Source organism: Cygnus atratus, chromosome 1 (assembly GCF_013377495.2).
Source record: "Cygnus atratus isolate AKBS03 ecotype Queensland, Australia chromosome 1, CAtr_DNAZoo_HiC_assembly, whole genome shotgun sequence".
Taxonomy (NCBI): Eukaryota; Metazoa; Chordata; class Aves; order Anseriformes; family Anatidae; genus Cygnus; species Cygnus atratus.
In genome coordinates, this window is record NC_066362.1 from 70,083,353 (window position 1) to 70,371,710 (window position 288,358).

The following is a 288,358-nucleotide window of genomic DNA, read 5'->3' on the forward strand; positions in this document are numbered from 1 at the left end:
TGATTGTCCTGAAAGGTGATAGAAAAAATGTAAAACACACACTGTACAAAAAAATGAGATCAGAAGAAAAAAAAAAATCACATTTATTTTGTGTTACTAAATACTGTGATGCCACCAGCACCTAGTGTTAACTCTTACCACTTTCAGAAGATTACTATAAGTCTTTATAATAAATATAATGCTAGTAATGCCTCCCATAGATATGTAATCATCATAACCTACCATGAGTGTCTGTTGTAAATGGTATAAAGTAAGATTGACCTTATGCTCCTCATACAACAGAGCCTGATGAGGGCATTTTTACCTACTCCATCACCATGGCAAGTGAACTGCTTAGGTAATGTCTACAATGAGAAGTCTACACATTTCAGTTCTTTCCTTCAGCTAACAAGTCAAATACTTTCAAATGCAAATACAAACCCTGAGCAGTTCAGCAACTCTGTCAGTTTCTCCATGAAGTTCAACTGTCCAAGTATGACCCTGATTTAGCAGCATTGTTATTAATTTTATGTGTGGTTTAAAATAATTAAACTGTGGTTAAGCTATACTAGCAGATAGGTGACTGATTCTTGAATCCTTAGAACAATATTTTTTGACAGATCAAAGAAAAGGAAAACATTCATTTAGACTGTTTCTGAAGGCATATAAATATTTATGGCCCAAATTATACCCACGTAAAAAGTGTTTTCCAGACCAATGTTTCTTTGGCACTTTTAAAATTCTTTGATAAAGGAATAACACAGATGTTATAAACTCTTTCTAGACAGTATTCAGAATGGCCATGAAACATTTTTCAAAACAATCTTTTCCACAAGTTAGTCATTCCTGCATCAAAACTTACAGTACCTAAACTAGTTAAAGCAAATTATGTATTTCAGGTAGATCAGTGTAGGTTGCAATACAGCTAGGGACAGAAAGATGTAAATGACTATTAGACCATGCTTTAACACCTACCCATCTGGCATCAAGACGGCTAACTGGCTGGAAGCTAGATTGGGTATACTTGCGCTATGGACTTTCAAAGCTTATTTTACATTTGCACTAAGTCCATTTGTTACTGCATTGACACCATACATGATCTGAAAGTGAGTATAAATTATATGTGTTCACTTGAACACTTTCTAATCAGTGGCTATTACCTGTTAGGAAACAAGATGAAATCTCTCCATCCAAGGGGAGGGGAAAGTTTTGCAATCCCAAATATGTGCACATAAATCTGCGGAGGAAGAGGAGGGTCTAGTGTGCTATAAGGGAGCTTCAGTGTGAATAGGAATTAGGCCCTTTAAGGTCATGTCTATGTGGATAATTTCAGACAGTCAGGAATTAACATTGCCATTTACTGAGCTGGCAGGACATGAGGCAACTTTTGACCAAAAGCCAATGTAAAGATGCACAAAAATCTTAAAATATTAATGCAATCTCAGCCTCAAATAACTACTGTTTTTTCTTTGTTCAGCCATGTTATGATATAGTGAAGGAATGTAATGCTTAGACAAATAACATTTTTATTTAACAAAGATTTTCCTAGAGCAAGGCAAAACTTCAAATACTTTCTCACCTCAGTTATTGATAGTATACAAAGATGCTTGGAAATTATTTCTTCTTTGCTAATGACTTGTACATACATAGTCTCAGAGCTGATCTAGAATTCTGTAATGGAAGCAGACAGGGAGCCAAAAGAAACATACAGAAATACAAGAATGTGTAGGACAGTATGATACCACAATACTCATTACTAACATTAAATTATTGCTTAGACACCTCACTGTTCTGATCTTTTCTGCTCTAGATCATCAGGTGAAAGTGCTGAAATAGAATGAGCCTGACTGATGCTAATGAAAGATATCATTATGTACACTGGATCTATTATTACCTTTCAGGTAGCTTTTAATATACACAACTGATTAAGTCATATGTTTATGTAACAAGATTTATAGCTCATTTCTAATATAAAGTATATAATCATATATAATGTATGTTATATGAGCTTTTCATGTTCTAGACTGCAGACTCATGAGTTTGAACATTTTAGTTTTGTGTTTGTTGTGTCTAAGGATTAGTTCTAGGGCTTCTTGTTTCTCCCATTACACACCAGTCTTGCAAAAATTATTTTATGTTATCATGAATATAAAGAATACTGATACTTCATTATAGAAGTGAAAAATTACATTAAATGCCATGCTTCAGTGACAAAGTTCTACCCTGTAGGCTTTCAAACTTATTATTTTCTCTTAAATTCCATTATTTAGTTCATCATAAATAAATTTATTTATATAATAAATAAAAAATATTGTGATGTCACCTGCCATGAGCTAGACTGGGTTTTGTAAACTTCTCCCTGCCTTCCCTCTTCCCAAATTTCCACAAACTATTGATGACAGGCAGACAAGATTAGGCAGAAATAATGAAAACTAAAAATAATCTCTAAAGCTTTGGATGTGATGTGGAGAAGATGGAGTTTACTGCATATTGCAAAGCTTGCAAACTATATAACTCTGCTGCTGCTGGATATCTGAACTTCTGCTCTGAGACTTTTAGTTTTGAATGTAATCCAAGCTCCCAGTCTGATTTCATATGTCTGTGGTCTAATTCTGCACTTTTGTTCACAGGTAGAGGTAGAGCAGGGTAGCAGGGTAGAGAGAAAACCTAGTGGACTAAAACTGTCAAAGGTAAGAAGAAGAAAAAAACCACCACCCTACAGTTCCCTGTGGTAATCACAATATTCAAGAGCTGAGATTAACACATGATGTTATACTGGGGAAGACACAACATAGCTGCCAGTGAAATCTTACTGACTCCAGTCATAAATTTCTTCTTCTCCATAATCACACACTGTGGAAATGCAACAAATCTCTTTCATAGCGAAACTGACGGCAAGGACAGATGGTCAAAACAAAGCGAAACAAAATTCTCATTACCATATAATTTGTTTATTTCACCTAGGTAAATAAGATTGGACTCAGCAACACTAAAGTGGCTTTTGGTCTGCCAAATGAATAGGAAACTGGTCAGTCAAGAAATATCAACAAGATGCCTGGATTTTCATACATTTGGAGGAAGAGATCATCACCTAATAAAAAATGCATTATTTACTTTTTCAGTAAATCTCTGCAGTCCTACAGAAGACAAAAACTATGGTTTAATTACAAAAATTGAGCATAGAAAAAAAATAAACGAAAGGAAACACTCTGCAATACATATTTCATACTGCCAAATACTTAGGCAACTATTTGGAGTTTCTTTATTGCTATAAGAAAGTGATTTATGAAAAGTGACTGCCAGTGGAAAAAAACAACCAAACAAAAAAATCACAACCACCACAGAATACCTAGAACTACACTAAAAAATGTCCATGAGTCCCCACTGAATCACAAGCTCAGCATTAGAAGTATCATTCTCTGTTTATTTATATTCAGTATTATAACAGCATTTTTATTTTCCTTTATTTCATTCAGAACTCTTTTAATTAAGGATCCAAATCTACAATCAAAAGAGTGTAGGCACAGAATTTCCCAGTCACAGACCTATGACTTGATCCAAAGCCCACTAGACAGATGTCAGTGGGCAGTATTTCTACTTCCTTCAATGGGTTTGAAAAGGGCATCTGAGGTCAGCATGCTGCACTCCTTATATTGTCAGAAATTCCACTGAGGCAGTGCAATATCAGTCTCCACATAATTACATACATCTTCTTCCTGAAACTGAGGTCAGTCACTTTAATCATACTTTCATGAGAAAATGAATTTTGGAATCAGACTAGCTTTGTAGAACAGAAATAAAAATACATACTATACATTGGTTACAGCAATGCTCTACACTAACAAATTGCACTGTTTAGTTTTTAAACTTTTCTATTAGTAGAGCTGGAGTTGTTTATAAATGTCTGAAGAAATGACTGTCAAAACTTATGTTTCAGTATTGATTCTTCTATTACACATCTAAAGTAATGAGAAGTGATAAGCTTCTCAGGCTCACTCGAGGCAATGCACTTGGGCATATACTTGAGAAACAGAGATGGACTTGTACCTATATTTAACTGTTTTTCTCCATTTCTTTAAGTATGAAAATAATAATCAATTACATCAAGACGTGATACCACCTTTAAACCAGGCATAACAGGGAATTTTTTTCATCATTGCTGCCATTACCTAGAACTTCAGTCATGGGCTAATAGAAACCACAATGAAAATAAAATCACAAATAAAAAATATTTTTCATGTGATTTTTTTCTTCCTATTTTTTTTCACTCTGATAATAGTAGTCAAAAAACAAACAAACAAACAAACAAACAACAACAACAAAAAAACACAGATACTTCTATCAAGTATAGTTTCAGATCAGTCTTGAACCAATGATACAAATTCAAATGATTAGGAGACGTTTGTTATTTGCTTGACCAAAATTTGCAGCTTCACAAATCACACTGTACAAGTGGCACAGCAACTGTCAGTCTCTCTTTTCCTCTGTAGCTGTGGGATCTTCATTTAATAAAATGCCTAACTGTTTCTGTGCACATGAGAGGAAAAGTTCCAAACTAGACAGATTCCTCTGACGAACAACTTGATCAAGCTGTTGAAATAAGAAAAGAGAGAAAGAATAAGAGAAACTAGAAAAAAATTTAGGGTTTAATCAGCAAAAATTCAACCATATTCATTAATAAAATTCAACAACCACTACAAAACAAAGCAGTCTTTTGTGCATGCTATTTAGTAACAACTTTTTCACAAGGTATTTGTGTCTCTCCAAAATAAAATGTACATTAAGTCTAAAAGTAACTTGCCAACAGCTATCAAATCCTAAATGACAAGAAGTTTGAGAAACCTTAACAGCATAATTGCCACAGTAGACAAATCCCCATAGCATCTTTTAAAATTGCTGCTGTTAAAAGATCCTGCTTCTATTGTAAAATAAATGCTACATATGGCTGCATATTTCCAAAATTCAGTCTACTTTTAATTAAAATAGCAACGTTTAAATAGTTACCAGAGGAAAAGTAATATTTTCTGCCTACTTTGTTTATTCCAACTTTTTTTTTTTTTTTGGAATCCTATACTGTCAGACAAACACAAACTATATACTTTCAGTACAGAAAATGCTCCTTTCTTTCCCTCCAAAAAAGATAAGAACACAATGACAAGATTTGCTGGGTTACATGTAAATTAGATAGAAATATGGTTTGGAAAAAGGTATTTGAATTTGCTAAATAGTGTAACAATAGTAAATAAAATGCACAGCACTTCAAATATCAAATGAGTAATATTGCAACTGCGCAATGTTTTCCACATGACTACACTTTAATTGGCTACAAATTTAACTAAATACTTATACAGTAGTGACACAGGGTGAAACTAAAAGGTAGTGGTATAAAGCTTTGTACTCACATTTTTAATTATAGCTTTCAATAAAAACTCAGATTCTATGGTCTCTCTCTGCATATGTATGCAGGCAGCTCATTACTTGGCAGTTCAGTTAGTTGTATGAATGGACATTTTGTTTTGTAACAGAAATCCACTTTTTAAAATTAATAAGACTATAAGGCAAAGTTAGCGATACCTTCCTGCTTCATTTTGAAAATGTCTTTATGACATAGCTGCAGCAGTGTGACTGAATATACATAGGGAAACATTGTTATGACCCTGTGCTTTGCTGCTCTTCATGCTACTCTGAAATGCAAAACCAGGCTCAAGTAGTTTGAATATTTTGGCGTTTTCTTTCAATGATGATGGATGTGTCAATTACACTCACAAGCACAATGCACACCTATTTTCTAGAAGCTACACAATCATAAAACTCTTGTTTAGTAATATACATCTGCTTGTATATATATTCTATTTATCGTCCTACAAATTTCCAGCTGTTGTGCAAATTTTTGCATCTCTTAGCCTGATGTGAATCTAGCCCACTGATTTACAGCAGATTTTAAAGTGGATCTAGTTCAAATAAATTTCAGAAAGTCTACTCTTGATATACTTAAATAATAGCTGCTATTGAAAAGAACATGAAAGATTTGGAAACAACAAACCAAACTCTAAAAAAGACATCTAGAAAAGACAGTCAGGAACAAAGAACAATATTAACACCCTGTTGTGATGGTGCATCTCTTCTGTTTTGAAAGGTATCTTACCACTTTCCTCCTCTCTGGTCCAAAATATAAAGAGCATTTTGCACAGAGAAGCTTGTAGATGTTTTTGTGCTTGTGACCTATATTTCTTTGGGAATGGGTAGATATAGTCCAATTCACATAAAAGCATGTTATGTCTTAAGAAAGAACATGGGAAACCTATTTCTCTAAACATATTATGTCATCAAATTCTATTACTTTTTGTAGATATACCAGCTGGACAAGCTTAGCATGAAAGTGACTTTCAAAGGTCTGCCTTTTATGGCATATTTAATCATCTGTATCCTTAGATAAGAGTTCTTTATTAAGCTTTGACCAAGAGTTTTGGCTAAGCCCTCCATTTTCTTTTCGTGAAGCCTTTCCCTGCAGATTCTGCTTTAAAGAGATCAAAGTAGCTCACCCGATGTGTGTTCCGTTATGGCGTTTATAACTTTACCAAGGTATCAATCAAGGTACTTTTAATGTGTATAGCAATTGGCTACAATATGAACAAAACAATTTCATCAAGCTAGAGAGAGATTTTAAAAGTCTCATATGAATTAAGAACACGTTTGGGTAGTCTTTGTTGAGCTCAAGTGGTTAGTTGGTAGTGTCCCTTTGTCCATTAGAAAAGTTTATGGCTTGTTAGAAGTTTATGTAAATTCAATAACATGAAAGTTCAGAACTCAGTCATCCCTTAAGCTTTACCTTGACAGTACATGTTAAAACTCTTCCATGACAAAATGGAAATGACAAAACACTCTAAAAGACAAGATCTTCACATGACACAACAACAACAACAAAAAACAGTGAAATGATGCTGGCTTTGAAAATAGTACATTTAAATGTGTTCAGAAGGTGAACATTCCCATTCATGGAGAAATTGGCTGGGAAACTGAAAAAATCCAATGAAACTTCATTATATAATATATTGTTTAATGAAGTGTTTGGAACAGACAATTTTTTTGAACAGTGCCTTAACACTAATGTGTTGCTGCTTGCATAACATACCATTAGATGTGAAAATATGTAAGTAAGACATTTTTAACTTTGTTTTTCTAAACAGTCTTCCCTCTATATTTTTAGGTCTTGTTCACTTCATAGAATGATCTCTATTTAAATAAACATAAATGGTCATCTGGCAAATTCAAACTAAATGTGACTCATATGCAAATGTAATCAGTATGAATAACGTATTAGGGATGGAGCATTCACACAACCAAACCAACCCAAATGTTTTAATTCTGTAGATACTTAAAACTGTACTGTTGGTCCAGATCCACCACGAGAGATTTTCTACATCACACCATCACTGTTTTAAGTATTAATAAATGATTTTCTTCCATCATATGAAATCTATCCAGTTCAAAGTTCCCAATTCTGTATGTTTTGTCCCATTGGCATAACTTTATTAAAAAAGTTTTAATGCCCCTGGCATTAAAGGTTTATCTGAACTTCTTTAGTTTAAGATACTCAATACTATATTCTTATCTTTTTACAGTTTTATTATTATTATTATTTAGAAAGGAAGGAAGGAAGGAAGGAAGGAAGGAAGGAAGGAAGGAAAAGAAAGAAAGAAAAAGAAAGAAAGAAAGAAAAAGAAAGAAAGAAAGAAAGGAAAAGAAAGAGGAAAAGAAAGAGAGGAAAAGAAAGAGAGGAAAAGAGAAAGAAAGGAAAAGAGAAAGGAGAAAGGAGAAAGGAGAAAAGAGAAAAGAGAAAAGAGAAAAGAGAAAAAAAGAACCAGAGTTTGCCTGGCAATATGGAACCTACTGACAAATTGGCTATATATGGTTTTGAAACGCAGTTCCTCAACTCCACAGAGTCTATACCACTCCTGAAAATCCCACAATCATTGAGATGCATTCATTTGCCTAAAATAAAACACCTTTAGTCCACTTTCAAGGTCTTTGGTGTTATTCCACCATCCTTCTGGCCAAAAGGTGACTGGATGAGACTGTGAGACTCCGTGTGGGTTTCCACCTTAGTCATATCCTTAGATCACCCAGAATGATGTGCCTTGAGCCACACAAGGCATGCCCGGAAGGGAGGCATAGGCCTCAACAGTACTCATATATCAATGGAAGCAAGAATTTGGGAAATTAAACTAAAGGCTCATATGCAGATGTGAAGAATACTGCCACCAGGTGACTGCTTTCATTCTGGACTGCTCTATTTTATTTTAAGTCAATCCACCTTGCCCTGAATCACTTCATAAATACATAGCTCAAACCAAAGTTAAGAATTATTCTTGGCTCCACATTTTCTTAGCCTTCATCATGAAGTTCAAATTTTCTGTACAATGGAAAGAAAATCTATGTGTCTGATGCCTTAAGTAAAAAATACTGTTTCTTACACACACACAAAAAGCAAACAAACAAAAACAAACAAACAAACAAAAAAAGAGCATTCACTTAATTTCCCTAATATAATAACCCACAAAGAAAGAGACTTTTATGGCATAAGTTCTTAGCTTCCTCTATCAACTATTCTCCAACCATTTAAACATTTCAAATTGCTAGAAGAGAAACACAGTCAGAACTCTATAAATAATTACTATATATCAGAATTATATTATCATTATTAGTAAATAATAAAATATTTTCTGGAAAATGCAAGATGAAGATTTAAAGATAAAATTCTAATTTCATCATAGTAAACACATATTTTGTTATTATTCTCACGGCAGCTTTAAGTTCACTCAGAAAAGTGAAGAAAGCAAATTTTGTACAAATAGATCCTTCACTTTTCCCTTTGGTATAAATATTAAGATGTTTACAAGAATATTTTTCAAAACTATTTCTCAAGCATTATCTTTTTCCAACACCAAATAGCTTTGTATCTGTAGAAAATGGTAGATACCTTTCTAAAAAAAAAAAAAAAAGTGTACTGAATAATTTATCTGTACTTCAAGTGATAGCCAAATGCAATTCCACTCATTATTCTGGCTTTGTAATACTAACAAACTCCCTGAAGTTGCAATCTTCTTTTTATCATAAGATTCAACATGTACCATGACCAGAGATTTAAAAAGAATGAAGATATTGAGTACAAAGTTGTTAATTTCTTATTTATAACTGGTATTTTTTATAGTTGATCACACATGTACATTATAAATATAAAGAATAATCATTATGTTACAATTTCAATGAAGCATAGCAGCTTCTCTTAAACATCATAAAATCAGAAATCAGCTTTTTAGTCCTGATAATTTTTTAAGAAACTCATTAAAAGATCTGATACAAGTCATACAAAGTATTGCAAACATAAAGAAATCATTTTAGTATGGTGATATACATGTTGTTATTAATCCATAAAGGATAAAAAAAAAAAACACAAAATCCTGAAAAGTACTCTTGTCACCCAAAGAAAATCATATCCATGCAAATTTCAAATGTTAAATTAATGTTTCGGGGAACTGAAAACACTGAGATTGATGTGTAAGAGAATGCGTTCTGAAGATCGAGCTTGGCAGGTCTAGATTAATGGGGGTGACAAAAAGGCTTTCCGTTTATTTAGTTTTACTAGTAGCTGCTTATTGGTTGTTGAATAGAATTCATTGTCAAGGTGATTCTTTGCAACTAATTAGCCACAAGTAATTATTTATAGACACCATCGTGGCATCATTACACACATTTTTTTAAAAGTGACTAGTAATATGAACTACATATTTCAGCATCTTCCTTTCCTCTTTCTAAGTAATATTCAGTAGAAAGAGGACATTTCAACATCGTAGGTAAAAGCAATCAAGATCTTGGTGTAGTATTTCTTGCAAATTTATCTGCTTTTATTTAGTCCTGATTTCTCTACATATTTTTGTTATTGATAATATAACAAAGCTTTGTCTATTCACTGATTGTGAACTATAACTTCTATTTCCTGTTTTGTATATGGTTTTGTATTATATGTATTTACTAAATAAAGAACTTAAAAAAGCAACAACTATAAAACAACTAATGAGGATTGACTTATTTCTGATTACAATTTTTTGATAATTTCATTAAATGTCCTCTTCTTTGCAGAAAGCTAATACAAGCCTAAACTAACAATAAAGTGAACTAATATTTTTCATTAAAAGATTGGATTATTTTATTTTATTATTCTATAGTTTTACCATAATATTGTTTACTCAACACTTCGAGGGATATCTCCATGAACAATACAATATTAGTGAAATGTGCTCATGATGAAAGAATATTTCTTCTAAATATTTATGTACTTAACAATTAAGGTCCAAAGGAAAAAAAAATCTAGTCTCACGAGAATCTGAAATATAATTTAGTGACCCATTCTATACAATGCATTTTTAATGTAATATTGGCTGGGTTGTACATGGAGCAGTTACTCCAGATGTAATGCAAATTCTTGGTTGTAATCAACCGTTGGTGTTGTGATCAAATTAAAATTTAAGTATTTTTCTTTTGCCTAATTATATGTACATCTGTAATAATATGTAATGTCTTCATTAAAGCATTTTAACAATAATCTGCATTATGAAATACAGGTAATGGACTTTCTAAAGAATGGTCCAAACTTCAGTGAGAAGTGGATGAAGACCTGCATTTTAAATCCATTTTAACTGTAGCTACTTTTTATGAATGAGAAAAAATAATTTCTGAAACATTATGGGTTTTCTTGTATAATTAAAACCTTAGGTTTTACAGTTTCATCCTGCCCCCATTCACAGTGAGAAAAAAAAAAAAACACAAAACAAAACAAAAAAACACATTGAAATGGACTACTTAAACTTAGTGCAAAGATTCTTTGCATATGCAGTACAGTATGCTGAATAACAAACCTAGAGTTCAGCAGAATATTACACTGTCATTACAGGCTCATAAATGTCTTCTCACAATTGTATCTGCTGACATTTCTCCTTGAAGAAAAATGAAAGATGCGGGGTTTGTTTGGTGCAATTTTTATGATTTTTTTTCCACAACTAGCCCACACTAGTGAATTAGCCTGACATGTTTCTGAAAAATTCCATGGTTACAGAAGTTCAGCTATGTGATCATATTTTCTAGTAAAACTATGGGCTCAGAAAGCTTTCCCAGTGCACTAACATGAACTTCTCCCCATAGGTTCAACAGAAGGCTTTAAAAATTTCCCTAGCACATTAAATATAACATATAAAAATTTATTACCTTGAGGAACCTGCAAATCTGTGAGTTGGATGAGGAAACAATGAACTACTTCCTCTAATTCCTTTACTGGATGAGAAGGAAAACAGATCCATATGGTACATATGTGCAGCAGAGCTTACTTTAGAGTTAATCCCAGAACAGACCATTTTTTGTCTGTCCACCTGTGAATTTCTACTATTGATAACATGTACTAAGTATATAAAAACAAGGTTCTTCATGGCTGTAATTTATACAGTATCTGCTACACATTAGAATGCTATCAGTGTTCCAGACAGAACCTCTAGAAAGAGTGATGTTTAATAAATTACATTGCCATGTGAGAATGTTTCTTCCTCCTTAAATAAATAATGCTGGAACTTCTAAACCTTAAGGATTTTATACTCTAAACTTGATCAGTGAAACCATTAAAATAATACCATATGTTAGAGACATCTTTAAAACAGATTTGCCTAGTCTCCTGAAGGTGGTGGGAAAACACCCTGTCAACCCTCTCAGGCTCTCTCCACTGTCTCCCAGCTGGACACAAGAATGTAAGAAAATACCAACTTTCTTTCATATAAATCAGAGAAGGAAATTTGCTTTCAATTAAGGAAGCTAGACTGAGTGCATAAAGGAACTAAAATGGTTGCAGCACCTGCTTGGACTGCTGTAAAAGGTGAAAAATAGGCATTATCTAAAAAGACAATAATAGAAATATTAATGTGTAGAAATGCATGATAAACCTCTGGGTTGACCTACCTACTTAATAGATTAGGAGCATAGGATTTCTTTACTAAGCTATTTAAAGACTATTGCCATACGCTAAATATAGAGAGCTACCAAAATTGCTACTGTAATTGCTGATGGGAATAGCAATCAGATTCAACATACCTAATACAAACATACAGAAATGTATTCAAACAGTACTTAAGTATCAGGATATCTTATACAATGAAATGCACTTGTATAATCTTACAAATTTAGGCCCTGAAGCTGCAAACTTCCATATGCTTGTAAGATTTTGACCACAGTAGGGACTCTCCTGCTATTAAAGTCACTCATATATATTATGTGGACATGCACCTCATTGATTTTTAAAGGTTTCCAAAACAAAAGCTTTTAGAGAAACTTGTTGAACCTGTAGAAAGCAAGCATGTTCCTTATAGCTTACTATCTGATGCATGAAAATGCTGATTATATGAAGGAAGTCAGATTATTATTTTTTAAATAATGATCTTTCCGTTCTCTCTTCATTGTTGAGGAGTGACATTCCATTGTGAATCTATCAATATTCATAGTCTTTGACTGCTTATACAATCTTTCCAAGAACACAGGATGTTGTAATGCTGACATGATAGCTACTAGGAATAGTGAAGTTCTTACAATTCCCTTCTATTTATAGACATTGAAAACAAAGTGTGCTCTGCCATTTCTAGTGCCCTGTACTAAAATGAACACAATGATCTTCAGTGTCAATATGTCCTGCTTCTGTTTCTAAAGAAAAATATCCCTATATCATCACCTGCTGTTTTTCTCTTCTTGAATTACTGCAGGGTGTCAAATAGACTACTTAAAATTAGGAAAGCATAGATCAGTTCTACTAATTAAATAGCAAAACAATTAAGTTTGGCACCTGTATACTATGTGAAAAATGCATATATTTGAATTAATAAAAGAGTAGAATGGGGAATTATTTTGCAGACTGCTTCTGATGTTTTATAGAGTACAGGCTGAGTAACACTGACTTAGACTGGGCTGGTTTCAAATAAACCCTACTTCCTGTATGTTATGCCACACAAGATAGATTCATGTTTTCTTCTGGGCACTATATTTTCTTCTGCTTGTAAGAATGGAAAAAAAAGCAAGAAATTATCTGTGATGGATACAAATCACATAGATACCGATCATCCTCTAAATACTTTTATGTTATCCCCATTGATACTATGCAGCTAAACTTTTATGATAGCTCTGGGTAAATTGTTATGACTGTTTCACAAGTGAAGCCATGAAAGTGAACTTATGCTATATATGTTCCTAAGCTACATATGATTATACACAGCATAGAATTCAACAAAGTCTGCAAAACCTCTGAAAGAAATATGTTTGGGAGGTGTCTGTATAGATCTTAGTATATACTAGATTACAGTCCCTGCAAGATAGGCACAAAGCAGAAGACTAATAACAAAGTAACTAAGGGGCAAATTCATCAGATCACCTTCTCTGATATGGAAGAAGGAACTAAAGATATATAACAGAATTTTAATTAAGGATATGTAAATAATTCATATTGCTTTCTATCCAGGCTTGTCAGATCCTGGGTCCTTATGGATGGTAGAAGTCCTTAACAGTTTTCAATCTTAAGCCATTTTAAGTACCCAAATCAGTCTTAAACACCATCACATCCTGTTCTAATAAGGCTACAAATGACTTGGCAGAGATTACAGAGGGCTTCTAAGAAGCATTATAACCACAGATTTCCATCTTTCCAGGAAAGTGCCTGAAGACTATCCTTACTGTAAAGCCATGAGTGCAGTACAGGGTTGAGCTCTAGATCTGGTACCAAAGATCTGCTTCATCTGTCAATATGCACAAACATTCAAATTAATCTAGGGTAAGCATGTTCAGTTAAAAGCAACAACAATTTTCCTACATATATAAATTGCTACTGTTATCAAATCAAATGAAAAACATGTTATCCGATGGGCTCATGGTAAGTCACACTCAGAGAATTGCCTTGCAGTATTAAGATGGTATCTACAGAACTGGAATCATCCTGCCTATCTGAAAAGAAACAGAAAAAATAATAATAAGTACAATATTTTTTATTACTGAGAGAATGAATTTTACACTATCAGGGCATATATAAGCAAAATAGAAATAATCATTGCATCATTAGTGTTTGTAGCAGTTTCAAACTGAAAAACCTACCCTAATAAGGTGCATGACTGGGCAACCAGAGGGTAAATCTCCCCACTGCTATTCCACTGCCATGAGGGCTTTCTAAATACTGTATCAAATGTGATTCTTCATTAATAAGGCATTCACCAGGACCCCAATTCCTTTGTTTCCAAGAAGGAATGTAACAGGTGGTTAACAATAGACAGCAACAGAAAATCACTGTTTTAGACTGGGATGTGAAAAATGATGTATATATATGCATATATACATGCATATATGATGCACATATACAATGCTGAAACTACAGATGACATCACGAGGCAGAATGTAGTTATTCTACTTAGGGATTTATTTAGATTCTACTTAGGGATCAAGAAGACTATATCATGATTATCTGAAGTTTCCTGTGAAATTGTGATACTATATGCCACTAAAACATAGCTACTTGTAAAGCAAAGTGATCCCCAACAACACTCTGGAGTTTAGTGCATACTAAAGTAGTAGGAAATAAATAATCCTACCTCTTAATCTTGAGGACTGCTTGATTTAACTGTTAGGTTTATAGTTTTCATTTTAATGAGACTTTGATTATAAGATGTGATAGGATGAAACAGCATATACTTGAAAGCAGAAGCAAAGATGATATCATATGAAATACCTATATCTTTCTAAAATTATGTTACCATTGTAGATTGAAGTTGATGGATTCACATGAAGGAATTCAATAAGGAAAATCAGCCTGCAGTAAATCTGTGGTAATTCAGCTTTAAGTCAGTGGGAATGATATATGTATTAAAATAAGTAATTAAGCTGTAAGGTTTGGGAAACAGAAAATTAATTTTCTACAATCCAGACAGGCATTTCTGAGACCACACGTAAAGGACTTCTTCAGTATTGATAGGACTGCAGCTTTTGCTAATGCTTTTTACTGTCAGACCCATTTTACTGGAAATCTCAGTTTGGAATTTGAAGCCAAAATACTGCAGCAAAATTCAGGGCAGCTGCTGGAGAAGCACTTCATAAAGTTGCAGCTGCAACAGCGTCATCAAAGAAAAGACCTCCTTGTTTCAAAACATACACAGATTGAGTACCCATGGCTCTCAGCAGGTCATCACTTAAACACCACAAGGAGAAGATTCTAAAGAAGAAGGAAAGAAACAACAGCGAAAGATAAATATCTGCAGGCTCTATGCTCTATCAAACCACGAATTACTTTTGCAACTGCTAGCCAGCAGAAACTTCTTAACAACACAAGTAAAGCATATTCCCCAAAGCAGCTTCCCTTGTTTACTAGACAAACTGCTTTGCTTCTTTTCCAGATGCAGATTTACGGATTAAGGCTTTATACTGAAAAAACAACATCAGGTACATATAGCTTCAAATAGCTTGGCAGGCTTCTTTGTTGTTGTTTCTGTTTTGTTTTGTTTTTGTTTGTTTTTAACCTTGGTATTCCTTATTTTACATAAAAATAGGCAAAATAGAAATACCTTGTAAGCTGCAGGGGGTGGGGAAGAAAGGGAAAAGCAACCTTGACCACAAAATGAGTCAATAGTTTGCAGCCAAGGCAGAAAAACAGCATACATATGCATATGCATATGTTAACAATATCCACAGTTAAGTCACTGAAACATCTTGCTAAATTTCTAACAAATGAGAAAAGACATCCTAATGTTTTGTTTGTTTGTTTGTTGTTTTGTGTTGTTATTGAAGCTGACTTCAGTACAAAAAGTATACGGGAAACCACATAGTGCTTCTTCATCTATCTTATCTTATTACTGCTGTAGATAAGAACATTTACTTTTTCACATCTCTCTATAGTTTAATAGACAACTAAAGTCTCAGATTTTGATCCCTCTGGATTTGTTGCAGGAATACAACTGCAGGAAATAATCAGGAAAGATTAATCAGAAGACACATGGTAAGGCCAATTTCCCAATTATTTTTTTCAAATAAAAATTCAGTAGAAAAGTAAAACAAAACAACAAAAAAAAAGAAAGAAAATAAGAAAGATTAGATTAGAGCAATGAAGCTGCAAGATTTGGGATAAAAATAGTTTCAAAATTTCTGCATATAACCAGTTCTGAAAAGCTTCTAACAATTTCTCAGCTAACCCCGCCCCGCCCCCCCCCCCCCAAAAAAAAAAAAAAAAAAGAAGCAGTTAAAAATACTGAGGTTCAAGAATCTCCATACAAAAGGCCTTGGCTGTAAATGAGAATCAGTTAAAACAAACAAATGAAAACAACAACAACAACAACAACAAAACAACACCACAAGCAAACACACAGAGTTCAGAATATTCCTCAGCTCGTGTGGAAGGCATTTAGAATCAGAATAAACTATCCTTATGCACAAAGTTATCTACCCATTTTATTTGTGGAATGAACAAAAGAAGAAATTAATTCTCTTTCAAAACTGTATGGCCAAGAGAATCTGTTAAGTAATGGGCCTTTGTGGTAGACCCACACTTACTCTAGCCCTATCCTATGTTTGTGCATGAAGAGAAATTCTGCAGAAGACAATTTTTTTTTTTTTAATTAAGATGTGTGTGAGTTCTGGAGTTTTGCATCATGAAACAAGAGACCACAACCGTGACCTTGAATGTCATGGAAACGCAATAGATAAAAAGGCCTTCTGTACTCTGTTCTTGCCTCTTTGGGGCCTAATTTTAATTTAATTAAAATGATATCACAAAAATTGCAAGGATGGAAGAGACCTTCTGATCTTTGCATTGAGAATTTACAACAAGGTCAATCAGTGTGGAACTTCTGCAATTTGGCAGTCTTGCAGGTACCTGCCAAAATGCCGTTGCTAAGCATGTTCATCATTATTGCTCCAAGACTCATTAGGATCCCCTTGGTGCCAACAAAATGATACAACCAGGACTAACAAAAAAGCCAACAAGTTGGCTTATGACAACAAAAACAAAATAGCAGATGATTTAATTTTAACTTTAATTAATCCAAGTTGATCATATTGAACTGATTACATGTCATGTCTAGTACAAAGTAATGTGGATTACACTTACAGTAATAAAATTTCTAACTGGTGCTGTGCTACCAACATACCTAAATACATATATGCAAAAAATCTGAATTAAGAAATATCAGTGGAATACAAATCATTAGAATAGAAATTTGGTTACAAGCATGTATATGAGTTTGAAAGAAAAAGACAACAAATTAATAATGATTTTATTTTACTAGGAATATGAAAGTCCTTTGCCTCAAAACATCCATTTACTTAGTCTAATAGAATATTAAATGGCTAACCTCCAAAATTCAGTTTCACGTTCTAAATTTCTCATTAGGATGGTAAAATATGGGTATTTATGTTCATTCACACACAAAGATCCAGTCTTTGTGTTGTGGTTTTGTTTGTTTACTTTTTATTTTATTTGTTATTAGCAGCTTTTAGTCAATCTAAAATTCTCTTCTGAATGACTAAGGACAAGAGCCACAAGTTGCATTTAAAATGCATAATTCCACAAATCTAATTAAGAACTTTGAATTTTTCCTCTACTTAATTTCAAAACAGATTTCAAGGAATATGTGCAGAACACAAAAGAACCATTCTCAAAACCAATGATCTGGTTATAACTTTCTGATCTCCAGAAACACAATTTAAAGTACTGTTCAATTATAACACAAGAAGGATGAATCTGGAATAATACTGGAGAGCCTCACTTACAGAGGACAGGAGGTGTGTAAGGATGCCTCACTTCCTACCATCACACACAGCTTTCCTGATGGACAACAGAAAGAAATATGGAAGTCTCTTCCATTTCCTTATCAAATATTTGCGTAACAGAGGGACCTTGAATGTCAGATGTTATATTTCCCTGGACCTCAGGTTTTGCTTAATCACCTAATGATGATTAACCACTACCCACTGATGGATACATCTGGGTGATATTAGTACAGCAAACCTTTATTAATGTGAACAGTCTACCCCACAGAGAAATTTTACTGATTACATGATTGCAAACCAAATCCAAAGTTGATATATCTCTTACAGTAATTATATCAGTGTATGCTGGATTAAAAACAATGTGTCTAAATCACGAGTATATTTTGAAATAGTGTAATAACCAGTCATCTCGCTGTTGGACATTATAATTCATCCTGTCATTTTTTTCCCTTTTGGCTTTGATATCACAGTCTTTTCTCAGCAGTAATACCACTTGAATTTGATTTCAACTGGAATTTTGCCTCAGTAAAGAGTACAGGCATAATTTCAGTCTTTGAAGACTTACACAGTGAGGCACAAAAGGATATATGAAACAGTTCTAAGTAAAGAATTTCAAACACTTGCAATTTTACTCCACAGCAATTGCAAGATACATACAATAGGTTATGTATGTAGTTTCAACTAAATCACTTTCATCAGTATAAATGATTACTCAAGGAGTTTCAAAATTAAAATTTTATTTAATAATTTCCTTTGGATTTTAATGAACCTAAGTAAGTGGCAAAGAACTTTTTCTTGTTTTGTTTTGTTTTATTCTGTTTTTCTTTGCATTTTTAAAGACAGAGTAGTATAATTTACAGGAAATTAAAATTTCTCCTAAATGCATGATGCTTCAGTATTGACAAGTGGCGGAAAAATGTCCTAAGATCCTCTGATGAAAACTGTCTAATAGGATCTATTGAACAAAATACTGTATTCCTTGATCAGAAACCACCATTTCATTTTAATATTTAGAAATGATATTTTCAAATGTTATAAAGACTTAAGAATTCAGGAAACAAAATATACAGCTCATTTCTGTACCACATGCAGTACGCTGCTTCAAGATGCCTTATTCACAGAGGAAAAAAATGGACAGCCAGGTGCACCAACTCATTTTACACTACAACTTTACATAAATCCCTTACTTAATCCTTTGGATTTATACTGCTCTTTGAGTTTGGTAAAGGAGCAGTGTGAAAATGCTCCTAAAGCCTCAATGTAAACGTTTCGTTAATCCTATTAAAGCCACAAAACAGGCCCAGCTGAATGAGCAGGAAACTGAGCTAAGGAACTCTCAGTGACCCCATCATACTACTGTCTCTCTTGGCACTGACCTGTTGGTCACAAGTTCATCCTGGGCATGGCACAGATGTTCTGACATCAGGCTGATTCAGAACATCAGTATGTGGGCCCTTATAATACATACGTACATACCGGATGGTGGCGTGTTTTGTAGTAATATAAAGCTTTGGACTGGTAACTTATAGCTGAATTATTAATAGTTGATACAAAAATAGATGATGTGAATAAATAGTTTTAAAAGCATCTTTGTTGCATTACACAGAATTTTGTGTTCCCCAAACATGACATTGAATTCCACCAAAAATGATATAACTTTATTGCTTTTCTTTTAGAGTTGGAGGATGGGGAAAAGTTAAAATAAAAATATTCAAGGTGACACCACACTTTAAAAACTGGGAAACTGGTCTGTTAAAATGTGTTGGTGGTAACATTTAGGGTTTGGACTCCCATTAATGTGGCCCCAGGGAAAATATAAACACTCTTTCTGAAAGTAAACCTTGAGTTTGCCCACCACAGTCTTGTTTTCAGCTTTGGCTGCTGGCACTTCAGCCTGCAATTGAGGCCTTACGTCAAATGCCAAACCAAACATTCAGGAACAAGAATAGTAATGACACCCTATTTTGTTCTAAGTCATATTAAAATACAGAAAGTATTAAAAAAATAAAAAATAAAAAAATCACTCATTTGAGACTAATAACGTAGGAGAAACTTATTTTCATAACCTCTCCCACTTGCACTTGCCTTCGAATAATACATCTTCAGAAGAAAGCCATGCTTGATTCTTGAAGTCAAACACAGAAAACAACACATCAAAATACTGATAATCAGCAACTATCACTGAAGAGTATGAGTTTTACTTACAGAAATTCAAAAATAAGTTGTCTGATTTTGATGCATGATTTTGCAGTTGACAATACAAAAGGATCAGTAAATGAAAGCCACCAGTCTGTAACACAAGTTCTTCAAGAAAGTCCTTCATGTTCCCAGGGACGGGATGTACTAATATCATAACTCTTACAGAAACATTTTAAACCTGGATTTTAAAACCTTCTTTTCTTAAATACCTTGCCTACAAGGTGATAGTGTGCTGCTGCAGCTATTATCTTTTTCCTCTCTCTCCTGGGGCTGTAGCAGTAGCCTTCTGTAATCTCACAATGGAGGTAGATTGAGAGTATCAGATAAAATGCATGATATGTTCTTTCTTCCAGCTAAGGAACTGTTATCTCAGACCCAATAAGGGAATAATCACTCCTGCCTGTCCTACCTCCAGCTTCTGTAATGCCATATGGTACACAGACATTGTCCTCTATAAAAATTACAATCTTTATCTACATGGGAGATATAGAGTATCTTATGTAACCACTGCCCTAATACTCTTTTCAGGGATGGAAATCTGGGTTGTAAGGTAATCTGACTGTAAGAGTTGACTCAACTCTTGACTCTAACTGACTCAAAGCACTGATTAGAGATCCCTTAACCTGACACTGGAGAAAATGAAAACCTGAAAAATGTGAAGTAATCAGTTTACCAAGAAGACAGACGATAGTGAGGCAGGACTTCTAACAGAAAGTATTAGGAAACATTCTACTGCTAACGCACAGCAGTCAGTTGAAGAATATGACTTTATGATATGCTGTAGACTTATATCCAATATACTGAGTGAATGACAAGCTTCCCCATCTTTTTTTTAATTTTTATTTTTTTTATTTTAAGAGAAATCAATTTGCAATATGGATGACAAACTGCTACCAAACAGGTGTACAATTCACAGCCTAGCCTGCATCACTGTGCAGAAACACTTCACTTTTATTTGCAGACTACATGTATTTCAGTCTGAATGCACTGGATAAACAGATGCTGTGTGTTTGTCATGCATCATGCAAATAACTGAGAAGGCAGAGTAATGGATCCTTAATACTGTTCTAAACTATAGCTGAAAAGGGTTGGGAGCAAATACTTTTTAGCAATGCAAGCACAATGAGCCACATCAGCAGTCTTCTTGGAACCATAAAGTTGACTATTTTAGAAACTGCCAATTATATGTGTACTGTCTAGCTACTAAAGTTACTGTAGTAGTTTATTGCAACAGATATTTTCAGTCTAAGACATTAACATGTATTTTAGAAGACTTTAGAGGCACATCATTTATCACTCACATGCAGTATATTTCTGAAAGACAGTTTTTCTTCTTTTTCTCTAGTGTTTCTAGTGTCCTCTAGTGTTTCTTCTTTTTCTTCCACTCATTATCATGACAGTTCTATAAATATATATTTTACTAGAGATGGTAAATAATTTTGCAAGTTTACTTAAGAGTAGAAAAAAGACTGGGACTGGATGGGCAGAGCTGAAAAGTTTAGACAATATAAATAAAGTAAAAAAAAAAAATCATAATCTAAACATGATCATCACCCCAAGAATCCATGCTGTTATGTTGTAATTATCATGGATTTAAAGTTATATTAGGATTCAAGATTCAAGAGGAGATTTTACTGAATTTCAGTGGTTACTCCAATAGATGCATCAAAAAAAAAAAAAAAAAAGGATACATCATGTACAGAAGCACAGAGAACAAAGCAAAGATGCAGTCAGTGAAAGAAGATCAAGGAATTCTCAGCCAAATTTAGCTGGGAGAAGTTAACTACACAATAAATGTCTAGAAAGCAACCAAGTAATTTCAGAAAAGACAAATGCAGATTAAGTTCTGGCTGAACTCTGTGTCAACTTTTAGTTAGACAGAAAACCAAAATACTAAAATAATCGCTTGAATTACATTGTGCCACAAATATGATAATAAGCTTAAAGACTAACGTATGGATAAGATGAAAATGGTTCCAAAACTTGTGGCATTTCCACAGTGGAAGAAAAAACAACTACACATAGAATTTTCTATAGAGATAATGTAATCTTCCAAAGCAGGAAGTTAAAAATCTTTCACAGACATTTGTATGTCTAATTGGCTGCAATAAGACATTTTTACTTTCTCTTAATGTGATGTTTGAATATGTTTACTGATATTTTGTTTGCAAATAATTATATGCAATTACAGACAGTTTCAGCTACCAGACACCTTATTTCTCTTCTATTCTGCTGATTTTCCCCATTACTTTGATCCAACTCTCAATGTAAAAAGTGTTATGAACTACACGGTCCTTATGAAGAATATATGACCTATTGCATACTAAGACATTTTTCTTATTTCTGCCAATAATGTAAAGAACTAAAATACTATTTTAATTGCAATACTAAAATATGTAAAGGGGAAACTTTTACCCTCATTTAAGAATTATGTTACTGACCATGATGTTTGTCATATGTCCATGATGATTTTGATTTATGAATAACAAGGAGAGCAATTTTGTACAGGTACAGACTCTCCTGAAGGCTGGCCAAATGAAAAGGTGAATTATAGGCAGTTCTTCGGAATTTCAACAACCAGAAGGAACTTGATGCCTCTCCTCAACAGGGTGGATAAATCTAATTAAAGTGAACTTATACACTGAACTTCAAGCATTCTCTTGCAATCTTTACCTCGAATAATTCTAAATGCAAGATACCATTTTCCATCAAAAAATCTCCTCCTAAAATGTTAAAGAATCATAGAATCACTCAGGTTGGAAAAGACCTCCAATATCATCAAGTGTAACTGTTAACCTAGCACTGCCAAGTCTATCTCTAAACCATGTCCCTAATCACCACATCTATACATCTTTTGAATACTTCCAAGGATGGTGACTCAACTGTTTCCCAGGGCAGCCTGTTCCAATACTTCACAACCCTTTCAGTGAACAATTTTTTCCTAATATCCAACCTAAACCTCCCCTGATGCAACTTGAGGCCATTTCTTCTTATCACTTGGTGCTTGGGAGAAGAGACCAACCTCAATGTCACTACAACCTCCTTTAAGGCAGTTGTAGAGACAGATAAGGTCTCCTCTGAGACTCCTTTTCTCTAGGCTAAGTAACTTCAGTTTGTACTCCTGCTCCTGTGGTGGTTTCAGTTGGGTGGGCAGCCAAGCTCCACCTCAGCCGCTCTCTCACTCCCCCTCCTCAAAGGGAAAGGGGGAGAAAATACGATGCAAAGTACTCAAAGGTTGAGATAAGGACGGAGAAATTGTTAAATAATTATTGCGATGGGCAAAACAGACTCAGCATAGGGAGATAGTAAGATTTATTGCCTATTACTAACAAGCTAGAGAAGTGAGGAACAAAGGAAGGAAAATAAAACCGCCTTCCCGCCATCCACACTCTTCCACCTCCTCCCCCCGGGTGGCGCAAGGGCACAGGGGAATGGGGGCTGTGGTCAGTCTATAGTGCTTCATCTCCGCCGCTCCTTCTTGGTCACTCTCTTCCCCTGTGTTGGGGGGACCCTCCCACTGGATGCAGTCCTTGCCAAACTGATCCTGCGTGGGCTTTCCACAGGCAGAAGCTCTTCAAGAACTGCTCCACCATGGGTCTGTACCACAGGGTCCATTCCTCAGGAACAAACTGCTCCAACCTGGGTCCCCCACGAGCAGCAACTCCTGCCAGGTCAGTTGCTTCTGCGTGGTCTCCTCTCCATGGGCTACAGCTCTGGCCCCGAATCTGCTCCAGTGGGGGTCGTCCACAGGCTGCAGCCTCTGTCTGTGCAGGTCCACCTGCTCCACCGTGGTCTCCTCCACAGGCTGCAGGCTGCAGCATGGAGATCTGCTCCATGTGGGACCCATGGGCTGCAGGGGGACAGCCTGCTCCACCATGGTCCTCACCAGAGGCCACAGGGGACTTCTGCTCTGGAGCCTGGAGCACCTCTCCCCCTCCTTCTTCACTGACCTTGGCGCCTGCAAGGCTGTTTCTCACTCCTCTCTCTCTCCTAGTTGCTGTGTGGCCACCTTTTTGTTGTTGTTGTTCTTGTTGTTTTTTTCTCCTTTCTTAAATATGCTCTCACAAAGGTGCAAACAACATCGCTTATTAGCTCAGCTCTGGTCAGCAGCAGGGCCCTTATCTAACATGGGGCAGCTTCTAGATTCTTCTAACAGAAGGCACCCCTATGGCCCCCTGCTACCAAAACCTTACCACATAAACCCACTACAGCTCCTCGTAAGACTTGCTCTCTAGACACTTCACCAGGTTCACTGCCCTTCTTTGGACATGCTCCAGGGCCTCAATGTCCTTCTTGTACTGAGGGGCCCAAAACTGAACATAGTATTTGAGGTGAGCCCTCACCAGAGTCAAGTACAGGGGGAGAATCACTCCCCTAGTCCTGCTGCCCACACTATTTCTGATACAAGCCAGGATGCTGTTGGCCTTCTTGGCCACCTGAGCACACTGCTGGCTCTTATTCAGCCAGCTATCAAACAACACCCCCGGGTTCTTTTCCACCAGGCAGCTTTCCGTGAATAATGAACCTTATGCCACTGAGGACCTTATGACTACTTGCACTTTAGGGAACATCTGTAAATGTGCATTAAGGTAAACAGTAGTATTTTCCAAACATTCCAAGTCTTTTGCACAGACGAGAAAAAATATTTCTAGTTCCTCTTAGTTACACGGTAAATACCTAAGCTGACTGTCCTAGCACATACGAAGTCCCCACAGAGGTAAGCTCCCACACACCCTTCTGGCTGGACAGAACTGCACAGAAAGCACCTGGTCAGGGAAAGAGGAAGTGGGACTCTAGTTTCCAAAAGTAACCATAGCATTACCAAACTAATTATTTCTTCATACAAAGCCAGGAGAGAAATTTTCCAGATTTTTCTTCACTTTGCAATAAGACAGATGTAGTTTATACCAGCTTGCCAGTGATTTTTAAATACAAATAAAATACTGTTGCTGAAATAGGTCCTTAGTTTCTATAATATTGGAAAAAATGATCTATTAAATACTACACCCTCAAATATCTAATTTGGATATCTGCAATTCTTAAGTGTGCACTTATATTTTGGTAAATATTAGTCAGAGAAATGCAATGTTTAGTTATGCTGCTTCTAAAGGTTATGAGGCACAGCTGCACAAATCATATGGGAACACACAGCAGTACAGTGAATTTCTCTTACAATGGTTATATCTTTGCTCCCAGCTTCTGTCACTTAAATTGAGATGGGAGTGCATGTGACAAGAGTCTGTGAACTGAAGAAAGGTAAGTCTGTCATTCAAATGATTACTCAAGTCATAACATGTAAACTTATTTCTTTCCCCTGTAAGCCAAATATGCCCTCTGAAGTTAATGAAAGCTGCATACACATAACAGAGACAATTTGACTGCTTAATATAATTTGTTTTGTTATCAGAAAACAAGCAGTAAACTTTCCTGAAGGCAGATGAATGTCATTCAAATAGGAAAAAATAAAATTTGCTTGCTGACTGGCTATGTTGGTGTAGTTTAGGATCTACAACTATAGGAAATGCTTACCGTAAGTATTTCTCTCATGAAGTAAATCTTTGTCATTTAGAACACTTCTTTAAATAACCTATTCATTAGAAGAAAATTAATTTGGTAAAAACTCTTTCTTACTTGTCCTGTGTATGCCAACTACAAGAATTCATTTTTTCTGTCTGCATAGCTAATTAAAATTAAGACATGAGAAAGACACAAAAATTAAGACATGCATAAACAAAATGCACAATATTTGACCATTGCATTTTGGTCTGCTATAAACATGCAAACTATAACATTGAATGAGTTTTTTATAAAGCACTCAGTAGCAATGAATAGGCAGTAAATTACTGAACTATGAGATTTATACACAACTTTAAATCAGTAGCACTGACAATAAAAGTAGTGGAACTGAAAAACAGAACAATTTTGTAGCTCTCCATTCCATAAAACTTCCTAACATTTGTGTGATTTTAAGAGTTGAAAATGCCTGGTTTTGAACAAAAGGCAAATAACATTTCAGGTTTCTTCTACACAATCTGTAACACTGCCCATGTATTAAAATAAATAAATACGAAGCAGAGCAAGGAATTTCCTGACCTTTCTAGCAACAAATAGTTGGAAGCAGATCTTAGTTTGAAGCACAGTAGTGACCAATTATCTGCTTTGATGACTGAAGTTTTTAAAAGACATTTGGAAATATTTTGGTTTTTATTGAATTCAGCCTGACTCAGTTTCTGGGTAATTTACAAGGACACCATCAACATGGAAAATCACACTGCCATCTGAAAACTTCATAGCTACTTGTAAGTAACCCCTAAGATGACTGAAAATAAAGAGTATTTGTGAAAACAACACAAAGCACTGTGCTATTTCTCTTATTTTGCCTACTTTTAACTTACTGAACATGGGTGAAGGAATGATGAAAGATGAAGACGTCTTTCTTTCCTCTGTTCAGCATGAGTCAGAACATGGGCTAACTGTTGCACAATAAATGAGTTAAATTCTGCCTTTCCCAGCTCTACATATTTGATAAGACAAATATTTTAGAAGTTATGAGACCTTACTCACTCTGAGGTAGCCACTGGCAGAGAGGCCAGCAAACACAAAACAAGTAGGAAGCAAATGTGGTGGGGACTTTCTTGAACCCTTCCTTACAACAGAGAGTTGTAGATACCAGGAAAAATTAAAACTTGGTCTGAACTCTCTGGGTGCCATTCTAGTTTGTATAGATGTCTCATCTGACAAATAGTCATACTTGCTTAAATTGGTATTACAAAGCAATTGAAGTGATCTGATGTCGTGAGTTAGGAGCCTAGAAGAACAGGTTCTTTGAATGAGTGAGTGCATGGAATACCACTAGGAAGATATCCTAAATATTCCAGTAGTCTCTCAAGTCTGTCTCCTGCTGTCTCAATAAAATAATTGAATGCTTTGCTGTTGCTGCTGTTTTCTTTTCAAAGAAAGATCAAGGCAGCACTTTATGCTTTCCTCAGAGTAAGGTTGTCTTTTGTGCAACATATGAATCTCAGAAAGGAAGTATTTTGTTGGTTGTAGCACTAATCTTCTAATGAAAATAATTTTGGAAGTGGCTCCTGGAAGGGTTTTTTTCCCCTGAAAAAATCCTCACTATTTTCCACTAATAAAACTGGTGCAAACAGATTACAGCTGCATAGCTTGTGGGATCCACAGCATGGTAGGATGGAGAACCAAACTGGGATAACTACAGCAAAGTTCTACTTGCTGCTGCAGTCCCTGACCATAAAAAGAAGACATGCAAGATGCATAGTGAGGCTGACATAATACCAACTCCATTTGTTCATCTAATCTTTCTACAGCTCTCTATCTTCCACCGAAAATACACAGAGTACATATGGAGTAAAATTATCGAATTCATAGGAACACTTGTGGTAATTCTCCTGAACACTGGTTCATAAAGATGGCCAGACATGTTATCTTCTCTTTCAAAGGAAATCTCATTTACATTGCCTAACAAGATGTATGTTTCATTTAAAAATGTATTCCTGACACATCTAGTATTTCCATAGTTTAAGAAACAGAAAGGATAGAAATTACTTTTCAGCCTGTCTTAAACATAATCATATTCTAGCCTGAGTAGTTTTTTTTTTCTTTTGTACTGAATCCCTCATGCTTGTGTTTATTCTTCTTTGCAGCAGCCATGTTGATTTAAATGATCCAACTGGTACCAAAAGAAAGTGAATGAGAAATTACAGTATGCCAAATATTAAATAGAACTAAATCAAGTTTTCTATAAAAAGAGGAAATATGGTAAAGTATCCAAAACAAAGATATGTTGCAATTTTGTACATAATACTATTTAGGTTCCTGTATACATGGTTGGTATGCTGAAGGCACTGAAAAAGATTAAAAATCATTCATGGCTAACTTATTCCCAAAACGTAATTTCATGAATTTTCTACTTGAATATTCTCAGAAAGTAGCTTTATCCATTAAGTTGGGGGGTAAAACTTAGGGACTAAACAATGTTGGGAACTAAACAACTGTTGGGGAATAAAATGCATTGAAGAAGAGGATTTGTTAATATTTTTTATATTGGCTTCAGTAACATTAAATATTTAGCACTTTTTTCCTAGTGCATGGTTCAGTGTTTATAAAACTAGTGCTTTATGGTTCTGGTTAAAGCTTAACCATTTGTATTTCAAATCTTAACTGTGAACAACTACATACCAACCAACGGTTAAAAATGGCATTGTAAAAGAAGTTGTGATCCAAAGTTACCTACAGAGGACTACCTGGTTCCTGTTGAAAGGTATTTTTTTAAACATAAAAGAATTAAGACAGAATAATGATGTACAGATAGAAATACCAAAATTGCTGGGCATCTCAGATGACAGGTGGAAAACAATTTTTAATTTATCTTCAATATTAGAAAAAAAATCAGGCAAGATGTGCTCTCACCTCAGCAGAACTAAGGTGAAACTAAGTATGTGATTGACAAATGCTCAATGGACATAATGCTCTTTATGCTCCTGCATCTACTTATTTCAGCCTTTAATTTTAAGACAGTAAATCTATATAACTATTCAAATTAGTCAAAATTCTCTCAAGCAAAACTTGACCTTAGAATTCACATATAAGAACAGAAATTCCTAGGCTAAATATATTTTTTCACTAGTTTTCTACTATTTGAATATAGGCAGAATGTTAGCTACACTCTCCTCTTCCTGGGGGCTTAGTTCAAAATGATTCAGACAAGCATAAAACATTGGTAGAAAAGATGCCAATAAAGAAATCTGAAAAATATAGGTAATAAAGGTTTCTGCACCAAAATCTTATTTCTTATCACTGAAACACTGGATCTAATTTATTCCATATTAATGTGAAGTCACCCTTTCAGAACTCAGTTCAATTATTTATTTGATAGTACTGGAAATAATTATTTTAGAACACACAATACAAGTACTGTAGACATTAAAAACTCAACCACAGGAGTGGAAAAAGAAATTAAGGACAAAGGGAAAACAGTGCATAAATGTCTCACAAAATCTTGTATAAACAAGTAATCGCAAAGAGAAAAAAAAATAACCCAAGTAATTCAATTATTTAAAATGTCAAATATCCCAACAGTCAAATCCTCAAGATGGATAACTCTAAGAGTATGAATTCCTGTGTAAAAACTAGGAAAATCCAATTTTCTATGCTCCAGGATAAAGCTGACATTTTTGAAGCCTTTGTATTCACACTAAAATCAAACTGGACCTTTAGCATTTATTTAAATAGAGATACTCAAAAAAGTCCCTTATGCAAAAAGAATCATAAAATGCTTCAGTGATGATTAAACAAAGTTTCAAAAACAAACAAACAAACAAAAAAACCCCACCAAACTCTTATGCAATTATAAACTATTACACTAACACCCCGTTACATAAGAGCACAACATGTAGAAAGCCAAAAAGCTCTCTACTTCATGACCACATTTTTAGTGGTTCTGTACAGATGCACACAAACTAACAAAAAATTATTACAGTATTATTTTGTCTCCTGGTACTTTTACAGATATATAAAATGTACAGAATTAACAACTATTGGGAAAGTAATAATAGCACTGCAGGACTTGATGACCCTTTACTAAAGCAAACAGTAAAGAAGCAGAGGTGGGAAGTGATTGCTTGAACTTGTGATCAGAGGATTAGGCTATAAAACACATTAGGCAAAAGCAAAGTGCACTCAACCAAGTACAAGCCTGACCCCTAAAACATCCCTATTTGAATGATGAATTCATAAAATGACAATTTCCTACTGCTGCTCTTGCTATGAAATGGAAAAAGATTACGGTAAGTGTTTCAAGATAACACTTCTGTGACTACTTTGGAAAGGAATTATAGATAATGGCAAAATATTGATTTGAAAACCCATGAAGTCCATTCCAATCTTTTAAACAGAAAATTTGGTTATAAATAGAAGTGCACTCAGGAGCCAATCTGAATGCAAAAACAGAGTATCTGACCTAGAATGAAGAGAACCCACGAAGCCATTGCTTCATGATTTTAAACAATCCCTGGACTTGTGAAATATCATATTTTAGTTAGCAATTACTAAACTGTTAAGGCAATTTTTGTGGTATATGGCTAAGCTATGCATTCTTGCTTCAATTTTCACTGGTGAAAGACTAATGGGAGACTGTGATAGAAACCTTAAGTTCACTTTTGAATCCTGAGATGCAGCAGGTTAGACTGTTTCAGGACATGTAATTTATACCTGTCAGAACAAAGAAGGTTTGAATTTGACCTTAAAAACACGTTTAAAATCAATTTAAAATCAAATGTTACATTTCCTACTGTTCTTCCACTTCCTACAAGAACTTACTTTTAAAAATCTCCATCATATAAAGAAAAGAAGAAAAATGGAAGAAATCAGTAGGCTTATACTGACAATAGTATTACCTCAAACTTTTCACTATACTAATTTGGTGCTTCCTGATGTTGGGAAACAATTGATTTTTTATTTTTTAAGTATAAAATACCTCCAGAAAAGTGAAATCCACTTGCATTTCAGTTGTTTAATATTAAAATGTGATACACCCTCTTTGAAATTAATACATTTAAAATAATTAGAACCTACACGTATACAGAAATATAAACGATTTTTTCCTGGATCTCAGCAAGTTCACATCCACAGTTTGAGGCTCATAATGGCATTCTGAACATTGAAAATACAGCAGTGAACTGAGTGTAATAGAACTTCTATGTTCTCCATGTTCTTTGCCTGACACCAAATTCACTTTTCTGCCAACATTTTACAGATCATGATACCTAATGTAAACAAGATCAGAGCATAAAATAAAGCATGTAAGCATATTTTTTTTAGGATCAGGACTATCAGGATATTTTCTGCTGGATAAACCACTTGGACATCTAGCCCAAAAAGTCACAGGTGAGTTACTTTTCCCTTCAAATTTATTGCAGGGGACTACAGCATGCAATTTTTTTTGCTAACTACTGTAGAGCAGTCTTTTTGTGCATGAGAAGTTTAGTGATGCTAGCATTTGCAATCGACAGGAAAGAAAACCCAAAAAATCATAGAAGCTAATTAAGCATATATGTTAACAATATACTCAATTCCTATCTTTTTCTTCATTCTACATGCAGTTTAAGTATATAAAGTCTCACAGAAATTATTAAAGGAATGTATAATTTATATAAAAATATTTACTTGCCAGTATGTTTTACTGCTAGAATGCATCTGGATCCCTGCACCATTTCACTGGTTAGAAACAGAATACGCTGTGTGACTACCTAGCTACATTACTTCTCAAAATATCCCTGAACTAACTTATTAGTTTTGATATTGAAAATCTCAACTATTTCACTAAACACTGGATAGAAAATTCACTTATGTCAATTTTGAAGGCTTTTTGGAGTATTTTAATATTGCAATATTGTTTTTATTATGCTGCTTTTCTTGCTTTCTGTCTGCAATTTAATAAAAAATCATCTCAGCTAGTCATATAAGGCAACTCTTTCAGGAACTGTCTTTGTGGAACAGCAGGCACTAAACTCCCTACATAAAAGAAAAATGTGTAGTTCCATACTGCAAATTTCTTTAGGAATGGTTTCATTACTTCAAAATAAGACTAAGATGCATAGGACCTTAATATACTTCAACATTGATTTTTATTTATTTATTTATTCAGACACTGCTTTCTTGCTATTTTACAACTTGTTTTCAAGCTTTTTCCCTGTTCAGAAATTAACTCTTACTCCTGTTAATCAGCTGACTTGACTTCTCTCAGACCGGTGGAATCTGATAATTCACTTGTCTGCCTTACAACAATGCCTGTCTGCTACTGTACAGTTTCATAGGTTGTTGTATCTGTTGTAGGTTACACCTAGTGTTTTTTTTTTCACAACTTGGATCAGTGATAGGAGACAGTGCAAGCAAAAGACTATGACAAAGGTGTTGTCCAAACATTACTTTACACACAATCCTAACATACTTGTCTTATTCTTCTAACCACAAAATTAGAATACTTTCAACATACCTCCATAAAGTCTGTCACATAATTACACTGCACACAGGAGCAAACAAATGTGAAAGTTCCTTGGAATTCCTTATAAAACTCGCACTGTGGGACAAAGATATGTTTTTGTTCACATGCTTCATGGCTATCAAACTGAACCAGAGTGTTCATGTAATGGACCAAAGCCCCACATGAAGTTCATACAAGAAGCCTTTTTTTTTTTTTTTTTTTTAACATATGTTCCTAAAAGAGCACCATGTACTCACTAAGCGAATCTTTAATCAAAAATATTAGAGAAGTAATACAGTTCTACAGGTCAGTGTCAGGTCACCTGCCATGCCTTTGTCTCAGTCCATGGATAACATTTTGGGAACTGCAATATTAGGCTGTAGTTAAACTCTACCATTAAACTCGATTTCTTTCCACTAGGGCTCTACTTCTTGTCATGTTCTCCAAAGAGTAAATAGATATGTAAGTCTACATACACACACATGTGAGTGCCTACATACAGACATGCAAATGTATAATATCACATCAGCATCACTGAGGAAAAAACAAATAGCTATTACACCCTGAAACCCCTTCAGATATATTCAGTATGAAAACAAACAGTAGAATTTTTAAAGACAATGCAAAAATGTAAAAGGCTTCTCACTCCAATCAATAACACAGGCACAATGAGTCTGAATGTCTGGCCTATGTGATTTATTATATCTTGGGGCACTTAAGATGTGGGTGCCTGTCACTGTACTGGCTATTTTCAAAGCAGTCAGATGAGCAAGGACCACAATGCAAGCCCAGAGGTGATAGGTTTATGAACATCAAGCCACAAAAGACAACACTGGCAAATGAGTTAGCAAATCTTGGGCTTATGTCAAATGGGACAGAATGTTGATACTCATGGACGAGTGCTTTCCTACTGTTACTTCACTCTCTAACCAAACTGCAAGATATTGCTTCCCCCTACATCTAGTCATCCAAGGGTACAGGTGGCACCCAATAGTGTGCTGTAACTATGCACTGGATATAATCTAAGAATAACATTTATTTTTATGATAATTAGAAGTGAACACAGTGGATTGCTATTTAATCCTACTTCAGTGCCTGTCTTCTTTTTTATATGTGTGTGTACCTGTGTTCACCACCGCCACCCCATTTTCCCTTACATCATCAGGAAGGTGAAACATTGTTTTGCCTTCCTGACATTTATGTTCAAAAAAGGACCTATGTACTACAGGGTCAAATAAACTTTCAGGAAATTAACAAAGATAATTTTCTGGACATAATGTGTGTGTGCCTTTGCTGAAAAAAGCATGCCTGGCTATTAGCGGTAGCAAGTGTATTCAAATTTGACTTAGAAGAGTTCTTCAAGGTGTTAAGGTTTATATAAACCTCTACAAGTCTGATACCTTTCAAAGATGTCTTTCAACAGATATGTCAGTCTTACTTTTTTTTCAGGTTTGAAGCACACTTGAGAACAATTGTGGTTATGAAGTAATTGCAAAATAAAGGGACAAATTCCTGTGAAAATTCCTTCACATCTAAGGTATCCAGATTCTTAAGATGTTACTTGTGGCAACATAGAAAACATTTTTCTAGTATAATGTTCTTCATTGAAAATGCAATAAAGAAACTAAAACTAAGACTAAAGTATATAAATTGAACCATTGTCAATATAGTTCCATATATGTTTAAAAACTTGGGATTTTATTTTAAATATAAAAAAGCACAATGACAATGTATTGTCCATCTTTCATTTATTGTCTCAAACTATACGTTGCCTTCAGAATTTCCTTTCTTTTTTTTGTTTTGTTTTAGTTTGCAGTGTCCTTTAATGAGAGATGAAGAATTACTGACATTCTCCACTTGATATAGACACTTTGGCTTGAATTCAGAGTAAATAACATTTTTTCTTATCTTAGGCATTTTAGCATGATGATATTGTTGCTTTATCTTCCATTTCCCCCCTCCTAACTAACTTTTATGCTCCCAATCTCTCATTTTTCATATAACCCTCCCCCCCCACACACCCACACTTGCCACTTGTTCATTTGCCCATGAGAAAATACAGTCAAAGAGACAAGTCACTTTTGTTTTCACTGATGTGACTCATTTGTGGGCAACAGTGTCAAACGTATTATGTGTAAAACTAATTAAATATGTAAAAACTAATTAAATAATGTAAAACTAATTAGATTAACTCTGAATTATTTATCTGTGAAAGGTTTTGAAATAGGGTCTTTATAGATCCACCATAGGTATGAATAAATTTTATGTATATGACAATAAATTACTCAGAAATTTTATGAAACCTAGGACATTTAGTTTCCTCAAAGAACTTCTGTTAAAAGCATACTGATCAGGAAAGAAAGGGTTGAAAAGTACTGTGTAAGGATAAAGGAAGATCATTTTTTAAATTTTTTGTTAAAGTAACTTACAACTACTTCAAAGAATCCCATGCATACATACTATATATTAAGTGACTGTTAAAGTGTACATTGGATGCTGAGAAGCTGGATTTGTGAAATCTCCGAACTTGTAAATCATATGGTGTCTTGGCCTTCAAAAGTAACCACTATTATAGAAGTAGCATAGCTGGACTACAACTGAGGTCAGTTCTGGAACTGCATCAGGAGATTTCTAGTTTGTTTTCCTTGTATATATGTTATGTTGACATGAATGATCTCTACAAATAATTATCAATCTATTTTTAAAAGATTCATTCACAGTCAATTCCTTCTAACACAAAGATTCAAACTAAGTAAATATTTACTGTTACATATAGTGTAGTATAATGTTGGACTACATGTATAATGTACTGCAAAACTTGTGGGATTGACAGATCTTTTATTATTTTTATTATTTTTATTATTTTTATTATTTATTGTTATAGAAATTCTTCTAAGAAACCAAGCATAGTAAAAGCTCATTATTACTTGAAAATATTTGCAACAGATATATAACTAGCCAAGCATGCAACTGATTTCCTAAAACTGATATCACAACTGCTAAACATTTTGTAAAAGAAAATCTAATACAATAAATGACTAAATGAGTTAAAAGCTACTTTGGAAACTGATATTTAATACATTTACCACGAGGTAAAAGTTTTTGAATACAAATTTGTTCATAAGTCTTTTCTTAAAACACTTAACCACTGCTAAGCAGGTTCTAATATCATTGTAGCCATGTTTGAAGGATTCTAAAAACTTGTTTTCAAAACAATGATGAAATGTACAATGTGTATGCTACCTTTGCAAGAGCATAACTGAAACTCTCCCCATCATTCAGTAAAAAAAAAAAAAAAGTAATAATAATAAAAAAATCATTAAATCTCAGCCAAGGAAGAAAGGTGTGTTCCCTGAGTTCTTTCTAGAAATTCCTTCCATAGGCTGCTGCTTTTTAATATAGTTCATAAGGTATATTTTGTACTCTGACAGGTACATGGGCTTTGATCAAGGTCCATTTACTCTGTCTCTTACTTTTTACTCTACTCTTATATAAGCTATTGTGCCTAATGATTTGGAGTCAAAAACATCTTCCACTCTGAACTTAAATACAGAACGAGTTCATAACACCAATGACAGGATCAGGGACCCCAGGTCCCCTGAGTTGGAGAACCGTGACTGTGTGAATGATAAACTCCCAGCCCAGCCAATCCCAAACTTGTCACCACCTGGATGCATGTAAGTCTATGGGGCCCGAAGGGATTCATCCCAGGATACTCAGGGAGCTGGCTGATGTAATTGCAAAACCTCTCTCAATTATTTCTCAAATGTCTTTGGAATCTGGGGATGTCCTAGCTGACTGGAAGCTGGCAAAAATTATTCCAATTTTCAAGAAGGGAAAGAAAGAAGACCCTGGTAATTACAGGCCTGTCAGACTCACTTCAGTGCCTGGTAAAATTATGGAGAAAATTATTGTAGGAGTTACTGAAAAACACCTGAAGGACAATGAGGTCATTGGTCACAGCCAACATGGGTTCATGAGGCAAAGGTGCTACTTAACAAACCTAATTTCCTTTCCATCTAGCTGACCAAGGGAAGCCAGTTGATATAATCATTTTGGATTTCTGTAAAGCCTTCAGTACTGTTTCTCACAATATCCTTCTGGACAAAATGTCCAGCATACAACTAGAAAAATGACTTGGATGTAGGACTAGAAGGTGTTTTTGTTCGCAGATGACAAAGTGGGAGGAGCTGTTGACTCCATCAAAGGTGGAGAGGTCTTGCAGAGAGATCTTGACAAATCAGAAAGCTGGGCAATCACCAACAATATGAAGTTTAACAAGAGCAAGTGTCGGATTCTGCACCTGGGAAGGGACAACCCTGGCTATACGTACAGACGGGGGGACGAGATGCTGGAGAGCAGCCCTGCAGAAAGGGATCTGGGGGTTTTGGTCAACAGCAAGTTGAATACGAGCCAACAGTGTGCCCTGGCAGCCAAGAGGATCAACTGCATCCTGGGGTGCATCAGACACAGTATTGCCAGCCAGTCAAGGGAAGTGATTGTCTGCTCTACACTGCACTGGTGCAGCCTTAACTTGAGTACTGTGTGTGATTGCGGGCACAACAGTATAAAACTGAAATAAAACTATTAGAGAGTGTCCAAAGGAGGGCTACAAAGATGGTGAAGGGTCTAGAGAGCAGGAAGTATGCGTAGTGGCTGAAATCATTCAGTTTGTTCAGCCCAGAACAGAGGAGGCTGAGGGGAGGCCTCATGGCGGCCTGCAGCTCCCTCACGAGGGGAGCAGAGGGGCAGGCGCTGAGCTCTGCTCTCTGGGGACAGTGACAGGACCCGAGGAAATGGCAGAAGCTGCAAAAGTGGAGTTTTTTGTTTTTTTTTTTCCCAGGCTTTGACCTCACATACTTTTAATATAAACAAGATTATAAAGGTATGGTGTAACCCGCAAAGGAGTAATAAATGATGTGCAAGTCCATTTATACACAAAGGAAAATTTACAGAAACTCTGTAGCAGGCAACTGAAGACTTTTTGTTCTGTCATTTCAAACAAAATATAGGTTTATCGTAACCAAAATCCTATTTATTTTTCTCCCAGATACAGCTGAAATAATCTGATTTGGGAAATCTAGACAATCTCACTGTCAATTCAAAATTGTGTGATCTATATATCAACAGTGAAGAGAAACATAGAATCATTAAGGTTGGAAAAGACCTCCACGATCATCTGGTCCAACCATCCCCCAACCACCAATGTCACCCACTAAACCATGTCCCTAAACACCAGGTCCAACCTTTGCTTGAACATCCCCAGGATGTTTTTTCTGTGCATTTCAAGACAGGCTTCAGGACTAATAAACTTCATCAATTTCTCACTCCAGGAAATAAAACCCTTTAGCCACTGGTAACTTACCCTTTTCTGTTCTTTAATATATTCCACCAGTTCCTCCCTCGTCCTTTTCACAGCTTCTTCGATTGCCTTTTCACTTCGTTTTTGCTCCTCCATTAATGCTTCCTTGACAATTTCCTTTGTAAAAGGAAAACATGTTAAGTGTAAATATTACAAGTATTTCACAAATGTAATTCAGCTCATCCTTTTCTTTCCTAGTAGAAGTTTATCATGACTTTTTTTTTTTTAAACGATAATAGTTACTTCCCTGCCCCAAATTAGCATGACCCTAAATCAATTCTGACTGAGTACTAGAAGTACAATATAATAGAGAAAGCTGGGAACAACTTAAAACGTAAAAAATTAAAAAAAAAAAAAACAACTTAAAAATCTTAAATCACCTCCAATACAATTTATTTGCATAAATTATCAGCTAAGGAAAAATCTTCCTGGACTAAACTCACTGTCCTAAAGATTAAGTCCCAGCATCTCAAAGTCACTCATGAAATAAGTAACAACAATATTTAGCCAAGAGTTCTGTTTTCAAAATTCAGGAACATGAGATGACAACCAAAATTCCTGAAACACACAAAAGATTAATATTATAAGAAAATTACACAACATCCAGTAAAAATAATGACACAGTATGTGTTAAATTATTTGGATGAGGAAAGAGAGAGGGGAAAGGTAAAAGGGAAAAGAAAGAGAGGATTATTTATTTATTTATTTTTAAGACTAATCAGAAAAGTCACAGGATTCACCATACATTATCTTTGAAGGTGTGGATACAGAATAATAGATTGAATAAATAGTGGACCTCAGCTGAAATTTCATGTCTGACATAGGGCCTTGGGAACAGGTAGTTAATTAGAGTTCGCTTGTTTGATTGTTTGAAGCAATTTTCATTTCTCAGAAGTCAAATAGTGGCATTTGTAATTCCTATGCTTTTACGCTAGACATTCAAAAGTGGATGTAGCAGAAATACTATCAGCGCACCTGCAGAACGAAGCAGGGATGTGATGTACTTCCACTAATCAGTATCTACAGACTTAAGCTTGCTTACTGCATTCACTGTTAGTGAATAAATAGTAAGCTGCAATCAAAATTTAATACGATGGAATGTATTTTTTGTTTTTATAGAACAGAAACATAACATATAACAATATAACTATTCAGCAATATTACTTTAGTTGCATTTTTTTTTTGCAAGAAGTTCTAGTCCTTAAAAAATACAGAGGTGAAAAAAAAATGAAACCTGTTTCAAATACTCATAGAAATTATAAGGTTATCACATTTTTTTCTTCTACAGACCACAATTCATATCCTCAATTCATATCAGATATGATCCATTATCAACTAAATCTTCTATCAGAATAATGCTTACTAAGCAACACAGTTTGTACACAGAAAGCAAAGCTAAAAACTGTTAAAAACAAACAAAAAACACAAACCCCCACATTTTTCATCACTTTAATAAAAACATAAAAATCAATGATGGATTAATTTATTTTTTAGATTTAATTATTAACAGGCATTCAAGCTCTTGTCAGAATGACTGAGTCTACCTTGTACATACATTGTCTGATTCAGAAGAAAAAAATACTTTGCTGCAAAACTTACAGTATTCAATTTAAAGTATTCAGTTAAAACACGATACTTATTTATACTGGGATAATGGCTAAAATAAGGAGAAATACATAACTTGATAAATGTTTGAGAGCTTACATGACAAGCATTTTATTGCTTTGTTTACTTTATTGGTTTAAGAAACATTTGTCAAACTGCAGTGACACCTTCAAATACAGCATCTCAGAATGCTAACTTACGCATTCTTGGTGTTTTACAATTCTTTGCAGAAAATATTTTTGCAGGAACTCAATGGTATTGAAAGGATTCACTTGGAAGAACAGGTGGAATGCTAAGGCTTTAGAGGTATAAGATCCTTTTACTCCTTTAAACCAAAACTGAATAGTATCTGCAGAACTATATTTTTGCTGCATATAAGAGTCTAAAATCCCAAATTTGAACTGTGCAGCTATATACCCCTCACTGTTCAGAAACACAACAAATATTGAAAATCATAGTTGTGAAAGATTACTAAGATTATCATCTTTTTATTTATATATTTTAATTCAATTTACAAAGAAAAATCCTGAGACAAGGGTCTCTTTCACTAAAGAACTCTGGCATGACTAACAGAAAAAAGTAGCAGAAAGTTACACATTATAGAAACATTCTGTTCTTATATTCTCATGCCAGCTTAATTTGTCAAAAGGTCCCAAAGTTTCATATTATAATGGAAACTAATGCAGTCATTTACTCCATTAAGCTCAAAGGCAAATTAGAGACTTGATAAGGTGTTATATATTATAATGCAGAAAGTCCTACATTAATAAAATACTTACAAATAATGAATGTATGTTAACTTTCCTTAATATCAGGATACTTGAAACTTAAACAATATTTGAATGAAGGTCCAAATAAAAAATACAATGAAATTCTTAAGGTCTATTAAAAGAAGAAATCTCAAGAAAATAGAAACTACTGTAGATACATTAATGAAAGCATTTTTTTCTATTACAGCAATATTAAAAGGTTAAAAAAAATGTAAATAATTCTTTTCCATTTACAGTGACAATTTCCAAAAATTAAGAACAGCCTCTGATGTCTATGAAGTTATGTATAAAAGTGAAAGCAAAGTTGTATAAAGTCCTGTTGAGGCAATAAACAAAGCATACCATAATTATGCTAGTCTTTACTCATTATCAAGACTTAATTCAAGAGAAAAAAGATGATACAAAATATTATTTTTTAACATCATATACACTTACCTAGTCCAACCTTTAACCTAGCACTGTCAAGTCCACCATTAAACCATGTCCCTAAGCTCTACATCCACACATCTTTGAAGACCTCCAGGGATGGTGACTCAAACACTTCTCTGGGCAGCCTGTTCCAATACTTCACAACCCTTTCAGTGAACAATTTTTTCCTAATATCCAACCTAAACCTCTCCTGGAGTAACTTAAGGCTGTTTCCTCGTCTTATCACTTGGTGCTTGGGAGAAGAGACTAACCCCCACCTCGCTATAGGCCCCTTTAAGGTAATTGTAGAGGGTGATAAGGTCTCCCCTGAGACTCCTTTTCTCTATGATAAACAACCCCACCTCCATCGGCCACTCCTCATAAGACTTGTTTCCTAGACCATTCACCAGCTTCATTGCCCTTCTTTGGTCATGCTCCAGCACCTTTTGCAGTGAGGGGTTCCAAACTGAACACAGTATTTGAGTTGCAGCCTCACGAGAGCCGAGTACAGGGGGACAATCATTCCCTAGTCCTGCTGGCCATGCTATTTCTGATACAAGCCGGGATGGTTGGCCTTCCTGGCCATCTGGGCATGCTACTGGCTCATGTTCAGCCAGCTATTGACAAATACCCCGAGGTCCCTGTCTGCCAGACAGCTTTCAATCACTCTTCCCCCAGCCTGTAGCGTTGCACAGGGTTGTTGTGCGCCAAGTGCAGGACCCAGCACTTAGCTTTGTTGAACCTCATACTTTTGCCCTTGGCCCATCAGTCCAGCCTATCCAAATCCCTCTGCAAAGCCTTCCTACCTCAAGCAGATCAACACTCATGCCCAACTTGGTGTTGATATAAAGGATCCTCTTTGCTTCCCTAAAAATTCCAAAAAGTGAAAGACAAGAATTCAGACAAGTGCATCATTACCAGACTATATTCCAAAACACTTCTCATTTTGGGAGGTTAAGCTTCACCGACCATACTCTAGCATGAATTACAGGGTTTTGTTTCTCTATGATTTAAATGTCTGTTTCTCAATGGAGTTTACCCATCTCTCCTGAATTTAGTGGCAAGGATATTCAAGCAATACAAGAAAACACAGTTTTCTTCCTAGGCTTTTGTCTTAAAAACCAGCCACTACAATCACTAACAACACTACCAAACTAGGTGATTCATTTTGTACTTTCTTTTACTTGCAGCTCACAACCAGCAAACATAGGCCTCTGTGAAAACGCCAGAAGGCTCAAGGATATCAAAAGACAGCTTTGCTGTGGGATTGACAAACTGGAAAGTAAATTCTTTTACCCTTTCCATTTAATTTTCAGAAAGGTTTAAAGAGCAACAGATCTCCAAGACTTCATCTAAGGCAAAATGTAGGCTTCAATAAGGAAGTTTATTTGTTAATGAGAGAGATTGTAAATCAGGAAAATAAGCACACAAGTATTCAGCAAACATTCAACACATATTGTCTCTTGAGACACTCAAAGTGGCAGTATATACGTTGTCATTAGCAGTTTGTGCAATACCAATCCTGTCATTTTTGTAAGGTGGCAGTGGGCACCAAAGTAGGTGATTATGCAGTACACCTCTATCTCAGCTGAACACAGCATATATATTGTATTTGTCATTCAGGACACTTGGAGAAGGAGAACTGAAGTAGACACGAGTTGCTGTAAGATAAATAATTCACGCAATCACCTAGCCAACACACATATTTTTGCCCTACCCTTTGAGTTAATCAGTGATAGTTTTTCCTTCTTCTATACTACCTTTCACAAACAAACAAACAAAACCCTCTAAGCATTCAAAGCCACCATCTTTCTTTGCTCTTTTTCTGTAATTCATTACAGTAAATTACCAACCGATAAGACAATGATTTAAATTCTGATATTACCTATTGCTACTATTCAACAAAGTCTTAACTGCATGTACATCCTCTCAGTGTATGTGCTTAATTTTCCTTTATTTTTATTTTTTTGCTCTTTCCTGTTATGCTATAACCACATTTAAACTTTTTCCTAAATTAGATTTTTGTTGCAATGGTAAAAATTTGCCCCTATTTCATCTTCAGCTAAAAAGGGTATAGCACTATTTGAGGTTTTTAATATTGTTTTAATTTATTCAAGAAAAAGAAAAAGCCCAGTTTCTCAGGAGAAGCTGAGGGTGAACACTCCACAAACTGCACTTCATTTTTTTTAATTTTTTTTAATATCTAATCAAAGGCCACATTATTAATTATAGCTAAAAGTAGCTTCTTTACAAGACTTTTCATATACACATACTTGACATCAGTTAGAAGATTAGAGTAACTAATAAAAATTTTAAAAATACTCAATTGACAAATCATATTCAAACATATGTTAGGAATCACAACCACATAACTAGAATCTATACATATATCTGCAGGAAGACAGAAAGAAACAGTGTACTTTATATACCAGCACTCAATCAGTATTACAAAAAAACAACGGAAAACACATAATGGTTTGCAATTTTATAGGAAAATTCTTTGTTTCCACACAAGGATCAGGTGGCAGTACTAAATTTTATCTAGGAAATGCAACCACAGACTGCAACGTTAGTGGTTTTTCAGAAAATAGTTACCCTCAAATTATAATGTCTGTGGTTATAACTATTAGAAAGTACTTCTGAAGTCAGACATGGTTAAAGTCAGCATGCAGCAGACTTTTCCAGGCTTTACCAGTATATTGATGGTAATTGATGAATGACTTCCCTGTCCTTATCTCAACCTGTGAGCCCTTGTCCATCATATTTTCTCCCCCTCTTCCTTTGAGGAGGAGGAGTGAGAGAGTGGTGTGATGAAGTTTAGCTGCCCATCAGGATGAAACCACCACAATCACAATCCACAATATCTTAAAACCTTCTTTAAAAATAAATAAATAAATAAATAAAATTATAAGGAAACTGTGGTGCCAATGAGCAAACTCCCATAGTTTTGACACCTAAAAAAATATGTTGAGGAATCTATATGCAAAAAAGTAGTATGTCTTGACAATAAAGAGAATAAATAGAGAGAATGCATAATCCCCACATATTTTCTTCTTTCCTCGTATTATCTTCCAAAATATTTATTATGCATGTCCTGATTTCACACACCAACATATTTGTGGTTTGTTTTGTTTTTAAGATTATACAGCTAAGGAAAGGCCATTCTACAGCTAATCAATCCCCCCACACACATATAAAAAAATACACTAAAGTGGGAAATAACTTTTATAGACAAAATAGTTTATTACTTTTTTTCCAAACTTCTCAAATGCAGAGTATATGAGAAGAAAAGTATTTAGACAGATAATAATTTTCAACTATTTATAATTTGAGTTAAGCAATTATAGAAAAGAAAGCCTGTTCTTTAATCATAGAGCCAGCACTTTCATGTTTTCACTTACATATGACTGTGTGTGGAAATCCCTAAGACATTCAATACAAATTTGATTCAGACTTGCCAAAACTATTAACAGAAGCACTACCTTAAGCACATGAGCATGAATACCAAAAAAAGTTTTAATAACGTAGCAGGTAAGCAGCCATTAACTTTTCAGAATTAAGCACTGTGTGTTCTAGATTTTCCGTTTTAACCTTCTGAGAAATGACATTATACTAGTACTCATAACCTCATGGAAAAACATTAAACATACTTTAAAGTCCATACAGTACAAAATAATTTTTAACTAATCAAGTTTTTTCAGGTATTTGGATGTTTGCCAGTAAAATTATATTAGACATTCTAAGATAATAAAATAGAAATTACAGTTTTGCACAGAACAACAACACAGAAACCCTCAGGAGTGTGAATGTCTTGAATGTTTGCAGATTTGCTCAGCAAAGACTACTGGGAGCTTTTTTTTTTTTTTTTTTTTTTTTCTCAAGCTTTTTATTTAACATTTCATGCAAAAATATTTTTTCTTCATATATTGGTATATCTCAGTTGTGGCTTGGCTGAATGAAACTACAGCCTAAGTTTTCCTGAAATACTTTCCCACTGGTAAGATCATTTTGCCTTAGTGCTTTTGCTCATGTCCAAGAGGAAGCAGATTTTATGTTACTTCCTTTAATACAGTTTTTTTTTTTTTCCTCCTTTCTAATTATTTGCAGTCTTCAAAACACTTTAGTCTATTGTATATCTCCTGCATGGATTATGGAAATGATGAATTCAGGCTCGTTTTCCCTTGAGAATCAGTGTAAACTGCAGTAGATTATACATAACATTTTAAATATAAGCCTTCAGGAAATGACTAAGGTGATTCTTTGTTTTGAGTGCTTTTTGGAGAGTTATTAATTTCAAGCTATATCATGGACTTGAAAATCCAAGGCTCACCCCTTAGCTGCTAGATTTCGTTTCACTTTTAATGAATTTTTTAAAGACCAAAATTGTGATGCATAAATTGTCTTTAACATCTTTTTTTCTTTCAGATTTCACCCCATTTATGTGATTAAGTACTTAGCTCTGTGAAATTTTAGCACTACTATACAGAAAGCTACAGACAGCTCTCTGCAAGGTAGTGTTATGGCTACTGTAGCTACTGTTATAGCTACTCTGCATTAACCTCTAATTATAAATTGAACATGGCCTTCCTACTTCATTGAAATTTGTATTGATCTTCTCATATTATATCCCCAAAGAATTTTGGGCTTTTTTTTTTCTTTTTTTTTTCCAAAGAGTAAAACTAAGTAGAAGGAAAATAATCTTTGATCATTGTCTCTTTCACTTGGAGCTTCATTGCAATTTTAAATTCTATAGGAAAAGCTTCAGCTTCAATCAAATTTATAGATTCTCTGTATCTACAGGGCAACCACTGCTTTATTCAAAAAAGTATTCTAGATAATATATTCTAGTGGGAGAATTTTCTATTTCAAGCATTCCTCTTGACACAGAGAACAACTAGATAGATTAAACCCTCCCTGCAGGGAAGTTACCACTGGAAAAACAAAACAAAACAAAACAAAAAACCCCAAACCAACCAACGAACCAACCAACAACAACAAAAAGAAAACATACAATGTATCAAAAATAGAATAAAAATACTGAAGACATTCCAGCCTACATTTAGTCTGCTAAACATATGAACTTCTCACCTATAATGATTTCTAATGTGCTGTAAAAGGATCATGAAGTAACTGTGCAAATGCATGTTATCTTTAATTAAAAGACTACTTGCTTCTCTCAACAATGAAAGCTTATTCTCCCCAATTTAAAATGTAATCCCACCCTCCTCAAACCTGAGAACCATCTTCTGAATAAAAACAAGATATCTTTTCTAAAAGCACTAAGCACCTGGATAACACATGTATAAAACCTGCTGGTGCTGCCAATCTCAACCAAAAGGAAACAGGTTTACGGACTTTCCTTACAGCCTCTGGAGACAGTATTCTAGAAAAAACTTTGGCCATTTCCTTGGTGATGTAATATTCTCATTTATGCCTTCAGAGTTACAAGGCTTCAAAGAATAGTATCTTCAATTTATTATAAAAACACCAGATCTCCAAATAAAGACCTCAAGCCACTGAAACAGTCAAAGCTTTCATAAAAACAAATATATTCATGAAATTTTAATCCTCTAATTTCTTTTAAAAAGGAGAAGACATTATGACAAAGTTGTTCTATCAATCTGAAATGTTAACTAAGAATGTCTTAGTTGCCATTTTCACTGTAATTTTACCTTTACTTTGCATATTTGGTAACAAAACACTTAATATTGATATAATTTGACCACACAGATTCTAACATGAGTTTTAATTTCGAAGATAACTATCAAATTTTGCATGCCCTCAACTTTTTTCATTATTCATTCCTAGAGTTACTTGTGTGTGTCATGACTGGAAGCTATTCTGTCTCACCTATTTGCAGAAGCCTACACGACCCTTTCTGGTCTTTCTCTTTCAATTTTGCAGATATACAGCATTAGCAAAGGAAAATTCCTCTTCTTTAATACTATGCTTGATTAATACTTTTGTTGTTGCTGTTCAAATCAGTAAAGCCAACTTGCAACAGAATAAAATTCAATTTTAATCTAGGTTTCTATGACAAAAGTATTAATGTGATATAAAACCAAAAAAAAAAAGAAAGAAAAAGACACTTGTAAATATAAATATATCTTTTCTTTCTCATAGATTCTTTCCTTTGGTGATAATTTGAAAAAGATAAACTAAGAGGAGATGGTTTTCTTAAAAACAAGTCAGGCTTCTCTTTTCTTGCTCGATTTCTCCAAAGTTCCAAACTCATGCATTGGTGAGAAAACATTTTCTTTCTTGAAATAACAGTAATGTTCCTAAAGCTATTTTTACATGCTTAATACCAAAAGGAGAGATTGTTTTGCATGTTCACTTGCATTCATCTAAACTCAATTGTTTCATTACTTGGTACTAAACATAATAATAGTATTTGGTGACAAATCTGAAGCAGGAAGCGCAAAGAATTATACAACAGAGCATGAAGAATCAAATGAGGCAAGTGTTATGTTACCGTAATTTTACATTTCATTGTCCAAAATGTTAGACTATGTTTTACTTCTGGCAATTACAGAGCTGACTTGACAGATTATGTTTTTTAAACAATAATTGCAAGAAAGTGAATAGCTCAGTTATATCTCTTGAAAGAAAAATCTTAAGGAAAAAGTGTAAATATGTTGAGTACAAGGCTTAAAAAGAAAATGTCAGCAGACAAACTGCTTGTCTGTAGTTCCAAGTGTTTTTCAGCACTAAACCAAAGTCACATCTGACATCTTAGGATTTTTCACATTAGCTTTGTAGGACTTTTGTTGTCAGATTTACAGATCTCTAGTAGCTGTAGTACGTTTATAAGAGTAATGACAGAAGAAGGCAAGCCATTTCTTGGTAGAGGTAACAAGAAAATTTTTGTAAGAAACAACATTCTATGTGAAAGACCATCCTCCCTAAAGAACTTGCACTCATTAATCAGAGATTAAAGAGCTTAACTTCAAACACACTATATTTTTATATGAGAGAACTTTGGAAATCTCAAGAAAAATCTGCATTTTACTTAAGTGAATGTATTCAGATCGGGTATTTGAAAAATGAACCTAGTTCAAAGGAGAAATCATCATATATTGTAACTAAGAGAAATCATTCCTGTTACTATCAAAGTTGTCAGAGCTACTCAGTATTAAAAAATTGAATTAACTAATGCCACATCAAGAGCAAGATATTTAGTAAAGAAGAATTAATCACAACGTTCCCCAATAACTCAGCATCATAATAAGAACATTATACTCCAATACTCCAATACCATCAATCATTTGATCAGGTAGCATCCTAATCTGAAAAAAACTGCCCTTTTGAGGGCCTGAATTTCTTCCTCAGAAAAGCAGTGATATCACAGTATACTTAAGATTTTATCTGAAAGAATGCATTAATCCACACTAAATTACTAACATTATCCTGCCCTGTGATAACTTTAAAGGCATATCAAAACCAAGAAGAAAGTCCAGCAGAACATTCCACAGGGAATATAAACCTAGCCTGAGTCATTACATTAACTTATTCCTCCACTCTCCCATCCTCAAGACATTTTACATGCTCCCCAAATCCATAAAAATAGATCCTTGGCTGACCTCACACAACCAGCCATGGGACCCATTCACCCAAAAATGTTCAGGATACCTCAGAACCCTCCTTAAACTTCTTATTCTATAGACAGTAGGTTTTGTTCAAGACACACAGATTTCCACAGTAAATTACAGGACACAGAATTATCTGCCTTAGGGACATCACTAAACAGCACATGAAATTAATAGCACATTGTTAATTCCTCCTCCTATTAATCTCTTCAAATTCCACATGCTATAAAACTGCAGTCTTTTTCTTTACTGTAGTACACAACTACTTTATTGCTCATAAGGGAGACTTTCTGTTAACAGCTCCTCTACACCACTGTTAACGATTCTTATTCTGGGTAGTCTAAATGATTCCTATTGTAACAAAATCATGAGCAATGCTTCTTAGTTTAAATTTAGCTTTGAAGTCACCTGCTTATCTTTTTGTTGTAAAGAGCTTGAGTGCTTGAAGGATTATCATTATAGCTAAATTACTACCTTGAAAACCGACATCTTATCTGTTGATAACTTTACATTCAAAAAACTAAACCGGCTACATACAAAGTAAAGTCATTTTATTTACACTAGAAATGTAAGCAACACAGATGCAGAGTATAATAATGGCTTTGCACCAAAGGATAACTTGCTGAATTTAGTTAGGTATGAGATGAATATTTCTGTTAAATACTTGAAAGGGAAATGTAAAGTTCTGTTAAATACTGGAAAGGGATCTGTTTCCAAAGAGTATGATATGCTATTTTACTTCTGTTTACTTCAAATTCAAAACTAGTTGTTGTTGTTGCTATTCAGGAGACCTTGTTAATTAAAAAATACAGCAACATATAATTCTAACATCTGTATAAAACATATCTTTAATATGTTTCAATATCTTCAATATATCTGAAGAATTTTCAACAAGTAGGCCACCAACAAAACAGACTGTTCCCCCAAATATTTCCAACAGCAGAAACTACAAAATTAACTTTTGGAAGAGTAATTTAGCTGCTATTGTAATATACTTAATTTGTAATTCCTGATGTCCAGTTAAATACAATACTGGCAATTGAGAGGGAATGTCTTTCTTAATTTGTGTTGTGATATACAATTGTCCCTACAGTAGCACCTCTCTAAGAAATAACTCTAGAAACACTTCTAGAAACACTTCTGGCTTGTTAATGTTTTAGGTTTCCAATTTTGATAACCCTCTTTATTTTGTACCTGCTCAATTTTTTGTCTTAGAAAAACATCTTTTTCTAAGAGAGACAATGGAATTCCATGATAATAAGGAATAGACGTAACTTCTGCCCCCTTCTTGGCAGGGAGGGGTACTGAGAGGACACAGAAAGCCCACCTGATTAACACGTGGCTCAGAGGCTGGTGCCAACACAGAAATTTTGGGTTTTTTGACCATGGGGCGCTTTACTCGGCACCCGGCCTGGTGACCGCAGACGGGTCCCTGTCTCCAAGGGGAAAACGGATCCTAGCCGAGGAGCTGGCAGGGCTCGTTGAGAGGGCTTTAAACTAGGAAAGTAGGGGGACGGGGCTGAAATAAGTCTTGTTGGAGCTGTACCAGGGGGAACAATGGCAAGGCCGGGGGAGAAGGCAATGGCCCAACTGAAGTGCATCTACACTAATGCATGCAGCATGGGTAACAAACAAGAGGAGCTGGAAGCCATCGTGCAGCAGGAAGGCTATGACTTGGTTGCCATCACGGAAACGTGGTGGGACCACTCTCATGACTGGAGTGCTGCAATGCCTGGCTATAGGCTCTTCAGAAGGGACAGGCAGCACAGAAGGGGTGGTGGTGTGGCTCTCTATATTAGAGAGTGTTTTGATGTTGTGGAACTTGAGGCTGGGAATGATAAGGTTGAGTCTCCTTGGGTTAGGATCAGCGGGAAGGCCAACAAGGCAAGCATCCTGGTGGGGGTCTGTTACAGACCGCCGAACCAAGATGAGACGGATAAGGAGTTCTACAGGCAGCTGGCAGAAGTTGCAAAATCATCAGCGCTTGTTCTCGTGGGGGACTTCAACTTCCCAGACATATCCTGGAAGCACAACACAGCCCAGAGAAAGCAGTCTAGGAGGTTTCTGGAGAGCGTGGAAGATAGCTTCCTGACGCAGCTGGTTAGAGAGCCTACCAGGGGAGGTGCCCCGCTAGACCTTCCGTTCACAAACAGTGACGGACTGGTGGGAGATGTGGTGGTCGAGAGCTGTCTTGGGCAGAGTGACCACGAAATGGTTCAGCTCTCTATTCTTGGCGAAGTCAGGAAGGGGACCAGTAAAACCGCTGTCTTGGACTTCCGGAGGGCTGACTTTGAGCTGTTCAGGACACTGGTTGGCAGAGTCCCTTGGGAGGAGGTTCTGAAGGGCAGAGGAGTCCAGGAAGGCTGGGCACTCTTCAAGAAGGAAATCTTAATGGCTCAGGAGCGGTCTGTCCCCACATGCCCAAAGACGAGCCGGTGCGGAACTAGACCGGCCTGGCTGAACAGAGAGTTGTGGCTCAAGCTTAGGAGAAAAAGGAGGGTTTATAATCTTTGGAAAAGAGGGCGGGCTACTCAAGAGGACTATAAGGATGTTGCAAGGCTGTGCAGGGATAAAATTAGAAAGGCCAAAGCTCATCTGGAGCTCACTCTGGCTACTGCCGTTAAGGAGAACAAAAAATATTTTTACAAATACATCAACACAAAAAGGAGGACTAAGGAGAATCTCCATCCTTTACTGGATGAGGGGGAAACAGTTACAAAAGATGAGGAAAAGGCTGAGGTACTCAATGCCTTCTTTGCCCCAGTCTTTAGCGGCAAGACCAGTTGTTCTCTGGATACCCACTACCCTGAGCTGGTGGAAGGGGATGGGGAGCAGGATGTGGCCCTCACTATCCACGAGGAAATGGTTGGCGACCTGCTACAGCACTTAGATGTACGCAAGTCGATGGGGCCGGATGGGATCCCCCCGAGGGTACTGAGTGAACTGGCGGAGGAGCTGGCCAAGCCGCTTTCCATCATTTATCGACAGTCCTGGCTATCAGGGGAGGTCCCAGTCGACTGGCGGCTAGCAAATGTGACGCCCATCTACAAGAAGGGCCGGAGGGTAGACCCGGGGAACTATAGGCCTGTTAGTTTGACCCCAGTGCCAGGGAAACTCATGGAGCAGATTATCTTGAATGTCATCACGCGGCACTTGAAGGGCAACCAGGCGATCAGGCCCAGTCAGCATGGGTTTATGAAAGGTAAGTCCTGCTTGACGAACCTGATCTCCTTCTATGACCAAGTGATGCGCCTGGTGGATGAGGGGAAGGCTGTGGATGTGATCTACCTTGACTTCAGTAAGGCTTTGGACACTGTTTCCCACAACATTCTCCTCAAGAAACTGGCTGCTCGTGGCTTGGACTGGCGTACGCTTCGTTGGGTTAAAAACTGGCTGGATGGCCGGGCCCAAAGAGCTGTGGTGAATGGAGTCAAATCCAGCTGGAGGCCGGTTACTAGTGGAGTCCCCCAGGGCTCAGTGCCGGGGCCGGTCCTCTTTAATATCTTTATCGATGACCTGGACGAGGGGATCGAGTGCACCCTCAGTAAGTTTGCAGATGACACCAAGTTAGGTGCGTGTCGATCTGCTTGAGGGAAGGAAGGCTCTGCAGGAGGATCTGGATAGGCTGGACCGATGGGCTGAGGTCAACTGTATGAAGTTCAACAAGGCCAAGTGCCGGGTCCTGCACCTGGGGCGCAACAACCCCAAGCAGCACTACAGGCTGGGAGATGAGTGGCTAGAAAGCTGCCTGGCCGAGAAGGACCTGGGAATACGGGTTGATAGGCAGCTGAATATGAGCCAGCAGTGTGCTCAGGTGGCCAAGAAGGCCAACAGCATCCTGGCTTGCATAAGAAGCAGTGTGGCCAGCAGGTCTAGGGAAGTGATTGTCCCCCTGTACTCGGCCCTGGTGAGGCCGCACCTCGAGTACCGTGTTCAGTTTTGGGCCCCTCGCTACAAGAAGGACATGGAGGTGCTCGAGAGAGTCCAGAGAAGGGTGACGAAGCTGGTGAGGGGTCTGGAGAACAAGTCTTCCGAGGAGCGGCTGAGGGAACTGGGGTTGTTCAGCCTGGAGAAGAGGAGGCTCAGGGGACACCTCATCGCTCTCTATAGGTACCTTAAAGGAGGCTGTAGAGAGGTGGGGGTTGGTCTTTTCTCCCACATGCCTGGTGGCAGGACGAGGGGGAATGGGCTAAAGTTGCACCAGGGGAGGTTTAGGTTGGATATTAGGAAGAACTTCTTTACTGAAAGGGTTGTTAGACATTGGAATGGACTGCCCAGGGAAGTGGTTGAGTCGCCATCCCTGGAGGTCTTTAAAAGACGTTTAGATGTAGTCCTTAGTGATATGGTTTAGTGGAGGTCTTGTTAGTGTTAGGACAGAGGTTGGACTAGATGATCTTGGAGGTCTCTTCCAACCTAGACGATTCTGTGATTCTGTGATTCTGTGATTCTTTTCCATGTATATACAAAAGTCACATAAACCATCTACAATGTAGGTGCCAATATCTGAGCTAGTTGTCTTGAGCTCGTTTTGAAGTCATTGGAGAAGAACAGGCATTTACAGTGCACAATTAATCTCATTTCAATACACACGCCTGAAAAGGTCACAGTAGTTAATTTTCTGAATGTGCCAAATTCTCTCCATACACAGTCTAGATGAAGGTAAACCAAGAAGATTGCAGTGCATTTCAAATATCACAAAGGTGCAGTGATAAATAATATATCAAGAAATACTACCACAACATTACAAAGACATTAAGCACACTGAGCAGGTCCAAAATGTACTAACTTGATTATGTTTTCTTTGCTCTTGCATTGCTTCTCGAACAGCCTGGGCAATTTTCTCTTTATGTCTGTCACGTTCTGTTTCCCACATTTTTCTTTCTTCTTCATGAATCTTCTCCATATTTCTCCTTTCCTCCTCTACTGCTTTCAGAACAGCCTCCTGCACTATTTTTTTTTCAGCCTTCAAAAGAAGCAGAAATAAATGATGAAAATAGCCAACATGGGTGCAAAACTCATATGTATTACTTCTTTTAGTGAGATTAATGAGTTGGCAAGACATGAAACAAATATTTATACTTCTAAACTATGAACTTAAGTCTATCTTACAGTGCTACTAAGCAGGTATTACCACTGGACAATGACTTGGCAGTTACGGAATTAAAGAGTTGCAAGCACAGATCTTAAATCCCCACCTAGTGAATACACTGTATCATAATTAGCTTGATTAATGTGAACACAAAAATCATGGAGCAGAAACCATGTTAGTGTAGGTGATATTTAATCGCACATCATGGACCTCCTACAGGAGGCTCTTATCTCCAAGTATTTAACAAAGTCCAAATGCAGCCTGAACACTGTCTTTGTCAAAGTATCCAAAACATACTTAAATATGTCTTCCATCCCAAAGCTCCTTAGCTACACAAGCTAAAAGAAACACTGTTCACCTTTTTTTTTTTTCCAATGTTTATATTCAAACATTACATGAAATCTTCAGAAGAAACACATTGAATCTGAAGTAACAAGGACAATGCACAGCTCTATATGTGCTGAACCATTCACAAATATATTTATCAGAAAGACAATATGTCATTGCATAACATCTACAAATAAATAATGTCAGGCTGAAGGTCAAAACAAACATTGGCTGGAAACCCCCTTCCACATTTTAATGAGCTTATAGGTCAGTGCAATGTCCTTTGGTGGTGATCTTGGAACTACTCAAGTAAAGTTATAAATGGCAATAAATATTGGGTTCCTCAAATACCTACACTTACTAATAAAATGGTTTCTTGTAGTTCATTGGAACCTGTTTGTTTGGTTTTTTTTATTTGACATTTATAAAATATAATAAAAATGTAAGCAAAAATAAAAAGGCCCTATTAAGATATTTTATTATACACACATTTTTCCCCTAGATATCAATCACCTAACATATGGTTTTTGTGTTACTGAATGTTATTCAGAGAGGTGCTCAGACAGCATGTGTATACCACATATGAAGATACACATGACATTCTACGATAGCCTAACCAACTGTGCTAGCTAACATACATTGCTCATTTTCCCAGATCATTACAAACAACTGAAATTTTATACTGGATTCTATACCAGTATTAGAAATTAAACCTAGTTTGTTGAAATGTTCATATTTCCAGGTGATTTCAAATATCTATCCTCATTGAAAATCACCATATTTAACAGAAGTTAAATAAGGCACAATGCTAACTGTCTTAAGATCATCAATTGACTCTTCCACCTAGTTCTTCAAATGAAGAGATATTGATGTTGTTAATTGAAAGACCATGAAAACAGATATTTAGGTAACACCAACAACTGAACTGCAACATTCTGACTTGTAATAAATAAATTCAGAGGCTAACTTAAATAGAAGAAAGTAGGTTACATAGACTATCTCTATGAAAGCATAAGATACAGCAGATGTATTAATCCTTTCTAGATCTAGACTTTCATTTAAACACAGATGAGAACATAACTTTTGACAAATTTGGTCATGAAATGACTTGCTGAACTTGGCATTTATGACACATATATAATCTACAATGAACATTTACTACTTAACAAGAGATACCTTCATAGCAGCTGCCACAGCTTCCTTACTTCTTTCTCTTTCTTCATCCAAACATTTGTCCAGCACTTCCTGTGAATATTATGAAAAATTAAACTGCAATACACAATAGAGGAGTGGCTAAAAATCATTTCAGTCTATTGCTTGAGAAAACTTCCTTTTCCTGTCAATAACTGTGACAGGATCATTCCCCACAAATTCTACGGAGCAGACCAGATTCCTTTTTTTGTAAATAAAAGCAGTACCTTATGTTTTTCCGACTGTTGCATCAAAGCTTCTTCTATCTTTTCTGATAAGACTTCCTTCTCTGCTTCCAAAATGTCAAGAAGTCTCTGATGCTACTGGGAGAAAACATCCATATTATTTTAACAATAGTCTGCTAGAAAAACAGATGAGAAGAATTAATCCAAGAGACATAGGTTTACTGGTTGCTTATAAAAAAATATCGAAATTTAGATTCAATTAAATGAAATATACAGTGCTACTTTAATTGATTTGATGACAACAGAAACTCATGATAATTAGCTTCCTGATTATCTAATATTTCCTTAGAAATGAAGTTGAACGCTACATAAAGCAACACTTCTTACAAAGTTTATAAGGATGGTCTAAACAATCACACATTTTACATTTAAAAATGGAGAGTGTACCACCTCTGAAAAATGTAGATGGAGGACTGGTAACAACAGAAATGGAGAAGGATGAGGTACTTAACAACTTCCTTGCCTCAGACTTCACTGGCAGTCAGGCTTCCCACATCCCTCGAGTCCCCGAACTTCTAGGCGGGGGCTGTAAGCGAAGAGCAGATTCGGGACCTCCTGATGCAACTGAACAGCTACAAGTCTATGGGGCCTGATGACACCCATCCCAGGGTTCTGAGGGAATTGGTTGATGTAGCTGCCAAACCACTGTCCATCATATTTGAAAAGTCATGGCAGTCAGATGAAGTCCCCAGTGACTGAAAAAAGGGAAACATCACTCCCGTTTTTAAAAAGGGTGGAAAGGAAGACCTGGAGAACTACAGACCGGTGAGCCTCACCTCTGTTCCTGGCAAGATCGTGGAACAGATCCTCCTGGAAGCAATGTTAAGGCACATGCAAGACCAGGAGGTGATCTGAGACAGCCAGTATCACTTCAACAAAGGTAAATCACGCCTGACCAATCTGGTGGCCTTCTATGATTGAGTGACTGGATAAGTTGACAAGGGAAGACTGACCGATGTCATCTATCTGGACTTCTGGAAGGCTTTTGACACAGTCCCATATGACATCCTGATTTCTAAACTGGAGAGATACGGATTTGAAGGGTGGACCATTCGGTGGATAAGGTTGAAGGTCGCACCAGAGAGTAGTGGTCAATGGCTCTATGTCCAGGTGAAGGCTGCTGACAAGCAGTGTTCCTCAGGGGTCTGTCTTGGGACTGGTGCTTTTCAATATCTTCATCAATGACATAGATGATGGGATCGAGTGCACCCTCAGCAAGTTTGCAGGTGACACCAAGCTGAGTGGGGCAGATAATACAACAGAAGGAAGGGATGCCATCCAATGGGACCTGGACAAGCTGGAGAAGTGGGCTCACGTGAACTGAATGAGATTCAACAAGTCTAAGTGCAGGGTGCTGCACCTGGGATGGGGCAATCCCAGGCATGAGTATAGACTGGGAGAAGAACCTACTGAGAGCAGCCCTGCGGAGAGGGATCTGGGGGTTCTGGTAGATGAGAAGCTCGACAAGAGCCAGCAGTGTGCACTTGCAGCCCAGAAGGCCAACTGCATTCTGGGCTGCATCAACAGAGGGGTGGCCAGCAGGTCAAGGGAGGTGATTGTCCCCCTCTACTCTGCCCTTGTGAGGCCCCACTTGGAGTACTGCATCTAGCTCTGAGGCCCCCAGTACAAGAAAGAAGTGCACCTGTTAGAGCGAGTCCAGAGAAGGGCTACAAAGATGATTAGAGGACTGGAGCACCTCTCCTATGAAGAAAGGCTGTAAGAGCTGGGGATGTTCAGTGTGGAGAAGAGAAGGCTCTGGGGAGACCTCATTGCAGCCTTTCAATACTTAAAGGGTTCTTATAAAAAGGATGGAGAAGGACTCTTTACTCGTGTAGATAATGATAGGACAAGGGGGAATGGTTTTAAACCGAAAGATTTAGATTGGATGTTAGGAAGAAGTTCTTTACTCAGAGGGTGGTGAACAGGTTGCCCAGAGAAGTTGTGGATGTCCCATCCCTGGAGGTGTTCAAGACCAGGCTGAATGAGGCCCTGAGCAACCTGATCTAGTGGGTGACATCCCTGCCTATTGCCGTGGGGTTGAAACTGGATGGTCTTTGAGGTCTCTTCCAACCCAAGCCATTCTATGATCCTATGATTGAAACAGTTCATTTAAACAGCTGCAGAATTTAAATTATGTTTGTACTACACCTCTCATGTATACATATAGCAGAAAGCAAATATATATATTTTTTTAGCCATTCATGATACCATGCACTTTAAAAGCCAGGGGATGACAGCACATGTGAATGCTGCTTCTAGTTTTCTTGTAATCTGAAACAGGTTTCAGGGGGAGAATGAGTACTGAAATAAAGTGATTCAGTAGTCTATATGTAGCTGTATAGTCTGTCACTGTTTCTAAACACAATCCATTTATCTGCTTTTCAGTAAACCAAGTAAAGCAACTGAAATACGTGCATTTTGTCTATAAGAACTAAGCTGTTTTCCAGAGCTAAAAAGTATTACTGGAAATTATTGATGGTATGTATTTCTCAAAAGATAATTAACAGCAAATCAGTGTATTTTATTACATGCTATTTAAGAGATGATTATAACTTTAAAATGAAAGTATAGCATCAATAAAACACAATATTTTACAAGATCACAAAAAATAAAGTGTAACATTTATTTATATGAATAAAATTGTATGCATAGAACATAACACTTCTACATAAACACTTTTGAAGGCAAATACCCCTTTCACCAGCATTACTAAAAACCTGCCTTTTCAGTTTCATTAACTTTATTCCTTTCTAATTTTAAATGTCTCCAAGGGCACTTAGAAATACATTACTGAACTGCAATAATATGTTCTGGAAAATATTTTTACATTTGAAGAATAGAATAGAAAACTTTTAGACTGCTTTATAAAATAAAACACCTATCTGCCTTTCCAGGATAAACATGTAAAGAGGCATTTCCTTATGAATTTACTTAAAATTGGTCTGAATGGAGCAGACACATTCTAATGGAAAACACCTGTCTAAGAAGCAGTGAAATTCACTGGTTATACTAAATAACGTGTAACTAACTTTTCTCGTGGACTTATCTTCAGACATTATATTTAATTATCAGGGCACTTACACAAACTTTTTTTCCAGTAACTCAAAGGTGAAAAAATAAATGATTAATTTTATTAGCTAGATGATATCTGTTGTTCTTCACTTGACTGTGCAGATGACAGATCTATTACTTCACATTAATTTAAAAGAATGACACAACAGAAGACAAACACATGCAAATATTGAATCAGATACTTGCCACAAATCCAAGTTCGCTGGTGTTAATTAAAAGAGTTAAATTTTATTGGTTTCAGTTAAGAATCATAGAAAGATTCTTTAAGGAGTGCTTGCTAGAGAAAATCACCTCTACTTTTAAAATGCCTAAAAGAGAACAGCAGTCAACACTTTCAGCAAGATTAGAATTCCTAATGCAACACATGCTAGTGCTTAATTTCAACTTAACTGACCATCTGAGTTTGAAGTTACATATGAAGACTATTTCAATTTGCCATAGTGGACCAACTTCCGTATGTATTTTACAACATTATCCACGGGATCACAATTTTCAGCCTTTAAACTTCAGTGCAGTTTTAGAAATTTTATTTACGTATGTATAAGAAAACATACAACCTGGAAGTTCTGAGACAATCACAGAATCACAGAATCATCTAGGTTGGAAGAGACCTCCAAGATCATCTAGTCCAACCTCTAACCTAACATTAACAATAAACCACATCACTAAGCTCTAAATCTAAACGTCTTTTAAAGACCTCCAGGGATGGCGACTCAACCACTTCCCTGGGCAGCCCATTCCAATGTCTAACAACCCTTTCAGTAAAGAAGTTCTTCCTAATATCCATCCTAAACCTCCCCTGGCACAACTTTAGCCCATTCCCCCTCGTCCTGTCATCAGGCAGACCAACCCCCACCTCTCTACAGCCTCCTTTAAGGTACCTATAGAGAGCGATGAGGTCTCCCCTGAGCCTCCTCTTCTCCAGGCTGAACAATCCCAGTTCCCTCAGCCGCTCCTCATAAGACTTGTTCTCTAGACCCCTCACCAGCTTTGTCGCCCTTCTCTGGACTCTCTCGAGCACCTCCATGTCCTTCTTGTACTGAGGGGCCCAAAACTGAACATAGTACTTGAGGTGCGGCCTCACCAGAGCTGAGTGTACTCAGCAAGTATCTGTCAAATTCGATCAGTTCCATGGAGAGACAGTACACCAAGCAAAAGGAGAGGTTGACAGCAGTATAATGTAAATCATTATGCTTCTTTTGGAAGTAGAAAGGGAAATACAATATACCACTTTTCCTCACCAACATCTACAAAAAAAAAGGTTGCCTAATGAGTAAGGATAAAATAAATAACAAAGCTGCTGTAACTGCCACTTACAGTATAATCACTTTTAGTTTAGGATCTCCTATTTCCTTAGTAGATTAGAAAATCTACATGCATTGCATTTTGAGTTTTATGGAATTCACAGAAACGTGAACATATAGACATGTTTTTTCATAGAATAATAGAATCATTAATGTTGGAAAAGACCTCCATGATCATCTGGTCCAACTATCCCCCCCTACCACCAATGTCACCCACTAAATCATGTTCCTAAGGACCAGGTCCAATCTTTCGTTAAACACCCCCAGGGACAGTGACTCCACCACTTCCCTGGGCAACCAGTTTCAATGCCTGACTACTCTTTCTGAGAATAAATGTCTTCAAAATTCCAACCTAAAACTCCCCTGGTGCAACTTGAGGTCATTCCCTCTTGTCCTGTTGCTAGTTATCTGTGAGAAGAGGCTGACCCCCAGCTCCCCACACCTTCCTTTCAGGTACCCATAGAGAGCAATGAGATCTCCCCTGAGCCTCCTCTTCTCCAGGATAAACAACCCCAGTTCCCTCAGCCGCTCCTCACAGGACTTGTGTTCCAGGCCCTTCACCAGCTTCGTAGCCCTTCTCCGGACATGTCCCAGGGCCTTGATGTCCTTCTTGTACAGAGAGGCCCAAAACTGAACACAGTACTCGAGGTGTGGCCTCACCAGAGCTGAGTACAGGAGGACGATCACCTCCCTGATCCTGCTGGCTACACTATTCCTGATACAAGCCAGGATGCCGTTGGCCTTCTTGGCCACCTGGGTACACTGCTGGCTCATACTCAGACTGCCGGCTCATGTTCATGTTTCAAGATGTTACAGGTAAGTATTACAATTTATAAGTACATTTATAATGCTATAAGATAATGACTTCTGGCATATTTCAGTGCAACTTCTTTTACATTACTTAGCTTCCCCATATCTCATGGAAATATAGATTATAATTTGATCAAGATTGCAAGCCTGTTGTGAATAGCTTGGCATGTCCTTTCCTATTATAAGGTAAATGTTTATTCATGTGGAATAATCCCTCCATAAATGGTTACCTTCATATCTTAACTTCCAGAAGTTCATGTATCATTATAAATGTTGCAACAGCTGTCCATACAACCCAGTAAAGCAAATTCTGTTGTACTAGAGCTGAAGAAATATCTTAAAGAAATGGTTACTTGGCCTCAAAATTTGTATTTGGCCTACCAGTTTTATTTTTCAGAGAGAAACATACTTTCAGCTATTACATTACATAAATTATATGAAAAGAAATAGGTAACTGGAAATAGACAACATAGAATAAAATAGTTTGAACCTCTTTTCCCTGAAAAAGGCCTAGAGTCCAGAAAATCCATATAGCATAGTTAGCACAGGCACAACAAAATTAAAGTTGCCATTTTGCATGTACTAAGTAATTTAATTACTTATCAAGAACTTTTTCCCAATGCTGTGCCCCACAGTAGTATTAACCCTTACACAGAGCCATGGAATCTCCTTGAAAGCTGTGCCTATTAAAATGAGGTAAAATGACCTCAGTGATATTATTAACCCATTATATATAAAAGAATGCACCACCCTAAAATCCTTTTTACTGAAGCACATTTGGGTATGTAGGTATTTTTCGATAATCTAAACAATTCCTTATATTATGCATGACCCTCAAGCAGAAAGTGTGTGAAGTTATAGTTAACAAAGTTTTCTATGCATTCCTTTTTCTGACAGTGATCAAGGAAATTTTAATTATCTCTGTATCACGACACTATTCTTTCAGACTTTGAAAAAAGCAGTAATACAAGGCAAATGATTAATGAATGTATGCATAGAATTCCAAGCTGATATTTTAAATATGTCTGAGCTATGAGAAAGCTACCATAAGTAACTCTCTAGAACCTGTCACTAAATTTGGACAACTAGTTTCCTACCTAAGATTTTAAAATAATCCATATACTTTCCAAGCAGAACTTATTATATAGAAGCATTAATTACATTAATTTTCTAGATGTGTGCAGAATGACTTTGGACTCTGGTACTAAAAGGCCACACTGAACGTTTTATACAGTCAGTGCTTCCTAACTTGATCTTCTTTCATATGAAATATTAAAGGGAGTTGAAGGTTAAAAAACACAAACTGTGAGTTTCATTTCAGCACATACACAGTTGAGAGCTTGTACACACTCTTGTATTTTTAGCTAACAGGAAATAACAATGTTCAAGATTCATTCAGTTGGCTTGTAGATTTTTGTTCAAATACAGTAAAGGCCTGTTAACAATAAAGACCATTGGTGCATTAAAGATTACTGAAATAAATGCCTGTAGCTAAGCAAACTTGTCTCATAACTCCCTTCTCTTCTCATAAGGAATAAAAGCTATAGAAGGATGCAAGTTGAATGAATCTCATTCAACATTTCCTTGTTTCCACAGCTAAGAATTACAGGCATGTTCCCCTCTCTGTTAGACAACATTAGCTGAATAAAGGAAGATCACTGAGACCTAAGACACGAATCAGAGCTATTAATTAAATATGGATTTCCAGGCATTGTAAAGGACACTTTCTCTTAGGCTTACCTGTATGTTAAGTTGGAGATCTCCTAGTAATCATACCTGTTAAGAGGAAGTCTACTGGTAATTGTAATAAATGGTAATAAACAAAACTAATAAAACCATTCGAGAAACAGTGATCAGTCTCCTGTAAGTAGGCTAATGAGCACATCAGAACTAACATTCCTATGAAAAACAATCTGTTCTATTCCAGATTTCCTGGTAAAGTTATGACGGATATGCACTTATGGAGCCTTACCTTTGGGGAAACAAAACAAAACAAAATAAAAAACACACTACCTAATCTGTCTAGACTGTGAGACTGTCTAGAGTTTTTAAATGGAAGTCAAAGTGAGGTTTTTCCTTTGTTTATCAACAATCCATGGACCAGAAAATAGGTAAGAAAATACTACATATGTTTGGGTTTTCAATCCAATTAACCATCTGTTATTAAAGAAATATATCTTATTGATTCTCTGAGAAAACTGCAGAAATAGAAATTGAAGAAAAGTTATGGCTACATATTATATAGAGAAGAAAGGAGGGGAAAAAAAGGATGTGAGTGTGTCCTGAACTCGGAATATAGTGGATGAATTACTGAGGCCAAAAGAAATCTCAGTGAAAACTCCCCTTTAATGGAATGAAAGTTTTAATGGAATAAAAGTTTCAGACCATGTAAGTTTGCTAGGTTGCATGTTCATATTGTGCGTGTAAGCTATACAGTATGCTATGCAGAGACACTGAGCCAACTCTAAAAACCTTAAGACTAGGTACCTCAAATAGTATAGCTGATTAACTTTGCCTGAAAAGCTCAGTCACCTTATCTAGTCCCCTTTCTGACAAAGCTATCATTTGCATCCTTTTATTCCTTAGCTGGGAGTTACAGGGTTCAGAGTGTAAAATTCTGATGTGCAAAAATTCTTAAGACTAGAATTTTAGTGGGATGTGATGGCCCAACATATAATAGTGTTTTCCAATTAAAAAAAATAAAAATAAAAAATATCACTTTTAGGAAAGTGGTATTCCAAAGTGGAGAGAAATACTACCATTTCTACCCTACTCTCTAGAAAGAAGGGAGAGGTCAAGAAAAGTCTTTGAAAAATCAACTTGAGACAAAAGGCATTCAAAAATAGGTTATGTTTTTCCTCCCTGAAATAAGTTCTCTGGGCAATACTTCCAAATGAAAATTGTTTGATGTAGATTCAAATATACAGAGGTCCTGTGGTTTTTCTTGATTCCTGTAAAAAAGAAATCAATTTTTTTTTCCTGGAATGTGAGTCACAAGACATTGTAAACAGATTTAATCACAACAGCAAGTAGTCAGGGTTTTTTTTGTTATTTTTACATACTAAATTTATTTCTCGGGAATCATGAAGTTCTCCTTTCAGATACATATCTAATGTGTTATGGTATATAATATATACATAGTAAATATTATGATAAATGTGTATAGTGAGTGAAATAATGCAGGATTTTAGTTGTTTTACACTTAAAATTCTGCATTAATGCTATTAATAAATAATTCTAATTTGGTACAGTTATAATCCTTGCATAGTCCCATTAAACCTAAACTGCAACATTATAGAAAAAATAGAAAATAGGGTGCCTTGTATTAATTGAAATGCTTTCTAAAAATATGGATAGTTACCTTCTGGGTTCTGTACGCTGTCATCGAAAAGGAAAGGAGCACAGGAATTCATCCAATGAGGACACAATTCTTTAGCTATAACTGGTAGGCATCCAGTTTATGTTCCTGCAGATTGATTATTCAACTGACTATTTTTACATAAACTACGAATAGTGGCTAACAAAGTGAATTTATCCATACTGAACTTGGCGATCTGTGTACAATGACTTTCCCAGTTCTGGAAAGGAACCATTCAAAAACAAAACTGCAAACAAATCACAGTACAACTTAAGTTCTTGTGAATACTCAAATGCTAAATAGAATTATAAGAGAATAGAAAGAGAATAAATAAATTTATGTTGTTTGCAGTATCACTGCAGAAAACAATGATATTTTATATCTTCTATGATTCACAAATCTTTGATCTGATGAAAAAAAAACACATAATAATGAAATGACACTTGGAATCTTCCTGTAATAACATCACTTTGAAAAACAGTATATTAAGGTATTAAATTACATATTATTAATTCACACTACAGTGAATGACTGATTTTTCTTGTTAAAAAAAAAACTACAAAAATTTTTAATCTAATGAAACTGCGTTCTAGTCAGTAGTTTAACACAAAAAGCACAAACATAGTAAGACTTAATCTCTCATCTCCAATATAGTTAATATTTTTTTCTACCCTCATTATATATGGACATAGAACAATTCCTGTTCCTCAAGATCTGGGAAAAATCTACAGAAACAGCAAACATTCCAATACTTTATTCATCCTCAGGAATAATAAACCACTGGACTGGGCTTTTTAAGAATTCAGCAATTCAGATTTGTTAATCTATTTTAACAAGAAACCATCATAACCCACAAAATTATTTTATTTCAGTCTCATGAAGGAATCTAACAGTAGGGAAAAAATAACACAGGTTGTGGGAAAATACCTTTATCTCTACTTGAGGGAGATAACAAAAATACAGAGCTGTAGCATCATGATTTTATAATGTTATCAAAATACATCCATTGCTACCCCCTATTCAAAATACTATCCTGAAGAAAAAGGCAACCATATCAAAACAGGAATAGTAGCTTTCTGCTCTTTTAGAAAGACCAGACATATTTACCAGCATATTCTTTTATATTGTACCTTTTCTTCACTGCTGCTAAGCTAAACCCAAATCAAATGACAAGATCTGGTAATCATAACTGGTTTCTTACACTGTCCTCACTATCTGTGGCATCCAAGTGTTTGGCAGCACAAGGTGGAAAATCTGTCTGAAGAATTCCAACATCTGTTACATATTTCCACTTCCTCAAATTATAACTTATTACTGGATGGTTGAACTGTATCTTTTTGCCAGTTTGAGGTCCAAGTGGCTAACAAAGCAGCAAAACTTTTCTAAGAGGAAGCCCAGGAACCAGCAAAACATTACTAAAAGTTAAAACAATGACATTATAAAGAAAAATTATAACAGTGATAATAAAATAACCAAGCTTAATATTCCTACTTAGGGTTCCATTACGATTTTTCTGCACTTTGCTGAATAACAACTGCATGTCAGAGGCTGAAATTACTGCAAGACAACACTGTCAGGGTTAAAACCTTTTGCTGCATCTCTGTTTTACTGTTTATAAATAAAGAAGTTATCCAGACTCATCTAATACCGAAAATACTGTTCTCAAAAAGCATGCACAGCAACAGACTATTTAAAAAGCCCTGAAACCTTGGGATCCTAGGAATACAAAGATAAGAGACTTCCGTAAAAATATGAAAGAGAAGTGTTTAAAAGGGCTAACCCTTCTGTTTTTGTGATCCAATTAATTTTGCAGCCTGTACATGTTATTGCAGTATTGCTCTACCAGGAAAAAAAAAAAAAAGAGGACATGGACTCCTAAAATACAAACACTATAAACAGCAAAATGTTCAAAAATGGAAGATAGCAAGGGAGGGAAAAAAATTAAACTACAGCTGACAGAGGAGAAAAATCATACTATAATACCTATTTTTTCAGTATTGACAAAAGTAGATGATAAATTCATAAAAAGCAGAGGAGATTTTAAGGAAAATTGTCATATAAGCAAAAGGCAGACAGTAAAAATCACCCTAAAAAGCTGCTTTCAACTGAAATTTGATGAATCCAAGGAAGCTTTGAAAACTTGGATTAGAGAATATAATGTCCATATAAGATTTCTGGATGAGACTAACAGTATCTTGGATGAATTAACAGTACAAAGGGACTGAAAAATCATCTTTTAACTAAATTGTGACAGTGGGTAGATTCAAAGGAAGTTAGTTTAGAACTAGTAAAGATTTTAATTTTTGAAAAAAGTAAATATGCTTTTTTGCATCTTAGCAATAATTTTTCCTTGCAGAGGTAGACACTAAGCAATAGCCTTACAAAAATAAAATACAGAAAAGGATAAATTAAACTTTTTCAGAAATTAAAAAAAAAAATAATTCTTCCCATCACGGTGAATAGCAGATTACTGATCTTTTCATCTAATTCTCTCTTCATAAGCACAAAAATAGTAAACTCTTGATCTTTTCACTCTTTCCACTTTTTTTTTTTTTTTAAATATATATAAGCAGAAATCATGAAGGTATTATAATAATCCAGGAGGAGTAAATACCTCAAGTTGACAATAGGATTCTAAAAATATCTCTTGTTATTTACATAGTCAAGAATTACCAGCAAACAAAGTTCTGAGAAAGTCTAAATTCCCTCTTGATGAGGGGAAAACAGACCTAAAAAGATACACCTAGATGATCTGTGTTTAAGGATGAGACGTTATGAGTAAAGTGAATTAGAGGAAAACATAATGGAAATGACTGATACTTTGCCAGATTCTTCCAACACCAGCAAATCATAAACTTTCTGAGAACTGAAAGAAATGTCCAATGATGGGGATGTGAAAAACACTCTCAAGAATTTCCAAACCTATCAGAATTGGAATTTATGAACAAGTTAGATGTTGCCTACTGCACACTTAATTTTTTCAGTCTGCATGTTTTCTGCATTATTCAAGTACCTACTGTTCTCACTGCAAAAAATGACTACCGGCCCCTTTAAAATTAAAACATTCAAAATTCTCTGAATACCAATTTGCATATATGCCTTTCAAAATCAGGTGTGAAGTAAATTTGAAAATTACTGCCACTTGATTGGAAAGAAGCACAAAACCTCTTTTGTTCACAAAGTCTATTGATATCCATTATTATCAAAACATGCTACATATTGTTAGTAGATATAAAAATAAGATTTGAAATAATTTGAAATGATACTTTCTGTTTGTGGAACTATATTGCTGAACCAAATAAACATTTTCTCTGGCATACAAATGTTCATTTTCTATACAACACATGTAGTTCTTACATTTGACATTTTAGAACTTGTTGAGTTACTGGTAATCTTCCTAGTTAACAGTTATGCAAAGCACATCAAAATGCATCATCCTAGACAAGGTAAGGAATCTATTACAATCTAGCAGCTCATTACCACTGATACACCATTTTTCTGCCTGTCCACAAGCTGTTCTTGGGACCACTCTCATACTCCAAAAAACAGAGTTCTAGAAATGGAACTTCTATTCTGACAGAACTTTCAGCATTTCTTTTCAAGCTGAAGCTAAACCAGTATTTTCCTGAGCATGCCCCAGCCACCCCATCCTCCACCAAAATATTTTATGCAGCAAACAGATTTTGAACTACTATTTATCAAGTTACAAACATGAATGCAACTGACAGCCAACATCCTGATACAGTGGACTGAAAACAAGAATTAAGAACATGGAGCTAATTATTCTTAAGTGTTGTTGCATCTACAAATCTAAGATTTGTTTCATAGTTGCAGATAAAACCAGCAGCAGAAATATTTAACTGAATTCTTTCCATTATGTTTGACCCTTATTGTACTGCTTTGTCTCAGTAATTACACTAGTAGCTCCTTTGGCTAGTATGGAAAAAAAAAAAATCAGCATCATATACTCTACATAAAGGAAAACTGCAGGATCTTTAACAGTGTAGGAGAAAAGTAGCCCAGTACAGTAAAGGAATATACATGCAACTGAGGTACAAAATTAAAGACTTATATTCCTTGTTTCTTTATTCTTCTTCTACATGAATCAAAATGGAAAATATCCCAATTAACATAATTAAGGACCACAGTAAAATATATCCACTTCAACAACATCCAAAGATGAAGGCACTTCATAATCCAGTTGTATCTCTAGTTTATACTGCTTCCTCAGGAAGACAGAGAGAAAAAGACGAATATTGTTAAATCATAACTTAGAAATAGGAATGCGTGATCTGAACCTAACTTAATATACGCTTTAATCCCTCTTCCTCCATGAAAGGCTGCTTCACTTCACACTGTTTAGAAGACAGTAAGGAAGGAGGCCATCAAGGTAAGGAAAGAAAAGTGCAAGATAAATAGAGAGAAAATGACTCACACATGACAAATGATTTGTTACAGGTATTTAACAGATAATTTTACCTGGCAGAGTATTGCCAGTGATACCTGACTCTGTGAACTGCAGTTCCAGCATCCAGCCCAAACAATTGCCAAGCTATAAAGTCTCAGTGATGAGACCACATTTCGTTGTATTAGATATATTTAGTTTAAATTATATATATAAAAAATGTCATTTCCCCCCACTGACTAAAACCCAAAGTGTGCATAGCCCATAGTGTAGATCTTTTCCATGACTTATTTTCCCATAAAAGATTGCTAGCACTAACTAAAAAAGGTAGTACTATAATTCAAATTTGTCAGTAAGAGAGATAAACTTACTATGTCTAATTTATTTATATACACACACACACTTTATGAGATCATACTATTGTTCTACCCTATGTGGCATCTCTATTCTAGTGCTGACCTATACTGAAGCACTTCTATCAACTTACTTTTATATACATCTTAATTTTTTCTGAGTACTGAAAATTCCATTTGAAACGTTTTGTTGTTGTTTTGGTTTGGTTTTATTTCATTTTTTTTCAAAGTGGGATCAAAATAGTTATCTTAATCAGTTATTTTTCCGAGATATCAACAGTGAACTCAGAATCCAGTGAAATCAGAACTGATGAAACTCTCCATTACCCACACAGAACTTTTTGCATGGTGTGTGTTGGGTCTGTCTGGGATGGAGTCACCTTTCCCTGCAGCAGCCCACACAGTGCTGTGCTCTGCACTCGTAGCTGGAACAGCACTGGTATCACTCCAGTGTTGTGTCTATTGCTGCATAGCGCTGGCACAGCATCAGGACTCCCTCCAAGCCCCCAAGAGCCAGCAGGCTGGGGGTGGGCAAGTAATGGGGATGGGACATTGCCAGGGCAGCTGACCTAAACCAACCAAAGGAATATTCCATAACACCTGATGTCACACTCAGCAATAAAAAGGGGGGCTCTCGTGGGGGAGGGGGTTGTCCTCCTGAACAACTGCTACACGTTTTGAGGCCCTGCTTCCCAGGACATGGCTGAACATCGCTCGTTGATGGGAAGTAGAGAATAACTTTTTTTTTTCTTTCTCTCTGTGCTTCCGCGCGGCCTTTTTTTTTTGTTTGTTTCTTTTTCTCCCCATTCCCTTTCCCTTTAATTAAATCATTCTCATCTCAAACCTCGAGCTCTTTGTGTTGTATTTTCTCCCCCTTCCCCTTTGAGGAGAGGGGGGAGTGAGAGAGCGGTTGTGGTGGAGCTCAGCTGCCCACCCCAGTAAAACCACCACAGATGGTTCTGTTGTCAGTGACTTCTGCTGTTTGTCCAAAAGCAGCCTATTTTGTTTATAAAGTTTTTCAGGAACAAGTTTTTCAGCACATATCTTCATATAACACATGACTTCAAACATGAGATCAAAGTTGGTGTTCATTTTCAGGATGCAACATCAAATGTGTGCATCAGAAAAAGGTAAAGATAAAATTTATAATCTCCCCCACTTATAAAAAACTGACTTGTTTGCCAGTGTCATTTCCTCTGTTATCCTCAAATGGTAGACATGTACAACTGACACGCATTGCTTTCCTAAATACTATCTAACCCAACTGCATCTTGGAATACAGAAGTAAAGAAGTTCCTATTTTCCTGTTCACTGACAAAGGACATCACAAACCTGGTGCCCCTGAATATGCCACAAAAATGCCTGGTTTGCTTTTTGAAATGTAGATCTGAGAGAATATTCCCTTGGAAAAACAAACAAACAAACAAAAAATCACCAGCAACACTAGACTTTTCCCCAGGAAGCTTCCATTACAGTGGTCATCAATGAGTTTGAGGGAGCTACTTCTTTCAACACATTCCAGAATAGGTCTTAAAAGGGGACCCATAAGGGGACCCAAAAAGAGGACCTCCATACCTAGGGAACATGTGAGATTGTCCATTAATATCAGTCACTTGTCTTGAATATTCTAAGAAAAGGGTAGATGTAGAATTACCCAGCATCTGTGGACAATAACTGGATAGTAACTGATGTCACCAGTTCATAACTGAAGTAGTTGTCTCAAAGGCAATACATAGTCATAACAATCAATACAGAGGAATGCTTCACTGAGAGGCAGTTCAGTATTCAGAGTACATTCATCAAAACAACTCAAGCAGATCTTTTAACAGTGCAAAATAATCCCAGGTTTTGAAAGCCTTAAAATTGAAAATCTGAGGCTTCTTCCACTTAACAGAAGAAAAAGTATTATATACTGCACAAGCAGGAACTTCAAGCAAACAAAACTAAACTATAAAACAGACCAGAACTTTCTGACTTTAGCTTCTGTGGGAAAGGTATCTACCAGAAGGGCCACGATAGAAAATGGCTAACTATTTTACTTTTAAGGAGTTTTTGCAATTTTAAATTGAAGACCTCTAGAAGCAGAACTAGGAGAAAAGTGCAGTGAAAAGGTCTGACAGACATGAAACAAGATACAGAATCAAGGACAATTTGTGTTGATGGGCTGATGGTTCTTTTCCGGAGAAGGCGATGATGATGCTACATATAGCTAGCCGGTATGCTGCAAAACCGTGCATGTCATAATCAAAGATGAATTACATAAATTTGTCTAGCAGGAAACTGAGATAGAACTAGGCCTTTCACACCTTCCCTAGCCTTAAAGATACAGCATTTTACATGGACTGTATTAGCAGTATGGTACCTCTCCAGACAGATTTTTAACATGCATCTCCATCACAGGCACATCACCCTGGTAATAGACAGGTTCAAAATCTGAAACTGCAATAAATTCTTATCTCAGGTTAAAGCCAAGCAGAGAAAAACAGCCTTTTTTTCTTCCCAAAGGGACATTTTTGGGAGGGAAGAGTAGGAGAGTTAAGCGGGTGAATGCAATTAGGAGAAAGCATAAGGAAGGAGTCAATACGTTACCTTGATTTTGTGGAACTGGAAATAAAAGATCAGAAAATTTGGAGGAAATGAGGACAAAAATTGAGTGCGTTGACAAAGTTTTAAGTGGGGTGAAAATTTGAAAACAAAATACTACTTGTAAGTCAAGAATTTTAGAAGGAAAACAGAAACAGAAGCTATGCTTGTGTATAACACATGCCTGCACTATATGTTTACTGCCATGACAAAAATAAATAATTCTTTCAAGTAATAGATACTCATAACTCTACTTGTAAAGGTGAATATACACGCACAATGCTATAACACATCATTTTAATCAACTTATAATTTCAGCAATGTTGTTAGCACAAAACAAAATCTATTAAACAAAAACAAATACTAAAACAAACACTGAAGCATATATTTAAGAACAGATATATTAAAAAATAAAAATATGGTATACATTTCTCAGACATCTTCCAACAGATTGATGAGTGAACAAAACTTGCAAGAATAAATTTTATTTTATTAAACCTGGTAGTTCTACCACACAGAACTCACAACTTTTGCCTGTTTGACTAGTCTTCAAAATTCCAGTCTTATATCTAAAGATGGCACCTTTTCCGGGATCCAAAAGTGGTCTTAAGCTGCATTAAATGGAGGTATGATTTGAAATGGGCACTGTATTATGTAACTCTATGACCCTTTTGTTGTCACATTCTACTTGAGAAAACAAACAAAAGCACCATCAACAAAAAGCTATCTTACATAGATCTCCAGATAAATTTGAACTTCTTGAAGATGTTTTCAAATTTCTGTCCCCACCATTTGGCTTGAGATGCAAATGTAACATATCATGGGAGCAATACTGTTGCTCAATCTGTAAGTACACCCCCCAATAATCTTCATATAATTCTTCCAGATTTCAAGAGATACATTCCTTTTTAACATTCAGAAAATTATACTAAGTCTACTAAGTCATGCACGATATTTTCATTTCAGAAAGACAAAGCATTTTATTAGAATTCATTTTTACTTCTTTTATTATACAGAGCTATATGGTAAGCATATGATAAGTAACTGTAGTTCTGTGCAATATACACCTTAGTCAAAATGGAATCCATTTCTCCACTGTTATGTCTCCTTCCTTTATCCTGTTTATACAGATGCTTACATGTTTAATATATTTTCAGTAAGCATTAATTGACAAAGTCAGAACATACAAATTGCCATAAAATAATGTTGAAAATGGTGGAATACTTCAAATGGCCTTTTGATGAATTTAGGTCTAATTTACCCCAAGAAGTTTATATTAATAAACCATTATGCTTTGCATTTTTGGTAGAATTGTTGCTAACTACTTAAAAAGTTAACTGTTAATTGTAATGTAAACAACTATAGGATGCTACTAGCAAAATAGTTTTTTGTTTGTTTTTGTTTGTTTTTTTTTAATATAGACTAATGTTTGTTATTGTTTTGATTCAAGAGGACAAACCATAACATTTTCAATAACAAGCCAGGTTTACAATGTTCAGAAGCTCATCAGTAATTGACGTGATTCTAGACATTAAAGGCACACTTGCTATGCAGTGTACCTTTAATCAAGTCATGTTAAATTTATATATATATATATTCATATATTTAAATAAGTCTCTATATATTATTTATGTAATTCCTCATACTTACTTTTTAATGTTTATATAAGATTTCTATGAAATAAAGAGAGGTTTGGACAACAGATATTTGTGCTTACTTTCTAGGCAGCACCCAAAAAAAAAAAAAAAGTACCAAAAATTTGTGCAAATCCCTTGCAATCAAATCCTGTATTTAACTATGTAAATTAAAAGTAGCTGTATGCTGGTCTCCAAGACTACAGAAAATGACAGTTCTTAAAGGATTAAATACTAAGTTGCACTGAGACTACTTCTCAGTGCTATACTCTTGAATTTGTTCTAAGCAGATTTAAATGCCATGAAATACCTTTGATACCAACAGATGGAGAGTCATTATTTACTTTGCATTTTTAAGTAACTCTGTTTACTGTTACGCTGAGGACAAAATGAAAGAGTGATTATTTTCATTGGTGATATCCAAAAAACATATTTTTCCAAACATAGAAGAGCTGAAGCTAAAAGATAATCATGAAGGTTTCTGTATGTCCACACCCATACCTGAGCATTAAGAAGTTCTTCACATTTGTGGGACTGTTTTTCAATTGCCAGTATATACTGTTTTTCAATAGCTGCTTCTTGCTGTTGAACTGTAGATTGTAGCAGTGCCTGAAAAAAAAGGAAAAAAAAAAAAAAAAGCAGAGAATATTCAACAAAGGTATAACAGGGATGTTTATTGGTAACTGCAAATCAACTAATACTTTTGTATAACCAGAACACAGAATGCTGTTATAAATTTTGGAATGTGCAACTACTAAAGTACTTTTATGTAACACTACCTTCTTTTTAGTCAAGACTAAAATTTTTTGGATCTCAGGTTTCTTATACACAGGCTGCTTAAAAGAGAGCAGCACACAGAAGATAGAGAGAGAGAGTATTTCTGTTAAATATAGTCGGTACAGTGGGACCACACATGAAGAGAAGCATATGAAAGCTGCTGAAGAAAAAAAAAAAAAAAAAGGGAAAAAAAGCCAGACATATTTCACTGGCTGACAAAACTCCACATCCTCTCGGCACAGTGTAAGATCCCATGGGCCAAGCATGATCTTCACAACCACAAGTCAAGTAAAAGCAGATGGAAATTCTGAGTAATTTAAAACATAAAAGAACGCCCCCCCAGGAAGTTCACACTCAAATGTGAAGCAGTGGAAGTCAAAGTGTGGAAAGCCGAAGTACGAAGACAATAACAGAAAGATAATAAAATTAGGAACTCTGCATGCATGCGCACATGTATTCACATGCACTTGACTGAACTCTGCAGAATTTCCAGCACCTGAATGCAGAAAGAAAAAGAAAAAAAAACAGATATATGAAAAAGTGAATTTTGAAGGAATTATAATCCAACTTCCTTAAACAAGGCTAGTATTTTTACTCAGGATTTACTTAATTCATGTGCTATGCAAGTCTTTTTCCCTAATATTATAAAATATTTATGTCACTTTCCAAATATTCATTGGGCTCTTTATGCACATTAGATGAAACTATTTTTAACTAGTAATCAATATAGCAAACTAGTTGAAATTACTGTGTAAGTTAAAACAGATGTAAGTTCTATAGAAAACAGACATTTGGCCCAAATGCAGACAAAGGAAAAAAAGTACCATCTTTCAAATGACTTTTATTTTAGAGATGTATTTACTTTCTGGAACATAAAACACACATTCAATATGGTATTGAAAGCTTTTTCAAAAAAACCCAAACCAATAAAATACATGTTATAAAGAAATAGCAATTTTTTTAAACTACGTTTTTCACTAATTAGCCTCTTTATGCCAAAATTGTTCTTCAGGATATCAGTAATTCTATAGTATAGTAGTACCTTTAGCAAAGGGTCAGAAAAGTTTAAGAGGTAACAAATGGTAGATGGCACTTGACATATACTTTGATTAAAGTGTAAGACTACAGTTACTGGTATTTGCATGGGATTTAGCTAGTCAGGCTAGTCATAAGTTTACTTTCATAAAAGCAAATTTCTTTCCAACTACATTCAGTTCTTGTGTTGGTATAAATTCAGGCAATCACAAAAAATGTAGCTCTCAAAGAAGTATAACTTCTGTATATGAAACTTTATATGCTAAATGCTACTGTGTATAAACTGAAATTGCCACATATCACTTGCAAAAATTAAGTCTGTACTTTGTTGTTTTTTTTTCCTCCTAAACCATTGTGACAAGAATTGTTTTGTGTAACTGGCATAAAAGAAAAAAAAATGAAAAAAAAAAAAAAAGAAATTCTGATTGTATGGAAAACAGTAGCAGAATAGTCGTTACAATGTAATGTCATTTCTCAGTTTCTTCTTAGGCCAGAGACTGAGACACTTTATACACTTTACTATGCAAACTTAACTGGTGACTGTTAAATTCCTATTAAATGGTAGAGAGTTTTTTTTTTTTTGAGGGAAAAAAATATTCTCCATTAGATGGAATAAAGAGATTAAGATTTTCTGAATTTTATAATTATTCTTTTCTGTATAAAATGCAGAAAATTCCACATTCAGAAACTAAAGCCTTCCTCTTCTATTGTTTACACTTCTAACACATTTATACATTTTAAATAGTACCACAGAGATGATCCTGTATTCGACTGTTCCATTAGTTGGCCAAGTTAGGAGACACACAGATCTGTGAAACACTGCTTCAGAGACAGCTTCCATGTTGTGTCATAAGAACTGTCCATACAAAAAATCTTTTTTCTATGAGAGATGGATCCAGCCAAACAGGCCTTTAAAATCAAAATAAAATATTTTAATTCAAACCCAATCTTTTCAAGTCATTTAAAAGAAAATGGGGTGTGCCACATAAAATTCATGTTTTCATGCATTAAAAAAATTACCAGAGAGAAGACAATTTTCAAAATAAATTAAAAGATGAACTTGAGATAATTTTCTTTAATTCTCATTTAACATGTACCTGTTGCCCATGACAGTATTATGTTCTTTGCTGATATGCTATGTTTGCCTGGCTGCAGATGACAATAAACATAGAGATGAGCATAAAGATGTCAAAAAACAATGTCTCTACACATGATTGTAAAAAAAAAAAGAAAAAAAAAAAGGACGAAAATAAATCTGCAGTTAAAAAACTGTTTGCTCACAACAACCATTTAGGATGTCTTGATGGGTAAATAAAGCAGAGATGAATGATATCCAAGCAAAGATTATGCAAATTTACAGATAATCAACTACTTAAATCACTAATTAAAAAAACTATTTTACTAAATAACGAATATACTAAACTAGCACATACATTTGGCTGTTTGATGATAAGTGTCATCTTATAGTTCTTATAGTTACTTCCTTCAGAACAACACTAAAAACACAAATTGCTACTCTGGGCAACTATTTACCACTGCTGAAATGCCATTTTCATTCTTAATTAATTACACTGTTATTCTGCTCCATAGAGCTGTTGATGCTCCATAGAGCTGTGGCCCCTGACTTAGTATCAAGCAATTCTTGAAGCAATATTCCTTCTTTCAATAGCTCAATGAATCAGTTCAAATAAGATTACAGCAGAAACTAGCCTAGGGTATCTGTAGCATAAGGTAAAGGGTAGGATTTCAACATGGATGGTCTTGGTAACTCATTTCTCCTCCTATATATTGTGCAAAGAACTTGACATAGGGTGGAAAGGGTCATTCTGTGCCAACAGCCAGTTTCAGAACTGTAACTGCAGATGGCATCAGACTTGATGTGGATCTATTTCTACATTCTTACCACATTTGTTACCTAAGTCTACACTTTGTACAGTTCTAGAGAAAGTGGTCACTTGAGATTTTCAGAATCTCTTTGCATCTATCAACTAGTCTCTAACTACTTGCTTCCTTTTTTTTTTTTTTTCCTTCTTCCTCAATATAAAACAATTCAGAAGCCCTAAATACATCTACCTTTAGCCAAAATTGAGGTTGTCCTTTAGGTCTTTAGTATAAACAGTCATCTTTTTGGAGGAGTTAAATGGATCTTCTTTTCCTATTTGGAATTTCCTTGGCTTTCAAAAATCTTCCACCTCCCACCACATAAGATATTTTATCAGCTTAAAGGGATTGTCTTACCTTAGATAAACAACTACTTACAGCAGTTTGCTTAAAATTCAAACAGAAAGTCATGCATTAACTTAAGAATGAACTACGTCCACTACAGAAATAGTTGTGATCATAAGTACATCATCATCATTTAAACTGATGCCTTTCCAGTAATCAAAGGCAGAATTTATAAGTCTTATATAACAAATAATCAACTTATATCTAGCTGTCTTAAAATGTAAAAAGTAGCATCTTTCCTCAGACTTCTGGAAAGAAAAAAAAATGAAAAAACAACAACAACAACAACAAAAACACCATAGCACCAAGTAATCAGGCAAACATACTCTTGGCTTTTAAATATTTTCATCTTCCCAGTATCATATTACATTTTTTACCATGATTAAACTGGGCAGAAAACATTGACCTAGAAAACCAAGAATTAATGTCTACACTGATATTGTTTTAATAGTTTTGGTTCAGCTATATTTCATTTGCAATTTGGCATGAACTTCTAAGCTAGTCAAAGCTACAATTGAATCAAGTTTTCAGTCTCAGACTTCAATCTATAGCTGCTTAGGCTTGTAGATCTGAAAAAGCAAACAATAATTTGATTTGTGGTAAGGGTTTTTGTTTGTTTGTTTGTTTGTTTTTCTCCTTAAAGAGAACTCTGATTAACATTCCAGTTTATTCAATGAAATATAAAATGTATTTAAGTGGGTACTTGTATCCACTATCTCTCCTTGAACTAACTTGGGGGGTAAGAAAAAAAAGAGAGATTTTTATCTACAGTTTGAAAGACAACACAAAGTTATAATTTTAAAATCAATAGAAAGTACACCAGGAATACACAATACAAAAGGGTACATGTTGAATACCAAACCCAGGGTATTATATATGCAAATTTTCAATTCTTGTAATTTTGATGGAAAAATTACTGTCAAAATAGAATTTGCTAAATTTAGAAAAAAAAATGTGACATTTGTTTTGCTTCTCCTCAGTTTTTTGCCTCTAAATTTTACTAATCTTTTTTTTTTTTAATGTAAGAAAAATGGAAAGAGACAGAAAGAACTCACATAAAAAAAAACAAGATCATTTTGTGATTTTTTTGTGATCTTCCTAGTGAAGTTTTAACATTATAAATGACTACTTCTATATTAATCTTACTGCCTTGGCTTTCAAATACTACAGGAAATTTTTTTCTCAACAGGCAATGTCCTCCACAGGTGCTGCTTCTAAAGAGTTTTGCCTTCTTCTCCCTCCCTCTGCCTGTTACCCAACCATTTTAAGGTTTTTGGCCAGTACAGATGATATAAGCTGTTTCAAATATGTGAATTTGGGTATTCTGAACTATTTATATACCAATACTGCACCTGGAGAGAAATTTGAGCAGTAGACCTCAATCCAAGGAATATTTATTCATGGAGAATTGTTACAATATATGATGGTGATTATCTTTGTTAAACTGCAATTTTTCCAGATTTTAATACATTATTTTCCATACTTTTCAAATTCACATTTGCTGTAGTTGATGCAGGGGCTTATCTGATGGCAGTAAGATGATAGTCTGGGAAGGGAGAAAAATTCTCAAGGTTCTTTCATGATGAAAAGGGTTTGAAACTCCTGTGGTAAGTACTAGCATAGCAATTAAACAACACAATCAGGATGAAGACCACCATGCCAAAACAACAAAGAAACAAACCACACCAAAACAAAACAAACAAAACCAAACCAAAATGATCACCCAAACCCAAACATGTCAAAAGGTCCAACAGGAAGAGTAGTCTGTAACCAATACAACATACAACTTTGAGTATGCATGATCTACAGTGACACACTGGAAGGCAATAGAAAGGTTGGTACTTTGCCAAGATGGCTGCTGCCAAATAAGTCACGACTGTTCCAGAGTTTTCAGCTACTGGATATCTGAATCCCTCTGGACTGAAAAAAGTTAATTACTGACAACATGGAGTCCACTGGAGAATGAGACTTAGCCATTTGTCTCCTTCAATTACAGAGGTTTATGTTTTTCACTCTGACTGCCTGTGAACTTGGCTCTTATGAGTACCATCACATCCATCCTCATAAATACGCCAAGTTAGACATAACAAGGCCTTTGAGTAAGCCAAATCAAAACATCACATGTAAAAGTCCCTTTTAAGAATAGAACGACATTGAGTGAGCTGAAAATTCTAGTATCTTTACAAATTATGTTAATTGTTTCATGACAGATGAAAAGAGATCACCTCATTGACCAATAAAGGCAAAAACAAACAAAAAACCCTAACACATTCTTTTTCAGAAAATCGACCAGATGTTTTGCATGAGAAAGTCACCAAAAGGTGAGCAACATGTTAATATTTTAAACACTTTCCATGACTGCAAATGTCATCCTTTCAAACTCTCTACAGTACTTCATTAGAAAAACCAGATTATTGCTATTTTTAATATATGCTTCAGTTCATCGTTAGATGCATGATTATGAAAACTAATTGACTGTTGATGCATACATTCCTCTGGATTTAGAGTATACAAGTCCTATGAATTAAAGTTACATGGATGAAAAATATATATAATAAGCTGACAGCACAGCTGTTACAGCATTGCTTATTCTATCCCCCAGCGTATATTCCATCCACAAAGGTTCTAAAAGCAAACCAAACCCTGGAGTAGAAAGTAGCAAACCTTTGAAATAGCAAACCTTTAGGTCTTTTTCCAAAATCTATTGGGTATCAGGTGGATTATAGTCTGACGTTTTATATTCATCCTTCCAGAAACAAATGAAAGAAATCATTATGTGCTCTTTCATATCATCATGAGTAAACAGTGAATTTCAACCAAAAAGGAAAATTAGGAGTCTGTACTGTGCCTCAGTCCTGATTTTCCTTTCCTGAAGAATAGGGTAGCTGCTCTTGAACCACTACAGATTAAGTCTTTTTTTTTAAGTTCTAAAATTTCAAGAACTTGTTAATGATGGTAGTTCTTATTCTAACACCCATATCTCTGAATTCTTGGCAGTAAAGTATGTGTGAGGGATAAAAAAAAAAAAGTCATAGTAGAATGTGCTAGAACATTGGGGATTCTTATTTGCAGAGTGGAGGAGAGGTTCTGGTGTCTGTAAACTATACGGTTTAAGTGTATGATAAGATAGTTTAAATGTTAGCATTCATTATTCATTTCAGACAATTGATATCTTCTACTTGTTACTTTGACACAGAAATAAATCACATGACTGATGCAGATCATATTCCATCACCAAATTGTTTTATATTTCCCATTCATTTGCTCTGGCCATAAGTACATGAACAACTTTAAGTGTGTTTTTAAACAAAAAAAAAATCACATTGTTAATGGACAATGCTCACATAAAACTAACTAGGCACAGTATGGCTGTGTAAGCAACATATGAATATTACAAATAACAAGATTTGTATGATGACAATGACAGCAAAGCAAGTATTCTTCTGAAGCTTAAGCTATCAGAAACTTTCTAAGCCATTCCAACAATCTTGTGTCTTCCCTTCTTTCTTATCACTCTCCTAACCCCCAAAAAAGCTACCAGAGAATTGATCCTGCTTTTTCTTCACTAATCAAAAATGTCTGGTGACTTCTGACATAAAAAGAATGAAACCCCTTAAGAACATGTTCTCCAAAGTGTCTTCATATCCGTTTTAGCTTTATGTATGACTGGTTATAAACATCACACAAACCATTCTTTCTCCAAAATATCATCAAAACCCTCACACATTTAAATGACAGTACAAAATATTTTTAAATTGGTCTGCCAGAAAGATTAAAAGTTAGTCCATCTTCATTTTATAAACTGGAATTTCATCAAAACAAAATAAAACTTACCTAAGTGAATTAGTCCAAACCCTTGTCTGAGCTTGGATGAAAAGAAAACTTGAATTTTCAGTTTCCTACATTAGAATAATTTTGGAAGACACTAAACTGAAACTACATCCAAACATCATAATAAGAACTTCTTGAGTATCCTCAGGGGAATACACATCTTATTTACTCTACTATATGCTTTAACAATGGTCAGATTTGGTTTGTATAACAAGTTCAGAAAAATTCCCACAATGCTAGAAGTCTTGTTCCTTTGTATAATTAGGTAGTCCTGGAACATAATTAATAACATTCTACATGTACCGTGGGAACTCTAAAGAACAGCATCACTGAATACAGACTAGAGACTGAAAAACTGTACTGTTCAACCTGAAAAGTTTAAATATTAGAAAATATAATTGCAATTGGACTAAAGATACAGATGTTCAAAAAATTTATCCTGCGCTTCTGCAAGTTGTTTTAGGTAGACAGTACGGGTTGCTTTCTAAAATTTATCCACAAATTCATCCTCAAATCAAGGCAAAAGTGTGATAATTAGAATTTTGCCAAAAAACAAAGCACATACACTTGGGCCTATTTTTAGTATAAATACCCATTTTTTTTAAATATATACAATTTTTAATATATATCCATTTACCCAACACCAGTCCATTCTGTTTTAATTCTACTAACAGTAGAAACCACAGCTGCTTGCCTAGACCAGGATTTGTTGTAGGCCAAAAGCTAGAGTTCAGGAGAATCCTTCTTGAAACATATAGCCAAAATATAACTATTGCCTCCAAATAAATTCCAAACAGTAACAAATTGCCAAATCTCTCTCTCACAACCTCTTCTTTTTTATAGGAGTAAAAATTTGTCAGGAAAAAAAAAAAAAAAAAAGCAAGCAGAAAAACAGAATAGAGTTTATTGTCCTCTTTCATTCCTTTTGAAAAACAGTATAAAAGTCATTATAATACCTGCAGAAAAAATAGACTTCTCAGGTGTAGCATTATTTGAAAACGTTAAACCAATTCAAATGAAACATCAGGATGAAGTGCTCATCATGATGTACAGGCTGCTGCATTATGTTGTACGAGTTAGTTAAAAGTACTCATGAAAACCCTTAGCGAATCCAAATAAATATTCTCTCCAATTTCTTTCTCCTGCTCAAACATCATTCATTTGCTTCAGTAACTAAGTATAAGCCAGTATATCAAATACCTTCTTTAGTTCAAAACTGAAAAGTCCAAATGGCTAAAACAAGCAATTTAAAAATATATAAATAAAGTTACCTAGTTGAAAGTAAAGTTACCATACTACTTCAAACACGAACTATATTAAATGCTAGTGTTAATTTCAGCAATAGTACATAAGAACTGTTATGCCTCATAGCATTAGAAAATGACCACCTCATTCAGTATCTTTTCTCCACCACTAACCAATTCCTACTAATTTATTTGAGGGCAAAATACAATTAACCAATTGCTGAATGATAAAACAGACAGGACGCAATCAAAATTCTTCCGTGATCCTGGGAGATGATACACTAAATAAAATGTAATATTTGATTTTCCATGTTGTAAGCCAGTTCTTATCTAATGCACATACTATATAAACAAAACTCTTTTCCAAAATGTCTTTTTCAACAGAATACAAATTATCCACTTAAGGCATTGCATATTTTATGATCAGGCTATTTTCAGGTGAGCATTCCTTTAAGTTAAATAAAATACGTTCATTTTATGTGCTACAGAATAAAGATATATATATATGTGTTGTACAAATGAATATTAACCAAAATGAAAGCAATTATACTCCTGCTTAGGTCAGAGTCCACTTGGAATTTACAATGAAGTGGGCCCTAATGAGATAAAAGTTGTGATGAATGGGCTGAATTGTTTCTACTCACAGTTGTGTTAGAATGTGTTACTAAAGCTTTAACATTGCTCCTGCTATAAAATTTTACATATCAAGTCAAACAGTATCTCTCATGTAAAATTCTTCTCAGACGTTACACAAAGTCAAGACATTTTGATATGCATCACAGTATGAAAAAGCTTCACAGTTTCACTAACCACTCTCCTGCCTACAGGGTGCACTGGATTTTAGGCTGGTGTTTCAAAGACATAATGTACAAGATATCTGAATCACTTATAAGGACAGGGTAACATGTTTCTGTGAAGTGGTATAATATAACTTCAGTTTCATTTGCAGTTGGTTTTGGTATAGCAACAATGACTAACGACTACAGTTTGAATACTATACTGAGTTTATCTAGGTATTTATCTTTACTGGCATGTGAGTTTAAGGATTTATTTTCCACAAAACACTCTTTTCCTCGGGCTCCTGTTAGAAACAAACTTCAAACTCACTCAATCAAACCTTTGCAGTATTATAATTTCTTAGAATCTTACTCATTGTTCTAGGGTCGCAACTACATGTAACATCATCCTTACTAAAAAAGGAGTGATATTTTGTCATTTTTACAATTACATTTAAAATATTATCATCACTGTGGTATGAGTACTCCTACATTATAAAAATAAGGAATATCTTTTCCTAGCCATCAGTTCGTCATGACACGAAACAGTTCTGTATTATGCTGAAGGCCCACTTATGAATTCTTGTGCAACTTACATGGACGAGTATAGACATTGGAAATGAAGCCCTTGTAACAACTCTTAAAATTCTCTTTTCTTTAAGTGCAAGGCCTTTTTTAGTTAGAGGGTAACTGTTAAATTCAGAGGACTATTATCGACACAAAGATTTCAGAAAGACAATCTGAAGTCATCCCCCCATCTCATATTATGAAGTTGGGTCTGTTCGTACATTCTGGAAAGAACTAAAAAAAATCCAAAACTGAAAACTGATAGACAAAACTCTTACTGTAGGAGGGGATTGAAAGGACTTTCCATCTTAGAGCCATTTCCATAAAAGGAGACCCATATCAGATTCATGCAAGCTGTCTTTCAGGCTAATAACTGTATAAAATAATCCAAGTAAATAAATACTATTAAATAAATACACCTGCCTGTAATGTCACACAAAATCATAGAATCACAGAATCATCTAGGTTGGAAGAGACCTCCAAGATCACCTAGTCCAACCTTTGACCTAACACTAACAAGTCCTCCACTAAACCATATCACTAAGCTCTAAATCTAAACGTCTTTTAAAGACCTCCAGGGATGGCGACTCAACCACTTCCATGGGCAGCCCATTCCAGTGCCTAAGAACCCTTTCAGTAAAGAAGTTCTTCCTAATATCCAACCTAAACTTCCCCTGGTGCAACTTTAGCCCATTCCCCCTCGTCCTGTCACTGGGCACGTGGGAGAATACACCAACCCCCACCTCGCTACAGCCTCCTTTAAGGTACCTGTAGAGTGTAATAAGGTCGCCCCTGAGCCTCCTCTTCTCCAGGCTGAACAATCCCAGCTCCCTCAGCTGCTCCTCGGAAGACTTGTTCTCCAGACCCCTCACCAGCTTCGTTGCCCTTTGCTGGACTCGCTCAAGCACCTCCATGTCCTTCTTGTAGCGAGGGGCCCAAAACTGAACACAGTACTCGAGGTGCGGCCTCACCAGAGCCGAGTACAAGGGGACAATCACTTCCCTAGACCTGCTGGCCACACTGCTTCTTATGCAAGCCAGGATGCTGTTGGCCTTCTTGGCCACCTGAGCACACTGCTGGCTCATATTCAGCCGACTATCAACCAATACTCCCAGGTCATATACTTCAAAGCTTAAATAAAATGATATTTTATATTGTGAGAAGTACAAACAAAACAGATTAAAAATCTTAATTTGTCTATTTACATAACTATGATAATTTCAGAACAAAAGCTTAATTAAACAAGCAAAGGAAAAATCTTTATTGTTTGTGGTAAATACTTTAATATGTGCCATGATCCCACAAGCGTCATTTTCAAGATCTACATCTCCCTTTTTTTTTTTTTTTTTTACCGTAGTTAATTACTACGGAATTAAAGGAATTACTATGGAATTACTAAGGTATAAAAGTTTAAAAAATAATGACACGAAAGACAGAAGTTAAACAAAATTAAGTAAATGTGAAAAGGGGAAATTTTGCCTACACAGAACACTAAGTTCATTTTTTGTTTTCCTGTTTTTTAATACAAATTTCATGACTATGCGTTATGTTCCTTTTAACAAATAAACCATCTATAAGAATACTAGGTGCCTAACAAAGGCTATGGTTTTTGAGGATACAAGTGTCTAATGGTCTCTGTTAATGGATTTCCCAGAATATTTGGTGAACTAACATTTCAAAGGTAATGGCAGTGATTCTAAGGGCGTTGGTAACTTCAGGGTCTTGGCATTAGATCATTCCGTATTTCCACTTGTGTAAGCTCCATTCTCTACACAGCTGCCATCTTAAAATGGGGAAAGGAATTGAGAAGGTTTGGTCTTAAGCTTGATGGTCATGTCTGCCTAGGGCTAAGATAGCAATGGAAGACCAACATGCTGAAATGGTCCACTCGGACCATTGGTCCAATTGGACCACTCTCATGACTGGAGTGCTGCAATGCCTGGCTATAGGCTCTTCAGAAGGGACAGGCAGCACAGAAGGGGTGGTGGTGTGGCTCTCTATATTAGAGAGTGTTTTGATGTTGTGGAACTTGAGGCTGGGAATGATAAGGTTGAGTCCCCATGGGTTAGGATCAGCGGGAAGGCCAACAAGGCAAGCATCCTGGTGGGGGTCTGTTATAGACCGCCGAACCAAGATGAGACGGATAAGGAGTTCTACAGGCAGCTGGCAGAAGTTGCAAAATCATCAGCGCTTGTTCTCGTGGGGGACTTCAACTTCCCAGACATATCCTGGAAGCACAACACAGCCCAGAGAAAGCAGTCTAGGAGGTTTCTGGAGAGCGTGGAAGATAGCTTCCTGACGCAGCTGGTTAGAGAGCCTACCAGGGGAGGTGCCCCGCTAGACCTTCCGTTCACAAACAGTGACGGACTGGTGGGAGATGTGGTGGTCGAGAGCTGTCTTGGGCAGAGTGACTACGAAATGGTTCAGCTCTCTATTCTTGGCGAAGTCAGGAAGGGGACCAGTAAAACCGCTGTCTTGGACTTCCGGAGGGCTGACTTTGAGCTGTTCAGGACACTGGTTGGCAGAGTCCCTTGGGAGGAGGTTCTGAAGGGCAGAGGAGTCCAGGAAGGCTGGGCACTCTTCAAGAAGGAAATCTTAATGGCTCAGGAGCGGTCTGTCCCCACATGCCCAAAGACGAGCCGGTGCGGAACTAGACCGGCCTGGCTGAACAGAGAGTTGTGGCTCAAGCTTAGGAGAAAAAGGAGGGTTTATAATCTTTGGAAAAGAGGGCGGGCTACTCAAGAGGACTATAAGGATGTTGCAAGGCTGTGCAGGGATAAAATTAGAAAGGCCAAAGCTCATCTGGAGCTCACTCTGGCTACTGCCGTTAAGGAGAACAAAAAATATTTTTACAAATACATCAACACAAAAAGGAGGACTAAGGAGAATCTCCATCCTTTACTGGATGAGGGGGAAACAGTTACAAAAGATGAGGAAAAGGCTGAGGTACTCAATGCCTTCTTTGCCCCAGTCTTTAGCGGCAAGACCAGTTGTTCTCTGGATACCCACTACCCTGAGCTGGTGGAAGGGGATGGGGAGCAGGATGTGGCCCTCACTATCCACGAGGAAATGGTTGGCGACCTGCTACAGCACTTAGATGTACGCAAGTCGATGGGGCCGGATGGGATCCCCCTGAGGGTACTGAGTGAACTGGCGGAGGAGCTGGCCAAGCCGCTTTCCATCATTTATCGGCAGTCCTGGCTATCAGGGGAGGTCCCAGTCGACTGGCGGCTAGCAAATGTGACGCCCATCTACAAGAAGGGCCGGAGGGTAGACCCGGGGAACTATAGGCCTGTTAGTTTGACCCCAGTGCCAGGGAAACTCATAGAGGAGATTATCTTGAATGTCATCACGCGGCACTTGAAGGGCAACCAGGCGATCAGGCCCAGTCAGCATGGGTTTATGAAAGGTAAGTCCTGCTTGACGAACCTGATCTCCTTCTATGACCAAGTGATGCGCCTGGTGGATGAGGGGAAGGCTGTGGATGTGATCTACCTTGACTTCAGTAAGGCTTTGGACACTGTTTCCCACAACATTCTCCTCAAGAAACTGGCTGCTCGTGGCTTGGACTGGCGTACGCTTCGTTGGGTTAAAAACTGGCTGGATGGCCGGGCCAAAAGAGCTGTGGTGAATGGAGTCAAATCCAGCTGGAGGCCGGTTACTAGTGGAGTCCCCCAGGGCTCAGTGCCGGGGCCGGTCCTCTTTAATATCTTTATCGATGACCTGGACGAGGGGATCGAGTGCACCCTCAGTAAGTTTGCAGATGACACCAAGTTAGGTGCGTGTCGATCTGCTTGAGGGAAGGAAGGCTCTGCAGGAGGATCTGGATAGGCTGGACCGATGGGCTGAGGTCAACTGTATGAAGTTCAACAAGGCCAAGTGCCGGGTCCTGCACCTGGGGCGCAACAACCCCAAGCAGCACTACAGGCTGGGAGATGAGTGGCTAGAAAGCTGCCTGGCCGAGAAGGACCTGGGAATACGGGTTGATAGGCAGCTGAATATGAGCCAGCAGTGTGCTCAGGTGGCCAAGAAGGCCAACAGCATCCTGGCTTGCATAAGAAGCAGTGTGGCCAGCAGGTCTAGGGAAGTGATTGTCCCCCTGTACTCGGCCCTGGTGAGGCCGCACCTCGAGTACCGTGTTCAGTTTTGGGCCCCTCGCTACAAGAAGGACATGGAGGTGCTCGAGCGAGTCCAGAGAAGGGCGACGAAGCTGGTGAGGGGTCTGGAGAACAAGTCTTCCGAGGAGCAGCTGAGGGAGCTGGGATTGTTCAGCCTGGAGAAGAGGAGGCTCAGGGGCGACCTTATTGCACTCTACAGGTACCTTAAAGGAGGCTGTAGCAAGGGGGACGAGGGGGAATGGGCTAAAGTTGCACCAGGGGAGGTTTAGGTTGGATATTAGAAAGAACTTCTTAACCGAAAGGGTTGTTAGGCATTGGAATGGGCTGCCCAGGGAAGTGGTTGAGTCACCATCCCTGGAGGTCTTTAAGAGACGTTTAGATTTAGAGCTTAGTGATGTGGTTTAATGGAGGACTTGTTAATGTTAGGTCAGAGGTTGGACTAGGTGATCTTGGAGGTCTCTTCCAACCTAGACGATTCTGTGATTCTATGATTCTGTGAAATATTGTCTCTTTTAGAAGAAAACATTCCTCAAAATATGGGGCAGTGATCTATCAGAAAATGTAACTCATTTTCACATAATGAAAGATATAACAGAACAAAAAGGCCGCCACAATAAATCTGCAAAGAGTAATAATCTGCTCTAAATTTAACAATAATATGACCTTTTGATTACTAATAAATCAAACCTTGTAGTTAAAAACAAACAAAAACAAAAAACAACAACAAAAAACAAACAAACAAACAAACAAGCAAAACAAATCTTTTGCTTTGTGCACCAAAAGAAAGACACTCTCACATGTTTATCAACAGGAAGACTTTTTTACACCAGGAATACAGAACAAGCAAGTAGTTCACTGTTGTTCTACACAGAGTTTCAACACCTAATTAAAAGGATTCTGGGATTATTTTATAGAGCTAATGATGAATGATTCTGGCATTACATTCACACATACTAGAAGAACTTTGCTTGAGATGGTACTGGAAAGTGATAATTGGCTAGTATCTGAGAGGATGTGTCATAATTCCAATAGTCATGACTGCAACAGAACCTAATTTGGGCCATGAACAAGCATTTTACTGAAATAATCCACATCAGTTTGTTTTATTAAAACCCAAGAAATGCAAAATAGGACTATGGTAATTGTAAGTAAGGTTTTCCTTCCTACACTTTTTAAACAAATCACTAGACAGTGTTAGATGACATTCTACACTCAAGGAAATGGTGGATGAATTAGTTGATATTTTAAAATTACTAAAAATGGAAACCACTTCTTCATACAAATTATTTGTACTAGTGTAGCAGAGTCTTAAGCCCTAAAGAAGACATATTTCAACACTAAATGAAGCATGGCTAATCATAAGTGAAATAAGAAAGTCAGTAACTTCCACAATTTATATTTCACTAAAAGGATTAATCAGATTTATTTTACACTCTTAAACTAAACAAATGCTATATGTAAGGCTCCTCACTCATGAGCATGAGACAGCAGTGTTAAAAATGTTAGTGTCCAAAGGAGAAAAAAAAAAAAAAGGAGAAAAAAGGAGTGTCCAAAGGAAACAAATATGGTGAAGGGCCTAGAGGGGAAGACGTGAGGAGTGGCTGAGGTCCCTTGGTTTGTTCAGCCTAGAGCAGAACAGGCTGAGGGGAGGCCTCATGGCGGCCTGCAGCTGCCTCACGAGGGGAGTGGAGGGGCAGGCACTGAGCTCTGCCATCTGGGGACAGCGACAGGACCTGAGGGAATGGCATGGATCTGGGACAGGGGAGGGTCAGGCTGGGTGTTAGGGAAAGGTTCTGCACCCAGGGGGTCGTTAGGCACTGGGACAGGGCAGTGGTCACAGTACCGAGCCTGCCAGAATTCAAGAAGCGTTTGGACAACACTGTTAGACATAGAGCCTGTTTTTTTGGGTGGTCCTTTTGGAGACCCAGGAGTTGGACTTGATGATCCTTGTGGGTCCCTTCCAACTCAGATATTCTATGATTCTATGACTCATTCACTTCAGGATAAAAAAAAAAAAATCTTAACCCTTGTTCCATATTGAAATATTAACCATGAATGAAGAATTTAAAAGAATCCATGAGATTTTTCTCAAAACCATAGAACAGGTTTGCCTTCACTAAATTCTCTAATGATTCACTTCACTGTAATTCCACGTCTTTTCCCCCACATGGTAAAGGCTTACTAAAAAGGTATTTAAGCTGTAAGAGAAATATATATATTTAAGCTAGCATACTTTTTTGATTTTCCTGCTAACCCATTGCATGTTTGCCGAAAAGGTTGGTAGCAGTATTTTACACAGAGGCTGGCATATCTGATGTTATTTCTCCTCGGAGTACTGTGATCTCATTGACAAAAATATGGCAACTAACCAATGAGGCAACAGGAAGACTTGTATGAAGTATATTCATGCCACGGTTCCCTGGTATTAAAGAATGTCTTTATGTAACTTGAATATAAACAGTCTATGAGAAATAATATGCTAAATATAAATATTTCTTAGAATCACAGTATTCAATTAAAAGCCTAATCTTTTGTACCAAATCATAGAAACTGAAAAATGTAAATCCTCTTTTCCAGATGGTAAATCAGATCTTCAGAGCTGATGTTGACTTGTAAAATATTTTTTAAAAAAACAATATAGCACATAAGTATATCCCTTTACCCAGCTATACATGAAGAGGTTATTCCTTAAAAAGGACAATGTCATCCATGCAAAACAATCCTTTAGCTCACACAAAGGCATTGAAATGGTGAAGACTATCTATTCATTCACTACTATAGAATTTTTGCATTTCACAATTTGCTTATATTTCAGAAACAAAAAGGAGGAAACATAAAAGCCACAGTTACAAATGGCTCACTGTTTTTTTCAAAATAAGGTCACATGGAAACAGCCAGATATTTTATACCCAGCCAGTATGAAATGGAAGTGAAAAAGGATGATATACACCATGTGTTTGGTGGGCCATCCAAAGTGGACATTCTGAAGGACACACTCATTTCTCTCTCCTATGAGGAAAGGCTGAGAGAGCTGTGACTGTTTAGCCTGGAGAAGAGAAGATTTGGTGGGGGGGGGGGGGGGACGGAATGGAACTCATCAACAAATACCTGAAGGAAGGGTGCAAACAGAGCGCAGAGCCTAGACTCTTTTCAGTGGTACCCGGTGACAGGACAAGAGGCAATGGGCACAAACTGGAACACGGGAGGTTACCTCTGAACATCAGGAAGCACTTGTGTTCTGTGCAGTTGACAGAGCACTCGAACAGGTTGCCTAGAGAGGTTGTGAAGTCTCCCTCCTCAGAGATATTCAAAAGTAGTCTGGACATGGTTCTGGGTGACCTGCTCTAGGTGGCCCTGCTTGAACAGAGGGGCTGTAACAGTTGACCTCCAGAGATCCCTTCCAACCTAAACCATTCTATGATTCTGTCATTTGAGAACTTCCATTGTAAAAATAAATAAATAAATAAATAAATAAAATCCCAAAGGAGTAAGAAGAAGGGAAAAGAAATGCAACAATTCTCCTGAAGCAAAATGAGGAAGGTCTGCAGAAAAGGGACATCACCAATGAACACGCTTAACTTCTCTCAGGAATGAAAACTTTTGAAACTTCTTTCTGAATAGGTTCCCTTTTAATGAAATTAATATAAGTTATATTGATGAAGAAAGACATTTTTCTACAGATAGTCCAATTTCAATCTTGACTAGAACACTGCTAACAGTTATTAGCAAAATTATTAAATGGTATTCTTGTTACAAGTTGTTGAAAATCTGTTTCATGTTTTATACTTTTCTGAAGCCTACTCCAGACTGTCTTCAAGTCGGTGGTCCACAAAGCATCAGCAGGTCCTCTACATAGTATAACTTTCTGAGATTTGAAACTTGGTAGGCCTACCTTACACATAAGGAGCAGAGGCCAAACAAAACAAACAAACAAAAAAACAAACCACCTTTTTGAATAGCATTTAGATTTCAAATTTTGTGGCCGACTTGCAATCTGGCACAGATGGCTCTCCTGGAGCTGCAGATCCTGACAACTCCAGAAAGAAAAATACATTGTGAGTAAGTTTTGGATATTTCCTGAAAATAACGAAGCTTACCCTCCCCAGCAAAGTATTGCAGGCTTCTTGATCAGCTTCTAGACTCAAGCTTTCAGTTTATTGCTTGAATCAGATGACACAGCCTCAATCCAATCCTTTTTAGTTTGCCGGTTCCATTCCAAACCTGACTAACAACTTTGTCAGTTTAGTGTTCCCAGCTTCCAATTGCATACCAGGTTTCATGTCTCCCTTAACATTCTCAGCAAGAGCCTTATCTTCCATTTCCTATTATCAGTTTCTTTGTCCAGTCGGATCTTCTTTACCTCTATTAAGTCTAATTAGAATCCTTTGCCATTCCTACACCTGATGATTCACCTAAGATGATTCAGTTTTTATCTGAAATAATAATAATCTCTGTTTTTGAATCAGTGTTGTGCATTTCTTATTAGCAAGTTTTAGTAACAGTACAAAAGACACAATTATCCTCCACAATAACGTCCAGTTCTTGTATCTTACTGGCTCAGCACAAATAGGAACAGGATGAGAGGTTTACAGATTCTGCCTTAATTTATATTGATCTTCTTCTCTTAGTGCTGTATCGATAAAACAAAACAAACAAACAAAACTGCTCAATTGCTCTGTAAGGCTGCTTTCCTTCAAGTACAGGTTGTTGAGACTGGAGAGGTCCAAAATGTAGCTAATGTGATAAACAATCAAAACTGAAGTTTACCACAACTGACTGAGAATTTTTGTTTTATTCCAGTTTTAAGTTTCATCACTTGGCTAACATGCTTTATCTGAAGTTTCCCACCGTGCAGAGTGAAAAAACATGTCATGTAAAATTTCAGGTCAAACAGAATAAATTGGAAACAACTGAAAATACAGTTTTATAATGAAAGAGGCCGAGCAACCAAACTAGCTAATACTAAGGAAGACTGCCGGTAGTGCATACTTATTATATGATGTTACACTGGAAATTGTGCTAACTTGACAACTTGTTTACCTTGAATTCTTCAACAATAATACTCAAAGCTTCATGTCCAGCTTGTCTCATATCTTCTAACTCCTGCTTATGCTTTTCCTGTACAAAAATATGAAAAGATTATATACAACATATACACATGACATAATATTAAGAAAGTAAAGACCAAGTATTTTCCTCATTTTTGCTATCTTTCAAGAAGAAATGTACACCTCTAGAATTTTTGGATATTGTATATATGCTCAATTCAACTTGTTCTGAATATTAAACTTTTTTATTTCTTAATTTTACTTTAGTACTTCCCAGATCATTCTAAATGGTTCTGTTTTCTTTTCTTTTTTTTTTTTTCATTTTGTTTCTGTGATTTCTCTGTGTTTTTTTGTTTGTTTTTTTGTGTGTTTTTTTTTTTTTTGGTACATCTGTGAACAGTAGGACTTCTGAAGCACTCTCTTAGTAAAGATAAAAACAAGATTGTAACTTTAAAATGTTGCTGTAATGTTACCTACTGACTAGGTTACTAATACATTTCAATGTTTTGATTATTAGATTCAGCTTTCTCAGAATATCAAACCCTTATCCTGCTCAGCACATCTTTTTCTATCTTTTCATCTTTTTTAATTCTTAAGGTTCTCAGGAAGTCTTCTTGCATAAGGCATTCTGAATATGTTTTTCAAATAAAACTATTTTAGCCACAGTGGTATGTAATAATATCTGTAGACAGAAACATTCTATTTTTTTTTGCCTTTATATAAAAATGCTTCTCCTATGGTTTACAATGTCTGCAATACGAACACTTCATTAAATTCTCAGCATTTAACTCCTATCAACAAGCAGCACTGCTTTTTCAAATCATCAATGAGTAAAACTATGAAAAACTTTCCCTCCTCCCTCATTCTTCACCTGAATGATCTTAAATCAGACTGTACTGTAGATGATGTGTTTTCTGCACCAGTTTTCCAATGTGATTTAAAACAAAGACATCATGAACCTTATCTTGCAGATATTACAGAGCAACACCATACAGAACCTGCACCACAGATCTATCGTTTTTGAATGGAATTCAAGTTGAAATGAATAAAATTATTTGTTTTCTAAGAGTTCCATGTTCAAAGTAAAACAAAAACAATGAGTATCAAACAAAACCTGTTCACTTTCATTATGAAAGGCCATGTAACACCATTAAGAACAAATTCATCAGTCTGTAACTCCACTAAATTTGATTAGAAACTTCTGCTCAGTTATTCAGTTCCTTTCTACTGAAAGGGCCATCTTTGCAAAAAGTCTGAAATTATTATATGAAATTATATATACTTATTATTGGTCCAATAAAATGAAACATTCAGATTTTCTTGGATAAAACTGTTTTGTTTGTTTGTGAAGCCCTGCAAGAGCAACTGAAATGAAGCAGAAAAACAAAAGATGGAAATATTTTAAAGAGTAAATAAACAAAGTATTACTTTGAATAACAATACACAACATCTGTGTACATCAGTTTAATTGCGTTGAGATACATAGATATCACTGACACCATAAGTAAGTAAACTCAGATGTTTTGCATTAAAAAATGCTGAGATGGTCATATTTTTTACAGAATAATTCTACAGAATTGGTTGAAGAGAAAAATATGATCTAGTGTTTAACTCCAAAGCTCCACGTCACAGTGAAATAAGCTCACTGTGAAAAGTGAACAGAAAAACAAACAAACAAACAAAAAACAGAAAAAGAAAAGAGAGAGAGAAAGCAGTAAGTACTAAAAAAGCATAACAAGGATTCAAAAATATGATAGAAGGAATTCTATAGAATGAGAATATTCATTTTCACTATGTATTCTAACAGAAAAAATACTGAAGAGAAAGCATCCCATGCTGAGAAAAGCCTTTAAATGAGAAAAGATATAACAATAAGATTTCCGTTAAAGATCCGTCAGAACTACTTTAAATGCAACAGTGTGTGGTGGTTTTACTCGGGTGGGCGGCCGAGCTCCACCACGACCGCTCTCTCACTCCCCCCTCCTCAAAGAGGAACGCGGAGAAAATATGATGAAAAGGGCTCAAGGGTTGAGATAAGGACGGGGAGATCACCCAACAATTATCATGACATGCAAAACAGACTCAGCATAGGGAGACAGTAAGATTTATTGCTTATTAATAACAAGCTAGAGAAGTGAGAAACAAAGGAAAGAAACCAAAAGCACCTACCCCCCATCCGCCCTCTTCCACCTCCTCCCCCAGGCGGTGTGGGGGAACGGGGGTTATGGTCAGTCTATAGCACTTCTTCTACGCCACTCCTTCTCGGTCACTCTCGTCCCCTGTGCTGTGGGGTCCCTCCCACGGGATGCAGTCCTTGCCAAACTGATCCGGCGTGGGCTTCCCACAGGCAGCAGCTCTTCAAGAACTGCTCCAGATATGGGTCCGTACCATGGGGTCCATCCCTCAGGAGCAAACTGCTCCAACCTGGGTCCCCCACGGGCAGCAGCTCCTGCCAGGTCACCTGCTCCTGCATGGTCTCCTCTCCATGGGCTACATGTTCACAGCTACATTACCACAAATTACCACTAGCAAATACACTATGATTAAAAAGGCAAGCATTGTATATAGATAAAAAGCTATTACAATATTACCAGAAAACAAATGTTTATATGTAGTAGATATCTGGGGAATAGTACAGATTAATAGTAGCAGCAATTAGAGGTATGAAGGCAATTAGACGCAGTAAAAAATAGTAATATAGTAGCAAATACAGATTAGCATAGGTTCAACAAGTTATCAACACTATTGTACTGAATATACTTATGGATTGTGAAGTTATCAATATTATAACAACTACACATGACGGGTTATAAATATTGACTACTTATGGCAGATTATGTACATAAATACAACTTTAATAAAACTACTGATATCGCATCAAACCGATCTCAGAAGTGGAGGTGGGAGGGAAGGGCAATGCCAAATCAACCTCAGAGGGATCTAATTACAAAATACTGACCTCAAAATGGTCTAATTACAAACAAACAAACAAACAAACAAACAAACCAAAAAACTCAGGAGAGACAGATAATCAGAAATAGGCTCAGGAGCAGGACCAAACAAATAACAAAGTTTTACTTCAAATATAATCTGCATTACAGAGTTCGGAGACAAACAGGCCTCCACAGCAAAGGTAAAATTTGTTCAGGATATCCTATAGGAAAGGAAAGTTTGTACAGCACAGGGCATTTTTCAGAGAGAAAGGTTCCATTCTGGACAGAAAAACAGCAATTTTTATATCTCTGAGACATAAGAGGGCATAGGATACCACCTCTTAAAGCAGCCAACAGATGCTGCTAATTTGTTTCACCCGAAAGAACCAATAGATGAGATTTCCTATTCTCTCATACAAAACGTTTTTACTTTTCCCAGACTATTTTCTGCTTTTCAGATGGTAAGTTGCTGCTCCAGTTCCTTATTTTTACCTTTATGGATGGTATCCTCAGGATGTCCCCATTTCTTAGGTATTCAGCTGCACCTCAGGAGGCCAGTGGTACCTTCCAAATATACTCCTGGTCAAGCAATTTTCAGGCTGGAAGGCATTTTCTTCTGTGAGTGTTTTAGCAGACATTTTCTGTCAGTATTGTTCCCATTAGGGCCAGGTCATATTTATGGCTGCTCCTGTCAGTACAGTACCCCTCACTGGCATTGTTGGGCAAATCAAGGTGCAAAGCAAAAAATTTAGTCTGTCTTCTTACAATAAATTTCTCAAGTTTTTCAGAATTAGTAATTTGTCCAAAGTCACAAGCCAAATGGGTACAACTACGAACACAGAGGTATAACCATGAACATGAAGATCCCATCCAACACTAGAGTATCTACTTTAAATATTCCCTAAAGTAAAGGAAATGAATCATTAGTAAAGAACTAATAGTAAGGAATCAGAGTGCTAGAACTGACACAAACAAAACTATGCCTGTGAAAGAGTTAGAAGAGAGAATGAAAGTGCATTATCGTGAGTACCTATACAAAAGTTTAAGTTCCTACGGCCACATTCCTTCCAGGTAAGGGCTTCATCCAATCTGATGAAGTTTGATGTAAATGCTATGCAACAGTGCCTGCTTTACGTGCCCATTTGCAATAGTGACTTTCAATTCTTTCTAAGGATCTCTGCCATTTTCTTCTGCAAGTCTGTAAAATACCATTTCAAAATCTTTTTGATGTATCAGTCAATGGGATGTGCACTTGTTCCTTGTACTATCTAATAAGGCCACAAAAGATCACTTAAAAAAATTCATTCTGGAAGTATATTAATTGATTTACCATCTAACAATGGAGATGCACCAAAGTTCCTGAGTTTCAAGCTTTGGCTCTGAACACCAGAGAAACATTCAAAGAAGAACAGCATATTCATTTGACAAGCAACGATAATGTCAATTCTTTACAAATCCTCTGTATAAATACTTATTTTCCACAGGAACATGAGTTTAATGAGTGTATGTAACTACTCTTAAAATTCATAGAATCACAGAATATCCCAAGTTGGAAGGGACACATAAGGATCATCGAGTCCAACTCCTGGCTCCACACAGGTCCACCCAGAAACTCAGACCATATGACTAAGTGCACAGTCCAAACACTTCTTAAACTCTGACAAGCTTGGTGCTGTGCCTATGTCCTTGGGGAGCCTGTTCCAGTGCACGACAACCCTCTTGGTGAAAAACCTCTTCCTGATATCCAGCCTGAACATCCCCTGTTGCAGCTTGACCCCATTCCCATGGGTCCTATCGCTTGCTACTAAAGAGAAAAGATCGGTGACTGCCTCTCCACTCCCCCTCGTGAGGAAGCTGTAGACTGCGATGAGGTCTCCCCTCAGCTTCCTCTTTTCCAGGCAGAACAGGCCAAGTGACCTCAGCCGCTCCTCGTACGTCTTCCCCACTAGGCCTTTCACCATCTTTGTAGCCCATCTCTGGACACGCTCCAATAGTTTCACATCCTTTTTGTACTGTGGTGCCCAGAACTGCACACAGTACTCAAGGTGAGGCCGAGTTAAAAAATTAATGCTCTAGACGTAAGAAAGAAAAAGGAAGCTCTGAAAATTCTAAATAGTGTAGATCTGAAATTAAGATATAATATTCAGATTTCATATTGGACAGAATTTTCACAGAATGGCCGAGGTTAGAAGGGACCTCTGAAGATCACCCAGTCCAATCCCCCCTGCCGAACAGGATCACCTAGAAAACACTGCGCAGGATGGCATCCAGGCAGGCTTTGAATATCTCCAGAGAAGGAGACTCCACAACCTCTCTGGGCAACCTGTCCCAGTGCTCTGCCACCCTCACAGTAAAGAAGTGCCCCTCATATTCAGGTGGAACTTCCTGTGCTTCAGTTTGTGCCTTCTGCCTCTTGTCCTGTTGCTGGGCACCACTGAAAAGAGCCTGGTTCCATCCTCTTGACACCTTCCCTTTAGATATCTATATACATTGATGAGGTCTCCCTTCAGTCTTCTCTTTTCCAGGCTGAACAGGCTCAGTTCTCTCAGCCTGTCCTCGTGTGACAGATGCTCCAGTCCTCTAATCATCTTAGAACTCCTCTGAACTCACTCCAGTAGCTCCATGTCCCTCTTGCACCGGGGAGCCCAGAGCCGGACACAATACTCCAGGTGAGGCCTCACCAGGGCTGAGCAGAGGGGGAGGATCACCTCCCTTGACCTGCTGGCAACACTCTTCCGAATGCGCCCCAGGATACCGTTGGCCTTCTTGGCCACAAGGTCACATTGCTGGCCCATGGTCAGCTTGCTATCCACCAGGACTCCCAGGCCCCTCTCTGCAGAGCTGCTCTCCAGCAGGTCAGTCCCAAGCCTGCACTGGTGCTTGGGGTTATTCCTCTCTAGGTGCAGGACCCTGCACTTACCCTTGTTGAACTTCATGAGGTTCCTCTCAGCCCATCCCACCAGCCTGGTGAGGTATCTCTGAATGGCAGCACAGCCCTCTGGGGTATCAGTCACTCCTCCCAGCTTTGTCCCCTCAGTAAACTTGCTGAGGGTGCACTCTGTTCCAGGTTGTTGATGAATAAGTTGAACAAGACTGGACCCAGTACTGACCCCCGGGGGACACCGCTAGCTACATGCCCCCAACTAGACTCTGTACCACCAAGCTCAACACTCTGAGCTCTGCCATCCAGCCAGTTCTCAATCCACCTCACCATCCACTCATCTAGGCCACACTTCCTGAGCTTGTCTATGAGGATGTTATGGGAGACAGTGTCAAAAGCCTTGCTGAAGTCAAGGTAGACCTCTGGTGGTTTTACTCGTGTGGACGGCCGAGCTCCACCACGACCGCTCTCTCACTCCCCCCTCCTCAAAGAGGAACGCGGAGAAAATATGATGAAAAGGGCTCAAGGGTTGAGATAAGGACGGGGAGATCACCCAACAATTATCATGACATGCAAAACAGACTCAGCATAGGGAGACAGTAAGATTTATTGCTTATTAATAACAAGCTAGAGAAACGAGAAACAAAGGAAAGAAACCAAAAGCGCCTACCCCCCCCCATCCACCCTCTTCCACCTCCTCCCCCCGAGCGGCACAGTGGAACAGGGGAATGGGGGTTATGGTCAGTCTATAGCGCTTCTTCGCCGCCGCTCCTTCTCGGTCACTCTCGTCCCCTGTGCTGTGGGGTCCCTCCCACGGGATGCAGTCCTTGCTGAACTGATCCGGCATGGGCTTCCCACAGGCAGCAGCTCTTCAAGAACTGCTCCAGATATGGGTCCGTACCATTGGGTCCATCCCTCAGGAGCGAACTCCTCCAACCTGGGTCCCCTACGGGCAGCAGCTCCTGCCAGGTCACCTGCTCCTGCGTGGTCTCCTCTCCACGGGCTACAGCTCTGGCCCGGAATCTGCTCCAGCAGGGGTCTTCCACAGGCCGCAGTCTCTGTCAGTGCAGGTCCACCTGCTCCACTGTGGTCTCCTCCACAGGCTGTAGCATGGAACCCTGCTCCACCGTGGTACTCCATGGGCTGCAGGGGGACAACCAGCTCCACCATGGTCCTCACCAGAGGCTGCAGGGGACTTCTGCTCTGGTGCCTGGAGCACCTCTCCCCCTCCTTCTTCACTGACCTTGGCGCCTGCAAGGTTGTTCCTCACTCCTCTCACTCTCCCAGCTGCTGTGTGTCACAGCGGTTTTTTTCCCCTGTCTTAAATATGCTCTCACAGAAGTGCAAACATCAGTTATTGGCTCGTCTCTGGTCAACAGTGGGGCCCTTACCTAACATGGGGCAGCTTCTAGATTCTTCTAACAGAAGCCACTCCTATGGTCCCCTGCTATCAAAACCTTCCCACATAAACCCACTACAATACCACAGACACCACTCTCCCCTCATCTATCCAGCTAGTCATCTTATCATTGAAGGCCATCAGATTGGTTAAGCATGATTTCCCCTTGGTGAATCCATGCTGACTACTCCTGATCACCTTATCCTCCACATGCTTGGAGATGGCCTCCAGGAAAAGCTGTTCCATCACCTTCCCAGGGATGGAGGTGAGGCTGACTGGCCTTTAGTTGTCCGGGTCTTCCTTCTTGCCCCTTTTTGAAGACTAGCATGACACTGGCTGTCTTCCAGTCCTCAGGCACCTCTCCTGTTCTCCACGACCTTTCAAAGATGACAGAGAGTGGCCTAGCAATAACACTGGCCAGCTCCCTCAGCACCTGTGGGTGCATTCCATCAGGACCCATGGATTTGTGGATATCAAGCTTGCTTAAATGATCTCTGACCCGATCTTCTTCGACCAAGGCCATGTCCTCCTTTCTCCATACTTTGTCTTTTGTCTCCAGGGTCTGAGATTCCTGAGGGCTGATCTTAGCGGTAAAGACTGAAGCAAAAAAGGCATTCAGCAACTCTGCATTCTCTGTAACCTTTGTCACCAGGGCACCTGCCTCCTTCGGCAGTGGGCCTACATTTTCTCTGGTCTTCCTTTTTCTACTGATGTATTTGAAGAAGCCCTTCTTATTGTCTTTGAAATCCCTTGCCAGATTTAATTCCAAATGGGCCTTGGCCTTCCTCGTTGCATCCCTGCATACTCTAACAGTGTCCCTATATTCCTCCCAAGTGGTCTGTCCCTTTTTCCACATGCCTTCTTCTATCTGAGCATTGCCAGGAGCTCCCTTCCCATCCATGCAGGTCTCCTGCCCCCTTTGCTTGCCTTCTTACTCATAGGGATGCACTGGATCTTGAGCTTGGAGGAAGTGATGCTTGAATATTGACCAGCTGTCTTCAACCCCTGTTTCTTCTAGGGCCCTAACCAAGTAGATTCTTCCAAGTAGATCCCTGAAGTGGCCAAAGTTTGTTCTCCTGAAGTCCAGGGTTGCAATCCTACTTCTTTCCCTGCTTCCTCCTCGCAAGATCCTGAACTCCAGCATATTATGGTCACTGCAGCCGAATTGTGTAGAATTCCTGTGCATGGCATGCATGATTTCAGAGTTTTTTGGTTGTTTTATTTTTGTTCTTCCTTTTTTTTTTTTTTTAATATATATATCTATACACATATATATAGACAGGAATCAAATTAATTTAGAAGTTTGAAATTTCAGTAAAGTGACCTTCAGAGGACTTTCACCTCCTTGCCCTGTGATGGAACAAATCTCACATCAGAATGCTGACACAAACAGACACTTGGCACATTTTTACTTTATTTTGTGATCAAAGCCTTGATGATCTTTCCAGATAATACTGATAAGGAGGCACGCATTGTGGACACAATACAAAAGTAACAGGCAATTTATTATTCAGCAGTGTTTCAGTCTTTTCAGTTTTGTGATTATTACATGATGAAACATCACTATAAAGAATTTATGCATAAGACAACACATGCTTTAGTGTTAAAAATGCACATGCCTTCAGGAATGGACCACATAAAGCTTTAATGATGACAATAAGAAAATGGGATTGAACTTGGGATGTTTTCTTACAATCTAAAACCAAGTGACTCCAGGCTCATTTTCTTTCACTAGGCCCTTGTGAATCAAATCACTGTAGATCAGACTGATCAGAATGCCTAGTGAGCTTCTGAGAGGTGTGGTCCCCAGAAATGTTAAAGGGCAGAGAGACATCCTGAAATTACTGTGACAGCAAGGATGGTTTTTGGCCACCCAACTTCCAGCTGCTTGTTGCTGACTGACAATTGCATTAGCACTTCTTTTAGATCTTTTTAGCTGAATTATTTCCTAAGTCATTTCCATGTAATTGAATCATTGTTGGCATAAATAAAGAGTGTTCTTAACATACCCTGCTTTTCTGTCAAAATGTTGGACATGTTTGCAAATACTGAGAAGGGTGAGGATAACACCTCCCAAAAGGGTACTATGTAAGATCCACAGTAAAATGATATGTGAGATCCGTTGCAGGGAGGGTACAAAAAGGAAACCTCAAACTGATTTAATTTAATTCTAATTACACTGAAATTGATGTATTTTCTGCTACCCTTTTAAGAGGCAGACTGTCTTGAATTGTTGGGGTAACAGCATGCAACCCACCAACTCTGCACAAATTCCCTTCTAACTTTTCATTGTGGCATGCCAGCACATTTTCCACAGACTTTAATAGCAATATGTAGAACTGTATTGGAGAAGGGAAGAAGAAATAGTCACACTTTCTTCTTATTTAATTCAAAACAATCATAACTCTTCCCATTACCAAAAGTGGATGCTTAGAAAAATATTGTGCTAATGCTCCTGACTTATCAAAAATAGCATCAGAAGGACTCGCTACTGCAAATTAATGCCACCTGAAAATGCAGCAAATGGTGGCACATCAAATTCACACAATTCAAAATCAATACTTTGTATCATAGTATTGGCCCACAAGAGTAAACACCAAAATAATTTCACGATCTCAGTCCTATAGTGGGCATAACCAACACACAAACACACCACCAAGCTTTTAAAATGACTGAAGAAATTAATTTTTATCATGTCTATAACATTTGTGACATTTTCTTCACTGGTATTTTTTTCCCCATGGATTTTTCTCTTGTGATCAGAGCAAATGAATTCTCCATCTTTTTAGTAGGTTATCAGTAATAATTTGTAACACAAAACACAGCAGTAATGCAGAGCCAGTATCATACAGCAGTACCATGAGATCACATTTATAGAGGGGGAAAATGATGGACAAAATAAAATCAATTCAGGTAAATAGCTAAATTTTTTGCTCATTTTCACTAATCAAATATGATCCATAGAAATAAAATCCTGTGTTTTGGGATCAACCAATATTATGTGCTTCTCGCGTTTCACATTACTTATTCACAAATCCTGTTTAAAGAAAAACCCATCAGTAAAAACAGGCCAATAGAATGGTAAGTTAACAAAAAGTACCCATTTTAACTCCGCAGATATTTCTGTAACACCTGTTAACACTCTTACATTACTGTGTATAATGGGCAAGCCAGTTATCTGAGTTCATGCTAACTGCCCAGCTTCTGCAAGGATTTTTATCTCCAGAGTTACCTGCAAGTTCAAGCCAACATCTTTGAAAGTGATACTCTCTCTTTCCTCCTAATTTCTGTATGAACTAAAAAAGGCAAACCATAATTCCTTAAATGCAAATAAATTAGAAAGCAAATTCCAAATCTGTCTTTCACAGTTTTTCTGTATACTATTAAATCATTAAGAATCTTCATATTAGACTCAATTCCTCCATTACATCTTTTCCCTCTCCACACAAGTTATCAACTGTCTTAATCCAAATCATCATTTTTAAAACTAACAAAAAACATTTAGTGTCATGATGATTCTGTTAATAAACTGGTAACTTCTCAACAACCCAAGTATAGGCCAAAAAAAATATTTTGAGTACAACAGAACTAAATCACTGAATAAATGAGTTAAACATGATGAGAATCAATCCACAATGTCTCATTAACATACACACTACAGTGTGTTATTGGATATAAGATACAGATTGATCACTATTTCTATTTGTCTGAAATAATGTGAGTTCTCCAGAACTAAGATACAGGATTGCCTTCAGGTCTTCAGTAAAGCAAATATCTTCACTTTGGTCATATTGTCAGTTTCCTGGTGAAAGACACAGCTGAAAACTTAACAATATAAAAGCAAATATTTTTATAGTAAGGAACGAAAGATTTCAGATTTTCAGATATTACCAACAGAACATGCAGTATGTGCAACTTTATGTTCAGGAACCAAGGAGGTACTATCATTTATTTTATACAAGCAAATATTATTGCTACCTGGAGTATACAATGACAGAAGAGTTTGAAGTGAATAATGCAGTGAGGTAACAAACAAACTTTCATATCGTGAGGACGCTTCCTGCTTAGTTTGAAATGAGCCAAGCTGGAGCTGAGTGAGTGTGAATGGACCAGTCTGCTGGGAGACATTATGAATGATTGTATGTGAAAAACTATGTAAAGGAAATAGTACAGTAGAGCTTGAGCATACCCACAACTAAGACATAATTATAGTCCCCACAGCATCTGTAACAACTCTTCAAGCATCTGCAGTATATACCATGGATCTTTACTCTGCTACATTTAATACATTAACATTGCGTGAAAAAACAACTACAGTGTATAACTGCTCATTTATTCCATAGGATATAGAGACTCTCCACTGCAGACAGTAACCAAGAAAAGTGAGAAAAGAGCTAAGTAGCAATCAGAACTCGTTCGTTAATTTGATAACTAAGTGTTCTTAGCATTAATGAACATTTTGTTAGAAAAACTGTATGATATGGTAAATGATTTGGTTCAGGAAGTCTTCTCTGACTGCCATCAGGTTTCTAAAATATTACATACAGATCTAATGTATAATCTATATGTTATATATATAAGATGCAGATTCTTGGTAATAGAGCTACAGCTGTGCCAGGGTATCTTATGCCACTGATGCTTTGCTGCTTCCCCACCTTACCTAGATTATGGGACATAATATTCAGAGAAAGGAAAGAAGAAAGAGAAAACAGGAGAACAAACCCAGGGAAACTGACAAAAGAAAAAGCTGGTTACATGGGACAGAAAAGACTGAGGTACTCAATGTTGCCTTTGTGTCAGTCTGCAATAGTAAGGCTAGCCTTACTCAAAAACAAAAAGGAAGCATACAGAGGTTGGAAGCAAGGACAGGTAACCTCGGAGGAGTACAGAGACATTGTCTGAACATCCAGGGATGAAATTCAGAAAAAACAAACTGGAAATGAATTTGGCAAGGGATATCAAAGGCAACAAGAATGGCTTTTCTAAGTACAAAGATGACAAAAGGAAGACCAGAGAAAATGTGGGCCCACTGCTGAAGGAAATGGTGGATCTTGTCACACGGGTTATGGAAAAGGCTGATGTACTGAGTGCCTTTACTTTACTGGCAAGACGAGCTTCAGGAATCCCAGGTCCCAGAGATGAGGAAAGGCTGGACTGAAGAACAGAGGACTCACCCTTAGCATTGGAAGGTCAGGTCAGGGAACCCTTAAGCAAACTGGACATACTTAAGTCCATGTGCCCTGACTAGATGCACCCATGAGTGCTGAGGGAGCTGACAGATGTCACCATCACCTTGATACAAAGTTCAGGAAAGAACAATGGTGACAATACGTACCTCTCCTTCCAGTCTTAACTACTTGTCCAACTTAGAATGATCTTAGTCTTCCAAACTCTATTTACAAATCAGACATGCTACTTGAAAACCAATCAATCAACAGCAATTTTCCCAACAAAGCTGGAGCAGCAAAGCAGCTCCAACACAAAGTGCCTGCCACAGTTATTCAGTGATACAAGTGCCTTCCCTCTCCCTAACCCCGCTTCTTTCCACAATTTATTTCAGTAAGAAAAACACTGTCTAATCAAATTCATTATTGCTCACGCAAATACTATCGTCCAAAACGATGAGCTGAAGACAACACTCAATGAAGATTAATTTCTGCCATGAAAGATAGACGTAGACAGTGTAAATAGAGCAGCTTCTAGAGATCTCAAGTTACAACTGAAAAAAAAAAAGAAAAAAGAAAATGTAAACTATATCATCTCTTCTTTTTGTGAAGAAGTAACTGCATTAGGAATTTGATACTGAAGTACACAAATCCCCTTGCATCCTCAAAAACAGAACTGATGTTTGAAAATCTGAAGACAACTGATGAAAGGTATGATGTGTAAGTTGAACAAAGTAACATATCTTGCAGAGAACCAGAGACAGAAAAAAACATCGCCTCCCTCAAGCTATACTAGTTGTTCCATCAGAAAGGTGACAAGAATTTAGATCAGAAGACAGAATGAAGAACAGCCTGGGAAACTAAGCATCAAATCAAGGAGTTTGGGATAATGCCAAGAAAGACGACAGCAAGGCCTTCAGCTGACAATCTGCAAGATAAACTCCTCTTGACTACGTTGTTCAAAAGAAAAAAGGTTTATGAAATGAAATAGAACACTTGACATTTCGGTCAGATTGCCCAAGCCAGAACACAAACTGCATCTGCAACTTCAACATTTCCCTTGCATCCAGAGAACTGCTATCAAATTATCAACACCTAGGTTTATTTGTTATACATACCTCAGAAATTCCTAAATAATTTAAGCATGTAGAAAAAAAAAAAAAAAGAGAGATACACAAGTTACACCTTCACTAAAAACAAGTAGTAAATCAAGGAACTTGATACAGAACTAATTTATTTTCCCACATTTTAAAATACAAGAACAGTACTGCTTTGGTTTCTGAAGAAAAGGGTTTGTTGCCTAACCTCAGAAAAAAATCCCAGCTGGAAGGAAACATCTCCCACGGTCCAGAAAAAGATACACAAGTCACAAATACACAGATCTTACAACAAGTCCTTCTTGGTTTTTGTTGTGTATCTTACAGAACTTATACTCATGCAGTTCTAGATTCTGAATGACTATATTTCATTTACTATAAAACCTCACATTAAACATAATACATTGCATAGCATGAAAGCAAATGCATTTCCAAACACAAAAATATTATATTCCATGCAACTGTGATTTAAGTTCACAGTAACTGATATTCTGATCAGTATAAAACTTCAAATACTACATTAATTAGACTTTTGGTTCAGACATCCCTGGCCCTGCCCTTATTTACTAAGGTCTGTTTTCTGGCAATGAGATAGGCCAAATTGGAGTAAAATATTCCAAATGATTTAGCCTGGGGAGTATCCTCTGGATTTGAGTTATTCTCAATCTGCCTTTACTGATTAGGAGTGGGATATTTATTTTTCTCAATTTATAACCACAAAATTAAATCACAAAATTACACAATCATTCAGGTTGAAAGGGACCTCAGGAGGTCATCAAGTTGAGCCTCCTACTCAAAGCAAGGTCAACACTGAATTCAGACCAGTTTATTTAGTTGGATCTTGAAAAACTCTTAAGGATTGAGATTCTATAACCTGTCATGGTTTTGGCTGGGATAGAGTAAATTTTCTTCATAGAGGTTCACACAATGCTGTGTTTTGGATTTTTGAAGAAAACAGCAGTGATAACACACCAACATTTTTAGCTGCTAACAGAGCAGTGCTTACACAGATCCAAAGACTTTCCTGCTTCTCATACTGCCCTGCTAGAGAGGAGGCTGCGGACACACAAGAAGCTGGAAGGGGATGCAGCCAGGAAAGCTGACCCAAACTGATCAAAAAGATATTCCAGACCAAATAACATCATGGTCAGCAATAATAGTCTGGGTAAAGAAGGAGAAAGCAGGGGAACATCTGGAGTGATGGCATTTATCTTCCCAAAAAAACGTTGTGTGTGATAAGCACTGCTTTCCTGGAAGTGGCTGAACACCTGCTTTCCAATTGGAAGTAGCCTAGTATCAAAATGAATGTTTTGATTGCAAACACGGCTTTTGCTTTACCTAGTATACTCTCTTTATTTCAACCCATGAGTTCTTGCACTTTTACCTTTCCAGTTCTCCCCACCCCCCCCCATCCCATTTGAGGAGAGTAACCAAGCAGCTGTATGGAACTTAGCTGCCTGCTGGGGTTAGAACACAACGTAACCTCATTGGCTAAAACATCCTAATGTTTACCTTCATCGTACTTTTTTTTTTCCTTACATGAAGTTCTAACTTCCCATGTTTCAATTTATGACCATTACCATTTGTTCTCCTGCTATGCACCTCAAAAGAACCTGCCTGGCTCCATCTTTCTGACAACTTTGTAGATATTGGACATCTGCTTGTAGGCTTCCCTTAAGCCTTCTCTTCTCCATGCTCAGGTCAATATACAGTGTTCACTGTATTCCCCTCATTCACAGTCTCATTGGTTTGACACGGAAGTCAATCAAGGTTCATTAGGCACAGTATTTTTTGGTAAATCCTTCGTTATTCCAACTTTCTTCATCCACCCCAAAATGGCTGCCAATGGCAGTTGCTCAGTTGCTGCATACTTTTCCCAAGGACTAACAGACTGGCAAGCCTGTAGATCTGCAAATCATCCTTACCTTTCCCCTATAATCAGGCTTTCCTCAGTCTCTGAAATGATAGTGATCTCAGAGTGACATCAGCCAGATCTCTCATCATCTGACTAAAACTCAGCTCTCCTAAACTCTGTGATCCATCCTCTCCAATTCTCCATGGTATGATGCTGTTTATTCTTACAAATGACAGCCTCACCTCCTCTTCTGCCCTGCCTTCCTAATGAAAGAATATCCATCATCCATACCAGAGATTCAGGCACACAAAGTACCCCAACACATCTATTCTCTTCCTCTAAACAAAGTCTTTAAATCACCAAAAAATATTTTTATTAAACCAGAATACATCAGTTGTAACATATTCTGAAAAAGCCAATGATTGATACTGTATTATGTTACTTAGAGGTAACTAAAAGCTATTACAATGATAGTTTTGTCTTTTTTTTTTTTTTACTCACACAGACCTGCTACATTTTAACAACTACAGATCATGAAACTGTATCATCACCTAATGCATCTTAAAAAAAAAAAAAAGTGATATTATTATAGAAATTGTCAAAAAGGCAAATGGATTCAGGAAAATATTCAAAATACTAAAAATTATAGTGAAAACAAAGGCACATATACATGTGCTTTTCAAAAGATACAAGAAATAAAATTCAACATCCTTGACAATAGATGACATCAAGACAAAACCAAAACTGTCAAAGATTCTTTGAGAAACGGTATCAAATCTTTTGTGTAATAGGCTTTCTGAAAGATTGAATCCTAAGAGCAGACTATTAATTGAAGATGAAACACAAAGTTAGGGACAAAGGGACAATGTTAGAAAAAAAAAAAAAAGTCAAATTTAGCCTTCAGTTGAGACTTTTATTTACTTCAGTTGAAGCTGTAAGAGGATATCCAAGAACTTTCCCGTTACAGAAAATCTTTCTTAAGGAAAGAACTGAAAGAAAACTGCCTAGAAATTTTCCTCCTGCACCAACAACGAACAGATAAAGCGACAAACAAAATTAACATGATTAATATCTAATTTCTGTCTTCTAATACAGTCTTGCTTTCCCCCATTGTCATGGATAGAGAACTGCACTTCCCTCCAAGACTTGCACACATAACTGAAGAAGTAGCTGACTTTTCCATTCCTGTATCTAAGACACACTCTCTAGATCACTGTCACTTTGCCATTATATTGTCTCTATATTATGCTCTCCCCTCTCACTCCCTCTTTTCCTTCTTCTCACCCCTGAAATTCTTTCTTTGGTACAACAGGAACTCTCCCCACAGCTCCACTTAATCTATTCAATGTGTAGTTTCAAAAATCACAAAGCAGAGATCATACTTTTCCCCAACAAAATCAGGAGTAGGATAAAACAATATCAGCAAGAACCCTCCTGTTGCTGAAAAAGTGACAGGGAGAGGCAAAGGAATTATATTTTGGACACAAATATCACTTCCTGTAACTCTACAAACTAAGACCATACATATTCCCCCCTTCACAAGAGTCCCTCAGTTCCTTTCTACAAGCCAGCTGGCAGGGATGCAGAAACAAGCTCACACTTTTTGTTGTATAAGACATATCAAAACATGGATTTTTAAAGGCTGTAGCACTGGGACTGAATTTGACTGAAAGCTTTAGCTGTATTATAACTTTGTTTGAAATTTCTTGGTATTTTAGACTACGTCAGACCTCCCACAAATTGGCTAATCCGGATGAGAAAAATCATGATTAAGACACGTTCTTGTTCTGAGTAGCTCCCCTCTTCAGAGGGGCCCAAACATTGCTTATAGTAAGGCTTTTGGCTACAAGTGTTTTTGAAAAGCAAAAGGAAATTCTTCTGAAATGCAGCCTTCCTCAACTGGATGCATTCAGGTTTATTAAGCATATGTAAAGGTATTTAAAAGCCAGGAGGCCACACTTAAAAACCTAAAGTGCACAGATTAAAAATACAAAATATCAAAAATCAAATTAAAAAATTACTTCTTCCTTCAAAAATACTATTGGGTTTCCACCATGCAATGGAAAATTAGTCAGTTATGGCAGTGACTGGTGTCTGAAAAGATGATGTAATTGGTGGTGACAATAGGAATGTGTTGAAAATTTATGAAAATTTATGAAATTAATTTGTTATAGGAATTGTTATAGGAATATATGTATAAGAGTTACTGTTTTTATTTAATAAGTATTCTGTTCTCAAAAGAATATCCAAGAGAGTACCTTGATGTAAGAAGGGAGGCAAATGCCACAAGACGCTTGAGAGCTTTTGCATATTTTCATGAGATATGATATCTTCAGACTACTCCTGTGTTCTTTGTTACTAGTTAGCTAACATATCCTTTCTCCAAGCATATGAGATGTTCACTGCATTTTTGGCCAAATCTCATTAAGACTTAAATAATTCTCCTCATTTAATACAGTCACTATGTAAGTCACAAATGTAAGCAATAACAATTTTGAAGAACACCAGACAAAGGCTGGAAAACAAAGAAGGAAGGAAGAAAAGCAAGATCTTCCCAGAAGCAGTTAATTTTCATCATAACCTAGTACAGTATTTCTTGCATCTTCAATCTGAAGTGTTTAGCACAACTCACTGCAAAAAACATCATGATAGTTTAAATCAAAATTTTAACTGCTACAAAAAAAAAGTATGGTATGAACTTGACATGAAATTTTTCTCAATGGAAACAAATGATACACACCGTCATGCTTGAAAAAAATTACATTATCATAGAACTTCAATAAGAATAGCTCCGTAGTAGTTTTAAATAGCAAACATTAAATAGTCCAAAGGATGATGTATTATTATTAATATTTAGCAAAAACAATGCCACAGAAACAGTCAACAGAGTGAAACACTGCCTGAAATTATGGTTTAGGTCATGAAGATGGAAATAGCTATTTCCTTTTCTTCTTCAGCACTAACAAGGAGACTCTTCAATTATTAAAAAACAAACAAACAACAACAAAAAAAAACACAAAGAAACAAACAACAAAAAAACACCTTTCTGGTTACACAGCCTGAATATAAGGGAGGTCCAGAATATTTTTCATTCCTTCTTGCTTATGAGCTCAAACTATATTTTCCCTTTTTAACTTTCCCCTGAGTTACTGAGACCTATTTCAGATACTATATAGCAGGTGAACGGAAATTTGTTTTGCAATGACACATTCACTTCTTTCTATATACTTATTTCAAACTCAGACTTAAGACTAAGCTCTTTGAAAACCTAGCACAGAAACGTGGACTGTTCTCCCAACATAAAAATTAACTAAATTTACTTCAGCCAGTAATTCTGCACTTACTGTACAGAAAAATATTATGATGCATGATGGAATTCAAAATTGTTCTCAGTCCTTCATCCTCAGTATCTTGGATTATTTTTTAATCATTAATCAGACTTGCACTTACAGATTTTTAAGTGAAATTTCATTATGGTATTTATTTCTGGAAACAAATGCTGATCATCCTAAACAATTACTTTCTTGAGGATGCTTAAATTTATAATGCAAATACAAAACTAAAATAGTGTCTGTTGAGTCTAAGTAACAGGTATATTTAAGGAATTCTATAGAACTAGGAAAGTCTGGTTTAGACAATTAATTTATCTCAACATCCTTCAGGTTTAAGAACGGATTTTCTAGTTTCCACTAGTATCAGTTTTCTTTAAAAGATAAAACTTCTGCCAAAAAAAGTAAAAAAATTCTCAGTAGTTTAAGTACATGATTACTTTAAATGTCACACATTGTTCTAGTCCTTTTAAGCTTTTAATGAGGAAAAAATATACAAGTCTCAGAAGCAAAGTTTTATTTTGACTTTTTTTAAGAACAGTAGCAGTGAAGTAACTAAGTAATTAGTGTCACTATGATTATATTTAAGCAAAATCAAAAGTATTCTGTGTAAGAATGTGTGTTAAAAAACTACTTTGTATAAACATATTTTTACTTAAAGACAAAATAAAGTTGGATGTGTAATCTAGTTATGTTGGTGTATAGAGATGACTTTTACCATGTCTTTTCTTCATCATCTCCCTAATCTTATTTTTTTAAGTTTCTCATAATCAGTCAGCAGTTTTAAAACGATGATATGAAATTGCTGTATATATGTTCTATTGTGATAACTGCAATAAGTAATATTTTACCACTGTAACTACTCTCTCAATATCAAGAACTAGACAGAAATGACCTCTTACCTACCTTGGCAGTAGTTTACAGCTCTGTTAAAATTAAGATGCCATACATTTTTCCTACATATTAAAATCACAGCAATTGCATTACTCTAAGCAAAAAGAGCCTAAATTTTAAAGGCATAATTAATAAGGAAGTTTCATGGGGATAAAAGATGCATTAGTATAATTAATTTTGACATGCAAGTCACGTGAGTTTTTCTTAGTTAAATAGTAATCAACCTCCAGCATATGAATTTTAGGTTAGAATATATATTTATACAAATACAGTCACTTAATACATGACAAATTATGTTATTTCAACTAAACTAATTCAGAATCAAATGTGCAATATACATAAAACTTAATACAGTTTGTAGTAAATTAAAAGGTGTCTAATAGGTAAAATAGGCAACAAAATTTCTACCGATATTATAAGGTGTATTCTGTGACCCTTCAAAACTTATTAACACTGAAATAAATACGATTTAGCAGTTAAAGATAAAGGAAGGGACAATGCTTTAAAATTGTTCCAAAAATATCCTAAAGTTTGTTATGTATCTTGATCTCTCCCAATTATATTAGCATGAAAAACAAAAATGCTGGTAAAAGTATTTAACAATTTTGACTGACATTGCATAAGATTTTGTATTTTGATTGTAAGCAATGTTCAAGTACTCACAATAATTTCACTAATAGTACCAGATAACCTACACTGAATACAAACAGGACTCAAGTTGATCCAGAGATATGGAGTTGCTTTGGTATTGTTCCCCACATGTGCATATCAAGTACCAAATAATTCTCAAGTGCATGCCAATTAACAGATAATCTACCTAGAAGCATTGCCTTTACAGACCAACCATGGTAGTTCTACTCTACATAGGTCTTAATTCTAAGTACATTTTGCACATTCTCACTATGTTTTTCCAACAAAATACAATTTCTACAAACACTAGATCTAGTGAAAATCTTGATAAGATTGGTGCTAATGAACTCCAATTTGTCAGTGAATTAAATATATTTTGGACATCCACAACAGTCTCAGTTAGAATTCCCAGGTTAAACAGATAAAAAATGAATCATCTTGAGCACACTCACTGTGAATGGATTTGTGTACTATCTGTGATGGACTTGAGAAACACAACATATTAGTCAATTCATTCAAATAAATTTATGATGCACCATAAAACAGGCCAGGCCAGTTTTAAAATGGTAAGACAGGAACCTTGGTCTCAAAACAATATATATAATGTGATTTTGTTGTTGTTGTTGTTGTTTTTACTTACTTACATCCTTGAAAAATTAAAGTTGTCTAAGCACAACCCCTGGTATATCTTTAAAACCAAACAGTCAAAGGTGGTACCTGATTGTGAAAAAACGCTAGGCAGCTATATGACTAACTGAATACAGTGCAAGGCAAGTTGGGTATTCAAAGCTGTTAACTAACAGTGCAATATCATAAGAGACAGAATATTTCTAAAAGAAATCCACCATGCTAAGTCTTAATTTCCACTCTTCCAGCTAGCCACAAGATAATAAAATAAACCAGAAAAAAAAAAAAGAATTTAAATTTGAACGAAAAAGAGGAATTTAAGTCTGAAGGAAAAAAAAAAAGAAAAGAAAAAAGAAAACATAAGGCAAGGGAGAAGAATCTTTTCCTAAAAGGAATAAAGAGTCCTTTTATTCATAGTCTGCAAAAATAATTTTGAGTAATGAACACACTAAAACTCAAAAAAAATACAGGCCAAAAGATAAACAATTCAAGTGATTAATAGAGACAGGATAAAAATGATTGTCTGAAGGAAAAGTAACAAGAGTAATTTTTTTTTTAAAAAAAAGGTGGAGAAATATATGTGAAATATCTGGCACACACTTGAAAAAGAAGTGGGCATAGTATTGTTGCCACATCCGTAAATACCTTTAACAGATCAGCAAAATGATGCATTGCTATCTGTAAAAGTGCCTTTTCTGAAATCTCTATTTTTCAGCGTTCCATTTTAAACCTTGCTGTGACCTGTAAAGTTTCCAGGAATCTCATTTATAAGCTTAGTTGCAGGTACAGTTGATAAATTTTTTCACACCTATTTTTCATTATTAGTATTCTGTCTCCTCCATGTCTGCACCTAAAACCAACCTAAATATTTTCTTAGAAGATGGTATTTAACAGGATGTAAGTCATATATTAGTTTTGTAAGAAAACACATTTTTGAGTACTCCAGCCACATAAAGCACCTACCTCTGAGACCTGTTTCCCATCTCCTGTGTAACACCATTTTCAGAATCATAAATGCAGTCTTTTGGAAGGAAAGGCCAGGAAGGCAAGAAGAAGGAGTTGCCCTTGATGTAAGAGAGCAGCTGGAAGGCACAGAGCTCTGTTTTGAGGGAGGTGATCAGTCAAGAACTGTCAGGGTCAGGATTAGTGGGCAGGCCAACACAGCTGACATGGCTGCATCTGCCTGCTGTAGATGAGGCCTTCTTCAGGTATCTGGAAGAAGCCTCACATTTGCAGGCCCTGGTCCTCATGGGGAATGTTAAGCATCCCCAGGATCTGCTGGAAGGACAACACAGCAGGGCACAAGCAATCCAAAAGAATTTTGGAGCACGCTGACAACTTTCTAACACGGCTGACTATGTCAGTCTCTTGGGTGCTCTGCTGGGCCTGATACAAACATAGAAGTTCTGTTTGGGAATGTGAAAATGCACAGCAGCATTGGCTGCAATGACCACGAGATGGTGGAGTACAGGATCTTGAGAGGAGGGAACAGGGCAAAAAGCAGGATCACAACACTGGACTTTACGAGTAGACTTTGGTCTCTTACGGGGGTCTGCTAAGAAGAATCCCATGAGAAACAGGTGGGCTCCGAGAGAGGTCATTCCTATTAAAGGATCAACTCCTCCAATCTCAAGAATGGTCCATCCCGACAAGCAGGAAATCAAAGGCAGCAAGAAGCCTGCATGAATGAACAAGGAGCTCCTCACTAAAATCACGGGAAGTGTTCAGGATGTGGAAGCAGGGACAGGTGATCCAGAAGGAATACAGAGATGCTGTCCCAAGCACGTAGGGATACAGGGTTAGGAAAGCCAAAGCCCACTTAGAGTTGAACCTGGCAAGAGATGTGAAGGGCAACAACAACAACAACAAAATTTACTCCAGAAATATATTAAAATCAAGAGGAAGGCTAGGAAAAACACAAACCTGCTGCTGAGTTGGGAAGGGGGCCCTGGTGGCAAAGGACACAAAAAATGCCTTGTCTCAATGTCTTAAGACTGGTCCCTAAGACTCTAGGGAAAGTCTGCAGCAAGGAGGGCTTAAACCCTCAATGGAAGCAGATCATACTATGGAACACTAAAACAAAACAAACATTATCAAGTCCATGGTGCGTGACTGGGTGCAGCCACAAGTGCTGAGGGAGCTGACCGATGTCATTTTGAGGCTACTTAATTATTTTTCAAAGATCATGGCAACGAGGAGAGGTTTCCAAGGACCGGAGGAAAGCAAATGTCATGCCTGTCTTCAGGAAGGGCTAGAAAGAGGCCTGTCAGCCTCACCTCATTCCCTAGGAAGGTGATGGAGCAATTGATTCTGGAAACCATTTCCAGACACATGAAATAGAAGAAGGTGATTGGTAGCAGTTGGTATGAACTTAAAAAGAAAAAAATATGCTTAACCAACAGCTATCTTGGTGGAGGAGTTAGTGGTGTTTGTCTTGAGTTATTTATCTCAACTTGAAGCAAGGCTTTAGTCAGTCTCCTAGATAAGCTCAAAAAGTACAGGTTAGATAAATGGAAAGTGAGGTGGACAAACTGGCTGAATGCTTGAGCTCAGAGGGTTATGATCAGTGGCACAAAGTCTACCTGCAGACAAGGCACTAGTGGCATACCCTAATACTGGGGGACCAATACTGTCTAAACTCTTCTTTAATGATCTAGATGATGAGGTAGAGTGCACCATCAGCAAGTCTGTAGATGACACAAAACCGGAAAGAGTATCATTCTGATCATTCTGCCATTCAGCCTTTTGAGGACCCTGTGGAGTTCAACAAAAGGAAACGCTAAGTCCTGCACCTGGGCATTAACCAGTACATACCAAGGACCAAAGGGCTGGAAAACAGCTTTGCAGAGAAAGAAACTTGTGGGACATGGTGGACACGCTGACCACAACTCAGCAATACATGGCTGTCAGCAAGAATGACCAATGGTATCCTGGGTTGCATTAGGAGTGTTACCAGCAGGCTGAGGGAGATGGTACTTCCTCTCAGCTCAACACTGCTGAGGTCACATCTGGAGGACTATGCGCAGTTCCAGGCACCCCAGTACAAGACATGACCATACTGGAATGATCTCAGCAAAGAACTGCAAAGATGATTAAGGGATTGGAGCATCTTTCATACAATGAGAGGCTTAGAGAGCTTGGGAGTATTCAGCCTAGAGAAGAAGTCAAGGTGGATCTTAATGTGTATAAATACCTGATGGGAGGGAATGAAGAAGAAGGAGCCAGACTCTTCTCAGTAGTGCCTTGTGACAAGATATAAGCACTGGGCACAACCTGAAATACAGGAAATTCTGCTTGAACATAAGAAAACCTTTCTACTGTGAGAGTGGTCACCAGGTTGCCCATTGAGACTGTGGAGACTCCATCTGTGCAGATATTCAAAACACAACTGGACACTGTGCTGAGCAATCTGAGGTTCAACTAGATGACTCAAGAGGTCTCTTCAGGTGCAATGATTTGAATGAAATAAAGTCTTTTAGATGGATTATTTCTACTTTATCACAATTATTTTTAGAACAGTAGTTTTCAAACTGATAATTAATATACAGGGGAAGCAAAGAGCTTCCTATAAAGTATGACAGCAAAAAATGTAACTAACTTAACTGTCAAATACTATCAAATGCTTTCTGTGAGTAACTAACTTTTAGACTGATATTTATTAATTAATTAAAGTAGCTTTCATATGTGCTTTACCACTAACATCAATCATAAGCAGCATCAGTCATACTGGAAGTTATTTACTCCTGGCCAAGATTCTGAATTATCTGCAAGTTTCCAGTTTCCATTAAGAAATACAAGACAGCATTAACATTTTTAAATTTAAGAGATTTGTGAAGTATGTCATGTAAATTAGACACTCAATTTCCATTTAAAATCCAAGGAAGATTATATTAAAATTGATGACATTTCTAGTGTCTATGTGTGGACAAACTGAAATCAGAGTTGTTAAACTGGTTCAGCACAGCAAGTGTGCAAGCACAGAAGCATTTATGTTTAACCTACTTCAACAGTACAGAAACAGGAATGACAGCAAAACTGTAAGGTATTTTCCCTGTTTACATGATGTAGGTATGTCAGTCATCCCTAAATCTTCAGAGTCAGCTCAAGAAAAGGAACTGTTTCATAACCTAACTTACCAGTAATAGAAGAATGTATATCTTCAGATTTCAGCTGACCAGCTTAATTATGGCCAATCCATACTGAGAATGCATTTGAGTTTTCCATCATCCTCTTCCTATCAGAACTCAAGTTAAGGTGGAATTATTTAAAATCTAACTGAAACTTTAGCATAAAACAGGCTATAGTTAAGGTCCAGGCGCCCCCCCCCCCCCCCCCCCCCCCCCTTCAAGCATTCTTATACAGTCATGTTTCAGTTAAGGAAAACAGTAACTTTTCCCTTTGAATTCAGATAGAGATGTTGGGGGCAGGGAGCACAAATACTTTCTTCTCTTCAATTACCGTGTTTACAGATTGTTGTAAGGCATTTTATCAAGGTATACTCAGCTTGCAATCATAAGCAAATCTGTCAGCTACTGCTTCATCAGGTTCTCTGGAAAGTAGATAACCTTTGCAGCATGAATAATCACAAAATGAATGTCAAAGGTGAACTTCAGTTTGAAGAAAAAACATGACTCATGCTGTACATCATTTCAGGTTCTTTAAAATGGCAACAGACAAATTCTTGGATGTTATCTTCTATCACTTGATTTCCCCTCCAGCCCCCCCAAAGAGCTACCCTCCAAAACAGAAAAACTGTTCTCTTTATCAGAACTTAAAAATGTGTCTAGTTGCATAGGGGTACACTACATTTACCAGGGAATTAATGCACACGGAATACTTGCCTCCAAAGAAAGTTATATCTTCCAACACAGATTACAAAATTTATTAATCATATGACCAACTAGCATTAGTAAACATGACCATTTCACCCTGTTACTTCAGAATTGTTTCATGAAATTACTTTAGTAAATGAATGTTTGTTGCTTATGCACATTAAATGTACAGTTCTGGGGTGTTCCAGAATAGGAAGCTTTCTCTTTGGGATCATCTTTGTTTATCCCAAACACACAGACTTTGAAACCTTCCTGTTGTCAACGTGAACAGGACTATTTCTCAATAAAGGTGTCCATTTCAAATCTAATGTGACATGTTTCAGCCACTGAGACCACTCACAATCTGGACAGGTGATGGACCACATATCACAGTTCTCGAGCTGGCTGAAAGCAGACAGAATGCCTGCAACAACAGGAAAACTGGCTGAACAATTTAGAAAGCCCAGTTTGTTCTTCTCTCAAATGCTGGAAGGACCCATGCTAGAAGCAGAATTCTACTCCCCAGTTGCCAGTACTGGATGAGAAAGGAAGACATGAAGGCGGAAAGAAGGAAAGAGGGACAGCTGACTTTATCCATTAGCAACGTCAGAAGCAAGCATAGAAATACAAGTAGGAACAAAAACAGACAAGAAGGAACAGGCAAAAAATCTAATGACGCAGGGTGGTTGGAAGGAGAAGGTGACTTAGGAAAGGAGCAGACCAGAAAGGTTACCCTTCAGTCATCTGTACCCTATGCACACCAGCCATGCTGAGGCCACATCAGAGACACATGCATCCCAACTATAGGATGAGATCCCTTAGAAAAGGAACCACCCCTTGGACAAGATCACAGAATCACAGAATCGAAGGGGTTGGAAGGGACCTCGAAAGATCATCGGGTCCAACCCCCCTGCCAAAGCAGGTTCCTTAGAGCAGGCTGCCCAGGTAGGTGTCCAGACGGGCCTTGAATATCTCCAGAGAGGGAGACTCCACAACCTCCCTGGGCAGCCTGTTCCAGTGCTCTGTCACCCTCACTGTGAAGAAGTTCTTTCGCATGTTGGTGTGGAACTTCCTGTGCTCTATCTTGTAGCCATTACCCCTTGTCCTGTCCCCACAAACCACTGAGAAGAGGTTGGCCAAATCCCTCTGTCTCCCACACTTCGGGTATTTATAAACATTGATAAGATCCCCTCTCAGTCTTCTTTTCTCCAGGCTGAACAGACCCAGGTCTCGCAGCCTTTCCTCATAGGGAAGATGCTTCAGGCCCCGTATCATCTTTGTGGCCCTCCGCTGGACTCTTTCCAGGAGTTCCCTGTCTTTTTTGTAATGGGGAGCCCAGAACTGGACACAGTACTCCAGGTGAGGCCTGACCAGGGCAGAGCAGAGGGGGAGGATCACCTCCCTTGACCTGCCGGCCACGCTCCTTTTAATGCATGCCAGGATCCCATTGGCCCTCTTGGCCACGAGGGCACACTGCTGGCTCATGGTCAACCTGTCGTCCACCAGGACCCCCAGGTCCTTCTCCTCAGAGCTCTTCTCCAGCAGGTCGTCCCCCAGCCTGTACTGATACATCCAGTTGTTCCTTCCCAGGTGCAGGACTCTGCACTTGCTCTTATTAAACCTCATTTGGTTTCTTCCTGCCCATCTCTCCAGCTGGTCCAGGTCTTGCTGAATGGTGGCACAATCTTCTGGCGTGTCAGCCACTCCTCCCAGCTTTGTGTCATCGGTGTACTTGCTGAGGGCAGACACTATTCCCTCATCAAGGTCATCAATGAAGATGTTGAACAAGACCGGACCCAGCACTGACCTCTGGGGAACACCGCTAGTCACAGGTCTCCAGCTGGACTCTGTGCCGCCGATCACCACCCTCTGAGCTCAGCCAGTCAGCCAGTTCTCAACCCACCTAACTGTCCACTCATCTATCCCACACTTTCTCAGCTTTGCTATCAGGATGTCATGGGAGACAGTATCGAAAGCCTTGCTAAAGTCAAGGTAGATGACATCCACTGCTCTCCCCCCATCTACCCAGCTGGTGATGTCATCATAGAAGGCAACGAGGTTGGTCGAGCACGACTTCCCCATAGTAAATCCATGCTGACTACTCCTCATAACATTCTTCTAAAATTCCCCCATGAGAATAAAAGTCCCCCCATGGGATAAAAGTCCCCCATGAGAACCAGCACCCGGGATCATGAGGCTACTACCAGCTGTTTGTACAAGGCCTCATTGACCACATCCTCCTGATCTGGTGACCTGTAGTACACCCCCACAACAGTGTCTCCCATACCAGCCCGCCCCTTAATTCTCACCCACAAGCTCTCCACTTGTCCTTCACCCTCTCCCAGGTGGAGCTGGGTACACTCTATTTGCTCCCTCACATAAAGGGCAACCCCACCCCCTCGCTTCACATTAGAAGCAGTGAAGAGAAGTGTTACCTATGATTAATTTCCCACTCCTCAATCCCTATTAATACCTTGTATTCTCATTTAACTGCTGTCCTCCTCCCCTCTGCAGGACACCAATGAACATTCAGACTACAAGACACACAGAACGCTGTGGTCTTGCTTTACCCTTGTCAGCTACTGACATCCTAACTTATCTCTGAAAAACCTTCTGTCATCATTGCAAAACAATTCTGCCATCATCAATTGTGAAAATGAAATTATTCTTTCATTCTCGGAAACACTCCTCCAAGCGATACTTTCTAATACAACTAATATAATATAACTTCATAGTTTTAATATTATTACGATAGAAAATTTAGCATGTAACCACCAAGGCTAGTATTTACTTATTCAGTCTTTTATTTCGTTAATAGATTACTATGATATTGCTTGCATCTAAACACAAAGATTTTAAGGGGGTTAAGGTAAGGCAAATCATTTTAAATACTAACAGAAAGAGGAAAAGCAGAAGTATCCATACACACAAAATTAGGCAGCATCACAATAAGCCACATTACTTAACATTCCTTTTTCAACATCTTACGAATACAAATTTTTACATGTATTGGGTGTGAGTTTTGAGATTTGTAAAGATCAAAATCACTGTTTATAAAATTTTACTTAATCTAAAGGCATCAATCTATGATGAATCTAGCGTGAACATAATATTTCTAAGGTACATATAAATGAAACATTTTAAGGTTTTGAAGCATCATTTCCAAAAGCAAGGAAAGAGACAATTAAGCATTTTATTCTACATGAGGGAGCATGCTATATGGGTCCAATATATAAGGAAAACAAAATTAATCAGAATAAAAACAAACTCGTCCTTCAGAATTATGAGGGAAGAAACTAGCCCAAAATCTCAAATTTATCATTTCTTGTCTTTACTTAACTACACTTAAAGTCTTTTGCTAATAATTTGAAGCTTTATAATTTAAATATTACATTTAGTGGGAACTCAATGGAAAGAACCACCCAAACATAAAAAAGCTACAGAAATAAATAGATGAAACATCTAATAACAGCAATGATTACACTTATATTACCATGCAATTTAATTCTAGCTATGAGTTAGTTCACGACCTTTGGATCATTATGTACTGATGTTACAGTTTTCTTCAGTATAATCTTCCTCTCTTACCTTTCTAAAGCATCATTTAAGGAATCCATCTGAATTACTACTTTAGATACAAGAACATCAAGTCAAAACAAAATCATAGTACTAAACTAATTAATTTTTAAATCATAACCTTCTGCAACAATAAGAATATTGTTAAATAAAATAAGCAAAAAGACACTTTTTTATTTTAATTAAAAATTGCAAATATGTTTCCTAAACAAAAAGGGAAAAAAGAAACAAAGGATTCCACACAAAAACATCTTCACTACTTTCAGAAGAACTACGGATTTGTTAAGTTAGAAGAATAGATGTCAGTAGCCAAAAGAAAAAGTGTCTGTTTCAAAAAGAAAATCATACCACATCAACTACATTGTCCCATGGAAAAAAAAAAAAAAAAAAAAGCCTGCTTAACTTCCAGAAAGGGTTGATGGTGGGAAAAAATGTGTATAACTACAACGCAACTAGAATTTTCCAACAGCAATGCAGTATTACTTCAAATAAAACTGTGCGGTAAATCAGAGAAATAGCTGGGAAAAAATATGATCCAGTTCTCAGTGAATCATCAACAACTGCTGTCTCCAGATAGACCAAACATTGTAAGTCTTATCAACTAAACAATCTATCCAAAGAATCAAGGTCCCACTCAGAACGCTAGAACCCAGGCACTATTTTCTCTTCTCAAACTGAATGTTCCCTTTCTGATCTGCAAATTAGAGAATGTCACCTACTAACACAAGCATTTACTTTAACATTTTTCCCCCACTATATTATAAATTTCTTTTGTAGTTTTAGAACGTAGCATTTATTCATTTCTGCAACATATTGCAATGAGTCTGCCACAAAATTTTAGATTTGCAGGATTAGAGTGGCTTAATTCGGCATTATGGTCAAAAAACATATTGCCTCCTATCACTGAATGTCTTGAAAATATGCAGCACCTCCCATTTAGTGAGGAGCAGAGGTGATAAGAAAATAAAATGAATATACTTATGACCATGTGATCAAAAAGGAAAAAAAGTCAGACATACATTTGTGCCTGTTTTGTTCCTGCCTATATAAGTAAGAAATTACAAGGAGTGTGGGAATCATAATTCTAATTTTACCAGCTTGCATGAGTTCAATATCTCAAAGAGACCATTACATTAAATATTAAAATGAGTCTATAATACTAGTTAATACCAATTTGCTTATTCTATTTATGAACCCACAACCGCCCCTTTACTGTCTCTGGTTGTTGTAGTAACATATGGAAACAACATTAAAACGGAAAAATATTACGTGCTCTGTTCAATCTTGATTTTTTTTAATGTTGACTTTATTTAGATGAAACAGAACATTTTACTTGTCTTTCACACGCAAAAATGCAGAAACACTCCATTATCATCATCAACTGGTTAAGCACTAGCACTATACCAAGGACTCTGAATGTCGGTCCCCATGATTAGGAGCAGCAATTATCACTCCCCTTCAATTCTTCCATTTTCAGCATTGCCAGAGCAACTGTAAGGTTTTTTTCAGAGTTATGATGAAGAATTTTATGACTATTGCAAAGCACAATTCACTTCATTAGCATGCTAACCCAACTCAGAGAAAACATATGTATATGCTTTATGCTCTTTATCTCATCTTTCAAAATGTTTGTATTAATATCATCAAAAAGCCTAAAAGCATATTTTATTTAGACAATTTTGTGACAAAATAAAAAGCATTATCTGGATCAGTAGGGAATACTTAAGCTAGGACTAACAATGGGAAATATCTCTTATCAATCCAAGTCATTCCAGGCCGGACCTCAGAATTCATAAAGCTTATAAAATAAGAATAACTGACTTAGTTGACAAAGTCAGATTAATAAAATCTTCTCAGAACTTAATACAATAAACTCACAAAAGAGGAAAGTTTAATCTAAATATTACCTGGTTGTCCTGGTTTCAGTTAGGACAGAATTAATTTTCCTCCTAGTAGCTGGTAGGGTGCTATGTTTTGGATTAGGATGAGAAGAGTGCTGATAACATGCTGATGTTTTAATTGTTGTAGAGCAGCGCTTACACCAAGCCAAGGACTTTTCAGCTTCTCGCTCTGTCCTGCTAGCGGGCAGGCTAGGGGTGCAGCAAGAGCTGGGAGGGGACAGACCCAGGACAGCTGACCCAAACTGGCCAAAAGGGTATTCCATACCATCTGACGTCATGCTGAACAATATATAGGGGTGGCTAGCCAGGGTGGGGGGCCGGCTGCTTGGGGATAGGCTGGGCATCGGTCAGCGGGTGGTGAGCAATTGCATTGTGCATCACTTGTTTCATACACATTAGTATTAGTAGTACTATTATCATTAGTATTATTATTGTTATTATTATTTTCCTGTCTTAATAAACTGTCTTTATCTCAACTCACAGGCTTCACTTTCCTGTTTCTCTCCCCATCCCAGAGAGGGAGGGGGGAGAGTGAGTGAACGGCTGTGTGGTGTTTAGCTGCTGGCTGGGTTAAACCACAACACTGGTTTAAAGATCTCACTGACTTTTTGTTTATGTTACCTCCAAACCAGCTTTTGAGAATAGATTTACTCATTAACTGACTTCCGGCACTTGTGATTAACGGTCAATTATTGAATATAAAGTACCACGAAATAATGCATGTTCACTTATAGTACGTATTAGACCCATCTTATATGACAATTGTCACAGCCAAACATTAGAACAAAAACTTCATATAAAAGGAATGAAGTCAATGCACATCTATAGTATAGGGCATCAGAATTATTTACGTTAAAAGTCTTATCCTGAAAGTTTCCAAAACTATGCCAGAGTCAAAAGTCTGCTTTTAAGCTTTTCAAGTAAGAGCTAATAGTCAGCTGTTTCTACTTGAAAAAGAAATGCCAGTGAGATGGACATCTGTATTTTGTATCTGCCAAGTTTACTCAGTGTGTTGCCACAGGTGTTGGCCCTGGTATTGTAGAAGCCAAGGGAGAAAGACAGAAGTAATTGGCATTAAAAGCTGTATTAAAAGAAGGCACACAATATTCATTTCATGAAATTAATTTTAACTTTTAGCTCTTAGAAGCATGACATTTTTTCTCTGATTTGATTTTGACTATATCCAGAAAACAAGAGGAAATGCATGATATTTTCTACAAAGTTAAAGGTTATGACCCTTTCATCTAGCATTCTTGAAAACTGTAGAGTCTGACAAAGAGGTATAACTGACAGGTGGACATTTGCAAACCTAAGGGGGGTGTTTAAGGAAAGGTTGGACAGTGGATGATATTGGTGGTAGGGGTATGGTTTGACCAGATGATCTTGGAGGTCTCTTCCAACTTTAATGATTCTATGATTCTAAGTAACATTTCCACTACTTAAATATTTCTGCATGAAGAGTACCATTAAAATACTTTAAGGTAATTTAAAAAAATATTAAAAAATAAGATCCACTAATTAAAATGTCAAGAGTTTATGATTTCCTTTAGCCAATCTGATACTCCATAAATCAGAAGGTTTTTAGGCAACATGTTTTATAACATAGCTAGCAAACATTTGAGTACGATGTTACACACATATACAAAAAAAATAGGTTACCATAAATTCTAGGAAGTAAAACAGAAAAATTTTATATATGTGAGACATCAAGCATGTATTTAATGATCTCGATGTTTGTGATGGAAACAATTTTAATTCCGTTTTCTAGCATCTAATTATATTTTCCAGTTTTTTTGTTATGTAACACAAACTACTCCACTAATATTGAAGTCAGCTAATATTTTCCAAGTAAGGGGCCATAACTACTCTAGAACATAAGACAGTGTTAAATATGCATCTATTTGGCAAATTGGTGGTTTTATTTTAATGTGCTCTATGAAATTGATCATACTACAGTTATGCGATTTGAGAGACAGTGATGCAGACTATTAAACCTATATTCCTGCTAATGTCAAAATCAGGCTGATTTGAAGACCCTTAAAATTCTTCAAATTCAAAAAGCTCTGGAGCAGGCCTGAAGATACTTACCAGAGGAATTGTTGAACAGAAACATACTTCACACAAAATATCCCTGAACACAGCAAGATACTACAAGAAATGAAATGAAATTACCTGGATCATCTTGTAACGATCTTGATATTTAAGTAGCTTTTCTTTTTTTTCCTTCAAGAAATTCATTTCTAGAATACTGTTTTTTTCCAGTAAATATTCTAATTCCTACAAAGGTTAGAAAATAAAATATGGAAAATTACAAACATTTTTGAATTGTGAAAATACAGATTCAGGTCATCATTCCAACTAGTTTCATTTCTGAAGATATGCCATTTCCTATCATAACTTCATAACAAAAACTGCAATTTTGAGAAGCATAAGGTATTTGAAGTCAAATATTTTCATATTTGTAGTGGCTTCCAGCTTTATGCATTTGAAAAGCCTATTAAACATACTTTTAGAAAATGTTTTCTCTCCAAAGGCAGAAATCCTGTTCCATACAGCCCTAATGATCTCTACCTACAGTTCCAGAATTACTAGAATTTTAACATCCTGTGCTAGTATCCCCCCTGCAAGAGCCAAGAGAGAGGAAGGAGAATGACCCTACTGACTAAACTCCAAAATTATTTGCTGTAGAAAGGGCTAAAGAGTTTTACATGCAGATGTTGCTCCTACCAAACCAATTCCTACAGGCAAGCTGCTGGCACCTTTTCAGTTGCTCAAAAGCAACTATTTTTGCAGCCCTGCATGAAGCTATTTCAGAAACCTGCCAGATTACTGTACAGCTATTCAAACAAAAAGCAAAATGGAAAGGGTCAGAAGGAGGACAAAAGGAGCAGGTATGTTTAGTTCAGTCCTGCTTTTGGATGAAATAAGAACAGTTCTTGATATTCAAAGTCTGATTCAACTGTAGGGGTAGAAACAGATTTTGCAACTCTTCTTCATTTACAGCCCAGCTCTCAGTATCTACTCTTAAAGTCTATGCTTATAGACTTATACCTTACCAACCTTCTTCCATACTTAACTCCTAGAAATATCAATCCACTCCAGGCCTTCCCATTCTTGGCTCATCCCCATACTCATTTTCATTTCCAACAATCCATTTCCTTCTTCCCTAGCACATCTTGATAGCTATCAATGAACAGCATTAAGAATACAAGAAATTAAACCTTTTTACTCTCCAGCGTCTCATTGACCTCTGACTAGCTTAGATGCATAACTACACACGTAGTCCTACTTGGTGTAGGACTATACCATATTCGTTGTGGAAGCAACATGAAGAATTTAGTTACCAGCACTCCTGGAGGAGGGAGGGGAGGAAGTATTATATATTATGTTCATATAGATAGCCAAAGGCTATCAACTTTCAACTTCAGTGACCGCATGCTCACTCCCAAAACACAGGTGAGCCACTATAAATACTAACTACATTGCTTTATGCTGAGATATCTTATCTTTCTCTATATCTTAAAAAAAAAAGGGGGGGGGGGGATCATTTTTTTCCTAAAGCTTAAGACTCATTGCAAAAGATCTGACATGAAGAAAAAGTATTTTTGCTGAATTTGGATAATTTCTTTTAAATTTGCCTAATTTCTCCCAAAACAAATCTATAAATCTGACAGCTCAAACTATACTTAAATTCCATATAAATGTCAAATATTTATATGAAAAAAGTCATACCTTTTTTGTTTTTATTTTTTCTTCTTCAGCAGTGCAAAGCTTGGTTTCTAGGTTTGCTACAGTTTGTTGAAGACAGCTCTTCAATTCGTTTTTTCTCTTTGTCTCATTATCATCTGTACCAACGGCTGATGTGACTAAGGATATGTCTTCATTTAAATTCAAAGAGGCAACTTGAATATCTACTTGATTCTAAAGGAGATGGTAAAAGGGAATTTAACATTCAAGTCAAATTTTATTTCCAAATGAAATTATAGATTTAAAAACTATAAACACTAAGATTATTTATTTGTAACCACAATTCTCTGAAGTTAGCCATGCACACGTGTTCTATGTGCTGGCCAAGAAGAAAGGTCCAACAACAGAAAAGTAGCTAGTAATTCTACCAGCATTCGGATCAATCCTTCCAATTTCCTCCACAGCTTTTCAAGAAATAATTTGGAGAAGGCTTTAAGAAGGAGGATATTAGATATCTCAGTTCTGAATGAGGTCAAAATACTAAAGAGAGGTGAGAAAGGGACAAAAATGAAACAAATCACTGGTCTCAAAGACTCAGACTTACAGCGAAATAAACTCTCCTTGGATTAGTCATGCTTACGTTTTCACCCAATGCAGACTACAAACAGCAGCCATGGTAAGGGAAGTGATTAAAAAGGATTCCAATTAAAAAACAGATTTATTTTTTTCTGAAATCAATATACTGGGGCTTGACTAAGAGAATAAGAGTAATCAGGACATGCCAACAACAGTTAATACTATTTCAGTAAATTGTACAAGTACAGAAATTGAAACAGGCTTCTTGAATATACAACTGAAAACAGATGGAACATAAACAAGACTGTATTTTAAGCAAAACACAAAAATAAATTAGGTGAAATTTAAAGTATTTTGTATTATAATTAACAGAAATTCAAGTTGCCTCCCCCCCCCAAATTGAATAAACATTACTTGTTTATATAGCAACAAAGAAACTTCAAAGAAAAGAGATGGTAAATTAACTTCAAGAGATGGTAAATTAACTTCAACTGCCATTTTTATTCTAGCTTTTTGAAAGCCAACAGCACTTGAGATTCGGGGAGGGATGGTAAAAGAAACATCTCAGTATGTTTTTTTTAAGACAGAATTGACTGATATGATTTAATTCATTCCCCTAACACCTTTTATTCAAAACAGACCTTCAAATAATTGACTTTTTGGTTACTGAATAAGCATCTCCAGATTCAAAGGAAAACAAACAAAATAACAGGGCTCAGTACTGGGGCAGTCCTCTTCAATATCTTTATCGATGATCTGGATGAGGGAATTGAGTGCACCCTCCATAAGTTTGCAGACGACACCAAGTTAGGTGCATGTGTTGATCTGCTTGAGGGTAGGAAGGCTCTGCAGGAGGATAGGAGGATAGGATCTGGATGGACCAATGGGCTGAGGCCAACTGGCCAAGTGCCAGGTCCTGCACCTGGGGTGCAACAACCCCAAGCAGAGCTACAGGCTGGGAGATGAGTGGTTGGAAAGCTGCCTGGCCGAGAAGGGCCTGGGAATACTGGTTGATAGTCGGCTGAATATGAGCCAGCAGTGTGCTCAGGTAGGCAAAAAGGCCAACAGCATCCTGGCTTGCATAAGAAGCAGTGTAGCCAGCAGGTCTAGGGAAGTGATTGTGCCCCTGTACTTGGCTCTGGTGAGGCCGCACCTCAAGTACTGTGTTCAGTTTTGGGCCCCTCAGTACAAGAAGGACATGGAGGTGCTCAAGCGAGTCCAGAGAAGGGCGACAAAGCTGGTGAGGGGTCTGGAGAACAAGTCTTACGAGGAGTGGCTGAGGGAGCTGGGCTTGTTCAGCCTGGAGAAGAGGAGGCTCAGGGGAGACGTCATCGCTCTCTATAGGTACCTTAAAGGAGGCTGTAGAGAGGTGGGGATTGGTCTATTCTCCCATGTGCCCAGTGACAGGACGAGAGGGAATGGGCTATGGTTGCACCAGGGGAGGTTTAGGTTGGATATTAGGAAGAACTTCTTTACTGAAAGGGTTGTTAGGCATTGGAATGGGCTGCCCAGGGAAGTGGTTGAGTCACCATCCCTGGAGGTCTTTAAGAGACGTTTAGATGTTGAACTTAGTGATATGGTTTAGTGGAGGACTTGTTAGTGTTAGGTCAGAGGTTGGACTAGGTGATCTTGGAGGTCTCTTCCAACCTAGATGATTCTGTGATTCTGTGAATAGAGATCTTGACTGTACATAGATGCACAAGATCCAGTAGATAAAGCAGACAAAGAAAACTGCAGTTTGTGCTCTCAACTTCCCTTCTATCAGAAGCAAAGAGAAGCTCAGTGTGCTAACCCTACTTCTGAGTAATACATCAATCTTAAGTCTGGCGCTTGCAAAAATGGTGACATTGGACCTTGCAAAGGTGAAGTTTAATATAAAATTTCAAGAGGTGTTGAAGACAGAGTTATAGAAAAATACAGTTCTCTTAACATCCTCCAACAGGCAAAAGAATATTATAGCTTTATGCCCACCACCTTCCTTTAGTATTATTCAGAAGGGCAAAGTCTGACCTCCATTTCAAAATAATGTTAAGAGACTTATCAACTTTTCTTCTCTCCTTAGAAACGCTTCATAATGTTGTATTCTTTAGTTTGTATTATTTCCTACATTAAAAAGACAGCAAATTGGTTTTTGGAAGCATGGGTCTGTCCAGAACAAATATGAGAACAACTAAAAAAAGCCTGAAAACATAATTTCAGAATGATTATTCAGAAGTAGCAAAGCATATTACATATTTTCATTAAGACTACCCTATCAGATATTTCTTACCTTAAAAAAATGCACCTAAGCCTTAGTATGCTGGAATATCTACAGTGCTCTTTCCAGAGAATGGAGGTAAAAGCTAAAGATTTTGGCCTAGCTCAAACAGAAAGGATACAGATTATTCATATTTCACTGTTAGCTGAAATCAAAAAGTTGGATCTGTTGTGGCTGAAAAAAAGCATATTTTCATCATCCTGTTTGCAATAGTAATTGGCTGATCAAAACACTGTCAGGGAGGTAGATGAAGAGCTTAAGGCAGAAAATTACCCTATCTGGCATCAGAAAAAAAAAAAAAAAAAAAGAAAGCTGCATCAATTCTCAGCAGAATTTCAGCTACAAGCGGAGATCAAGATGACAAATAAGGCTTTTTTTTTTTTTTTTTTCAGTTTTGTGATCTGCCACAATCTTTAAATTCATGCAGGAAAAAAACAGAACTGAAAAAAATAACACGATATACAATATTTCTCAAAACCATGGTGGCAGATTCTCCTGGAAATTATGCTAAGGCACGTGGAAAACAAAGAAGTGATTAGTGACAGCCAACAAAGCTTCACTAAGGGCAAATTATGCCTGACAAATCTGGTGGCCTTCTACAGTGGGGTTACAGCACAGGTCAAAAAGGGAAGAGCAACTGACATCATCTACCTGGACCTGTGCAAAGCATTTGACACTGTCCTGCACAACATCCTTGCTTCTAAATCAGAGGGACATGGATTTGACAGATGGACCACTCAGTGAATAAGAAATTGGCTGGCTGGTCACATTCAAAGAGTTACAGTCAACAGCTCAACATCCAGGTGGAGACCAGTAATGAGTGGTGATCCTCAGTGTTCTGTATTATAACTGTGATTATTTAATGTCTTTGTCAGTGACATGGACAGTGGGATTAAGTGCACCCTCAGGAATTTTGCAGATGACACCAGACTGAGCAGTGCAGTTAACACTGCAGGGAAGGGATGCCATCCATGGGGACCTTGGCAGGCTTCAGAGGTGGGTCCATGCAAACCTCATGAAGTTCAACAAGGCCAAATGCAAGGTCCTGCACCTGAAGGCCAACCATATCCTAGGCTACATGAAAAGAAGAAGCGTGGCCAGCAGGTCAAGGGAGGTGATTGTCCTTCTCTACTCTGCTCTTATGAGACCCCACCTGAAGTACTGCGTTCAGCTCTGGGTCCCCCAAGATAAGAAGGACATGGACATATTGAAGCAAGTCCAGAGGAGAGCCACAAAGATGATCAGAGGGTTGGAGTACCTCTGCTAATGAAGACAGGCTAAGACAGCTGGAGTTGTTCAACTTGGAGAAGAGAAGGCTCCCAAGGGGCCTTATAGTAGCCTTCCAGTACCTAAAGAGGGCCTAGAAGAAAGATGAGGAGAGGCTCTTTATCAGTGAGCATAGCAATAGGACAATGGGTAATTGTTTTAGACTAAAAGAGGGTAGATTTAGATTAGATATTCAGAAGAAATTATTTGCTACGAGTGTAGTGAGGCACTGGAACAGGTTGTCCAGAGAAGCTGTCAATGCCCCACTCCTGAAAGGGTTCAAGGCCTGGATGGGTGGGGCTTTGGACAACCTGATCTAGTGGAAAGGATCCCAGTATTCTGATTCTCTGAATATAAAAGAATAAAAATAAAATTAATTCCAATTAAGGAAAAAAAAAGTGTTAATTCTCTAATACTAAAACCACTTGAAAAAAAAAAACATAAAATTATGACAATTCTGTAATCTTTACAGGTTTAGCAGCAATACAATAACCTTTCTTCTATTGTTTCCTACATTCATCCCTGGCACTATCAGCATGTCTTTAACATTTTAATAGCTCTTAAACACACTTCTTTCTTGCAGTCCACACCAAAGTAGTACTGTGTCTCCCAGTCAGAGGATTTAAACACCATTTGCTTACACTCCACACTCCTAAAGAAACAAAAATTATTTTACTTCAGAGTCTAACTCACAGAAATCATCCAAAGGACAGCTTTTGTTCTTAAAACATAATCTAATTTTGCACAAAAAAAGATACAATGCCAAGATATTTAATACATAAAGTTTCCATATTGAAACAAAAATTGCTGCTTTACCTGTTCTTTAAGTACAGCTGGGTTTATAACGTTGGCTGTTTGAATAGCTGTTGCCACATTATCATTTGATAAAGTGAATGAGTCAGGAGGAACCAGGCAGGATGAAGGCACAGAGTGCTCCAGAAGAACATCAGGAGAAACATTCTGAGATATATGGACTTCAGATACTAAAGCAAGAAATAAAAACAAAAAACAAACATGAAGACGCATTCAAAAATTAACTCTGCTTCTGAAATTTAAACCTAGCAAAACACATCAGAGTATGTCCTGGTTTCAGCTAGGACAGAGTTAATTTTCCTCCTAGTAGCTGGTAGGGTGCCATGTTTTGGATTAGGATGAGAAGAGCGCTGATAACATGCTGATGTTTTAATTGTTGTAGAGCAGTGCTTACACCAAGCCAAGGACTTTTCAGCTTCTCGCTCTGTCCTGCTAGCGAGCAGGCTAGGGATGCAGCAGGAGCTGGGAGGGGACAGACCCAGGACAGCTGACCCACACTGGCCAAAGGGGTATTCCATACCATCTGACGTCATGCTGAACAATATATAGGGGTGGCTAGCCGGGGTGGGGGGGGGACTGGCTGCTCGGGGATAGGCTGGGCATCGGTCAGCGGGTGGTGAGCAATTGCATTGTGCATCACTTATTTCATACACATTATTATTATTAATACTGTTATTATTATTATTATTATTATTATTATTTTCCTGTCTTAATAAACTGTCTTTATCTCAACTCACAGGCTTCACTTTCCCTTTTCTCTCCCCCATCCCAGAGAGGGAGGGGGGAGGGTGAGCGAACGGCTGTGTGGTGTTTAGCTGCCAGCCGGGCTAAACCACAACACAGTAGCAACAAGTAAAATAAAGCTTAAATGTAATTAATACTGGAGTGTAAGTTCTTTCATAGAAATTTCCAGTTATGCCATAAAAAAACTGTACAGAGGATCATTATCAACCCATCACTACAGAAACTGGAGCATTTTTATGACAGACTCAGATACACACTAAGAAAAAGGAGAAGAGAAAGCTTTGCATACATTTTTAATGTAACAACAAAATCTCACAATCTTTTATATGGCCAGCTACAGGTATGCCTTTATAGAAGAGGAAAAAATGTTTACATTAAGAATCTGAAAAAGGTTAAAATATTACTTAACAAAACTTCCTAATACAGCTAGTGACTCATCATGCTATACAGAGATGAAATTGACAACACTGCATTTGTCCAGTTCTTCACACTAAATATTTGTTTCAGCCTGAGCAGCCACGTCTGTTAAATATTTTATGAAACAAAAGAACTATTAAGTCTGACATTTTCTCTGAAATCATGTAGTGACATGTTGATAATGCAAACCTGAAATTTCTGACAAGAGACCTTTCTGCTATAGATAAGTACTTCTGTGCAAACAAAATGTATATGCAGTTGCTTTAGAAGAAGCTACTCATTATCATTAATACATCTGGTGAACTGTAGATTCCACTATCACTGAGCAAGGCCCCTCAATATCACTGTTTAATGAAGTACACATACACAAAGCAAACAAGCATATACATTCAACTAGTGGCATTCAAAATGACAATCTATTCCTTGAAACCAGATATGCTGTGTCCCATCTCCTTTACCTCCCCAGCTGTGGGATTCAGGTAAAGATAGAGGAACATGCAAACCTTTATCTACCAAAAAGAAGAAAGAAAACAGACCACCAGACAAAAAAATATCAGGATCCTAATTGCAGCAACAGTGGGTTGGAGAGGAGAAAAACATAAAATAGAAACTGAATAAAAAGCCTAGAGAGGAATAATTCAGCAAAAAGAAAAGGATCCAGTTTAGGTAACCAGGACAAAACAAAACAGGACTGGGACAGAACAGCATCTTTAACTCTTCTTCAGAATCTTAAATGTGACTTTTTAGGCTTCCTTTATGTACCTCAAGGTACCTGTGAAATCCACTAAAGTATTCTATTCATCTTTTCCCTCCCCTTCCAAAAGTGAATGCCTGTTGACAAAGAAAATGCAGCTTCCTAAAGCAATTACCTACTCTGTTAGTTCAAGTAACAGAGGAGATAACAGAAGACTACCTTTTTAGCTCCTAAAAAAAAGTTTAAAAAAAAAATCAACAGGGTCTCAGTTTTATGCTATCACTTAATACCCTGAACTCCAGTTTGAAATCTGTTTCCAACAGATGGAACATCAACTAAAGTAATACACCAGGTAATTCTGACTGAGCAGACGAGCTGCTTATGAAAAGTATTAACTCAAAAAGGAAAACCTAACATGACTCTGATCCTCATTTATCCTTTGGTCATGATCATTATGGTATAGACATTGCTCACGTAAATAATTTATCACAGAAGTTAAAAAAAAAAGAAAAAAACTGTTATGAACAAGAAATGGGGACTCCGAGATTAATGCTTAATGTACTCAAATATTTTGGGTTTCCAATACTAGATATAACACTTATTTTTTCAGATAATATGATTTTAACAATAATATAACAATATATATATGATATATATTATATTATATTATATATTATATTATTCTAAAATAATAAGATTTTTAATCAAACTGAGTTTTCAGTGATTTCAGTCACAATAATGATTGCTCAGCATTTTGAGGGGGAAGAAAAACTCCTAACTTGTCAAAAGAAAGACTGAGAAGTGAGGAGCAACGATGGGTGACCACCTCTGGTTTAAACTGGTTCAACTAAAGACATGACCTTGCAGAAGACAAGAAATTAAGGCAAGTCTCCAAAGTATCATTCAGCCTTTCTTTCCTTTTTTTTTTTAAATAAACATGTAAAAAGCCTTCCTTTCACTTTCAGCAATATTAAGAACTTACATGTTAAACTCGAATTACATTTGCTGTCTAATTCAAGCTCTCTTAATTCATTCTACTTGCATATACACTTGATGGAATTGTATTAGTATTTTAGCTCAGCTCAAAATGTGCTTTTGGAGATGACCTTTCCCTCTTTCCTGCTCACCATACCACTGTTATCATAACGGAACAGTTTCAGAACCCCCGAAACAAAGACTTCCCTCTGATAAAACTGCTAGACTGCATTCCAGTAGCTAATGGACCTTCAAGTGCACAGGACCAGGCTGCAATTAGTCTGCAGTAAAAGTCCTGAAGCTCATTAGTATGGATATGAACTCAAAGCCACTTTACAGATCCTCTCATCATCAATTGCTACACCACCTGCTATGATAGACAGCCACTCTGATATTAACAAAAAATTTATCCTTCCACAGTATTGTGCCCTGATTCTACACACATCCTTTAGCTTCAAGTAAACTATGCAGTAGTTCTGCAGTCCTGATGAATTTCCAAAGAAAATATATATTGTCCATTGATTAAAGCTACAGTATTATAAAGGAAAGGAGCATGTATTCAGTTACAGGTATGTCAAAAGTCATATACCCAAGAAGGCTGATATAAGATGCAGATATAAATGGCTGCCAGAGCTGAACTGATAATTTATGGACCTTTGACTTCACATTAAAAATATTCTACAATACGTTTGTATGTAAGAACTGACAAAGTCATGCAGTTTATTAATAGAAGCAGAGGTCAGTAACAGTCTGCAATCCTTGTCTGCACAAGAAAAATTATTTATCTTCAGTGATGAAGTTTAAGGCTGCTTCTCTACATGTACCAGTTTACAGCAGTAGATCAAAATATAAAGAAAAAAATCTTAAAATCTTTCAAGATGCTATCTTACAGTTTGTTGCAAAAAGCTCTTCTCCAAGTTTTATTCTTCCAAAGGGAATCTATTCTAGAAAATAAGTAGAAATACTATTCCAGTATCTGAAGTCTAAGGACATAGGGAAATATTAATTTCCTAAATTCTTATGTAAACTTTATAACAGCCACCAAATTCTGTAGCCATTTAGTTGAGCATTAAAAGAAAGTCTTTCAGTATTCGAATGACTACACAACATACAGAAACTGAGAAATCATTCCCAACATATTTTAAAAAATATGAAAAAGTATACATAGGCCTTGTCAGAAGCCTAATTCTAAAACAAATTGCAAAGGAATGTTGATAGAGATATAGCTTGTATGCAATAATATTGTCAGAGATCCTGTTAAGGTATAATTAAAAAAAAATACTCTCCTATCGAACCTATATTATACTTTTCTTACACTAAAGGTCTCCTGGATTGCTTGTGCCCTGCTGTATTGTCCTTCCAGCAGATCCTGGGGTGCTTAACATTCCCCATGAGGACCAGGGCCTGCAAATGTGAGGCTTCTTCCAGATACCTGAAGAAGGCCTCATCTACAGCAGGCAGATGCAGCCATGTCAGCTGTGTTGGCCTGCCCACTAATCCTGACCCTGACAGTTCTTGACTGATCACCTCCCTCAAAACAGAGCTCTGTGCCTTCCAGCTGCTCTCCTATATCAAGGGCAACTCCTTGTCCTGGCCTTTGCTTCTTAAAAGGCATACGTGTATCCATTGCAGCATTTCAGTCATGTGGCATATCCTTATCATGTTTTTATGATCCCACTGCACAGACTTCTAATTCCCCTTTTGTTCCCCATGCAGTGTGTTTTGATGTACAGGTCACTTCAGAGAGGTGTCCAGTTGTGCTTGTTTCCCAGAAACATGAGATCTTTCCCCATAATGCTGTCCCATGTCTTATGTTGTCTTATGTTCTTATTTGTGTGTACACTTGTGGTGATCCTCTTTCAGCCTTGTTTTGTTGAGTAGAGTTTCTCTTCTATTCCCATCAAGCCAGAACCTTTGCTTGCCAACTCTATCCACCATTTTCTCACTTGGTCACTCAGTCAGTCTCTCCCTCCTTATTTCCTAGTTTAAAGGTTTTTTTTTTTGTTTAAAAAAAAAAAAAAAAGAGAAGTATGTTGAGAGATGCACTTTGCATTACTTGGGTAAATTCTGTCTCTTCCAAGACGTCATCAATCCTCAGAAATGGCCCCATAGTCATAGAAACCAAAACTATGTTGGCCAGCACTGGCTGCACAACCAGTTGTTAACCTACAGTCATTGACTGTAAACAGAATGCAAGTGACAGAGTCCTTTCTATAATTCCCTCTGTTATAAAGTTAATCTTAAGCAATTTTTAATTGCTGTTGTTGTTACAAAAGAAACATTGTCATCACTGATGTGTAACTGAAACAAATGGCAACAGAATGAACTGTTTCTGTGTATGAATATTTATTCAAATTAAAAATATTGAATAAAGATAAATTACCCAATCTGAAGCAATAATTTTCTGACCAACTTGGAATGGCTTATTTTTAAATCAATACCACTTCCAGATAAATGATTTAAAACTGTCTTGGTGCCCACTGTGTGCTGGGAAAACCCTATTCTGTTGTTTCAGTACGAAGTTTTAGCACAAATGATTTGGTATACTGAAATATATAAACCAAAATTAAAAATGGTAATAAAAAGCCATGCTACTTTACAGTGTTTCTGGTAGCATAAGAATGTTTATTCTAGGATGAATATACACAAAATAGTCAAGTGCACTTGATTAACACTTGTCTAACACAAAATAGTCAAGTGCACTTATGATAGAGATAAAAGTCTTCCATTTACTCAACGGTTTTCACAAAAAACTACAACCTCCTGCAGCTGATCCTGTAAAGTTACACAGATTGGAGAACTGCAGAATAATCTACAGAAGATGCGTAGAAAGGTTTTTAGGAACTAGCTAAGAACTATAGGCACAATTTCCATTTACATTTAGTAACTGGAATTAAGTGAGTGAGTGTTCCATTGAAAATGTCTTACAACTTCGTTCTTCTCATATGACTAAACATGATTTGAAATATCAGAGATAGGCCAGTCTCTCTTTTTAAGTCTATGGCTAGGGAAACTACGAAACGAGTCAGGAACAGCCTCATCTAATCATCCCATGTAGCTACCAGAAGAAAATTATACTCTGGTAAACTGAAGGAAGCACACCAACTATGGAAGAGAGGCAAAAGTATGAGAGAGTGTTTCAACATTAAAATATTTATTATTTCCCTGCTGTTCCAGGGACTCAGCCATATACATTTACAATTCTACATAAGACAATTATAATAGAATAACACTTAGAAATTATTATAGTACAATATATATAGTTTATATATCATTATATAATATATGAATGTATGATATATTGTTCTAATATTACATCATACATATCATAAGATACAATATATATTTGCATATCGCATCGCATTGATATATATGATTATATAACATACATTTATGATATTTATGATGGAATTTTTTTTTTCCTGAAGGTCTTTATTTACCTTTTCCTGCTACACCAGTACTCTCACTGTTTTCCCCAAGGATTGCTTAGATGTCCAGCCTCTATGATGAGTAAGCTCAGAAGTAAGTTTGCGTGATTCAAGCTATCTTTTACTCTCATTTACCTTTAGCAACCCATCATACCACTAATGAGTATATACCAAGTGCAAATCAGTATTAAATTATATCATTATGAATCTAGTTAATAACTGATGATAGTTTAAATATACATATCTAACTTATTCTATAGGAGTTTTTCTTTATTTAAAACTTTGTGGAAATTGTTAGTGTAAACTAATATTAAAGCAAGTTAATTTCCTACCTTTTTATCTTCCACCCTGAAGACATCTCACTAGTGAAAATTTTGAGATTTAAAATGAATACATTTCACAAAATCATAGAAGACTCAAGTTGGAACAGAAAAAATATTTTAACTTCTAACTACTAGACAAAGTACTATGTTGTGTCTTTGCAAAGGAAAGATTCCCTATGTTTTTCAAATAGAGGAATAGCATTCTTTCCTAAATTTGGAAAGCCTTTAGATTTCAGTGTGATCTGCAGAAAAAAAAAAAAGAAGTTTCATACATATTTATTTTCCCTTCCCTCAGAACTTCACACAGTAGAACTTTAAGTTTTAAAGAAGCTTTGGTTCACATATTAGTGTTAACAAACAAGGAATAAAAATTTCAACCATATCAGACACTTCAGAATACAGTCTGCTTTGCAAATTAAGACTAAACAATTTTTAATTAGAACATCATCTAATAATTCACCTGTACGTTGGTACAAACAGGGTTTTTCTTTTAGAGAAGCCAAGTTAGGTTTTACAACGGTAAAGTAGTTTAGTTTATAACATTCTATGTCTCTTTACATTAAAAAACCTTCCAACAGACTTTCCATGCTCAAAATTCAGAACATCCTTTGAGCAGTTCCATTTCTTCTTCTTCTTCCCTAATTGTCTTAAGGGCCTATCAGCCTTTGAACTGGATAAACTGTACTTATCTTTCTCACTTGTATTTCTTAAAGTGCATTTTTGAGAAGTACAGCTTCCCAAAATAATTACTCTGGAACATTCTTACGCCTAGCTTTCACTGCTGTCCACAATTTTATCGTGTTTATATCCCCTTCTGGGTACTAGTATTTACAATGAATACAGGACAGTAATACCTTACTAAGAACTTCGTTAGAGATTTTTTTTTTCTTTTAAATCAATACCTGTAGGAAATGCTGCCCAAGAAATAGCAGGAGATGTAGTCTGCTTTTCACCGTTTCCATACTCATAGCTCTCTGCTGCCTACAAACAGGGAAAAAGTGTTATTTTCTTACAAAATGCTATATACTCTTATTTAAAAAAAAAAAATACATTTATCTACTAAAATTTTCAGGCATATTTTCCTAGTGTAAAGCAGAACAAGAACTTAAGTTTCTAAGCTATTTAACTACACTGAGCATGCATCTTATTACTTATCAGAACACTACAGAGAATTGAGTCAAATATAAACCATCTATAAAGCACATACAAGAAAGGCCTCAGTTAGAAAGGGAGAAAAGCTGTCAACTAGATAATTGAATATCAGAGAAATGAAACAAATGTAGAAGCACAATAGACCAGATGTTTGATGTGCATAGAAAGACATGTTTATTAGTGAACAAATATCAGTTACATTTAAGAACTGAAATCTAGTTTAAAAAGATTTATACTTGAGAATATAACATTTACAATTAAAGTTTTTTAATGAATTTATCATCCCCTATTTCTGTTCTACACAAGAATAAAATATTACTGAAGTATGCAACTATTTAATTCAATTTGACATTTTCATTAGGTTATAATTAACAGAAGCCCAGGCGTAACACATTTCTTAAAAAGAATACTGCCAAAGCTGTTTGTGTAAATAGTTAAATATCAAAATTGTCATCAAAATAACATACCTCGAATCCTCCAAAATCATCATCATCCATCTTTCAAATGGTACTAGAAAATAGTAAAAAAAAAAAAAAAAAAACTGATTTAAAAACAAAAGCAAATATCCTGTTTACTTATAAAATAACAATAAAAATATTGTAAAACAAAAGTTACAGTATTAATTTTAAAGCACAGAGTCAGGTAGAATAAGTTATAGCAGTCAAATCCTAAAAACCATCAGCATGAAGTAATACAGCATTCTGCACTATAGGAAATTGGGTACATTGCACTGATCAGTTTCATAAGAGAAACATGTTGATTTTATATCAACTAGGAATCTAAAGAAATGAATGACTCGTATATTGTACCTCAATTAAATGACAGATGAGTAAAGATCTTCACTTAGATACAATTGCTTCCTAGCTCATCTACGTACTCTTCCTAAAATCACCACCTTCTCATTTAGAAAGAAGATTCCATCTTTCATTAATTCTATCATGGAGATAAGTAATTATAACAAGTTGCCTGAAATCTTTCAAATTCACAAGTTCAACAAAAGATCAAATGACCTAAAGCGGAATATTTTCACTCAGAATACAAGGGCTAGAACTTCAAGATCCTTTTTAAGAAGCATCTTTTTATTGATCAAGATAAGTAACAAAACTTTGTATTTTTGAGATGGAATTTGAAAATCTTCAAGGGAAAAGATAAGCACTGCCAACCAATATTGTTGAAGATCTTTCAAGATAAGAATGTAGCAAATGCTTTTCAAGATAGAAAAATAGGAAGAGTTACTTTAAAAGTTATGTCTACTGCTCTCAAGCTTTGCAGTCGAGACCCCAGTACCTCAATAAATGGTACTGAAACCAACAGATAATCTAATTCATCTGGATAATAATAATAATAAAAAAAAAAGCAGGATTTCTGACCATCAGATTCCAAATGAAGAATTTTCTTCACTAGTAATGAGCGTGAGCCAATTTAATGGAATCAAAATCTACATTGTACTTTGTAGTTCTGTACTCATGTTAACAAAGGTTGTTTATTTTATTTTATTTTATTTTTATTCTAAGCTGCTTTACCAAATCAGTACTGTGATTAAATTCAAAAATGTTTCCTGCTTTTCCCATTTTTTTTCTTAGCTGTCTGGCAGCATCAGCACAAACTGCAGTTTAGAAAAAGCCTGTGGTGAATTTCTGGAAATTTTTCTGTTACCACAGAGGTCCTTCCCTATGTTTCATGGAGGGGCTGATTTAGATTTTACAAACTGATCGGCATTTTTGAGTTTTAGCCCTGAATTCTGTGGCATTTTGATATATTTATAGTTAAACTGCCATTCCTTTTGCAAAAATGCAGAGTAACTCAGCTAATGAAAGTAACTCAAGATATTATAAACTTCCATGAAAAGCCATGTATAAGTATAAGCTCTTAATAAAAAATCATAATATATGAATGAAGGACAATCCAAAGAAAATTTTTATAAAGTGTCAAAACATATACAAATTTAATTTATTTCAGTTAAAATAGATTATGATCTGGAGAAACGTAACACTGTGAAAACACACTCAAACAGAAGAATTCAAAAGGTTTTATATCTCCAAATTAGTGTCAAAAGTGGACACTTACAGTTTATATCCACTGTTGAGAAACATTACTACAAAAATATCAATTCAAACATACATCTTTCAAATTTTAACAAATTTATTTTCAAGTTCTTATTGATGAATTTATTAAATCAACACTTAAAATGTGAGTAGATAGATCTGGTTAAATTAAAATAGAATATGGTCCAATATTCATTTCTGGTTATAAGAAATACTAGTCTTTTTAAGGACTGCAAAGGTCTTTGTTTGGTTTTGACGGAGAAGGTGGTTGGGTAGCTAGGCAATCACCAAAGATACGAAGTTTAACAAGAGCCAGTGCTGGATCCTGCACCTGGGATGGGGCAGCCCTGGATTGTATGTACAAACTGTGGGATGAGAGACTGGAGAGCAGCTCAGCAGAAAGGGACCTGGGGGTTTTGGTCAATGGAAAGTTGAATATGAGTGAGTGTGCCCTGTCAGCTAAAAGAGACAACCATATCCTGGGGTGCATCAAGCACAGCATTGCTAACCCATCGAGGGAAGCGACTGTCCCACTCTGCTCTGCACTGGTGTGGCCTCACCTTGAGTACCGTGTGCAGTCTTGGGCACCACAATATATGTACATACAACTATTAGAGGGTGCCCAAAGGAGGGCTACAAAGATGGTGAAGGGTCTAGAGGGCAAGTCACTTTGATTGTTCAGCCTGGAGGAGAGGAGACTGAGGGGAGACCTCATGTTGGCCCACAGCTCACGAGGGGAAGCAGAAGGACAGGCATAGATCTCTTCTCTCTAGTGACCAGTGACAGGACGTGAGGGAACGGCATGAATCTACGTCAAAGAGGTTCAGGTTGGATATTAAGAAAAGATTCTTAACTGAGAGGATGGTCAGGCACTGGAACAGGCTCCCCAAGGAAGTGACATCAAACCTGTCAAGAGTTTGAGAAGCATTTGGACAATGCTCCATATGATAATATCAGACATATGGTCTGATATTTGGGTGGTTCTGTGTGGAGCCAGGAGTTGGACTCAATGATCCTTTTGGGTCCCTTCCCACTTAGGATATTCTGATTCTCTGATTTTTCTAGAGCTATCACTGGGAGATACTGTCTTTCCAAAAATGCTACCTCTTGCATAAAAGTGTGCTTTCTGAAAGAAGTAGGAAACAGGACCATTCCAATACTTTAAGAACCACACTGAAAAAAATTAATCAAGCCAACTTTTAGGAGTCTTTCAACCTTGAAAGTACATGTTCGTTTAGCTCTAAAAATATTTGAATAATTCATTGCAAGCTTAGCTGATAACAATGCTCAAAGTATCCCCAAATATACGATTTCTCAATGCTACTCCCTATTCTTGTGATGGAAACACAATGCTGGTATTAATAAGCTGCATAACTAGCCTAAGGCTTGACAGTGAACTGCAACACCTTTAGTAGAAGCATTTTTTAAATCAGGCTATTTTAAGATGGGATATCAAACTTTTCCTTTCTCACAGACTAAGAACATTATTTGCAGCATCAAAATAGGAAAGAATACATTAAGTACTGACAATCTAAAGAAGTACTTAAAAAAAACAACCCACACACTCTTACCATGACTAAATGTGGCCTCTTAAAGTATGTCTGATACTGGAATTAAGTAACTGTGAAATTGGGCAACAAGAAATCAACCTCAAAATTACAGATTCATAGAAATTACGGTTGGAAAAAGCACAGTAGGTAACATAGCCCAGGCCATTTCCAAAACATTTCAGTTCTCCAGTCATGTCCTACAAAGCTTGAGAAGCTCCCCAGAGTCACACTCCTGTGAAAAGAAAAAAACTTCCCATGGATTACGAAAATGTAAGCCACTTCATTTTCAGTAAAGATTAGATTTTATGACCAGGTTTGTAATCACCAAATCATACAATATTCAAAATATACAAAACTAGACCAGAAGGGACCTCAGCAAGTTATCTCATCCAAGCTCCTGCTCAAAGTAGAGCCAACACTGATCAGGTTGCTCAGGGCTTCATTCTCTACGACTGACAGATAACAAAGCATGATTAATGTATTCAAATACAGACAGATATGTATATCTGAGATGCTTGCAAGCTTTCCTATACAAAATGCAGCCACCCAAGCTTGACCATCAGCTTAACATATGTCACAAGAACTTTGTGAAATGCACTTACCTAACACACAGACCAAAGTCATGTTTTTATACACAGGAAGATGAGTGGTCTTTCACAAAGAATAACAGAAAAAAGACTATCTTCCCCTCTCCTGCTGTTAGGAGAAGGACTGTTGTAATCCCACCAGAAATCTCAGTTTTCTTCATATCCAGAAGTGGTAGAGACACCAAACATTGAACAAAAAGATTCTTCATTCACTTAAAAGTTTACCTTTGATCAGTAAGAATTCAAATTAATCAAGTCCTGATTTATTACCTGATAAATCAAATACGTTTGCTTCAGTAACAGACACCGCTAATTTTGCCAGGTACCTTCACCTGGACACAACTACCTAGTCAGTAACTTTGAGTAAGTAGTTATCTTACTTGCAGAATTTTGTACATTTTAAAGAAACAACTTACAGAGCATACTGCTGTTTGTTTTGTCAGAACAGTATGCGTGGAGCTGGCTGAGGGTGGGGCTGCAGCATTTTTACTTCTGGCAAATACAGCTGGTGGTTAACCCCTACCTATGACAACATATCAGTTTTACTTGCCTGTTTTTGCTTACTAAATGACTCATTCAATGTGCTCAATCTAGGACAGGCTTATTAGCTGTTTCTTCACCGGACATAACATAGACCGCATTATTTGAAGAACAAATCTTTGGCCGAAACTGCAGGCTCCAAAAAGCCTATCCAAGATATGTACGAGAAGCAAAAAAAATAGTCATTTAGAAAGCATATATACTACATATATACATTTATAAAGCATACATATAGAAAGCATCACAGATGCTGTGACAAAGAGCAGAACAGATGATAAACTTCTTATTGAAAAATTTCAAACCAGCTCACGTTAACTTCTCACAGCTCTTCTGCAAAAACTCCAAACACCCATGGGCAATTTTAAAATGAGAACAACCTCTTTTTCTGCTCTTCTCCTGATCTATACCATTAGAACTCCACAATAAGCATATGGTATCTTAACAACTTAGAGTAGCTACTAAGTCATGTGTTAGAAATTTCTGATTAAAGAATATACGTATCCCCAAAGGGCACACATCTCCAAAAAGACCAGAATATGAATGTTTGGAAACTGGAAATTAAAGTAACTTTAGACTATCTGGAAAGGCTTTTGTTTGTTTTAAGAAAATTTTAATTTCTTACTTCACTCCTGCTTGAGATCTCAGCGCTGAAAGCAATTTGTTTAATAACACTCAGATCATAATCACAGAAAAGTATTTCATTTACTATGGACAGGAACACAGTATGAAGAACAATATAAACATTACCAAAGACCACTGTCAAAACAAACTAAACAAGTGCTACTAGCAGAATTGGCGGGGTGGGGGGTTGTTCTGAGGGGTTTGCTCATTCCTTGTTTTAAGGCCAAATTCCTCTGGTATCTCTGTCAGGTATCAATTCCTACAAATCACAGGTTTAACAAGGTACTGAAATATAGGTGATTTTTCACTTTTTTCTTCAAAAAGAATGAAACTACATGATGCAATAATGCTCAATTCTTTAAATCGCTGAAGAGTTCAATCCTTTTAGTGTTTTATTTTTGTAATTTCCAATTCTGTAATTTGCCTCATAGCAGTATGTTGTTTGTAATGAAAAGCTTCTGCAGATTTACTGTATAGCTGGCTATACAGTAAAATTGAATGGAAAAAATTCCTACAAAGATAGCATGATCCATGTGGTTAACATTCACTTAGTTGTTTGTTATTTATTCAATAAAGAGTTCACAGTAACATTACAGAAAAATAATTCAGTATTGCTTGTTTTAAACAGGAAAGCACATTACAGCTCCTACATTCTGCATTAAAATTTCAGTATTTATCATCTGTTTCTAAGAAGCAAAGTATACACTTAACCAGAGGCAAACATCAACAACACCATGAGGACCTAAGACCAGAGTAATATTTATGACCATTTTTCAATTTGAAAACTTTGACTGTATTAGTAGTTGCAATAAATGTGATCTTTAAGAAAAAAGATGTTGGAATTAAAAAAAAATTTACACAAGACTTCCATGAGAAATTCAATGTTTATTCCTAAAGCATGACTAATAAATTAGTAATTGTTTCAGAGATACTCAAAACTCTTCTACTATTAAGAAATATGCTATCTCGAGTTGAGTACTCATTACTTTGAATAAGCTACAAGTATTTAATGAGGTATCTAAGCCTTCTGGCTGGAATCAAAGGTAAACACTAGGATGATATTTTAAGAAGAAATACAAGCTTTTTGTCTCTTCAGATAATGAAATGTCCCCCCCAAAAAAATGGAAATTCAATTAAATTTTCTACTTTTGGAAAGGTAGGGGGGTTTATGCTTCTCAGTTCAATTTTTTTTTCCCCTCCCAAGTCTGGTAGCACTTTTAATCACAATAAAAGGCAAACAGCTTTAAAATTTCCAGAAAAAGAAAGCTAAAGACTTTGGAAAGTATAATTTAATATTACTCAAATTAATGAGCTGCTGCCAAAAGCAAATTAATAGAAAAACGTGTGTCCTATATAAGTACAACACAACAGGAGATCACAGATGCAAGGCTTAATTTAATGCTACATGAGAAAAAGAAAGCTTACTTTCTTTTCCTTATGGTTGAGCATCTAAATCTCTGTAGGCCTACAGACGTGTATCTGTACATGCCAGTTCTCAAAGAATGTTTAGAAGGGACTGTTGTTGACTGAATGTGTTACATCAAAGATGATAGGCTGAGGCTGAAACCAGAGTATTTTGCTCTTTTAATCAAAAGAACTGCCCTTTTATCCTTCAATCAGATGGACAATACCATTCCATACAAAAATGTTCAAGGGCTGTATGTACTACCTTCACCATGAGATCGTGAAAAATAGATATAAACAAAATGCCAATGTGTATTTAGTCATACAATGGGATGTAAGAAATATCCACCACCATGAATCAGTTTGCACTTCATCAATGAAAGGCACAATAATACAGCAATTGGTGCCTGGATTTGATTATACAGTGTATCCTGTCCTTTAACTGATCCCTGCTACATTCAAGGGGGCTCAGCGGAAGAACACAACACAGAACAGGTCACAGGAACTTACTCCCAGTAACTGAGGTTCGTTGCAATCCCAGCACTGGCTTAAAACTTTTTTTTTTTTTTTAATAAAAAGATAATGAAGTAAGAAATCAGATGCAAAGCCACCTATTTTACAGTAGTAGTTGCTTATATTACAACTGATTCAATTGAAATCTATGTAGCTGTTAAGAAAATATGACAGCCTGTGTAAGACTCTTTTCCACAGCCCAAATGAAGTACAGTTGAATATATTCAAGGAATCATGGAAAAATTTAGTTTGGGAGGCCTCAGGAGGACACAACCACACCCAAAAGCACATCTACATTAAGCATTACATCATGTTCTTTAAGGCCATATATACAGTCAAGTTTAGAATACCTGCAAGGAGTCTAGTCAAACAAAGTGATTATAGTCAAGCACTAGATGAGACAAACAGAATTTTCTTTTCCTGTTCATCTATTCATTTATCCCAAAGTGTCTTTAGAAGTTTTCAAGACTTAGAACTGAGAACAGCACATTAGGAAACGTTACAAAAGTCAAACACTGATTTGCACAAAATAAGATATGTAAAATAAAAGTAAATAGCTCAATTTTTTCAATCCATTCCCAGAGTGAATTTAAGATTCATAAAAACTTACAAAAAAACTTCACCCTAAGTTCTTTTCTCGGGAGTCAGCTCCGATCTGAAATGTCCAGATCCTGTAAGAAGCAAATAAGATTCTACGTCATATATATTTCACATCTAACTTCATAACTATTTTTGAAATAATAGTGTTTCCATGTAATACAGTGCTGTATGTAATAAAACAGTGGATGCAAAAGCTGCAGCAATTATACCAGTTTATTGTAATAAGAACAACTTATGCCATCTACAAGACTTCTATAACTGCCTTTCCCAATCTTAAGAAACACTTTTAGAAGAAAATAAACCACAGTATAAGATTAAACACCAATACATACACCTTTTATAAGTATAGTAAATCTTCAAAAATTTTTCAAAGATTATATACAATTATAAACAAAAGTTCTTTCCTTGCCTATAGTCCTTAATAAGGAAATTAAAATAAAGATATTATTCACAAACCATACTCTCATCTGAAAGGTACTGAACAATATGAGCAAAAAATCTCTAATACCTATTATTTATGGAATTTAAGATAATCTGCTGAATCAATGTAACTTTTTTTTTTTTTTTAAAGAACTTGTGGGTCCTCATCTTCAGCATACAGCTTGCTTTGTTTTAAACAATGCTTAAAGCAAGAAAAAAAGGCAACAAAGTGCAAATTCCAAGTCCATTTAATTACCCTAGATTGACACGGATTCACAAAAAAGAAGAAAGTAATAGCTCCATTTTCACACAAAAGAAGAAGCTCTGATAGCTCCCTACAGAGAAGGTAGGGACTGTTTTTTCAATTTCACCTAAGACAGGAAGAAAAACATGACAGTCTTGTATGGAAAGTCTACTCAAGAACTGGCAATTGCTCAAACATAACCTAGAAGAAACTAACATCAGAAAACTAGTAAAATATTCTATGAAAGGTGATCTCTGAAAAGCTATTAAGAAATTTATTTGTAAAAGGTACGGTACACTAAAGTAATTTATAATGGTATTATGTGAGGGACAAAGAACAAAAGGAGATAGACTGCAGAAAACTCAGCAGAAAGGGACCTGGGGGTGCCAGCTGACAGCAGGCTCAGCACAAGGCAGCAGTGTGCCCTGGCAGCCAAGAGGGCACACTGCATTTTGGGGTGTATTAAACACAGCATGGCCAGCCAAAAGAGGTGAGTCTCCCACTATACTTAGCATTGGTGCATCTTCATCTTGAATATTGTGTGTAGTTCTGGACTTCACGATATAAAACGGATGTTAAGGTCCTTGAAAGTGTCTAGAGGAAGGCAACAAAGCTGGTACGAGGGCTGGCAGGCATGTCCTGTGAGGAGAGGCTGAGGACACGTGGGTTTCCTTGTCTGGAGAAAAGGAGCCGAGAGGTGACCTCACTGCTCTCTGCAGCTCTCTGAGGAGGGGAGTGCAGAGGGAGGTGCCGGTCTCTGCTCCCTGGTCACCAGTGACAGGATGCGAGGGAACGACACAAAGCTGTGACAGGGAACGTTTTCAGACTGGACATTAGGAAAAAATTTCTCTGTTAGGTGACCAAACACTGGAACAGGCTTTCTAGAGAGACTGTCAATGCCCCATGCCTGTCAGTGTTCAAGAGGCATTAGGATAATGCTCTTAGTGACGTTTTTTTTTTTTTTTTTCTGTTTTTTTTTTTTTTTTTTTTTTTTTTTTTTTTTTTTTTTTTTTTTTTTGCCCTGAAGCGGTCATGTAGTTGGACTTGATCTTTGAAGATCCCTTCCATCTGAACTGTTCTAGTTTCTAAATTCTAAAACAGACTGGAAAGAACAAAATTAGTAGCAGGGGGGAAAAAAAAGTGCAATATTAGATAGAAAGTGCACAATTTTCATTTGTTGCTCCTCAACTCATGTATACATATGTAAAATTACCACTAATTGGTGTGCATTTATGCATAGGAAAGAATTAATAAAAATCAGAACGGAAGTGTTTTCACCTAGATCAATAAAAAGGCGTCAACCCCAGGCCAACGTCTAAAATACTACTCTGCTTGTGATTCTGAAATAATTGTTGAGTTTTACTTCAGAGTATTTCCTGAGGTAGAAATCTACCACATGCACGGACCATTTTTGTCTCTATACCAGACCACAGGGGCATTCCATGTGTAACCATAAGTACTCAGGACAGCATCATCCAGAAAAGACTGCAAGTACCACAGTGGCACTTTTAGCATATATTTCAAATTAGAAGGCTGAATAGAGAAGATCTGTATAGTCTGTTTTCCAAGTGTTCTGGTCACTGAGATCTATGGTCATGAAAGAACAAAAAACAAACAAACAAAAAAACCTCTCTATCAAGACAAAGACGGACTTAATTCCAGAGGGTTACCTCTTGACATAAGCAGTTTTAGTAACATTTACTTTTTCACAGAGGATTTCACCTGACCATGAATCTTTACCAGTTTCTCCCAACTTTTAGAAGGTACTCCTTAAAATAATACCGATTTTTTTATTCTAGGTATCCAAAGATGAGTTCAAAATAAGACCATTTTAACTCCAGCAAAAGTATCATATTAAAATACAGCTCCAGAATCAACGGATACTTTTTCAGAAGACTGAATTCTAACAATTTAAGATTTTATAGAAAGTCCTTCCAAGGTTTCCAGTCTTCACCATAATTGATTTCTTGTGACCAGAGCACAGAAAAAATATAGTTTTTGTTTCATTATATAAAAAAAGAATCACACAGTTTATTAATTTTAAATTTTCTTTAATATCCCTCTAAAAACTTTCTCCATCACAACTATCTTTTCATTTAAAAGGCCAAAGCATTCACAAAACTGTATACAAACTCCTATGACAATTTTGATAAAGCTGATATAATGAAAATCTGTTGTGCTGTCTAGAAAAGCCACCCCTAAAATCTCAAAAATAGTTAGAATTAAATAGCAGTTTGAATTAAACATTTCTGTTATGCACAGCCAGGCATATACCTATATAATTAATCAACATCAAGTCCAGATCAACAATCCTATGTGACCCTGATTCAGATTGCTGCTACTCAGGAGCCCTGGAAATATATTTGTATTCAACAAATAGCTAAGAGAAGTATGACTTGTCATCCACTAACTAGTTAACGAAGATCAGTAAGTAATTGCCCTGAAAATGCTGGAGCAAAGCGACCACAGTAGGCTTTAATAACTAACTCTCATGTTTAAAGTACTCTTATTGCACTAGGGACCATAAAGTTGGAGACAATCCTCTTAAAAGCCAGACTGTTCTCAGACTCACACAGGGACAGGACAAGATGCATCCAAGAAAGTCAGAATAGTGAATTTTGACCAGATATTGGAAAGGGTTGCCCACAGAAATTGTAGACACTCCATCCCTGAAAATACTCAGACTTGAACTACACAAGCCTCTTAGCAACCTACTCTAATTTATCCTTCTTTAAGCAGAGTTCTGGAGCAGAAAACCTCCAGACTTCCCTTCCACCCAAGGTCCATGATTCAATGCTTTAAATTTTATTCAGAATAATATAGTAAAATAACAACAATAATAGTTACAACCTCTAGAATCATAGAAGTAGAGACCAAAATAGTGAGTCCACCCTTGAGACCATTCTCCAGTTAAATTATACTACCAATATAACTACCAACTTCTGTTTAAGATCATTTTATGATTCAGTTTGCTAACAAACCAACTTCCAGAGAGAAGCAGGAAACAGAAAGTACCTCTAGAAGTCTTGACTACCATAAGGGGAGCAAAAGTACCAAAATCCTAGTGAAATATTTTCATCATGAATTCAAAAAAAGTTTCAAGTGAATCTCTTTACTCAGAGAAGTATCTTGAAGAAGGCTGAGGTGATGCTAACATGAAAAGAAGTTTACAAGAAGAACTTATTCTCTGGCAGTAATATAAAACAGTTATCAATTAATTTGCTCAAAATCCTTCAAAAAATCATTAAATTGCATGATTCAACTGTGAATATGGTAAGACATTTACAAATTGCAATACCTTTTTTTTTTTTTTTTCCAAAAAGAGAAAGTTAACATTTCACAACGAACGAACGGCTTTTTGAGTCAGTTTAAGATTTAGGAATCTCTGTCTTTATCTTCATTTTGGTCTTGATGGATACGGTGCTTTGTTATTTCATGCTTCTCTCTCAAAAGAATAGAGAGGTATCAATTCCAGACAGGAAATAGTTTATGGAATGGGACACTCCAACTATATGTTTACTTTTTGTAAATTGCTTATTCATGTAATGCAGTATTTTTTACTTGAAAGGAAAGAAATAAATGGTACAAAAATATCCACTGTTGAGAGTTTTGGAATGCTAAGACATACAGTGGTCTTTCTTTTATAGCCTATGTAGGATAAATTTAAGAAATTGAAGTTTAAGAGTAAAATAGAATGGTCATATGTATTTCAAATGCATTTCCACTTAAAAATTTTTAAATCTCAACAACTTAGATTAATAACTGAAATACTTGTGCCTCTGTTCTTTTAACATCCAACATTCCTGAATATCAAACCTTTTTACTAGCAAATCACTGTAATGTATTTTTACAAGAACCTAGAGAGAGGTGTCTGTATGAGGAAGGGAGAAGCTTTCCAAGAGTAAAAACTAGAGAACAAAGCGAAATTCAATTCAGGGTAGTAAAAGCTACTCTGAATTCAGTATACGAGAACAGAAGTTCCAATACAATCTTAGTAACTGAGCATCACAGCAACAATTTAATATGACATGTCAAACAAAACCATAAGTCTATGAATATATAATATATGGTCATAAGGATGTAACACGTACAAATGACTATCATTAATGCTAAAAAAGAATTCATCTCTAACTCTTAAATATTAAAACAGAATATATGCTTGAAATAATTAGAAAAATAAGTTGGAATGGAGAATTGGCTTGCCTGGCTCAAATGTGGTTGGATTCCCCCCACCCCTTCTTGTTTTTAACTCAGCGTTACTTCCACTGAAAAAAAAAAAAAAAACTTAAAAAACACGAGCTTAAAAGCTCAGTAGGTCACCTTGATATGTAGTTAAAAACAGCTTTTCTCTTCATTAAAAATAAAAAAGGTCAAATAAAGGATATTTAGTAAACACAATAATTAAATATTATGAAAGGAATATTGTTTTTCTTTAACTTCTGTAGAGTTCGTGACAACAAAGTGTCAAAGTTTAGAAAATGTTATTCCATTTTTGTTAGAAAAGCCAATAGATGACCATAAACATATGAAAGAAAGCCACTAATATACACTAACTCTATCGTGCAAAACAGGATTCAATACAAATTATACTAAAAAATAAATAGCAATTCTTTATTAGTAGTGCATGCCTCTTAATGCACACTCACTTTTCCAATTAAATTCCTCCCCTCATCTTTCTCCAAACCCTGGAAGTACAGTCCTTCTCACAGGGACACAGTACTTACCAATTTGAGAAGATATTAACCTACTTCTCCGCCACTAGATGATCAAATTATCAAAAAGACTACAGATTACGTCTCAGATTTTAAAGTTTTACCAATTTCACATGCCTCAGTTACTAGTCTTGAAACAGAACACTTAAAAAAAACCCTTAATATTCTTTTTTTTTTTTTCCTTCCAACTACCTACTGGAAATTCAGATTCTATAACAACATAAATTGAGGTAACCCAAACACTGAAAGAAAAGATGTCCAGTCATTTTGCAAACTTTTCATCCTTTGTTTTGCAAGTTCTGGATATACTGTTAAAAACAGAAAAGAACAGGCTCCCTCCCACATGAAAAGAAAATTGCATCATCATTGTACCTTTCCCCCTTTACTAACACTTGAAAAGATGACTTGTTGACTTTTTGTTCACACATCAAACAGATGAATATGGCTTTTCATAATTTCCTAAAGAGAGGGTTCAATTCACATACAAGCAAGCAAAGATGTGAATTCATTTTCATATGACTCTCATGAGGCAAACTGAAAAGGTTTCACATTGCCCAGCTCTCAATTCCTTAACAACAAAAATGCTGATTTGCTTTCCAACAGAAAACATTGCTTCCAGATAACATGCACATGATCTCTCCTTGATATTTCTTCTTTTCTTGGCATACTCCTAAGCATGTAACGCAGTACTTTTGTCACAAGACCTTTCACCAAATTAATAATCATATGTTCTCTGTTACAGTCAATAAAAGTATATTTACCTCATGGAACAGGTTGATTACTACTTATTTGATTAGGCCCCATAAAATCATTTAAAAATATAGTAGTAGCATTACACCCTTTGCAATATGATGTGAAAGCTGAGAGCAGAGATCACAAATCAAGCCAGAATGGAAATAGGATTAGGGGTCAATACTTAAGTTCTTTTCTTTTTCTGTCAGAGCATGGTACTTTAAAATATTTTCTAAGTTGATACTTTATACCTAGTAAGCATTTCTAGAATGCATCCTTCCCCAGTCCCAAAGTTTTTGATAAAGGCACTACTGTGCCCATTTCAGAACAAGAAACACATTTTTTTGAAAGGTCCCATACTCAGCAAGTCACCAGACTATTTAAGTAATTTAAGTATCGAGTATGTGATGAGGGCGTTGATATCAAGAATACAACTCATCAGTTAACAATTAAACAAATAATTTCCTAAAACAGACAGACAAGAATACCAGCCAGATTCTCCACCATCCTACAACCCATTCACTTTTGGCTCCCAGCCTACAAAGCTAGACAGGCAGCATGCTAGGCATGCCCTAGAAGTGCAACCCAACAGATTTCTTTTCCAAGATCCACACAACTCCTCCTCAATTCTGTTAACAGAAAAGTTCTTATTGCGCAGGGAAAATGTCATCATACAACACGTGTTAACAAGCAGATCCTTCCATAATATCATCATAGCAAAAAAACATATCACTAAATAGACATTAATCACCTTCAAAATCATAGAATCATAGAATATCCCGAGTTGGAAGGGACCCATAATTATCATTGAGTCCAACTCCTGGCTCCACAGAGGTCTACCCAAAAATTTAGACCATGTGACTAAGTGCACAGTCCAAACGCTTCTTAAATTCCGACAAGGTTGGTGCAGTGACTACTTCCCTGGGGAGCCTGTTCCAGTGTGCAACCACCCTCTCAGTGAAGAACCTCTTCCTGATGTCTAGCCTAAACTTCCCCTGCCTCAGCTTGACACCATTCCCATGGGTCCTATCACTGGTTCCTATCCTATCACCTATTCTCCTATTAAGGAGAATAGGTCAGCGCCTGCCCCTCCACTCCCCCTCATGAGGAAGCTGTAGACCGCGATGAGGTCTCTCCCTCAGCCTCCTCTTTTCTAGGCTGAACAGGCCAAGTGACCTCAGCTGCTCCTCATATGTCTTCCCCTCTAGTCCCTTCACCATCTTCATAGTCCTCCTCTGGACACTCTCCAACAGTTTTACATCCTTTTTGTACTGTAGTGCCCAGAACTGCACACAGTACTTGAGGTGAAGCTGCACCAGCGCAGAGTAGAGCGGGAAAAAAAATGATGTGCGTTGACCAGGAATCAAACCCGGGTCAACTGCTTGGAAGGCAGCTATACTCATCACTATACTACCACCTTGCTGCATTGGAATGCAACTAACTTCTACAGCACTTCTCTTAGCAGCAATGGTGGCATCATGGTATTAGAAGAGCCAGGATCTCCATCCGTATATTACACTAGCATGCACACACATGAAACATGGATAATTCATAAAACATATATTGCCTCAGAGCTAAAGTGCAGAATAAATTGGATGCACAAAGTTTATAATGAGCTAAACCTCCATTCATAACAGTGGGATTAATTCAGAATGGTCCACATCTTCCCAGCCTAAGGAAGAATAAATGTTCTTTCTCCTATGCATTCATTTTAGGTCACAATTTTGTGTATCCTTCAAAACCTTTGTTAAACTGGAAATGAATGCATGCTCTTGGAAATAAAGGCATTACCTCGGATATTTGTTCTAAGACACTAAGCTGCCATGTACACAACATACAAGAAAGACAACAAGCTCCAGTGGTCATTTATTTCCATGAGCTATTTAAAGTTAACAAGTATCTTACATATTCACAAGTAAATTATATGCAAGTTCATTCTATACATATACATTCAGCTTAATAGCTTTTGAAATGGGCACTACTTAAAGAAAACTACTGAAACTTATCCAAAAATTGCTAAGCAGAAGCCATCACTTCTAGCAACACTGACATAGAAATAGACATAGAAATTCAGGTTCCAAAGAGTAAACTATATGTAGTGATACGTTTTAAATGCATTAATTACTGGGCAATTATATTATCTTTAGTCAGCAAAGTTTGCAGAGAAAATTTTTGCTCCACTAAAGTCAACTTGAATATTTGAACAATAATCATTAATATCCTATACTTACACTCAATAATAATAAATGTATTTGAAAATTAAAAGTTTCAGGTAGTTACTATAATTTTCTGCAAAGACTTTTGCAACAACTTTATGTAAAGAAATGAATTTTCTAAAATATCAGATCGCTCAAAAAAGTTAACAAAAATCAAAACTACTTTCTTTCACTGATAATGAGTAAAATGTTAAACACTTATTTTTAATAAAAACTGTCATTTATTATCTAGACTTCTAGACAGTGTAATCAATCTATTTTAAACTTTAAGAAAATGTATGTATAAACCATTTAAGCATAGCTCATACCTGCTGAAGATCCTTCAAAATAAAAACATGTTGATGTTATTTTTTCCTTTTTTTTTTTTTTTTTAAAGAAAAATTGCTTGGTTGTCTAACTGGATAAATTAACTTCTTTAATCCATCTTAAAGAAACTGATACATTAAAATAAACTGACAGATCAGTATCTCTACACTTTTTGAATACTTTTTTTAAAGACTTTTACTGTAAGTTCATTTTCTAGCAGTTTTATCTTGGCCCCTTTCAAATGTGACTGACGTAAAACTGTGTGCTGAAAATATAAAGCCTTTATATATTTATTCTTGCAATGATAATTAAAACACATTTTGTCTGTTCAATTGTGCATGTACCACTGGGGCAATATATGTGCGTGTTTAGAGGGGAGTGAGGAGGTGGGCAGAGGTTGTATTCAGGGCACACAGACAATTTAAATGTAATAGTTTTCAAAAATAAATCTGATTAGCCTCTGAGATTTTCAAGCATGTTATTTCCTGTCTCTTCTCATTTTAAAGGAAACATGTTTCTTGAACCAGTACTTGCCTTCTTCACCCCAACAAAGGACAAGCCAGGCCTTTTGATAGGCATTACAAGCAGTTCATGCATGTATTTATCACCCATGTTCCTCATCAAATCTCATACCTTCGACATCAGGATAGTTGGCTAAATTACATAACTTAATTAGTAATGAAAAAGTATTCAGAAAAATCCTAGTTTTTTTTTTTTAAATCTTCTAATAATAAAATGAATCTGATTGTGGAGTTTCAGTATCTCATCTTGCCATTCACCATATTCATATTACGTTTCTGTATGGATTATTTTTGAATAGGCTGTAACTTTTAAACAAAAGTATTTCTACATTCGTTTTCTGAGACCCTTTCTGCAGTCATTTTACAACATTACTAAGTTAGTTCTAGCCAAGTCTGGAAGAAAATGCCCAGAAGAAAAAAAAAAAAAAGGCATAAATCAAACTATTTAAAGTTTCCCATGTAACAGACAGAAAAAGGACAAAAATTTAAACACCCATCAGCAGCACACATCACAGGACAGAAGTCTTCACTGATAACCAGCACTTCAAACTGTGCGATTTCCCTTCAATCTATAGTCAGTCATGCCCAGATATCGATTTTCACTTCAGCAACCACATGCAAGTCAACTATGGCATGTATATCACATGGAAAAGTCTTTAGAAACTCTACATAATTTCCATTTCAGAAGTTGCACCCATGGAAAGTCCTGTTAAAAGCTTAACTGGCAAGTGTATACTAAAATATTTCGTTTTCCATCTAAAACTATACTGGATTCCAATCCTCAGAGACAGGATTTCCAGTTTATTTCTCTCTATACACACGCACTGTACTCAAGTACTGTAACACAGGAAAGTGTTGTTAAAGTTTTGAAAAAAAGGGTAAGCCTAGTGCAAAGAAGTTGACTGTAGGTCTCTGTTCCTCAGTAACTTAAATAAATAAATAAATAAATACTGTCCTATGCTCGGCAATAAATAAAATGCATAAGAGAACATAAGGCATATTTAACATAAAAGTATATTAAAATTTAAAGTAACACAACTCCAGCCTTCCCTCGAACCCCACCTCAAGATAAATTAAATCAATTCTAGCAGCACATTTTGGCAAACATTTCATGAGGAAAAATTCAACTGGAAAGAACTATGAGACCAAGTTTTGGCAACACTACACAGAAATTTGAGTATCTTCTACCTACACTCACAGTATTCAAATACCTTAAAGAGACACAAAATGACTTCAAAACAGTTGACATGATACTGTATTTATTTGCAAGCTAACAGAAACCTTTTCACGGTACTATATAACACATTTCTAATAAACCAAACTACAATCAACATTTTACTAAATTGATATGTACTTATTGGTATCTCCCCATTCTATGCAGACTTCAGCTGTAATTAAAATAATTAAAGCAGATTTGCTCTTATTCTTCTCCCTACAATTTATTGCGCTCAAATCTACTTGAGAGTCAAATAATTCTTATGATTAAATTAAAAGTAGGCTCTTGCATCAGCAGCATGGTTCAACACCTTATTTGCCAAACAATCAGTTCCTCAATCTGACGTAGCTAAGGACTCATTGTCACATCACTAAATAACCTCTAGAATAATCACTAAATAACGTCTAGGTGGTACAAACCACCTCAGAAATTTTTCAGAAATATTAACAGAAAAGCACAGCCACTGCTATTTGTCCTTGTGGAAAAACCTATTTTTTGATGGCATAGAAAAGAATTAACTAGCAATGAACCACTACTATTTTCACGTCTCCTATTTGAAGTTAAGATTAGCTTGATCCCTCAATTATCTGCAACAGCCTAGAATCACAAGCCACTTCCAAGCCTTTGGTATTTTTCTATTTCAAATCTTCAAATTTCATTTTCATGCCTCATAAGAAGCCTAGCTTAATTAATCAGTCTCATCTAGCACTGCTACTACCTACTCTTTCACACACAGTAATTCACAAAGATAACACTAACAACCAAATTCACTTTTCTGATCTAGGTGGTGCTCTGAATATAAATCTCACCAACTATTATAGCAGATGATGTCTTCTAATAAATATCTCATCGTAAGCGTTCATCTCTTAATACCTAAAAACTTTATATATCACTCAGTATAAGTGTCTTTTAAAAATGAGCTACACCTGTTGTAGCACAGCCTTCATGTGACTTTCAATGGCCTGTGATCAAATACCTACAGGAAGCAGCTGATGAAGCATGATAACACAGTAACTTAAATTAGTTACACTGTTTTTCACAGGTTATCAATGGCCGTATCCTGAAGATAACACATCTGACTAGCAGAAGCAGGCCACTACATGCCAGCCTATGGCTCCCCAACACACACAAGCATGCATATTAAATCAGGCACCTTCTAGTACCTTCTTCTACTGCAGGGGACAGTCGGAAAAATAATGCCCACATATTCAGCCTGAGTATGTAGAACTGAAACTGGACGTGGTGCTCACCCCTTGGGCAAACCCCCGAGAAAGAGAAAGCGTGAGAAAAAGCCACAACTGAAGCAGTGACACTACCTGTTGACCACTGTCCTTCTGTCCAGGCTGAACAGCAGCCTAACACCACAACAAAGAATCTGCTGCCAGACTTAGCAGAGACACACATTGCTAAAGACACTGAAAGGCCCTTGCACAAACCGTTGGGAAACTTCTAAATTAGAAAAATAAAACATGCAAACAGAGTTGTCAGGTGTACCACTCAAAGTTTTTGACTTCATTCCCCCCTCTGCTACTGACCTCGGTCATTAGTTACCTATTTCTGCTGGAAGCAGTTTTATTTTGCTTCCCAGCAGGCCTATATTATCATTCAATGCATTTAGATTCCTAGGCTTTATTATTTATTATATTTTATTATATTTATTTTTTATATTTTTATATATTTATATTATTTATATTATATAATATATATTATTTTATATATTATATATTTATATTATATTTATATTTATATATTGTTTATTATACTGAGAAAACAACAAGCATAACATTAGGCTAGTTTTTTAACACCTGCTTCTCCCGCAACTTTGCACAGGGTATGATGCAAACTTCAACAATGTATCAGTGGCACAAAGATCTGTTTTGTCTTGAATGATTCCACTTGAACATAATCCCTAGGAAAGGAGGCGAAAAAATTGCTTACAACATTCTGATTTTAAAGCATGTAAGGTTGTTACAGAAAGTCCCTTCGTAATCTTGTATACTGAGTTCAAATTGTTTATGAAGTTGCCACAATGGGTTGCTACATTCTGCTTCTCAAATGAAGATGGATTTTTTTTATTAAAAAAAAAAAAAAAAGATTACTTTTGGAGTAGGTTAAACCTGTTTTGCTCTGCATTTAAATGGAGCAGGGGATTAAATTCACTTTCTGCATTTGAGTTAAAAGTAGCCACCATTTACTGAAATAGAAGAGTTAAACCAAAGGCTTCTAAAGAGCAGAAAGACATAAAGCAAATTTCAAAGGGATCCCCAACTGTCCTTTTAACTTTAATTGACCACCAAAGACCATGCAGCGTATTTTTCCCTTACCTCACACTTCTGTCTGAGAACCCAGGATGCTTATCTTTTCTTCCTTTACTTAAAAAAAAAAAGTCTTAAAAAATGCCATCCTCCTTTTTTGTTGTTGTTAGAATATAAAAGCAACTCAAACTCCTAAATTCTACATCAGGTGTACCTGAAGTTCTTCAACAAAACAAGGCTGTCACTGGCCACATCACAGATCAAACTCTTTCTTTCCAGTTTCTTATGACTTATGATATGGTAATCACAAGTCTAATGTGGACTGAGAATACAAAATGACTTTCAAAGACATCAGGTAAAAATAATGCCTTTCTGAAATCCAGGCAGATATTTTTATTATTAAAAAATAAAATTTTACAGTGAAAAAATAAAGAAAAATAATAATAATAAAAAAAAAAGGTGCTGTACCAAACAAGGCAAAAAGCATACCTACAAGAAGATAAAGACCTGTCTCAACAACCCAATTTGGAAATCTAATTATAAAATCATATTATACTGTTACGACTTTATGAAGGTAATATATTTACAAAATAGCAATATCAAATAATTCATTATATTCCATAAACAAAATTTCTGTTTGATACAGATTTGGAGAAAATCAAGAGATTTAAATAAATAAGATTGTTAAAAATAATTCAAGACCATGGGAGCACTGATTCAAGAAATATTTAAACTGTTATAGTTTAAAAAGGATTATAGTTTAGAATTAGATATAGGTTAATACTATAGACAATAATCATGATTACCTTTGTAAACTAACATAACTCTTTGGTTTTATGTGTTATTTAATGACAGGGTGGAAAATATCTTCTGATACTGATAACAAAACATTCCTAGAACTACTTTTTTAAAATGCCCACGATATTAACATTCTCTCTAGCTACTTAAATTTCAAAACATCTACAATCATTGTCAAAGATATCAAAATTTTACTTTTAAACTTGACCAAGTTTTTCATATATGTTTGCAGTAGTATTTATCTGGTTTTAAATAATTGAGAACATTTTCATCACTATATTAGAAAAAGTTAATGAGCCTCAGAAATAAAAAATCAACTCAGAAAACTCTGAATCTCTTAACTATTTTTCAGAACAGGATCTGGACAAGCACAAGGACTTGATGCTTTCTCATACCTCTACAGACTGTAAAAGGTAAATTATAGAAAAGTTTTTGCAGGATATGGACTCAGATGAGTGATCCCATAATCTTTAATGAGAATGTCAATGATTAGCCATTTGTAACCTCGCTGGCTTAACAAATAAATCTATTTTTATCTAACTTATTTATTTATTTTACATTTCATGAAATCATCATTAACAGCATTAATGGAAAAAACGTTAGCAAAGCCTACCGGAAACAGTGACAAAAAGCACAGATTCTGCCACAACAAACTGAAAACTGAACTCCACTCTCACTTACGGAAAAGCTACTAACTCTGTAGCTGTTATGTTAGCTCCATAACCCATTTTGAAAATTAGTCAGCTCACCTGAATTGGGGTGGGAGGCAGGTGTAATACATTTTTCTCCTTTATAGTTTCCCTAATGCTTTACCATATAGCAATGAATCAAACTGGGAGAAGCTTATACAATCACAAGTACTTCAGAATCATGTTGCCCTGATGTTGCTGCTCCGCTTAGATACTGACCTAAAGCCAGAAGCAACCCCATTTATCTGTTGAAGTTTCCAGAGAATTCAGGAGCTCAATTCTTCCTGCGTAGCAGGCATCTACATGCCATAATCTGTAAGCATATACTACACTTAATGAAGGCGCAGGGCCATCTCAGAGCAATTACTACTTTAAAATACATATATATAAAACTCCTTTACAGGATGTAACAATAATCATACCCTATACCTCTGTACCCCGGCTCAGCAGGTAATTCTTGACAGACACACCTTTGTAAGCTACGGAAAGGCCCAAATAATATTAGGGAAATGTGGATCCCAACCTCACTCAACAAGGATTAGTGATCAGACTTTCCTGGAAAGCAGGTCCCTATTCTGGGTACATAACTATAGATGAAACATCTCTAAACTTGCTCACCTTCTTACAGACTACTCCTACCCTTATTGAGTGTGCCCGAGAGAACACATACAATAGTAAGCACCTACAACAGTTATTTCTCTGGAATGTCCATGGCTCAGAGCAATTATTTGTCATCCCCTTCTGCTCACTAAGAGTTGCACCTCTTCCATCAAGTGTTCATAACACTCATATTGAAATTAAGTATGAAATCCATCTCAGAAATTTTACATCTTGTTGTTGTTCTGAAATTCTGGCACCCCACAGCCAGTAACATTATTACCCGTGTTTAGATGTATCCATCCCTGCATTGCTTTCAGGAAGCAGAAGGTGCAAGGAGAGGAATGAATTTAACACCCCATTAAAATGAAGAACAAAAGTCCTAACTAGTTAGTTACTACTAAATTCATGCATATGTAAAATGCATTCATGTTCAGTTTGTTTTCAGATGAGCCTAAAAGCAAAATAGAATATATGTATCCCCTAAATTCTTTATTATAATTTGTACACATTTATCTGGCTGAAACAGATGATGTCAAACTACATTTTTCTGCTTCTATTCAAAGAGACTATACTGCCATGTCCTGTGCTATTTTAGTGCATAAAATGGCTGAAAGGCTAAATACTCTTAAGAATGCAGTACTTCATAATTACGATTCTTCATTAAGTACAAAAATCAAAAAAACAATAAGCATACTCAAACATTGGTATTTTCAATATTGGTAATGCCACTGCGAACTGCTTTTATAGAAATGATGCTTCACATCAAGTCCCTCTGTAAGTCATTTGCTGAGGCAAAAGCAACAGTTGAGTAAAACATTTGAGGTCATAGCCTTGAAATTTATAGTTTTCCCCCACTGGAAGAATTTGCTTTTTGGATGTTTTGTGCCTTAATATATGCTTGTGCTCTATTTCCTTTGTTTCCAAATACTAATAAATATTAAAAACTATTTTATCAGCTCTTCGTGCCAGTTTCCAGTTGTATTCCATGAACTACAAGCAATCTACTCTCCAGTAAAAGTTGTCCTCCTTTATAATACAAAGGGAAGAACAGAAGCAAGAGTCAAAATTCAGAACCACCCTTGCCACCAGCATAATAATTTTAATTACCTTTTTCTAAAGAAAAACATAAAACAACAAAAACACATTATAGCATAATCACCTAAGAGTAGTTAACATAAGCGCACAAAGAACTGCCATCTTTTCTGGAAGGATTGCACTAAGGTAAGAGGTACTATTCCTGGGAGTTTAAAGGTAGAAGAATTGGACAAGACCCAACTTTCTGCACCTGAATTTCACTGCACCTGAAAACTTGGTATCAGAGTATTAACATGCCATATGTTATCAGATAAGGAGATTCACGGAAATTAGCTAGAAGATTCAGATTTGGTTCTTTTATCAAGAAACTACCAAATAGATGAAAACTACATTTTAAAACTTATCAGAGTTGCTAGTGTTAGGATTAAATTCTGTTATTTTTGCGGCTCTCTCATTTTCAGTAGGTGGAAGTTTTTAAATCCAGTGTTCCATAAACTAGCTGAGATGTTAGATATTTTTTTTTATTACTAAATTAGCACAATAATTTGGGCATGCTTGATTTTCCTAGAGGTTTAGAACCTCATGCAAACATAACAGAAGTTTTATTTTATAATAACTGAAGTTAGCCATTTAAACTCAAGTCATTTTCAGATTGTTAGCCGAAATACATACAAACACTGAATTGTGATCACTTTAAGGACAACTAATAAAAATTGCTTTTTTTCTTGAAACTGTTCAGCATATGGTGTTCTAGTGAGGGTATAAAATCTGCTCAAAATAATACAAGCATTAGAAATATGTTTTTGTTTCTGGGAATCTATAAATATTACGTTCATTCCTGTTCAAAGGCTTGAAAAGTTTATTAGACAATATCTGTAACGATATGATCCACATGAAATATTAGCCTTATATATGTAAACAAGCCAAGGCTGACAGAACCTACCACCAGCTTACGAAAAACTGCAGGAGAGTTCCATAAAAAAATGCCATCCCTAAAATCCTTTTAGGAATATCTAACACCACTTTAACAAACAAGTAAGTACAAATCAATAAAGTGACTTCATTTTTTTTAACTTCAGATAGTCCTCTATGATTGCTTAATAATAATTTTATGGATACCCAATTCTCCTTCTCCAAACATACCCTGCAATCAAATTCACCTTCTTAAGCCTTGGCTTCATTGAAACAGAGCAGAAACCATACCATTAATTTCAGTCATTCCAAAAATAAGCCTGTCAACTGAACAATGTAAAGGGGAGAAGCCTGCTAGCTCATAGAAGCAAAATACTTCAGTGGTCCATCTAACTCTTTAGAAAGAAAGAATACGATTCCTATTGTATTTTATGAAATTCTCCATTATTCTACGTTAAGAAAACTACAAATCACTTAATTCCTTTCTGTAAAAATTGTACCACTTCTAGAGACTAAAGTCTAAAAAGCAGGTACCGTTGCTTAAGGGATATGCCAGGAATAAAGGAAGGAGATTGAGGTTGTAATAGGCATTATCAGGAAAGCTAAAGCCAACTCTAAAACTAACAGTATTCATTTTTAATAACACAAGCAATGGCTATTTGCACAGCCACCTTAAATCTTTAGAAGTGTGAGGTAACCAAAACAGGAAAACAACCCTTGCCCTAAATTCTGATGTACTTAATTATAAATTTACAAGCAACGAAGTGGTGAAATGTAACAGATGTTAAAATAAAATGTCTGAAAAGCAACTTGCTACATATTTTAGATAGTCCACCACTTATAATGCACTTTAAGGTAGGCTTAGCCTATATGACTCAAAATTTATCTGTCTGCAACCTGAAACCCCCACACTATGGAAAAAAAATACATATAAAAGAAAAAATATAACAGAAAAAATATCAATATTGGTTCAACAAAATCTTTTTCCTCCGTTACTATGATCAAATTAGTTTTACAAAAGTAGAAAATTTTCTTATACGGACATTTAAAATAATCAAAAGTTGCACAGATCAACAACAGTAGATTACAGAACACACAAGTATATCAGATCACTGCAGACTGAAACAACCATCTCAGCGAATGGACTCACGTAACACGGGCACGAAGGTATAGTGAACTTTTAAATTTAAATATTCACAGAAATCTTGTTTCCATCATACCACAAACATTTTCCATTTGGTGTTGCAAGCCTTCCTGGAAGTTGGTTTTCAGGAAGCCAGGAGGAATCAAGCCAACTGCTCAGATACGCACGGTACTTAGATGTCTTAGCAGTTCTGTAAACATTTGGAGAATGCCAGTTATTGCCATTAAGACTACTATTCAATTGTTCCTCCAGACCAGAAATACACTTTAGAGCGTAATTGTATTTTGGCACTTACAAGTCTATGTAGCTATCATCATCCTGAACATCAGCCTGACACCACATAAACAGCTAACATTGTCTAGACAAGATATATTCATCACCAACTGCTGGCAGTGGTTTTGTCACTTGGAAAGAAATATAAAGGAACTGGTCTAAAAGTCCACAGTGTTCAAAGAGAAGCAGACAACACTCAAGGAGCATGTAATGAAATGTAAAAGTACTTAAACTGCACTCAGACTTCCACCCAGGCATGTGTCTCAAAATCAGAGTGAGCATCACAGATATGAACATGTCACCAGGTATATTCAGCTTTCAGTTGATGCTATATCCAGGCAGAAACAAACCGGAAGGAGTCCTTCAACTTAACTATAGCAATGGTCGGAATAAAGATTCGGCTAAAAATGTCCAAAGGTGGCAGAGTCTATTTTAATGTCCATTTTACAAATCCAACGTGGACAAAATACACACACTTCCTCAGATGTGCTACAATAAAATATCACCTCAGCTTTAACGTAAAAGGAATCAGAATTCAGAGATTACATTATCCTAGGTATCCTAGTGTAAAATAAATTGGCACCACATTTTCAAGAATCTCCTTAAGAAACTCTGAAAAAGGCTCTGTTATATGATTCTATGTACTATTTATTGAGAATTCAGGCATCACTTGTTTGAACACGATTGTAACTGTTTTTTCTTCTTTCAAGTCCTACCAGCATGGAGTTCACTATTGCACTTGTCAATAAGCATCTACCCTGCAAAGGCTCTTTGAAACTGATCGACAACTTACCTCCTGTATTAGTGGGTGAGAAACTGACACCACCACCACCCAAGAGAAAACAACAAAATACCAGCACACTGGCACCAATAGTTACTTAGACCATGCATATGGAGACACTCTGAACCAAACTGCAAGGTGAAGAAGCATATGCAGAACGAGACACAAAGAACAAGAGAAAATAAAACAGACAAAGCTGGGAACAAAAACAGTTAAACAACTTGACAGAAACAAGTGCTCAAGCACTGTGACCAAAACCACTGAAAGCTCCATTAAAACGCTGCAGCAAAATGGCAAGAATTGCATTCGTAATGTACAGCTGACAGGCCAAAAGCATTGCTCTGACAGGAAGGGTAACTGCTCCTGAAGCAAAGTGCAGCCTGCCGGGACGAGCCAAAGCTGCAGCCAGACCTCACGAAGGGAGCAGCCCGGATCAGAAGATTAGGCTCAGGTATGACGAGGAGAGTAACCCTGTTACACCTCTGAGAGACCTACAAGGGCAGGATTTATGGAGCTCTTAGGCACACGCAGATCCAGAGAGGCTTTCAGAAACACCTCTCTACGCCGAACGCCACCACTGCAGACCCCACCAACTGTCTCCCCGCCACCCCACCGTCCCGAGCAGGCTCAGAGGAGCGCTTGCAGCCTTGAACCCAATCCCCACGGCATCGGAGCTGCCCCTGGGGCTCCACTTCCCCTTCCCGGGGCTCCCCCCGACACCCTTCACCCCCGCTCCGCAGCCCCAGTCCCACCGGGCTGCCCCTCAGCGGCCGTTGACGTCGCCCAACGCCCCCCCGCCAGCAGTGCGCAGCCACAGCCTCGTGCACGCGCCTCAGCTACTCCCCCCCCCCCCCAACGGCCCAGGCAAACCACCCCCAGGCAGCGCGGCCTCACCCGCCTTGGCACTCGGCCCCACCCCCGAGTCCCGCCCCGCCTCCCCGCCGGTCACGTGGCTCCCGCCGGGAGCCGATTGGGCGGTGGCGCGGCCCCGCCGAGGGGCGGGTGATGGCCTCCGCGGGGCGGGGGGAGGCTTGTGCCTCGCCTCAGCCCGGTCTCAGATGGGGCCTTGTCTCTCGGCTTGCAGTCCTTGTTTGGTTGGTTTTTTACTCAAAAAGCGGCTGGTCGTCCTGCCTGCGTGCTGGCCTCCTCGCCTCAAGCTCTGTCCTCAAATGGGTTGTTTAGGATTGGCCACCACCCTTCTGCATTGTTACAAAAAATAAATCACAGACTGACCAGGGTTAAACCTCCTGGTCAGAAAGGGGAGATGAGCCTCTGGGTAGTTCTCTCATACAGCTGTTGTAAGATGTTGAGGCGGCGCGGCCGTCAGATGGCCGCCTGACAACATGCCATGGTGGCACGAAGTAAGCTGCAACATCCGTGTCGTGGGTGATAGACCACAGTCACATGGCGACACATAACTGGTTGTTCGCACGACCCTACCTGTTCTGCGGACTAAACAGTCTCTAATAGTATCTGAGACAGCAATGTGCCCTCGCTGCTAGGAAGGCTAATGGTATTCTTGGCTGCCATACATATACTTTGAACCAAGTATCACCATCAAAGCAAGAGGTGACCCTTCCACTCAGTATTGGCTGCACCTGGAGTACTGTGTCCAGTCCTGAGCTGCCCAGTACAAGACACACATGGACGTACTAGAAAGAGTCCAGCAGAGAGCCACTAAGATGACTGAGGGCCTGGAGCACCTCTCCTAGGAGGAGAAGCTGAGAGGGCTGGGACTGTTCAGCCTGGAGAAGAGGAGGCTCAGAGAGATCTCATCAATGTTTACAAATACCTGAAGGGACAGAGCCAGGCTCTTTCCAGCAGTGCCCAGTGCCAGGGAACAAGAGGCAGTGGGCACAAACTGGCAGACAGGAGGTTCCCTCTGAACATTAGGAACCCCTCTGTGCTGTGCGGGTGATGGAACATTGGCACAGGCAGCCCGGAGAGGTTGTGGAATCTCTTCCTTGCAGATATTCAAAAGCTGCCAGGATGTGGTCTTGGTCAGCCTGCTCTAGGTGGCCCTGTTAGAGCAGGGGTTGGGCCAGACAGCCTCTAGAAGCCCCTTCCCACCTCAGCCCTTCCATGTGACTCTGAATTGATACATACTTAATGAACAGTGCATTAAAAGATGTAATGAAAATGATTTATCATCACAGCATGGAAACAGTACACAGCAGTAGTTTTCATGTTCTGTACTAATGAAGAAAAACAGAAAATATGACATATTTAGGCTATGTCACGGAATCACAGAATGACCAAGGTTGGAAGGGACCTCTGAAGATCATCTAGTCCAACCCCACCTGCCAAGCAGGATCATCTAGAGCACATTGGATGGCACCCAGGCAAGGTTTGAATATCTCCAGAGAAGGAGACTCCACAACCTCTCTGGGAAACCTGTTCCAGTGCTCTGTCACCCCCACAGTAAAGAAATGCCCTCTCATATTCAGCTGGAACGTCCTGTGCTTCAGTTTGTTCCCGCTACCTCTCGTCCTCTCGCTGGACACAACTGAAAAGAGTCTGGCTCCATCCTCTTGACACACTACCCTCAGATATTTATACACATTGATGAGGTCTCCCCTCAGTCTTTTCTTTCCTAGGCTAAGCAGGCCCAGTTCTCCCAGCCTGTCCTCATACAACAGGTGTTTCTGTCCTATAATCATCTTCGTAGCCCTGATATGTCCTTTTGCACATGACTGCAGTGTGCACAAAGGTGATAAACCGTGGTAGAACACGGAATTTTTGTAAATAACATATAAACCCTAGTCAGTCTTTTTACAAGTTATTTCATGCATTAGGGAAAAAAAAAAAAGAAAAAAAAGAAAAGAAAAAAAAGACTAATGCACGTGCCTAAATTGCTGTAAAAGTTGAAAGTTTGAAGGACACTTGAAATACTAATTCTCAGCAAACTAAAAGAGCCATTCTAAGGGCTCTTGTTTTCTGTATTAGTTAATCTTCCACTGCAGTATTATCCCTCCTAAAGACTGATATATATGTCAGTCAAATTGTAGAGTTTGTTCTTGGGTATACAACAGGAAAAATCTTAAGAGAACCTTTTGAATAGTCTATACTAGTATTTGTATTTGGGCATTCAAGAAGTTCTTGAGTAGTTATCTCTATGATTTTTACGATACTAAAAGTGAAAATTCAGATTCTTAAGATTTCAGGAGATCCTTCCCAGAATGATGTTAAAACATGCTCTTAGGTCAGGACTAGCTGCTCCTGTTTTGTCAATAAACAGAAGATTTCACTTTTTTGATTGTCAAGGTATTATTCTCTCTGTAGAAATTAATGCAAATGCTATTACTGCTGTGTAGGCAGTAAACCTTAAATATTATGTTTACAATTAATGTATTCTCTCTTGCCTCTCTGCAACACGTTCCTTTATGTTTTTAAAGTTTGCCATGCTGTTTTTGAAGAAGTAATAAGCATATTCTGGGCAAAAAGCCAAGAAAAAGTAGCTCTTACCAAGCTAAATTAGGTAATTACATTTTCACTTTGTTTTTTAAAGCACAGCTGTATCTTTTGGGTTATAAGAATTAGTATGTAATATGCTTAACTTTATACCTTTTTTCTTATGTAAGTGAAAATGTCCCTTCAAAATGCAGATCTGTCTAACTAGCTCATTTTCTTCATTTTGAAAATCCATAAAGGTAAATACATTGCTTATTATAATTTTTCCAGAGTTTACAAAATATAATCAGAATTTCTCTTATATTTTCTTTGTCAGAATTTGATAGATGAGAAAAAAATGAAATCACCTTGTTTTGATTTTCCATTACTAATAGGACCACAGCAATTACATTAATGTTATGCTTCAATACTTTTCAGTAATATTTTAATGGCATAAAACATATCAATTAAAGCTGACGTATAGCTACTTGATTTTTTCTGTGCTAAGAGAGTAAGACCATTAATGCCATTTTCTAAGCAATGGAAGAAGAATTGTTAAAATAATACTGTGATTTCATTAGATAGATATGCAGTCAGATTACAGTATGTTAGAGTTCCTCAAAGCTTCCAATCCCAATAGTCACTAATATTCTAAGACTGTTTTAGCACCTATAAAAATGGGTATGCAACTTCTATTTATATACATAGGAAACTAATATTAGTTTAGAAAGAAACCTCATAAACTATTAAATTTATTTCCTTAATTTAAAGTCCTCAAAAATTTCTTGAAACAGTATGCAAAAGAATCTTCTATCCTTAATCCATGTATCAACATCACAGAAGAGGAAAGAGTCCCTACTACACTAAAACAGCTCCAAACAGAAATAAAATATTAACGTTCATTTTCATGTATAATGTTATTTAGCTTGCACAAAAATAAATTTTAACATCAGTTCTGCACAATTTATTTTTTTCTAACAATATATCTCTGTTTGTTTGTTTTTGTCATCCCCCCCCCCCCCCCCCCCCCAAATTAACCGAAGTGGGAAAAATCCCTTAAGTCCATAATTTTCCAAAATGCCTATATTTTATGGTTTCCTTGGGGTCTGATGTGGTTTGGTTTTGATATTCATCTTCCCTGCTGAGTTGCCACACTCTAGCCCTGGAAATGTACTGCTGTTAGTGAATCTGTTGCAGCTTTTACTTTAGCTGACCTGTCCCAAGGTACTCCTCAGTTAATTTTGAAAATCACCCTGGATGCCCCTTATTTTTTAAGAGTATTTCCTATTGTAATGTGCACCAAGGGAATAGAATAATTTTTTTCTTAGTGTCTAATGCTACATTTTGTTGAATATTGTGATTCAGACAGGCCATCAGCATAAATTTTTGTCATTCTTCCGAAGTTGTGCTGATTCTTGACATCTACCATACTTTGGGAAACTCAATGGCAAAGAAACAACATGAAACAAGAAAATCAATTTGTCTCACTCTCAGACTTATTCACTAAGCCTGAAGTGAATGATATAATAAATCTAAATTCATCAACTAAAGGAAAAGCAAGACAAGTAAACACATTGCAAGCTATATACAGCTTTTTAAAGGAATCAGGAAATACGAGGTAAATAGGAGCTTTATATTTTGAATTAAGATTTAATATAGCAATTAGCAAAAAATTGTTTATTATTTTATTATTATTATTATTATTATTTGATATCTGTACTTGGCTTCAAACTACATTTCTACCTAGAGTTTTATGAAATATGAAAAAAAATATATTTTATAATACTTAGGTCACTGAAAAACAGAAAGTCCAGTATAATTGCACGAAAAATATTTTGAACCATTCTAAGAGCAGAAACTTCTTAATTTGGGCTGAGTGTTATTGTTATGTCTCCTAGAGAGCAAAGTTTGTAGAGATTCTTGTCAGTTCTGCAACTTTTTTTGAATAGATTCAACCATACATGGTAACGTTAGGTGATTATGAATAAGTGGGTAATATCACCCTTCTCTACAGCAGTTTGTGTGGTATGAAGCCATATTTCTGGGTCTTCTAAATCAAACAATGTTTGTAATGTTATTGGACAGCATGATTTTTTTAATCTTCTTGATAGAGAAATAGGGAAAACTCTGCTGAACAAGCAGTTATTTATGAAGTTGATAATAGATTAATTCACCATTATTAAATGTCATCATTAACCTAAAAAGTTAACTTCCTTAATGAAGCAAATTGGTGATATAACAATGATGTGACCATGAAGTATTCACTTTTCTTATTCTGAAGATTATTAAGACAACGGGACAAAGGAAAGCAAGGTCCTTTATGTTACCACTATTTTAATACTCTGCTATTCAGTAATTCTAAATAGTCAAGGGTTTTAGCAGCTAAGGTCTTTCACATCTGTTGTGTGGTGAAAGGAAAGGGTGGACCAAGTTCAGCTTATTAGCAAGCTATTATTTGCATGATAAGAACTGACATACTCTCTTGCTCTTGTTCTTAATACTAGGAACAAGAACCAAACAATTACAGTTTAAGTGGTCAGCAGAATAAAATACTGTGTCAACTCTGAAACTAACCATCATATATAGTAAATTAACCTGTTTCATCAACTTAAATTTCTGATTTCTCCCTTATCAAGTTCACTTCTCCCATCAGAACCTAGTACAGTCCTCATTGGTGATATCAGAATTAGCAATAAAGCAAGAAGTATATTTGTTGCTAAACCACAATCCTCCTGCTTAGAAATATTTTGCCACTCTTTTCTACACAGTAAAAAACAAACAAACAAACAAAAAACCACAGTCAAAACATGGTATACTTGTTTGCCTTTTATGTTTTTATAAGGAAAATCATGGCACTCAGTGATCTATTTTCAACTATTTTTTTCCAGTTTTAATTGAACTTTATGTGAAGTGCATCAATATAAGCAGCAATACTACACTGGAGACTTCTTTGTGAAATCATGTTAAAAGGTTTAAGAAAGATTATTGATTCACAAGAACAGCTCTTCTTAAATCAGTTCTTTTGTACATCTGCAAGAGCAATTTATGAGCAGTGCTCTTAGTTGAAGTGGCATTTTCCTACAGTATTTTAATTTCCCTTTTTTAATGTTAAAATAAATAAATATTTGAGTTCATAGAAATTCTAGAGAAAACAATATTGCACAGAGAAGTCACCTAGTTAATCACGGAAAACTGCACAATTGCTGGGAGTTTGGTTAAGCTGTGAGGGAAGTGTCCAAGTAGCCCTTTTTAAAGCCATTACAAGCATACTTGCAGCACTTTAAATCGGTCAAATCTTGTCAACAAGAACTAGGGCTGTGCTTTTCAGCTGGTAGCTAATGTACACACATTTTCTGGGGATTTGAAAGAGTGGACAAACAAGATCTATAAATTCTCTCCACAGTGAGTTCAAGAACTTTGAACTGTGCCCAAAACAAATAGTTTCTGAGGAACAGTTTCTTAGGAATAGTTTTCTTTCTGAGGAATATTTTCTTAGAACATCAGTATTCGAAACTTCATTGGATCATTCTGAAACATAATTTTATTTTTAACATAATCGGTACCATCTTGACAACATTACCAAAACATAAACTTAAGCAGAAAATCCTAATTTCTGGCTAGAAAACCAGTGAGCTTTCTAGAATTAAATTCAATGAGGCAAAAGTCTTCCTAAGGCTTTTGGCCCTCTTCCTAATGTTTTGCTGTGTTGTTGGTTTTATCTGTTTATTTTAATATCTAATAAATAAATAAAAAAAAGGACAGGTTTTCAAGCACTATTGGATTTATCTTATCAACATGATCAAGGTATCTACTACCTCAAGGAACTGGAGAGCAGTTAAATCATGCTGCTTAATTTACTTTTAGTACCTCTACTCAGACCACCAATATTTGAAAGGTAGGGCTTTATCATAAAGTTTATATTTGTTTATTTATAGATAGATGAGAAATTTGTGATTATAAATTTGCTGTATTTATAGCAATGGCTTGCTACAGACATTAAGTAATCTAGGAAGTCAGTTCAGTCCATCCTGAGCTTCCCTTCAGCAGGAGCTGACACAGTTCCCTCTGAACTATGAAAATCCAGGGCTGACAGTGCTTGCAGGTGTTTATTATGAGGGTCCTGGGCAACTTAATTTCATTTGGAATTTTACCACAGGTTTAAATTCTGACCTGAGGACTGAAGAATATGAAGAAATATAGCCTTCAGAGTCATTGATATAACATGGTACAAATGTTACTTTAAAATATTGAGCGCATTCTTAAATGATGCATATTATCATGTATGTATATAGTATACAATCATTATTGACCTTAGACTCTTCAGACAGATTTGACATTTCACTGTCCTCTGCCCTCAGCTGTAAAAATGTTCTACAAAATGTTAATTGACATAGTTTCAGAAATCTCAGGTGGATGTTCAAACAAGACAGAATTTTTCAGAGAACTTGAACTTGAACCATCCCAAATACTGAGTCAGAGACTGAGATGGAAAGCTACAAGCAAGCAAAGATAGGATTCTGCAAACAAGGTCATTATCATAGCACCAAAGAAGGACACATACTGATGTTTTGGGAACACCTACTTGGAATTACATGTCCTTTAGTGCAAGGCATGACTTTAGCATAATAGTAGAACCAGATGCAATACCACATTGGTCAGTCCTCGAGTCCTCTCTGGCTGGATTTTCTGGAACCAGATAGTGCATCAGATTAGTCAGCATAATAGCCTATCATTCCTTATGAGTAATTTAATATACATTCTCAAAAATAGCCTGCAGTAAGACCTATTTTTATTGCAGATAAATCCCCAAATTATTCCAAGAAAGTTCCTAGCTATCTCACATCAAAATCTTCATACTAGCCTCTTCACAATCCTTGAGATTTTATAACTGATTGTGTCTTGGTTGTTTGAGACAGATGCAGGAAAACAGCCAGAAATGTGCTGGAACAAAAATTCCTCAATTATAATTCTCTTTGTAAAATGTGAGTAACCTTCTCTGAGTCCTGGACTTTGTCAGCGATAGTGTACCCACTCTTGTAGGACAGCTATTATATAGGGAATGGCATTCTTTCCACCAGCAGTCAGAGGAGAGTGACCATTTCTTTCTTAAGCAGTAATCCAGCCATGTCAGAGGATTGCATCAAATGAGAGCCCTGAAGGAATTTCAGTCTGTTTTCATGTATTCCTGTCTAGCTATAGCTCAAATATTACATTTGAAATTGCTTGTACTAAAAGAAACATAGATTTCTGTTCCACTCCTGTTTCCTGAATGAAGACATTTTTTTTCCATCTTTGCACACAGAAGTAGTAGGAGAATGATATGTCTCTGGAATTGGAAACAATCGATCATTTTTGCTGACTGACCATTTGCAAAATAACTACAATAGGGATTCATTCATATTACAGTTCAAGATCATTTCTTTAAAAATGCAGGTAGATGAAATGTAGTAATGGACAACTGCATTTCTCTTCCAGATCTAGATAAATTGATCTTTATGTTATAAGTTAAGGAGTCTTTAATGCTGTTAACTGAAGTGGTTTAGTCAAGAACTTGTGCAATCCATGTAGTTGTGTTTCCTTTGTAGAAGGAAAAAATTAGCATGGAACAAACACCTGAAAAGATAATTATTCCTTATAATACTGTCTGATAGAGTAAAATAATGACATTTTTGTCATTTTTTTGCACATAGCAAATATTAAACAGCCCCAGTTCCTTCAGCCCCTCCTCATATGTCTTGTTTTCTAGTCCCTTTACCAGCTTTGTTGCTCTTCTCTGCACACACTCGAACAACTCAGTATCCTTTTATCCTTTTTATAGTGAGAGGCCCTAAGCTGAACACGGAACTTGAGGTGCAGTCTCACCACTGCTAAGTACAGGGGGATAGTCACTTCCCTAGTACTTCTGACCACACTGTTTCTGATACAAGCCAAAATGCTGTTGGCCTTCTTGGCCACCTGGGCACACTGCTGGCTCATGTTCAGCTGGCTGCCAACCAGTATCCCCAGGTCTTTTCCTGCTGAACAACTTTCCAGACACTCTTCCCCAAGCCTATCCCACTGCATGGGGATGTTGTGCCCCAAATGCAGCACCCAGCATTTAGCCTTGTTGAATGTCATATGATTGGATGTAGCCCATCAATCCAACCTATCCAGATCCCTCTGCAGATCCTTCTTACAATCCAGCAGATCAACATTCCCACCCAACTTGGTGTTGTCTGCAAACTTACTGAGGGTGCACTGCCATCCCCTCATCAATATTGTTAATAAAGATATTAAAGAGAACTGACCCCAGTACTGAGCCCTGGGGAACACCACTATTGACTGCATTTAACTCCATTCACTCTGTCATAGAAGGAGATCAGGTTAATTAAGCAGGACCTGCCTTTCAGAAACCCATGCTGACTGGGTCTGATCACCTGGTTATCCTGTACATACCATTTGATGGCACTCAAACGATCTTCTCCATGACCTGCCCTGGCATTGAGGTCAGACTAGCAGGCCTGTAATTCCCTGAATCCTCCTTCCTACCCTTGTAAATGGGTGTCACATTTGCCAACCTCCAATCAACTGGGACCTCCATGGTTAGCCTGGACTTCTGGAAAATTATTGAAAGTGTCGAGGCAAGCACTTCCACCAGCTTCTTCAGAGCCATTGGGTGGATCCCATCCAGGCCCATAGATCTGTGAGTGTCCAAGTGGTGTAGTAGGTCACTAACCATTTCCTCTTGGATCATAAGGGCTTCATTATACTCCCTGCCTCTGTCTTCTAGCTCAGTGGGCTGGATACCCTGTGAAGAATTAGTCTTGCTAATAAAGACTGAGGTAGAGAAGGCATTAAGTACCTCAGCCTTTTCCTCATCTCTTGTAACTGGGTTTCCCCTAGCACCCAATAAAGGATGGAGATTATCCATAGTCCTCCTTTTCTTGTTTATGCGATTATAAAAACATTTTTAATTGTCTTTTACTGTAGTGGCCAAGTTACAGTTACTAGCTGGGCTTTGACCCTTCTAATTTCCTCCCTGTATAACCTCACTACATATTTGTAGTCCTCCTGAGTTGCCTGCCCCTGAGTTCTATCTGATATATCTCATGTCAAATCAATGCAACAGTGTTAATCAGAGGACAAATTTGTTTGTTGTGGTTTTTCCCCACTACAACTCATACACAGATACAACAGCAACTCTTCAAATTTCCTTTGGGTTTTATGATTCCCTTAAATGCTTTTAGGGTTCTCTCAAGATCCTTGCTCTTTTATATTGTTTGATATTACTCCTAATTAAACATTTTGATCTCCATAGCCAGATACTTTCAGAAAAATATGCTTCAGTATTGGCAGATTAACTATATTTATAAAATATATAAGTATATAAAGCACAGGTAATAGCAGTAAGGTGACACCCACAAGACCTCTAGAATGCAAGAGTGAAATGGTGGGCTAAGAACATCAGAAGGATACTTATCTACAGATCAAAGTGTTTCTGTATCTTGTACAAAATCATATCTGACTGCCCAGTTTTAGTCAGATTGCTTCAGGGGAATCAATGTTGCTTACTTTGTGCTAGGCTGTGCAATACAAAATCCAAGAATACTAATAATCCTTCTGTTGACAATGGTTCTTTCAACATTTGTAGAATATATATTAAGTGACTGAAGTTCTGATGCTTCTGGCATCTTGTGCGATAGACCTTTAGTCATGTTACTTTATCTTTAAACACCTTCAGAGTCACTATATTCCCATCTAGATGGCTGAGATCCAAAATTTCTTTCTTGCCACTTCTCTGTCTCTGATGGAATTTTAGAGTTCTTGCGTCAACACAGAGGTAGATACTTTGCTAGGGACATACATCATTGAAGTCTTCCATACAAACCTCTGAGACACGACTCATATTTTTCAGGCCTTATTGAGTCTCATGGAGTATGGTTCCAGCTACAGGGTTTACTTCCAGCACTTGGTCATGATGGTATGATTTCCATGTCCGCAAGGATCTAAGAAGGAACCCACAGATGTGTCCATATTAGTATTTTAGTTTATATAGGAATGTCTTTTGAAGTGAATCTCTCAATTGTCCCCACTTACAGCATCTCAAGTGAGATCATCGAATAGTCTTGGAATACATGAGCTAAATTCCTTTTGAATGAAACTAAACTGGAAGATGACTGCTGGGAGTGCACCTAATATACCCCAGCTGTTAAGAGGTGTTCAGTCTATAAGACCAGATAGAGCTAGTCCAATGTAAAATCCATGAAATATCAGCACTAACAGATCTGGTTCTGTCACACCACACTACTGTAGACATTGGGTATAGGTACTTAGACAGCTTGAAAAGGTATCATTGCAACACTTGCTGAGAATTTACAGGAAGTAATTTAAAGATTATAGTAGAGTCTATAACTGACAATTGTAAATCTTTTCAAGATCTTCTGAGGTAATCTCTGCAAGAGATGTCTAATCTTTGCTAGGGCATGTAAGTACTCTGGTGTAGTAACCTGAATTAAAAAAAAAAGAAAAAAAAAAAACACTGTTTGTCCTGATTTCAGTTAGGACAGAGTTAATTTTCCTCCTAGTAGCTGGTAGGGTGCTATGTTTTGGATTAGGATGAGAAGAGCGCTGATAACATGCTGATGTTTTAATTGTTGTAGAGCAGTGCTTACACCAAGCCAAGGACTTTTCAGCTTCTCGCTCTGTCCTGCTAGCGAGCAGGCTAGGGATGCAGCAGGAGCTGGGAGGGGACAGACCCAGGACAGCTGACCCACACTGGCCAAAGGGGTATTCCATACCATCTGACGTCATGCTGAACAATATATAGGGGTGGCTAGCTGGGGGGGGGAGGGGCGGGGCAGCTGCTCAGGGATAGGCTAGGCATCGGTCAACGGGTGGTGAGCAATTGCATTGTGCATCACTTATTTCGTATACATTATTATTATTAATACTATTATTACTATTATTATTATTATTTTTCCTGTCTTAATAAACTGTCTTTATCTCAACTCACAGGCTTCACTTTCCCGTTTCTCTCCCCCATCCCGGAGAGGGAGGGGGGAGGGTGAGCGAACGGCTGTGTTTGGCTGCCAGCTGGGCTAAACCACAACACTGTTTTTGCACCTCTTGCCTCTAATCTTAAACAAGAGTCTCATAGAAGCAGTTTAGCTTAAAAGGACTTGGGGGTTCTGGTGGACAAGTTAAATATAAGTCAACAATAGGTTCTTGTGGAATAGAAGGCTAACCATATACTGGGCTGCATTAGCAATAGTTTAGCCAGCAGATTGAAGGGCACTTTTATACAACTTTGATTTTATTTGGATTAACTGAATCATTAGGAAGTTTCATACAACAGTGAACTCAAATAATTAAAAGACCAAGCTATCTGACACTGCTGACATTCAGTAGCTACTTTTCTATTATGTAGAATATGAGCTAAGTGTTAGGCCAACCATGAAGCTTTCTTTGTTGTCACAAAATGGATCCACTTCTTTCTTTGCAGCTGTGGATGGAAGGATTTTTCTTCCAGTGCCCTTGAGCAAGTATGCTGTAGCATAGTGGTTTTGTAGCCTACAGCTGAGATGGAAACAGGACTTGAATCTTAAGTACAACAGAATCAGATCTTGTAACACATAATCACCACAAATATTTAGTTACTATCAAATATCTGTGTACTGCTAAAGAAAGGGGATTTCTGCTCATTTGTTAAAGAAAGAATGAATGAATGACTCTATTGTTAATTAGAATCAGATTGCAAAAAGCATTTGCATTTGTATGAAGAAACTTCAAATTGAAAAGTCACTGTTCAGTCTTGCCCACAGTTGTATGCACATATTTTCTAAAATCAGCAAGTGTTAGCTAGCATTGTAGCAGATAAATGACATATATACATGTCTAGGGGCAAGATTGACCCCACAGGCTGTAAGACTTGCCACCACCTAACTTTTCGCATTCCATAGGTGTGGAGTGGATAAATCTATTTCACACTAACAAGCATGCCTTTAAATTAAAAAAAAAAAAAAAAAGTTAACATTGTAAGTGTTCTTCTACGTTGTTTAGCATTGCTTAGAGATAGGAATTTTCATCAGAAGGTTGTTTATACACCTATTGCCTATAGCATGGCACCCTTTCTCTTGTGCTTTGCCCTTCTAATATATGTGTACTTCTGAATGTATCTCAGACATCTGAAAGATCTGGACAGGTACAGCTGCTGAAGTTGTGCACAGACTGCCTCAATACTTTATCTTTACACTCATCCTAAGGTCAAGCATTTAGGGAATTTTCACAGTAAGAGCTTGGGCTTGCCAGTTATATGCTGCACCCTTTCATGATAGACCCTCCATCTGTCCTCATCACTGCAAACTTGTCAACATGATGCCTGTGTACTCAGCTAGATTTCATAGAAGTGGTCTACAAGATCTTCAGTAATGGCCTGCAGATTGAGTATATACAAAACACACATCTGTGGCAAGGGCATTTCCAAAATCAATATTCTGGCTGTCAGGCAGGGGGCCCATGCCCAATGCCCTCACACATTTGAATGCACAATGGGGGCTGTGGCCTAACCTGCCTGTTTCACTTACAGTCATGTAAGTGAATCACAGGTGCTCAAGAATTACATCACATAGATTACATCCAGTCCGCTCTTCATGAAACAGGCAAGTGTCCCCTTGCAGGGCTAGTTGAGGTTCTGCTTTTTTTCATACAAATTCTTCAGTTTTTAAACTTTTAGCTGTATTCTCCTGTTTCACCCATGTCAGAATCATGTTCCCTCTGTGGCCTTCCTTTTAACCTTAGCCCATATATATCCCTTCCATATTGTTATTTACTAAAACCATTTAATGTAATAACAACATAACTATATAAAGACTACCCCAGAAAGCAAAAGTCTCTATCATATCTAACAGATTTTTAGTAGAACACTGAGATTATGTGATTGAGTCATGTTAGAATGGCATAGGCAAATTAATATAATTTGGGGGGGACTGGAGCCAGAACAACTTAATTCAGGCCCAACTCAGCCATGCCAATTACTTTCTTTAACAACAGAGCTGAAACAGAGCAGATCTCCATCCTTTCTTTTTGTTCTTTCTCCAACACATAGTTTCTCTGCCAGTGAACAAACTGGCATATGCCAAAGTTGAGTCTGAACATGCAGAATCATGTAGATAGTAAAGATGTAATAGGAAATAAATTTTAAGCCTGAGACTGTGCAAACATGACATTGCAGATGTATCCTGAGGAACCAGTACACCTTATGCTGCAGAACAGAGGCTACAGACAGAAAACATGCTTTATTTAGAAGACGGCTGTCATTCTGAAGTACACTGACACATTTTATGTCTATTGCTTTGTTATAGCTGGTATTGTAAGAAGCCATGAGAGTAATTATATGGCATTGATGCAATCTGTCCAGATACAGGAACAGAGGAACAAACCTGGTTTTGATTTTGTAGATGGGATTCTTTCTCAGGGATTCCATTTTGTTTAGGGTGGGTTGATTTTGGCTTTTCTCCAATGAACATCCTGAAGATTAACTGAAGTTTCTCTTCACTCAAAATTTACTTATTTTTTAAAAAGCATTCATTAAGCACATTCTTTTGAAAGAAAATATGAGACTACAACAACATTGCCAGTCGTTGGTGAACCAAAAGATGAAATGAGAGAGAAGAAAACCCTCATGAATCAAGTCTAAGCATAGATACTGTCTAGTTGTGAAAAACCATCAGTGGCAATCGTGGCTTCTTATCAGGACTTTGGAAAGGAGGAAATTATCAAGTTATGACAGTCATCCAGTGGACATTCCCAAATTCCCAGATAACTTTCAAAGGCATAAGGCAGTTTTTTTGTTTCTTTGTTTTTTAGTGAGAAATGGCATACAATTTCCAGAAATGAGTAATAATCTTACTCTACTGAAACTCTGATTTCTTCAAATTACTCTTCTTCATTGTTTGCACAAATTATCTTAAATTTAACAATTGATTTTGGAAAGTTCACAGAGCTGGGTAGTTGAATGAGGCTTTTCCCTACACGGGAAATCAAATACCCTGCCCACAGTCCTTCAAAAGATGCTTTTCTTCTATGTAATACTTAGAAATAGTGTAGGCAATTTGTAAGCCAGAAAAACATTGGCTAATGATCCTAGAACTGCTGTTTGTCTATAACTAGTTTGTCTTAACAGCATGGAGCCTAGATAACATTAGTTATGATTAATTAGAGATAAGCTGATTGTGCAGCCCTGATCAACCTGAACTATGAGTGTTTTAACAGCAAATAGCACAGTACTGTAATAGTGATTATATTGTACCTACACTTTAAAAAGTTTATTTACAGTTAGACATGTTTCCCATATAAATTACTATGAAGGAATGCTATTGTCAGAGACACCTAGAAAAGCAAACATTTGATGTGTGAGTGTGTATGGCCACAGTAAAGATATTCTATATAAATAGGCAATTATCTACCTGTTACTTAGTTTTCTAGGGTTTTTGAGTTTAATTAAAATAGATAAAATATTTTGCTGCTGCACTAGTAAAATAGTTTCATTTTTTCAAATGGAGATGAAAGGGTATTGTACTATAGAAGTATACTCATAATGCACATAACATTTATTTGTATATTTGTATATATTTTTGTATAAATGCTTCTCTAAGCCTTTCAGGGAGCAGTAAAAAAAAATTAAATAAAATAAAAACAAAAATTATGAAAGCATACTTATAGTTATGAATCACCATATTTAACTGCTAGGATTTCAAATTCACTTGAATTTCATTTCATTGGGCTTTGCATATGGTGCATTTAGCTATTTGTTTCCCCTGGAAAACAAAATGATCAGGCAGTTTATTAAGTGCCATAAAAACAAATCTGAGTTCCATTTTCCTTTTCTGAACCATTCTTTATATTTGTGTTATCAAGTTTATCAAGTTACATATGATTTTGGATGTGTGAAAACAGTTTTAGCAACTACTTTATACAAAAATAAACAGCAGTAGAGCTAGTTTGCCATAGAATTATATAGTTAGCCCATCCTGTTATCATGTAGATGTGTTTGAATCGTTTCTGTAGAGCTCGGGAATGCAGGATTTGTCTGCAAATATTTTAGTTGAGGTTTTAATTTAACTATATACATGAACTGCATGAACTTTGGCACTTGACAACTTCTGAGAAAAAGCTATCATTAAGTAATACTGGACTGTAAATATTCATATGTTGTAAGGATATTGCATCAAAGCTGTCATTTGGAAAGCATATCAGCATTGCAGTTCTGTTTTAGAAACCAACAGGATGCTATCTAAGTGTGTTTAGCCAGCTGAAAGTTATCAGAGTTCCTCCAAACAAACATTGTTTGAATTAATACATTATTTCCAAATGAGTTACATTGGCAAGGTATATAGTAACATGTGGTTTAGAAAAATAAACCTAAATAAAATGAAAACAGAAGCAGCAGGAACTCTGTTTGAGACTTGTATGAACTCTATGTGGATTTTATCTCATATGGTAAATGACTGAAAATTAGAAGTAATATTCTAAGGAGAAAAGGTTGACATAAAGAAAAGAATTGAACATAGTGGAAGCACCCATTAGGTTAAGGCTTCAAGTATGGAAGTCAATGTGTGGTAACATGTCAGTGAAACTGCTAGGACATATTGTATGGGCACTATTAAGGTCTGTTAATACTACTGGCATCTGTTTAAACATAATTCCTTTATATGTGAGACCTAGTCCAAAGACCAGCAATGTCAAAGATCTAGTTATCAGTTTTGTGATTTCTAAATGCAAAAAGGTGAAGAAGCTGGGAGTAGTAGGTGATGGTCAAGAATAAATGATTAAAGACCTCACAAAAAAAAAAAAAAGTAAATCATTTCTGGCTTTATGTAGTTTCTCTATTCCTGAGTCTTCCAGTTTTATTTGACACATGGTATTCTCTGATAAATTACTTGTTGTTCAGAGACTACTGCTGGTAGCTTAGACATATGAATAAAATAGGACTGTGATACAGAGCTGATCCCTGGATGAGAAATTGTTTACTAACATTTTCAATCTATTTATATCTATTGTAATCTGTTTAATCTAATGATTAAAAAAAATACTTCTTTCCACTATCTAGAAAACAAATATGTAAAAAATTTGATTGTTTGTTTGTTTTGGGTAATATTCTTGCTTGTTAACTAATATTAAAAAGTGATTAGTCAAAAAAAAAAAAAAAAGGCTGGTTGAGCTAAGTTAAAGCAAACAAAAAAGAAAGAGCTGTAAAGTTGTATAACTCTGTTTCTTTAAAGCTGTTTAAACTTTATGAAACACGTTTAAACATTATTAATCTTATTTGGAGTTATAGAGTAGGCACAACAGAGGACTGACCACTCACCTTCCGGTTTACACTAACTGTTAGTTTAAACTAAAGCCTAGAGGAAGCCTAAGTTTTGTTGAGCTATTCCCTTGATTAACATTATGGAGTTTTTTGCTAAGGAATATCTCCTTGTCTGTGGGAAGTTATGGGCATGTCACTTCCTTTCCTTGCAACATTTTTCCTCCACGAAGCCCTAGGAGCCCAGATTCACTGTGTGGAAATATATGCTCACTAAAGTTTAAGCAAAACTGTCTCTGGGAACAATCTTAGTAAATTACTGTCAGAGGGATAAGAAAACAGATTTCCAGTACCCACTTATCCATCATTTTTGTATTTCAGTCTTAGAATCTCTCTTATGTCCATGCTGGATAGTCACAATCCAGATACTGAAGAAACCAATACTTCACAAGCTGAGAAACCCCTGTTGTTTCAGGTAATGATAAAGGAAGTCATTCTATAGCAATGCTGTAATTATTTATCCAATCTCTATAGACATAATTGTAAGTCCATGCAGATTTTACATACTACTGTCTTTCATACCATCTGTAATTTAAGAATTATCTAGTAGCTATTTGTAAACCATTTATCTAGCATGATATATTTTTTTAAATCTCCTTCAATTCTGGCTCTTATTTCATATTTATTTATTTTTATCAGATGTGAAAAATATATATATTTTTGAGAGATCTAGATAAGTATTATTGAAATTTCTATCATATTCTCACACTAGATCATCTCAGTTTGATACTGTTGCACATTATAATTGTCCTTTAATTAGTATGGAAGGGGAAGTGTGTAGGTAATTCCATGGCATCTAGCATGTGTCCTGTGGTAACAATGTGCATGTAATATTAAAGAAATAAAATGATTAGTGCTTCCCTGCATACGCATGACTCTCCTGTAGATCTCTGAGTATTGTATATATGTAAAGCAAAATGTGATGTTAAATACTTCTCTATACATTTAAAGAGATAAAAATGGCCTTCAGATAAATGACCAGAGTTATTAGAATTGTACTCAGCAACTAAAGTCATATCCAGTCCTTGTTTTGCAGTCAAAAATGTGAAAGCCTCAGTTTGAACACGATAGTTTGCTGCATGTTTTCAGAATACTGGTTAGAGTCATATATTTCATTTTTAGACAAGTTACAACATACTGCATATTGGAATCCACATATTTAAGCATATTGCTGCCATCATATGGTTATATACTTATTTGTCAGAATGGTATAATGTGCTCCATTTTAAAAGAAACATTATGTAAGGAAGTATAAAGTTGCACATTGAAGTAGTAATAACTGTAATAAAGTTTCTAATCCCTTTTTATGTTTAAGCTGTAACAGTTCTGTCTGGCTCTGAGTATGAAATACACTGTCTCCTGAAGCTAAATGAGTAAGAATATGTTCTGTGTGATCCATACAAGGTGACATCAAGATAATACAATTAAACATTAGTCAGAGAAAATACCGTGGGATAGAAGTTAGTAGGAGTTTTGCCTGAGCAAGGAGTGAATAAAAACAGAGAAAAGCTGTCAGAACATTTTCCAGGTGGTTACAAAAGAAATTATGTTAGTGTGTTACAGTATGTTAAATCAAATTCAGTCTCACTCCTTTTGTCTCTAATTGTCTACTTTTTGGAGTTTCTTATGCAACATTCATCAATTAATATGTTGTTTGTTCCTGACTGATTTTTAAAAATGACATAACTTGCCTTTTCAGTCTCAGCCCTATATTTGTGCTGGCAGGCACAAGTCATGTTGAAGCAGACACTCGTTCCTTTCTGCACATTTACTCCATGGAGATCATAAGTCTAGCCAATCTGACAGACACACAGCAACAACATGGCTAGTGAGAAAGAAAAAAAAAAAAAAAAAAGATATGGGATGGTGGGATGGGATAGGAAAGGAAGAATAATATAAGCTCATTAATATGTTATTAAAATGCTTTACTTATGTAGAGAAAAATCTAGTTCTTAATATTAATACAATTTTTGAAGATTTTTGGAAATAGTGTCAGTATATGAAGATAAAATTGCATTTTATTTTTTAACTCCTGGTTACATAAAACCACAAATGATCAGACCTGTTTGATTTACCTCAGATCATCCGGTCTACATTAATTTCTACAACATATCATTTACCTTGCAATAACTCTACAGGAAGTGACAAATCTGCACATACATCTTTGCACCTGGTTAACTTAGGTTTAAAATAGATGCTTGATAGTATTATAGGAAACATAGTTAGGACAGCTTACTCAAGCACCTTGAAGTAGATTCTGACCCTATCAAACTGAAAGAGAACACTAAAAGAAAAAGGGATAGAAAAAACGATAATTAAATATTCTAGTCAATCAGTGTAATGAACTTTGCTAAATCCAAAAAGATGTGCATTTTCTTTAGCTATAAAACAAGGTTGTACTATTCCCAGGTAACCCTCATTGTATTGGTCCAAAATGTCAGAGCACATCATCAAAACTGTGTATTCGACAGAGATTTAGTCCTGAGTAAAACGGCCAGACTGCACTGGACCAAAATAAATAAATAAATAAATAAATAAATCTAGTTCTCATATATATTGGAAACAGACATTGAAGGGACATAAAGGTTTTATAGACATGAGTTTGGAATTGCTCATAAGTGATGAAATAACAACTGCAGGTCCTCATACCTGTACAGGGTTTTATTGATCCAAAGGAAGCAATGACAGAAAAATAAAATCTCTACAGTGGTATTTTCTCCCTGTTAAAGGATTTCTTTCACATTTTTATTTTTCTCCTTCATGGAGTTGCAACATGAAACTGTTTTTGCACCTTCCATTGCCTGAGGATGCATAATATAGTGGCACAGCCCAGAAGTCTTCTGTTTCACATGTATCTTTAACATTTGTTTTTAATACAACTTATAGGAAAGCAGAAGAGAAAAACTTTAAAGTCTCTGGATATTCCTGCCATATATTATACAAATAAAAGTCAAGTCCCAAATCTCCCTCAAAATTCCACTCCTGAGGCAGCCAGCTGCACACTACTTCTTCCATACAATGTAGGTCAGTAGAAGAGGAAAACAGGTCATTCCAAAGCTGAAACATGCTAATAGGGGATACTCAGTGGTTAGTCTTCTGTCTTGCAAGAAGGACATAATTTGAATATTTCCACTGACACTATCTTTGGCGACTTGGCACAAAGACAGACTTTGTTTTGACAGACCACAAGAAACTAGCTATTCAGGACTCATTACCAGTACCTTAGTGTATAACCCAATTTATTATATCCCAATTAGGAAGCATTTCACAGCAAGGAACACCAGGAGCATATATTGCTGCTAACAAGAGACACTACTCTTTTAGTATTCTGTGGGATTTTGGATTGCACCCTGTATAGTTCACTTTGAAGTAATTCAGTCTTCAAGCATCAAAAGCAAGGATTTTAACATGAAATTACACAGTCAAAGCTAATGTTTCAAGCACAGACCATACAGCATATTTGGTAGCTCCTGCTACGTGATAAGAGAGCAGCTGGTATTCAAGATAAATGCAGATTTGTAAACATAGGTAATAGTGGAACAATGAAGGATTTAGTGGTTTTACAATTCAGTTACTATCCCCAACCATGACATCACTTTAATCCCAGTTACACTGGATGAATCAGCAAGATTTCATCCTTCTCTGGTTTCCCCAAACTTTTGGCAAGACACCACTGCACTGGTTGTTAGAAGAGTGATAAAATTATGATAATATCCTGGAAACAGTACCTGGGTCATACTACTTCTACTCACCCAACAGTCTCAAATACACATCGAACGGGAAAGACAACAAGATAGATCTCCAGTGTCATCCCCCATCATACTGCCTTAAGGGGAAGAAAGTAAATTTCACACAAGATATTCTGGAAAAGCAAATTAGGAGAGAAAACAGAAATTCAAAATTAGTATTCGCTACTGTTATGTAATATGAAAGCTTAGAAGTCTAGCAGTATTACCACAGACATATGGTCATGATGTGTTCTCAAGTCAATGGAACCAGTGCAATTTCAGTCCCACACCCATACAAATAAAGGGACTGAGAAGGATCAAGGAACTCTGAGGTAACTAGATCTTCAGGAACTTTCTTTATCACAGGTACCTCTGTGATTGTAATGAAAAACAGAACACAAACAATAAGTTTATAGTTAAATCAGTTAGCATCAAATGTCCATTTTTCTTTGCTACAAAACCAGTTATTACATATATCTCACACACATCAAATTGGGTTAAAAGGCTTAAAAGATCATGTAGGATTGCAAAATCATCCAGTATTCAAATTCAGGGACTGTCAAAATTTTGGGTCACCTTTTGTAAATTTTTTGAGACCATGTGATTAAAGACCATATATACACACACACACACACATATATATATATATTTTTTTTTTCCTTCTTCCAGGAAATCTTCACCTCATTGAGTAAACAGTATGGACAGTCTTCAGTTAATGAATAGGCATTTCATTTTTTATTTCATTAAATCATTTCATGATTTAAGTCAGCTGTCTGTTATTACATGAGAAGTAGTGTAGTCCAGAACAGAATCCTTCAGGTCAGTATCTGTTAACCATGCAGGCATTCTTCCTCTTACATTGTGTTCACAGCCTTATGGCTCCCTTTGCCTTGGAGTTCTGCTATAGCTAAAGTTTCCTTTATTGTACTGAAAAAAATAGGATCTTGTTTATAAATTACTCTGTGACCATGTAGTTAAAAGATGATATTATGCTTATATGTCTGGAGGCCAAATGAAGGTTGCATAAATAATTCTAGTTTTGGCTTTTCATAGCTGTTGCATTTGACTTTATGACCATAATACCTAATTCTCATGTAATGTGTTTGTTTCTTCTTAATGTTTTAAGAAATGAATTGGAAAAAAAAAAAGTACTGTATTCTGGCAGCATATGAAATGTCAGCAGGGTTGGAATCTAGGTCCACTGTGCCTCTTTGTCCTACATAAGCTGACAGAGTAATTGATTACAGGATGACTAACCATTGTCTAGGTTAACCAGCACAACCAGAAATAATACATTTTTCTAGCAAATGAACAACCTGATGCCTGATAATTTTGGTTCCACTCAGAACTGCTGTCTGCAGTTTCCCCTTTTTAGTCCCAGTCTCTTTGCTTTCTGGAATTATTATTCCAAACTTAGTTTCCTTTTATGGCTACTGAAAGACACAGCTGATATTCACTGGGCAGTTGACCTGTTCTTCTTTCTCCCTTCACTCTTGCTTGTCTACATGCAACAGTCCGCATGTACATCTAACCACAGCCTTCCCTGCTAAGCACTTTGATTGCAGCTTCAAGCAGTTCCAGTTCCAAGTGGATAGGAATGGCTGCTTATCAATTTCCTCTCCTATGCCCAGAATCCACTAGTATCTCCCAGTGTCTCTTTCCTTTCTGTCAAAGGCCAGCGCAACTCTACTCCCTGCTCCGAGCTCTCACAATTTAATCCTTGTTCTTCTCCTCCCAGTGTGTTGAAAAATCCTCCTGTCTTCTCCTTTCTTTTCTTTGTTAAAGGGGGAAAATATTTTAGAGTCTCTTGCTCTCTTTCTAGATACCTGAGCCTGACCTGTATAACTAGCAATCCTGGCACGTCAAAGAATCTGACCACTGGTTTTCTTTCCAGTGCATTTGTTTCCCGTAAGATCTGTAAATAGATCATCTTAGTTGTTGTTGTTGCTGTCGTTTTTATTATTATTCCTTTTTGTCATCTGCTTTCTGGTTTAAGTACCGTTCAGCACTGTTTTGATTCATCTGTTTTCAGATATTTACAGAACACTTACTATGCTGTGAAGCAGATTATATAATGGAAAAAAATGCATTCTCAATTAGATATAATCGAAGTTTGATATCTGCCTCATGCTCTAAGTTTGAGCAAGGCTGGTTGTATTAGTTCTTCAAGTTCCTACCTTGTATCACTTTACTGCAAAGAGGATAAGATTTTGCATGCTGAATAATAGTGTCTTAAATTTGAAGTAATGGTATGTTTTGCTGTTATACTATTATGTCTATAGAGAGGTGCAAAGAACTCCTTCCCACAAAACCTGGTGATTAATTTAGTATTGTGGGTGCTTGATATTTATTTATTTTTTAATGTAGACACTAGGAAACCCTGCTGCCCTGTGGTAAATAATCTTTCTTCATCATAAAATAGTAAGTATTCCTAGCTCTTGAGCCTAAATAGTGCTTAATTATAGTTTTGTTCAAGAATTAAAACAAAATAAATGCTGGACTCTGTAAATAAATGCTGGACTCTGCAATTAGGAGCATTAGCCATTGTATTTAGACCAGCTTTCAACACAATTGAACTGAATAACTATCCTTACTTGAATTCCCCTTGTTATTTAATTGAGTGGGTTGTTATTCTTCAGTTTTGAAATGCCATATATTGTTAAACTGCTACATTTCAGTGGGCTTGCTTTAGGTACTCAGTTTCTTTTGAACAGCAGAAGTTTTTGAGCAGCTGGTTCTCAGCAACAGGCCTTTTGGAGAAAGCTGGGGGCAGAGAACAGAAAGCGATGTCAAAGATACTCAACACTTTCACTTCCTCCAGGGGTTCAGGCCAACTCATCCTAGGAATGGCGCAACAGAGTGAGAAAGTGTACTGATTTACTGTACATCCTGGTCAGGCTTAGCCAGAGTAGGTTCAGGGGGACCGCACCCCTTTCTTTATTCATTGTAGCATTTGTTCATTTTTGATTGCCTTTCCACATTAAGCAGATGTTTTTATTAAGCTCTCCACAGTGACACACAGGTCATTTTCTTGGGTGGTTACTGCTAATTCAAAATCCAACAATGTGAATTAGTAATATCCTTCAAACACACCTTATTTTGAACTTTCCATCATGAACTTCCTCTGCCATTGTGCTGTCTAATTGTCTAGGTTTGTCCTGACTAACTTAAATAATTGCTTAGTTAAATAATAGCTCCTTGTTAAAAAAATAGTCCATAGCAAATCTTGTCACCTTGCTGATTAAGCCCTTTTCCAGAACAGTAATGAATACAATAAAGTTATTTTAGCCTTACACTGTTCTGCTACTAGCCACTGACATATTGAAAATTGACTGTTTTATTCTGTTCTTTTTCTTGTAGCCATTTTGTGATCCATAACACAACTACACCTGCCAACTTACAGTTTCTTAGCTTCCTTCCTAGCATCTTGTGAGGTATACACTCAATAGCACTTTTTAAAGTCCAAATAAGTTATGCCAACTAAACAAGCCTTGATCATGATCCAGCTGAATTCTCACAAACGTTCTCTCAAAACGTACAGAAAAAAAAAAAAAAAAAAAAAGAAGTACAGAATGCTAGTAAATTGCATTTGATTTATTTGATTTTAGTAGTTGGCAATAACTGTATTGATGCTACGTCTGTCCTTAAGCCATTTATATTAATGTCAGAAAAAATTAGTAATGTTAATTGTTGCTTTGGGATTCCACTGAACCCTGACAGTTTCCAGGACCAAAGGAAGGCTAAAGGCCTTCACTGCACACCTGGCCTGTCTGGGAACTCCGTGTTCAAAAGTTCTGGGTGGTAGGAGCAATAAGGATGCTGGGCTGGAGGTCAAAGAGCTCTTTAGCAACTGGATGAGGTCAGAACTCTGTGTGAAGTGAGTCCCATCACGTCCCACAGTGTCTGCCTTCCTGCTGCCAGAAAGTTTTAATTGATTCCATGGAAATCCTCTCACAGCTGACCTAACCTCTTTGCTGACAGTTTTGTATGTCTTGGGGACAGGAAATATTTTTGGCATGGAGAAGACAGAGAACACGAGGAAGGTAGTAGAGAGAAAGCATGATCACAAAGAGCTGATTATTTTATTGGAGTTTGTAAATTAACTGGGACTGGGGGGGGAGGGAGGAAGTAACCCGATCTTCCAAAAGATAAGTCGCTAGATAAGGATGATAGTTTAAGCATCATAAGGATAATCTTTACTGCTAAGAGGCATTGTAATCTTTATGGAGAATACAACTTACTTTCTACACGAAGATCTTTTCAGCCTTTCAGCTTCCAATTGACATTACACATCTCAACTCAAGAATCTGGCCTGAAATACTACCACTGTATTGAAGTAGTCTGATGTTTCTTTATTTTAAAATTTAATTGTCACTCATCAGTATGTACATTTGCACCAAATACATACATTCTAAGTCAATCCCAAAACAGAAAAACTTAATGTCATGGAAATAATTATCAGCAAGTCATGTTATACTTCCTGACAGTTCACAAGAACCCTCTTTTTCCCAGAATGTGAATGGTATAGTGCTGCTGAATAAAGTTTAAACTTCAGAGGAGATGGTGAAAAATCTCTTTCCTGTCTTGGCAAAGAACAGCAATGGTGCCATATTCCTAACCTACAATCTAGAAATATTTTAAACCAAAGGATGTGATCAAAAACAAAGTAAGGTGAAAACTGGCTACACTTGGAACCTCTTCTCATATAACTGCAGTTTTGTTCATATTAGGAAACACCTGCCTCTCAAATTTCATGTGTTCACAGTTCATATAAAGTAAATCTCTCTGGAGAGGGAAAATAATCTTTTATTTAATATAAATTTGGATGATATACTAGTCAAGCTTCACCTCTTTTGGTTTCATCTATCACATGTTTCACGGAAACAGCTCTATACCTGTGAATTAAAGCCTGGCCTCTGTTATGCTGAGGGAAGTTGCACTATCAATTTCTTTTGAAACTGTATTTATGACGGGATCAGACTTTGAGTCTGATCTTTTGCAGTGATATCAAGCAGGAGCAATCCCACTGAAGTTCTTAACATAATTGCAAAGCAAAATGAATTAAAACTACTGCAAAGCATAGCTGTTGACTCAGTAGCACTTCATTTTTTGACTAAGGCGTTGTCAATGAGAAGCAGGATAAATTAGCTATTGTTGAAATCTTTGTTGCCTTATGTTACACAAAACTGGTCCAGAAACTACAGTGCCACAATCTCTTATAGCTAGACAGTTTAAAATCAGCTTGGGAACATCTATGTCATGCTGCAAGCAATGGCTACGGTGGATTGATGACTCTCCTTTAGTTCTTTTACTCTTGTTTTAACACAGACTTATTTCATACAATGCATGGCCCACAGATGGCACCTGAAAGTACAGTATCTGTTCCAAAAGAAATTCTAGTCTCACTTTTTTTCCTCATCTTCTTCCAAAAGAAAAAAACACGCATACTTTTTGTGTGTTATGGCCTTATGTAGGACACCACCCACAACCTCACCCTTTTTTCCCCTTCCATGGATAATCTTTTCACAGGGTGGAGAGGGGATGGGATGGGATGGGAAAAAAATAGTTGCTTTCATGTTTTCTAGCAATGATTTTGTCTACAACTATTTCCTTCTCAACTTCTTACTCACTGTTTATGAAATTTCCCTGTACTTTAACAATAGTGTTGTTGCTACAGCTGCGCTGATTATATTTCCCTAACTTCTCTCATTTTGGGGCTTGGAATCAGCATGGTTTGTTTTTATACATGGTAACTTGGAGCAGCCTATAATAGCATTACACAAAGCCTTGAAAATATAACTGTAATGTGCACACGCTCTACTTTCCCTGCTCTTTTGTCTCCCTGATCAAATACCTAATTTGTTAGGTTTTGTGTGTGTGTTTTTTTTTTTTTAATGTACTCTGCCTGTAATAGAAAGTAGAGTGCTGATACCAGTTAGAAATGCTACGAAACATAGGTGTTTAATAAGCACATTAATAAATGATCAGAAAATGTTTAAGCATTTCATTTGCACAGCCATCTCTCTCTCTTTCTTTCTCTCTCTCTCTCTCTCTCTCTCTCTCTCTTCCTTTTGAAAAGTTTTATCCAGACTCCTATTTAAAATAAAATAAAATTACCAAGGGAAATTATAATCAAAACATGTAACTTTTTTTTTTCTAGGTTGTCAGATATCTTGATATCTTCTCAGCCAGTACTCAAAATAAAGATTAGGTTCTTATCTATACAAAAACCTTTAAGAGAACTCCTACAATGAAAAGGATCATAACAGTGTAAGGTTCATTCCCACTCTGCTGAAGGTTAATCTTTGAACTTCATAGCAAGTTCCCTTTTGCTGGAACACCACTCAACGTGCAAGATAATAACTTTGGTGTCCTTAAGTAAGAAGGATGTTGTATATTAAATAAGTCCATTTAAAAAGCCCTTCATTTGCTGGAGTATCACCTGGAAACAAATGGGTGTATGTAACGCACAGCTACTGTTCCTTGGTAGTTCCCCAGCATAAAAACACATGCTATGGGACATTCATTTAGACACATTAGGTAATGCAACAGGACTGTCTCATATTTAGATTGCATCAGATCCCTGTGCAAGTCTTAACATACTGTATACTTTCCATTGTTTCCATGTCTGATGAGTGCTGACAAAAGATGGCTCACTGACAGTCAGGGACACAAAAATTCCCTTAACCTGCAAAACCCAGACAGGATGAACTGTGGAAGTCAGGACACCACCCTCCTATCCTGCTTAACTGCACAGACACTCTGAGACAGTTTTAACGTGTAGGTGCACAGTGTGAATGATAGTGTTCATGTTCTGGGTTGCACTGCTACAAGTCAGCCACTAAGACAGGCCCCCTGTAATAAAAGTTGTGAGCAAGGTTTGTGGGCTCCTTGTTGAAAACAAGCAAGACGGAAGGAAATCTCTGTTAGTATTGTCCTCCATTAAATGTTCTCTCTACAACGGTACAAAGGTCTACATGCTAATGTCACATAGAAATGTAAAGGGAATAGGACACTCACTAATAGTTACCACTGATTCAAGCAGACTCAAATGAACAACTTACAAGTAAAACAGACTGTTTTTCTTAATTATTCCATTCCTCATGTTCTACATAATCCATCCCAATTACAATACTTTTCCTAGTGTGGGGGATATAAATAAGGTAATTATTAAATCCAGAGTAGATGAGCAGCCTTGGCACCATTTGCTTTTATAGATGTTCCGTATATGACGACTTCTAATGAACTAGAATTGCAGCATTCATGGTCTCTTTTTCTGGTACCACTGCATATATTTAACTGATAAGAAGCAGGAGGCAGCATGCTCAGATTCCTAATATATTAAAGAAGAAAGAAAATTTTAAATCCAGAAGGCGAGTTTTTTGTTTTGTTTTGTTTTTTCAGCTTCCTAGTAATTGCTTTTTGGCAAATTAGGTTTGAAAGGAGAGCCAAAAACCCTTTAGAACCAAGCCTGGGAACCACATTATATGTTTCAAGGTTAATCAATGCTCTCATCATCAAATGCGCTCATGCATTGTCTTGCAGATGCAGAAAAGCCTTAAAATTACAAAGCAGGATTGTCTTCACAGGCAACAATAAATTTGTCTCTCAAGTAAGTGGATGGTTAAAAAATTCTATGTCTGATGTTGAAAGAAAGTGTTTGCACCAAACGAATTAGAGAGGTCATCAGTCAAGACTGTTTAATACTAGTCAAATTAACATCCTTGCAATAAACTGGCAAATTGAACATCATTTTAAGTTACCTTTTGTTGTAAGCAACACAGTCATCTCTTGTTGTAAGTTATATCTGCCTAAGGGAGTCTGTTGAAACTTGCATATACTTAAATTTGTTTCAGACAACATTTTTATTGCATTTTATGAACAGATGAGCTTGTGCTTACCTTACAGGACTTGTAAGCTACTGGATGCATGTCTGAAAGTAAAGCCATGCTGGGGCTGCAGATTGCAAAATTGGTGCAATTTTAACGTGTACCTATATACAAAGTTGCTCAATTTTTGTTGAAGTCAAAAGCTTTCTCTTAATATGGCATAAAAATGTACAACTGTCCTCTGAACATGCTACTATTTTTACTCCACTGGAAAAAATCCCAAGAGTCACATGTGTGTTACACATGACTTGTATTTGGAATATCAACCAATCGTCATGAGGTTTGAGCATAACCTCAGCTTTCCTATGAGCTCTGAGCAGTTCATTTTCGTATTTGTTTTGTTAATCTCTATATCCATGCTTCCTGGTTGCACCTAGTATTAGAAAGATACTGAAACATCTCAAAGACAGTCATACAGATTTGTTCGGAAATACTAATAGAAGGATTTTTTTCCGCTAAAATTTCACAACTGCATGCACAAGAAATTTGAGAAATGTATACTTTTACGTATAAAAAAAAAAACTCGCCAATTTTAATAATATATGAGAACTCATCCAGTAAAGATGATATTCTTGCGGAGGTTAACATATAGGTCTTGGAGAAGGAAGATCTCATTCCTGGTTCCTGATTCTTCCTTTTCTGATGTGCTGAAAGCCATATGACCTCTCCAGGCTATGTTCTATAAACCTTATGCTAAGAAGTCAGGGGAAGTATTGCAAAATAAGGTATAGCTCAGTGTGAATAAAAGGGCATCAGGAAGTTTCTCTTTACCACTACATATTAAAAGGCATTCCAGGTCTTTGATTCGGTGGAAGTTAGGTATCTTGGTACCTTGTGTACTCCCCAACATGTCTCTGTGAACTTTTGGGTATTATGATTATGAATCTTCCTATGAATCTTCCACTTGAAAGAAAACTAACACTTCTTAGACTTTAGGGTGGTAAATATTTTTGCATGTGCTCAGCTTTAAGCATATAAATCAATTCATTTATGGTACCTGCACCCAGCTCTAGCAACTCAGAGACTTATGCAAAGATACAAATATTTGCAGGTCAGTAGATATATTTTGTCAATATCAGATGATATTGAAGGAGCTGGGAGGGGAGGGAGGATCATATAGATTAATGTGCATCCTTCTTAAAATGTGGTGTAATCCTCAAACACAAAAGAAGTATCATTTAGTGTAGCTCTTACGAACAGGGTCAAAATTTGAATTCAAGTGTTCTACATAGAAAACTTCAACTCCTATTGTTCGGTGCTTCTGATTAATGTTAAGCACTTAGTTGTACTAGATTTTATGTTTAACAAGTCTCTTGACAAGGAATACCCTGCTTGCTAGTCATAGTCTCCATATAAATTTGCTAGGAATATTCTCCATATTTGTCTCTTTTGATAATTTAATATATTAAAATTGTTACCACATCATAATATGATTGCCAGCTTTAGGATAAAAATAGCTACTACGGAGCAAGAAAGAAATGTCTTTTTTAATCCATATTAGTGCTGAGTCAGTTCAATCTACAGCACGAGATATCTCTTATGCTCATAAAAGTGACTTGGCTAGAGAAATATCCTCCCCCTCACATTACAAATGTCTATCAACAAGAAAAAAAATTGTTACCTAGTATGTCATTTGAAAATCAAATCAAGGTGTTCCAACTGTATTTTTTTCCACTGAAAATTGATTCTGAGTTACTCAATCATTATCTCTCCCTGCATTGTTTTGGCACACTATGTTATATACCTATATCTTATATATCTTATGTATTTTTTTTCTCCATAAAATACATTAATAAATTTTAAATCTCTTTTCCTTATAGCTGTAAAAATTGCACAACAATTTGCCTTTGAAAAACAGTAAACTAGTGCCTTGAATCTTTTAGTACTTTACCTTGGTACCTGAAAATATCCTTAGGAAAGACAGTTGTGCAGTCTACATTCCTGCAATTACTGTATATTATATTTAATTGGAAAGAGGCAATCTGCGGCTTATTAAAAAAAAAGACATAACAGACGTTGTCAGATTCTATTGAAGCATATACTCAGAGAGGTTGTAGTTATTTTTGTAAATTGTTTGTTAAGACACAGAATTGTACTTTCATTAGAAGAAAGGTTTACGTTTCCCAGGATTGTAAATTATGGAAATTGCAAGTTTAAAAAAAAAAAAAAAATAAAAATTAAGAAATACACACAACCAGTAACTTAAGTCTCTTTCTTGCTTTGCAATACATGGCAAAGCAGATGACATTCACACAACCTAGCAAAGAGGAATTAAAATGGAATATCCCTCTAACAGAGAGGATATAATAACTCCATTTTAATATTTATAATTCCATTCAAAGTTTTATAATTCCATTTTAAAGTTTATGTAGAGAAGAGAAAGATCTGTACTGACTTCATCCTATGCTTTTGGGAGGATACTGTAGCTACTGCTGGAAGCCTGTGGGAAGCTTGACAGTCACCTTAATCAACATTCTTCTGTACTTCACTACTCAGGCATCCGGGCTTCATCAGGAGAATGTTATGACTCCTTTTCTCCATTGTTACCATTTACCTTTGCCAGATTTTCTTCTATCAAATTATCTGTGTTCTATTTTACACTGAAGGAAGACAAAATCCAGGGATGAGTCTAGTTGCTAGAAATCTATCTTATTAATCTCTAGCTTGTTTCAACAAGAATCTGCTTTCCAATAATGTTACCAATGGGTCTGTTTTTTTCATGTCATTTATCTCCCCTGTAGCAAAGAACATACTAAAATTTAGATATACCACAGAGGTAGGTCTCTCAGAGCAGCGTGCAATACACTAAGTCACAAAATAATCTTGAATGATTATTTCAGATCACACCTATTTTTGGCGAAAATAATCATTCCTCTCTGTTGTCATTATCAAGGACTTCAGAGCCCACTAGTATTTTGATAGTTATATTTTTTCCTCTGTCCAAAAGAATGTGGTTAAAAGTTCCTCTTTTCTCCTATTTTTCCTTTTCCATGATGAAAGAGCAGTGGGGGATCTAGGATGGTCAGGGTTCTATATTTTTATATACCATCAATAAGCTCTAGCTCTTTTTCTAAAAAAAAAAAAAAAAGTGAAAATTGGAGAAGTTAAGAATACAAATATTTTTTTAGCATTGAAAGTCTCCTCAGATATACCCCATACTGGAGGGAAAAAAAAAAAAAAAAAAAAAAAAAAAACACATGAAGAAAGGGCATTACTCAGACCAAACATTGCCAAACTGTCTGCTGCTGTGCAGGGAGCTACCTCTCTACCAGTGAGAGCTTAACTTTCTTCTGAAGTTACCAGTTGCCATTATACATGAATATAACTTAGCAAATGGTTTTAACTATCTTTTCCTACCTGAAGAAATACCTATTTAGGAGAATAAATCTCTCTGAAAATTTATGGCATCTACTTTAAATAAATCCAAAGAAAATATCCCTTACTGGTAAATCAAGGGAGACCAGAACTCATCCATGTGCATATCCTTTATATCTCTTTCCACTCCATATCTGATAGAGATCTCCCCTTGGCCACATCAGGCAGACATAAGATGAAAGAAGAAACAAGCGTGTATCTCCTTCACTAATTATTTGTGATTGTATACTCTTATTGGCTACCCCTATGAAAAGATGGCTTGTGGAACAGCCAAAAACCCATGCCTCCCCTAGGCCCCATCTGTTTTCCAGCCACATGGCTACATCACAGACAGCTGTGGTGATTTTATCCAGCTGGGCAGCTGAGCTCCATCACAACCATTCACTCACTCCCCCTCCTCAAAGGAAAAGGGGGAGAAAATATGATGGAAAGGGCTCGAGGGTAGAGATTAGGATGGGGACATCACTCAACAATTATCATCATGGGCAAAACAGACTCAGCATAGGGAGATTAATAAAATTTATTGCCTATCACTAGCAGACTAGAGCAGTGAGAAACTAAAAGCAAACTAAAAACACCTCCCCCCCCCCCCACACCCTCTCCTACGTCCTCCCCCCAGCAGCGCAGAGGAATGGGGAAATGAGGTCTGTGGTCAGTCCCCAACGCTTCCTCTCTGCCACTCCTTCATGGTCACTCTCTGCCCCTGCTCCACATGGGGTCCCTCCCATGGGATGCTGTCCTTCCCGAACAGGTCCTGCATGGTCTTCCCACAGGCAGCAGTTCTTCAAGAACTGCTCCAACATGGGTCCGTACCATGGGGGTCCATCCCCCAGGAGCAAACTGCTCCAGCACAGGTCCCCCACGGGCGGCAGCTCCCCTCAGACCTCCTGCTTGGGCTCCTCTCCACAGGCTGCAGCTCCGGCCCGGAGCCTGCTCCTGTCGGGGCTCTCCATGGGCCGCAGCCTCCTCCAGGCCACATCCACCTGCTCCACTGGGGACTCCTCCATGGGCCGCAGCGTGGAGATCTGCTCCATGTGGGACCCATGGGCTGCAGGGGGACAGCCTGCTCCACCAGGGGCGTCTCCACAGGCCACAGGGGAACTTCTGCTGTATGCCTGGAGCACGTCCTGCCCTCCTTCTGCACTGACCTTGGAGGCTGCAGGGCTGGTTCTTATCCCTCACTCTCACAGCTGCTATTACACAGCAGTTTTTTCCCTTTCTTAAATCTGCTCCCACAGCGGCTCAACCAACATCGCTTATTGGCTCAGCTCTGGCCAGCAGCAGGTCCATTTTGGAGCCATCTGGAACTGGTTCTTTTCTGACTTGAAGCAGCTTCTGGACTCTTCTCACTGAGGCCACCTCTGCAGCCCCCCAGCTACCAAGCCCTTGCCACATATACCCAACACAAGAGCCCATGCCTGTTGGCAAATTAACATATTGATGTATTTGGACATGTAATGAATAGACAGGTCCTACATATTCCAGAAGACTTATTTTGGATGTCCCTGAGACTATGACTTCAAGTCAAAAATACTGCATCAGTGATTTTAGTTTAAGAAAGACCCAGAGATTATTCTTAATACAAAGTGAAAGCAGTGTGGTACAGTGATTTCAGAGCTTTTTGTGTTTCGACATCCAGATCTAGTTCAGATATCTTTATAATAGTGGTGGATTAGGATGGTATCAAGGAAAGAGACTCATCTTTCTTTCCACGTCTGACATTTTTCAAGAGTTCCTGTTCCAACACCATCAACACCGGCCTCATCTTCAAGTCTTGTTTGGGTTTTGTTTGTTTGTTTGTTTGTTTTAGTTTGTTTTTGTTTGTTTGTTTGTTTTTGTTTTTGTTTTTTTTTAGATATGATTGCCTTCATGATGATCATGGAATAAGTTACTTACTCTATCTCAGTTTTGTGGGAGGAAGAGTGAAATCAGCACAGCAAAGACTGAAGGGATGTAGTAACAGAGAGGTAATTCTTAGTTAGATTGAAGAGAAAAATGCTGGAATTCTGGATACAAGAAACCTTCACAGAAGAGCACAGAATTATTTGGAATAACAAGAAAGGAATTTAAACTGGTTTGGAATATTCAAAGATGTAACAAAATATATTCTAATAATCAGCCTAAGGAAAACAAGCCCAACTGAAAAAAAAAAAAACTGGGGGGAGCAAGGACAATAACACAAAGTTAATTTATAGATGTCAAGCTATGTAAGTCATGCTGCATACCTTAATTAACGTCTAGCTTTTAGTAGGTAGTGCTAGTTTCTAACCCACATAAATTTCCTCCTCTGTTTTGGCAGAGGTGGGTGTTTTATGGCCACCTATCACGTTGGTTCTGAATACTTTCTGAATGGAATCAAAAGCAATACTAAAGTCCTTTATAAAATTTAGTTTTTCTGGCATTTGCTTAGAGTAAGGTAATTAAGGTAACCTAAAGTCCTTTTTTTCTTTTTTTTTTTTTTGGTACAAATTTTACTGTTCTTGCACAACTTCTAAATCAGTGAGAACAATCAACATACCTTTCCAGACCTCATTCTTTTTTGTTACAGGTATCTCAAAGTTGGCTTTTGAGAGCTTAGGTAGTATGTGAAAGAATAATAAACCACTATTATTCATTAGTTATTCTATTACAGCAGCCCTCTGATGGCTCTTTTCATGAGGTACTTCATTAACACAGAACCCTTGTCCTAAACCATTGGACGTTTGGACCAACCCCAAGTAACAAGGAAATAAAACCATTACTTAGAACACTGATTAAATTCAAGGTGGGAGCACTTCTATAGAGTCATTATCAGATTTTGCCCCCAAGTCTTCACACATATCCATAGTTATATTTAGATATTTTTAAATGAGATAATCTTACATAAAATAAAATCAGACAGAAACTCTTTTCAAATAGAACTAATAACCATCCAATACTGAAATGTGTAGCATGTCTGTGTATTGACATGTCTTTCTTGAGTAATGTACAAAAAAAAAAAAAGTTTTCATGGTATTCAGAGCATCTTAAACATGAAGTACATCAGAAAATAATAGTAGACTTGTTCTTATTAGGGCAGAGTATATAAACCACAGTATCTCTATGAGGAAGTAGACTTCCTGTCTGTTGTTTTTGTGTGTTTAATTAAGTACAGATTTTTTGGCTACTAAAACATTTTCCAGAACTACCAAGAAACAAAACCTAAACAAGTCATATAAAGCCATAAATGGCTGAATATTGCCTCACAGTAAACCTGGAAACCTCCACAAGCAGGAGCCCACCTCTTCTATAATGGCTATTTTTCAGCTACCCTATTTCCAACAACCTCTTACTTAACTGTCCTGGAAAGACCATCACTAAACAGGAGTTATTTTCACTTTCATGTGCTCAAGAAAATCAGTATAAGGCACCTTTTGATCTTGTCATGGGCTCCATTTAAAAAGAAAAGTTTGTACCAAGCAAACAATCTTGCAAGTCTCCACCAATCCACACAGCTGGGAAAAAAAAAAATAGGGACCCACAGTACTGAAGATTGAGCATCTATCCCCACATTTCCTAACCAAGGCTCTGTGACAGCAACTACCCTCATTTTTCTTCTCTTTAATGGACTGATATCATAAAATAGGCTGTGCTCTATGACTCTTGCAAAAAGCCATCAATGGGTACAAGGTTACCAGGCAGAGGCACACACGATCTTTTTTTTTTTTTTTTTTTGGCAGTGGGACTTTGATCACTCTCTGTATTCATGCAACACTTCTGCACACATATTTTCATCCATAAGGAAGGTGGAACACATAACTTACAGCAGAAATATCATTAAGTCTTGTCCTCCCTGGAGCTTTGCCTATGGCCCTCTAGGCACATCTGATTTACAGATGAAGCTAGAGCGGTCTATGCTGTGGAGAGGATGCATTTCTGCATGGAGATGTGGGAAGCAGGGGTGCTGCCACGAGGGCATGTTATATGCTAACAGCTGACATAAATTGAAGGAAACAATTTGCACACATTTCAATGGTACTATAAAACTTGGGAACTCTGCTATCAATTCTGACCACCATCTACTGACAACTTATCTATTCCATTTGTATAGGACTAGAGTACTCATGCAACACACAGCAACTCCCTTTTCTGGTTAACAGGTAACCACCTTGCTTCCCTTCAAAATGTTTTTTGAAAGGCTTTTTGTACTGTTTTCCTTACCCTCTCACCATGTGACAAGGAGAGCCTAAGATAACAAAAACTCTGAATAGGTCTCCAGAAGGTGATTACCACCACTGGCTGATAAGAGTATTTCTTATGGAAGGAAATGAAGCAGCAAAATGGCTCAGAAAATATCTGAACTGACCCATACCTTTTCCAGTAACTTACACAGGACCTAGAGCAAAAAAGCTCAAAATACTGGAAATGGTATTAGAAAGCCCAATTTTAGGATATTCTCATTGAGTTTTCCACAAGAAGGAAGCTTAACTATGAGGCTGGACTTGGTTTTGCAGAGAGGTGTGTGAAGTGAAACTAACAGGTTGAGCAGAGAAGCTGTGGATGTCCCATCCCTGGAAGTGTTCAAGGCCGGGTTGGATGGGGCTTTGGGCAACCTGATCTAGTGGAAAGTGCTCCTGTCCGTGACAGGGGGGTTGGAACTAGATGATTTTTAAGGTCTCTTCCAACCCAAGACATTCTATGGTACAAAACCTCAGACAGGAGACGTAGTACTTCAACACACGACTATTATGATAGTTTATGCACACTGGAAGGTCAGGAAGATGCTTAGTGCTTATATTGAGAATTCAAAGGATATCATTATAAGAAAGGAAATTATAGTACTAATTTGCAATGATCCTTGATCTTTTTCTTGCTAGTTAACCACCTCAAAATATTTTGCGATGTCCTTGCAGGCCTTGCTACAGCAGCATAGGGCTTTATTTTGTTGCACAGTTTTACAGGTGTCAGACTACTGTTGCTCATTAATGAAACGTAATAAAAAATAACTGCTTCTTAACTCTTCCATTTCCAAACCCTATTTCTTTAGCATATTGTGGTCTTTAGAATGAGGCAACTTCTCACTTTTACAAGACTTTCACAACTGGCTAGAGAACAAGTCTGAATGAAATTGTAGATGAAAGTTTGTCTTGCTTGTTCTATGACAGACAGAGAACTTCATCATATCCTTAGCTCTCAGTCTTCACAAATAGAAAAAAATGTAAATAAATACCTGATTATGAAATTTGGCATTTATCTACTTTACATCCAGACAATATCAGCAGGAGAACAGTCATAAAAATCAAGCTAGTAATTTCATTTTCAGGTAGGAGTAAGAAGTTGAGGAGTTGGACATAAAAACATGGGATTTAAAATAAATGAAACAAGATGAAAGATTAAACTTATTCATCTTATTTAAAAAAAAATCACAAATAGTATTTTCATATTTTCTGATTTCTGAGCTACGGGCCGAAAGGGAATTTTTAATATAAAAGGACTAAATCATTTTTTCAATGTATTTTCCATCAGCTTAAAGTTATATATCATTGTGCACATTTACATATACATTTACATGTGTTGAATCTTTCTGCAATATCAAAGATATATATGGATGATGTGAGGTTAACTGAATGTGTAAAACAGCAGAGAAACTGTGTAGGTGGAATCCCTAAAACAATAGAAAACAGGGTGGTCCTCCGAGTTCAGTTTTCACTTAATCTACTGAGTCATTTGGTGACCTTAGACAAGTAATTTGAACTTCTGGCATTTTGGTCAGGCCAACAGTAATGTAGTACATAACCAAGTATTGAAGATTAGATGCTGCAAAAAACTGAGTCATTTTGGTAGGATAGAACCCCCCAAATGCTCTCTATGTTCATCAGAGAAACCCTAGATAAAGCAATACACTAATAAGTGTTTGCTTGTGTCTGTAGCGATCAAACTTGGAAGAACAGTTATTCTTTGAAGGTGTTTGCCAAGACTTACTGAGCTACTTCCTCTCTGTGCAATGTTTCTTTTGTAGACTTCTTCATTGCCAGACTGAGTTATAGGTTCAATGAAAAAGAAAGATATATATCTGCCACCAGACATTTAGATGATTCCAATTTTTCTAAGCTTGGGAATCAGAAAAGTTATTTCAGAGGAAGCTAATCACTAGGTTCTGAGCCTATTCTGTAAGCAAAATTTTGAGGTTTGAAGGGTCCTTCTTTTTTTTTTTATTTTTTATTTTTTAATGTCTGTGGGGTGAGCCCAAGGCCAGACAGAGGATTGCATCAGGAAAATGGAAAGATGAAGAGGAAAGAGAAAGAATGGCCTCAGCCCTAAAACAGCACTGTAAAGGGCGTTTTACTTGGAACTTTCTTTCAGCTGACATCAGTCAGTGTAAGAAAAAGATTTCAGTTCAAAAGTGTAAAGCTAAAACAGAGCATTTAAGGCCGGATATAACACTCAGATCTATTTGGTGTCTTAAAAAAAATGAGGTTCCACCTGGATCATAAGCTTAATGTTTTTTCAACATCAGAAACATTGAGTTTGTTTTGATGTCTTTGACCGTGGTAAGAAAAGGGAGGCACGCAACTCAAGACACAGGCAAAAAAATAAAAGGAACTGATGAACATCAGCAACTACTTGGTTCTTTTATTCATGGTGAGTTAGAAATTTCAGGAAAAGACATTTTTGAAAAGTGGATTTTAAGCTAAATTTCTGATGTCTGATGTCCAAATCCAACACCACTGGGAATTGTCCAGCAAAGCCAACAATACTGATTTTTTTAGAGTAATATATAGGGAACGGACCTTTTCTTTTTTTATCCAAAAGCTACAGTTTCATATAGTCACATAATCACAGAATGTTAGGGATTGGAAGGAACCTTGAAAGATCATCTAGTTCAATCCCCCTGCCGGATCAGGAACACCTAGATCAGGTCAGACAAAGCAACACATCCAGTCGTGTTTTGAATGTCTTCAGAGAAGAAGACTCCACAACCTCTCTGGACAGCCTGTTCCAGTGTTCTGTCAACCTCATTGTGAAGCAGTTTCTTCTCATATTTAAGTGAAACCTCCTATGTTCCAGCTTGCACCCATTGCCCTTGTCCTATCATTAGATGTTACTGAGGGGAACCTGGCTCCATCCTCCTGACACTTACCCTTTACACATTTATAAAAATTAATGACATCACCCCTCAGTCTCCTCTTCTCCAACCTCAAGAGACCCAAATCCTTCGGCCTTTCCTCATAAGGGAGACGCTCCACTCCCTTAATCATCTTTGTGGCTCTGAGCTGGACTCTCTCAAGCAGTTCCCTGTCCTTCTTGAACTGAGGGGCCCAGAACTAGACACAATATTCTAGATGCAGTCTCACCAGGGCAGAGTAGAGGGGGAGGAGAACCTCTCTCAACCTACTAAGCACAATCCTTCTGATACAGCCCAGGATGCCATTGGCCTTCTTGGGCACAAGGGCATAGTGCTGGCTCATGGTCATCCTGTTGTCCACGAGGACCCCCAGGTCCCTTTCCCCTATGCTGTTCTCCAGCAGGGCAGTCCCCTACTTATACTGGTACCTGGAGTTGATCTTGCCCAGATGCAAAACTCTACACTTGCCCTTGTTATATTTCATTAAATTTCTCCCTGGCCAAGTCTCCAGCCTGTCTAGGTCTCACTGGATGGCAGCACAGCCTTCTGGCATGTCAGCCACTCCTCCCAGTTTTGTGTCATCAGCAAACTTACTGACAGTGCACTCTATTCCCTCATCCAAGTTGTTGATGAATATAGTGAACAACACTGGTCCGACCCTTGAGGCACTCCACTAGATACAGGACTCCAACTAGACTCTGTCCTATTGATCACGACTCTCTGACTTCTTTTCTTCAGCCAGTTCCTCCCAATCACCCAGACCACACTTCCTCAGTTTAGCTGCGAGGGTGCTGTGGGAGAGTGTCAAATGCTTTACTGAAATCCGTAACCACGTCCATGTCAGAGACCACGTCCACTGCTTTACTATCATCTATCCACCTGGTTATGTCTTCATAAAAGACCATCGGGTTGGTCAAGCACGACTTTCCCTCGATGAAGCCATGCTGACTGCCCTTAATGACCCTTTTATCCTTGATATGCCTAGAGATGACGCCAAGGATAAGTTGTTCCATCACCTTTCCAGGGATGGAGGTGAGACTGACTGGTCTATAGTTACCCGGGTCCTCCTTCTTGCCCTTTTTGAAGACTGGAGTGACATTTGCTTTCCTCCAGTCCTCAGGCACCTCTCCCATTCCCCATGACTTATGAAAGATGATGGAGAGTGGCCTAGCAATGACTTCCACCAGCTCCCTCAGCACCCGCGGGTGCATCCCATCAGGACCCATGTATTTATGGATATCTAGATTGTTTAATTGGTCCTTAACCCAGTCCTCATCAATCAAGACAAACTCCTCCTTTATCCTGACTTCCTCTGGGGCCTCAGGGGTATGGGGCTCCTCAGGACAGCCCCAGCAGTATAGGCAGAGAAAAAGAAGGGATTCAGTAACTTTGCCTTTTCTGTATCTTCTGTCACCATGGTACCCACCTCATTCATCAGTGGGCCTACATTGCCTCTAGAGTTAGTTTTATCTGCAATGTATTGAAGAAGCCCTTTCTGTTGTCCTTAACCCCTCTTGCCAGGTTTAATTCTAAGGAGGCCTTAGCTTTCCTAGTTGCCTCCCTATATCTTCTGACAACAGTCTTATATTCCTCCCAAGTGGCCAGACCCTCCTTCTGTGATCTGTAGACTCTTCTCTTCCACCTGAGTTTGCCCAGCAGTTCCCTGTTTAACCATGCAGATCTCCTGGCTCCCTTTCCTGACTTCCTACCTGTTGGGATGTTCTGATATTGAGCTTGGAAGAAGCAGTCCTTGAATGCTAAACAGCTGTCTTGGGCCCCTTTACAGGGTACATTCAAGTACCCTGTCCTATGGGATTTCACCTAGCAATTGCTTGAAAAGGCCAAAGTTGGCCCTACTGAAGTCCAGGGTTGCAATTCGGCTTGGTATTCTGTTCCTGCCACATGAGATCCTGAACTCCACCATCTCATGGTTGCTGCAGCCAAGGCTGCCCTCAACCTTCACCTCTTCGACCAGACCCTCCTTGTTAGTGAAAATAAGATCCAGCAGTGCACCTCTTCCAGTTGGCATATCCACCATTTGCATCAGGAAGTTATCGTCATTGCACTGAAGGGACCTCCTGGACTGTGGATGGCTGTCTGAGTAGGCCTTCCAGCAAATATCTGGGTAGTTAAAATCCCCCACGATAACCAGGGCCTGTAATTGCAAGGCTGCTATCAGCTGCCTGTAGAAGCCTCATCAGCTTCCTCATCCTGATCAGTCAGTTTGAACAGTGGAACTTCTTTAACCATGCCTTGTAAACCAAAATAAATTTTTATGTGTACTTTCACCAAGCAAGACAACATAGCAAGCCTAGGAGCTACATAACTATGGCTGGGCTCTTCAGTGTGAAATAATTTGGTCTCAATCAATATTTGTAATGATGAATCTTAAGTCTACACTGTGCTCTGAACATTCAGTGAAACTGTCACATTACCCAGACCAGGTAATTCTCTTCTTCTAACAAATATTCTGTCATGGATACAGATTGTAGTACATAAAATTGATAATCAGCATCTTGCATATAAAACGTCACCTAAACATCAACAGTGAACATGCTTCCTCACAGCACAGAGATGTTCAAGGAAAGCAATGCCAGCATCAAGTACATAAAGGGAAGAATGTAAGTAAGATCTCGGGCCAAGTGCTGAGACCACTTAGTCATGAGGAGTAGGAGGCTTTGTTACTTATTCATTCCACTTGCTTATGCTTCTTACATGTTTTTATGCAACAAGAGATGGTTTTAAATCCTAAATAATTCTCTGTAGGCTAACCCCAACAGAAACAAGTGTTCTCAAAACACTATTAGATGAGTTCCTTATTATAAAAACTAATGCTATCTCCAAGAGACTGACTTCTTTAATTAAGATGACTTGCATGGTTGAAGTGGTCCTCTGGAAAAAGAACAGATTGTTCATCTACTAAACTCTTTCCCCAATTCATAGTTCTATATTCTACATTATTTAAACTGTTTCATCTTTGTACTAACCTTAAATGGAAAAGAAGGGGTGAGGGAAAAAGGAAAACAAGTCTTTTCATCAGGCAGGTTTCTACATGCTTAGCCAGCTCTTCTGTTCTAGTTTTAGGCAGGGAAAAAAAAAAAAAAAAGAAAAAAAAAAAAGCAGTGTGGATTGTATGGAAAATTTGACTCAGATCAAGTGCCTGGCCAACCTCACAAAATGGACTGGAGACAAATCTGATAATTAGAAAAAGCAGTGAATAACAAAATATTTTTGACTCATGCCATATCAGGGAGACTCAGAAAATTCTCAGAGGCAACAAAACAGGATTTAATTCCCCACAGCTTATTACAGCTTTATGCTACAGCAATGCCACTGATTCCAGAGGCATTTTACTGGTGTAATATTGAAGTGGGAAATTAAATTCCAGTTCACTTTCATGGCTGAAATTGCCCAACCAGGCAAACCATGAGTGACCATATTTACATTGGTTTTGCACAATTTATATAAACAAGATCAGAAACACTCCTATTGCATTAATTTGATTTACAGTTTTGTTCTTGTTTTCTTTTTAGACCAACTGGCCAGGGTAAACACATACATTGTCAAGTACACAGCAAGAGTGGGATAAACATCAGGACCATCAAACAAGGGATACCATATAGGGGTAAGTATACCTGTTGCCTGTTTTTCCTCTGCTGCTACCACTGCCACTGCCACTGCCAAACACCAGGCAGATAGTGAAGGCTGGAAGGTACAGTGATAAGGACTGAAAAGGAGAAAACACTTGCCAGAAAGCAATCAAATAAGAGCATGAGGAAGACAAGAATAACACCTGTGAAGGAGCCAGAGCACATAACAAGGACAACACCAAGAAAAGAACACCGGAAACATCTGTGCAAAACAGTATAGTGGAGAGATGAGGAGAGCCTCCAGAAGAAGCCAGAGCTAAGAGAACATGAAACAAGAGGAGAAATGATAGTGGAAAACAAGTACCTGAACAAGAATTTTAAATGAGGTAAGAAGATGAAAAAAGAACATATTTTCACAGCTATTACATAATATATTTTATTTCATTCAGAGAAGCAAGATGACAGTAGTCATAAAAAGCATAGGTACCTCCACTATTCTAACCTTGATGCTTTAAATGGCTACAAAAGATTGAGGTCAGTTTTTAGAAAGCAGTTCTGTCTGTTACACCCTTTTTACACATAGTGTGTGATTTCTTTTTCTGCCTAAGTGACTTTGAGGAGTTCTCAGAGACATCCAGTATCGTCTCACATGGTTCCATTTTTAATTTGAATATATACGAGGACAGTCAGGTGAGAAGAGAATGAGCTAGTGCTTTCCCTCTTCCTCGGTTGTTTGACTGTCATAGAATTTTCAACTGGATTTTCTCACTTTCCTGAATATTAATGAACAGCAAACAGGTGTTTCATATAGCTGTTCTGGCCGGAAGTTCTTGGGCTGTGACAATATGTAATGCTCCTTCCACTCTCCCAAGGGTTTCTGTTGGCTTACGCCTTGCTGCCCCTCTCCTGGTCCTTCATTTGCAGAGCAATACACGGGTGATCCAGAGAAACAGGGAAGGAAATTTTTAGGGCAACTTGTAACCTCTGACTTGGAAAGAAACTTCCTATTCGTAACTTGCAAGGAAGAAAAACTAAAACAACCCTGTGAACACCAAAGTGTGAGAAGGAGGAGGATAAGCTGCTCCAGGACCATAGATTCCCCTGCAGTCTGTGGAAGATACCACAGTGGAGAAGATATTCTCCTGCAGTCCATGGAGAGGACCACACCAAAGCAGATATCTACACTGCAGCCTGTTGAGGACCCCAAAACAGAGCAGGTTTATACTGAAGGACTGCAGCTCATGGACAGCAGGAGGAATGTTTGAGGAGGAAGGAGCAGCAGAGAGGAGTTTTTATGGACTGAACCCATAATACCCATTCCCAACCCTCTGAGCCACTTAAAGGGTAGGAGAAGGAAGCAGAGGAGTATTTCAGAATGAGTGAAGGAGTGAAGTTGAGCCTGGGATAAAAATTAGGGCAGGAGGGGAGCAAGTGGGGAAGAAGATGTTTTATTTTTTCTGTTTGTTTCTCACCATCCAACTCAATCTTTATTTGCAATGTCTTAAATTATTTTTCCCCTCGGACATATTTTTCCTACTGATGATAGCCAAGAAATGATCTACCTGTATTTATCCTGACCCATTTCATCTTATTTTCTCCCCCTCTTCCTTTGAGGATAGGCAGTGATAGAGCATCTGGGTGACAATGTGGCAGCCAGCTAAGGTCAGCCCACCTCAATAATACACATTTTTATTTTGCCAGTCCCTTTTTCATCTCATTTCATTTAAGTTCCTGCCTCTCTGGGAATACTTAAGTCTTTATTTTATATATATACATATATATACATATATACACACACTATACTTTAATACTTAAAGAAAGAAAGGTACCTTGTGATGTCACCCACAATGAATCTGCTCTAAACAGCAGGTTAGCAGAACCCAGTATCTAAAAGCCCAAGCATGTTAAAGCCAGTAGATAATTTGAAGAATAGGAATGCTATCAAAATAAGAATATAAAGCAGAATAATGGCAAACACCAAATACAGTTTTTCCCTCTTTGTTATTCATGTTTTTCAGTTGCTGGATAAAAGGGAAGACCTAGTTTCCAGATGATCCATAACTAAATAGTTACTCTAAAATGCTAATTACTTGTTACTTTTGTGTGCTTCACTGCATATCATAAACAGATATCTCAATGCTCTCAGCTTTCATGTGTTATTCTGCCATCTACATTATACCTAGAAGCAGCAAGGCCAAATTTGAAGAGAGTTTTGGCTCATAATTAAAAAACAAAGAATGGAAAACTTTATATGGAATTCAGAAGCATGAAACTGGATCCTTTTAAAGATCTAGCTTGGCTGCCAATGCTGAAGTCTGCTTATGACCAGTCTTCTCTTGAAAACATCAGTAGTGCTGAGAACGTATCCACAGAAATCACAAAATTCATTCATTTTAAACACCATGGTTGCTGGATTTCTCCATGGCACTGAAGCTCTTCTCAGAGGCCCAGTCCACTGAAGGCATTTAGAGGCTGACTCTAACGGCAACACGGTAGCAGCTTCAGACCATTCTCATTTGTCATACATATTTTGGTTCTAATCCATGTTCTTTCGGGGTTTCAGTTCAATGTATGATATGCCTACAGCACTTTTTTTTTTTTCTACTTGGACTAACCTGAAATAGGCATCTTTGTCAAGTTATAGAATGACTGAATGGTTAACATTAAAAGAAACAAATCAACAAAACAAAACAAAAATGCATTTGTCATTGGCTGACACAAAAGGACATCAGAAGTATATTTTTATTTCTACTTTGGATTATTCTCAGTTGAATGACAAAGCTGCTGTAAGTAATTTGGTGGTGTAGGGTCTCTGCTAATATTTAGGTAATGATTACAGAATACTGAATCACAAAAATGAGAGAATAAAAGCCAGATAGACCTCTATTTATGAAAATCATTTCCATTTCTGAGTGATACTGTTATCTACTAACTTGCTTAAACTGCATAAAGACTTATGGCTGAAAATCCAATTAGTGGAATGTTCCTATTATTCTGTTTTCCTAGAAGGCTCTTCTCAAATGTATTAAATTTTTTCTGAAATCTTTAAATTCACTGTCTAGAAACTGTTCTAATGCAAGCATATTCTAAAATAATATTTTTTCATGGTACTTATTAAAACGTTCACTTAAAAATTTTAATGAGTTAGAATGAATCTACAAAAGACACGATGTTTGTTGTAACTTTTACAATTAAAATAATCTAAAAATTCTTTAGCAAGCAGCTATTTCAGTTATACAAAATTATTTAGCTCCAAAATCAATCTGGAGTCTTACCTCATTTGCTTGTCTTTTTTAATTATTATTATTATTATTATTTGATCTTTATTATCCCTGCTATAATAATAGATTATTGAAAATTGAGCAAGTATACATGAATATGAATAAGTCATGTGATCATGTGCTTATATTCTCTGCTGGATCATTGTGGGCATAATGATACACTTCAAGATACAAACTCCTTTTGTACATGTTCTTCTATACAAGTAAACCTGAAAGTGAACAAAACATTTTCCTACTCACAAAATGCCTGTGTCTCAAAATCAAAAGATGTCATGGAACGGATACATTTTTAATTTAATGTTCTATTTGAAATCTATTTTAATTACTGACATTTTAACTGAGTAGCTCCTTCACAGAGGGGGAAAAGAGAGCTTCAGGGAGAGACAAAGGTTTGAGTTCCAGCTCGCTGTGGGCTACTCATAGACTGCCTTAATAATCAAGGTCTGCAGTGATTCCCAGTTTACTTAACTCTTTTTCATGTAATCATTCATATAGATATATATATATACATGTTTCTATAGAAAAACTGTATACATACACACACAATATACATAAATACACAATAAAAATTCTGACTTTCATCTCTGTGTGAAATACACTTTACACAAAGTAGGGAAACTATGGAGCAATGATTTTTATTCTTCCAGTGTTTTATGTGTAGAGCACATCCAGAAATTAAGGTAGTCCAAGATTCAGATATCCACAAAATTATCAGTGCTATGTAATTATCAAAGCTGTTTGACTTTATTATGATTTGAATCAGAAACTAAACTTGAAAATTCTATATGAAACAGAAACAACTACCAAAAATATTGGAAAAAGTAAAGTTTGAAATCTCAAAACACTCTGAATGAAAGCTGTCCAGATTTATGCAATGACTATTACTCATGTAACATCCAAAACTCACTGAAGTCACCAAAAAGATGGGAGTTTTTTCACTTATGTGACTAAAATTTGGATGACACCCATAACACCCTATTAGCTTCTATAAAATGGTTTAAAAATACATGAGGTAAGGAAAATGATCAGTTATGGTTATTTAGAAATGTATTTCTATGTCAGTAAGGTTTTTATTAATGTATGTGAGGGGTAGATGGAAGTAAAAGTTTTAAAAAGCAAAAACATCATACTATTATGGAATTAGGGATTACAGCATAGAAAGCAGTCTCCTGAATGGGTGGCTGAATTGTACTAAACAGTATAAATAAAGTCCAGCTTGGTATGAAGAAGGGCAGTAAAATTAGGCTAATTACCATTTGTGATTTGGCACTATAGCACATTTCAGGAGATTATGATCTTCTGAAAGAGAAATCATTTTGCAAATATCACTGTACTATTCAGATTGTTGAAATATTACCTCCTTTTACCTGTTATGTTGTATATTCCCAGTGCAGGAAGAGAACTTCAAATCTAGAGCTACTGGTAGGTTAAAGGTAAAACAAAAGGTAGAAAAAGATGGCATTTATAGACCCTTTATCCTCTGAAATCCACGGCTTTCTGGTATGTATCTACATGCTGAAAGGGCAGTGGTACCCATAAAAGAGTTTATTTGGATTTAAAGGTAGTAAAGAAGCTAGCAGAAATACTGGAGACTTCTTCTCATCCTGTCTTGGCTCCTGACTTCCTCAGCTGAAGCGTCCATACTCAATGCAGTTTTAATGTCTGTGAGCTAGAGAAGTACTTCTTCCAGTCTTTGAGTTCTTTATATCAGTTAATGACCAGATACACTACAATGTCAGTCTATGTACTAGGGTAGATAATACTTCTTAATCCTGGTCATATGGTCACAGAAACTGAAAGGCACTGTTTATAATAACCTCTCCAGTAATTTCTTTAAATAAACTACGAAAACTAAAATCAGTAATCCTGCCCTAAGTCTATATTCTACTTAAGTAGAGACGAGACTTTCCAGAAACATTATTCTTGGGGCAGTTTTATGTCATGCAGGCTGTCAGTGCTTTTTAGAGATCAGGCTTAATCAGGTCAAGAATATTTTTACTTTTTAAGCTATATCTAGTGTATAAAGAAGCTGCTGAATTCTGATCTGCAGCACTCCTTTTATTCTAAAATTCAATCCTCCAGTGGCTTTGCTAGACCATCATACTTTTAACTGACATACATTAGCTGCCACTGAAGAGTCAAATACCACCTGTATCTTCTCAGATGGTTCTTTCTTGCATTATAATGCAAAATTATGCACAAACCAAACACATATGACACCCATGTTACAACTGTATTTTCTGCACTTCGCTTTTTTGCTGCATCCTATCATTTGGGTTGTGAGTCTGTGAACTATGCTGAATGAATGGTTCCATGTGCCCAACTGTGGCTTGACTAATCTTAGCAGAGCTTTGAGTTGCTATGAAGACTGTATTTCTGGATCATCTTAGGGGAGATGGGCTGAACACTGCATAAGAAATTTTCCCAAAGATGTACCTTTTCATAAAAGTTTGTAAAATTCATAGGAATCTGACACCCTTGTCCTATGTGACCTCTCTGGAAATTGCAGCAGTGCAAAAACCCAAGAGTTATGGAAATGGTACCACACTACCCAAATAGTTAAGATTATTGGTCATTTTTGAATTTTATTTACGTATTTTTTTATCTATATACCAGATGTTTACAAAGAGTCAAAACAAAACCTTGCCTGAAAAATTCCCTAATTTTCAACTTTGAAAAGATTGCCAGGATGTGGAAAGAAATACTCTATGGTCTGTGCCACCAAAGTGACAGAGAGATGTATTTATAAGAGGAAGATAATAAAGTCAAACTATTCCAAGTTCAACTCTTTCCTTGTTCCTTTAGCTACCATTCTAAATGACTAATGTTCAACATTAAGTGAATATTTTAGAAATGTTGCTTAATTAAAAGTACAAAATCTTAACAGGCACTGCTTACAGGAGGTAGTTTTACTAGAAGGGACAGTTATGATAGTGTATACAATTAAAGCTTGTAAAGACAGAAATTAAATGCCAAAAGTTTTTAGTATATATTTGCATAACCTCTCTTCTACCAGTTGTTTCCAAGTTCTGGTTAAAGCACCTATATTTATTTTAGCTTGACTGGCCTTTTTCTGTACATAGATTGCCAAATGTGACAAACCATAAGCTGTTTTTCAGCAGTTTAGAGCATGGTGAACACAATGCTCCATGCTGAGTTTATGGATGAGTTATGCTGACTGCTCTATTAAAGAAATCTGTACTCAATCATTTAATCAATTTAAAAGAGAAACACTTTCAATTTTCATGTGATCAAGCCCACAGTCATGTCAGACTGACAGCAATATTTGGCAAGCAACTCTTTCTTCTCTTTAGAGAACTGTAAAGCAAAAATTCAGTAAGTTAGAGCAGCAACTTTTTTCATCAGTAGTGAACAATGGAAAAACAAGGGTGAATACTACATCTAAGATACGAGATTTGCCATTTGTGAGTCCTATATAAGGACACTGCTTTCCTCAACTAAGAATGGAAATTAATTCTTAAGTAATATATTAAAGAACTATTTCTGCCACAGGGTGTAGAGACATCACAGAAGATGCCATACATAAAGGATCACCCTGCAATTTTTATACTGATGAGATGGGTGTCTGGTTGTACTTTGTGACCACCTGGCACAGATATGATCAGTAGCATTTAGAGCTCAAGCTCAAATCTTTATGTGCTGCTTTAAGGAAAGTCTCATAGCTGGTAACCTGTGAGGTTTCAGCTCCTTTACTGATACAATACTGTAGTCTGTTAGATTGCATAAATAAGTACAGCTGTTTTATTGTAAGAAGAAAAGAAGAAAAAAATGTCTGGAAAAGTCTTGGAATAAAATACCCTGGAGCTGAAAACTGTTCACTGGTTAATGGTAATATTTTATACTGATTGCTTTTTAAGTATTTTTATTTACCTATCTGGTTCTTCACATTACTCTGGAATATCCTTAAAAATGACTTTCATTTTATGTTTCCAGTTATACTCTGAGGTCAGAGTCTAATTTATTAGCTTGTCTTAAATATAAATTGAAAACGTTTGGAAGCTGGAGCCTTTCATATTTATGCTCTATGATTATGGAATCAGCTTCTAATTCATATTTGGAAATCAGAATCTGATTTGTTCTTTGAATCAGAACTGAAAAGGAATGTGTTTGATGTTGGTTTTAATTTGGTCAGATATGTGAAATTAACTGGGACTTTTTCTGAATGATGCTGTAGAAAAAAATGCTGTGAAAGTTCATTATCTCCTTTTAATGATTAGTTCATTGTCAGACCCTTGAAAATACAGAGAAATCCAGAAACCTCTGATGTTTATTTGCATAAAGCTAATTTCATGCAGGAGGAGGTAGTGAAATGGGATACAAGAACTCTAACACATAAAAATTACATGAAATATAGCCCCTTAGTGCATAGATGGAAAAGCCTCTGTAATTCTGGGTCATTCTGACACAAAATTATCCTGCCTTTACAAATAAAACCAATATATCAAGCCTTAGCAAAACCTTGCTCTATATTCTTATCTTCTTGTTTTCTACCTCCGCCCCTACTGACTTCTTGGAAGATTTCTTGACCTCTTGTTTTTCTCCTCAACTTTCCAGTTTTTCTGTTGGCACAGAACTGAATATTATTGACCTGCTAGAAAGCCTTGCATCTGAATCTAATCCACTCATGTACTGACTTGCAATTTCAGCATCATTTTTTTATCTTAGAATTTGACCCACTTGTCATTAGGGTTAATATTTTTCTTGAGAATTATTCCATTCTTAATAGTTGATGATCCTCTGTGTGGGAGTCAATGGGCTTTTAGAGGAATAGAAATGAGAGAAGAACAATGGCACTCATATGATCATTGCTTTGGAGAGAAATGGAATTCAAAAATAAATGTCCAAAGGCTAACTAAAAAAAGATCAGGTAATGATAGTTAATAATTGCTCTTTCTGCTGTGGAAGGGAATCACCATCCAGCTTTACAACTGCTGCCAGGGACTTGCCTCAAGCTTTCTGTCTTCTTGTAAGAGGGGAAGTAGAGAGGCTAATGAATAATTCCAATATGCTATTTACCTCCATTTCTGCTACCCTAGTTCCAGGCATTAAATCCAAAACAAAATTTCCTTTCAGGGTAGCATACTTCTCCCTATCTCTTATTCAATACAGGAGTATTTTTTAGCCTGGAGAATAAATACTTTAGCCCCTTTAAGAAAGAAATCCCTCAAAAGAAAAGAATGATTAGACCTGACAGACAGCAATGTTAAATAGAAATGTAACATATAAAAAACAGATGATGAAAGAAATAGCTGTCACTGGGCTAGACTAAGCCCTTGCAAAATGGCTCTAGGCAGACCTTACTGGGAGTATATCACAGTATAAACTGAGTTCTTTGATTTCTCAGAAATACCCTTTCCTTCTCCATGAGAAGCTGTGTCTGCCCATTACAATCACCATCCTATGGCAACTTGAGGTAGTAGGGAAGATGAGGCAAATCCCTTCAGAGGATGTATTTTTGATGTACACATGACAGTCAGAACAACAAAGTAGAGGAAAGCCCATCCCAGTTGGAGAGGATGCCTAAGGCAAGGCAACCTATCCCCTGCATTGCTACATCAACTGTCAAAAAAGAAAGAAGGGTTATTGTCATGGGGGACTCCCTTTTGAAAGGGACAGAGGGCCCAATATGCTGACCGGACCCAACCCACAGGGAAGTCTGTTGCCTCCCTGGGGCTCGGGTGAGAGACTTTGCTAAGAAAGTCAAGTGCCTGGTACGGCCCACCGACTACTACCCCCTACTGGTCTTTCAGGCTGGTAATGATGAGGTGTCAATGAGAAGTCCAAGAGCAATCAAAAGGGACTTTATGGCTTTGGGGCGACTACTTAAAGGATCAGGGGCACAGGTTGTGTTTGCCTCTGTCCTTCTGATAGGGGGGATCGATGCTGACAAACAGACTCATCACATTAACACGTGGCTTCGGGACTGGTGCAACCGGCAGAATTTCGGGTTTTTCGATCACGGGAAGGTCTACGCAACACCGGGCCTGCTGGCACCAGATGGGATGCGCCTCTCTCAGAGAGGGGTGAGGATTTTTGCTCAGGAGTTGGCAGGGATGATAGATAGGGCTTTAAACTAGAGTTGAAGGGGGAAGGGGATAAAACCAGGCACGCTGGTGATGAGCTAAGGGATGGTGTGCTAGAATCAGAGGGACTGTGTGCTAGTGAGGCCCTTCAGTCGGCTACACAAGGTGCTGCGTGTAGGGAGGTGCATTTGAAGTGCTTCTACACAAACGTACGCAGTACAAGGAATAAAATGAATGAGCTAGAAGTCTTGGCCCAGTCCCGCAGCTATGACATCATCGGCATAAGCGAAACCTGGTGGGATGAGTCCTGTGGCTGGTGTGTTGAAATAGATGGTTACAGGCTCTTCAAGAGGGACAGGCAGGGTAGGCGAGGTGGCAGGGTGGCAATGTATGTGAAGCATGGGCTGGACTGTGTGGAACTTCAAGTTGGCGATGGCAAAGTTGAGAGCCTCTGGGTAAGGATTAAGGGACAAACAAATAAAGGAGATGTTGTTGTGGGAGTCTATTACAGACCACCTGGCCAGGACGACAACGCCTATGAATTATTAGCGGCAAGACCAGTTGTTCTCTGGATACCCACTACCCTGAGCTGGTGGAAGGGGATGGGGAGCAGGATGTGGCCCTCACTATCCACGAGGAAATGGTTGGCGACCTGCTACAGCACTTGGATGTACGCAAGTCGATGGGGCCGGATGGGATCCACCCAAGGGTACTGAGAGAACTGGCAGAGGAGCTGGCCAAGCCGCTTTCCATCATTTATCGACAGTCCTGGCTATCAGGAGAGGTCCCAGTCGACTGGCGGCTAGCAAATGTGACGCCCATCTACAAGAAGGGCCGGAGGGTAGACCCGGGGAACTATAGGCCTGTTAGTTTGACCTCAGTGTCAGGGAAACTCATGGAGCAGATTATCTTGAATGTCATCACGTGGCACTTGAAGGGCAACCAGGCGATCAGGCCCAGTCAGCATGGGTTTATGAAAGGTAAGTCCTGCTTGACGAACCTGATCTCCTTCTATGACCAAGTGATGCGCCTGGTGGATGAGGGGAAGGCTGTGGATGTGATCTACCTTGACTTCAGTAAGGCTTTTGACACTGTTTCCCACAACATTCTCCTCAAGAAACTGGCTGCTCGCGGCTTGGACTGGCGTACGCTTCGTTGGGTTAAAAACTGTCTGGATGGCCGGGCCCAAAGAGTTGTGGTGAATGGAGTCAAATCCAGTTGGAGGCCGGTCACTACTGGAGTCCCCCAGGGCTCAGTGCTGGGGCCGGTCCTCTTTAATATCTTTATCGATGACCTGGACGAGGGGATCGAGTGCACCCTCAGTAAGTTTGCAGATGACACCAAGTTAGGTGCGTGTGTCGATCTGCTCGAGGGAAGGAAGGCTCTGCAGGAGGATCTGGAGATAGGCTGGACCGATGGGCTGAGGTCAACTGTATGAAGTTCAACAAGGCCAAGTACCGGGTCCTGCACCTGGGGCGCAACAACCCCAAGCAGAGCTACAGGCTGGGAGATGAGTGGTTGGAAAGCTGCCTGGCAGAGAAGGACCTGGGAGTACTGGTTGATAGTCGGCTGAATATGAGCCAGCAGTGTGCTCAGGTGGCCAAGAAGGCCAACAGCATCCTGGCTTGTATAAGAAGCAGCGTGGCCAGCAGGTCTAGGGAGGTGATTGTCCCCCTGTACTCGGCACTGATGAGGCCGCACCTCGAGTACTGTGTTCAGTTTTGGGCCCCTCGCTACAGGAAGGACATGGAGGTGCTCGAGAGAGTCCAGAGGAGGGCGACAAAGCTGGTGAGGGGTCTGGAGAACAAGTCTTCTGAGGAGCGGCTGAGGGAACTGGGGTTGTTTAGCCTGGAGAAGAGGAGGCTCAGGGGACACCTCATCGCTCTCTATAGGTACAGACACAGACACAGACACAGACACAGATTTCTAGGTTGGAAGAGACCTCAAGATCATCGAGTCCAACCTCCGACCTAACACTAAGTACTCCACTAAACCATATTGCTAAGCTCTACATCTAAACATCTTTTAAAGACCTCCAGGGATGGTGACTCAACCACCTCCCTGGGCAGCCCGTTCCAATGCTTAATAACCCTTTCAGTAAAGAAGTACTTCCTAACATCGAACCTAAAACTCCCCTGTCGCAACTTTTGCCCATTCCCCCTTGTCCTGTCACCAGGCACGTGGGAGAACAGACCAACCCCCACCTTGCTACAGCCTCCTTTAAGGTAACTGTAGAGAGCGATAAGGTCGCCCCTGAGCCTCCTCTTCTCCAGGCTGAACAAGCCCAGCTCCCTCAGCCACTCCTCGTAAGACTTTTTCTCCAGACCCCTCACCAGCTTTGTCGCCCTTCTCTGGACTCGCTTGAGCACGTCCATGTCCTTCCTGTAGCGAGGGGCCCAAAACTGAACACAGTACTCAAGGTGCGGCCTCACCAGAGCCGAGTACAGGGGCACAATCACTTCCCAGTCGACTGGGACCTCCCCCGATAGCCAGGACTGCCGATAAATGATGGAAAACGGCTCGGCCAGCTCCTCTGCCAGTTCTTTCAGTACCCTCGGGTGCATCCCATCCGGCCCCATCGACTTGCGCACATCCAAGCTCCTTAGCAGGTCGCCAACCATTTCCTCATGAATAGCGAAGGCCACATCCTGCTCCCCATCCCCTTCCACCAGCTCAGGGTAGTGGGTATCCAGAGAACAACCGGTATTGCCGCTAAAGACTGAGGCAAAGGCGACATTAAGCACCTCAGCCTTTTCCTCATCCTTAGTAACTAGGTTTCCCCTCGCATCCAGTAAAGGATGGAGATTCTCCTTAGTCCTCCGTTTCACGTTGATATATTTGTAAAAGGATTTTTTGTTGTCTTTAACGGCAGTAGCCAGGTTGAGCTCCAGATGAGCTTTGGCCTTTCTAATTTTCTCCCTGCACAGCCTCGCTACATCCTTGTAGTCCTCCTCAGTGGCCCTCCCTTTTTTCCAAAGATTATAAACCCTCTTTTTTCTCCTAAGCACAAGCCGCAACTCTCTGTTCAGCCAGGCCGGTCTTCTTCCACGCCGGCTCGTCTTTGGGCACGTGGGGATGGACCGCTCCTGTGCCGTTAAGATTTCCTTCTTGAGGAGCGCCCAGCCTTCCTGGACTCCTCTGCCCTTCAGAACCGCCTCCCAAGGGACTCGGCCAACCAGCGTCCTGAGCAGCTCAAAGTCAGCCCTCCAGAAGTCCAAGACAGCAGTTTTACTGGTCCCCTTCCTGGCCTCGCCAAGAATAGAGAACTCTACCATTTCGTGGTCACTCTGTCCAAGACAGTTTCCGACCACCACATCTCCCACCAGTCCTTCTCTGTTTGTGAAGAGAAGGTCTAGCGGGGCACCACCCCTGGTAGGTTCACTGACCAGCTGCGTCAGGAAGCTATCTTACACGCTTTCCAGAAACCTCCTAGACTGCTTTCTCTGTGCCGTGTTGTGTTTCCAGGATATGTCCGGGAAGTTGAAGTCCCCCACGAGGACAAGCGCTGACGATTTTGCAACTTCTGTCAGTTGCCTATAAAACTCCTCATCCGTCTCCTCATCCTGGTTCGGCGGTCTATAACAGACCCCGACCAGGATGCTAGCCTTGCCGGCCTTCCCGCGGATCCTAACCCACAGGGACTCAACCTTATCATTCCCAGCCTGGAGTTCCACAACATCAAAAGATTCTCTAATGTAGAGAGCCACGCCACCACCCCCTCTGTGCTGCCTGTCCCTCCTGAAGAGCCTATAGCCAGGCATTGCAGCACTCCAGTCGTGGGAGCGGTCCCACCACGTCTCCGTGATGGCAACCAAGTCGTAGCCTGCCTGCTGCACGATGGCTTCCAGCTCCTCCTGTTTGTTACCCATGCTGCATGCATTAGTGTAGATGCACTTCAGCTGGGCCATCGCCTTCTTCCCCAGCCTAGCCGTTGTTTCCCCCGGCACAGCTCCAACAAGCCTTGTTTGAGCCCCTTGTTTGAGTACCTTAAAGGAGGCTGTAGAGAGGTGGGGGTTGGTCTTTTCTCCCACGTGCCTGGTGACAGGACGGGGGGGAATGGGCTCAAGTTGCGCCAGGGGAGGTTTAGGTTGGATATTAGGAAGAACTTCTTTACTGAAAGGGTTGTTAGGCATTGGAATGGACTGCCCAGGGAGGTGGTTGAGTCGCCATCCCTGGAGGTCTTTAAGAGACGTTTAGATGTAGTCCTTAGTGATATGGTTTAGTGGAGGTTTTGTTAGTGTTAGGACAGAGGTTGGACTAGATGATCTTGGAGGTCTCTTCCAACCTAGACGATTCTGTGATTCTGTGATTCTGTGATTCTTTGCAGAACTACGAGATGCCTCAAGATCAACTCTCCTTGTCCTAATGGGGGATTTCAACTTGCCAGACGTCAACTGGGATCACCACACGGCTGACACAAACAAGTCCAAGAGGTTCATAAAGCACCTAGATGATAACTTCTTTTTGCAGGTGCTAAGAGAGCCAACTAGGAAAGGTGCCCTCCTAGATCTGTTGCTGGAGAACGGAGAGGATCTTGTGGGAGACGTGGCAATTGGTGGCTGTCTCGGTCACAGTGACCATGAAGTGGTTGAGTTTAGAATTTATGGTGACAGAAGGAAAACTGTCACCAAAACTTCAGCCCTGGATAGGGGGAAAGCAGACTTCAGGCTGCTCAGGGAGCTAGTCAGCAAGGTCCCCTGGGAAACTGCTCTTGAAGGCATTGGTGTCCATCAGTGCTGGTCAATTTTTAAGCACTGCCTCCTAAAAGCACAAGATCAGGTGATTCCAAAATATCGGAAGTCAGGCAAGCAGGGCAGAAGGCCAGCCTGGCTGACCAGGGAACTTCTACTGGAGCTTAGGCGAAAAAAGAAAGTGTACAGCTCCTGGAAGTAGGGTCAGGCGATGAGGAAGGAATACAGGGATGCTGTTCATGTTTGTAGGGAGAAAATTCATGTGGCCAAAGCCCAACTAGAGTTGAAGCTGGCCATGTCTGTGGGAGACAATAAAAAAGTTTTTTTTAGATATGTGAACAGAAAAAGGAGAACCAAAGAAAACATAGGTCTGCTACTTGGTGGGGAGGGTCTTCTCACAGACAGTGACATAGGCAAAGCAGAGACTTTTAACGCCTTCTTCACCTCTGTCTTCAACACTGATGATGGTCTTTGGGACCCAGGGTACCCTGAGGTGGAGGACCGTGACGGTGGGAATGACAAACTCCCAACCGACCCTGAACATGTGCGGGATTTGCTGCTTCACCTGGATCCATACAAGTCCATGGGTCTGGATGGGATTCATCCCAGGGTGCTTAAAGAGCTGGCTGACGTCATCGCGGGACCTCTCTCAATTATTTTTCAACAGTCTTGGGAATCTGGAGAGGTCCCATTGGACTGGAAGCTGGCAAATGTTGTGCCAATTTTCAAGAAGGGTAAGAAAGAAGACCCTAGCAATTACAGGCCTGTCAGTCTCACATCAGTGCCTGGTAAAATTATGGACAGGATGATCCCTGAAGTTATTGAAGCTCACCTGGGGGACAATGCAGACATTGGTCCCAGCCAGCATGGGTTCACGAGGGGTAGGTCCTGCCTAACAAATTTGATTTCTTTTTGTGATAAGATCACCCATCTAGTTGATCAAGGGAAACCAGCGGATGTGATCTTCTTAGACTTCAGCAAAGCTTTTGACATGGTTTCCCGCAGGATCCTACTGGACAAAATGTCCAGCATACAGCTAAACAAAAACATCATATGATGGGTGAGCAATTGGCTGAAGGGCAGGGCTCAAAGGGTTGTGGTAAATGGGGCCACATCTGGCTGGCGAATGGTCACTAGTGGGGTCCCTCAAGGCTCGATTTTAGGGCCAATCCTCTTCAATGTTTTTATAAATGATTTGGATGTAGGCCTAGAAGGTGTTTTGAGCAAATTTGCCGACGACACCAAACTTGGAGGACTTGTGGACTCGGATGAGGGTGGAAAGGCCTTGCAGAGAGATCTGGACAGATTGGAGAGTTGGGCGATCACCAACCACATGAAGTTTAACAAAAGCAAGTGCCGGGTCCTGCACCTGGGACAGGGCAACCCTGGCTATACGTACAGACTGGGCGACGAGACGCTGGAGAGCAGCCCCGCAGAGAGGGATCTGGGGGTTGTGGTTGATAGCAAGTTGAATATGAGCCAGCAGTGTGCCCTGGCAGCCAGGAGGGCCAACCCTATCCTGGCGTGCAACAAGCACGGCGTTGCTGGTCAGTCAAGGGAAGTGAGTGTCCCACTCTACTCTGCGCTGGTGCGGCCTCACCTCAAGTACTGTGTGCAGTTCTGGGCACCACAGTACAAAAAGGACATTAAACTGTTGGAGAGTATCCAGAGGAGGGCAACGAAGATGGTGAAGGGCCTAGAGGGGAAGACATATGAGGAGCGGCTGAGGTCACTTGGCCTGTTCAGCCTGGAGAAGAGGAGGCTGAGGGGCGACCTCATCGCAGTCTACAACTTCGCGAGGGGGAGTGGAGAGGCAGGTGACCTTTTCTCCGTTATCACCAGTGACAGGACCCGCAGGAACAGTGTTAAGCTGAGGCAGGGGAAGTTTAGGCTGGACATCAGGAAGAGGTTCTTCACCGAGAGGGTGGTCGCACACTGGAACAGGCTCCCCAGGGAAGTAGTCACTGCACCAAGCCTGTCTGAATTTAAGAGATTGGACTGTGCACTTAGTCACATGGTCTAAACTTTTGGGCAGACCTTTGCGGTGCCAGGAGTTGGACTTGATGATCCTTATGGGTCCCTTCCAACTCGGGATATTCTATGATTCTATGATTCTATGACGTACTTTTTCTAAGGTCACGACTTCGTCTTTTCACCCCAGTGCTTTTTTTTTTTTTGATTTTTTTTGTCTAAAGAGAGTAAGTCTCATCGTTCCCAGGCTCTCATTTAAGTTTGGTGTGAACTCAAAGACTGAAGTTTTTGTTTTCAAAAGAATATTTGACATGTGATCTGTAGGCTAATAAAAAAAAAAAAAAAAATCACTCTTGATCACTAATGTCCTCTCCTTAGGCAGAAGACAACTGCTCTAAATGCATCAGAAGTCTAGCTAGTAGTGAAAACAGGAAAGAAGATAAAAGATGTCTCTTACATCCTACTACAAATTTGTGAGACACTCATTCACCCATAAGAAATGTGTTTATCTTCACCCTCCTGTCTCAACAAGACCTATAGGAAAAAGCTGAATGAGATGGTAGGAATGCTAAAAAAGTTTACTCATGGAAGAACTTGTCAGTAACAATTCACAACAAGAAAAAAAAATAAAATAAAAAAATAAAAAAATAATTAAAAAAAAGAAAAGAGCCCATGGAAAAAGCACTAGACTGAACTGTGTTTTGTTTTTGGTAAGTTCTACATGCAGCTAGACCCTGCTGATAAGGTCAGAGAAGCAAATGGTGCGCAATGTTGTTTCAAGATGCTAGAAGCAAAGGCAAAGGTTCTCCTCCTAAGAAGCCCTGATAGACAGGCGTTTATGCAATATTTTTGGATTCATTGTGTATACTCTGTTTCTTAAAGGCTCAGTGCCGCCAGTCACTCAAGTATAGCAAAGAAGTCAGCAAAAGGTCAACAATGTCTTTTCATAAAAGTCTACTGAGCTTTGTCTTCCTTGCCGTGATTTTGTGATACAAGCTTTTGAGGATGGAAGGGTAGTATTCACCTGCAGCTTACTTACAGCAATAGCAACTCACTCTTTTGCAGTTATATGGCAATGTAACTTAAAACACTAGTCACGCATCTGACATATGCAAACAATGTGGAAACTGGGAAAGTTAGTGTGTATCCATTGTATATGTAAGTCTATGTATGAACGTGTGGTGTGTGTGTATAATTATATAAGTATATATCATACAGTTATAGGTAAATATATATAAAACAACACTGAGCTTTTGGACTGGAGCAAACTGTGGCAGAAAACAGAGATAAAAAGTAGCAGGCAGGTCTTTGATTTGACTTCCTGGTGAAGGAGACTACAGAGCACTTGATCCCTTTGCCCCTTCTTGCCCCGAGCTCACTGCAGTCGGAAAGGTGTGCAGACTCAAGCATGCATGATTCATTCTGTCATCTGGTAGAACTTAACTGTAAATGCAACCATCCAAATTACTACATGGCTTATAAAATGGCTTAAGTGCTGATCTATACTATTCTTACTCCCTTTTCTTCCCCCTCATGGCACAGTATAGAAGTTTTGAAGAGCCTGAGGAAGACAGATCATTAATAAGTAAGCAACTTAAGGCACACTGATATTATCCCACTTGTGACTACCTGGCAAAGGCTCAGTTTCTCTGTTTCCCTTCAAGGACAGCTAAGATATAAAACCAGATCAAAGATTGATGTCTCAAAGAAAAAACTGAAGGCCCAACCCTAATTTATCACTGGAAAATTACCCTGTCTAATAATTACTTCCTTTCATTCAGTTTCTCAAGATTTTTGGAAAACAGCAGGGGTTAGTCTGCCAAAGTAGAGGTTGTACCTGTAGGATAAGGAATAAAATGAGTCCTCCTAGATCAGTGAGATGTTTTATGACTCCACTTTTCTTTTTACTAATGTTAGCACGCATCATGACCTAGAATTTAGGTTCACCCAAGGAAGTGAGCACCTAACAGCCTCAAAATCCATGGAAAGGAACAAAATCCTTTCCATGACTTCCTGGATGGCAACTATTGAACTGGTATTCACATTCTCTTCAATATCTATTTCTTATGAGAGAAACAGAATAACAAAATACCTGTGCAGAATACTGTGCCAGAGCGTTCTACAACTTTCTAGCCATTGATCCAGCCTCTCAGATTCTGCAGTTTACATCAAATGCTGGGTTAATCAATGCTCTTAACTAGGAGCCTGCTCTACAGTGGCTTGTTTTCAGACATCTGAGTTTGACCTCAGTTCTCACTAGATGGGGCTCATTAGGATCAAAGAAGTGCTCTTTTCAGCTTGAGCTTTGGTAACCACAGCCTAACCACAGGTAACCTTTGGAGGAGACCACGTTGTTCTCTAGCTAGCTGATGCTTTGAACCTGTATCTGGAGCTTTTGGCTCCTCCCCTTACTTTCAGACTTTGTTGTTTGACACCAAACTTATGTGCTTTCTGATTGCTGCTCTGTTTGTTACATTTCCTGTTTCTGCCTTGACTCTGACCCTACATATTTTGAATTAGTGAGTTCTTCTTCCTTTCATGACTTATTTCTGCTGCCTTTTTTTTTTTTTTTTTTTTTTTGGTGACACCTGTATGCAAGTATTTTAATAGCTCAAATTAGTCCCTCTAAGTTTAACAGGAGCTTTGGGAAAGCACTGCACTTGCAGAGATAGAAGTTTCATTGAAAATGGGTTGAAGCAGTCTGGCACAGCAGTGGCTAAGAGCTTAGGCAAAGTTTTTATTGTGTGACACTTACTCCCTGAGCAGAGAAACAATGGAACTGTGCCTCAGAGTGCCTTAGGGAGAATCTTTCAGCAGTGTTATCCTCTGTATGGAGGAGAGAGTAGCAAATCAAGCATTGGGATTTCCAGCATCTCCTCTAAACAAAAATGAAGCTGAGTTCCAGGGAAATATGACAATCTCAGAATTCCCACCAGTGAATATAAGCTATTTTTTAACAGGAGCTGTGGCATGCAAAGCAGCAGCATACACCATTACTTTGACAGTGCACCTAAAATTTGCTGTTATAGACCACACCCAAAACAGTAAAGGACTCGTTTATTCCCTTAGCTCTTTAAATCATTTTTTTCTTTGAGGCTGCCTGTAGAGAAACTAGTTGATTTCTAGAGGGATCATTTTATTCATGATACAGACAACCTTGAACTAGAACTTGAATAATTTCTTGCAGGCTCACAAATAGTTGTGAAGCAGTGCTTCATATGAGAAAGGAAATATTCAAAGCAGAGGTGAGAGCTCTCTGGTGTTCAGACAGTTGTAATATTTCATCTTTTTCTAACAGGTTCTTTTCAATGTTGTTTTTAGATTCATTTACTCCATTCCCATCTTTAGTGGGATCCATTTATCCTGCTGTTGTTTTCTAAATTAGATTGTTATTCTAAATTGGACTGTCCAAATCTAAAATACTTCAGACCTCTTTTTTTTTTTTTTTTTTTTTTTTTTAAGTAAACAGTACTCAGTATCTTTGCAATGTTTTCATGAGCTTCTAGAAAATTGGTTTGAATCAGATGCCCGCCTTTATCTACTTGCCTTAGGAAAGAAGAGTCAAATTGTTTAAAATAAGTAGGTAACAGTCACATGGTTATCTAATTGGTCTGCAACAACTTGGTAAAAGACAAGGTCTGTCTGCACTTGGATGTGTTGTGAACTTGAGCATTGGCATTTACAAGGCACATTTCAGAGTTTATAAAAATGCTGGTTGGAAAGAGTAACACTGGAAAATTCTCCTTTCCATATCTTGAAATGTGATCTTCTAACCACATAGACTTACAGAGAAGTGAGACACACTCATGCCTGAAAAATTTTGTTCATGTTCATTCCAAAAAGGGGGAGCCAGGGTTGAGATATATCGTCTCCAGAAGTTGTGGTAAAAGCCCTACTTTTCAACTGGTAGAGCTAACTACAGCTTTGACAACAGAAGGTGTTCTTTCTTCTTTCATAAAATAATTAAATAAATAAATAAGATATTCTTCCATTCCTTCTCAAACTGTAGTATATAGTAATCCCAACATTTCTGGTTGCACAATAAAATTGCCCTTTACTATTAAGTCTTTCTATTGACTCTCTGCAGTTAATTTTATGGAAGTATTTATAATGGATTCAGTATAAAATAAAATATATATATTAGTATTTTTAGCTTTAATGTCAAATCATTCTATAAAGATATTATGGGATAACATGAATGTGCAAGTCTGGTTATAATTGTTTGTACTGTTGACAATAACTTGTAGTTTATACATCCTGAAATAAAATGGTATATATTTCTTCAAGGACTTGTGCCAACCACAAAAGTAAATTGTGTCACCCATTTAGCAACAGTGGTTCCAAGAAAGCCCTTTTATGGATTTAACATGTGTGTCTAATTACCAGAAAAGAGCCCTAAAGGCCTATGCATTTAATAATCCCTTACCATTCTATTTCAAAATTAAAAGTACAATAAAAATGGAACAATGCTCCATAACTTGCATAGAATGTACTTAAAGAATTATTTTTATTAACATTTATTTCCTATTAGGAATCTACCTAATGCAAATAATATATATATTTTTTTAATTCCTTGTTATTTCTTCCAAAATAAAAATCCTTAAGTGTCTATTCAGCTTCACATATGTAAAAAGGTTTATGACTACATCTCGCTCCTGAAAATCTCTGCCTCGGGGTGGTACTACTCAATCACAGACTTTCGGTGAGGTCAAAGAATTTAGCCAAGCAGATCTAGTAGCACAGTTAAATCACTAACTTTCATATTGTAAGCATACTCATCATTCCTTGAAATTCCTGTAAATGATGACACAGCAAAAGGAACTGTGGACAGCAATAGCAAAAGTTATTCAGATCATAGAATGGCTTGGGTTGGAAGGGAACTTAAAGACCATCTAACTCCACCCCCCCCCCTTCCATGGGCAGGGATGCCACCCACTAAATCATGTTGCCCAAGGCCTCATCCAACCCAACCTTGCCTTGAACACCTCCAGGGGCATCCACAGCCTCTCTGGACAACCTATTGTCTGTGCCTCAGTACCCTCTGAGTGAAGAATTTCCTCCTAACCTCTAATCTAAATCTCCCATCTTTTAGTTTAAAATCATTCCCCCTCATCCTGTCGTTATCTGACTGAGCAAAAAGTTGCACTCCATCTTTTTTATAAGCCCTCTTTAGGTATTAAAATGTTGCAATAAGGTCACCCCAGAACGTTCTCTTCTTTAGTCTGAACAGGCCCAGCTCTCTCAGCCTTTCTTCACAGGAGAGGTACTCCAGCCCTTTGATCACTTTTGTGGCCTTCCTATAATTCCATTAGATGCTGACCAGGGGATTCATTCCCAAGTTTCCAGGCACAAACAAGAATTACAGGTCCACTACTGTGCCCGTTTTGGGTGAGCATGTTATTTGTCAAACTATAATGGGACTAGTTCTGCAATCTGACTCAAAAGATGAGCCTGATTAGAGCCACCTCTCTTCTGGCCCTCTCTCTTTCTTTCTCCAAAGGAAATGAAATCCTCACAAAACAGTCTTATATTGATTAGATCCTTTAGAGCAAACTCATTCCTTCCCCTCAAAACAGCTAAACATAATCTGGTCCATGTGACTACAGATTTGAAGGAATTACTTTATGGAAGATTTCAAAAGCTATACAGACTATAAGACTGACTAAAGCATGGACGTAGTAACAGTCTGTGAATAGTTAGATACCTGTGAATAAAGAAGTCATATCTCCCATTTATAGGACATAAATATGCACGACCTCTAATCTCATTACGTTTATTTGCCCTGTCCAAATGTGATGTTGTTTAAACTGTGGGAGGGATAAGAAAGATTCCAAATTTGGGAGCTGGGAAGATAAGGAGATGGAGGTGGTAAAGTTTCTGAAAAACTATGCAACAGTAATCCAGAGTCAGTTCCATGGAGTCATAGGACATTTGATGTTGGAAGGAACCTCTGGAAGTCTTTAGTCCAACCTTGTGCTCAAAGCAGGGCCTGTTTTGAAGCTAGATCCAGTTGCTCAAGGCATCCAATTAAGTTCTGAAATTCTAAGGAGATCCAACAGTCTCTCTGGTTACCTTTTCCAGTACTGCCCCACACTCAGATGAAGTCATTTAACTTATGTCTAACCAGAACCGCCTTTGCTGTAATTTGTATTTGTTGCCTATGTTCATTTCACCGTGCAAATTTGAGAAGAGTCAAGTTCAATTTTTCTCTATTTTCCTTTTGGGTAGTTAAAGGCAACAAGATCCTCCCACTTTTCTTCTTCTAGAAGGTGAACATATTCAGCTTGCATGGTGTCTTTTACACATAACATGCTGCATAGACTCAATCCAGTATGCCAACATCTTTCTTGCATGGGAGGCACATAACAGGACACAGCAACATCGTAAGTGCAAGGTAGATGGGAGGAATCACTTCTATTGATTCACTGGACAATACAGTCTTGCCAATAGAGCTCTGTATTTCTTTGGCCTTCATCATCACAAGGACACGGTGCTGACTGTGGTTCAACTTACTCACCACTGGGACATCCGCAGGCCTTTTCTGCCAAGCAGTTTCCTAGTCAGTGAATCCCTAGCCTGTACTGAGACATGGAGTTATCCTGCCCCATGTGTAAGTTTCTGCATTTGCCTTTTTGGGGCTTCATCAGATTCCCACACACTGGCTGCTCCAGCCTGTCAACACTGTGTGGAGTGGCAGCCCTCCCCTCCAACACGTTACCCACTCCTCCAGTTTGGTGCCACCAGTGGACTTTCTGAGGACACAATCCATGCTGTTAACCTGGTTGCTGATGAAGATGTGAAACAGTATCAGCCTCAGTAACCAGTCACCCCTTGATCTTGAAATCTCTCACCACTGACCTCCACACATAACAGTCCAGGTAGATTTTTACCTGCCTTGCAGTCCATATATCCAGCCCATTCTGCTGCAGTTTAGTAACAAAGCTTCTGTGGATGTATTGAAAGCCTCTCTGAAGTCAAGGTTTCACCTTTTGTTGTTTCATCTCAATGTTTTTTAGTCCTCTGTGTGAACTCAACCACACCAATATACCACCCCAAATTTGGTAAAGGGATGGGAGGGAGTGGTTAGAGATAAGAGAGAAACATTTAATATAAACATTAACATTAGATTAACATCTAATAAGAAACACTTGAGCTATTCTATTGCTTAGGAAACTGAGACATGAAAAATAACTAACAGCAGTCATTGTTAGACCTTCCAGCATATCTTTCTCCTGCACAGCAGAAAAATTGATTCCTCCAGTCAAACCAAACTGTGCAGTGATGACGACAGATGCTTTCTGTGAGCTGGAGACACATAGGCATGTCTTTCTTGTGAGACAGATCTGTTTAAGACAGAGGCTCCTCTTCAGTCTCTGAAGGTAACAGTTAAATTCATTAACTCCCTGCATGAGTTCCCTTTCCCCCATCCAGATGCATACGAATTATTTGTGCCGAGCCTGGTTATTCCATCCAAGTGTAAACCTTAAATTAGAATAACCGAAACTCAGGAAGGATGATTATCTCAGACCACAAAAATAAACATTTCCAGCTTTTTTGTTTTTAAACTTACTCTAAGCTTTTCAAACACAAACAGAATGGCTCTGAGAGCTTGTATCTGACCTATAAACTAAAGGCTGTAGTGAATTAAGTGTATTTGCTTTGTTCTGCAGATGTTAGAAGAATTGCCTAAAAATATGACAGGTTCAGTTAATTTTATCTTAGACAAATGTAATGAGCATCTGTTTTGATTTTCCCAGTCATTGATATGATTTCCTTTTAAACTTGATACCAGCTGGTTTATACAAGTGTGCAAAATTTGTAAACAGCCAAAGACAAAGTTATTCCAGTGCTGAGGAACATTTATTTGCTCCACTGTTGTCTTTATACTAATAATACCAAAAAGGAAAAAAAAAAAAAAGAAAGAAAAAAAAATCAAGAGTATTTCAAAACACAGCAGGATATTTATGTATAAATACAGTCCTATTTACAGAAATATTTTACATGTCTATGTAAATATTATATATAGCATATGCATAAATATATGGATGGTCTTATCCTCACAATAAGCTTAGAATAATAAGATAAAATGCAGAACCATGCACTAAATAATATTTATTACATGGCTTCACAATTTATTATGTACTTCTGAACACCTTCCCTACTAAGCTGTCTCTTCTGGGACTATTTCTACCATTCCATACTTCTCAGCACCTTCAAACAGCTGTTCTTTTCTCTCTGGGCAAAGTACCACAACTAAAGATTTTCGTTTGTTTGTTTTTCTTTGTTGTTTTGTTTTGTTTTGTGTTTTTTTTTTTTCTCTGAAAATACATCTGTGAAATTCTCATTCTTGCCTTCAACTCATTGAGGTGAGATAGGCAGGCAGCACCACTAATGTCTTAAGAGGTTTCTGAACCTAAGTGCCAACACAGCTTACTTCTCTCATCACTCTTATGCTCACACACTGAGATGGAAACTCAGTGTCATCTCTACTTCTGAGTACTTGTCAGCACTCTGCAGTGGATATGCACAGAAGGAAATGGAAGGGCCATTTTTCCTGTAGTCACAGAGTCTGGACTCTGCTAACATGGTGATCTAAAACACCACAATAGGGCATGCTCAGTGCTACTGAATGTAGCACAGAAGGGTTTTGACATGTTTCCAATCCCCTCATGAAGAAAGAAACCAAACCTCCTATACTATTCAAACTGTGGACTGAAAAATGCCTGTTCCACAATTATAAATCAACCAAATGTAAACTGACATTTTTGGAACCCACAAAAGGCACCTCCCTAAGTCCAGATTTATCCTTCCAGGAAATTTTCAATCATACTGTGAATGATAGAAATATTAGGATAATAAAATAAAATAAAACATATGTTTGTGTGTGTTTGCATGCATGAAGATACGACAGTAAATTCCACTCTTCCAATAAAAAATACAATGACAAAACACACTAAATATCTTCTCCAGTGACTTGTGATGCAACATCAGCTCTGACACTGGATATTGCTTTTGTTCGCCTGGCATGTCAGACACTTCTGGCTAGAAATCCTGACCACATGGCCATTTTCAAGTCTCTTTGTTCCACATCTATGGGGTAGGGAAGGCTCTTTCAGATTGCCTGAATATATTCAGCTGTTGTGAAGAATAAAGAGAGGACAGGAAGATAGAAAAATAGTAGGAAGATGGACAGAACAGAGAGGTCAAGGCAGCTAAATTCATAATTCTACAATGTTGCTTACTAAACTGTATTTTGTAGAAAACGGAGATCCAAAATACCCTTGCTTAACATACTAGAAATACATAACAAAGCTACTGGTTTTCAGGGAATGTATCTGCACCTATAAAGAACTTATTACTCTTATTGCGATAAAGCCAAAGAGGACTCTCAACGGATGAAGAACCACTAGGTTTTGTTTCTACTTATAAAACAATAGATATTGACCCAAATTACATTGCCACCCAAGATTTTACAATACACTATCAGAAGTTTTATAAGACAACTTTAATTGTTTAACTGTATTTAGCTGTACACAAAACCTCAAAGCTAGTTCCACTTTTGTGAAGGTACTGCTTATTTTTCCTGCTAAAATAATAACAAAATAATTTAAGGTGCAAAGACTATTTCTAAAATTGTCTATCAATTTGCTTCCTCCTTTTATGCTAATAAGTATACTTGAGACATTATTTATTCAGTGAAATAGCTTTCAACATATAGTCAGTTTTCTTAGGTTGAGATAGATTTTTCTTCTACATGTTTACTGCATGAATTTTGTTTATTTGGGATAAGTATATTCTCACTTAGGGAGGCAATCTGAATCAGAATCAGGTCAAAGAGGAAAGACTAGTATTTTTTTGCATACTTCTTTGGTTTAATTACTTTGTCATTTCTTTTCATCTGTGTGTTTTTTCTTTATATTAAACTCAGTCTGTAATAACTGTCATCTATACCAGCTACAATTCAGTCCAGTAATTATACTTACTGTAATGGAACAAGAGATACATGGGTTGAAAGATCAATGGATAGACTGGCACAGGTTAACTTCTTGCAAAGGCTGTTGTTCTTTCTTCTGCTTTAAGCGCACAGAGGACAATTGTAATATACAATAGAGTCCTGTATACTATACTATATATAATCTTCTCCGTATGCTACAATACAAGCAGTAACAGTCATAAGACTTGATTTTGTGTGCCAGCATAACCAGTTTAGATTCTCAGGAGGAAAAGTAGTATTTGTTTGTTATTATGTCCCAGATGATAATTCCTCTGAAGTTTTAAAAAAATGGTAAAAAAATATTTCTTTGCTTCTGCCTATAAAAATTTGTTCTGTGGAAAATATCATAATTAACTTGTCTGAACTGACAATAAGATGATATACCTATTAACTGGTCTTACACTTGAGGGGAATTTGAAAACTATGGAATGTAATATAACAAACTTTCATTTTATTAAAAATGTGAATACAAGTAGCTGAATCAAGATCCCAGTCCTGCAATCAGATCTATGCAGACAGTCAAGTGCTCTTGGTACGCCACTACAGAAGAGGTGGAGGGATGGCAGCTATTAGGGCCTTCCAAACAAGACAAAAAAAAAAAAAAAAAAAAGAATACAATTATATGGTCAAATCTTGTTCAAAAGAGTAAGACAATATAGACAATATTTCAAAATATTTCATGTCACATATCATTGTTCTATGTAGAAGATATGGGGAGAAAATATACCCTCATTCTGTTTGGGCACTTCTTAAGATAAATAAACGTTACTCTGGTAGAATAAAGTATCATGTGTCATCTAGGGGCTTAATCCTTCACTGTTACAGAATGTAAACCTTTTGAAATAATTCTGACTAATCAAAAATTTCAAGTTAAAAATCAGATTAGCAGAAATGGTGGCATCTTATAAGTCTCTCTTTTAATTACTGGCAAATAATACCCATAAACACTGTAAAAACTAAGTTGTTAGAGCAGACTAATGCTACTAGAGCTTTTCAAGATACATAACTGCAACAGTCCCATTCCCAGAACAAACGACTTGCTTTACTGAAATGTAGTTTTGAGTTTCATACTGTAAAACAGTCAGCCTCTTCTATAAATTTTACATTTTTTGGAGTAGAGTCTTAAATTTCCTACAGAGGATGTACTGAAGGAAACATATCTGGAAAAGGCATTCTCTTCCTGTTAGTGGCAATGCTTATGCGAAGTTAATAAGAATGTAAATCTTCAGACAAGTTTAGCAAGCAGATTGCACTTCTTCATATTGAAGTTCAGAGGCAGATAAGAACAGAAATCTTGTCATCTTTTTATTTCAAATAGTCAAGTGAAATGAGGAGTGAGGTAGCAATATTCATCACTCTCTCTCTTTTTAAGGTAAGGAGATCTGACTTATTGTTATCAGATGATTTATACCACTCCATCCCATAAATCTCTGATATACTGTTTCTAAAATTCAGGCTTAAATTCTAGTATTAATTCATATTCATCTTCATCAATTTAAAATGCTATCTTAAGGAGCAAGTTCTCTCTATTAGCAAATTTCTTCTGTTCATACAGATGTGTGTAACCTGCTAACAAGTCTCTCTTTATCATTCTGTTTGTTACACTGAGCAATGTGAGCTCTTTTCTATTTACTGTTCATCATTCTCTTGGCTACTCTCTGAACCATCTGAATTATCAACATGATTTTTGATTTCTGACCTGAATACAGTGGCAGTGTCTGACCTAATCTGCTAGAATTGCCTTCATAAATGTTTGCAGCCTGGCTCTGGTGGCCTCTGTCCTCCAGTGAGCCTCAGGCAAGACTACATGGTACAGTACACTCATCCCTGCTGCAGCCTTAAAAATTTCCTATTTGGTGTATGTCAGAAGGCTCCCCAAATTATTCTGTCTATATTCTAATGATGACATATTGCATCATAGTCACAGTCTCTGCATCTCAACAGTCTGTGCTTCTCAACTGCAGCATGTTGACTCACCTTGTACGTGGCATTTTTTCCCCTCAAAAATCCACTATCTATTTTACAAGAAAATCCAGCCCCCACAGTCAATATCAAGTTTTTAATTCTGTGGTTAGAGGTACCTGGATGTCTGCCAATACACAGTTGTTTTGGGGTTGTGAGCTTACTGTGACAACCCTGACATTAATAAGTGGTGTAGATTGGTCTTCAACTTCTGTCTATTGACATCTGAGTAGATCTGTGGAGTTTTCAAGGCCAGCTGGACATCAATCCACTGGACATCAGCATGGAAAGCACCAGTAGGATCACAGTGACCTGTTTATCATCTCTCTATAATCTGCATGAGGATAGCAGTAAACCTGTCAAATCCAAGCAAATGCTGGAAGTCTGAGTGCTTTAGATCTCCTCTATCCTACTGGCAGAATCTCTGTGTGCCTTAATGGATGTGGTTCTGCTCAAGAAAGGGGTTTGCACCATGTTCTGTATGTGCTGGTGGGTTTGCCTCTGTCTTTCTGTCATGTCCTGATAACTTGATTCTACCTAATCTCTAGAGACTTACTCTTCTCTCCTTCTTCTCCCTCCCTCCACCAAGTTTCCCTAAGCCTTCCTCATACTACTATCTGTCATTAGATTGGGAAGTAGGTTAGTTACACTATTCATGCCGTAGTTTCATGCTTCCTCCATCAGAATTCCTCTTGTTTTGAAAAAAATGTTTGCCCCTTCATGGACTTTTTTATTACTTTAATAAAACTGGAGAAAAAGATTTGCTTCTCATTGCCATTGCCACCTCAGAAAACACGCCTGACAACACTACACATTGACATACAATATTTGGCTATATTGGCAGTGTGATTCTTTTGGATATGCCTTTTTGCAAGCTCTGACTATGTATAACAGGAGAGATATGTTTCTGTTAGGCATTCAACATACCACAAGGTGGGTAGCATCTTATATATTTGCTAGATAATAATAATAAACTCAGAGGATGCTTCTTGCTTCTCAGTCATAAAGAACATAAATATTAATTAACTTCACTTCTTATTTGAGGGTAAAGTGGTAAACATGAATACTTTACATATATTTTTTATTGTGCAATTAGAACCCCAATTTTGTTTACTTTTTATTTATTTATATATGTAATGAATACTGTGTTTTCTCAAAATCAGTTCATTTTCCCTGAGAGTAGATGGTCTCTAGAAATACTCCAAGCCTAGCAGGTGTTTCTTTTCAAAGTGAGCAACCACTAATGGCAGGCACATCTACTTCTGCCATTCCTCCAGTGAACTTCAAAAGACCTGGAGCACTCTGCACTCTAGGAGCTTCTGTACTCCAAAGATCCTAGTTTTCATGTGCCTGTCAAATTTAAACAGTAAGGGAGATCCTCCTCCCCCCACTCCCCCCACCCCCCTCCCTTCTCAGCTCTAACATCACGGGTTAGGGGTAAGACTGCATCAGACTTCATACTTCCCAATGGGAATGCCCACTGCTTAAATTATACAGACAAAGGAAATTTCTTAAAACTTACTGAATATTTTAATTCTCAGTTGAGTTAGAATATAGCATATAGTGAAAGGGACTGCTGTGTACTCAGCAATTCAGATTACAATTCTTGTTATAAAGACATCTCACTGGAGTTTTTAAGGAAGCCCACCATGTATCTGTAAATTCAGTCAAGACATATTTTAACAACCTTCCCTATATAACACCTGCAGCCTCAGGGATTAACAGATTTATCTCACTCAGCAATTGCTAAATTCTTAAACGAATTACATTAAGTAATTCCTCAAATAAATTAACTTCATCTGAACTGAAGAAACTGCCACCAAGGCAAATTCAGATGTTCCATGAAAGTCCCTTCTATGAAAACTTTTTTAGTTACTGTCAATTTCTTGAAAAGTGGAACAGATTAATACTTTGGTCTTAGGCCAGTCTCATACTATGTTGACTATGTAAAATCTCGCTCTTTGCGTTGTAGGTCACCACCCAATATGGAAGTGTCAAGGATTCTATTTATGCAGCCATTGTAGGTCTGCAACTAGGGAGTTCAAGTCCACCAATTTCCATTCTGAAGATTTTTGTTTAACTTTAAAGAAACATCCTGTATGCTTATAGTTGAAATTAATGTTATTTTATTTTATTTCTTATTTGAAACAATGTGTGATTGAAGTGGCTATATTAAATATATTTCACTAATGTACAATTAAATTTACAGTCAATGTGCATATTGTTTTTTGTAATGCATGCAGTTATGCTCAGTTTTATACACTGATGTTGCACAATAAAGTACTTCTAAGTCTAAGAATCTCTACCAATGTGGGACATATCTTTGTTTCAGCCCTCTTTCTGGATAACAATATAAACGTTTCCAAAGAAAAACACATTTTGTAAGAGACAATATTCAGTGGCCATTAAGCAATACAATAATTATTATAATAAAGAGTGTCTTACACCAAATGATTTTGTGGTTCCTAAATGTCTCTATATTGCTTTAGTAGTTAGAGCCAAATTCTGCTTCCACTCAAAATCAATGGGGAATTCTACAGACTTCAAGGAGAAAAAGATAGATCCTTCATCAGCTGCGAATGCTATTTCTTTGTGCATGGTAACTCTTGAAGTATCATCCCTTTCAGATGTACACTTTAGCAAACTTGCAGCTTTCCTAACCTTTGTAAAGCAGGAAAGACTACTTCAGAGGACTTGAAGATGTCTGGTAAGCATCTTTGCCGTATTTTTACTGCTAACGTAAATTTCAGCCTCTCTGTGACTCATATTTCAGTCTTGAGGCATTTTATTGTGAACAGCAGAAACAGATAACTGTTGGTTCCTACACGCTGCACTTTGTTGCTTACAATTCTAACATTCACTTATTCATCGAAAGGGTTAAACTTCTATAGTCTACCTGATGTACAACAGAGGAGACTTTATGTCTGGAGAGATGGCCCATATTCAGCTATCTCAATAGCAGCTCCTCTCTGCTGCCCTCCCGAAGGAATGGTGATGAAATGCACTTCTTCTGCTCGTCAGTGTTGAGTTACACAACAGAAGCCCGATAAAGCTTTCTACTTTCTGTGATTTTCATACATTAATGAGAGGGTGATGATAAGGTATTACAACATAAGTGTGCAAGACTGGGCACTGTTTGTTACGACAGAAGGACTGACTAGATTCATTAGAAACGATTTAACCTCTCCCTACTCGAAGAGCGAACACTTAATTAGAACAATGTGCCCAAATACCAGTCACCACCTTACAGATTTACAGTGCTTGATGCTTGTGCAGGTACAGCAGTAATTAAAGAGCCAAGCTTGCAAGATGGGTGATGTAACAAAGTGATACCACCTGCATATTGGCCAAAAAAAAGGAAGTATGTGGTACAAAATAACCATAATTACTTAGAAATCCTTTCTTTTCTTTCTTTTTTATCATTTGGAAGTAAAAAGTAATATTCAGCTGTCCATATGCTTGCCTTTGAGTTCAAAAAAAAAAGAAAAAGAAAGAGAAAGGAACTGAAACGTATTTCAGCTGGAGTAAGATATGTGGATGAGATACAGAAATTTGGTTTTCCTTATTTGTCACAGGATTCAACACAGAGTTGGTAGCATCAGACCAACTGTACTACTGTCCTCAGAGCTGATTTTTCATAAAACAGTATTTACCAACAAGTGCTACTTTGGAGGTGCCTTAGACTAAGATGGTAAATTTTGCTCCATTTTCTCACTGTGATTACCATTGCTAAACATTTCACACCTGAATGTTAATCAACATATTTTTGCTGTTGTCAGAGAGCAGATTAACCCTTTTATGGATATGAAACGTGCATTAAAATCAGCTGAGACATCAGACAAGCTAAGCGCAGTGCTAGTACTTAACACAGTAGAATTTTATGAGGTACCCCAAAGGCTTTTTCGTCTCTGGTAGAAGTGCCATGGGGCCACAAAGTCACGTTAGAAAAATTTACATCAGACCCTTCTGCAGGTGCATTGGTGGTGTTCATTGTGCACAAACAAAAAGAAATAGCAATTTGCTTGAGAATAATAATAATAAAAAAAAAATCTCACGAGGATGAGGGACTAGACTTACTGCTGAGCCAAGCTTTTGTGTGAAAGAGGAAGCAGGCAGAAATGAAGGGGAGGAGCATCAAATCCAGACATTACCTCAGGCATTAATTCCCTAAGGACTATCTAGAGATATATTAGCATGTTTATAGAGTCAGATTAAAAGTGGATTTCACACATAGATATCTAGCACACCAAGGGTTATGAAAATCCTCCTTGACTGGTGAAAGCACAACAGCATAGTCGTTGGCTGCCCAGCAAACCTGAGGAAACTTGGCTCTGATTCATGCCAACAGACAATAAAGAAACCACACAATGAACAACTACTTTCTTACAGAACTTAAATCTTTTCCCCTTTGAGGAAATCTTCTCAGGTGAAGGAAGATGAGATCTAAAGGGTAAGCTTGTACACAAAGGGTACACAAAAGGTACACAAATCTACCCTATCTTTTAGTTATACCTCAGTAAACGATTATTCAGACTATGAAACCATCCATTCATTTTCTATGTCTTCTCATAGCAGCCATCAGATCTAGTTAGCCACATTTTTAAGCATCTGAGAATTTTTTTTTTTTCTATTTCTGGTGCCCTAGCTTAACATGGTGGGAATGCTGGCATGACATTTAGCATGATGAAAAGAGCCAGGATTTCATGTTCCTTGACCAACTGCCGGCTCGGTCTGCTTGCTCTCTGAGCTGCCCAGACCAGAAGCAGTCAGTGACCAGAATGTGGTCAATGTTGAGCTGGAGCTAACTTTGCTGTGCCAAAGCTAATATCACTTGTCTCCCAGCTGAGCTCATGGAAGCTTCATGGTGGCTCACAGAAGCGCCCAAGCAGTCTCCTGCCAGGCTGGAAAATACCACATAGATAAACCCAGTGCAGCTTTCAAAGAAGGCAAAAAAGTTGTGTGCTTCTAGACAGAACAGGGCCTTTACATCTTGCCTGTAACTCCACAGAATTTAGCAAGTGTGATGCAAACAAAGTCATTCTAGCTATCTGAACAGTGCCTCATCTTGATCCAGAAGTAATGCATTTCCTATTATTGATTGCATTTAAAACACTCTAACATGCAGATCTGGACACTCCCAGTGAACCAGTGAATCAAGAACCTCTTTGTAGTCTGGACTGCAGTTATGCAGGCTATCTACACTCATAACTTCTGATCTGAAAATAATGTGGGGCTCTGTTAAGACATGTTACCAGAAAGAAATTCTCACCAAAAAAAGAAAAAAAAAAAGTCAGGAAAGATAGAAGTCTTAGGATTTATTCTTGTTCTCATAATACAAGCCAAATACCTTTTTTTTTTTTTTTTTACCTTAGTTGAAGTCAAATACCCTTATTTTTCAATTCTAGATGCTAATTAACAAAACTAGCTATTTCAATTATGTTTCCCGAAGGAACTCCATTGGATATTTTCCATTCAGTAAAATGAAAAGGTAATGTTTCTCTTTTATGCTTTTATGTCATCCCAGATCAAGGAAACTCGTAACTGTGAGTCTCACTTGGGCCAGTACAACAATGTCTGGTACTGCAGGGACAGTATTCATGTCCCATAGACATCTAAAAAAGTGCATGTTACTATCAAATTACTGAGCATTAGCAAAACAAATGCACAAAAAAAAAATCATGGAGTTGTATTTACAGACAGTTGTATCACAAAGTTTAAATCAGCTGAAGTTTAGAGGACTACCAGTGAAGTCAATGGAACAACTTATATATGGTTAGATGCACAGAAACACTGTGTTGTAGCTATAAAATACCCAACTACAATTTAACAAAAAATAATATATATATATATAGTTAAGAAAACATCTTAGCTGGCTTCACCTCCTGTTTTTGTGTTGAATAAGCACGTTTATTAATCCCATTCTGTACCATCTTAAAGTATACTGAACCTTCTGTAAAGAAAATGTAATATACCTGTGCGTGAATGTCTGCATAGTTCTGGCATATTAAAAATAGGTCATAAGAGGTGAACCACTTCCCATAGGTCACTTTCACTACCCTGGGACCAACTAAACATAAAGCTTATTATAGAGAAATTGGCAGAGGGTTGCACACCAAAACATTCACAAAATCAATTTAAAATAATCCTGTAAGAGTCTTCAGGGGGGATATATAATCTATCCTGTAGCCCAAAACAGGACTGACCAAATTATCCCTGACTGAGCTGTCTCCATTCTCTTCTTGTAGCCTGTAAACATGACAAACAAACTGCTTTTAATATTGGTAAGATTTTTTTAATCTTTAACTTTAAAAAAAAAAAAAAAGTTTAAACTCTCCTCCGTACCGCTTGGCCTGTTACTTTTAGTCCTGTCTATCACAGACATAAGAGAACAAACTATTCCCTTTGTCTTTACAGCAGCCTTTTATATACACATCTAGATGAGCTGCCTAAGTTTTTCTCTAAACTGTTCGGCAACAATTCCTTCAATTTTTCTTTACATTTTTTCTAAACCTCCAATTGTTGTTGCTGTTTTGTTGACTTTCTCTGCCTGTGCAGAGCCAGAGAGCAGGAGATTTAATACACTGGTTTACACAACCTAGTAGGACCTTTGCCTTTTGACTCTACAGCCCCTTTATGATCCTTTCAAATATTGAGTTTAATTTTGCAGAAAACATTCTGAAGAACTTTCTCATGTATTCTAAAAGGTGTAACAATAGATATACCAATTTAATTTCAGTAACATACTTTCCTCCAAACACATTAATTCATCTTCTTAGAGGTTAATATAGGAGATAGAAACCTCAAAAAATTCTGATATTATTGCAGAAGGCTCAGCTTGGGCAAGGTTCTGTTGCAGGCCACAGCTTCTGTACATACACACAATGAAATGTTTATATATACATATTCATTATCATAAAGTTTGATAAATTAAAGCCCTGCAGGGTTAGATAAGTGAGCTTTATATCTTTTGGAAGAGGGAATTTCCCAGCATCCCAATGAAACACACAACTGTTGCTTCTAGCTATGTAAGGACCCAAAATAAAACTAATTAAAGACTAAAAACAATGTAAGAAAAAATTCTCTAAAATAACCAAAAATAGCCTAGCCTGAAAGACCTGTGTTATCTTATTCTGCTCCTCAGTTTTACTTGTATTACAACAGCTAGGGTATATTTGCTCAGAACAAAAGAAAAAAGATAAATATTTAAAAGCCTTTTAAAAAATAATTTTCATAATTTGTGCAAATATTTGTACGTTTTAATAATTAGTCAGCTGGCATCAACTACAAACTAACTATTGTTTATTCGCCATGATCCAGTCTTAGACTTAACCCTCTACTTGACCATAGCATATCTACAAATACTGTGCATATACATTCATATATACTCTTAATTTATAGGAAACTGATATGCCATGGGTGAAATTTTCCGAAGTGCTGAAACATGAAACTTTCAGTATTTTGAAAGCATAATCCAATAAGTTTCTACATGTGCAAACTCAAGCAGCATGTCTGTGGGGACTGATTCTTCTGGAAATGGTAAAATTATATGTAGATGAATTTTAAGGTCTCTTGCCAGACTAGGTATAAAATGTTTTCCATTTCTCTGATAAGCCATCTTCACAGTGGCCACTTTTAAGTTTACAGTTCAGTATTGCCTATGCCACTTTTGCATGAACACTTCTTCATTCAGATACAAAAATAACTAATAGTAACATTCCAACTTAGTACTGATCTGTTCTTTTCCTCTGTTTTTTTCTTTTGCTTCTCTTTCTCTCTATGGTAATTTTAGCAATACATACAGAAGAACTAAGTATTTCCAGCTGCACTGTATTGTCATGAGTTATTAAATTATGCTAAAGAAAAGGTTCTTGAAACATCTAAGGATTTATTTTAGAGCAACGCACCTCCAGGTTTTGGAAGTAGAGACTGTATCAAAGTATCTATGCAATATGACTAATTTCACTTTGCATCTAGTTAATGTCTAGAGATTTCAATATGTAAGTGAGCATATTTCACAATCCTGTAGGATATATTCATGGACTATAATTCATCTTAGTCAACTAGCTAATCTCATTTATTTATTTATTTATTTATTGGCTTACACATGAGTGGGAAAGGATGTGAGAGGAAAGCAGAAGAAATGAGACTAAAATCAGAACTTCAGCATAAGGAAAATGTACTGAATTGCTTGTAACTTTTAGTGACAAATAAAATAAAACAGGAGTTTAGCAAGTATTCTCTAAACCCTGACATCTCCATTTCCTGTGTCTGAGGAACAGTACTGAAGTTATTAGAGACTTTGCTCACTACATTTTTTCAAAGATTGGAGAAACTGTCAGCATGGTTCTTTTGTTTTGAGATTACTTGAAATAATACAATTCAGAGAAAGCTGAAAACTAGAAAAAAAATAAAACTTATGAGGACAATTTATCAGAACATTGACAAATACCAACGATAGAAATCATCTGTTGTGTCTAAAAAAGTGTTTTAGTACTGTACTCTTCAATGAGTTCCATAATGGTTTGCACCTCCTCCAGTACAAGCAAAAGTTAATTACAATAGATCAAGTTTTAAAAAAGCTGCACAAATGTCTCCAGAAACCTTTCAGACTTGAACAGAAATGCAGAACAAAAATGTACTACCTTAGTTTTGTTGTCCTGAAGTATATTGCTGATATCTTTCATATATGAGCTGTAGCTTCATTCATTCATTGAAAAAAGACATGACATCAGAAGATGATTTGGAAAGTGAGAAGAGTGATATTCAAGAAAATTTTCTTGGACAGTAACCTGTCACACACATTATGGTGCCAAGCAGAGCCTCATGGAGAGATACACGAATATAGAGAGAGTAAAGAAGGAAATATCTAATCTGCACTACACATCAATCAGTCTTGCCTCTCCCTTCCTTTCTTCCCTTTCTCCCTCCTTTGCTTCCTAACTTCTTCTAGTTTTTAATAGGACTACTAAACATTCTAAATAGGAATAGAGGTGAGAAAAATAAAATTTGATAACAAATTCCTTTGCTCAGTAATAATTAAGTTTACATGGGAACTCCAAGATCCAGGAGCAGGTCCATACTTTGCCTGATCCAGATCAAGCTTTTGAGCCTAGATTATCCCTGTCTCACACAGGAGCCACATGGCCCTAAGTTTCCCTTCCTTTCAATCTCTTTTTCTTCTACTCTTTCAATTTCTGATATTTTTTTCCTGACACAGTTTTCCTCACAGCTGATGTTGTTTCATGGACAGATTAATTTCACCAGATCAGTATTTTCCTTAAACAACAAAATAAGTACTGTTAGATAATTCTTCAATAGCTTGGATAAAAGACATTTCCTGTGTGACACCTTGGAGAGAAGCTCTGTGTTCATTGCATAGACTTAGCTGGAGTATGAGAGCAGAATTTGGCCCTTGCAACTGAGAGAAAAGGAAGTCTGCAGCAAAATACACGCTTCTCAGGAATAATTTGGCTACAGCTCAGAGTTAGCAGTGTCTTCATTAGCCAGAAGGCCAAGCCCCAGAATACATTCTTCATCCTTAAGTTTGAACACTGCCCCCAGGAAACAACCCTCTTTTTGTTCTGCCTACAAATGCTATAAGGTAGCAACAAATGGTGAACACACAGGTGAAGAGAGGTGAAGAGATGCTTTTTTATTGATGGATTAGTTGGCATGGGGGAGTGGCAGTGTCTAAGAAGGAAGAGAAGTAGGAGATCTGGGAAGGACACCAAATCCTTGGGAGTGTATTCATCCAGTTCTGGGTATGACTTACCTAACAGTACAGGAAATGTATTATCTAGAAATCCCATTTATTACACATACCCAAGTGAAGTTGCAACAGTTATGATATTTCCCATACCACTATCTTGTAGTCATTCAGAATAGCAATGACTTAACCATGTCTTAAGAAATAGCCACCACAGTGTTTAAAAACTGGCAAGAGATTTTTGAAACCTTCTTTTACAGTGGTAAATTTAAAGGGGAACTGTATTATTTCAAAACACGCTAACCCTTCAATCTGTGTTGCAGTACAGCCACTTGAGCACTGAAAAAGCTGGAGAATAAAAAGTGTTTTCAGACCTTTATTTTAAAGGGTGCTCTAATGCCTGAACACAGTACTAGCTGTGTTTTCCCAGTTACCAAGCCCTAGGAAAAGCTCATACACATTGTTACTTAATTCAGTATCTCTGTTACTAAATTTGTTAAATGCAGGAAAAAAGGTACTCTAAGTTTTAATTCCCACAGTTGGTTTCTTCCTGGATACAACACAGGCATATGCTTAATGAAGCTTAGTGTGAAGCATGGATTGCTTCATAGAAATGCCATTTTATTCATTCAAGGAAATGGACATCTCCATTTGCTCTGACTGAGATAAAGTAAAATAGTGACAGAAAACCCATAGTGCTAACCTATTTGCATATGGTGGGATATAGAAAATGTAAAATAAACAAAGGATAACAATAAATAAGAAAGGATAACTGGAATAAATCATGACAGTTCTAAACCCTGCATAATAAAAACATTTATTAAACCTTTTTTCCCCTCCTTCCAGTATTTCCAGTTTACCATCTGATCAGTGAAGTCTGAACATTTATTGTTATTTTATCAACACATTCTCATGGAAGAAAAATAAAAAGATAGGGGCCATGAAACAAAAACAAGTTTTCTACTTTGTTTACTTCTACCATACAGTACAATTAGGATACTTTGTTTTGATTTGATGAATTAAAAGTTTAAGTAACATATTTAATGTATAAGGAAATAACTCATTTGATTGAGTTCCCTTGAAATATGATAGATGGCAATTAGATGTATTCTAGCCTACAGGATGATATGTTTTATTCATTTTCTACCAAACATACTCAAGAGTTGAAAAGATGTGAAAGAAAACATTTCGCAAAGCTAGCACAATCCTATGTGAAGCTAATCTTTCCTAACAACCTAACAATGTTATCCAAATTGCCTACGGTAAAGAATGAATATAAAGGGAGAATGCACATTATGTTTCACTAAAGAGAATAAATGTTAATTTAATTAAATAAGAAGGCTTCATAGTGCTTTCAAAGTAACCACAAAAGTAAACATATTTAATCCCTGGGAAAGTGTCTATTATAGCTGAAGGTACATCTCAGCTAGAGAAACTGCAATGCAGGGAGATATGACTGGAACCTTCACATGGAAGTAATACTGACTCAATTCCCTCTTAGTACAATGAGACTTGTTTTGGACCCAGCTTCTGGAGTTTAAAATGACTGCACTCATGTCTCTGCCATGACTACTGAGCACTTTGTAATGCTATACAGTAACAAAGTCTCTTCTCAGGTACAGGAAGGAATAATCATGTTTTTTAAAGTTATTTTGAATTAGCTTTTCTGTGTCTGAGAGCCAAATATGACTGTTTATCCGTAACAGAGTGATAATCATTTTCTAGTTTATCTCACAGAGCCACAATAACACCCACCAGTCTAGAAAGCTTGCAAATGTCTTTCAAATTATATTTTGGTTCAACAGAAAATGTTAGCAAAAAATATCTGGGTGAAATGCATTCCAAAGCAATCAGCTGGCGCAATCCATTTAAGTTCCATTCAGTATTCAAATCCCAGATGAACAAAAATGACACCTTTATTTAATATGCCCTCTGCGTAGGAATTTAAACAAGAATTGCTGTTAAGGCAAACCACTGAAGGAAACAAACTTGACTTGGACAATAAGCCACAAATTTTGCTTAGGTGTTCCCTCTCCCTTACTTTTGTAGAACACTTTTAACATGGCTAGCAAGGACAAGATTTCATTATCTAAATGAATTCCAATGAAAAAAACAGAAAGGCATCTATAGACCTTCAGCACTTTCCCCACACACAGATGCATACCCCCATGTGCATATTCCTCCTGAGTCTTTAGTAATAAAAGTAAACATTTGTCAAAATGGATGCAAACTTGGTCTGATAAAACACCATAATTAACTTCTTCATTACATTGAATAGCTTACAATGGACATCTTATGCAGCACATTAAAGTGTAGTGGACAGCCCCACTAGCACCCTATAGAAATATTTTCCTAGTTATCCAACACTGTATGGGGTATTGAATATACTTCATTTCTAGTTCCTTTACTTTCTAATATGTTTTGGACTCACACATTCTCATAGTAGAGTCAAACACTTAGGTACATTTTCACCACTACACATGAACAGCAGTGAAAGTCTGTGCTTAAAATAATAATAATAATAATAATTCTTTAGTTTATCTTATAGGTTTTTAAAACAAGCAACAGCTTTTTCACAGAAGATACCTGCCAGTAGTTTTTTTTTCCATGCCTTTCAGTACTGCTTCATGCTCACCAAAAAGTCTTAAGCTCAGCAGTGGTAGACATTTTCTAGGAACCAAGAAAGCTGAGCAGGCCACTTTCCTGTTATCCTAAATCTTATGTTTGATCATCCTTTGACCTAAGTGAAACACTACAGCTCCACCCTTCTACTGGGCCAAGGAAATAAATCCTTTCCTTTGTCAAGTTTGTTAATGTGTCCATGTAAATCAGAGTGGATGCCTTTACTTACAAATATCCATTGTCCCTTTTCCTTTGAATTCTCATATTTTATGCTCTCTTACAGAAGTAAAGATTTATTAGTGGAAGTGAGAACTGGGTACTGTTTCCTGAGGGAATCCTTAAGAATTGTGAACTGGTTTGAGGTCATTCTGGATTTAAAACAAAACAAAACAGAACAAACAAACAAACAAAAAACAAGCACACTGAAAACGGAAAGAAAAAAAGAGGATGAAATAACAAAAATAAATGAGAAACGGAGAAAAAGGAGCAGAGAGTGAAAGAAAGGGATAATAAGATGGCATAAGGAATGAAAGGTGAGAAAAAGTGAGGAAAAGGGTCCAAAGGAAAGGGGGAAGGGGAAACAGTAACGGGACAAAGGAAGAAAAATGGCAGAGGGAAAGAAGGGGAAAGGAGGGAAAAGAAGGAAAAGAGAGTAAAGAAGAAAGATTGGGGAAGTAAATGCATGGCTTCAGTTCAGCAGACAGGTGACGTCAATCTACACAGTTTCAGGTCTCACTTGTTCTAATATTTATGTATATTTGTAGATCCTGGCTGCTCTTTTCTCTAGCTCACCACTTGCTTATCCTTTTAAAATCAGTGCACCTTCTAAGGCACTGCATGGTTGGAGAGTAAAAAGGAAACATAAAACCCTTATCAGTCACCAAAGAAAGGGGATTCTTCCTGCTGTGAAAATCAGACTCATTTTGATAGCAGAGCTTCTGCCTAGAATGCAAATAGTATACAGGCACTTTCTTCATTTTTTCTCAGTCATTTAAGTATCACTTATGGATTTACAGATGAAGGCTGGTCATGGGGAGGAGTCCTCATTTGCCCTCACATGGTGTTGTAGAAGAAATCATTTCTTTTGTCACACTTTTCTACAAACAGTGTTGGCTTAGAATATGGCCTGCCATGAAATTTTAAATGAGTTCTGATTAGCCCAGTACTACTAAGTACAAGGAAAAAAATATTAGTGTATATTTATTATATATTTATATTGTTAAACTCACTTAAATTCTACCTTAAATCTGTTTTTAGCTCAGGTGTTGCCTAACCCTCATTCTGACTTTCAGCATAGACGTGAATTCCTTTCTCAGTGCTAGTAGTTCTATTTACTGTAATTTAAATATATGACATTATAAATAAAATAGGTTTTTAATTTTTTTTTTCATATACACATGCAAATGCACACCCATTTATAATGTTAGCAAATGCCTAACATTAAAGTAAATATACATTGATTAATTCTTGAGTGTGGCAAAAAAAGAGTTTTAACAGCAATTAGTTGATGCAAAGATTAAAACTTGAGAAGACAAAAGCAAAATTCAGAGGTGTGGCAAAAAGGAGTAAATAAAAAATAAAATTCTCCCAGACATTCATGTGGGCAGGCCACGGCCAGAAGCACCTTATTTCCACCTCCTCCAAAATTAAAATTAATATTTTAATATTTAATTAATAATAATAAAAGAAAACAAAACAAAATGAAACAAAGTCTCCTGAAAGCAAGTAATATCTTAACAGAAATCAAAACTCAGCATGTATATATTGACCTGGCCATGAAAACTTAAGCAGTAGCATGGAACAAGACTTTCACGTACTGCTTATTTTTCTATTTAATAAAGTTTGATAGGTTTCATATAAATTGTGTGAATGTTAAAAGAAATGATCATATCAGGAGGCTTCTTCACAAATTAACCACCAAAAGAAATGGGAGGATGGGAAAGAGGTAGAGGAGTAAGAACCGTACAATTTAGAGCTAGGATTTGTTGTCTCCTTCTACTAAGTTTCTTTTGTTCAAAGTGTAGAGAAGTGTCATCATAGCAAAAATAAATTAAGCTAAATGCTGGCATGGACTTCTGTGTTGAAATAGTCATGGCAGTCTTCGGTGAAATCCTATGACAACCCATTATATTGAGAAGACATAAAACCATAGTGCAGACCTAGCATAATTATGACAATTGTGTTTCTTCAGCCAAGTGTTAATTCTGAGGCCTTTCACAAGGCTTTTTTTTGTTTTCCTCTCTCTCTCTGAAGAATGAGTTATGTCCCAGACCATTCAAATCCTTTGTTTCCATCACCTCTTTAGATCAAGATTTCTGTTAGGACACAGTTTATATTTAGCAATAATGATGTATATAGTCACAGGTATCCACGAATGAACTTGGCCAAAGTTTTCCCCTACAATCTTGCTTGTCTGGGCAAAGAACCTGAATGTAATATAGTTACACAAAATTCTTGTGCTACATGTTGGTTGAAAGTCCATTTTTTTCAGCATAGAAAAGATGGCATGCATAGATAGGTATTTTCAAACATACCTTCACTAGGACACTAAGTGTTAGTTGGAAATGGTTTCCCTCCCCTTCCCATCTGGTATCACAGCTTTTCACAATCTAAAGCTCAGCTGACTGACGAGTACCGCTGGAAAATTCCCCTCCTGTTAAAGGTGCAAATTTCACCAAATTGCCAAATAAAATAACAAAACAAAACAGACAAACAAACAAAAAGCAACTTCAGACCTCACCCTGCTCATCTGGATTGAGGATATTAGCAAATACTTCATAAGGATACAGAACACCAGTAGCCTGCTATTACATTCACAATAGCTGGAATTGCAGACCCTAATTTAGAGTAATAATGTAATACCATAAAGATAAATGCTTACAAAGAGATTTGGTTACAGCACTTTAGCTTTCACAACATCTGACCCCACCCACACAGAGACAGTTTCATCTTACAAAAATAGGGATAAGCCCTATTACCTGTGTAATTGTGTCTATAGAGATCTGCACAGCTTACATTTCCAGACAGCCCTGTCCCCTCCAAGCCTTAACCATAACTTCACCAACTTGCCTGCCAGCTCTCTTCTTAGACAGTCCACCTTCTTCTCAGCCCAGCTCATTTCCCTGGTATCATTCCTTCTTTGTGTCTCAAAGTTCCTTTTGCCAATTTGCTTTGCTTCCTTCCCCTGTGGCTTCCATCCCTCCAATACTAACACATTCCACTTATTCTGACCAGTCCTCAAGTCTGGAGACCATGTTTAATGTGGCAGAATGAACCCTTGTGATGTCACCATCACTTTCTTTAAAAGGGTCCCTTTAGCACTTGAAAAACGCCCTAATATTAGAGAAAAAGAAACAAATATCTTCCTTGAAATGTTAATAGCTCATTTAGTGATGGTGACAGATGTTAGAGTGACTCTACTGGAGACAAGAGTTTACAATGATGTACATAAGTGTTCTGGTTAGGCAATGACAGTCCTATGCCACTCCCAAACCTTCCCTCATGAATACAACATGGCGCTGAAGCCATTACCTGGAGAGACCACCTTGAAGAACAGTGTAATCCCCATGTCAAATTAATGTTTAGGTTCCTAGCTGACACTGCCAAGAAAGGTGCCAGTCTTGATGGTCTTTGTAATGTAGATACCTGCCACCCACTGAGATCCAGACTGAGAGACCATCAATTCATAAATTTATTTTATTTATTTTATTTATTTTATGACATCACATCAATTAAACTTCTATTCCAAAACCTCGGGTTGTAGCTGAAAATGCCTCCAGGCAATACCTTCACATTTAAATTAAAAAAAAAATCTCACTTCATCTGGCTTCTTCTCTTCCTTCTCCCACCCCCACTCCACCCCCCATTGTAGCTCGGAAATGACATACAACAGATGAAGGAGTACGGAAAAAAACTTAAAATCATCGTTTTAGACATTATCCCAGCAGGCGTGTATGTTTTACTTGGAGTTTATGAGAAGTGTTGCTAACTCAGCTTTGCCCGTCTTGCCACAAGTTTTCGCTAGCCAACTTCTGTGCAGCATCCCATTGCCACTAGAGGCAGTTAACACGGCTGTCAGAACACACTATGGTAGACTCAAAGGAGCTAAATCTTTCTATTATTTCCTCCCAATAACGCTCTTAAGTTGTCATTAATATTTCTATTTTTCTATCTGTTTAGGGATTGCCCCCTTCCTGTTCAAGTGTAAATTACTTGGCCTAAATAACAGCATGTCATTGCTGAAATTAATTACTCATTTGCTGTCATTAGATTAGATATCATTAATAAGTAAATACTGAAGGGCAGACATACAGCTAAATTCTGCTCTCCAATGAAACTCATCCCTGACAAGAAAAATAAAATAAAAATAATAAAAAAAATGCTGGTCAGTGATCATATGTACTCATCTGTTGTGGAGATGTTCAAGTATAGTGGGATATAGTGGGATTGCTTTTCCTAACCTCTTTTTTTAACCCCATTCATCCCAGACTGACATCCCGGTCTTACCCATCCCTCACTTATAGGAAATAATGCAGCTAGGTTTTGAAATAAATTAGAAAGGAATTCAGCCACACAGTAAAAGCAAGACAAAGTAATAACATTTCCATGAAGCACAATATTCATCCTATACAAATGAGACCAGAAAGGAGAAAACACTAACAAAGAGATACACCAAGCAGCCTACGTAGTCTTCAAAGCTGTTTTCTCTGCAAAGGTATGCTATTCCACATTCCCTGCTATCACCCGTCTTTCTGAGGTTCTGACCTGTAGGTGTCCCCCATGTTGCTGTCTCCCCACTTTTCTCTCCCAAGATAAGACCACTTGGTTAATCAAAATGAGAGTGTGAGAAAAACTCAAAGAGAAAGAAAAATCAAATGTCGATTGACACTGCCCTGAATCTGATCTATAATACGTGGGCATGGTGAGACAGAGTAGACTGCTGCTGTAGTGAGAGCTGGCACCAGCTCCTGTATGCAAGTTGCTTAATGCTTTCCATTCCAAGATTATTGCAATCGATTTTTGAATAACATTAACACCTCTATTGTTTGCCTTTGAAATCTGGCAGAAGGGGGGATTGCCTGAGGGCCGATATCATGCCTTTCATTGGTACTGTTAATAAGTTCAGATTTGGACCAGCAACAAAGGTGTTGAAACTCACCAGTTTTAATTGTATTTTCCAGTGCCAAAAGTTATCTTGGCAACTAGCTAAAACCCCTAGAGATTCAATGTGTCTACATCCGTGCTGCACGTAGAACATCTCCATCAATGGCTATGTCATGGGCTGATACAGACAAAATCACTCTGCCAGTCCTCCAAAGGAACCCAGTATAATAGGCACAAAATTACAAAGGCCAGTGTAGGGACATGGTATGGCAGCAGCTACAGCAGGAAACAAGAAAGGAAGAACAAGTCACTAGGAGAAGTTAGTTGCCATCTAAAGCCTTCCAAAAGTAGAGAAATGACAAATTTACAACAGTCTCATGTAGCCTCAGCTTGGTGATCTGTGCATGTAATGCAGACAGAAATGCATTTGTATTTTCTCACAGGAAGCCTGTGTCAATCTGGAAAACAAGTTACACAGCTCCTAGTCACCCTGAGGAGGTAGCAACTTTTGTTGGATCTAATACACCAAATGTTGATGAACAAAAAAAAAAAAAAAAAAAAAAAGTTAAAGAAAAAATACACTATATATCCTTAACTTGTGCATTTTGTTGTAGTTCCTTTTATTGGTTTACATTTTTGTGCTTAAAGGTAGAACCCACAGCAGGAACCCACAGTGAAGGGGAGGAAAAGGGCAGCAGAAGGTTGCTAGAAAGCAGGGAACTGTGAGGCAGTCACATCACTGAAGGAATGTGGAGGCTGTGGCAAACCCTCAGGGCATCATGAACTACGCACAACACCTACACGTAAGAAAATGGAAAGCAGGATTGAAGTCTGGTCTGCCCTGAAATATGCAGAACTGCTGCCTTTAACTGCAATTAGCCATGCAGCTGAGCATCCTAGCACAGCCCTGGGGACTCATATCCAGCTTCAGCCTGCACACAGTTTTCTAGCCTTTGTCTTCCTAACATCCAAACAAGCACTACGGCTGTGCTTTGAGTGCTCCCAGGCCCCTCAGTCTGACACACACCACAGATCTGCTACTGTCTTCACAATTCAGGAGCTCCAAGACTTTGTTGTACATAACTGACTCCACAGTTGGAAATGGAGTTGTTATAACAGAAGTTATAGTAATTGAGTGCTACATATGGCTTAGCTGAGATTTCTAGATATGACAGCCTGCAGTAAGATTTTGTAGTTGTTCAGCAGGAGTTGAACACAAAGCTTTCCAGCAATGCAGAAGTAACAGTGGCCTACTTTGGCAGGGGAGGGAGTTCCTATGGTTTCTATGTCATCTCTAGACCCATTTTTATAAAAATCTCAAACTCAGCATGCTGTGTAAGCACTGATCCAAACTAATCTTACAAGGCCTTCTGAACTTCACCAGCTCATCTAACAAAAGGGAAGAATACTGCAAATGAGTGTGGAAACTCAACACTCCAATTCCAGCTGAGTATTAGGATAACCTCTGGGATTACTGTTTACTCATTTCCCAGCAGTGCTTACATATTAACTGTTTCAAGGCAGTGTTCCAAATTTTTTCCCCAAGAGGCCATGTTAATATAACCTTGCTGAACTACTCCTGAAGTCAGTATATGCCAAACAAAGGCTGCACAAAGATTTGGCAATGTACAGGTAAACTCTTGTGCTATATAAAATTCCACGGCATTTGTAAGTGGACTGGGAGAAGATAACACTCTTGTCCCACTCAAATTTCTCCTGAGGCACTGCATTTTAATTGCACTGCAGTTTTGGATGGGTGTTATAGTCTTTTTTGGTGTATATTTTCTTAAAATATTGCCGAGTTCAGTGTTGAAATGAGTTTCTATCTTATCCTCTGTTAACAATGGGTCAAGTTACAGTATCAGATAGAGCCATCAAAGCTAGTAGAAGTTATTATTTGGGCTTTAAATCAAGCTCACACTAAAACTTGGAAGTTACATTTTAAGTCTACACAGTATTTTGAAAGTTTCTGGAAGAAGGTGAGAAAATCATTGTAAGGTAGAGCTGTTTCTACAGAATAAAATATTCTTCAAAAATAGAATATACAAAATAATTCTTATAGAATTACGTTTAAAAAAAAAAAGTCAAAAGAAACAGTATGCTAAAAAAAAACATGAATCACATTTTCATAAGAGGATGTAACATAATAGTCATTTTTAAAATTTGAAATGAATTGTTTCCACTTAGCATATAGAGAGCTGGAGGAGACGTGAATCAGTTATGAGACGGAAATAACACTCCAATAAATACATGTAACTTTAGAAAAAAATGCTTGTTCATCTCCATATTAAACTTTTAATTAACACTTCAACTATTGCTTTAATACCTAAAGGGCAGCAGCAGCTACTATTTTCCCATTGAACATTAGGACTGACTCAATGAGTGGTAGTATGAGGTGTTCCTCTTTAGATGTGTCATCTGAAAATGGACCCTACTGTAACTGCAGTTCAATGCTGAAGTTAAAGTAAAAGGAAAGAGGCACATAGTCAGAACCAGATGATGATGGTAAATACCTTATTTTTTCTGTGTCAGTCTACCTATCCATTAAATGACAGTTTCATATTAAGATTTTTATGTTTAATCACTCATAATAGACACTACTGATAATTTTCTTTTTCACTAGTAATGTACATTGCTAGGTGTGTTTTGTCCTGGGAGAAACCAGAAAAACCTCACCAAGGGATGCTTTCTAGGTGTATACATGCAGTTTACAGATGTGCAGTTTAGCATTAAGCATAGCAAAAGTTAAAGTTCATTGAAAGTGGATTTACTGAGAGAAAGGAGGGAAGGGGAGAGGGCTTTCAGCTCCCTCCATTACACATTGGTTGGTGTGGTAAATGCTTCCCTACCACAAGATGCAGTCCCAGACATGAGGTTTCATAACCCTTTGCCAGCGCTTTCTCCCTAACCAGATCAGTCCCAAGTCCTCTCCTTCCGTACACATTTTTAATCTTGAATTGTTAGTTGCTTATAAGTTTCCCAAATCTGTTCACTTTGGGATGAACCACCCTGTACATACTTTTTACTAGAAGATTATCTGTTCTTTAGCTTATTTTCAGTTTGAGCAAACCTCATGTATGCATATCTGCACTCTGAACTCACATGCTTCCCATATGTTCCAAGTAAAGTGTTACACTCACATAGCTAAAGATCACAACCAAAGTTGTAACTTTTGCATGAAGACACATGTAAAGGTTGCTGCACCTTCTGATGTGAATAATGCTACCAAATAATACTACCAAATTTCACGTGAAAACTCAAGTAAATGATGTAACTGATATCCACCATAACAAGCCACCATAACCACAGTCAGCTAGGAATAAAAGAATGCCCTAAATTAGTAGGAGAGAAAAAAAATAGAAAGAAAGAGAACTCCAGGACTGTAATGTACTCAGCAACAAACCACAAATCTATCTGTTGAGCAATATTTGAATTTATCTCAGATTGTCAAAAGTAAAGTTTTAAATGAACGCAAACACTATTCCTCAGTTGTTTATCTCAGAGGGTCTTCTGTATGTATTCTATATACATATGAAATACATATTAAGCACTTTTTTTCTATTATATATGAAATGTGACCTATCTAGATACCTGCATATACCTATGTGAATAAACACATTCTCTTTTTTTTCTATATACATTTGTCTCATAACTTTAGAGGATTAGGACTGAGAAACCTGGAGGATAGCCATTCACTATATGTCTAGATCTCTCTGTGATAAGTGGACTCGTCAAGAAAGTTGAGTTTTCCCCAGCAAGAGTCAGCTTAAAATGCTGAATATGGCTTTTTTCTTTAGCCAGACCACAAAACTCTTTCTCAAGAAAGAATGACCTCATATCTTATTAATCTGAATACAAAGTGAATGAGCTCACACACACACTACCATGTGCACACACACACACTAGCACACATACTCATGCAACCAAACAGCCAAGCAAAAGCTAAGACGCAGACTTTTAGGAACAGGACTTCCAAGAAAAGGTGGCTAAAGGTAGCTTGGAATCTAAATTCTTTTTTAAGGGTGATGTCCACTGATGGTTCTTCAAGAGCTTTGTAAACTAGATAGGTAATTAGATAAGAATTTCTAGACTTGCGTTATACTTTTTATTTTTTTCCTTCTCTTGTTTGAGCCCAAAGACAAATGAAGAAAACATCCATATTTGTAATCTCTTCAGGTTGCTTGGAGGAGAAAAGCGACTAGGTGTTTTCTTTATAAATACTCCAGTAGGACAGATTACACAGAAACCATTCCAAACAAGAAACACTAAAGCTGCATACATTAGCTGCAGAACAACAGTGAGTAACTGGACACTACCATGGATATGAAATCCTATAAGTGTGCGAAGGGAAAGCAACCTGAGTTCTGCATAGTCTTATACTACGTGCTTGCACTCTTTTGACTGACCTCACAATTCTGATTGTCCTTTCTTGAAAATTAAAGAAGTAGAAGTAGAAGTAAACATATAGAGCATGACTATTTAGAGAAAAACAAGTTGAATTAAGGAAAGGCACACAAAGAGAAACAAAATAACCTACAACTTCCCTTCTGGAAAAAAGAGATGACAGAGGAGAAATGTAATAGGACTTGCAAAATTATGAATGGCCAAGAGAAGATGAGCAGAAAATGACTACTCACTATTTCTCATAACACAAAAAATTAGGGAGAACTCAGTTCTCTCCGCATTAAAAACAAATAAGAGAAAGTATTTTCTTTTGCACAACGTAATAATTAAAGTGTGGAACTCTGCCACAGGATGTTGTGGAGACCAACACTGTAACTGAGGTCAGAAAAGGTTTTAGTAAAATTCATGAAGAATAAATTCATTGGTGGCTGTTCAAAATGATGATACAAATGCATCTTCTAGTTACCCTCTAAATCAGTGATTACCAAGAGGTGGGAGAATCTATCTGGAGATAATTCACTTTATATTGGCTTCTGTGTCTGCTACTGCTCCCTGCCAATGGCAATCCAATGGGCTAGCTGCACTTTGATTCTTTATCCTTTCTTAAGCCTTTAGATATCAAGGGCTGTAGAAATGTAGGTACTATGTAACAATACACATGAACAGAAAACTGTGCCATTTTTCCTTTATTTTCATTGCTGTATAATATTCTCAAATTGATAAAGAGATGTAGCTAAGTTACCTATTAACATGAATCAGAAAAAAAAATATTCTTAACTTAGAATTTGGGGTCATTTTTCCCTTGAATCCCCATATAGTTTCAGAGTTTACTTTTGATGCGTGCATGTTTTAATGTATGAATTCTGCTTTAATAAGGACTACTTTGGGGCTTAATGCTGAGCATACACTTAGGCTGGTTTGTATCACTGGCTTCATAACTGTAACATTATCAAAGAGGTGACTTTAAAAAAAAAAAAAATGTTTTGTAAAGATTGAGGCAGGACATAGCGTGACCTTAGCATTCACTGAAGAGGTTCATACTGCCTAGGGTCAAGCATGCACTAGAAGTTTCTCCACATAGCCACACAGTGCCTCTTAATTCTGACAAAGGTGTCAGTACCATTTGTATTTTAGTTGCTGTTGTGTTTGGTTCTGAATCAGAAAAGTTCAGCAGCCTTTCCTTAGTTTAAGCACTTGGGTAAGTCTCTGTGAAGTCAGTTTGACTATTTGTACTTCCTACGTGCTTTATTTTCTCAGAGACCTATTGCACAAATCTGGCTTTCACTGCACTTTCTGTTCCGCTTCTCTGGACTACTTCAAAGTATGGATTTTGTAGCAGCTGTATCTTTATTATTCATTAGTTATTAAGATGAAGAAACCAAACTCATGTCAACTTATTCAGGATGTTAGCCCAAGTCTCATGAGATGAAAAGTCAGTCAGAGTATAACTAAAAGGACAGTGTCCCAAATTCATAATTTATTCCTAACTAATTCTACTGCAGTTTTCTTAGGAATGCCATACATTTTCAAGAATCAACATTACTTCTGGATTGTAGACTACCTAAGCAAGGATCTTATACGAAAACTGGGAGGAAAAAGGGGTAGTTTTTAAATTGGTTCCCTTTGAACTTCTAAAAACACATTCTTCTATTTACATTCTTCCCCCTTGTATTGTTATTTGAAATGTTTAGTAAGTTTTTTGCCAGTTTGCAAAGCAGTAGTAGCTGCCTATATTAAAAACATGTCACACTCCTGACATGCTGGGAAGTATCACAGCCCAGTATAATATTTGGCTTTCAAATTTTTGTTTTGCAACAAGAGGACCAACAGTCTAGATCAGCAAAAGTAACTTTGGTTATTAGAGTTCGAACATGAACTTGGCTTGCCAATGCTAGAGAAGTACAAGTGCCTCCTTTCATGCTCTTGATGAAATCATTAATTATGTCAGCAGCTCAAATGATACATCTCCAAACACTTTACATTACTTTGCAAATAGGTAGTCACATAGAGGTCTTAGAAAAAAATATTCTTACATTCTAAATTCATAAATTCTAATCATAAATAGACTTTTAGTTGCAGGAATTTGAACAGCCATTTTTTCTCATCCTCTTATTCTGCTCACTGCTCATGGGGAAAAAAAGTAAACTGAACAATACATCTATATACTGTCGCCTTTTTACAAACTAAATGAACTTCCTGAGCCTGAAATTTTGCCATGCTTCTGATTAGCAAGGAAAAATTTTCAACAACCTTCTGTTTTTCTAGCTAGGCATTTACAGTATGTGACCCTTGATTTGTTTCCTATAATTACTAAATAATTTATTTCAGTTAAGTCATCAACCTGTTGATAGTACTGTAAATAATAATTATGTATCTTTCTTGATTTAAACAGGCATAGCTTCATCTTTTAAAACAAATTCTATTACCAAAATGAGTTTTATGCATGACAAATAAAAAAGATTTCAGTCCTTAAAATCAAAAATAGTCTTGGGGAAAAGTGGTTCTAACCATGAAGCTAGAAAAATGCTCTCTGTGCGTTATACAGTACACTTATGGAGACAGAGAAAATGTGAAGTAAAGGAAGGATTTGCATTCAGTCTGTTTGTATTAATGTTTCATATAAAACACATAATCTAATCCTTTATTTCAACAAAGCCATCTCCTCCTTTTTTTTCCAGTACATAGCCACTTGTTGTCTTTTCTATGTCACTGAGAGAGGTCATTTTTTCTCTGATGGCATAAAAGGAATAAAAAAACATGGCAGGCAAATAAGGCAAAATAAACAAGAAAAATGAAATAAATACAAAAATAAGACATTTTGTAACAGATTTTGTAATTTCATTTAGGGTTGAGCACTGTAAACAGAATAAAACTTCTGCAAAAGAGACTGGGGAAAAAAAATGATTTTTTCACATAGTAGTGTTTTTATGGTATTCTACAGATGCAATTTTGGGGTTCAGAAATGTGATTATATAACTTATAAAGTGCTTCCAGAAGGACACTAAAAATAATGACAGAAGCATAGAAAAACTTCGGATATGTCCTTTGGCCAATATTCTTATGGAACCTTCCAGGACAGATTTAGGGTAAACCATCCACTTTAGCTGATACCTGAGAGAGTGCTTGCAGGTCAATGAACTGGCTGGATTGGTTCTTTTGAGCAACTTCAAAGACTCGGTATCTTCCCTGTGAATTACAAAGGAGGTAATATATGACTTAAAATGTTTCTAAAATAGATATGACAGCAAAGAGTTATAACCAAGCTGTACACAAATATTAATAAACTGGGGTCAAAAAGCTTGGGGATCAGAGTATAAAATGACATTAGGAGATAAACTCATTACTCATTTACTTGTCTTACTCAAAGAAGACATCCACAAAAGACAATGATGGACTTTAGGAAATATAAAATAAAGAAATAGAGAGAGAGGGAGAGAAAAAGGAAAAAAAATTTTTTTTGTACTAAGATAAAAGTTCAGGAACAGGAAGACTGAAGCACACTGTTGTAACACAACTGAAGTTGATTGAAGTTCCCTATAAGATCGTATTATACAAGCAAAATTACATACCTGTGAACTTTGCACTTGGCAAAATATCCCTGTCCTACATTAATGAGATGAAAGACAAAAAAAAAAAAAAGAAAAGCCGCATCATTGTTTTAAGTATGCTGAAGTTTTTCTTGCCTTTAAACAACCCATACCTGACAACATTCCCCTTCTCTTTCTCCCTTTAAATGAGGAGAAATGCCCTTTGCAACAACTAACAAAAACAAAGCAACAACAACAACAAAAAACCACAACACCCAGAATCCTTCTAACTAATGCTATCTACAGCTGCCTCTAGTTTGACTTCTAGCCTCTTCTTTTGACTAATGCAGCTCTCAGATAAGTTTCCAACCTCTTTCTCTTGGCTAAGTCCCAAAACCGCTTCTCTATCCATATCCCCATATAGTGCCCAGCTCTTGTATTCAGCAACACTCTGCTAAAATTCCATGTTGCGCTGGGCATTATATTTCTTTACTTAGCCATTTGGAGCCTTATCCAGATTATCTTTCCTCTTTTCTCCCCTTCCCTTTCTTTGGGCTTTATGTTGAGCTCTTTCATTGAAGCTTTCCGTTATGATTAGTGTGTTCTCATTAATGTAACATCTAAGAGTCTGAACGATGAACCAGGACCCACAGTATGAGGCCTTCCTAAATATAGAACCTATATTCACACTCAAACTATCTATAGGATGATGACACGTGAAATTCTGTCCATCTAATTCCATCTTATATACCATCTGTCATTTGGATAAGCTTGTGTTAAAGATAAACACAGTTTACATCTCCACTCTGCTCTTCTCCGTGCCCACAGGTTTTATTTTAATTCTTTCTCCCCATTGATAACAGTCTTACCAAACAGTCCTTTAGGTCCAAGGTAAAGGGTTTTGATTTTTTTTTTTGAGGCATTTTAGTGTTGCCAACATTTAGCTTATACTCAAATATTTTCCTCTTTTAACAGCTGCAAGATATATCCTGAATACAAAAGCTTTCACCTGCATGCTTCATGACTGTGTCTTAAACCTTAGTCATTGCAAGCTGTTCACCACCTGTTCTTCCCAAAGAACTACCAAAATCATCCTCTTTGTTAGTTATTTCAGTCATATAATTTATACCATATGTGACCTTCTGCTGGTTCCCCTGCTTCTTCCCTGAAGACAAACAAACAAAATGAAACAAAACAAAACAAAAAAAGGAAAAGGAAGAAAACAGCTTTTATCCTGACCTGTAAGTCCTTTCACAGCCTGGCCTTGCCTGGCCATTCATTTCTTGCTGTAGCATCATCCTCACTCTACCAGCACTACCTGCCAGATTTCCCTGCCTGTTCATCCATATTCACCTTGCATCCCTCTGTGTTTTCTCTCCTTTCATCCCTTATGCCATTAAGCCACTTCTGTAAACGCCTTTAAATTCCACATGAAGCTTCTTGTCTTGATGTCCAGTAGTTACTACCTTGTAGGCTGTGGACAGGACTGATACAAAGCTAACTGAAATGCTATAATAACTAAACTCATTTGCAGCCTGTATCTATTATCTGTAGTGCAAAAGATCTGTAGAATATATACAGGGTCTCAGAGACCCAAATGCTTAGCAGAGCAAAACTTAGCGAGACAATCTCAGGTCAGATTTTGTGTGTTTATGGAAAACAGATCCTAAAATTTAAAAATGACAGTGTTTTGTGTAGTCTTGCATACACATTTTTTTCTTTTTTTCAGTAAATGCATTTTCAGACATAACAAGTAAACAGCTTACACAAGCCTGGGCCTGAATCTGAGCACCTGCAACTTAAATAAGATCATCATTGTTTGAGTAGAGTTTAAATAATTTAGTACAAATTGGCTTTCCTATAGGTGTTGACAAGAACATCATCACTACTTACTAATGAGTACAGGATCCCAGAGGACTGCACAGACATCATACTCCTCCTCAGACTGCGCATGTGTCCCTTGAAAACAAAATATTTCACAAACAAGCACCTGGAAACCTTGATTAAAAAACACCTGCTCAGAGTCTGTTTGGAGGACAGATTGCAGAGTATGCAGATGGCCTTCCTTGCATGGATTGTTGATATTTCTGATATCTGTAGTCACTGAAGTTTGTTTCCTTTCCTCCCCAACACTGACCCAGCCTTTTATGCTGGCTGCAGAATGGATGATTTCATGCAAGGGGTTTATGAGTATATCTTCAAAGAGACGGTTGAGGGAGAGTCTGACACAATCTGACAGTAACTGTAACCATATAAATTATGAGTCTAACAAACCCTGCCTTTGTGACAGGACAGCTGCTGTTATCACTGATTACCTTTTGGCATGATATTGCAAAAATACTGATATTTGGTGAAAAGAGGATAAAGGAATCTCACGAGGTAATTAGTGATAAACAACATCTGATAAGCCTCGTCCCCTGTTGCACAATTTTCCCTTATTCATGCCTGTGACTCTATAGCTTGTTAAGGAAAAGCCATACAGATTTAATCAGGTCTAACATTCTCCCTTGGATCTTGCAAGCTCCTTCTCTCCATGCAAGTGGGATCCTTCAATTTAATCCCTCAGTTTGTCTGTTCTACTGGTCCCAGTGCACATTTCCTGTAGGAGTTTCAATGCTGTGTTTCAAAGATGGTAAAGTGAGGAAGATCTCTGTCTGCTCTTGGTACATGTGAGGAGTTTCTGCGGTGACTAAAGTCTGAGAGGGTCTTGTTGGCAAAGGCTGGAGTGGCCAGATGTCCTGAATGACTTAATTCTGTGGAAAGCCCAGGGGCATTTTCTGCCTGTGTGAATGCACAATTTCAAAATGGATTCATCACTCAGGGCCGAAAGTGGGAAGATTGTCACACTTACACGCTCAGCTGCTGGCCCTTTCCAGAAAGCAAGCTCAAGGCACCTTTTAGTTACTTCAGACATGCTCTCTATACTACAGGGGAAAATCTTATTTGAGAGGGTACAGCTAGCTGGACAGTAAGTGCGAGACTGTGACAGGACAAAGGCAAGAAAATGAGATCCACACCACTTCAAGATTTTGTTTCTAACCTGGCAGTCTGCAAAGCAGTTGAGAAAGTGAAATATTTCCAATAAAATAGATGTCAACCCCTTTCCTATTATTCTGACCTACAAGTTGAAGTGATGACTACAGCCTCCTTTTGTCAGGGCTGTGTATTACAACCTTGGATCTCAGTCCTGCCAGCATAGCAACCTACAGAACCTTCCTAGAGATGTCCTCAGCCTGCACTAAGTATAGCTTTCTTTGTTGTTACATGTGTTATGACTACAGAGGCCACCCCTGAATCATGCAGGCTGCTCTCAGAAAACTCTACCTTGTGTCATTCCCTCATCTGCCAGGTCAAGAACCTGTATAAGGCTGAAGTCATCTCAAGGGCTCATAAGATGGAGTGATTTCAACAAGAAATATAAGTGATTTTCAGCAGAACCCAGGAAGTCCAACTGTCAATGCCCTGCTCAGAGGCAAATTTCTAACTTCTTCTGTATTCTTAGCAAAAAATTAAACTTTGGCACCTCAGCTTGCTAAAGCCGAATATTGCTTTACCATATTTTTGGCACCTCTGCACAGCCACTGAAAATGCTTCAAGCATTTGGCAGAAATAAAGTAGTCAATATTTCTAAGAAACAACAACAACAACAACAACAACAACAACAAGCATATTTTAGAGCACTAGCTATGACTCAGACCAAATACACATAGTATTCTTTCTGTATTTAAATGAGATGAAACCTGGACATGGATGGAGAAATTAGGCTCAGTGTACGACAAGATGTTAGAATGATATAAGAAGCAGTTTAATCACCTTACAGTAAACTAATAACAGCTAACATATAACTTTTATAGTTGATCTTTATTTATTTCTTCAGGTTAATTAAATTTCATATTTGATAAGATAGTAAATTTAGAACCCTAAGCTGTAAGGGTTAATTAAAGCTCCACTAAAAATGTGTTCTCTCACATCTCCTGCTGTCCAAGCTGATTATGTAGTGTGTCATGGGCAGCTCTACAGGCTCCATTCCACTACGTGTGACCTTTCAAAGTAAGTCAGGTGGTCATTCCACTTTGTTTATTACAGCTTAGGCTTCACACCCTATGGGACATCAAGTCTGAGAAAAATAACCATACTGTGAGATCAAAGAACACTCAAATTTTGGAGAACGGCTGGCCAAGTACCACTATCCAAATAAAGTGAATGAAGAGAATCAGTTTGCCTTCAGTGAGAGCATGGATCCCATGACTGCTGGGAAAAGTTTGAAGATGCAGTTTGTTCCACTGCAAATTAGTGATATGAAAGTGAATAATTGATGTGGGAAAAAATGGTAAGCACCATTTTACTTGTATAGGAGCAAAGGAAGGAGCAAAACAAGCTTAAGCCAAAACAGAGGATGAACATAACAGTGCTGGTCATTTGTATGTTTTAAAACAAACGAAGAAGAAGAAGAAGAAGAAGAAGAAGAAGAAGAAGAAGAAGAAGAAAGAAGAAGAAAGAAGAAGAAGAAGAAGAAGAAGAAGAAGAAGAAGAAGAAGAAGAAGAAGAAGGAGAAGACGACAACGACGACGACTACTCCTGGAAGGCAGATTGCAGATGACCAAAAGTAGTTAGATTAACTGAAAAAGAAAGAAACAGGCAACTACAAAAACACATAAAACAAAGATATGTGTTTAAGAAATCCAAGCCAATAAAGGCTATGCTCATGGTAAAGCATATTATGGTACCTTGCTGTTAAGATGTGTGACTTTGAGCTTCAAACAAGCAAGTTATTTTCATTAGCCCAGCCTGAGAAAGGCAGCTGGTCTTCTGAGCTGGGAAGTCAAATGAGGCTAGATGTGACCCTAGGCACAGCTTTCTCTTATGTTTCATTTGCCAAAGAAATGGCAAGCAAACCTGTACCTAAGGAAAGCACACCTTAACCATACTAGCTCCCTGTGCCCATGGGGAAGGACAGAGCCCTTCTTTTTTTCCAAGTAAACTACAAACCTAAAGCCAAAGAAAGTGTGCCTTCATCACACTAGGCCACCAGGGAAGGACAGAGTCCTTTCTTTTTCCTAGCACACCACTTCTTTTCACAACTTGCAGTCCCTTTTCATTATTGTGTGATGGCAGTCCTGAGTTCTCCTTGTTAACCAAAATTCCAAGGTTTCTCAGCATAACTCTTAGATGGGAATTTTTCTTTAACTAAACATTTGTTTTTCACCCATTGGAAAATATCAATTCATCATGTATGTAATTGGAAAGGTTTTTAGGTCTGGGATGGAACTAAGAGAAGCCAACAGGCCAGGGATTAGGGCTCTGAATCAGAGAAGGGAAGGACTTGAACTCTGGTGTCCCACATCCCAGATGAGTACACTAACCACTAAGCTATTCCAAGGCAGGAGGTGAGTCTGTATCCTCTCAGAAAAATGTCTAAAGGGCTGGATTTTGTTCCAACATAGAGCAAAAACAAATTGCAAAGCTTCTCTCCTTACACCCCCAACCCCCCCTTTAAATTGAATTCTTGTTCTTCAGCCAGCCCAGCTTAGTAATAGTTTTGTGTAAGTTAAATAGACCAGACACGTTTGTTCCTGTTGGTATTTAATAGATATTCAGTCAGAAAATGGAACAAATAAAGCATCTCGATCTACATTAAGAGATGTTTAGGGCTGAAGTCAAGACTGGACCTAGAATAGCATCTTGACGGCTCCAGCTTTCCTAACCCTAAACAAAAATCGGCGCATTCCTCAAAGCCGGGTTGCTGCTGGCGTCTCAAGCACCAACAATTTGGCGCGGGCTGCAAAATTTGGCGAGGTTGCAAGCCTCCCTGGACACGGGGTGGGGCGGAAAATAACCTGCCTGCCTCCCCCTGGTGCCTTACCTGCGGGCACCGCCGGGCGCGGGGTGCAGACGGGGACGCTCCGCCCCCACCTCCTCCGGCCCCTGACCCGGCGGTCGCGGGACCTGGGGGATCTCCGGGGGGGCTCCCGGGGCGGGTAGCGGGCGCGAAGCGGAGCCCGGGGCCGGCACCACCATGGACAGCTCACTGGGGCCGGCCCGGCCGCAGCCTCCCTCCGCCCGCTGCCTCCCTCCGGCCGGCCTCCGCCGCCCGGGCCCCCGGAGCCTCCCAAGGCTCGGCCGTGGGATGCCAGCCGAGAGCACCGCCGGGCTATATATAGCAGGAGAGCAGGCTTTGCGGATTAATAACTGAGTCTTCGCCCTCAAATTTGAAAATTATTCCTTTCGGTGTCTACTGGATTCTAGGAACCAGACAGAAGATTTGGCAAAACTGCTCGCAGTTCCACACACGACCTTTTTTTTTTTTTTTTTTTGAACGCATTAAATTAAATGCATATTGTCTAAATAAACCACGCATTGTGTCAATAGCTGAGCTGCGGACCTCCGGCCGCCTCTGGGGTGGGAGCGGCAGCTCTGCTCAGCTACTCTGTCATTGTTTAATAAAGGAGATTAGTGTGCGCAGATGGAGTGCCACGACACGCCTAGGTCTTGCTGATGCGGCGGAAAAAAAGGTTTTCTCCCTCTCCGAAGGAATCTTTTCACCCAGGCAGGCGGTTGCACCTCCTCAAATGTGGACTAAGGATTTTGTCCCACCTGACAGCCAGGGGAGGAGGACAACCTTTCCGAGAGTGGGGGATAGCAGAGAGCTACAGGGATAGGCTGTGGGCAAGAGCATGTGCTAGAAAGTTTGCCTAAATCTGCAACCAATTGTGTTTGCTACTAGCTGCAGAACAGGCTTGCTCTCAAGACCGCACTGCGAGCTTTGAAAAAAATAGCACCGGGGCTTTGCACCTCTCTTCCAGAGAGCTGCGCTCATTGCCTTTGAACCTTGCTAGATCAGGGGTTGTGCAAGCCTCAGGCGATTTCTGGTCCTCGCAGAACGGGGCCAGCAGTCGCTGTTCTGACCCTCCCTTCCCCTCCAGACTCTCGAGCAGTCAGCGAGACTGCGTTTTTGCTGAACACCATTTTTTCCACCCTGGGAAGACTGGGGAGGTTAAACTCCCTGTCTGAACCGAAGCCCTGGCCGAGTGCAACTGAGGTTATAGAAATCCGGGAGGGGAAATGACGAAAATGCTTTATTGTGAATAAAACAAGAGGGAAGAGGGAGAGGTGGAACTTCACAAAGGTGAAGGATGGCAAGTTTTCTTAGCCTGCCTCTGAGCACCGGGCGTTTGGGGAGTCATTATTTCCTCCTATCTCTCTAAAGCTGTGATTGCAGCTCCTCCCCGGTTAGCCGAACCTGTCCCACTTGGCTGCTTTTGTTTCAGAGGAAGGTTTCGCTCCTCAGGGGAGTTTGGGGAGCCCGGTCTCCCAACCCCTCTGCAGCCCCTGGCCCTACTCCCCGCTCGGGAATCCCGTGCCAAACCTGGAACAGGGACTTATCTTCCTAGCCAACCTCCCAGGTAAACTTCCTCGTAGGAAAGCTGATTTATGCCTGTCTATATGTATGGAAAAAGGAGTCAGAAGCCAAGCGCGGCATCCCTCCAAATTCTCATTGTCTTTGAGCTGGGAAGGGGGGAAAGAAGGACGGCAGAAAACCTAAAATGATAAGGTTTGCCTTGTCGTGGCAGGGAGGGTTGGACCAGAAAGGCAAACACGGGGTTTTGCCTCACCTCCACCTGAAGCCTCTTCCAGGTCCAACAAAACGACCGGTCCCTCCACGCTGGGAAAACACCCAGCCACCGCAAGCGCCTCGCCTGGCGGGGAGCCCTGCTGCAAACCGAGGCCCCGGCAGGTGAAACCCAAAGAAATCCGTGCCTTGCCCTGCTCCTGCGCACGGGGCCAGCCTCTCCCGTGGGTGCCCGGCGCTGCCTTGGCACAGGTGTGGGCGCGATTCCCGGTCCCAAAGCTCTGCCAAAGCAGCGCTCTGCCAGCCTTTCCTCTCCTCTGGCCTCGTCCCCTGTCCCCGCGGGGCAAAGGGAGATCTGGGGCTAGCAGGGAGCAGCGGCCGGGTTTTGGGGCGGCAGGTGCCGCAGGGTCTCGCCAGGGAGCCGCGTCCCCGCTGGCCGCGCCCCCGCCGAGCCCAGGCTCTCCAGCCGGTGGGGGACAGGGGCTTAGACCCCCATGGAGGGGAATTTCGCCCCGTCCCGCCACGGAGGAGGGCTCAGGCTTGTGGTGAGGCTAGGTAGCAGGAAGAGTTTGCTCACGGGTTAGGCATTTGTGTAGGTGGCAGGAGAAAAGCGCATCGCTGCTTGTGCAGATGACAAACGGGCTCTGGCGGGGGGGCTGGGGTGGGGGGAAAGGGCACGGTATCATGGTATGATAGTAAGCCTTCTGAAAGGGTTTGGCACTGCTCAGTTCCTGCCATATTAGCGAAGCCATAGATTTTTTTTTTTCCAAGCCCACTGAGGCAGAGATGAGGCAAACTCAGCCATAGGAAGGTGGTTAGTGATGTCACAAGTTCGGTCTTTTCAATAAAAGCAATAGAGAAGGGTCTCCCTCACTATATATATTCGGAGAAGCTTCTGTTCCTCATAATAAAAAGAGCAGCAGGGGAGAAAAGCACCTGCTTTAAAACGCTTTATTTAGCACTAACCTATTGCAGGCAGAATAAAAATTCTGCAGGGCTGGATTTCTTTGAAAAGGTATTTCTTTTTTTTTTTTTCTTTTTCTTTCTCTCTCTTTTTATTTTTTATTTTTATTGATTTCACTTCTTTTTTATTATTTTTTTTCATTTTCTTAAGGATAGCACATAGTTTTGGAAGCGATTGCTGAGAAGATCAACCACTGTTGGCCAGGGTGATCTCTGAGAGGCACAGAGGGCTGTAACTCAAGGAAAAGGTGAAGTAATAAATTGTGAAGAAACTTCAATATTCCAAGTTTATAAAGGCTATTTATTTTTCCTGAGTCTGTAAGGGTATTTTTTTTATTATTTCTAGAGGAAAGGAAATTCTAAAAATACTTGATGGACGTTTTACCATTAACACCAGTAATAGACCTATAAGTGTGGGGGGAGGCTGTTTTCAGGGGATGTCACAATTATTTTTAATTAGTCGAAAGGGTAGCATAAATCAAAGAAGCCTATTAGCTATACATTCTAATTTATAGCCTACCAGGTGTTCAGGGAATTTATTTACAGCATAAACGATTTAATGTTTTCAGCATGATTTCTATTTCAGCTCGTACGTTTTCGGTTTTATTTGCCTGTGTGGTATGAAATTTGGCTGAGCTGGACTTTTTTTTATTGTGGCAGCAAGAGCCGTTTAACGCCAGATAACTTACAGGTACAAAAACGGATTGAAGCGCCCAAGCCTTCTCCAGAAAACCTTCCACAATACGCGGAGAGGCTGAGAAGGAGCCACCACCCGGCACGCCTCAGCGTCGTGTTGAAGCTTGGGAGGGAGCTGAGGGAGTTTTGCTGTAAATCAGGCTGGCGGGGGGCAGAAACAAGCCACCCCTCCGCGCCTGCCGGCGGTGGGGCGCGCAGCGGAGCCCCACGGGGTGTGCGCGGCCGCGGAGGGGCAAGGGTGCCCGGCGGGATGCTACGGAGCCGGCGGCTCCAGGTGCTTGGGTTGGTGCTGCCCGCCTGAGCAGGGCCACACCGAGGGGAGAGCCTGGCCCCTGCCGTCAAAAAGTTTTTCAGAAGGGCTCGTAAACGATCTCCCTTTGGAGGAGCAGTCGGGGGATGGAGCGGGGGGGTGCACAGACCACCCCCGGCTTTCTTCCCTTCAGAAGAGCCAGGGGCAGTTTCTTGCGCCGGTAGGCTCTGTCATGGGGCGGGTGGTGTCACCTTTGGTTTTACACAAGGGTCTCCCTGGGATGGAAAACGGGGAGGGGGGCAGACCCCGGCGGGGCGTACCGGGGTGGCCCCTCTCCCGCTCCGGCACCCGCACAGCAGCGCAACCTGCCGCAGGCATTTGCAGCGCCCTGGCCAGACTGACTTCCACGGAGGGAGAGGCTGAAGGCGAAAGAGGGAGAGGAGGAGAAAACTTTCCACTAATTTACTTTTTTGGCCGGGAGCGCTTGTGTTCATAGACGGCGAGTCCTTCCCCCAGCCCTCCCCCTTCGCCCCCCCTTCCCTTTACTAGCGTACAATTAACATCATTAGGCATCATCCCTCCAGCTAATAGGTGAACTGCGACGAAAAACGGTAGGTGTGTGAAAGGAAAGGCGGCGGGGATCCCAAGCTAGGGTTTTGGGGCTTGATCTGAAAACTGCCCCGATGATGGGGGATCGCCCTCTCCCTTCTGCCACGGCAGGGGAGGCGCTGACCTAGGGGTAAAGGCGGAGAGGGAGAGCGAGGATCCCGGCTGCAGAAGATGCGGAGAGCTTGGACGGAGTCCGCAGGGTCTGCTGCGTGCATGTGCTGTCGGGTGTTTCCCTTTCTTCGCTCGTTTTTGATTCCGGTCCCAAGAACCGCTTGATTTCTAGTCTTTTTGGCTGCGGGTATCCCGCCAGGGCTCTCGCTCTCTGCGCACATGTTCCTAGGGCGCCATCTCTTTGCAAAAAGCCTCCGTCCTCTCGCAGGTCTCCCAGAGGCTGCTCCGGGGCGTGTGAACATCGCAGGCTGCAGCGCGATCCAACCTGCGGAGCCCAGCATGCGTCCCAGCCCCCGCGCGTCCCCGGGCCACCGCTCCTGGTAGAGGAGCTCTCGGGCTCCGCAGCCGGGCAGCGCTTTTTGCTCGAGGTCACTTGCCCTGGCTCAGCGTGGCCCCAGCTTTCCGGGAGGAAAGGACGTGAACTTAACTTTTGCAGAGGTATACTTAGAGAGGGATGGATAGATGCCTTTCCGCCCGCCCGAATCCGCGTGTGAGCGCGCGCGTGTGTGTACACGGAGGTTAGCTGAGCTGCTGTAGGGAATCTTTCCTTATCTTAAAGGAGGGCTGCTCTTGGAGCAGAAAGCCCTGGGACATCCGCTTTCCAGTCCAGAACTGAACACGGCTCGGGGAGACAAACAGACGCGCTCCTCAGCCCGATTCAAATATGAGCTAGATTATTTTTTTTTCCTCAACAAATATTAAGAGGGATCTTGCCTCCGGGCAGCGAGAGACAGAGAGAGGGAGGGAGGAAGAGAGCGAGAAGCAGACAGCAAGGAAGGGAGGGAGAGACGAAGCAAAGTTTGGAAGAAGTGAGCCGCTGTCGAGAGTTGAGAAAGTTTGTTTTTCCTTCGCAGCCTGGGAGCTGGGAGAGCCGACAGCAAGGGACCGTTTGGGGACGGAGCTGGCGCATGTGTCTCTCGGGACTGACCCTCCTTTCCTTGCAGGTTTTAGGACCCGGAAGATACAATGTTCACTAAACTCTTCCAGCAGTGGAGTTTCGCAGTGTTCCTGCTGAGTTACTCCGTGCCCTCCTGCGGGAGATCAGTGGAGGGGATCAGCCGCCGACTGTGAGTTTATCCGGGGTTTTGTCTCGCTTCGGTCACGGTGCGGGTGGGCAGGGGGCCGGGGGACCCCCGGGGCCGGGGGGCAGCAGCCCCCAGCAGCGCTGCAGCGCGCGGCTCCGCGTTACCTGCCCCAGGTGCTCCCCCACGGGTTTGCTCTGAGCCACGGTCAGAAGGCGTTCGGGGCAGGCAAAGTGAAAGCTTCTGCCCTTACAAAACACTTAGGAAGGCAATGTTGGAGCTGAGAGGCTCTTCTTCCATGGGGAGCAGCCGTGCAGCTGCAGTTTTAGCGTGCGCTGTTGCCCATGCACCTTTCTGCACCCCGGAAGGGTCCTGCCGGGGAGCATCCCGTTCCACCAAGCTCCTGGGGGTTACACCAAGTACTGCGTGCTTCTCTGGCACCGGTGTACAGCCAGTATTGATAAGGGAGGGGAAAACACACAGCAGTTGGGGCCATCATGAAACTGAGGCAATGAACAATTTCTTTGGATTTCTGTCACTTCAGCTTTTATTTTATTTTATTTTATTTTATTTTATTTTATTTTATTTTATTTTATTTTATTTTATTTTATTTTTATTTTTCTAAAAGGAGATCGGTATCTGACTTAGAGGCAGAAGTATATTTTTGACAAATGCTAATGTAACTTAAGAGATTCTATCCAGGAAATGACCCTTTTGCTTCTTCCAAAATAATCACCATAGCTCATACTAGTGTCCCCTAGGCAAAGTGCAGTAGCGAAACCACTGGGCTGATGCAGGAGCAGTTGTCTAACACATGTAGCTAGCTCACTGGCTCTTACTGGACTTGCATCAGATTTTCTAAGGAAGAAACTCTTTGGTCATACTGTGGAGGGCTGTCTTTTTACTAAGTTCAGAAGGAAGTCAGGTTGCAGAAAAAGGGTTAGAAAATCCAGTCACAACATACAGAGAAACATGACACAGCAAACTTAGTATGAAATGGATTTCCATGTAACTGTTCTGTTACATGCATAAGGACAAGATTTCCAAATAGCAATTCCTCTGCCATTTAAACAACAAAAAAATCCCCTAGGTGAAGTGACTTCAGACACATCTAAACTTTGGCACCAAGCAGACAGCTGCTACAAATCTCCTACAGCAAATTGTGTAGAACATCGTATTACTGATAATGTTACAGTGTGTTCTTCCAAGCCTATTAGTGCTTAGCTTTTTTGTATGCCTGAAAACTACTGTTGAGATATTTCCTATATTTGAGACCATTTTCTTTGGCTATCCAGAGGATCCAAACTTCAGTTTCATAAACAAAAAATTAAAATAATTGAAGTACAGTCAAATGTTGTACTTCCTTGGCTAAGAAACTCTGGACTGGATCCAAGCCAAATTTGTTAAAAAAGAAATGCTTAGAAATAATGTTTTTCTTTTTGAAGTTAGCATTGTTCTAACACTTGTTTTTAAAGGTCAGAATTAGAGTTCTTCCCAACATCCCCATTCCATCCTGGCTGGGTGAAAAAAAGTGGAAGCTAAACAGCTGAAATGTATTTCTCAGCTCCCTCTTTGCTATGGCATGTAAAACACACACAAGAAACCAGTTAGCTGTCAGTTAGTGGCATGCACGTAGTTTTGTTTGTGGGTACAACACAAACACAGACACCACACTCAAACATGTGTCCTGTTTTAATACCACCACAAACCATTCCTAGAGTTAATGGTTAATAACTCACTTAAGCCTAGAGATATTTTTTTCACTCAAAGGCTTAAACCAGTAACGGATGAAAATACTAAAGCACATTATTATAGCCATGCAAAAATAATCAAAATGACATAGGCCTAGTTCTACAGACTTTACTAAGGCAAATCTCCCAAGGAAAGCAATAGCAAATTGTCCCAGGAAAAGATTGCCAGACATATTATTTGTTATACAAATGTTTTACTGACTAGAGAACTTCTGAGAAACCCCGTAATGCCTCAAAGTGAAATTAGATATTTTTATCAGCGTGCCCAGACACTGCAGTACTGTGTCCCCAGATCTGTAGAAAATATTTTTCCTAACCCCGAGATAGGTTGAGAAGCTTTCACTCCCTTTGGAGCCAGTGGCAAGGGCACTCAGTCTTGCAAAACCCAGACAGAGAGCTGACTGAGTCCTTTCTCCTATTCTGCTGATCAGACCCAACATGAATAGTCAAGGATAATAACAATTAAATAAGAGCAACTCTGAGACAGCAAGTTGTTGCTTGAAGAAGGTTGCTTCTCAATGACGCTAGTTATCTAGTGAAAAAAGAAGAATTTGCCTGAAAAGAACAGCTTATCTGGAAGTACATGCTTAATATCTGAATAGGTTTCTACTGTTCTCCCAATAATCAGACATTAAGTCTCATATGCACATAGTGTACTTGGATACAGCAATTAGTTTGGGCACTCTGGTCAAATACATACCATCACCAACCTTCTCTCAAAAGTGCCTACCACAAGTTAGCTTAGCATTTGCTGCATTAGGTTTGGGGTCAGACTCTTTTTCCTTGAATGAGGTGCATTTATAGAAGGATGGAAGGGACCTCTAGTGGGTCATCTTAATGCTAACAGCCTAATTTTATTTTATTTTATTTTATTTTATTTTATTTTATTTTATTTTATTTTATTTTATTATTTTTTTACATATCATTCCCAATATGTGAACACAATTATTTCTGTTTCCATTGCCTTCCTACTCTGTGTGTGTGGGTGAGACATTGTTGATATCTGCAGTATGAAGCACTTCTTACATCAGCCTTCTTGGGCAAGTATTTTCCCCTGATTTACAAACATAGTAGTTGTTTGAGTAACATAATGGAAGGAGGCCGAAGGTCAAAGAGATATATATCTACCACAGCTTCTTCATTTCAGGGAGATTTTTGATCTAGAGCATACAAAGGAAATTGATAGGCAAAATGTAATCCTTCAGTCTGGCTGAGTAATAGAAGTCATGTGAAATGTAACACTATGTAACATTATACAATCATCTGGAATAGCAGAATGTTATTTGGGGCCAGACTTGATGCTAAATATCATACAGACATTTAAACAGAAACCCACCCTCTCTTTGGCACACTGAACTATCACATGTTTATCCCTGCATTATTTTGGAAATGCATACTCTCACAAGATGTAGATCGCATAATGCTGTTTGACTGTCTTGTGTGTACTGGAACCAAATCTTTAGGTTTCAGCTCTGTAAAATGGAATAGCTTTTCAATCAAGAGTACTTTAATAACAGACTTTGGAGATTCAAGATTTTGTCACAGTGGGTAAATTGACCAAATACACATTACAGGATTAAGGCAGTTTTAGGTTGTCTGTGATAAAAGGAATTATTCTTTACTTTACAACAGGCAGTAGGAAAGCTTTGCTCATCACATGAGACATACTATTTTTGGCTCAGTAAAGCACTAAGATTTTGTATACTTTTTTCAGACTAGAAGAATGAAAGGAAAACTGCATTTCACATAAAAAAAAAAAAAAAAAACAACTGGGAAAATAATTTACTGAAGCTAGGAAAGTAACGTGAACCACAATGGACAGCTTGACAAACAGCACAGGAGTTTGCCACTCAGAGGAGTCCAAGGTGCTAGTTTTATTAGCACACTTGCAAGTCAGATTGACCTTAATGAGAAGGTTGTTCGAGATGGCTATTGGAGAGCTGCACTGGTCAAAATAATTCTCCTGGGGGAGATCTTGAGCTTGCATTAATGGTCACAGCTGCACTGAAGGGAATGAAAAAATATGGGTTCAGTTCAGTATTATCATATTGCATGTTTACTTAGAGACATGAGTTGAAAGGCATAAAATACATGTCCTAAGGCCTGAACTCATCCAAAACTCATCTGATTATGAGACACTTAAAACATCATAGACAATGTTTGGCCAAACGTGTGCTCACAAACCTGAGTATACCAAGGCCTGGTTTTAGGCTAGCATACCTGCTGCATCACTTCATGCAAAAACAACAGTCATCTGTTAGTCTTACAGTGGAATGGGAGAAAGCTGGTGTTTGAATTTTACACTGAGCAACAGAGATGTAGTATCACTTGAACTAACCAGTTGGACCCAATACAAATTGCAGATTTACAAAGACAAATAGTGAAGGGGTCTTAAACCAATGCTGCATAAAGTTGCCAATCTCAAATAACTTTATTGTTGATCAAATCACAAATCTCAAGTGTTTGGCTGAAGGGACTGAGAAAGATAAATTACAGAACACTTCCAATAATTTAGCACACTATCTTTGTCCACCACATTTAGAAACCTTGCAGGATAATTAGGGAAGGGATGGAAGGAAGGAATAGTCACTCACAGTTATGTCTTCTCCCTTTTCACCCACATTGAGAAACAACTGTGTATCCACTAGCTGACCAAATGATTATACGACAGACAAGGCAGTGAATTCATTTTCTTTGGCCAGTAAGAACCCAGTCACATGCAGTACCCTGATGCAAGATGAGAGGATACATCGCCAATCTCAGCACACTGAAGTAGGGCAATCGGAAGGATAAACTGTATTATAGCATGCATGGGAACATAACTAAAATCCCAGCCTGTGCTCTTTGTGTTGTTCACAGTGCAGCTGTGTGGCTATTCCACACCAAGGAAAAAGCATGCATTTTCTCACAGTTCTTTATTATCCAGGTGCCACTTGTATCTTCTTTCCTCAGACATTTCATACTTTTTTTGCCAGTACATCTCTAAAAGACAGATATTTAACTATCTCCTAATTCCTCAAAAACTAGAAAGAGGTTAGTGAACCATAATATCATGAACTTTAAAAGAGTACCAGAGACCCACACGAACAAAGCAGATGTGTGGAAGATGTGGAAGATGATCCAGTGAAGAGGGCTAATGTAAAACTCAGAAAGCACAGAAGCCAAGAAGTTCATACTGGCCCCAGAAGTTCACACTTTAAAGGAACACCAGGAAGGCATCTAAAGCCATAATTAGACACAAGCGGCCAAGCAGTAAAGTCAACAGGAGCGGCTGATGCTCATGCTGCTGTTGCACAAGCTGCCTCTCCAGATAGCTCATTAAGGATTGAAGTGCCTATGCTTTAGGCACCCAAATCTGACCATTTTTCCATTAAACTCCTGCAACTGCACATACTTAAATTTAGAACTGAAATGCACTTTTATGCATTTATTTATATTTTCAAAGTACATGACTGAGCAGAAGAAAATTATTAGAATGATGCTGTATAAACACTGCTTCCGGCTTCAGTACTTGTTATTCCTTCTCTTGCCCAACTGCAGTGCTCCATTACCTGACCCCTTGGTTTTCATATATTTCACAACTGTCTTCCTGGTTTTACTGCCTGAAGTGTGATGTATTAAGAGTTTTAATGCTCCTCTAGAATAGAACAGTGACTAATCCAACTTCAGGCCCACTGGTCTGTGATCGGTCAGATAAGAATTACTACCAGCTTAGGTCTTTTCCTTCTCTGTAGAGAGCAGTTACTCAGAAGCAGGACTTGCTCCCATGATCTGACTTAACTGGGTGTCTCCAAGCCTGAGAGCTGGCACAGGCAGTCACTGCCAGAGGAGAGAGGAGCTTTGCCAAGCAATGGGCAATAAATGGGCAATAAATCCTAAATGTCTCTTTCCCCTCTGCTCTTCTCTTTCTTTAGCAAACGGGCTGTATCAGAGCACCAGCTACTGCATGACAAGGGCAAGTCAATCCAAGATCTACGAAGAAGAATATTCCTTCAAAATTTAATTGAAGGTGTCAACACTGCAGAAATCCGTGCAACGTCAGAGGTTTCACCTAACCCTAAGCCCGCTACAAACACGAAGAACTACCCTGTCCGATTTGGCAGTGAAGATGAGGGCAGATACCTAACTCAGGAGACAAACAAATCACAGACCTACAAGGAACAACCCCTGAAGGTATCGGGCAAGAAAAAGAAAGCAAAGCCTGGAAAACGTAAGGAACAAGAGAAGAAAAAGAGGCGAGCCCGCTCCGCTTGGCTAAATTCTGACATGTATGGAAGCAGCATGACCGAGAGCCCACTCTTGGACAACTCTGTTACTACACATAATCATATTTTAAGGTAATTCTACTACATTCTTTCCACAGGCATAACATATATTTACTGAAATTGTTATCTTTCTGTGCATGAGGTCAAGGCATCATTTAAGTCTGGAATAGTAGCACACCTTTATGGCTATAGCTGGGTAGTAGCTTTTCCAGCAGTGCACTGTCTCAGGGTGCTTTCTGGCAGTAAGTACCCTGTCCACTTTGCACTGGCAAATCTGCACCCAGGAAAGTAAGCGTTTTACTTCTGGCCAGAAAGCCACTATTACTTGAGGATATACACCAAAGAGTCTTCCCTTGCTATGACAAACAATTCTAGTAAACTGCTTGCTTATTGCCAAAACAAGCTTCCCAAAACTGTGTAGCAAGAGATTTTTTTCTGATAAAAGAAAGTACATCATAGCCATTAAAATTCCCTATTCTACTTTAACTGTAGTGTCTGTCTCTTCAGATCTTGGTCCCACACTTGGGCCTCAGCTGATTGAAAGCTTTGAGTTTTATTTAAGGCTCTGCATCTATAAAATGGCGAAGTTTTCTTTCCTCCCTCTCAACGCCTCCCCTTTTTGGCAACTTTCTTACCCTTACTTTACAGTTTTTCATTTTACTGTTTAACCTTAGGGGAGAACATGGAAAATTTCTCTCTTAGTAATATCTTCAAACAATGCAGACCAGCCTTTTGCCATAAAATTTTCCCTGCCATTAGGACTTTTTAATTCAGCTCTATCCTTTTGCCAACTTGTGAAACAATTACGTTGCTGCTCAAAAATGTTGAGCATTGCTTTTGGAGAGAGATGTGCTTTCCTCACGTATGACAGTGAAGGGTTTTCAAGGAAGAGGCGACCTGAAGACTTAAGTGGAGGTTCCCCAAGCGACTCATCCACTTGCAGTCATTTTGGTTTGAATGGAGGTCAGCACACTTGCAGGCAAATCTAAGCAGTCCTCTCCCCAGTTCTCCTCAAATGTTTGTATTTTCAACCGTAAAAAACCAAAAAAAAACAAACAAAAAAAACTTTTCTGTCCTCCTCCCCATCTGCTTTGGCAGCATAAGACAAAATAGAACTGCCACTTGCTCACAGTATGTCCGTTAGAAAGGAATGCCAGCTGTGGGACTTACTAAAATTCAGTCTTTTGTTAAGCTTTACAGGGCACAGTGTGCAGTGTACTCCATTGCCTCAACTTCTGTTGGCATCTACACAAGTTACTGGTGTCCAGAGCTACGCATTCAGCATCCCTGACCATAAAGCATTTAGCATGTCTGTAACAGTCAGTAGTGGGGTAAGAGAGGATGGTTTTGTCCCAGTGACCTAGGAAAGGCACACTCTGGTAGTCCTGTCATGAGATGCCTGAAGTTGCAACAGCTCTTAAGGAACTGCAGTGGCAGCAGTGTCTTCAGCACATAGAAATCTTGAATGTAGGAAAAAAAAAAAAACAAGGGCATTTTCACTGTTTCTTTGGTTGTCTATCCAAAGTGAGCTGTAAAAGAATGACAGATACAGCCCTGTTGATTGTCTGAATTTAGCCTTACTGTTTCAAGCATGGTTGGATTGCTGAAGGTAGTCAGCTTCACCTTGGAGTCCTGAATTAGTTTTACCTTCCTGATATTATTCCCCAAGATGCAGTATTACACCAGGGACAGAAACATAGCATAGATTCCTAAAGAGGCCCTATATTGTGCAGATTTGGCTGAAGAAAATTAAGCAAAGAGAAGCCCTGAAACAAGAAAACAAAATTCCTCCCTTAAAAGGACAGAACATAATATGATGGTTCCGCTCTGCTATTGCATAAAGTTGCAATTATCCCAGTAGGCTGACAAAAGATATTATTTCTAAACTTCAAAGCAAGACCAACTCCATGCCACGTACTTTAGATAGCAGAAGTCAGGTTCAAAGTAGTTTCCTATAAGGTTATTGGCACATAGTGGGCAAGCACATTTTAGATGGAGGGACGACTGCATCTTGGTGAGGTTGATTCCTCACCTGCACCAAGCTAAATCAGGGACTTTATCTGTTGGTGGGAGACAAGGAAGGCACATGCAGACAGGATATCCATATGCTACATCACTAGAAGCTGCTTTTGTAGCATCTGTAAGGCTATCTGACACTTAGGAGAAGCATCCCTACTTCGTAGTGAAGAAATAGATGTGCATAATGCAGCAGCCTGCTTTTCACTGTATCTCTGTGCTTCCTTTCTGCTCAACAGGCTGAACTAAAATCCCCATGCCAATTCCCTCTGCCCAATCTCAATCCCAAAATTTTGGGTTTAGATCTGAAAAAAAAAGAAAAAAAAAAAAGACAAGAAATGACCTGCACTCTAGATCTTTTGACTTATTACAAGAAGTATCTCATAAAGTAGCCAATCTTGCAAAATCAGAGACCAAATCACAGAAAGCATCTTGCAAGTACTCATTAGTATGGAGACCATTGTCAAGATGTGGCGTAGCTTAAACTCTACAACAAAGAGTAAAATCCAAGCCAGAGTGAAAATGTCACCCTCTTAAAAACAGGCCTACATAGTGCAGACACACATATACAGTCATGCTCTATGAATTGTGTGTCATTATTATACTGTAGCCTGAATACACCCTAATATTACCCTAGTTAATTATTATGGAGCTTCATACTAACATTTCCATTCCAGGCACTTAAAAATTCTTTCTCATTGACATTCCAGCTATATACCCATTCCAATTCAATTAAACTGTTATTACCTAATTTCCTAAGAAACCTTTCAAATGAGTAAACTCCCTAATGCTAAATGTAGTCTAACTTTCAATGTGCACATACAAAAAAAATAATAGACTCTCAAGGATTTGGTTCTTTGTGTGTGTCTCACACCCACACACGTCTGCCATGTGGAACAGTACCCACAGCTTTGGTGATCCATCCAGCAGCGGAGCGAATCACACTCCATCCTATAGCTTTGCATTCCACCCTATAGCTGTTTCCCAGGGAACTGAAGTGCATTACAGAAATGTGCTGTTCACAGCAGCAGAAGGGAAAAAAGCCCAACCCTTCAGCATTTCCTGCAGCACTGCTAAGAAATAACTTAAAATAATATTGTAGTGCAAGTACTACACAGGCTGGATAGAAGCAGGCTCTGCTTTTGTTCTCCCATGTTCACAAAGGGAGGATTACAGAAATCATATAAGCACACCAGTGTCCCTTAGAAAGTTCTCAAATCTTAGGGCTGTGTACAACCAAACTCTGAATGTTTCAGCTCTGACTGAATGCAACAGGAATCAGAGCTTAACACGAGATGCTCATTTTCTTTCTGGTCCGAGCCATTTGGCTTACAAAGGGAGAGTTTCAGGAATATATTCTCTGCATTTATTCATATACTGAAAGAGACATGCCATCAAGGATCTGTTCACTTCAAGACCCGAGCAGACTTTAATGAAGTAAAACTCATGGACATGACAGTATAGAAATACACACCTTTAAGATAAACAGCCCCTTGCCTAACAGGTGGCCTATCAGTGGACCAAGACAGATTTGGTCAAGATAGACTAAATAATCCCATGGGACAGTTTTAATAAGAAGCCAGGCATTGCACCCAAACAGTTAACACAATAAGGACATGATTGCCAGAGTGTTCAAAAAGGACTTGCTTTTTTTTATCTTCAAATCAGATTTCTCATTTCTCCAACTATGTTTTGTTGTTGTTGTTGTTGTTTTGTTTTTTGTTTGGTTGTTTTTTTTTTCCTTTTAGTGCTTGGTATATTTATTACAGGTTGAGAATTTTTTTTCTACCCATAGCTCTCAGGAATCTTCTTGTGTAAGGCCCTAAGAAAACTAAAGCTCCTTCCTATTTGTCTGAAAGTACAACAAAGCGGAATAGATGGTCTCATTTTCATGGTAAACTGCAGGTCTTCATACTGCCAGCTGCATTACACTGAAGGAAATAGAGATTTTGAAATGATGTCTAATACTGTAATACTGTTAAACAGGTCTTATTAGCGTAAATATTTACTAGCAAGGCACTTCCATTATAGTCTGTGGAACTCTTGCTGTTAATTTTGAGTCTATGTATTTGAAGTGAAAGTTAATGTTTTCTATTTTTTCTGCTCCGCAGGAGGCGCTGATATTTTCAGCAAGACATCTTTGGAAGACATATTGCAGTATTCTGTAATAGTGAACATATGGGAAGTATTAAAATATTTATTACCTGTAAATATTGTAAATGCTCAGAATAAAACTTTTTTCCCCCATTGCTCTCTGAAACTGCACATTTGGTTATTGTGATTTTTTTTTTTTTGGCTAATGCTAAGACAATTATTATTGTCACATTTACCATAATTTATTTTGTTGACTGGTGTATTTATTTTGTGAACGTATCTTGGTGCTGCTGACTTTCTATATTTTTTTGTAACATAATGCACTTTAGATATACATATCGAGTACATTGATAACTGACATAAAATGTTCGTGTTTTGTGGTTGACTTCAATGAATGCCTATACACAATTGTTCAAACTGATTTTCCTTTGTGCATGTATAATAGCAGTATTTTAAAATTTGTAAAGAATGTCTAATAAAATATAATCTAATTAAACCATGACTCAAAAGGAGAAATGTGTCCTTGAGGAATTTCAAGAGCAGGAACATCATTTTTTTCTTTATTATATTTGAGAATTATGTTAAATTTAATGTGTTTACATTGATTCAAGCTCCCACATTTTCACATTAGCTTTTACTTAAAAATCACTCAGAACATATTTTGTTCCAGTGCTCTATTTCAAGTGCGCTGATTTGCTGAACAACCTGTGGGCACTGCCATATAGCTCAGACCCCACTACAGGGAAAGCACAATTCCCAACCTTTCCAGCCACAAGCCCTATAAATGCTAAATCATTCCACTCTCCAATTGAGAGGATGTGAAAAGCAACCCCATGGGATGCACAACTTACTGCACTCTTGGAAGGTACTCATACATCACACCTTGTCATCTTGTTCAGAATGAGACAGATGGCAGTATCCTCAGCTCCCACCAGCTTTACCCAAATACGAAAATGTCTACCACAGGAGTGGAGTCCCATCTCTGCACTTTGGAGCCACACAGTCTTAACGTTTAAAGAAGGAGGGGAAAAAAAAAAGTGTTTTCTGGGTGAATTTATAAAGAGAAAAATAAAATATTGGAAACTGCAGTAGGTGACACATCAATAGGTACTGTTACACTGCTTGAATTACTTTTTCTTCTCCCACCACTAAGATGCCTCACATGGCTCTGTTTCTGAAAAACATCTGCCTTAATGTTACTTCTGTCTTACTCCCATAGATAATTGCAGTTAAGAGGGAGACCGTCTTCTCTTGGTGGCCACTGGCTGAAGAAAAAATCAGAAAAAAAAATATGATCTCCTATCATAAATGAACATATGAGTCTTGCTTCCTATCCCTTTTGCTACCACCCACATGTTAATCACAACAGCTGCTGTGGGGGCAACTTGAATAAAGGAGATTGTTTCATACAGATAGCTGTACTTTGTAAAATCCTACTGACTTTCCTCTGTTTCACTCCCTTAACATCAGCAACATCAGAAAAATGCATGCGTGGAAAAATAAATTACAAATCCTGGGAATTTAGAGATATTTCTTGTAATTGCTGCTCCATTCTGTAGTTGCCAAGCTTTTATTTTTTATGCTTCTTTCCTTTTTTTTAAGTGCCATCTTTTTCCATTGCCAAAGTACAGCCATCATATAATTTAAAACAGATGTCTTTCTGCTCTCTACCCAATCTTGCAGAAAACTACCTCCATGAAAACACTAACAGCAAAAAAAATGTGAGAAAAACATACTCATCCTCTCCCATCCACTTTTATGAAGTGTGAAATTCTATGCTTCATTAAGTCCAGTTAATTACTACACCCACCAAGCACATGACTATTGTTTCCTTTTCGGATGAAAAATGTTACACATGGTGAAATGTAGCACAATTTCGGGGTTGCATTAAAGAAAAAAGGCATGGTTCCTGCACATTTTCAACTTGGCCTCCTTGCACATCCTGCCTATTTATAGTATCCAGCTAATGCTTGGATTTATACAACTGAAGTTAACTGCAATACATTTAGAAGATGATTTTGTATCAGGATTACCAGTGTATCTCAGCTGGAACTGAAATCTAAAACTACAGTGAGCAGAATCTGTTTATCTTTGTCGGAAAGGATGATCCTTGGCAAAGAGAGTACCTGAAGAGCATAAAACAAAAGCAGAAAACCTAAATGTTAAACCTTGGCTCTGTAAACCTTGACACTTCATAAAAGAAGGCCTGATTTTGTAACACCTCCAGTCTCCCATCTATCTTTACAACATCCATCAAGGATTTCCAATTTACTAGCTCCTATCAAATTTGCAATTGCAGCAAATTTAACAACTGTCTTGTTTTTTCTTATAGACCATTACACAGGACTTCCATCTATGGGTCCTGTGGTTCTCAGACTATGGTTTGAAAATCACTGCTGCAGACCACTGGATTTAGCCTTGCAAAGCTGAATGCAAATCTTTTTGAGCTCTACATTCTGCAGGAAAATAAATTCTGAAGATCCCTATTTCAGAGAGAAGCTATAGAAATTTTGTCTTACTAATTGGGGGGGGGCATGACTAAAATCTTCAAGAGACTTCATTTGTTCAGACAGGTCAACTCCAATGATTCAACTTGCCTCAGAAACCCTGAAATAGTCAGGACTTATCCTGATATTTTCCTGTATAAAGGATGTCAAATTTAAGGTATGTTTATTTCAGAGGAGAAAAATAGTAGTGCTAGAGCTTCAACCTTTGCATTATCTGACCTCCTGAAAGATTACTCTCTTACATTACTGTATGCCTGCCCACTTGATTTTCTACATGGCACATTTGCACAGCTAACATGCCTAAAATAGACAGCATAATGGACAGTGAGGCACTCCAAGAGCTTGAAAGTACCAGAGGGAAGATTGCTCACACAGCTTTCATTTGGCCTCTCTGCTTACACACTACTTTCAGGGCTGGGATTACATTACCAGATGTTACAGTTCTTCTACCACCTATTTTCTCTTCCTTCTCCACCTCCCCTGCTTTCTCTCCACCTCTGCATCCATGCCTCTGTCCTTTTCCTCTGGCAAAACCAAAATCCACTTTTTGTCTTTTCATCCGGTATCACCTGCTCCTGCACTTTCCTTGAATTACCGTCTCTGCTCCCACCTGTCACTATCCCTCTCATCACTCCTCCTTTCTTCATCACATCTAAGGTCTTTTCAACTGTTTTTCCCCTGGTTCCCATCCACTCTCCATCTTCCCTTCTCTTTGGCCAGCTAAATCCAACCCTCACCTCACACACTTCAGCTTCCTTCATCAGTTTCCTGGCTCAGCAAGTCCTTCCTCCATATTCTGGCTCACATCCAATGATGTTGTTCTTCTCTAAGGTCTATGCCCCAGGTTTTCTCCTGCTGGGTTATTCTCTCCCCTCAGCAGCTGTACCAGCTTCCTCCTGCTCTCTACCCACCTGTCAGCAGAAAAAACAACCTAGGCAGAGCAGGGAAGCTTCCTGTTCATAACTGATTTATGCAGCTCCATCCCAACATCTTTTTCCAAACTCCTGGCTAAGAAGGCACTACATGGAAAACTTGCTTTTGTCCTTGTAGCTTCTGAACATGAGCCTGCTCAGAAGGCAGGGTCTGTCCTTAGCTTGGTGGAACAAGGGAGCTGGAGAGTGGTGGGGTACCTTTGGTGGTTTGGAAAGGGATGTGTGCTCAAAGTCCAGTCACTCATGGGGGTTTGATCATGCTCTGTGATGAAGGTTGTTGATGATAAAGCAATAAAGAAGCCTTCATTCAATGAGTGCTTTTCAGAGGGTTACAACATGGTCAGATGATCTTCAAGGTGATAAAACAGAATTACTAATGCAGAAGATGCCCTTCCAAATTTCCATTTTTTTCCCTGAGCCACAGAGGCTCTAGGGCTTATCAGAAGAGTTTCCAGTGTATTCTTTAACATGGGTAATACAACTTTTTTTCCTTGTTTTGCATTTAAGAATGGTAAGACTGTTTTGGCTGAGGTTTCAAAAAAAAAAAAACCAGTTTACAAACTTTCAGCTTGAGAGGTCAAAGATGAGGCAGAATTACAACAAAATGAAAGCAGAGCGTCATAGCAGGAGGTGGGAGACAGCCCCAGAAATGTGCTGAACAGCTGTCCTGCCTCTCAGATCCAGCTAACACATTCAAAAGTCTTGTCACTGCCCATTTCTAGATAAGCCAAGACCTCAAAGGGTAACCTACATTTGGCACATCATTGCTGCTCTGGTCTAAAGTAATTACCACACTTACTACAAAACTTAAAAGCTATTAAGAGACATCAGATGATGACAGTTCTTCACAGCAGCTACGCTGTTGCTGGACCTCAATAACAGACCCTTTTTAGGCTCTGTGCACTTGGCAGTAGAAGTGCATTAACAG

At 37.8% G+C, this 288,358-nt stretch overlaps 2 protein-coding genes across 24 annotated transcripts; one reads left to right on the top strand and one right to left on the bottom strand.

Moving 5' to 3' along the window:
• Positions 1-3,382: 3,382 nt before the first annotated feature.
• On the bottom strand, positions 3,383-166,827 carry CCDC91 (coiled-coil domain containing 91). Of its 18 annotated transcripts, XM_035550917.2 has the most exons (17): positions 165,892-166,273; positions 164,902-165,015; positions 147,036-147,096; positions 143,898-144,034; positions 139,633-139,675; positions 138,916-138,994; positions 131,436-131,602; positions 126,566-126,754; positions 125,006-125,110; positions 91,728-91,805; positions 72,615-72,722; positions 54,577-54,669; positions 54,335-54,403; positions 52,529-52,705; positions 37,374-37,487; positions 32,021-32,104; positions 3,383-4,569 (listed from the first exon to the last, which is right to left on the bottom strand). In XM_035550917.2, exons 5-17 carry the CDS (start codon positions 139,660-139,662, stop codon positions 4,447-4,449), a joined length of 1,416 nt encoding a protein of 471 aa, XP_035406810.1. In that variant the 5' UTR covers positions 139,663-139,675; positions 143,898-144,034; positions 147,036-147,096; positions 164,902-165,015; positions 165,892-166,273; the 3' UTR covers positions 3,383-4,446. The 18 variants fall into 18 exon arrangements, with proteins under 18 accessions (XP_035406810.1, XP_050564247.1, XP_050564250.1 ...); XM_050708290.1 differs by lacking the exons at positions 143,898-144,034; positions 165,892-166,273 and adding an exon at positions 166,774-166,801; XM_050708293.1 differs by lacking the exons at positions 32,021-32,104; positions 143,898-144,034 and adding an exon at positions 166,753-166,780 and having other exon boundaries at positions 165,892-166,010.
• Positions 166,828-272,443: 105,616 nt separating this feature from the next.
• PTHLH (parathyroid hormone like hormone) lies at positions 272,444-284,493 on the top strand. Of its 6 annotated transcripts, none has more exons than XM_035551043.2 (4): positions 272,444-272,674; positions 273,788-273,910; positions 279,531-279,953; positions 284,009-284,493. In XM_035551043.2, exons 2-4 carry the CDS (start codon positions 273,810-273,812, stop codon positions 284,016-284,018), a joined length of 534 nt encoding a protein of 177 aa, XP_035406936.1. In that variant the 5' UTR covers positions 272,444-272,674; positions 273,788-273,809; the 3' UTR covers positions 284,019-284,493. The 6 variants fall into 6 exon arrangements, with proteins under 6 accessions (XP_035406936.1, XP_035406937.1, XP_035406932.1 ...); XM_035551044.2 differs by lacking the exon at positions 272,444-272,674 and adding an exon at positions 272,754-272,872; XM_035551039.2 differs by lacking the exon at positions 272,444-272,674 and adding an exon at positions 272,838-273,281.
• Positions 284,494-288,358: the final 3,865 nt, after the last annotated feature.

Coding starts and splice junctions, on each gene's coding strand:
- CCDC91 (XM_035550913.2), bottom strand. CDS start 139,662: ATGGATGATGATGATTTTGGAGGATTCGAG. Junction 131,603..138,915: donor TTGGGCAGCATTTCCTACAG/GTATTGATTTAA, acceptor TTCTTGCTTTAG/TATCTGAAGTCCATATATCT. Junction 72,723..91,727: donor TTATTGTTGAAGAATTCAAG/GTAAACAAGTTG, acceptor CTTTTTTTTCAG/GCACTGCTACAATCTACAGT.
- PTHLH (XM_035551043.2), top strand. CDS start 273,810: ATGTTCACTAAACTCTTCCAGCAGTGGAGTTTCGCAGTGTTCCTGCTG. Junction 273,911..279,530: donor GAGGGGATCAGCCGCCGACT/GTGAGTTTATCC, acceptor CTCTTTCTTTAG/CAAACGGGCTGTATCAGAGC.